Source organism: Chionomys nivalis, chromosome 7 (assembly GCF_950005125.1).
Source record: "Chionomys nivalis chromosome 7, mChiNiv1.1, whole genome shotgun sequence".
In the NCBI taxonomy this organism is placed as follows: Eukaryota; Metazoa; Chordata; class Mammalia; order Rodentia; family Cricetidae; genus Chionomys; species Chionomys nivalis.
This window is the reverse complement of record NC_080092.1, coordinates 36,481,286-36,769,643: the sequence shown is the minus strand read 5'-3', so window position 1 is coordinate 36,769,643 and position 288,358 is coordinate 36,481,286. Positions and strand designations below refer to the sequence as shown.

Below are 288,358 nucleotides of genomic sequence, written 5' to 3'. Positions count from 1 at the left end.
CTGGCTTGCGAGCAGGACCCAGGATCCATCTGTCTCTGTCCCCCAGCAGCGGGGTTATGGGTACCTTCCACAACACCTTGCTTTTATGTGTGTGCTGAGGATCCAAATCAGGCCTCAGGCTTGCAGAGCAGATCTTTTACCTACTGAGCCATTTCTCCAACCCTGAACTGTAATCTTCAGGCTACACCACTGGCTTGTTTGGTCTTTTAGACTCCTTAGTGTAACTTGATCTCTCTCTCGCTCTGAAGGCCCAGCTTTGTTTCCTGTCTGTGCACATACATGCTTTATGACCTGGACTCAGTCACTAACTCTCGTCACACACTCTCTCTCACAGCTCTCTGAATTCACGTGTGGCTTTTCCACGCTTAAAGAATTCCATCCCTACTTTGTTCATTCCTCTAAATTGCATCTTGCGTTTTAGGAACCTTTTCTGGACTTCCACAGTCCGAGTCCAAGGTCCTTCATCAACACGTTGTCTAGAATACTCAGCACACCAATTTCCTCCACACACAAAGTCCTAGACCGGAAGCTGCAGCAGCAGTGTCTTGATTCAGCAGTTTCCCAACTAGAGGGAGAGCTGGAACAGGAGAAAGGGGACTGCAAAGGGTGATGGACTCCTCTCCAGGGAAGGCTGACCCCAAGTCACAGTCAAGACCGAGAGCTGTCTTCTCAATGGAGGCTTAGAAGCAGATAAGAGGCAAGACATTTGTAGGTGAGCCTGAGAGGACCTCAAAGGCAGAGGGAGGCAGGAGTCGGGTGAGGAGTCAGGGATGCTGTGCTGATGCTTTTGCTTGATCTTCAGAATTCTCCATTCCCCATACAACAAATGCCATCGCATTGAATCGGATCCTATTGGATCTTCTCTTAAAGAACATCCTTTAAAAATTGTGTATGAGTGTGATAGGTATGTGCAGGTGCTTGTGAGGGCCAGAAGAGATTTCACAAATCCCTGGAGCTGGAGTTACAGGTGGTTGCGAGAGCTGCAAATATGGGTGCTGAGAACTGAACTTAGGTCACCTGGAATAGCAGAATATTTTCTTACCCACGGAATCGTCTCTCCAGACCCACCCTCTTCCTTCCTTCAGTTCTTTCTTATGTTGGCATGTATGAATGTGTGTGTGGTGTGCACTCACGCCACAGTGCACACATGGATGTCAGAGGACAGCATGTAGAGGACGATTTTGCCCTTCCACCTTGCAGGTCCTGGGTATTAAACTGAGACTGTCAAGCTTGGCGACAAGCACCTTTACCTACACTACAGAGCCATCTCACAAACCAATAAACCATTCTTGTGTAGTAGCCCACACCTATAATTTCCCAGCATTCAGGAGGCAGAGTGAAGTAGTTCTCCACACGTTCAAGGCTCTATCTCCTGGCGATCTCTCACAGTCTTTTTCATTGTTCTCCTTTGTATTATACATATTTGGATGTGGCCTATTTTTCTACCTTAGTCACCTCTGGGAGAAAGATCACTGCTCTGAATCATCCTTGAAAATCCCTTGGGGCTTTAGGTGCAGCTGAAGTGCTGCAGAGTATTTGTGTGTGTGTGTGCACGTGCGTGCGTGCATGCATGCATGTATGTATGTATGTATGTATGTATGTATATATTTGTTTATTTGAGACAGGGTCTTAAAATGTGGCCCAGGCTGATTTCAAGCCTTCCATCCTTCTGGTTCTGCCTCCTTAATGCTAGGATAATAGGCATGTGCCTCTACCTATGACAAATCTTACAACTGTGTGTGTGTGTGTATGTGTGTGTAAACATAATGAGTATGACTGGATATGTTGGTGCACACCTTTGATCCCAGCACTCAGGAGGCAGAGTCAGGCAAATCTCTGTGAGTCAGAGGCCAGCCAAATCTACATGGTGAATTCCAGGACAGCCAGGGCTACATAGAGAGACCCTGTTTCAACAAACAAACATACAAACACAAAGAAATAATGATGAGTGTGGGTGTTCATTGTGTGTTAGTTATTTGTTCTTTTTAGTCATTTTTGCATATTGATAATACCAATTGAGACAAAAACAAACATGTGTAACTGGAGGTTTCTCTCCAGTCCACCAGTTCCTGAATAAACACTCAGAGGCTTATATTAATTATAAAAGTTTGGCCAGTGGCTTAGGCTTATTAGTACTAGCTCTTATTTTTTTTGGTGGTCACCCACTAGAGCACCTACCAGAAACCACAACACTAAAGAAAACTGACTTTCCTCCTCTAGCAGCCATTAACTGTCAACCTCAGCTAGAGGTTGGATATTAGTCTAGGATTCTATGGTAGGAAGACCTGTGCTTCTCTTATATAAGGTGATATATTCTTTAAAAAAATTATGTATTTATTTTGAGTGTATAGGTGTGTGTGTGTGTGTGTGTGTGTGTGTACATGTACTTGGGTTCCAGAAACATAGGATGAGCTGGAATTGCAGGCAGTTGACAACTGCCTGACATACATGTTAGGACTAGATCTCAGGTCCTCTGGAAGGGCAGCAAATGTCAGAACTGTTAAGCCAGCCACCCTATAAGCGGATACATTTTTCTGAATCTTTTAAATGAATTTTACTTTTCACTTTGGAGCCAGCTATATGCTCCAGACTAAAATTTAACTAATATCCAGAAGAACATAGAAAGTATTTTTTTCCAATGAGATAACCTGAGTATTACTGAGGTTTACTTGAAAACTGTTTGGTGAACGAATTTGTATTTTATTTTAGATTATTTATTTAATTCAAATTGTAAATACTTCAATCAAAATATAATCACAACACTTTCCTCCTCCCCTTTCTTCCTTCCAGGCGTTTGTCCTCTTGACCCCTTCGTCCAGCCCTTCCCATATCTCTCCTACTCCCTCTCAACTGATGGTCTCTTTTATATTATTATTGTTACCTATATGTAAATACATAACTATAAAAATATAACCTGCTGAATCTGTTTGGTGTTGCTTATGTGTGTGTGATTTGATTTTTTTTTTTTTTTTTTGGTTTTTTGAGACAGGGTTTCTCTGTAACTTTGGAGCCTGTCCTGGAATTAGCTCTTATAGACCAGGCTGGCCTCGAACTCCCAGAGATCCACCTGCCTCTGCCTCCCAAGTGCTGGGATTAAAGGCGTGCACCACCACCGCCCAGCTCTGTGTGTGTGTGATTTTTATTGAGCTCTACATTTTTCTCTGCTCCCTTCCCTGCCTCTTCCCTCCCCCCTTCAACCCTCCCCCAAGGTCCCCATGCTCCCAATTTACTCAGGAGATCTTGTCTTTTCTACTTCCCATGTAGATTAGATCTATGTATGTCTCTATTAGGGTCCTCATTGTTGTCTAAGTTCTCTGGGATAGCTCTTACTTTTAAATTAACCCATGTCTATTATTTTATATTTTACCATGAGGCTTGTGACTTTTGCCTCACATTTTGTTTCTCCCAGCAGCTGTTGGTGTTTCCCAGACTCCGTCTTCTTTCTTCCTTGATCTTTTATCTTCCTTTATTTCCCATCTGGCTTTATGCTGCCTGGCTATTGGTCAAATTAGTTTCTTTATTAACTGGTGTTAATATATAGAGAGATATCCCACATAATTTCCCCTTTTCTGTCTAATCAAAAAGGAAGGTTTTAATTTTAACATAGTAAAATTACATATAAGACAGTTATCAAGCAAGAATTGCAGTTATAGTATTTAGTCTATCTGTATTTGGCAAAATTATTGAAAAATATTCTATCATCTATCTTATCTTTGTGAGTCTAAAGTGTCATATCTAATTTTTATCACAACTAAGGAAGACTATAATTATAACTGTCTAGTCTTTAATGCCACCAAAGGCTCCAGAAGGATAAAATATCACCCGAGTAACCAGGAAGTGCATTGTCTGAGTCTGTCTTTACTGTGTATCTGTAGTCATTTTTTAATCACTGTTTTAAATTGGTAAGCCGATGCATCTAGGACTAGAGAGGCTGCTTTGGCTGTTGGTTCCAGCCCTGCTCGGCTTTTCAACATGGCAGAAGTAGAAATGAGTGTCACGCCTAACCCCCCAATGCTGCCATCAGGTAGCAGGTCCATAACCCCTTTTGTTTGTATGAACCAAAGCTACATCGGCCACACAGTGTGTGGCTGACTAGATTCACTGTACCGAAGCCCATGTGAGACTGCAGAAACCTGCCATGCAGCTTAGCTCATGGCAGCTGGTGGCCAGCTCCATCTTTCAGGTAGCTGTTGGGAGCTATGTCTCTGTGCTGCTGGCATTAGACTATGAGATTAGGAAGCCAAGTGTGGCTCCATTTCTGTGTGTTCAGAACATTATTTAAGCTTTCTTAGGTACTATGTGGATCCACACCCCACATCAGGTGCCGTATGAAACTGGAGGTTTCCCACTCACCAGTTCCTGAATAAACACTCAGAGGTTTATATTAATTGTAAAAGTTTGGCTGATGGCTCAGGCTTATTACTAACTAGCTCTTACTTTTAAATTAACCCATTTCTATGATTTTATGTTTTCTCATGAGGTTCGTGGCTTGTTACCCCACACCTTGTTTCTCTGGCGACTGCTGGCATTTCCCAGACTCCATCATCTTTTTCCCTTTATCTTTGCTTGGATTTCCTGCCTGGCTCTATTCTGCCTGATTATTGGCCAAATCAGCTTCTTTATTAACCAATGCTAATAAAACATATTCACAGCAATTAGAGAGACATCCTACACCACATGTGGGTTCTCAATGTCTAGTCCAAGAGCTCTGAGGAACATAAATGTATAATCATTTACTAGTTACTCAAAAGGCGCTGGTGTATCCTCCCATGTAACACAAGACTTCATGATGGCTGATATACTCTCCTTTGCTTTTATTACTTTGTTATGAAATTTGAAATCAGAGATCAGTGTATCACTTATGTCTTGATCTCTGATTGAAGTGTGAGCCTTTATAACTAAGAACTAATGGTTTAAAAAAATCTAAGTTTGCTCAGCAATGGTGGCACACGCCTTTAATCCCAGTACTCTGGATGCAGAGGCAGGCAGATCTCTGTGACTTTGAGGTCAGCCTGGTCTACCAGAGTGAGTTTCAGGACAGTCAGGGCTACACAGAGCAACTCTGTCTCAAAAAACACAACAAGACAACATAAAAATGTAAGTTTGCTATTTATCAGAGTGTGATTTATATGCATATATCCTCATATATCTACAATTATCTATCCTTTATTTATCCTTATTTTATAATTAATTAAGAATGAAAGAATATTGATTGAAATATTTTTTTAAAGGTCTAATACTGAACTGTCCAATCTCATGACCATAGCTTCATGTTTTCATTGAGCCTTTGAAGCGTAAGTATTCCAAACTGAGATATGCTGTAAGCAGAAAAAAACATACTGGGCAAGTGATGGCTCTGCACGTAAAGGAACTTTCTGCCAAGCCTGATGTCATGAGTTCAATCCCTGGGACTTACATGTTAAAAGGAGAGTACTCATTCCCATAAACTGTCCCCTGATCTCCACATCTTGACTTTGGCACACCAGTGCACCAACATACACACTGTCTACGTCGTCATTCACTGTTCCCTTGTCACAGCCTAGAATCACCTGGTGGAAAAAAAAAAGTCCCAGTTGAGTAACTGCCTTAATCATGCTGGTCTGTGGAATTGCCTGTGAGGCATTGTCTTAATTGATGCAGGAAGGCCCAGGCCACAGTGGACAGTGCTATCTAGGCAGGTCCTGGGCTGTGTAAGACAGTTAGCTAAATTAACAGTCGATTTCCGTGGAAGGGCGAGTCAGTTTACTTTAAGGATATAACTCCTGGCAGGTCAGCCATGCCCCAGAGGATGGCTCCACACCCAGGAGTGCATGGGAAGCACATATTTGAGTTGATGGGCTGTTTAAGAAAGACAAGAAGTTAGGGGCTAGAGGCGTGAGGGTGGATCTGGGAGGAGTTCGGGGTGGTTGGGGATAAATATGATTAAAATATGTTGTATGATATTCCCAGAGAATTCATTTTAAAAGGCGGTAGGGTCTACCTAAGTATGAGAGTGAGCTTGTAAGAAAGCACCCTCCTCCTTCGTTCCTCTGTACTGCCTTGGCTGTGAGAGAGTTTCGTGGTCAAAGGTGATGCTGCCTGGAGTTCCTGTCCTGACTTCCTCCAATGGTGGTCTGTGACCTGGAAACTGTGACCTGGAAGTATAAGCTGAAATGAACCCTTTCCTCCTCTAAGTGGCTTTGGTCTGATTTTTTTTTTAAGTGCAGAAACAGAAAACAAACACTAGAATACACACACAAACACACACACAGACTCACACATACACACACACACATACATACAATAAATAAATACAATTTTAAATGTGTGCTGAATTTTGAAGTCTTATTTTAAAAATGTAAGATGTATCTGTATGGACAGAGGACATGGCAGCTCCTGGGTGTGGCTGAGGAGAAGGTTTTTATTGTAGATATAAGGGAGAGAACAGCCAGAGGCATCTGGAAGGGTCCAGACTGAACCTGAATCTGGCATGAGAGGGGAGGGGGTAGAGCAAAAAAGGAAATAGAGAGGGAAGAGAGCCAAGAGCCCAGAGTGCATGGAACCAAGAGAGGGAGTGAGTAGCCAAAAGGTTGAGTTAAGTAGCAATCAGGAGCTGGGATTGGGAGGTGAAGCCTGTCCCCCCCCAGGAGGGAGAGGTTCAGGGTGGGGGTGGGCTGAGAAGGGCTGGGAAGAGCCACCGGTACTGAGACTTGTCCTGGGTTTCTTTGGTACCCGACAGTCTCTTCAGTACATTTTATATGGATTGCATGTTGAATGATAATCGATTGAGATACTGGGTTAGATAAACTGTATTTCTAAAATCTATTTCACATTTCTTTGTACTTTTTTTGACGTGACTTGACAGAGTTTAAAGCTAATTCTGTTGCTTGCCTTTTGTAGAGCCTGTCTTCTGTCCTTCCTTTTCAGAGACTTGCACCATGTATTACCAGAAATTTTACCCATCCCACTCCCCATGGTTTTGAGGCCTCACTGGCCTGTGACTTCAAAACAAAATCCCATTTGATTATGCATTTACCTAGATGAAAATAACAAGTTAAATCCAAGTATGTTATGTTGTCAGCATAACATATTTGCCATAACTTCCTCTCTCCCACATACAGATAACCCTGGTTTGTGGATTCATGTGTGAGCAATGGTACACCATTCTTGTGTCTTGACAATAGTTTGGAACTCAGATGCTCTTGAGGCTTTAAACTGCCTCCCCGCTATCTACAGAAGAATTGAGTCCACACCAGTGGCTGCGTTAGTTTTCTGTTACTGTATAACAGATTAATGCAAGTTTAGTGGCCTGAAACAACACCCACTTATTAGCTTATATTCTCTGTCTGTTAGAAATCCAGTCTCCATGGTCAGAGTCTCTGCTGGTGGCTTCCGGCACTTGGTGTCACAGAGTGTCGTCAAGATGTTTGCAGTCTTACCTCACCTGACAGCTCCAGGTGGAGGGTCTACTTCTTTCTCATCAGCCCGATCCAGTTCCTTGGGGGTATAGGACTTAGGTTCCTGTTTCCTTGCTAGCTGTCAGTCACTGACCGGCCAGTCTCTGCTCTTAGGCGGTTTGCCTTTTTTTGCTCAGTGCCCCACCCCCATCTAACCAGCAAGCCTAAATATCTCCAGGTTCTCTTCCTACCACCAGCCAGAGAAAGCCCTCCACTTTTAAGGGCACCTGCCATTAAATCAGACCCATTCAAAAGAACCTCTTTTTGTGGTCAGCCATGACAACATAACATGTATGGGAATGACATCACCTCCTAGTCATAGGTTCTTGGGACTGAGGCATGGAATGCTGGGGATACGGGACAGCACATTTTTAGCAGTCAGCCCATCAGTGTCCTGGTCGTCTGATAATGTGAGGACTGACCAGAGAGGCAGCAGTGGGGAGCAAGGTGCCAGAATCCTCCCAGCTGTGCAGCCTAGCTTGCGGGGAGGACAAAAGCGAGCGAGCGAGAGCTGAGTGCCTGTGAGGGAGAGCTGAGTGCCTGTGAGGGAGAGCTGAGTGCCTGTGAGGGAGAGCTGAGTGCCTGTGAGGGAGAGCTGAGTGCCTGTGAGGGAGAGCTGAGTGCCTGTGAGGCGGTGGCCCTTTCTGGGTCGAGAGTGCCAATGGCACAGAAAGGAGTCGGGTTTGTCATCTTCGTTAGGAGTCTTCTGGCTTACCATCTTTGTTCTCAGTGCTTGGAGGAAGTGACAGCATTTCCATCTTTCCTTGTAGGAAACCAATCGCTAAGTGCTTGAGGGTCACTAAATGCCCTTTGTCCTCATGCTGGAGCTCTGGTACTTGGAGATGAAAATCCACGACCCCTCAGTTCTTACTGGCCCCTGCTGCACACTGCCCCCACTGTCCACTGTCACCTGCTGCCTACTGCCCCCCACTTCCCACGGGCTCCTGAGCCCACTGGCCCCTGCTGTCAGCTGGCCTCCACTGCCCACTGCTCTCTACTGTCCACTGCCCCCACCGCCCACTGACCTTCCCACTGTCCACTGCCCCCACTGTCCACTAGTCCTTGTAACATGAGTGAGCCAATCAGTGTTTATTTATAACATGATTGACAGAATACAGACAATTCTCCCGCACCAAGTCCTCACTGTGCACTGCCCCTCACTGCCCACTGCCCCCATTGCCCACTGACCCCCCCACTGTCTACTGCCCCTCACTGTCCACTGACCCCTGCTGCCCACTGGTCCCCCTGTCCACTGCTCTCCACTGCCCAGTGACCCTTGCTGCCCACTGGTCCCCCTGTCCACTGTTCCCCAATGCCCAGTGACCCCTGCTGCCCACTGGCCCCCACTGTCTACTGTCTCTCACTACCCACTGACCCAACTGCTCACTGTCCCCTCACCCCCTACCCCCGCTGCCCAGTGGTTTCTGCTACCTGACAACACTGGAATCAGTTTTGCTGGCTCCTGTGCACCAAGTAGCATTCTCCAGGTGCAGGCAGGAGCATCTCTCCCTGGACTGCATCCCTGAGCTGCGTGTTATGGCCAGCACAATGTGTTATGGCCAGCACAGCCTTCCCTCCTCTTGACTTCACTTTTGGACTTCTCTCTCCCCGTGTTTAAATACTCACCTTGTTTCAGCTACCCTTGGTTCCGTGCAGCTCCTTGGGACCATTCCTTCAAGGTGCCAGTTTCTGAACCTTTCTCATTAAGTTTGCTGTGCTATGAGCTACCTCTTCTCTTTGTTACCATTATTACTTATTTGTTGGGTTTCTCTTATATTTCTAAATGTTTAAAGATGATGATGTAAGATCCCGTGTTGCCCAAATTGGCCTCAAGCTCACTTCGAGTGCTGGCATTACAGGCGTGTTCCTGCTACTACCCCACCTCACCCCACCTCACTCCCACTAATATGGTGCTAGGGGTTGAACCCAGGGCTTCGTGAAAGCTAGATAGGTACCCTACCAACTGAGTTACATTCTCAACCATGATTTACATTTAGTGTGTGTGTTTCCGTGTGTGTGCATGTTCATGTGCATGGGGAGGCCAAAGTTCAATCAAACCCCAGGTATTGTTCCCTAGGAGTCACCCACATTTTAAAAAGCTAAATTTTCCTTGTGTGTGTATGTGCATGCACGCCATGGTGCTCTTGCGGAAGCCAGAGAACGAGTTGCCGGGGTCTCTTCTCTCCTTCTACCATGTAGGCCTCAGAAACCAAACTTGAGTCTGAAGGCTCAGCAGCTGGTTCCTTTACCCATGGAGTCATTCCTCGAGCTTCAAAGATTTATTTACTTTTATGCATATGAGTGTCTTGCCTCATGTGTGTGTGTGCACTACATGTTTGCCTTGTGCTTTTGGAAGCTAGAAGAGGACATTAGATCCTCTGGAACTGAAATTACGGAAGGCTTTGAGTCACCCTTGTGAGTTCTGGGAATCAAGCTCGGGTCCTCTGCAAAAGAAGCAAGAGCTCTTAAACCCGGAGCCGTCTCTCCCGTCCCTCACCCTGTTTTTGAAATAGGGTCTTCCCCTTTTACCTGGAACTGGTTAATGCTCCTAGACTGACTGGAAGGTGATTCCAGAGATCTGCCTGTCTCTCCCTCCCTCCAGCCCTCCCTCCCTCCCTCCCTCCCTCCCTCCCTCCCTCCCTCCCTCCCTCTCTCCCTTTCTTCTCAGTGCTGGCATCACAAGTGCACATCCAGCTTTTTTACATGGGTACTGTGGCAGGGAGTATCAAACTCAGGTCCTTATGTTGTTTGCTAACTGAGCTTTCTCCTTAGGTGTCCCCAAGTTATATTTAACTTAAATTTTTGTTAAGAATTTGTACATGAGAGGCTATATTTACATCATTTCCACCCTTCCCTCTTTGCCTTCCAACTTTTCCCATGTTTCTTTCAATCCCTCTCAAATTCAAGACCTCTTCTGTAATGATACTGTTACACATATATCCATATATACATACACACAGGCAGATAGATACCACCTATTGAGTCCATCTATGTGTGTGTGTGTCTGACCAACTGGGCCTCGATAACCTATCAGAGACCAAGTCCCTGAAGAAAACTGATTTTCCTTGCAGCACCATTGGTTGCCCATAACTACCCGTCTGGGACAAGGCCTTGTGAAACTTCCCCGACCCACATAGGCATGCCAACTCATTACGTAGGTCTTGTTTAGGCAACCATATTGTTGAGATGTCATGGGCAGAGCATCCTGGTTATGTCTAGAAGACACTATTTAGCAAAAGACATCTTGGTCCTCTGGCCCTTAGAATCTTTCTGCCTCCTCTTCCTAAGATGTAGGGGTTGCAATATAGCTGTATCAGTTGGGGCTGGGCACTCGACAGGTATTTATTCTCTACACTTTGACCGGTTGTAGATCTCTATTATACTCTCTGTCTGTTGTGAAAGGGTTGTTTTTTTAATTCCTAAAAATTATTTTATTACTTTATGTGTCTGAGTGTTTTGCCCATGTGCATATAAATGCACCATGAATGTGCCTGTCACTTATTGAGGTCAGAGGAAGGTGACAGATACTCTGGAACTGGAGTTACAGATGGTCGTGAGCCTCCATGTGGGTGCTGGGAATTGAACACTGGTCCTCTTCATGAAGAGCAAATGCCCTTAACCGTGAGTCAACTCTCCGAAGAAGTTCCCTAAGAAGAGGTGAGAGCTACACTTTTCTGGGAGGGCTGGTGCCCCTGTTTGACTCACATTTAACTTCTTTTCTTTTCCTGAGACGGGGTCTTTCTATGCAGCTGTGGCAGGTCAAGAACTCACTATGTAGAACAGTGATCTTTACCCTTCCTGATGCTGAGGCCCTTTAACACACTCCCTCATCTTGTGGTGGCCCCCAACCATAAAATGATTTCATTGCTATTTCTTTTTTTTTTCATTGCTATTTCATATCTGTAGTTCTCCTACCGTTCTGAGTTATAATGCAAATATCTAACATGCGACTCCCTAGGTCATGACCCACAGGTTGAGACCTGCTGACACAGACCGAGCTGGGCTTGTAATAACAGAGATCCACTTGCCTTTGTCTCCCAAATGCTGGGATTAAAGGCAGAGGTCACCACACACAGCTCCTCATATTTCGCTCTAACAAATGTTTAAAGAAAGCATGGTTATCCATTGGGAAAATCTGTAGCTCTTCCATATGTAGGTATTAGCAGGAAGGAAGGGAGAAGGCTTAGCACTGTGGAAAGGCACCTGCCTCACATGCTGGTTCAATCCCAACCCTGCTCTAAAAAAAAAAAAAAAAAGAAAGAAAGAAGTTTCTAGTTGCTGGTGAGCTCTGATATGACTCAGCATAAAGCCAACCCCATCCCCACCCCTTTTCTGACTGTTCCCAAAGGCATTTTTATTACAGTTCCCAGCTTTTTGCTGGGCATGATGGCATAGACCTTTAATCCCAGCACTTAGGGGACAGAGGCAGGGGGATCTCTGTAAATTCAAGGTTAGCCTAGTCTATCTACATAGTGAATTCAAGGCTAGCCAGGGCTATATAGTAAGATCATGTCTCAAAAAAATAAAAAAATAAATAAAAAAACAAAACAAACAAAACCCTCCAATAACAATAACAAAAACCTAAGTCTGAACTCCGTCCCCCTTCCTCCCCTCTCCCCCTCCCCGCCCCTGGGTCCTACAATGCATTTAGGTTGTCGGCTACACATGGTATTGAAACTACTTAGGCTGTACGGACACTAACCCACCCTTCTCTGTCCTTGCCACTCAGGAAGTGTACGCGATCACGTCATCTCCCACAGCATCCCAGGTGTGTTCTCTATAGCACAGAGGCTGCCTCTTCCATATGAAGAACTGACTGCCTCCTTTACACCCCGAATTCCTGTCCTGAGAAACCTTTGCTACCTGTACAGACACCCGCTGTCTCCCTAAGGCTATGGTGTCCAGTTATGTGATGTTGTCATGGGATATTTTATGGTGGAAAAAGGCCAGGGTCTATCCGGCTTTCCTCAGCACTTGGTACCCTACCTTGCACACAGTGCACCTTCAATGACTACTTGTGGTCTGATGTGCAGTAAGGGTTCAAGCAAGTCTGAAGCAAAGCTAGTCGTGAGCTCCCATCCCAGTGCTTCAGGCAGGAAATGTCTTCCAACATGGTCATTTCTTTCTGTCCTTATTGACATGTCTACTTGTTTTCTGAGTTTTTTCCATCTTCTCAAGCCGTGATTCTTTCAGTGTGCCATGTGTCCATTATCCCGTCAGCTAACTGGCTATTTGATGTTTGCTATTTGCTTCTATGATTTTTTTTTTTTTTTTTGAGACAGGGTTTCTCTGTAGCTTTGGAGCCTGTCCTGAAACTAGCTCTTGTAGCCAGGCTGGCCTCGAACTGACAGAGATCTGCCTGCCTCTGCCTCCCGTGTACACCACCACCGCCTGGCATTTGCCTCTAGGTTTTATGTTGTTTGACTGAAGATACAGCTCAGTGATAGAGGTCTTAACAAGTGTGAGGTCCTGGGCTCCATCCCTAGCACCAAAAGAGAAGAAAGTAAAAAGGCTACTTAAGTTTCTGTAACTTAAGATTGAAGGAGTATTATCTTTGTCCTGAACAGTTTATACATACTCCTAACTAGAGAGTGGCTATCTATATTAGAGAGTCACTTTATCAACATAGATTGAAGGAGTATTATCTTTGTCCTGAACAGTTTATACATACTCCTAACTAGAGAGTGGCTATCTATATTAGAGAGTCACTAAAGCTGAATACAACAGATAGTAAAAGGGGACAAAATAATTAATAAGCCAGGACTAGAGATGGCCCTAACAAACTCAGAAATATGGTCATTATTATGATCGTAGTTATATATTGAGCTATTCAGCTGATCTAGGCTGACAAGAATCTTATTTCTCTTTCTTTTCTTTATTGTGTGGGACTATGCCTGTCATATGGTCCTGTTGAAGGACTTTCAGTGCCTCTTTGAGAGCATTCTTTTGCTCAGTGATTGAGCCCTCGCCTAGCTTGTGAGAGGCCCTAAGTTTATTTCCCAGAACTGCACATACACAGCGAAGTTCATTTTATTGGTTCTGCTATCTTTAGGGCTTGAACAGTTCCACACGGAACCTTTTTCTCAGTGTTGTTCTGAGCCAGGAGCTTAATTAGATGCTTGCATAGTGATAATAGTTAATATTTTCTTGCTGGTACTTAGCTTGAGCCTGTGAGTTCTCTTGGTGATTTCCCACAGCAGTTCTCAAGGTAGACGTTATTAGTCCTATTAAATGAAAACGTAGGTTTGGAAAGAGCTTTGATCTGAGCCACATTGCTAATTATGCACCCGAGTCTGGATTGAACTCCAGATTCTGATTCCATACACTATCTCCTTTCTAAATGTGGAAATATTGCTGCTATCAAGTTTTGGAAAGCGTTTTTTTTTTTTTTTTTTTTTTTTTTGTTTTGTTTTGTTTTGTTTTGTTTTTTTTGGTTTTTCGAGACAGGGTTTCTCTGTGGTTTTGGAGCCTGTCCTGGAACTAGCTCTGTAGACCAGGCTGGTCTCGAACTCACAGAGATCCACCTGCCTCTGCCTCCCAAGTGCTGGGATTAAAGGCGTGCGCCACCACCGCCCGGCCTGGAAAGCGGTTTTAAAATATATAAATAGCACACTTGTCAGAAAATTCATTTGCTTAGAGTTGTGGATGTGCATGCATGCATGTGCAGTGTCTGGATGTGTATGGATGCAGAGGACGGAGATTGACATCACATATCTTTCATCATTCTCCATTCTGCTTAGAGACAGGGTCTTCATTAAACCTGGGACTTGCTGACTGGGCTAGTCAGGGATTCTTTCTGTCTCTGCCTCCCAGTGCCGGGTTGACAGGCTTTTTCCAAAGGGCTGGGGATGGAGCTCAGTTCCTATGCTTGCACAGCAAGTCCTTTCCCCCACGCAGCCATCTCCCCAGCCCCAGCTTCGAGGTCTTCAAAAGAAGATTTGTTCAGTTTAGTAAGATTGCAGAATCAGGCCAATGTGGCGGCTATGTGAGCTCAGAAGCAATTAGGATCTGGTTTGGCCAACGTGTTGCTTCCTGCTGTCCTTGGTGTTTCCACTTGTTGTGGATTAGGAAGTGCACAAGACAGCTCCTTTTGTACTTCAACAGCTGGGTTGCTTATCAGTATCTTCAGAGGCAGGCAGGCCACCGTGCGAGTGAAGAACCGTCCTGTCTGTTTTCGGTCCTTGTCTTTCTTTGGGAACAAGATTGTACTTGGGAACAGTCTTAAAGACAGTGAAGACACATCCTGTCTCTGACTCTAGAAAATTTAGTTTTTGGTATTATTATAATTACAACCTGTATTTTGACATGATGAAATTCATAGATTTTTTTTTTTTGAAGAAGAAGAGCAAAATTTAATCTCCCTCCCCCAACAGAGCCTCACTGTGTAGCCCTAGGTATACAGCCTCACTATACAGACTGGTCGGACTTGATCTCACATAGATTTGTCGGAATTAAAGATGTGTGTCATTGTGCCTGGCCTAAAACAAAACTTAACTTTATTAAAAAAAAATCTGAATCATAAGGTATAATTTGTAGTTTTGTTTTCAATCATGAAGGCTAAATTAAATATGTAAAAAGACTGCTACTAATATTGAGCAAACCATCATGTGTATATACTGTTAAAACAATAGTATTATCTAAGCTAAGTCCAAGCAATTACTCTCAGCACGTGAGAAACAGAGGCAGGGGGATTGCCGCAAGTTCAAGGTCACTCTAGTTTACAAAGTGAGAGCCAGGCCAGGCAAGTCTATGCATAGTGAGACTTTGTCTCAAGAAATCATAACAACAACAACAACAACAACAACAACACAGTCGTCATCTAATTAGTCAGAATGGTGTCCCTAGCAACTAAAACTAAACTAAATGCTGTTCAATAACAGACTTTTATTATTTATTTTTTTATTTACTCTTTTATTTTTTCAAGACAGGGTTTCTTTGTGTAGCCCTGATTGTCCTGGAACTTGTTCTGTAAGCTAGGCTGGCCTGAACTCACTGAGATCTGCCTGCCTCTTCTTCCCTAAAACTGGGATTAATTCGTGTGCCACCATCACCTGGCCTCACACTTTTATAAAAGTATGAAATAATCTGTAACCATTCCCATAAGGATTGTTACCTTTTATAGATAAGTAGTAGAAAATATTGTTTAAGGTGACCACATTCGCATGTATGATACTTGGGAAGTTTTGGGTTTTTTTGCCTTTAGGAAGTTTTTTGAAACAATGTGTTTTTAGGTATTATATCAAAATTTCTTTACTCTATCACATTATTCTTACTCAGTGAAATAGGATACAAGGTTGTCACTGGCCAAAAATTGTATCAAATGTCAATTAAATGGTTACTGAACTTAGAAGAACTGGGAAGCCCAGAAGATGTAAGTTAAGACCTAACGGTTGGTTGACGGGCCAAAAGTGGAAAATAAAAATTCTTGTTTTTTGTTTTAAATTTGCTATTATCTTGGGGATGTTTAATTTTTTCATTTTCTCTAGGTGCTTGAGATGCATCAGTTGATTAGAACATCCATCCTCAACTTCAAAGGTCTGCATATGTAGCAAGAGCAGGTCCCTGAGTTCTGACCACACCATCACAGAGATTAAAACCAGCCAATGCAAATACCCAGCTTCTACTCAAGAAAAATAGCCACACAAAAACAAAAGTATAGAATAAATTGTGAAGCTTGTTCCCGGGAGAAGATAACAGGGGCAAAATGGGAAGGACTGAGCCTGAAGCAATTTAAAGTAGTATATTTAGACTAAGTGTCATTGCTAAGGGAGATCTGAGTGGAGTTGTAGGGTGAAGGCAGACATTAAAGAATGTCCCAGTCCCTGAGTAGCAGTCTGGAATATGCAAGCAGCAGTTGGAGATGAATTCTGAGACCTACAGTGAAAAACCAAATCCCAGGGACTTTGTTAGCCATTGTGAGATCTTATCTTCTACAGTAACTGGAACTCTGGTGGATTTTGATCAGGTGAGACGTGAGCTGACTCTCCTTGAGGGAGGATATTCTCCCTGTTGTTTTGACAACAAACTGGGTTGATGGTGGCCAGGGGGGGTCACTTAAGAAGGCCACTGAAGTATGACTGGGGCTACGGATGACAGAAACAATGTAGGTGAAAAGTTGTCTGATTTTGGTTTATTTTGAACGTTGAACCATACCAACTTCTCTTATTGACAGATGGATATAAAAATGAGAATGAGAGGAACCAAGGGGTACTCCAGTTTTGAGACTGAACAGCTAGAAAATGCCTATCCATCGTGATGGGCAGCTGGTTCCATCTCTGAGTATGTCCCGCTAGATTTCAAGTGAAAGACGTTCCACTCTTTTCTTGCTTCTGGGTACATAAAGTGTACAACTAATGTAGTCATAAAGCAGAATGTGGGGGCTGAGGCAGGAGGACTCCTGTGAATTCCAGTCAGCCAGGATTCTACCCCAAAAGACCTTAGGCATGTGTGACACACACTTGTAATCTCAGCATTTGGGAGGAGGCTGAAGGAGGATCACGAGATCCAGGCCAGTCTTAACTACATAGAGAGTCTGACTCCATTCGGGGCCACAAAGAGACCCTGTCTCAAACAACAAAACCAAACCAAAAAATGATTCCACAAGAAGTCACTGGACACTTTTCACATATTTCAAATGACAGGTACATAAATGTTCTTGTCTCTATGCCCGCCAGTGAGTCAGTGATTCTGATTCCTTAAAAGTAATGTGACCGAGGTTTTGAGGCAAAGAAGTCTCAACTGCTACCAGCTGAGAGACACCTGGTGCTGGCCAGCTCTGCCCCGCAGCGCCCCCGCTTGCCCGACAGCGCCCCCGCTTGCCCGGCGCGTCCATTTGCCGCATCTAGATGGGAATGGGCTGTGGCCCGCGGCCGGGTTCTCCATCTTCCCCACCGCCCACCCATCGGGTCACTTTGTGCGCGCGCCTGGCATCCCCTGGGGGGGGGTCTCACCGCCCCCTCACTGGGCGGGACCTCGCAGCATCCAGCCCGCCTACGGGGGGGGGCAGGGCGTGTCCTTGCGTTGGGGGCGTGGTCGCGCAGCCGTACACACCGCCTGTGGCTCCGCCTCTGCGCGCGCGAGCCTGGGCGGGAGGGCGGAGCCCGAAGCCGGGAGCGCAGCTGCGGGTGTGTGGAGACCCTAGGAGCGGCGGAGCCGGGCGCTCGGAGCCGCGCGGCCGGAGCTGGCGACCGAGACAAAGGCGACGGTGAGTGTGGAGAGGGCCCCGCGGTGGCCCCGCGGCCAGAGGCGCCAAGTGCAGAGCCGCCGTCCGGAAGGCTGAGAGAGAGGGCGGCCCGGGCCTCCCCGCGCTGCGGATCGGGGTTGCGGGTTGGGGCTGCGGCTGCGGCGGCTCCATTTTCCAGGTCTGGGCGAGGTCCTCACGCGAGGACCGGCGTGTGGTGCTCTTCATTCTCTGGGAGGTCGGCTTCCACCGTTGCCTGTACCCTTCCGACGGGGGAGGCTCTGCGGACCCCTCCCCCAGCCCTTTGCCAGGCCAGTCTGGACCGGCGCGGAGCGGCCGGGCTCCCGGACCCCGACTCCCGCCCGGCCTGCCGGGGACCCCGGGAGAGGAAGCCGGGCCGCCGTCTCACAGTCGCCGCCGCGACTCTTACAGGTTGTTGCACCGGGAGCTCGCAGCCGTGGTGGTGGTGAGCATTACTAACGGGTGTGGTAGGTAGCGGCTCGCTGACGTCGCGTTCCGAGCTGAGAAGCAGCCCCTGGCCGGCTGATTTCGCGTAACCCCGGGAATTCCTCTTCAGCAGCAGTGATTGCTGCTGATAACCTTTCGCGGAGGAGTTTGGTGGTGATGCGCTGAGCTCAGAATTGAAACGTTCTGGCCCTGGGAGTGAGGCTCAGTGGCAGAGAACTTGCCTCACACGCCGGAGGTCCCCAGAGGTTCAATGCTCGGTACCCCCGCCCGCTACAAAGAAAAAAGAAAAATGTAAATGCTTTATTAAAGGACCTACCGTATAATACGTGCTCAATAAAATACTGGTGCAATGAATGCATCTCGAGTCACCAGGCAGAGCAGCTGATCCTACTGGTAAGATTAGGCACACAACTCTTGACTCAGGTGAAGACGATGGTGGCTCCCGCTCCACGGACACTATTGGTAACTTTTTCAGTCATTATCACCAGCTTTGTAGACAGTACGCTTGAGATGTGGGGGTTTTGAGAGAAGTTGATTTAGTTTTCTGTTGCTTGACAGATCCTATTTCTCATCTTCTTTGAAAGTGAGAAACACCTTCTGTAAAGGTGTTGGGGTGTGTTTTGAGGCCTAGCTTTCTATTTCGTAGAAGAAGCGTGTGTGCTTTTGAGGGTCTTGAGAATCTGTAGGAGCCAGAGAGAGCTCTGACCTTTTAGGGGAGGGACCTAACGTCTTCCTGGTGGGTAAACATCGCCGAACACATATGAAGCGCAGAGACTGCTGTTGGATGTTCTTTGTGGAAGGGACAGAGCCCAAAGCCATTTCTCTCTTAAGCTTGAGCATGGAGTTCATTCTGTGGTGTCCATGTAGTAAATGAGGACTGCTTCAAACCTCGGCTCCACTTCATTTAGTAAAGATGGCTGGTGAACTTCAGGAAGTGTTAGTTCATAGCAGTCTACTTGAAAGTTAATAAGTAACTCTTTAAGGCTAAGATTATTGGGTTATAGTTTCATTTGTCCGCTTAATAAAGTGACAGGAAGAGTGGTTTCAACAAGATGGTGTTTTTTTTCCCTACTCTGAACTAGATTTGGATGCAGTGTTTTTATTGATAGTGTGATTTCAGATGTGTTTCAGTAAGAATCTTTGTCATAACATTTTCTTTAATTAAAAAAAAAGAACCAAATCAACCTTGGGTGGTGGTGGTGTCACATGCCCAGCACTCAGAAGGCAAAGTGGGTCTGTGTGATTTTGAGGCCAGCCTGAGCTACAAAAGGAAAAAAAAAAATCCCCATCCAGTGGTTAAACAAGCACTTACTGATCTCCTAGAGAACTGGAATTAAGTTCCCAACACCCACACCGGATGGCTCACAACTGTCTGTAATGTCATCTCCAGGGAATATGACGCCCTCTTCTGCTCTGTATGAAGCACTCGAACATAGGTGACATATAGACATGGTTCCAAAACAGTAATTAAAAAAAAAATCTTCAAAGATGGCCAGGGAATGTGGGTTAGTTGCTATGAAACCTCATTCAGTCATCAGCACCGCAAACTGGTGTGATAGTTTGAGCCTTAATGCCAGCACCTGTGAGGTTGGACGAAGGATCATGAGTTCAAGGCCCTCTTTGGCCTGTTTGGCAAACTTGAGGCCAGCTTGAGGTATAATCGACTAAAACAAACAAAAGCAAAAAACCCCCAAGCACTTGAAGATAAATTGGTAGCTTTATTTTCTTTTGGCTATTTTAGTCACTTTATTTTAGTTCATTTCTTTTCAACAGCGCTGGTGTCGTGGCTTACACTTGCCTAGCATGCATGTGCTACGCTCTGGGTTCCATCTTCAGTACCACAAAAGAAGGGGTTTGGCTCCCTGTTAGCCAGTTAAAAAGACTATACTATTTATTGACCAGGTAGTGTTGACAGGAGAAGGATTCTTAGTAATAATATATGGTGCTGTTTGGACTTCCCTGCCAGTATGACAGCTAGGAATGATAAAACTGCTCTTTAAAATGAGGGTGTGGGCTCGGCATCGTGGGGTGCACCTTTAATCGTAGCATTTGGGAAGTAAGAGTTAGGTGGATCTCTGGAAGTTTAAGGCCGGCATGGTTTACATAGCCAGTTCCTGGCCAGCCAGAGCCAGAGAACAGAGCCTGGGGACAACAACAAAGGATGTGGGCTGAGGATATGACTTAGTTGCCAGTGTGTTTAACACGCATGAGGCCTTGAGCTTGAGCCCCAGCACTGCGTAAATTGGGGTACATTCCTGCAGTTCTAGCACTGAGGAGGTGGAGGTAGAGGCGGGAGGATCAGAAGTTGTTAAAGGTTATCCTTGGCTGCGTATCAAGTTCCAGTCCAGCCCAAGCTACATGAGACCCGATTTCGAAATAAAACCAACAAAATAGCCCCCTCAAAACAAAACAAAACAAACAAACAAACAAAAAACCAACCAACCTCCTCTGAAAACCAACCCAAATGGCGAAGACTATGCAGCCCAGTTGGTGGAGTTTTCCTAGCACGCATGAAGCCCTGGCTTGGATCCCTCAGTGCTGTGTAAAAGAAGGGACAGTAGTGCATGGTGCACTGCCGCATCGCCATGAAGAAAGAGGTAGAGAGTAGCGTTGCCTTCCTTATGAACGAAGTTTCTGTTGTTGTTACTGTTTTTGTGTGAGATTGAACCAAAGCCTCATGTGTTCCACCTCAGTTGCAGCCCTAACTCGTTTTCATTTTTTTTTTTTTATATTTTCCTGTAGAGTTTAAAAGCATTGAAATTATGTGCCACATTATGACTTTCTGGTAAAAAGATTTGAATTTTTATGGCTGTTCCTAGTAACAATAAGTGAATATACGTTTGATTAGAATGTTCCGATTTTAGGTATGTAGTGATTCAGTTTCCAGTGGGGGATTTTTTTTTTTTTTTGTAGCAATAATACAAATAGCCCCACATATTATTGGTAGAATCATGATAGTTTTTCTCTCTCTCTCTCTTTAAAGATTTAAACAAATTTATTCATGTATTTTGTGTATACGAGTGCTGTATTTGTATATACCCCTGCGTGCCAGAGGCATTGGATCCATTATAGATGTTTGTGAGCCACCATGTGGTTGCTGGGAATTGGACTCAGGTCCCCAGGAAGAGCAGCTGATGCTCTTAGATGCTGAGCCATCTCTCCAGCACCTTTCTTTCTCTTTTAAAGATTCTTTTTAGATTTTATTTTAGGTATAAAAATGCTTTGCCTGCATGTATGTATATATACTATACTTGTGCCTGGTGCCCATGAAGGTTAGAGGGGGTGTCATTCCCTGGAAGTGGAGTTTTGGATGGTTATAAGCCAAGCCATCAAATAAGTGCTGGGAATTAAATTAGATTCTCTGCAAGAGCAACCTGGTGTTCTAAACAGCCGAGCCATCTCCCCAGTTCTTAGTTTCTCTTTTAAAAACAAACAGATAAGTAATAAAAATTAAGATTTCTGTTTTTATTTATTTTTAATTTTTTAAAAATTTTATTTTTTGAGACAGGGTTGTCTGTGTAGCCCCAGCTGTTCTGAGAACTTGTTCTGTAGACCAGGTTGACTTCAAACTCAAAGATTCCCCCTGCCTCTGCCTCCTGAGTGCTGGGGCTACAGAGGGGTGTGCCACCACTGCCCGATCTCTGTTTTTATTTTTAATTATGTGTATTTATGTGTCTGGGTGTGAGTATGTGGACATCAGTGAAAGTAAGTGCTGACAGAGGCCAGGGGAGGGGATGGAATCCCCAGGTAGTTGTGAGTCACCAGATGTGGGTACTAGGGATCAAACTTGGTTCCTCTGCAAAAGCAATATGTGTTCTTAACTGCTGAGCCATCTCTCCAGCCCTGTCAGTTCTTTAAATGTTATATTTCTTGTAGGAAGAGTTATATGGGGATATACACTATATAGTTTCAGTCTGCAGAATGCTGTAGTGTCTGGGCTTTCATAAAGTATACTCTATCATAGTCATATGGTGAGGGAATCACCTAATGATACATTTTGCAGAATGTCTCCATCATTGAATGATGTTTGACTCCGTCAGAAGTTCAAATTAATGTTCTGCAAAGTCTCTCTCCCTCATTACAAGGTAATGAAGATTTAATACGGCTTTTACAGTTAGCTTTTGAAGTTAGTCAGCCCTGTGACTTACCAGTGCCTGAAATATTTTATCATTGTGTAGACTGTGCAAACATTCAAATAGGACTTTCCAAGTTTAGACATTGGCTGTTAGCTTTTTATGGCTATTCTTAGGAGTAACAAAGGAAGTCGTGAGTACCTTAAAACAGAACTTTCTGACTTTTGACTTACTGGCCGTTCACTCTTTCATTGTGGTTGTTCCTAGGACCAATATAATAAGTATAAGTAACCCCTCAAGTTTTAGTGGTAGAGAGTTGTGATAGTTTTAGAAGGGTTATTTCTTGTAGGAAGTTATTAGATAACATACCATGACTGCCCTGCATCGTAAGAAACATTAAGGTAAGTGATTACCGAGCCAGTAAAGAGCATTGAACAGACTGTGGTGATGTCTGTTATAAAATGCTTCTTGCTCAGGACGGGCGGTGGTGGCACATTCCTTTCATCCCCGTGCTTGGGAGGCAGAGGCAGGCAGATCTCTGTGAGTTCGAGGGCAGCTTGGTCTACAAGAGTTAGTTCAGGACAGGCTCCAAAGCTACAGAGAAACACTGTCTCAAAAAAAAAAAAATACTTCTTGCTCAAGGGTTGATCCACAAGAGTGTGGTCTACATTAGTTCCCCATGGCCGATGGAAGGAGGACTCTCGTTTGGTTATTTAATAATCCCACAGAGATCTGAAACCAGTGATTGTTACTCTAGAGATTTCTTCTAGATGCTTTTGAGCCTAAGGCTCCTTCCTGTCTGAGAGTTCCAGATGGACAGTCACCTGGGCTGGTGGATCACTGTGGCTTGAACAGCAGCTTGTATGTGTGCGTGTGTGGGTTGTCTTTGTGACTTAAGCTATTTGCATTTCTTCTGTAAATGTGAGCAGTGTTCAGAAAGAGAAGGTGAGGGTCATGAGGTCAGAGGATGAACTGTTCTGTCTGAACGTGTCTGTGTACTTGTATGCATGTGTGTGCATGCGTGCGAACAGAGGGAAGAGGGAGGAAAGGGTGGAGGGGTGGAGGTGGAATAAACAGGAGGTAGAATTCCTTGGCAGAAAGTACTTATTAAATATAGATGTGTCTGGTTCTCGGGAGATAGTTCAGTAGCACTGACTGCTCTTCCAGAGGACTCTGGTTTGATTCCCAGCACCCACACAGCAGCTACCAACTGTCTGTAGCTCCAGTTCCAGGGGATCAGATGCCCCTCTCTCTTCTGGTCTCTAAAGGCACGACACACACATGGCACACAAACATACATGAAGGCAAAATGCTCATACATGTAAAAATAATAACAAGTAACTTTGAAACAATTAATAAGTAAAAATAAAGTAATTAAATATAGATGTGACTGATGAAGAGTAACTTGATGGGTAGGGAATTTCTGTTTTGCAGATGAAAAGTTCACAGCGCGATTGCTGGACATAGCTCCCAGTGCACTGAAAACAGCTAAGATGCTGAATAAAAATTAAATTGTTAGAAATGTTTGTATATCCACATTTTTTTTAAAAGAAATAAGTGCTTCAGATTTATTGACACAGCATTGAAACATGGTAAACAACTTTGCTAAGAATATAAGAATTCATAATTTTTGGTATATTTAAAAAATACTCTTTTTAAAGTACTACCCTATCTTTGAGTTTTTCTTTGGGTCTCAGGATGATCTTATTTGTAACTGTTAGAATATTTGAAATGTTGAAATGTTAGTGGAGAGTTTTCCCTTTTTTCTCCTCCTTCCCCCTCCCTCCCTCCCTCCCTCCCTCCCTCCCTCCCTCCCTCCCTCCCTCCCTCCCTCCCTCCCTCCCTCCCTCCCTCCCTCCCTCCCTCCCTCCCTCCCTCCCTCCCCTCCCTCCCTTAGTTGGTTCTTTGAGAATTCTGCACGATTGAGTTTTGACATATTTACTCCTTTCCTCCCCTCCCATGCCCACTCCCCTTCCCAACCAACCCAACTTTTTCCCCTCCTCACCAAGTCTAATTTGGCTTGCCTCTATAGCTATGGGTGTATGACCTGTTGGATTGGTGACTAGTGACAACACTTAGGGGAAATTGATTCCCCTCTCTTAGAAGCTGCTAGGAGTGGGACTTCAAGTTCACCTCCCCTCTCCTCCTCCCCTCCCCATGCTGGGATTTTGTGCTAGCTTGAGCTTGCACTGGGCTTAATGAATGCGGTGACAGCTACTGTGAGTTCATGTGTGGAACTGCTTGCCTGTGTCTGACGGACACTGTTTCCTTGTGCTCACTTACCACCTCAGGCTCTTAGTCTTTCTACTCGTTCCTCTGAAATGATCCCTGAGCCTTGGGAGCAGATGTGTCTTTTAGGGCTGAACATTCTGTATTCTCTTATTCTCTGCACCTGGGTCACTTGTGGGTCTCTGTGTTAATCACCATCTACTGCAAATAGAAGCTTCTCTGATGAGGGATGAGAGATGCATTAATGTATAGGTGTAACAATATGTTATTAGGAGTCCGTTTAATACTTTGTCCATTTAGCAGAATAATAGTGGTGGGTTCTCTCCCAGTGCCTGTGAGCAGCCACAGGTTCTTAACCCAACAGTAGTGGTGCCAGGTACGAGTTTCATCTTATGAAGCAGGACTTATATCCAGTTAGAAAGTGGTTCGTTGCCCCTATAATGTTCTTGCCAGACTTGTTATTGTTGTTTGAAAGGCTCACAGCTGGTAAGATTGATGACTACTTTTCTGTTCCAGTAGCGTTCATAGTACCTTCTGGAATTATGAAAGCTAACTAGTAGTGATGAAATGTCCAGATTAATACCAACTTAATATCTCCATGTTCATCAGCAATAGAGTCTTAACATCAAGTTCTGGAGGGTAGCCAATAGCATTGGCAAAATGGTGTAATTTATTTTCATGTCTCATAGTTCAATGTGGATTTTTTTTATAACATTTATTTATTATTCTTTGCATGCCAATCCCAGTTCTCCTTTCCTTCTCTCCTCCCACTCTCCTCTTCCTCCATCCCACCCCACATCTACTCCTCAGACAGGGCAAAGCCTCCCCTGGGAAGGCAACTAAGTCTGTCCCATCACCTCCTTGTGGCAGGACCAAGCCCCTTTCCCCTCCCCTCTGCACTGGGTTCTTTGTTAGCTTGAAGTGTCCAGTAGGGGCATTGTTGTCCTGTTAAAGGGACATTCTCATTCATTTTCTCTCTCATTCTCTCTCTCTCATTCTCTCTCTCTCTCTCTCTCTCTCTCTCTCTCTCTCTCTCTCCCTCCCCATTCCCCCCCCCCCCCCCCGCGCGTATGTATTAGGAAGCTTCTACAATAATAGGCTTTCATATGACTTTTTGAAAAGGTTATTTATCTACATTTTTCTCCTCTACCCTGCCCTTCCACCCTCCACCCATTTCGATTTAACCCTTCTTGTTCCATTAATCCCTTTTAAATCTTTATACACTTGTTTTCAAGGCTTTAAAGGGGATGTGTATTGGTTGGGGGCAGTAGTTCATTTTTTGTAAGAGTGGTTTTTATATTTAGAAGACATTTCTTTTCTCAGTTGTAAGCCCTAAAATAATTACAGAGATTCATCTGCCTCTGTCTCCTAAGTTCTGGGAATAAAGGTGTGTATCACATGGCTGGCCTAAGTTTAGGTTACATTTAATCATGAAAATGTTTATTTGCTTGAGAATGAGACTAGAACATTTTGTTAATTTTTTAAAATTTAATAATTAATTTTTATGTTCATTAGTGTTTGAACTGCATGTATGTCTGTATTAGGGTGTCAGAGGCCCTGGAACTGGAGTTGTGAGCAACCATTTGAGTGCTGGGAATTGAACCCGGGTCCTCTGGAAGGAGCAGCCAGTGCTGTTAACCACTGAGCCATCTCTCCAGCCTTTTATTAAGGTTTTATAAGAGAAAAAATATACTTAGATTTATTTGATATGTTTGAGCGTTTTGCTTCCATGAATGTACATGAACTACGTGTGTGTGGTGCTTGTTGAGGTCAGAGGAGGGCATTGGATCCACTGGAACTGGAGTTTTAGATGCTTGTGAATCTTCATGTGGGTGCTGGGAATTGAACCCAGGTCTTCTACAAGAGCAACTAGTGCTGAGCATTTTGCTAGTTCTCTTAGAGGATTTAAAAAAAATTTGAAAATGTTTATTTTTGACTTCTTATAGATTGATTGATTATTCATTTAGTTTTGAAACAGGTCTCAATGACGCCTAGGCTGGTTTACAGCTACTCGTGTAGCTGAGGATGACCTTGAATTTCTGGTCCTCCTAGCAGATGTTAACTGAAGCTGGTTTGTTGTCCCATACAAAGGGGATTCTGAACTGGAGTCCTGACCAAATTTGTTTACTGATCTAGAGATTCATGCTACAATTTCTTATGACGTATTTATAGTAGAATTTTTGAAAGTATGTATCAAAACTCATTTTTTTTTGTTTTATTTGGTTTATCAAGTCATTACTTTGACTTTATTATTTTTTTCTAGTATTGGGGATGGACCCCAGGGTGCCCTGGGTGTGAAGCAAGCACTTGCTGTTGAACTGCACCTCAGTCTTCTGTTGGGACCTTTTGCATAGGAAAGCAAAATGAACCTGGACTCTGTCCAGCACTGCGTGTGTTTTATTCCTCCCTGCTGTGGGAACCCACAGGTCTCTATGCAGCTGGTCTCTCCAGTGATGCCACCTGATATGGTTTAAGTGGAAGCAAGGTTCGTTCTCACTGTACCATCAAGCCTTCCATGCAGGTTGATCTCTGGGTCTTGTGAAGAGTGTGTAGCTTTTCTAGGCACCTAGATAATAAAATCTTCCATTGCCTGTCAGTCAGCACTAGTCTTATATTCTTTTCTTTCGAGAAGGTTATCACTATGTAGCTCTGGCTGGTGTGTACCAGGCTGACCTTGGACTCGCAGAGTTGTGCTTGCTTCTGCCTCCTGAGTGCTGTGGTTAAAGATGGTCATGTCTGGTGGTTTTATTTTTTGTTTCTTTGTTTTATAAATAATGTTGCCAATTGTTCAGTAATGGTATCCTCCCCTGTTTAGAGATTGGGGGAAAAGATGAGTTTTTAAGTAGTTGGTTCAATTGTTATCTGCCATTTTTGTTTCGAGTAGTTTGTTAGATGAATCTGGCCCTAGGAATATAGTTAAGTGGTAGTCTTGGATATTCCATGCCCGGGAACCACCCTCTACTGAGGCTGGGATTAATTACTGTGCTCAGTATAGACTCAGTTTGCTGAAGGAGGAGTTTTATGTTAGCTTCTAAATTAGCTGAGTAACATGTTAATAGAACTAAGTATAGTCCATTAAATTGACTTCATACAGCATAGATCTCAGCATTTCCCTGGGGTCTCAACATCCTCCCTTCCCACCTTCTTGGTAATGCCACTTTCAGGGTGCTTCCCTGTGTGTGGAACTCACAGTCCATTGCTGCTAGCATCATTTTGCTGTCAAGGCCCCTTTCTCCATAATGTCTCTTGAGTATTCTTCATCTGGTTTGAACCCAGTGTGTCCACTATTGTTTTGTTTTCTCTCTACACTCCATCCTTGTGTTATTGCACTCACCTGACCACACTCACCCTCAACCTTTATAGCAGTTTCCTTACTTGGACCATTGCAAGTTCTTCTCAGTTCATGCCCACTGGCCCCGCCAGCCTTACATGCTCTCACAGTCTGTAATCCCAGTGCTTTCCCCTGGTCAGTGCTTTCTTTCTCCTAAACAACTGTTTACACCTCTGCATCATCTCTTGCACCCGCCCCCCTTTTTTTCCGTTCCAGCTGATGACCTTGTTTCTTGTATACTCAGAATGAAAGCAGAGAGAATACGTTTCCTGGCCATTTTACATCCCTGTTCACATCTTCTACATCTTCTTTTTCTGCTTCCACTCTTGCTTATGTTCCTTCCTTTGGTCCAGAATACTAATTGCTCCACTCTTCCATCTCATCCAGCTTGTATTTCTTTGTCTATTTCCACTGGGTCACTCTAATCATATGTAGATAGTGCTGAAAAATCTCCCATCTTCTAAAAAGCCTTTTTCAACAACATGTTCATCTCTTTCCTTAGTTACTGCTCTAAAAAAGTTGTTTCTTGGTTAACAGTTATTGCTTGTCTCTCCCGGCGCCTCACCTGTTCAGTCTGCTCTTTTCAAGGTTGTTAGCAGTAGCCATAGTGGTAGGCTCCCTAGTCAGTTCTCCTTTCTGATTTCAGTGGAGATGGCCGCATTGGGTTTGACTGATAATCCTGTCTTTGAAGCCTTTCTTTCCTTTGCTTTCTGGATAAAGCTGTGTGTTTTCAGCTTCTTCTTTTGGTTCCTTTTTATTGCCCTAGCTTTTTTTTAAAAAAAGGCAGTGTTCCCAGGCTCTATGTTTAGACCTCTGATGTATTTATATTTAGACTCTGTGATCTCATCCTATCTAGTGAGAATTACCATGTATTTCAATCCGAGAATTTTATCTTTAGTCTGAATCTTTTTCTAACCTCCAGTCTTGTAGATCCATATGCCTACTCAACATTTTTAACTAGATAGCTAATAGGTTTTTCTTGTTTAACAAACATCACAATTAAACTCATTTTCCTTCCTAATCTTCCCTAATCATTGTTTCCATTCTAGTCTTCCTCATCTTGCTAAATGTCATCTTTGTCAGTGCCTGTGGCTGAAGACCTAGCAGACCCTCTTGGTACTCCACATTGAATTCAAATAAGGTGCTGTGAAATACATGCATTTTATCTCCTTTAAAAGCCATGTTAAGAATGAATGCAGGGCCTCTAGGGATACACAGCTTGGTGGCTGTGCTTGCTAAGCATGTGCAAGGCCCAGTGCTTGATCCTTTGCAAAAACAGGCACATGCCACTCAAAAATAAATGCACCCAGTTTGCCATCTTCAAGTCCTGTCACTCTCTAAGCAGCCATTCTCTTCCTGCTTCTCCTGTCCTGTTTCCAGCAGAGCAGCCAGGTCATGTTTTTAAACTGAAAGCCTAGTTATTTTACTTCTATGTTGAAGAGCCTTCAGTAGTGTTCTAGTTTCCTTTGTGCTGCTATGATAACATTTGGACCAGAGGTACCTTGGGAGGAGGAAAGGACTTATTTGGCTTATACTTCCAGGTCATAGTATATCACTGAGGGAAGTCAGTGCAGAAACTCAAGCAGGAGCTGCTAAATGAGCCAGAGTTGCTTTTGGACAGTGCTTTATCACAGAACAGAAGCAAATCGCAACAGGTGGCTCTCTATGTTACAGAAAATGAAAACCAGAGTAACTGCAGCGGTTATGAGACCCTCTGTTGTTTGGACTGCCCTGAGCTCAAGTTCTAGTTTTTCCTTGGCGGACTCCTCTCTAGTCTTCTTTGAATTCCTTGGCCATAGTAAACAGTTGTGCTGTCTGTGCCCCTAGGGATACAACTTTGTTTCATTTTCTGGAACGCATCTCAGTATCTGGACAGTGGGTGGCTGTGGAAGGTGCTCACATTTGCTAAATAAGAGTGCGTTTCTGTAGCTGAAAGGTTAGTCCTATAAAGAATTAGTGGAAATAAGATAGAAGAGGAAAAAGTAAGTTTGAAACTAGTTATTTTTGATATGAAAGTGAAAACACACTGAGATTTACAAATAGTAAGGGGCAGAAGAAATGAAGAGAAGTAGGACAAAGAAATACAGAGATGAGAATGTGATCTGGAAGGAGTTGACAAAACTTAAATGGTTTTGTTTGTTTGTTTGTTTGGGTTTTATTTTTTTGAGACAGAGTCTCACACTATGTATGTAGCTCTGGCTATCCTGGAACTCACTGTGTAGACCATGATGGCTTCAAACTCAGAGATCCTCATGCCTCCACCTCTTGAGTGCTAAAATGAATTGAGCCACTACACCTGGCTTACTTTGAACTCTCTGAGGGTACTCACTGCATATTTCCATGTAGTACTTTCTCATCAGGATCGCCAGTCTGCAAATAATGAACCAGAGACTTATTAATTATGAAAGCTTAACCTTAGATTAGACTTGTTCTCAACTAGCTCTTATAACTGAATCCATAATTTTTAATCTACGTTCTTTCATGAAGTTTATTACCTCATTTCTATGCTGTTGATCCTGCTTCTTCTGCATCTGGCTGGCAACCCTGCCTTTCTTCTTCCCAGAGTCTTCTCTGTGTAGTTGTTTTTTTTCTCCTCCTTACCTCCCTCCCTGCCTCCCTCCCTGCCTCCCTCCCTGCCTCCTTCCCTGCCTCCCTCCCTGCCTCCCTCCCTGCCTCCCTCCCTGCCTCCCTCCCCTCAGCTCCCAAATAAATACACAGATGGAGATTTATTACTTACAAATGTCCAATCTTAGGTTAGCTTTTCTCCTAGCCAGCTTTTCTTAAATTCTCCTGTCTACTTTTTACCTCTGGGCTTTTGCCTTTCTCTTTCTGTATAGCTTTTCTTTCCTTCTTATTTCATGTCTGGCTGTGTTGCTGGGTGGCTGACCCTTGGCACAGCCTCTCCTCTCCTCCTTTTCTTGCTTCTCTCATGGTCTTTTCCTTCTGTTTATTCTGTCTCCCCACCAGCCTCACCTATCCCTCTCCTGCCTAGCTATTGGTCATTTAGCTCTTTATTAGAGCAATCAGGTGTTTTAGACAGGCAAAGTAACACAGCTTCAGAGTTAAACACAACATAAAAGAATACAATACATCTTTGCATCTTTAAACAAATATTCTACAGCATAAACAAATGTAACATATCTTCAACTAATATTCCACAGCTTCTCTGTCCCCAGAAGTCCCATCTAACCTCTTCCTGTCTAGCTATTGTCCATTAGGCTCTTTATTAACCAATCAGCAGGTGCTTTGGCAAAGACACATCTTCACAGTGTAAACAAATAATTCTGCAACATTTGTCCTTCTTTTTTCCCCTTTGTTTTGTTTTTTGAGACAGATCTTTTTCTGTGTAGCCTTGGCTGTCCTGGAATTTCCTTTGTAGATCAAGTTGGTCTTAAACTCAGAGATCTGCCTGCCTCTCCCTCCCAAGTGCTGGGTTTAAGGGCGTGCACCAGCACTGCCCTTAATTCAAGATGCAGTTCTTGAAGGCTGAGTGTTGGTGACTTACATGGACTTACACATTCCAGCTTTGACTATGTTGTACCATGCTTTTTACCAGAACTGTGGGCTGAAATGAGATTGAAAGCCAATAAATACATCACCATCTTTCTACTTTGATAAACTTTTGTTAAAGAAAAGCAATTGCTGTCACTTATATAACCTTGGCAGTAGTTTTTTGTATGTTCGTGTGTGTAACCCTGAGGTTACCCTCTACATGTTGTTCCTTGAGCTTCCTTCCACTCCCTCCTGTTTGAGACAGTCTTACTGGAACCTGGGCTTTGCAGATTCACCCAGGTTGGCTGTTTCTGCAGTCCCAGTGCTGGGATTATAGGTGTGTGTTACTGCATGGATTTTATGAGTGCTGGGGATTGATGCGGAACATTTTACTGGACTACCTCACCAGTCTCTTCTTGCAGTATTGTTACCATTTCTTGTCAAAAGCTCAGGCAGTTCTCAGAGTTTTAGGGGGTAATTTCAGTGCACAGAAGTTGAGTTGATGACTATACGTGTCAGACGGCACTTCCTGTTTACTCCTCTCTCAAAAGCAGAGAGGGGACATGAGGGCGGAGTGGTGGTGTGCCACCACATAAAAGCCCTGTGTTTTCATGGTGTATTAGCTGCTAGTTACAGTAATGTATGTGACTTTTGAGTAGCATGTAATGTATGGATGTATGTATTTGTGTTCTTAAATGAAAAATGTGGGGATGTCTGTGAGTGCTTTCTTTTTTGGACTGCTGGAGACTAGCATTTGCATGGCAGTTACCCTACTGAGCTACATCTCCAGTCTCTGAATTGCATTTTAAACTGCAGCTTAAGTTTAGTGAGAAAAGAGGATGCCAGTGGAGTTAATTGCATGTCAATTTTCAGTGTTCTGCTGAGACAAGAAATCTTACTAAAGCTATAGGCATCATTTTCTGTTGAGTAAAACAACTTTTTAGGTAAAAGTTTGAAATAGGTGGCTTAGAAATTCTTGAATGAATTATTGTGTAAATATAAATTCTCTATTAACTAATTTAAACATTTTTGTATTTTTAATTTAATATGTAATAACTTATATTTTCACTGATTTGTTTTGTGGAACTAGTATGTGGTCATAATCTGGACTTGATTTTCATAACCATATGAGGTATAACTGGTTGTTTCCCTCCCGCCAGTTTCTGAATATCCACTCTGAGGCTTAATGTTAATAACAAGCTGTGTGGCCTGTTAGCTCAGGCTTATTATTAACTATCTCTTACAACTTAAATTAACCCATTTCTAGTATTTTATATTTTACCATGAACCTCATGACATGTTACCCCACAGCTTCCCTGGTAGCTGCTGGTGACTCTCCAACTCTGCCTTCTTTTCCCCTTTATCTTTGCTTGGATTTTCCACGTGGCTCTATTCTGCCTGGCTATTAGCCAAAATATCACCACCGTAAAAGGCATTGTTTTTTATTCAACGAGAGAGGATCTGTTGGATAAGGGTAAAGCTGCAGGTAAAGTTGTGTTAGACTGGTGCGGTTCTGAGGCAGGAGCATCAAGAGTATGGGGAAGGAGGGGAGGCCAGGTCACCTTGAAGGAGCTGGGTAAGGTTCAAAGTGTATTTCATGGTGTGGAGATGTGGATCAAATGTCTCCCTGGAGCCGGGTGGTGGTGGTGCATGCCTTTAATCCCAGCACTCGGGACGCAGAGGCAGGTGGATCTCTGTAACTTCGAGACCAGCCTGGTCTACAGATCTAGTTCCAGGACAGGCTACAAAACTATAGAGAAACCCTGTCTTGGGGGGAAAAAGAGTCTTCCTGGCCTCACCATAGTGGGCTTGTGCTTGGTCATCCCTGGAGTGTCCACTGTGTATTTCTGTGGGTTCAATAGTAACGATAAGGAAAAAAGAATTGCCAGACTTGCTTTCATGGAATGAGATAGGAATGACTGGAGTCAGTCCCTGTTATGTGTCTGGGGACTTGGAGAACATTAAAAAAATATTTTCCTGACTCATAGAAGAACTCTCAGCTGTGGTTCTCTACTATTCCATAGCATGCAAATATTCTGTAATACTGAATGAAAATGAAGGAAAACCTTAGAAAAGAGAGTGGGAGCAGTGTAGGCTATATAGAGAGACCCTGTCTCAGGGTTCTCATGTTCTTTCTCTTCTCTTCTGTCTTGTGTTTATGGAGAGTAGATTGTGACTAACACCTCAAGACAAGAATTAACTTCTAATCCCCCCCCCCCCCGCCTTTTTTTCCCAGAGGGTGACTTTGAACTCCCTATGTAGTGGCTAATCTTGAGTTTCTGGTTCTCCTGCCTTCACTTAGCCAAGTGCTAGGACATCAGGCCTGGCTAGTAGTGTTATTTTTTCTTCTTAAGGACTCTCTTATTATCATACAGTGGTTTGATTATATTATGTTGTCTAACAAAAACTATGATTCCATATACAGTTGGATTACTTTAATAATAGCCCTAGGATAAAATAAAGGTTGTAAGATAAACTCATACATTTTTGTCTGCCTCAAGTCTGGTGTTGCCTTAATCTTAAAATAATTATAGTTGGCCTTTGAGATGGCTTAATAGGCAAAAGTGCTTACTGCCAAGCTGACAACCTGAGTTCAATTCCTAGGACTCACAGAGTGGAAGGAGAGAACCATCTCCCACAAAGTGCCCTCCAGTTTCCACATTTTCATCATGGTGCATATGTGTGTTCATATAATAAGTAAATAAATGTGACAAAAAAGGTAATTTTAGAAGAACCCCCCCCCCCCACACACACACACACATACACCTCCCGTGCTGGGGATCAGACTCTGGCAGGGTCCTGTTCTTGCTAGGCAAGCACTCTACCATTGAGCCATACATTTCAGACTCAGAGATGTATTTAGTCAAAGATCTGTAAGACTATATTGGAATGCACTTATCTGCAGTTGACAGTTTCATTAGTTACTGCTATACTTTTTATGTTAGGAGTTCTTAGAAAAAAGTTTAGCATGTAAGAATTGTTACATTAGAGTTTGATTTGTTTTTTCTTTCATACATGTAGAAATACCTGTGGGGTGTGTGTGTGTGCGTGTGTGTTGTATTCTCAGGAAACCCCTGTTCCAATCTTGCCAACATCTTGAAGATGTTTGCATGTTTAAGTATGCTGTTCTTTTGGAGACAAGGCCACGCATGCGCAGAAAATACAGCCTCAGTGGACTACGAATCCCAGCGGTACAATGGAAAGCCACGCATGCGCAGGACATTTTCTCCCAGACACACCTGAGCTCCCCCTTAAAAAGGGGGAGACACCTTAACCCGCCCCTTCCCCCCCCTCCTTTCGTCTCTTCACCCCCGTCCCTTACCTGTTGTCCCCATTAAAGTTCGCCCACGTGGGACCCCGCGTGTCTCGTCTCTCCTTCCCCAACCCCGCGTGTCTTGTCCCTCCTTCCCCAACCCCCCGCGTGTCTCGTCTCTCCTTCCCAAACACCCCACAAAAAAAATAATAACAAAGTAGCAGTGGTTACAGCTATACAAGATCCCTTAGGGTTGTACGATTTAAATGACCAGTCTTTTACCAGCGTGATTAATTACTTGGGATGGACTGCTAATTTCTTGCATTACAGCCTGTCCACAGTCCTGCAGTCTTTGTCTCCTCTGTGGTCGTTTTCTCACTCTCATGCTATTTCCTTGGTTGTACGGATGCTGCTCAAACTGTCTGTTATGTGGTAAAGAAGAATAAAAAGTGTTGTGAATGTGTCTTTTTCTACTGAGAAGTAGTGCACTTCTTGTCTGTAGTAGGGACTCACAGTCCCTTGAGAATGTCCCTAAAAACACGACCTGCTTATGAACACATATGCAATTGTCTATTGGAAGGCACAGACAACTAACTAGCTAAATTTAAGAAAAATGTTGGGGATTATTCCATACTTTTTGATGCTTAAAATACTGCTGGTTTTTTTTTTAAAGTTTAAATTCAGAGTGAATTTTGGCATGTTATTTTTTAAAATTGCTCTTACATACTCCTTGACAATTTTTTACATTAAAAACAATACATCTTGATCACATGTTCCCTGTATTTTTTCATGTCCTCTCCTTTTTGTGATAATAACCTACTGAGTCCTGTTAGTGTTGCTCTGTGGGTGCTCACTGGCTTTGTTGAGGTAACCACAGACACAGTGAGTTCTTGACTGCGACGGAAGACGGTATTTCACAGCATGCCTCCCCTCTTCCAGCTCTTACATTCTTTGATGTTCTATGAGCCTTTTAACTAGTAGGATCAAGACGTGTGCACATTTAAATTTAAATTTCCTTGGAAATCACTGTCCCTTTTACATTTCTTTGATGAATACTAGCCTTGTTTTTGTGAAAGTGGTACATACTGTATAGAGAGCAGTGCTTCTCAGCCTTCCTAGTGCTGCGACCCGTTCACTTCCTCATGTTTGTGGTGGTCCCCAACCATAAAATTATTTCATTGCTACTTCTTAACTGTAATTTTGCTACTGTTATGAATTGTAATGTAAATATCTGTCTGATATGCGACCCCTGTGAAAGGGTTCTTTGACCCCCAAGGGATCTCAACTCACAGTTGAAAACCCCTGGTATAGAGGCTTTTCATCAGTTGCACAACAAAGTGGTAGAACGGCTATTGAAGGGCAGCTGTTTTTAGCTAATGAGCTTGGGAGGTGCTGGGACGTGGCATGGCAAGTCCTCTTACCCTTGGTGGTTCCATTTTGTTTTCAGTTAAGAAAGGATAATAGGTTTCTTGGGAATGAGGTGACACCCAGTGCACTTGGCTTGTGGAAGATGTTAATAACATTCCATTTCCTTTCTGTTGTACCTATTGTGTTAAATGTCTTGGGAGTTCTTGAAAGTTCGCTGGGGTCAGGAAACTAGAAGCATGTGAAATTTAGGTGAGCTCATACGTATTTGTGATGACTGTTTAATCTCCCTGATAATGAGAGTGGTCTTGTGACTATAAAAGTATCTGACTTTGGCCGGGTGGTGGTGGCACATGCTGTCTCTAATCCCAACACTGGAGAGGCACAGGTGACTGGATCTCTTGAGGTTGAGGCCACCCTGGTCTACCGAGAGTTCTTGAACAACCAGGGCAATACAGGGAAACCCTGTCCCCCCAAAAATAAAAAAATAAAAAGTATCTGATGTCAAGCTGGGCATGGTGGTGCAAGCCTTTAATCCCAGTACTCAGGAGGCAGAAGCAAGTGGATCTCTGAATTTCAGGTTAGCCTAGTGTACCGAGTGAGTTTCCAGGACAGCCAGGGCTACAGTGTTGTGGGAATTTAGTCTGACAGTCAATTGTATTGGGGTGTCTTGGCCCAATGGGCGTGGTCTTCTCTGGTGGTATGTGGCCCAGATACCCCAGTAAAAGGCAGGGGTTATGGGGAGGACTCTTGCTCTTGGACTGTGGAGGGTCACTGTCAGTGGTGGCTTGGTGACATTCCCCGGACCTCCATGATCTCCCATGGGAATGAGAGGATTGGAAGCTGAAGCAGCAGCAGCAGTTAGGACTTTGTTCTGTGTTGTGAGTATACTTTTTATTGTGCGCCTGTTTAATAAGCCAGACTTAATCTCAAGAGTTCATTCCCACATTACCTGGCACCCACGTGGGGCTCAAATCCACAGTCCTGAGATTCAAAGCTGTGCTGCTGGTCATAGACAGGTATAGAACACACAGTTATGTAAGGTGCATAACAATTGCTAACATAAGCTATATATTTATATAACTATAAATGTATACTTTTCATCATGAGGAGTATTCCTTCTGCTTATATGTAAAACGTGTAAAGTGTAAAAGAGCTTCAGGTAGGTGCTCAGATTCCAGAAGGCATTGTTTTCATCAGAACTGACAGCTGTGTGTGTGTTGTTGCTCCTGGAGACCCTCCGAGGGAGACTGTGCAGACCCTGCTCACCATCCTGTAGTCCTAGTCCTCGGTGGCAAAGCAGGAAGATTGCTGAGACCCCAACTTGGGCTGCATAGTGAGACCATGTCTCAAAAACAACAAAAATAGCCCAGTATGTTTTTTAAATTCACATTTATCTGCTTGTTTGTTTGCTTATGTATGTGTTTGTGCACTCATACATGTGGATGTCAGAGGATACTTGTAGGAGTCATTCTCTTCTTTCACCATGTGGATTCCTGGAATGGAACTTGGGTCAAATGCCCAGACCCACTTAGTTGTTTCATTGGTCTGGTGTGTGTGTGTGTGTGTACCTTTTTTCCCCCTCCCTGAGACAGGGTTTCTCTGTGTAGCCCTGGCTATTCTGAAATTCACTCTGTAGGGTAGGCTGGCCTCAAACTCCAAGATCTGTCTGTCTCTGGCTCTGCCTCCTGAGTGCTGGGACTAAAGGTGTATACCCTTACACTTGGCCTACTTTTTAAACTTTTAGTTGAAATAGAATTATATCACTCCTCCTTCCCTCCAGTACCTCCTAACTACTTATTCAACCCCTCCCACTTTCAAGTTGATTGCCTCTTTTTTATTATTGTTACACACACATGCGCATACACACACACCAACAACAAATAACAACAAAAAAAAATCACCTTTGAGGCTGTTTTTATGTATATGGTTTCTTTTTTTTTTTTTTTTTTTTTTTGCTTTTTCAAGACAGGGTTTCTCTGTGGTTTTGGAGCCTGTCCTGGAACTAGCTCTTGTAGACAAGGCTGGTCTCGAACTCACAGAGATTCGCCTACCTCTGCCTCCCAAGTGCTGGGATTAAAGGCGTGCGCCACCACTGCCCGGCTCTATGTATATGGTTTCAAAGCTGACTAATAACTTCAAATTTTCCCCCTTATGTTTAACCTGACCATTGATATTGCCAGTGTTTTCATCTTGTTTATGCAGCTATTTCTGGGAGAGACTGTTTCACAGCTGACTTCCTCATATTCTGACTCTTACATAAGCTTCCCACCCCCTCTTCCCTGATGTTCTGAGCCATAGAGGTGGGAGCGGTGACAGAGAGAGTACCCATTGGGGCTGGGTCACTCATAGTCTCTGGATTGTGCTCATTTGTGGTTCTCTGTGATGGTCTCTCCTTGCTGTAGAGAGGCCTCTTTGATGAGGGGCGGTCACTACACCTACCCAGGAAAGGAGGCTCTTGCTCAAAGAGGCTTTGCAGGTGAAGGGACTGGTGGTCTGCACAGGACACCCCAAGGTCAAGTTCTCAGCACAAAGCAGATATATTTGTCCTAAAGGGACAGAGGGCAGGGAATAAGAGACAAAGAAGGGAAGGGAACAAGGGAGAGGGGGAAGTATTTGTTGAGGGTGGGGGGCAGACAGGACACAAAGGACTGCTTCAGAGAAAAAAGAACGTTTTATTTATTTAGGTTTTTTTGTTTTGTTTTATTTTTTGTTTTGTTTCTGAGACCGGTCTAACAGTGTAGATCAAATTGGCATCAAAACTCCTGATTGTTGCTCCAGCCTCCGGGTGCTGGGTTTACACATGTGTGTGTGTCACCAAGAAAAAAAACAACAACCAGCTGTTTCTTTATGTTAACAGAAATGTATTCAACTTAGAAAAGCAAGATCACACAGTCTTATGGAGTGTTAGTATTTTACATCAGTTCTTTTCATTGGCATGCATTATTCATAAACTAATTCCAATCACATCTGACAGAACTTTGTTGTCTTTTTTTTGAGTTAGCCCAAGTGTTGGAGTTTCAGGCATGTGTCACCATGCTAGGTATAAGAGAACCTGTAATTCTTCATACTGACCTCGCAAATTTAATTGATAATACTAAATCTTGCTATTAGGCTTCTAAGATGGGATGAAGGGATAAATACAGGCAGTGCTTGTTTTAAACTTAACAGACTCCAACCATAGTTTTCAGAGTTCCTTCTGTGAAACAAACTCCAGTCCCTGTTTCAGAGAGGCCATTAATATAGGACATTTGGTGGTGATAAAATTTTTGGATAGGTGGAGACAGGAGGATCAGGATTCAGGGTCATTCTCAAGGTACATAGATTGGGGGACCAGGAGTTTCAGGCTGTCAGGACCATGTGAAACTGTCTTAGTGTCCCCAGCTCCCCACAAAAGGTAACAGGTGGTCTGGAAGAGTTAGAATCGAGGTCACTTTTGAGTTAATATATTCAAGAAGACAGGCCATAGTTGTGTCCTGGAGGTCAGGAAGTTGAAACTGGCAGGTGGCTGTAAGAGCTGAGTCTGCTGCTGGTGGCAGCAGCTTCTAAACACTCTGCGGATCCTCCCACTCACGGGCTCACTTCTGCTCCTACCTCTAAGGAGCTGCTTAGGCAGAGCCCTGTTTACGTTCCACTTGTTAACTATGAGAAACAATCTGGAAAATGTAGGGGATTTTTTTTTTTTTTTAAAAAAAGCAACTTTTCTGCCCCTGAAGTACAGGAGGGAATGTCTAGGAGAATGTGAACATCCTTCTGTCATTTTATTTGTTCACATGGCTTTGCATGTCGTATATTTTGAAGGTGGTAATATTAAAAACTTTTCAACTTTGATTTGATATGTTCTGAAATGTTAGATTAAACATGAACAATTAATTTTGTTTACATAAAGTGGTTTGTCAGGCCTCATGTTTTCAGTTGGAAATAAGCAAGCATTTGTAAAAACCTTTCATAGTGTTTCCTGTCTGTAGTGAATGGTTGAAGTATGGCAGTGGATGTAACTATAAATCTTTATTTTTCTGTTTTACTGCTGGATTTTTATAGAGTTGAATTAATACATACTTTAAATGTACTGTTTGGTTTTGTAACTTGGTTGCAGACTTGTGTGTGTTGCAGGTGTGTATTACCACAGCTGTATATATAGGTGAGAGGATAATCTTGGGTATCACTTCTCTTTCTGTCTTGTTTGAGACAGGGTCTCCTGTTCACAGGCTGGCTGCCTTGTGGGTTTTCTTGAGCTTCTGTCTCTGTAGGAACATTGCGATCAGAGATGTACTACCATTCTTGGCTTTACATGGGTACTAGGGATTGGAACTTATGTCTTCATGGTTGTGCGAGGACTTTTCTTGCTGAGCCATCTCCACATGCTATGTATTTTTTTAAAATTCAGTTTATCTTTATTTATTTTGCTGAAATGAGATAGGTTGGGATAATATTCAAAAATAATGTGTGACAGGTCAGTCATGGTAGCATATACCTTTAATACTCTGAGGCAGAGACATGTGGTTTTCTAAATTTGAGTCCAGCCTTGTCTATGTAGCAAGTTCTAGGACAGTCAGAAATATACAGAGAAACACTGTCTCAGGGGGGAAAGAAAGCTGGGTGGTAGTGGTGCCCGCCACCTTTTATCACAGCACTCAGGAGGCAAAGGCAGGTGGATGTCTGTGAATTCAGGCCAGCTTGGTCTACAGAGTGAGCTCCAGGATAGCCAGGGCTACACAGAGAAACCCTGTCTCTGCCCCTTGTCTCTCCTCTTCCAATAAACCTCCTATGTGAGCCTTGTTGCATGGCGTGACTTTTCTTCATGGCGATGTTAAATCAATTACAACAGTATGTATATGTGTATGTTTGCCTGTCATAGGAAAGAGCAGTTTTGAGTGTGTCATAGCATGCATATGGAGGTCAGAGGACAATTTACAAAGGGTTCTGTTCTTCTACCTAATAGGTTCTGGGGATGTAACTCAGATTGTCAGGTTTGGTGGCAATCACATTGTAAAAATAGCTAAGGGAGATCTTGGTAGTGTCTGGCCTTGAACAGCAAAGCAGAAAGGTAGGAGTGAAGAAAGATGCCCTTGTTTTTTGCTTGGGAAATAAGTAGAAGAGAGAAAATGGAATAAAATAAGATGGATGGAATTGAGGTGGGAAAGTGGTAAGGAAAAAGTGGAGTTAAGCTGAGGGCAGAGGTCACAAGTCTTGGTGGAGATGTGCTGCTTGTGGTAGGCTGTGTGCATTCAGACTGAAGGGCACCAGGGCTGAGGAGCTTTGGGTTGGGAGTGTGGGTTTATCAATATATGTGTGCTTAGTGAGCTCAGCTGATGGAAACAAGCCAAGGAGCCTTATGGAGTGAAAGACAGAACTCAGAAGTCCAGGACTAATGTGCAAGCAAGTAAAAATCTGCCCAAATTATGTGATCTGAAGAGGGAAAACTGCCCCTCAGCAAGCTCCATTCACCTTGTCACATGTAACATGAAGGGGCCGGCTTGTTGGGGTTTTCTGTCCTGCCCAGTATCCCACAGCCGGCAAACCCCAAAGAAAATCACACAGAGATCTCTATAAGTTATAAAGCTGATTGGCCCATTAGCTCAGGCTACATATTAGCTCTTGTAGCTTATATTAACCCATTGTTCTTATCTATGTTAGCCACATGGTTTGGTACCTTTCTCAGCAGGGCAGCTCACATCTTGCTTCTTTGGAGTCTGGGCAGGAGTGGGAGGAATCATCTTCCTTCTTCCCAGAATTCTCCTCTTCTCATTGCATCATTTCTACTTCCTGTCTGGTTTTCCTGCCTATGCTTCCTGCCTGGCCAATTGGCGTTTATTTAAAACATGATTGACAGCATACAGATAATTCTCCCGCACCACTTCACTTTCCCTCTTTTTTTATTTTATTTTATTTTTTAAAAAAAACAACAAGGCCGGGCGGTGGTGGCGCACGCCTTTAATCCCAGCACTTGGGAGGCAGAGGCAGGCGGATCTCTGTGAGTTCGAGACCAGCCTGGTCTACAAGAGCTAGTTCCAGGACAGGCTCCAAAACCACAGAGAAACCCTGTCTCGAAAAACCAAAAAAAAAAAGGAAAATATCCATAGTCCATTTTTTTGGGAATGTGGGCAAAGTATTCCAGGCTACTTCCAGCTGGTTGGGGGTGCTGATAATATTATGGGGACCTAAAGAAAATTTAGAGTTATTATCAAGTCCTGACTGAAGTATCCTGGCTCCAGGTGGCCACACCCAAGCCAGATGTGATTGGCTGAGCTTCCCCATCAGTCACAGTGCCTGAAATCCCAACTGGTATTATTGTTTGGATTAAACATTGTCTTGTAGGAGTCCCTGTTAAAATGTAGTTATCTCTGAAGGACTAACTTTTTAATGTTATTGTGATGGTCATATATTTACATCGCTAACCATTATTTTAGAATTCGGATAGAAATATAAGAAAGATTAAATTTGGAAAACATGACACTGTCCTGAAACATGAGATTAAAGAGAAATCTTACACTTGGAGCCTGGGTTGAAAATGGGTAATGGTGTGTTGGAGGAGCAAAAGGATGCTGTTACCAAAAAGGGAATTGTGAGAGAACTGGGGAGGTGGGATATTTTAAAGTCCAACTCTTGGAAGGCAAAGGCAAGAGGATACAAGAGTTTCCAGCTAGTCCTTTAGTGAGGCGGAAGGAGGAGGTGAAAGAACATGTTGACCTTTAATCCCAGCACTCGGGAGGCAGAGGCAGGCGGATCTCCGTGAGTTCGAGGCCAGCCTGGTCTACAAGAGCTAGTTCCAGGACAGGCTCCAAAACCACAGAGAAACCCTGTCTCAAAAAAAAAACCAAAAAAAAAAAAAAAAGAAAGAACATGTTGAAAACAAAATATAGGGAAAAATCTGAAGGCATTTCAATTTTAAACAAGGATGACCATGCAATTTATAATTTTACTAGAATTTTGGTATAATTTGTTATTTGAACTGGATATCCTGAGATAGAGATAGGAACGACTGTGAAAATCATCATAAATTGGGACCACAGTGGATGGTCCTTATACAAGCTTATAATAAATCTATTTCATTAGTAACATAATGAAATATTTTAATTTTTAGTTGTTGTGTGTCAAGCATGATACTGAGCTAATGGCATTGTATTCATTTTATAGTTAATGAAACCAAACGTGTGTGTGTGTGTGCGTATAAAATAACTTGTTTACAATTCTTCTGGTGGTCAAAACTGGAAATTATGTTTAATTTGACTATTGATACAGTCTAGGTCAACTATAGTTCAGGCTGACATAAAATTCCTCTTTTCTGTTTGTGTTCCACATTGTTGGGGTTGTGTCTGTGAATCATCACACCTGGCTCCAGCTCACGGGTAATACTATATTGTACTACAGTTGTTGTGCCTGTGCTATGTATTTTAAAATGTCCTGACTTTAGACTGTTTAAACAGCTGATAGCGTGATATAACATCACATGGTTTGATTTGATAATTACATTCTAGAGTCTTTGTGCCAGACCATGTCATAAGCATTTCACAGATACTAACATAATTTAAACCTTAATAATTTTATGGATTGTTTTCATTTTGTAGTTCAGCAAATTGAGGCTTGGAGAGGGTATGTAGCTTGCTTAACTTTAGCCCATTTAATAATTGGTGGAGCTGGAATTCAGGCTCAAGACCCTCTTTTCTCACTGCTGTGTTGTATTTCATACACCCCACAGGTGGTAGTTGTTTCCCTTCATCTGGTAGTCTCCAGACTTTCCTCACAGGTGATGTGGCTTTGCATTCCTACCAGCAGGTCACTTTCATAAGTCGTCTCTCTTTTGTGCATGATGATTGGACATTTGCATCCTTTCCCATCATGTTTTGAAACATCAACAATTAGAAGTAGGCCTCCTCTTTTAAAACTTGACCTTATTTACGCTATCCTCACTTCTAATGGATTTTGAACTATAGAAACGATTCCTAGAAGTCTAACCTTTGTCTGTATACTTTGTCAGTAAACCTACTACATCTAGGAATGTGAGTAGCACCACCAGATATAGCAAAATATATCGGGACTGTAGAGTTAACAGTGTATCTCTGCTACTTGGTTATCCAGATTACTTTTCCCTTAAGCTATTTATGTGAATGGTTATATTTTTTGTAGTTTATTTATAGAGGAAGTAAATAGCAGAGGTTCATTGCTTAAATGTGTCAAGCTTAAATGCATTGAAAGGATCCAGCTTTCCATGTAAATCAATGTTGCTACAGATCAGTGTTGCTACAAATTATCATTTGGCAGTGAGTTATTTGGTTTTAAGCAGAATAATTGCACATTTAAAAAGTGTTCAGTTTGATAACTTTGCCATACATATATGCCTGTGAAGGGATACCACACTTGAGCTACAGGAAATCGGAGACTGGGAACAGACAGTGGACCAGGGCTTGCCTGAGGTGCCCAAGACAGTGGTGTGACCCCAGCACCACTAAAACCACTATAACAAATATAATTGAAAATATGTCACCCCAAAAGTTTGCTTTCAGCCGTTTGTAGTCCTTTTCATTGCCTACCCATACCTATTTCCAGGCAATTGATACACCTACTCTTTGTTACTAGAAATTAGTTTTTGATTTCTTTTGGATTTTCGAGACAGGGTTTCTCCATAGCTTTTTGGTTCCTGTCCTGGAACTAGCTCTTGTAGACCAGGCTGGCCTCGAACTCACAGAGATCCGCCTGCCTCTGCCTCCCGAGTGCTGGGATTAAAGGCGTGCACCACCACCGCCCGGTGTGGTTTTTTGTTTGTTTGTTTTGTTTCTCAAGATAGGGTTTCTTTGTTTAGTCCTTGCTGTCCTGGAACTCACTTTGTAGACCAGGCTGGCCTCAAACTCAGAGATCCTCTGCCTGTGCCTCCTGAGTGTTGGGATTAAAGGCATGTGCCACCGCTACCTGGCTTGTACATGTGTGTTAAAGCAGCTACAAAAAAAAAAAAAAAAAAAAAAAAAAAAAAAAGACTATGTAATTCAAATTTGTACCAGCAGCATTTGGAGGACACAATTAGTTGTTCTATCTTTGCCATGTTTTTGGTGCTAAGGATTAAGCCTGGGGCATTGTGCACACAAGGCTAGCAAGCCTACCACAATTTAGACAGTTGAATATACAACTTCAGCAAAGCAGTGGAAACTTAGGGAAGAGTTGCAGTTTGTTGTATGGCTGGGAGTGGAAGATTGACTTGTCCTGGCAGTGCTTTTAGGGGATGAAGACATTGGATAGTGCTGACATGAGATACGGTGTGGTCCCTGAGATGAGCAATAACGAGAAAGAAGTGATTAGGATTACCAATTGAGCTTGTGCATGCTAGAGTTTAGGCTCGTTGTTGCTTAGTGTGTTAAGTGTTTGTTTGGATGTTTCTATTTGAAAAAATAGCTTAGCTTTGATATGGGCCTGATCACACAGCTACTGACATTCAGAATTAGAACTGAAATCTACAGCTTTCTGACTCAAACCTAATGTTTCTATTTCATGTTATTTTATATTCCTAAATCAAGAAAACATGTTTGAGTTTGACAATAATACAATGTTCCCTGTGAGCTATTAAAAATACATACCAGAGTTTGAAAGCTCAGATGCTTATCAGGTCCAGACAGGTAATTGTGAACTAGGTTACATTGAACTAGGGTAGAGTGGCAGCATCTGTGGAAAGCCAGCCAGAAAGCCCATGCCCATCCAATCTGATAGTGCTCCATGTAGGAGTAGACCTCATGTTGTTTGATTTTATTTTTTTCAAGAGAGCAGAAATCTGAATTTTTCTTGTGAAGTCTTTAGATTTGTCAATGTAGGAACATGTTCTTTAACACAGTGTGTAAGCCAACCTTGTGTATATCCACTGAAGACTTATTACCTGGATTCTGCTCAATGGGTCATAAGTTGTATCTTGCATACCATGGAAGCAACGATCAATTTATATGATGAGAAAAGGGTGTAACTTTGTGTAATAAGCATGTTACAGGCATTGAAAAGTAGGTTGTTTGTTTAAACATGGTGTTTAGTGAGTCTAGCATTTGAGTTTAGTTTTCATGTTGTATCATTTAATTATATGGATGGAGGAATTTCTCCCTGCCACTTTTGCCTCCTAATTGCATGCTTTCGTTTGCAGATAGGGCCAGTTTTGAGTGAAACGGGAAAACTAAATGAGAAGAAATCTTCCAGGAGCAACTTCTGCTGCATCTGCAGTCACCTGTGTGTGTCGTGTGGAACTGTCTTCACTAGAGATAGCTGAATAAGTGGCCGCATTGTGTGAGTGGTAAGTCTGGCCACTGATGACTAGTTATTGAAGTGATCGCCACAAAAGCAGTCTGCTTTCTTTGCGTTCTTAGCACTAACCATTAATTAGTTCATTTTGTCAGAGTCCAGAGTGTGGTTTTGATCTTCAGGTTAAGCACAGCCGTTCCATTGCCTATGTAACGGTCATGACAGTTGTCATCTCATGGCCACCGTTCAGTTAGTCACAGTACATTCCACATTTTATCAATAAAAGCAGTCAGTAATGGTTGACTACTCTTCAAAGCCATTTTAAAAGTCTACTGGAAGCGCTGGGTGATTGTGGCGCCTTTAATCCCAGCACTTGGGAGGCTGAGGCAGGTGAATCTGTGTGAGTTCAAGGTCAACCTGGTCTACAAGAGCTAGTTCTAAGACAGTTAGGATTGTTACACAGAGAAACCCTGTCTCAACAACAACAACGGTGATGAAACAAAATATACAAGCAAACAAACAAAAATCTACTGGAAGGTAGGCATGGTGGTGCATGCCTTTAATTATAGCACTTGGGAGGCATAGGCAGCCTGGTCTATATAATAAGTTCCAGGATAGCCAGGACTATACAGAAGGACTGTCTCACACAAACAACAACAACAGAAATATGTACACTTTCCTCTATCCAGACCATATTTATCCTCTCTTCATCATGTAATCTAGTACATTAAAAAACAAGGATTGTTGAGGCATGTGTAAAAGATAGCAGCCGCTTCTATCACAGTCTCCAGGTTCAAGAACACACACACCCTTCTGAGAGGAAGGGATGGTGTTTCCCACCACACAGTCAACACTGGTAGGGACAGGGGATTTAAGGGTTCGATAGATTCTTTTGGCTATCCACTTTAAATAAAATTTAAAAAATACAGTTCTCTAAAATAAAGGGGGAACCTAAAACTTTAAAATCGAGCCTTTAAAAAATAAAATCACATGTACCAAGGGCAAAAACCTACTAGAAAAAATCATAAAAGTGCTTTAAAATTCTTTTGCAAATGCTGAGTGAGCATTTCATGTAGAGCTTGACAGCTGCAAGAAGGGAAGATCTAGGAAATCTGTTGTTTAACGTGCATTTCGTCTTTTTTCTTGTATTCATGTGTGTTAAATACACTTAGATCGCTGATTCGGTTTTGATTACGACAGATAAAATAAATGCCAGTAATTGTGCACTTTTAGGACTGGGTCTCGGGTCTTTCTCTGAAGTGGGTGTTGTGTGGTCAAGTCCTCAAGGGAGAGTGTCTCTTCCTCTCTTTTCCTGCTTTCTTCCACTGTAAGTGTATCTGGGGAGCAGACTACACTCCAAGGGACGTTTCCAGCCTGAATTCTTGTCCCTAAAGTCATTGGTGTTCTTAAGTTCTTTGTGTTGCAAGAAGTCTAGTGTCCTACGAACATTGAAAATACTGTTTAATAAAAATCTGGCCTTGGTTTTTACTTTGACTTTGAGTATTTATCTGTTTACATTCAGCTGAAAATAACTAATCTTTGTAGATGTGTGTTAATGTTTCTCATAGATAGATTAACTCATAACTTGTCTCTCGGAGCAAGACCAGCAGTTGTTATGAATTTTATTGAGAGAGCTAAAGGGCATGTGTTCCTAATGAAAATGGAGGAGAGTATCCCATCCATAAAATTCTCCAAGCAGCTGTTGGGCCCTCAGTACTATAGCAAAGAGTGAATCCTTTCAGTTTTCCCAGTTTTGTCGGTGAAACTGTTCTTGGTTGCTGTCACAGAGTGTGAGTCTTTCCCCCAGTGCTTGTTCTTTAGAAGTGTTGTTTCTCAAGTCACGGCCATCGCTCATGCCCACACCACTCATTTTACACTCATTTGAAAATAACCTGCTAGACGTTGACGCTGCTGCGCAGTGCTGTCTGTCACGACTTCTTGCATTGTCTGAGGCTGAGCTGCTGCCTTTGTCTTGGTGTTTAAGTTGGCGGAGAGGGACGTGAGTGGTTTTGTGCCTTGGGAAGGGTGGAGCGCAGCCCTCCCTCACTGTGAGTTTTGAGAAGAGATAATGAAATCCTTTATATCCTTCTCCATAGACCAGCATTTCAAAGACTCCATTTTAATAAGAATTGGTTGTGCAGCTGCAGCCCTGGCAACAAGGCCTGGGTGGGAAGAACTGGGGCAGCATTCCAGAAACAGGGCTTCAGTGGCCTCCTGTGGAGCTGTGCTAATGAAACAGATGAGAACATAAAGCATTTCATAGAAATAAGCCCAGTACTTTGTGTTGGTATAGAGGATTTTGAAATTTTCCACATCTATTTTATAAAAACTGTCATAAGCCATTTATTCATCAAGAGTAGTTATCTAAGTATATTTTTAAAACTCTGTATATTCTTGAAAGTTAATATTTCTGTGAATTTTATTTTATCTAAAATGTAATTGTTGTTGCCCATTTTTAGTGAAGTTCAGGTGTTTTCAAAACATGGTACCAGATACATCAGATGTTTTAAAGACAAAATTTGTTGCTGAGGAGATGGCTCAATGATTAAGAGCATTGGTTATCTTGCAGAGGATCTTGATTCAGATCCCAGCACTTACATGGAAGCTCGCAGCCATCTGTAACTCAAGTTCCAAGAAATCTAGTGCCTTCTGGTCTCCATGGATACCGGGACCATGTGTTACACAGAAACACATGCAGGCAAAACATTCATACATATAAAATAAATATCTTTAAAAATAAAAATAATAATTAGATTTATTTTAATAATGTTAGATTTTAAATGGTCATCTTATTTTCATATAAATTTCCTGTGATTGTTATACTATTACAATGCTTTTAGGCAATACAACTTGTTAAACATATTCTTTTAGCATTGACATGGCTATAAAAGCTGTAATTAAACCATAATTAAACAACTACCTAGCCATTTGACTTTACCTATTTTTAAATTCTGTTTTAAGAAGTATTTCCATTATGAATTTTTGTGCATATAGGTTTTTTCTTTGTTTTGAGTTCTTTATAGATTACTAATTGTGGAAATTTCAGATGACTTTCATAAAAGGCCTGAAACTCACATATATATGCTTGCCAGTGTCTTAGTTACTTTTTTTTTAAACTATTGCTGTTATGAGAGATTATGACCAAAGCAATTTATAGAAGAATTTATTTGGGGCATATGATTGCAGGAGGTCAGAGTCATGAAGGTGGACTAGATGGAAAGTAGGGGTGGCTGGGCAGCAGCTGAGACTCACGTTCTGAACCCCCAGCAGGAGGCAGAGAGCACACTTTGAATGATACTAATCTTTTGAAATCTCAGAGCCCCAGTGAGACACATCTTAATCCTTCACAAATAGTTGCACCAACTGGGGACCAAGTATCCAAACATGAGCCTATGGGGACCATTCTCCTTCAGACCACCACACTTTCCCTGTTCCCTTCCCAACACTGAATTCTGCTACATTTTCAAGTAGAATAGTTATGAAATAGTAGTTGCTGGTTTGGGCTTTAATTATTTATTTTATGTGCATTGGTGTTTTGTCCGCATGTACATCTCTTTGAGGATGTTGGATCCTGTGGAACTGGAGTTACAGACAGTTATGAGTTGCCATGTGGGTGCTGGGAATTGAATCCCAGTCTTTTGGAACAGCCAGTGCTCTTAGCCGCTGAGCTGTCTCTCCAAATTATATGTGTGCGTGATTGTAGGTTATAGTTTATTAAAAATGATTTTAATATATATTTAACCAAGCATTAAAAGAGAGTGGAGAAATAGAGTACACTCCTCATGGGTTTCTCTAGAGAGTCTCCAATTTCCATTTCTTTAAATTAGAAGCAGTGAACATTTTAAATTTGTCATCTTCCGCTGTGGCTTTTCACATGCAGTCCTTGTTATTCCTCTCCTGGAAATCCATTAGTTTTATTTTTAGCTAGTACCTTGAAGAATCTCTCAAAAGTTAAGTTTCCATTTAGTCTTTATGTATATGTAGTTTAATGTGTTTCAGGTACTGTTTATAGCTGACCAAAGCAGACACGATGTGGTTACCTGATGAGGTCCTTGAGTCTCCCTCTTCCAGCACTGCACCTACCTTCCTGCTGTGCTGTGGATTCCCATGGACGAGGCAAGTCAACCTTGTTTAGCCTCTTGATTCAAGGAGCCAGTGGTTCATTTTATTGTTTGGCCACAATAATTGGTTCCAGTGACCATGTCAGACAAGTTCATCCAATTAAAGTGCAGCTTTAAGTTTTTATTTATTTTTATTACCATTAAGTTGTATTTAGTCCTTTCCTGCTTTGTTAGGACTCCCACCAACCCCTCACCCCCAAACAGGGTCTGTATGCAGATCTTACTGGCTTTGGATTCTGAGTCATGCTGACTCTGCCCCCCTCCCACCCCTCTGCCCTCGCCCAGTACTGGGATTACAGGCATAGGATTACGTCTAGTCAGTTTTCTTTGAATGGTTTAAATTTTTTTTTTTATTTTATTTTTTTTTAGTTTTTTCGAGACAGGGTTTCTCTGTGGTTTTGGAGCCTGTCCTGGAACTAGCTCTTGTAGACCAGGCTAGCCTCGAACTCACAGAGATCCGCCTGCCTCTGCCTCCCGAGTGCTGGGATTAAAGGCCTGCGCCACCACCGCCCGGCTGGTTTAAAATTTTTAAAAATCAGTGTTGTTAGTAAATTCCCTTGTAAGTTAGAAAACTCCAACTTTATTATAAACACTCCCTCAAAGGAGAAAAACAAACATTTGAGTATTAATCACACATTACATTTAATGTACTTTGACAAAGACTCTTGTCTTGTTTTAATTTTCATAATCCTAAGAAGCAAATACTATCTTTACCTTGGGAATGAAGAAATCACAATTCAGATACATCAGGCAAGCTAATAAAGTCTAGTTCAATTTTACCTTAAGTTATAATCATATATGACACATTGTGTCTAAAACTAGACTTCATCGACAGCCTGTCTAGATGGAGATCTTCTCTGGTGGAACCTCAGAGTTACTATTCATGTGCTTTGAGCTTTACTCTCCCTCCATCAGGGACTGTGAGGCAGGTGATCATGCTATTGTATGGTTTCTGCTTGTGCAGCTTAATGAATGCGCCTCAGCCTGTGGGCTGTTTTTGTGCTCTAAGGATTCTGGCTGAGTCCTGGGACTGGGTAAAGTTTCCAATAGTGAACCACCACTTCAGCAGACAGTGAAATAGAAGCCGACCCGAAGTTGGCTACATGCTACATTATGTGCAGTATGGCTACCGAGTAATCGTTAAACAGTGTCTAGTACAGTCTAAATCCAAGTAATTTTTTCTTGATTTTTAGTAATACATGAGTATGTGTGTCTGTGTGTGTCTGTGTGTGTCTACGTACATTTGGAGGATGTCAGGTGCCCTGGTTTCTGTTTCTCCCTTAGTCCCTTGAGGGAGAGTCTGTCACTGAACTTGCTGTTTTGCAAGATTGGCTAGGTCAGCAAACCCCATCAGTTTTCCTGTCTTCACTTCCCACAGTGCATAGGTCACAGGTGTGTGAACCTTTTCTGAGGGTGTACGGGATCATTGCAGGTCCTCACGCTTTCACAGCAAATACTCTTACCCTCTGTACCCTCTCTCTGGCCCCTAAAAATGTTTTTTTTTTCTTTCTATAGCTCTGACTGGTCTCAAGTTCACAGTCCTCTTCCTCAGCCTCTGGAGTGCTGTCATTCCCTTCATAAACTCTCATGCCTACCACATATACTAGTCTCTCTCTCTAGATTTAGAGGCCACAGTAAGCCAGATGCCAGGCACTCTGTGGGCACTGCTTGATTGTCAGTTATCTGTTTCAACTGTGGTGTTAATTTTGGTAATACAGTGGGATGCGGATTTTTGTTAAAATAAATACACAATGTGCCAAATGTGGTGGCGCACGCCAGCACTCAGGAGATAGGGACAGACGTTTCTCTGTGAGTTCAAGACCAGCCTGGTCTACAGAGCGAGTTCCAGGACAGGATCTGAAACTACACAGAGAAACCCTGTCTCAGAAAAACAAACAAACAAGCACACAACGAGGCCCGGTGTGGTGTGTGTCTGTAGTCCTAGCTGCTCTGGAGACTGAGACGGGAATGTCACTTGAGCCCAGAAATCAGGTCAGCCTAGGCAAGACAGTGAGACTAAAGAAAAGCCTCCCAAGGAAGGAAGGAGGGACAGAGAGAGGAGGGGGCGGACCATGAAGGAGTTTAAAGTAGGAGACTGAAGAGTGGGTACAGAGGACCCTAGCACCCATGTCGTAGCTTCCAGCCGTGTCATTTCAGTTCCAGGGAATCCAGTGCCCTCTTCTGACCTCCCAGGAACCAGGCATGCTTTTGGACACAGACATTCAGGAAAAACACTCAAATACATAAAATAAGTAAATCTAAAAAAAAAAATTTAAATAGAAAAAAGTTTTAGTGAACTCCTTATGGAGTAGGGTATAACTCTATTGTCACAGCATATATATATATTTCTCCAGCAGGGCAGTGGTGGCACATACCTTTAAGATGCAGAGATGGGCAAATGTCTATAGAGTGAGTTCCAGGACAGCCAAGGCTGTTACATGGAAAAAACCCTGTCTTAAAAAACCAAAAGTAAAAAAAAAAGGTTTCCCATGTAAAAGAAATTATTTGGCAGCTGAAAATGCCTTATTTATTGGAGGAAAATAGCAAGTTAACAAGTCAGGCACTTGGCACTAAGCACACAGGAATGAGCTGTAGACCCAAGTGATCTTTTGTCGCTGGAGTAATCTGAAACAGGACTAAAGCTGTCCTCCACCGCGCCTGTTTACACCAAGATAAGCCACTCCAGTTTGGGTTGAACTGGCTTTCCTGTCCCAGGGGACTGATAGGGACTTCTTTGCTTGGCCAAGAAGCATGGATTACACATACAGCTCGTTTACTAAGCCTTCTAAATCTTTATGCCTCCGACACTCAAAGCCTTTTATTTAAGAGGAGAAAACTTGACAAATCAATATAATATACAGTTGTATTTTTATTGACATTTATTAACTGATAAAGTAACCAAATTAGAATTACTAATTCAACTATCTACTGAAAGTTCTCTGTTGTAAACAGTGTATGTCATGGACATATAAATTATGTGTATACGTTTAAACTATTTTGGAGGATATTAGGACATTGCTATAAAAGGGAAGAATTAATTAATTTAATTGTTTTATATGTTTTTTTTTTCTGTACCTTGATACCAGTTCTGCTCCATTTCTCTTTTAAATATAAATGTAAATAGACACTTTTTTTTTTTATGTGTTGCTCCATCTAAGAGGGGGCCTGACTAGAAAGGTCGTTTTCCACATGCTGCTCAGGTTAGTGCCAAAGAGGCCCCGTCTCTGTGACGGCAAAGAAAAGATAACTAGGGCAACAGTAGTGCCGTAATGACAGCAGTGAAAACCAGTTACTTGGGAGAACTGGTGAGACGCACCGCTCTGTGACTTCCCAAGCACGTTTCTAGACAGTTTATATTTACTTGCTGAGTCCTCACCAAGAAGGTAGACGCTAATGTGAATCCATTTCTAGAACAGCAAAACAGGATGTACAAAGGTCAAGTGTTCTGCAGTTCTGAGTCAGTTGTTCGTGACAACATCTTGACGTGTAGTCCAGGCCTACACTACAGGCGTGTGCCCATGGCCAGCTGTCACAATCTAAACCAGCTTTCCCTACTGCCATACTTAGTGAGGGCCATGTAAGACCCTGCTTCCAAAGACGGAAAACCAGGAGCAGGGGAGATGGCTCCAGCGTCCAAGTGCTTCCTGTGGAAGCATGAGGACCCAAGTTTAATCCCCAGCCTGGGTCTAAAAGCCAAGGACATAGTAGTTCATCCTGTAACCCCAGGCAGAGGATCCTGCTCTTTTGGGCCCCCTGGCCAGCCAGTCTATTTGAGTTTGTGAGCTCCAGGTTCTATAAGGAACTATACCCCAAAGGGGAAAAAAAAATAAGGATAAAACATGAGTGAAGGCACCTGGCATAGCTCGGCCTTTCCTGTAATGTGGAAAGCAAGAGGCTGGGGAGATAGTTTAGTTGGTAAAGCAAGGACCCGAGTTTGATCCCCAGAACCCACATTAAAAACATGGAGAGAGGGCTCAGGAGGTAAGAACATTTGCTGCTCTCCTAGGGGACGCAAGTTCAGTTTTCAGCACCCACATGGAGGCTCACAAGCATCTGTAACTCCAGCCCCAGGTATCCAATGCCCTTTTCTGGCCTCTGTGGGCTCCAGGCAGGTCTGTAGTCCACATTCTTACATTCAAGGAAAATACTCATACATAAAATAAGTAAACTTTAAGTATCTATGTGGGCACGGTGGTGCCCTAGTACTGGGGTTTGCTGTTCAGCCAGCCTAGCCTTGGAAATTTCCATGCCAGCTTGAGACCCTGTCACACACACACAAAGAAAGGGTAGGTAGCACCTGAGGAATGACCCCTCTGACCTCTACAAACACATCCATGCAACGTGGATCCACACTCACGTACATACATAATGAGAAAAAAACAAACCATAAAAACAAAAAGCAAACATGAAAACAAAACCATTTCAAAACTAATATGGGACAGTTAATTGTTCATGTTGCTGTGAATAAGCTTCATTGATAAATCATATTTGTCATTAATTAATAATTTAGTAATTGTGTAGGAAACAACTTTGGCATTTGGTAGAATTGACACCCTTCTCCCATAATTTTACCCTGCCCTTCAGTGTCACTAGTAAAGGTGTTTATTTTCACTTGATTATCTGCATTTTCATTCCTGATGGTTATCAGTTCGTTATGACCAACTGCTAATTGTTAACATTTACTGTTGTTACTTATATCTTATTTACACTTTTGGTCATTAAAAAATATGTAGGACTGGGAAGGTGGTTTGGTGGTTAAGAATGCTTGGTGTTCTTAAAGAGAGTTGAGTTTGGTCCAGCACCCATGTCTAGTAGCTCACAACTAGTAACTTCAGCTCCAAGGATTCTGGTGTTTTCTTCTGGCCTCCATGGGCGCCAGGCACATCTTACACACAGGAAGAGCAGAGCAAGTGGGACTAGAGAGATGGTTTAGGGGTTCAGAGTATTTACTGCCTTTCTAGAAGACCCAGGTTTAGTTCCCAGCACCCACGTGGCAGCTTATGACCATTTGCCTCTCTAGTTCCAAGGGATTTGATTTCCTTTTCTGGATTCTGTGGGCATCAGGCATGCACATGGTGTATACACACATGCAGTAAAATACCAATACACATAACACATTTTTTAAACTAAAAGATAAACTTTTAAATATATAGACACTTGTGTTTAACAAATACTTTTGTAACTAGCACCTGCTAGAGCAGGCCTGGGGTTGCACTGATGGTGGAGTGCCTGCCTGGCTTTCATTCCAGCCCAACTGGAGGGAGGGTAGAACATTGTCAGCGTTCCAGGAGTTTTTATGCGACTTTTCCTGTTTGGAATCCTGCCCTTGAGTGCCCTCCTGGCTGGCTGTTAAGAATTTTACTTTGACCTATTTTTGTTTCTCTAGACAAAAGTTGTTTAAACTGTTTGAAATTTGTGGCAATGGTTCTCTGAGTGCTGTTTTATATAATGCTTTCTAAGAATCTCCAAAGCTGCGATTCATTGTTCTTTTATATGAATATGCCGGTTTCATCACCACCACCCCCCCTTGGGGCTAGACAGATGACTCAGTGGTTAAGGGTGCATATAGTTCTTGCAGAGGACCTGAGTTCTGGTCCCAATAGCAACATTGGGTGGTGCATAAACTTATACCCCCCCACACCCTGTAACACCAGATTGAGGGTGTCTGACACCCTCTTCTGGCCTCCAGATATTTGCACGTATGTGCACATGCCCCAACACATAAAACTGAAATAAATCTTTTTAAAAAATCGTTTTTCTTCTTGATAGGCTTTCAGACTGTGACTGAATTTACATTAAGGCGTGGTAGTGTGTGGTAGTGGCCGAGCTACCTAGAAAGCTGAGACCACAGTACTTGAGGCTAGGAAGTCAGAACTAATCTGTGCAACTTAGTGCCATCCCATCTCAAAAAAAAAAAAAAAAAAAAAAAAAGCTGTTATTGTTGCTTTATTCTTGTATTTGGTGTTTTAAATTTTGGTAACAACTAAGAGCATGTAGTATGCAATACCTATATATACAGCATCTGATTTTAGCCCTTACTTTAGATCTGGAAACTGAAACATATTATTCTGTTTTATAACAGAAAACCGATGGGTTCTAGGGCCTGTTACTTCTCCATACTAGTGTTTCTAAAATTACTGGAATACTTAAACTTCTGAAAGTCTTTGGCTGGTTGGAGGAGTGCCACTCTGTACTAGCATATCTAAACTTGGCTTTAAACACAGCGCATGCCACATATTCTGAATTCTGAACTTTGAAGATGTGCCCTGTTCCTGCACTGTGCAGTTCTTCCTTCTCTAAGATGGAGTCTTAGGAGACTCCTCTTCTGCTGCAGACCAGTCTGATGTTGACTCGTGTGCAGAATGTGCTGAGCTGTGTAGCTCTTAGAATTCTGCTCCCTGGGTATAGCTTGCTTTTTTAAGTGCAAGGGGTTTGTTTTGGTTTGCATTTTGTTGAGAGGTCTCATGTTGTCCAGGCTGGCCTCAAACGGGCTAGATAACTGAAGGTGACCTTGAACTCCTGATCCTCTTGCCTTCAGTATGACAATACTTGGCTTTAAAAGTATAAGATTTTGAAAATGAATATATTTTAAGCAACTTCCAGCTCAAGTGAAAGTAACTATCAGTATAGTAGCAGTGTGGAATGTTTTTGCAACAGATTCAAATTATATTCCTGAAATCTAAAAATGCAGTTTGATGAGGAAAGCAAGATGGGTATTTCCCAAAGCAGCCATGTTAGGAAATATCTTAAGGTCCATTGTTTACTTAACAAATAAAAACCTGTGGGGTTGCAAACACTCTTGGTTTGAAAATACGTTCCAGCAGGTTTATTGTATTGTCCAAATACGCAGTTTACAAATTACTGTGTTTTAATCATTTGTTCTTGAGCAAAAGCATTGTGAGTTTTCCCCTTCTTCCTCTCCCTTTTCCCCTTCTCCCTCATCCCCATGGCTTGGAACTCATAGAAATGCACCTGCCTCAGCCTCCTGATTGTAGGGATTAAAGGCCTGTGCTACCATTCCCAACGAGCATTGTGAATTCTTAAAGTAGTATATGGGAATGAAAAGAAATAGTGTTGCTGGAGATGTGAAGAAATTTTGAACTGGGGAAATGTGGGTTGTTAAAGCAGTTATCAAAGATGGTACAGTAGTAAGTCACATGGTAACTTAAACAGAGTAAAACACTACTGCTTGAAATGTGAAATTAATATTTGCAGGTAGGGTCTAGCTGTTTATATTTGAATCAGAAAATGTGACATACATGAACCAAGCCAAATACAGAGGTGGAAATGCTGTAATGGCTGCAGCATGGTGAGCAGTGGGGTTGTCTCCACAAAGACAAGCTGTCTTCATGCACTGGCTACCGGAGATTCTGTTTCTCTATGATTTCTCACTGGCTGAGGCCTTAGATCCAAGGGCCGTTAAACCTGTTTGGAGCTATGCTTAATCATTGGGCACTGAGTTACAGTTAGGGTGGTGGTTTTGTTGTGTTCTCCTACAGTAGTAAGGTTGTTTAGTCATCTTTGGGCACTGAGTTACAGTTAGGGTGTTCTCATGCAGCAGTAAGGTGACTGGCAGTGACGCTGTCCTTTCCAGAAAGCTAGGAGAGAATTCTCAAAGTTATTACCATAAAGAAATAATCGGTGTCTAAGGATATAGATGTATTTTGGAGACACACACACTTTTTTTTTTTTTTTTTTTTTTTTACATTTAGAGAGAGCACACACTTTGATACTTTGGTTCTCATGTGTGGTGGTCAGAGAATCATTTTCAGGAATAAAGTCTCTCTTCTATGTTTTGATCTAAGTCAGGTCCTCCAGTTTGGAAGCCAGTGCTTTCTGTCTATCTTGTCAGCCTTATGTACAGCCTTTTTGTTTATCCAGTTTTTAATTTTTCATTTCCTCGTATATTTCTTATAACAAGATTGGGCAGAAGAAATGAGTAAAAGTTTCCTTAGATCTAGTTAAATCTCAGAATATTTCTCAGTTCTAAGGCCAAACCTCTCTACTTCTTATCTCTAAACTTGGGCGAAATAAAGTGTTTCAAGCCTATATTTTAATTACAGCAGGACTGTGAACTTCTCTTCCTTTAGTCTTACTGCATGAATTGTTCTTCCTGAGGCATGCTAGCCTTACCCTCTGGACTGCAGACTGAGGTCCAGGATTGTATGTGCTGCAGCTCATCAGGTCTGTGACTTGAGTACACTCACCATGAAAGTGTCTCAGTGCCTGTTCAGCAGGGTTAGTCTTCCTGCTTTGAAGAAATCAAAGGGAGGAATTTTTAAAAAAATGTGTGTGGTTAGGGTAAAGGATACTTAACTTATGATATATAAAACAATACTTTTTAAAGTAGTCACATTGGTGAGAATAAAGGAGAATTTTGTGTTATATTTACATAATATAATGTTGTTAGAAGAGCCGAGCTTTAGTCTGGTCAGTCTTCAGAATTCCGTAAGATGATGAGACAATGATTCTCAGATGCAGTGTTTATCGGTTTGAGGCTTCCTTCGCCTCCTCCTTTTCCTCCTTCTCCTCCTTCTCTTTTCTTTTCTTTTTCCAAGACAGGGTTTCTCTGTGTAGCTTTGTGGCCAGGCTGGCCTCGAACTCACAGAGGTCCTCCTGCCTCTTCCTCCCGAGTACTGGGATTAAAGGCTTGTGCCACCACCACCTAGTGTAGTAGAAGCTGCGGTGGGCTGCATTCAGGCTGCCCAGCTCCTGGCCGCCAGCTCTGTAGTAGTGTGGAGTGGCGGGCTGTGTCCCGCCACCCGGCCGCCTGGCTAACTTATGCCCAGAAATAATTACACGGAAACTGTATTCTTTTAAACACTGCCTGGCCCATTAGTTCCAGCCTCTTACTGGCTAGCTCTTACATATTGATCTAACCCATTTCTAATATTCTGTGTAGCACCACGAGCTGGCTTACCAGGAAAGATCTTAACCTGCGTCTGTCTGGAGTGGGAGAATCATGGCGACTGCCTGACTCGGCTTCTTTCTCCCAGCATTCTGTTCTGTCTACTCTGCCTACCTAATTTTCTGCCCTATTAAAGGCCAAGCAGTTTCTTTATTAATTAACCAATGAAAGCAACATTATATTTTACCACTTAGAGCAGCAATGTTTACATCTTTTTGTATAACCAAACGAAGTCATCTTTGGCCTTTTATCTTTTCATTTCAAGGGTGGCTTTTTCCTTCACTCTCTACCACATTGTCTTTTTAAGCTTTGTATTTTTCTTGCAAACACTGCCTTCACTTGTTGGCTCCACTGGTTGCCCCGCCTTCTAATCGTCCTTTATCAGTGCCACTTCCACTCGAAGGTGGCCCTGTGATGCCACATTTAATAGCTTCTCCTTTCTCTTGTTCTGATAATAGCCAGATGTCCTTAGTAAACTTCTGTACCTGTTACATCATTACAGTTGCTCTGATCCATGCTGCTGCTTCTTAGATTCTCACTGTCTGTCTTTGTTGGCTAATTGCTGAGACTTCCTTGACTTCCAACTTGGTGTTCAGTATTGGGTATATATTGGGCACGGTAGGTTGCCAAGAGTATGAGCCCATTTAATATAACTTCAGGCCTCACCAAAGCAAACTTGTGTACAGGTAACACTGGTCCTAAAATGACTCGAACCTACCTCAAGACCCAGCAATACCACTGTTGGATATATACCCAAAGGATACTCAGTCATACCACAAGGACATGTATGTGCTCAACTGTGTTCATAGCAGCATTATTTGTAATAGTCAGAATCTGGAAACAATCTAAATGTCCCTCGACCGAAGAATGGATAAGAAAAATGTGGTACATTTACACAGTGGAGTACTACACAGTGGTAAAAAAAAAAAATAATGACATCTTGAAATTTGCAGGCAAATGAGTGGATCTAGAAAAAAACCCAGATGTAACCCAGACCCAGAAAGACAAATATCATATATACTCACTCATAAGTGGCTTTTAGACATAAAGCAGAGAAAAACCAGCCTATAGTCTCATAACCCCAGAGAACCTCGACAACAAAGAGGACCCTAACAGAGACATACATGGTTCTAATCTACATAGGAAGGAGAAAAAGACAAGATCTCCTGAGTAAATTGGGAATGTGTGGGTCACAGAAGAGGGGAGAGGGGAGAGGGGAGGAAGGGAGGGGAGCAGAGAAAAATGTTTAGCTCAATAAAAACAATTTAAAAAAATGACTGGAACCTCCCTGGTTCCCCTTCTTTGCTTCTCCTGACTGTCAGCAAGTCAGCTGCCCAGCATTTGGAAATCCGCAGAAAGTCCACTCTGTTCAGCTGCAGCTAGGAAGCTGCCCGACAGGGGTTTCTTGGTCTCACGCTGGCTTGCAGTGGTGAGGGATGTTCAGTGTCTCCACTCAGTGCTGGCTGTTTGGGTGGAGGAGGGGTCCTAAAGGCTGAATCCCCGTAAGGAAAGCTAACAAAATGCATTTGACCTTTGTGCAGGGTTCTATTCTGTGGATGAATGGTCACTTTAAGGTTTCTGGTGTGCTATACCTGTTTTTCTTAGAGCTAATTGATCATAGTTACTGTGGGTTGTCTGAGAACAAAGGACTCGGTTGAAACATGAAAATGATGATCAACATTTCTTGGTGGAATTTAAGAGTTTTAAGAGTGGCAGCTAAAAAGAATGGCAACTTATGTTTTAACTGGTAATTTTTAAATAAAATGCCTATTAAACTAATTCATAGTTATAGACTATTCCATTGAAAACAAGGATTTTTCTGTTTTCACTATTACAACATTGACTCTTCATAGTCAAGTGATAACTCAAAATAATAATTGGTTAAGTCATTGAGTTTGTGAAATTGTTGACTTTCAGTATTTGCTTTTTGGGTAATATTTACTCTTATTGTATTACAGATTTTAAAAGATAAATGATTCCTAGGATAGAGCAGTGACTCATTGGCTTTTCCTCCTCTCCACTGCAGGCTCTGGATCAAAGTGGTTCTTTTCCTCCCCACTGACCTGGAGCCAAGTCTCTGCAGAACCGGAAGCTGAGAAAAGAAACAATCAGACTTTCCTTTTAATCAACTTGAGACCCTGATTCCAAGGACAGAGACACAGTGAAATAAAGTATTTTGACGGCCATTCCTCACTCGGAGGGCGAACGTTGTAGAGCTTCTTGCCTGGAGACTTGGAGCCTTTGGTGGTGCTTGCTCAGGCCTTGGACTGAAAGCATGAGTGAGTTCTGGTTGTGCTTCAACTGCTGCATCGCAGAGCAGCCTCAGCCTGTAAGTATCTGTGTGAATTGGACGTTGGCTGTCAAACTGAGCAGTTGTGTGTCTAGGACTGTCACAGGGAATAGTTCAGAGCTGGAACTCTGAGCATCTGCTAAAACAAATGGACAAACAAAAACAGGCCCTTGGGCTTGGTGACACCTATAATCCAGCACTCTGCTAGGCTGGAGGAATGCTATGAATTTGAGGCTAACCTGATCTACAAAGCAAGTTTAGGACTAGTCAATGCTTTATAGCAAGATTTTGCCTAAAAAAAAAAGCAAAACAAAGGATAGTATATTCTGAGAAAATAGTATCAAGAACTGTGCTAGGAGCTTGGTGTGGCGCACACCTTTAATCCCAGCATTTGGGAGACAGAGGCAGGTGGATCCTTGAGTTTCAGAGCAGTTAGAGCTGCATGGGGCTGCTGCCCACCCACTCCACCCTGTAGGGTGGAGAGCTGTTGTATGCCCCATTATGCATCCCTGAGAAGCTTTTCACAGCCCTGACAGATGGAGGGACAGGGAGGAAGAGGAGGCCTGTATTAAGGACCACATCAGATATTAGACTGGTGCTGGGGAGGTGTGGCAGCCAGGCCCCTGCAAGCTCATCTCCACTCATCTGCTGATTTCTTCCCAGCTCTTGTTTCCAGTTGTGGGAGGGCCAGTTGTTTTGCTCACAGTCACACAGGTGGTAGGGGGCACTGGGTGACTTCTTCACACGGTCTGTGCTGCCTGGCTTATGTCAACCTGATACAAGCTGGAGGCATTTGAGGGGAGGAAACCATAACTGAGAGATTGCTGTAGTATGAGGGGTGGCGGGCTGCTTCCTGCCACTCGGCTCCCACACGGCTAGCTTTACCCGAAATAATTACACGGAAACTGTATTCTTTTAAACACTGCCTGGCCCATTAATTCCAGCCTCTTATTGGCTAATTCTCACATCTTGATTAGCCCATTTTTTTAAATATATTTATTTATTATGTATACAATAGTCTGTCTGTATGTATGTCTGCAGGCCAGAAGAGGGCACCAGACCTCGTTACAGATGGTTGTGAGCCATCATGTGGTTGCTGGGAATTGAACTCATGACCTTTGGTAGAGCAGGCAATGCTCTTAACCACTGAGCCATCTCTCCAGCCCATTGATTAGCCCATTTTTAATAATCTGTGTAGCATCACGAGCTGGTGGCTTACCAGGTAGATTCTTAACCTGCGTCTGTGTCGGGTGGGAGAATCATGGCGACTGCCTGACTCGGCTTCTTTCTCCCAGCATTCTGTTCTGTCTACTCCGCCTACCTAATTTTCTGTCCTATTAAAGAGCCAAGGCAGTTTCTTTATTTAACCAATGAAATCAACACAAAACAGAAAACTCTCCCACATCAGATTGCCCATAAGATCAGACTGTAGGCAAGCGTGTGTGGTAGTGGCTTAATTATGAGGAGGCCCAGCCCACTGTGGTTGTTCGTGCCACCCCTAGGCTGGTGGTCCTGGGGACTATCAGAAAGAAGGCAGTAAGTAGCAGCCCTCCATGACTTCTGCATCTGCTTCTGGCTGCTTAAGTTATTAGCCATGTGTTCCTTCGATAGTGGACTGTGGTGTGGAAGTGTAAGCAGATAGTAACCCTTTTCTCCCCAGTTGCTATGGTCATGTTGTTTTATTACAGCAATAGAAACCCTAAGACAGAAGCCCTTTTTTTTGTGCCTCTTAACCTTTATGCAGAGCCCCACATCAGTTCATCTCTGAAAGGCTGGGGTACAGCTCAGTGGTGCAGGGTTTTGGGTTTAAGATTGAGTTTTGCTGTCTAGGCTGGCCCAGATCCTGTAATCCTCGGGAGGCTGGGTTATAGGGTGCTAAACCATGGCTTTTAGTGCCCATTCTGAATTCTGTAGAGGCTGGACTATGTTCCTTTGTGTCCTTGGGGAATGTGTGTATACTTGCTAGCTGGTTGATTGAATAAATGAATCTCTATTTTATTCAACTTTGTAACTATACAAGGATGATGAGGATTAAATTTTAAAATATATTTTCTCATCAAGTTATCAGTCTTTGAACTTTTGCTGTTTCTTTCAGACATGTTTTTCAGATTCAGGTGTTATCAGTGTGTTGGTTTTTAACTTACTTTTGTTATAACAGGATTTGTGGGAGGTGGTCTTCACTTCCATACTCTGTAAACAAGTTATGCGCTGTCTTCCACTTTCACACTTAGCTTTTTTATGGATGAAAGGTGAATTTACTGATGTGCATCAAGTTGGGTGTACCTGTCCATGATAATCAGCTAGCTAAAGACACTTCATTGAACAGTCATTCTTTTTATTAGTGATTTGATGTCACCTGTTATCTGTTAAATACATGAGTCTAGTTTTGAGAAATGCAGTGTTATGTTCTTTTGACACAGTTGCCTCTGCTACTTTTTTGTTAATTTTGTTTTCTTTACTGATGGGGCTGAGATTGAGCCCAGGCAGGTGCCTCCTTCAGTAGTTGCTGCTCTTCCTTCATACTTTCTTACCTCACAGGGGCAAAGACTTTTCATAACTTTTCTTTGTCAGCGATGTTTGTTTTTAAAGTGGATTGTGGTTACATTTCCTTATATGCTATCATCTGTCTATCTATCTATCTATCTATCTATCTATCTATCTATCTATCTATCTATCTATCTATCATCTAGATATATCCCTTTAACTGCACTCAGAGCCTTGCCCATAGTACAAGGAAATGTATTCTACTGCTAAACTATATCCCAGCCTTGTTTATGTTTTTATATAAGGTATTGTATGGTGTAGATTCTCAGTCCTGTAGGCATTTTAATATTACCCTGAGGAGCCAGGTGGTGGTGGTGGTGCACGCCTTTAATCCCAGCACTCGGGAGGCAGAGGCAGGCGGATCTCTGGGAGTTCGAGGCCAGCCTGATCTACAAGAGCTAGTTCCAGGACAGGAACCAAAAGCTACAGAGAAACCCTGTCTCGAAAAATCCAAAACAAAAGAAAAAAATATATTACCCTGAGTTTAAGGTTCCAGTTGTGTGAGAATTGACATCTGTAGAATTTTGAGTAAAGTGATTGTGTTGAGTAGTGGATCTCATTCCCTAAGTTTGTATATTTCCCATTCAGTTTGCTCTAGATATTGTATGAACTTTAATCCTGTTCTTAAATTCTGTTTTCCTGTTATATTTTCCCAATGGTTATTATTATAAGACTAACAATTGTATGTTATCTTTGTAATATATAGTTGGAAATACTGAAATTAGTTTAACAATAATTTAGAGTTGGAGGAGAGCCAGGCTGCTTGTTCATCCCGGCCGCCCGCCTAGCTTAGCCCTGAAATAACCACACAGAAACTGTATTAATTAAAACCTGCTTGGCCCATTAGCTCTAGCCTCTTAATGGCTAACTCTTATAGTAATTTAACCCATTTCTATTAGTCTACGTATCGCCACGTGGCAGTGGCTTACCGGGTAAAATTCCCAGCGTCTGTCTCTGGCAGATCCATGGCATCTCTCTGACTCTTTCCTTCTCCCAGCATTCAGTTCTGTCTTCCCTGGCTACCTAAGTTCTGCCCTATCAACAGGCCAAGGCAGTTTCTTTATTCATTAACCAAGGAAAGCAACACACAGAGGGTACTCCCATATCAGTTTAGTTGAAACATTTTTATGTACTAAATACTCTGAATACTACCTTCCTTTTCAAAACTGTTAATTACATTTTTATTTATTTTTGTGTGTGGTAAGGGGGGTGGCACCCTCAGTGCTCAAGTGGAGGTCAGAGGACAACTTGTAGAAGTCAGTTCTTCCCTTCCACCATGTGAGTCCCAGGGATCAAACTCAAGTCATTACACTTGGCGACAGATACCTTCACCCACCGACAATCAGCTCCTGCATGCAGACTGACTTCTTTATTTTCGGATATTTAATTATTTTCTCTTTCTGAAATCCTTTTTTAAACAGAATGTCTTCTATTTATTCTTTACCGTTTAACACATGTAGACAACGATCTGTCCCAAACCCTTTCCTCTCACCTCTTACACCCCTTCATGTCTTTTTTGGGGGAGACTCCCTTAGTGCTGCCTCCTGGAATGGTGACTGATCCTGTTGGCTTTATCTTAGGCAACGATGGTGGGCAGTGGTGAACTGATGGTGAATGACGAGTGCAGTGGCCTTGCCATCTACAGACAGTGCTCCTCAGCACTCGCCTCGCCCTCCAGCTCTTACATTCTTTCTGCTCCTTCTTTTTTCTTTCTTTCCTTTTAATTTTTTTTTCCTGAGACAGGGTTTCTTTTTGCGTGTCTCTGACTGTCCTGGACCTGTCTTGAACTCACAGAGAGATCCACTTGCCTCTGCCTCCTGAGTGCTGGGATTAAAGGCATGTACCATCACTGCCCAGCTTCTCTCCTTCCAGGATGTTCCTTGAGCCTTGTCAGTGGGTATGGCAGGGCTTGATAAAGATGTCCCATTTAGGGCTGAACACTCAGTAGTCACAGGTTCTCAACACTTGGACCAGTTATAAGTCTAAGCATTAACTGTTGCCACTGCAGAGGAAAGCTCTGGCCAAGGTTGAGAGGAACACTAATCCATCTCCCACTCCCTCCCTCCACCCCACCTTCACCCCACATGGTCTTATTATGTAGTTCTGGCTGGCCTGGAACTTGTTACATAGACCAGGCTGGCCTCAAAGTCGCAGATCTGCCTGCCTTTGCCTCCCAAGGATTAAAGGTATGTGTCACCATGCCCAGCCTAGCAGTAATCTCTTTAGGGACTCTTGCCTTCATTAAGACCCACAGTGTTGATAGGTTGATAGCTGACTGCCTTTGCTTGACTTGAGTGGGATCTAGGGAATGGAGGTTTAACTCGAGCTTCTCCCATGACATGCTTTTTCTGTCTCAGGGCTGCTGGATGCTATGCAGGTTTTTGTTCTGGCATTTGTAACTCTGATGACTGAGATAGTTTTCTCTGAGTCGCCTATTGTCAGTGGATAAGGAGAGTTGTAGATTTCAGTTTGACCAGACTTTTCTTGTGTGGTTTTAGTGGCAATGCCCAAACTCCTTACAAGTCAGCCTAGAAGCAAAGTCACGTTGCCATACATTTGGTTCCTTTTCCATTTTGTGTGTATATGTGTGTCCTTATTTTGTGCATGTATAGGGCACATACATATATATATGCACATATCAACACTGTGGGTCTTAATGAAGGCAAGGGTCCCTAAAGAGATTATTGTTAGGCTGTACATGGTGACACATACCTTTAATCCCAGCACTTAAGAAGCAAAGGCAGGCAGATCTATGACTTTGAGGCCAGCCTGGTCTATGTAGTTCTAGACCAGCTGGAACTGCACATATGTGCATGTGCAGGCCCAAGGTTGATGTCAAGAATTATCCTCAGCTGTTCTTCCACCGTAGTCATGGAGGCAGGATCTGTCTGCATACCCAGACCAGCTTGTTCTGGAGAGGTGTCTTTTCTCTGCCTTTGGAGGCTAGAAGTACAGGTGGGCTGCCATGCCCCTGACTCTTACAAACTACAGTCCCCACTCTTACATGGCAAACACTTTACCCAATGAGCTATCTTCTCAACTCCGTGTTGCCATGTTTTAAGAGTGTACATAATAAAATACATAATTGAGCATGCTGTTTGAGCCCAGGCTTTGGAGTTACAAGAGACGGACAATGGAAATGGATTATTTTCTTTCCAAAAAGACTTGTGTAACATTTGGCATGCCAGTTACATACTATATATTTATGTGAACTACTTCACAGAAACCCTTAGCCTTCTTTACTTTCGGAGAAAACATATACAACAAGCTATGTGGTCACCATAGTTGAAGAATACTTTGCTGTTGGCTTCAAGCATACACCTAAAGAGCAGTTATAATCTGGCGTCCTTCTAAATTTCACAGAACTGTATGTCTGCTGTTACTGTAGCCTTCTATGAAAGTTACTGGGTCCCTTGTACGTTTTCTCAAGTATTTGCTAGGGTAAAGTGCCACATGCCAGCTCTCCCACTCCTTAGCCCTGCTTTTGCACATTCCATGAGTGCAGAGTGAAGAGCCTTGCACAGGAAGGGAACTAGGAGGCAGTTTCTGCAGCCCTCCATGCTAGCGCAGTGCACTGTGTAGCATGACGGCATCCTGGTATTTCCAGCTGGGCCACAGATGTGCAGCTGCTGTTAGGGAGCACTAAGGCTGTAGATTTTTAATTGAGCGTTTACATCTTGTAACTTAGTTTAAAAAGTGTCATCAGCAGCTTTCACGGGAAGTGAGTTCTTTGGTTATTGTGCAGTAGACTGCTGGTGACTTCTCAGGTGTGGCATGGGTTCTTAGGGAATGCTCGTTTGTTTAAACTGCTTGCCTTTCCTATCATATCTCCTCATGTGGCAAATGGTGTAGTTTGTTCAGTTTCGATGTGTCAGTGCCTTAACAGCACTAGAATTTCTGAACAAGCCAAGTACTGATGGACCAGCAGTGAACAGACATTACTGCTGCCATGGACTCACTTTGGTGGAAGAGATGCTTACTCTATAGATAAGTAGTTATGATGTCATGGTGATAGCTGCTTTGTGGGAAAGGAAAGCTGGGAAAGAAGAAAGAGATGTAGGAGAAACAGGGGTGTGTATTTAAATAAGTCCAGAGAAGGCCTCTAAGAAGGTGAGAAGCAAGAGTTTAGGGGAGTAAAGCTACACCCACACCCATGAGACGGAGTTTAGTTAGAAGAGCCTGGAGTAAGCAAAGGCAGTGTAGAGGGAGCGGATGCCCATGGAGACAGTACACTGGGAGCTGAAAACACTGTGGGGCCGAGGCCAGAGACGTCAGCTTTTCCAGATTATAGAAACTGTGGATTTGATTGTTTGCAAAGTAAAAACACTGTTGCATCTTAGAGCTAAGGTACTAGCTGGAGAGCATTCACCCTTTCTGAGCTGTTTGGGTGACCAGCCCTGCGTCCACAGAGCAGCATTTCCTCCGCTGTCAGATAAGTGTGCAGTGTATTGGCTTTCTTCTGCCATTGTTTTGCTCTAATGTAGTTTTAAGCCATGATGCAAAGTGGGAGGAAGCTGCAGATGACTGAGAGTTGTGGATCTTCAAGGAATGGGCTTGGGATGGACTGCTGGACTGCGGTATTCTGTTCTTTAGTGCAGCTGGAGAGAAACAGCGGAGTCCCGGGAAGCAGTTGGGGTGTTTGCCATTCCAGGGAGCCACGTGAAGCAGCAGAGTGGCTGCTGAGGCGCTCTGGCTTCACAACTCTCCTTCTGAAAGCAGAAGTGCCGGTTCATGATTCATTTAATTTCACATGGAATCATAATTATAATTGGATTTGCTTTAAAAGTTACCTTTATCAATTAAGATGGGGGATGGCCCTGTGTTTTGGAAGGACATTGAAGAGGACTAAATGTATTAGTGTGATTGAACCCAGAAGTTCCAAAGACTTATTTATGGTAGATTGAAACTGCCTGTTTCCTGAGGGGCTGCAGTGCTGTCTGCATCAACAAGTTTGGATCTGCAGTTAAAGGCTTGTCTCAGTTCTGGGCGGTGCTGGAACCCTCAGGTCAGACCTCACTGGAGTCTTCAGTAATCTGCAGGATACCTTCAGAAGTCTCTTTCTTCTTGAGAGGGCAGCTTCTGTGCTTAGTGTGCCACTGTGATGTGTTCTCAGGTGATGGGACAGTCAACCATGTGCAGAAGCCACCACGGCTGAACCAAAGTCGACCTTTCCTCATTTTAAGACAGCAGCAGAGGTGACCAATGCAAGTGTTTCCTATAGATGCATTTCTTACTGCAGGTGTTAGAGTTGAAGTACAGAGAAAGTGACATTGTCTTCATTTGCAGGCCCTTGAGAAACTAGGAAGCCTCTTGACAAAACAGCATAGATGAGTTTTCATGATCCAGCCCTGTTATTTGTACTCTTAACCCACTAGGAGCTGTTGGAGAGCTAGCTGCAGAGAGTCAGAGGCAGTAGAAAGCCTTTGATTGATTTAAGAGAGAACCCCTCTGTTGTGGCTCGCCTGGAAGTTGCACTGCCCTCTTGCTTCAGCTTCCTGAAGGTGTCTTGTAGACAGACAGCAGCTACTGTCTCACCTTTTAGTGCTTAAGTTGATCTCATCCAGTTCACATTGGGATCTCTCTGCCCTCCCGCCTGCTTCTCTCTCCCCCCCCAACCCCTCCCTTCTTTCCGTATCCTTATAATTTATAACCTTGCAGTTATAAATTATAGGTACCTCAAGGTTACAGCTAAAAAACTAATCAATGCATTAGTATTTAAAAGACAGAATCAAATCCTCTTTAATTTTGTGAATCTGTAGAATACATTTTATGCCAGAGTCATCATTGCAGCGATGCTAAACAGTGCTAGGGTTAGCCAGCATGAAATGGTTGTTTTGTTGGTGGACAGGGTGCCTTAGACCTGTCCCTTGGTTGGGCTCTCATCCTGTCTGTATGCTCTTGCCCTTTAGTGTACTGGAATCTGAGCTGTGGGGTTGCACACAGTCAGTCTCACAGGATAGGGACAAATAGCTCCTGTAGCACGCTGGCTGGTTTGGCTGTTGCAGGAGTTTCATTAATGATGTTTAACAGCCTAATGGGTAAAACGAAATTCTGTTTTTACTCTTCTTTGATTGCTAATGAGGTTAAACTTTCCCTTACTTCTCACCCTCCCTTTTTATTTATTTTTTTATCACTTTTATTTATTTATTTATTAAAGATTTCTGCCTTCTCCCTGCCACCACCTCCCATTTCCCTCCCCCTCCCCCTCCCTTTTTATTTTATTTTATTTTTTGAGACAGGCTTTCTCTGTGTGGTCCTGGCTGTCATGGAAGTAGCTATGTAGATCAGGATCTGCCTGTCTCTGCCTCCCTGAGTGCTGGGATCAAGGGCATGCACCACCACTACTGTGCCTTCCTGTCCTCCCTCCTTCCCTTCTCTCTCTCTCTCTCTCTCTCTCTCTCTCTCTCTCTCTCTCTCTCTCTCTCTCTCTCTCTCTCTCTCTCTCTCTCTCTGTGTGTATGTGTGTGTGGCCCTGGAACTATCCTGGAACTCACTCTGTAGACCAGGCTGCCCTCGAACTTAAAGAGGTCCGCCTGCTTCTGCTTCCCAAGTGCTGGGATCAAAGGTGTCTACTACCACCCAGGTACTCATCTCTTTCTTAATTTTTTTAAAAAAATATTTTATTTGTTATGTACACAGTGTTCTGCCTCCATGTATACCTGCAGGCCAAAAGAGGGCACCAGATCTCATTGTAGATGGTTGTGAGCCACCATGTGGTTGCTGGGAATTGAACTCAGGACCTCTGGAAGAGCAGTCAGTGTTCTTAACCTCTGAGCCATCTCTCCAGCTCCCTCTCTTTCTTAATTTTTAAAAATGTTATTACATTATATATTTAGTTGAGGGAGGCATGTGTATGCCATACACATAAGTGGAGGTCAGAGAGCAACTGTGGGGGTCAGTTCTCCATCTCTACTGTATGGGTCCCTGGGCAGGCTTGTGTTGTAATAAGAGTGGCGGGGCTGCATCCCCGGCACCCAGCCGCCCGCATGGCTAGCTTATGCCCCGAGGGTTTCTCTGTGGCTTTGGAGCCTGTCCTGGAACTAGCTCTTGTAGACCAGGCTGGTCTCGAACTCACAGAGATTCACCTGCCTCTGCCTCCCAAGTGCTGGGATTAAAGGCGTGCGCCACCACCGCCCAGCGGAAACTGTATTCTTTTAAACACTTCTTGGCCCATTAGTTCCAGCCTCTTATTGGCTAGCTCTTACATATTGATCTAACCCATTTCTAATAATCTGTGTAACACCACAATGTGGCTTACCAGGAAAGATCTTAACCTGCGTCTGTCTGGAGTGGGAGAATCATGGCGACTCCCTGACTCAGCTTCTTTCTCCCAGCATTCTGTTCTGTTTACTCCACCCACCTAAGGGATTGGCCTATCAAATGGGCCTAGGCAGTTTCTTTATTAATTAACCAATGAAACAACAGATAGAAAGATGACCCACCTCCATCATTTCCCCTTTTTCTGTTTAAACAAAAAAGAAAGGCGTTCACTTTGACATAGTAAAATTACATATAACAAAACAGTTATCAAGCAAGAATTACAGTTACAATATTTATATCTATTTTATCCTTTATCATAACTAAGGAAAACTATAACTATCCATTCTTCAACTCTATCAAAGACTCCAGAAGGATATAATATTACCTAAGTAAACAAGAACTAAGAAACTTCAAACTCTAGAAATGACAGAGACATCTCGCTGCCTGGACAGTCACCCAAAGTTCTTTTGTACCGTTGGGGCATCCATCTTCAGCCTTCAGGCCCATGTATCCAGCAGACATTTTCATCAAGCAGGAAATTCCAAAGACAGTTCAGTCACTTTTTGCTGTGTCCTGCAGAATGTCTCGCAGACTCTTTCATGAGTCAGGAACCCCGAAAGACCATCTCACCTTTAGGCAAGTTCAGCAGTCCTCTCTCTGTGGGTTCTCTGTGTCCAGTTTATGCAACAGTCCAGGCAAGAGCAGTTTCTTGCCCAAATGACTATCAAATTCCATAAGGAGCCTCTTCAGTGCCCATCTTCCTCTTGAAGTAGATTGGTGCTGCCAAGAGCAGACGTGTCTCATTGTCATGAAAAGCCCTAAGTTATTAAAATATTTTAAATGCCATATTCTGCAGTCTTTGAAAGATATGAAGAATGCCTATCTAACTGAAATATATCTCTATATATCTATAAAATTTAACTAACATGACTACAAACTTGACTATTATCAATGATTATCCATTAACAACCTATATTTCCTAATTATACATTACATTTTTAAAATGATCTTTACAATCACAATACCTTAATAAAGAGCAGAAACACATATACATATAACAAAATTGACCTTAAAATCCATATCAATGCAAATTATTCATATCTATATCATATACCCCTTTAAATATAAAAGAACATTTATAAACAATATTTGGGAACATGGGCGCAGTTTATTCTCTCCAAACTGCTTCCTGCTGAATGGGGGCGCTGTTAATCAGATCGTTTAGGGTGTAACCTGTGTGCCAGGTTTATCTCAGTTGGCAGTTGAGTGAAGTAATTTTTTGAGGGTGTTCACAGCAACCTTCAGGAGGGCGTGGTCTATCATACCATATTGGGATAGACGTAATCTATAGGGTCTCATCCTGTGTGAAAACAAAAGAAGACCCTTTCCAAAGCATCATATCCTTAGACCCAAATCCTGAAGACATAATACCCTTATATCCATTCTGGTTCTGCTTGGCAGCCCATATAATGAAATGTCTCTCTGTACTTAGCTCCTTTACACTCAAAAATTTTAAAGAAAACACAATAATACAAAGAATCCAGACTCTCTGTGAATTTTCCATTTCTACGTGGCTTATTTTACTTTATTTCTTTTTTTTTCCCCCCCCCGAGACAGGGTTTCTCTGTGGTTTTGGAGCCTGTCCTAGAACTACTAGAACTAGCTCTTGTAGACCAGGCTGGCCTCGAACTCTCAGAGATCCGCCTGCCTCTGCCTCCCAAGTGCTGGGATTAAAGACGTGCGCCACTACCACCCGGCTTCTTTATTTCTTTTAATCTGTAACTATCTGTACTATGTCTCTTTAAAGACTTTATCCTTTTTTTTAAGACATTAACTTTATTCTGTATATTTTTTTTCTTTTCTCTCCCAAGCCTACGTACATTTATCCAACAATGTGACTCATTTATGTCTGAATCTGTTTTATTGTGAATCTGTAATTTTTTTACTATCCAGGAGCATTTCTTAAAATATTAAGCATTTCTTAAAAACTTAAGTTGCACCATGTACAGGTAATACGGTACCGCCTGTGTCCTGCCCAGTCTAAACCTTAACTGTGCTATTATGGTAATTATGGTAGTTCCTGCCTGAGACCAGCACAGTTCAGCATGACGGAGCTGAGCTGCTCCTGCCTCAGAACCATTTGGTGCCCCTGAGCCACACACAGTTCCAGGCACACAGCAGTCCACATTGCCATCAAGCAAGCCATAGCACTTTACTCCAAATGCTCCATTCAAAGACTGTCTCCCGCAGGAGCCAGACAGAGATTGCAATGGCGGCACAGCCCAGAAAGCCGGCATTTTAAAACAGCCAGTTTTTTCCTGCTGCTGAGTCAGGAAAATTTCTTTGCAGCATGCAACCCACAAACAGCCAAAAGCTGTGTTAAACTTTCTCTCCCCCCCCCCTTTTTTTTTTAAGGCTCTCTCAGGTTTTTAAGTGGATATTATTTGTTCCTATTGTATATAGTTGTATTTGGTTTGGCTCTATCTTATTTAGACAAAAAGGGGAGATGTAGGGGAGACCCAGCTAATCACCTTGCTAGCAGGGGTCGGGGTCCCCCGAGGATATTTTTTACTTATAAAGATTGCGGGCGTACTCCCAGCCGCCCCTTCTGCTTTCCTGTTCTCCGCGGGAACCTCTGGTTCTGTAAGTCTATTTCCCCATTAAAGCTGTATATATTTTTACAATCTGTCTGCATTCATTTATGCCGCTACAGGCTTGGCCGCAAGTGTTTTTACCTACTGAGCCATCTTGCTAACCTCATGTTAAGAGGCATCTTATATATGCCAGGCTAGCTTCAAAGTTATTAGATAGCCAAAGATGACCTTAAACTTTTTTTTTTTTTTGTTGTTGTTGTTTTTGAGACAGGGTCTCTCTATATAGCCCTGACTGCCCTGGAACCCAATATGTAGAACAGGCTGGCCTCGAACTCATAGAGATCTGCTTGCCTCCAGAGTGCTGGCTGGCATAAAAGGCATGCGCCGCCAGACCCAGGGCTGACTTGTGTTTTTGTTCTTCCTGCCTCCACCTCCCAAGTGCTAGGATTTCAGGTCAGCACTCGCACACTTAGCGCTCTGCCTACTGAGCTACATCTCCAGCACGAAGTTAAGCACATCCTGATGTTTTTATTGATCAGTGTGATTTTCTGTATTTCATATTCATAGGCATAGTTTTAGTATTCTGAATACAAGCTATTGACAGCATGTGCGTACGCACTTGTGAGAGCCAGAGACTGATGACAAGTGCCTTCCTGTGTCCTGTACTGTCTACCTCACCAAACTTAAGTCCCCGATTTGGGAGTCCTTTGCCCCTTAGTATGAGGTCTGTCATAGTGTATTGTAGGCATGCTCCATAAGCGATTTTGTTTGTAGCGGGTACTAAAATATTTGGAAATACTCATCTATATCCACACATCATGCATGAGTCACAGAGTCTGTTCATTCTGCTTTTCATGAGTTCAATACCATGCTGATGTCATGGTCTCTTTTTTCTACTTTATGTTGTCCTGGTGTCTGGGAGGGCAGATCTGTCCTTTATTTTATGTTTTAGCTAGTCTTAGTGGAATTTTCTGTGCAAGTTTCAAAGTTTGTCAGGGTTTCCAAGAGACTTATTAAGATTTCAGTTAGATTTGCATTGTTTATAGATTGACGAAACTGGATGTGTGTCTTCATGTGAAAGCTTATTTATTTAAAGGCAGGGTCTCATCTAAACCAGGCTGACTTTAAACTCTATGTGATTTTGGTTTCTGGTCTCCTGGTTTCACCTCCTTCCCCGAGTGTTGGGTTACAGTTGTGCACCACCAACCTGGTTGTATGTGTTGCTGGGGACCCAGCCGGGGCCTTGTGCATGTAGGCAAGCACTTGACCAGCTGAGCAATTTTCTTAGCTTTTCGGCTCCAGTGCATGCGTGTGTGCGTGCGTTCGTTCTTATGCACAGATAGGCATATGTGAGTGTATGCTTGTGTGCCAGAGATTGACACACAGTGTCTTCCTCAGTTCTCCATTGTTCTGTTTTTTTTTTTTTTTTCCTTTGACACAGGGTCTCGCTGAATGAATGTTATGGTCTTGTATTGAATTTTAGTTTTGTGCTGTCAAATTTCAATATGCATTATGCTGACTCATTTGACTATCAGGGCATGAGTTTCATAACAAATTAGAAATTTCTTGAAATAAAATCCCCCAATTCAATTCTTCCATACTTTTGTTCATAACATATGCAGCATAAAGCCAGTGTCTTTGTCACTGTGAAGAGAGTGTGACAAAGGCCACCTTTTATAAAGGAAAGCATTTAATTGGAGGCTTGCTTACAGAGTTGGTCATGTGATGGTTCATTACCATCATGGCAGGAAGCATGGCAGCATGCATGGCCCTGGAGCAGTATCTGAGAGCAGCATCCTGCTCCTCAGGCAGAGAGAGACAAAGAGAATTACTGAGAGAGACTAGATGAACGAGAAAACTAGGTCTAGCATGGGCTTTTGAAATCTTAGAATCTCAAAGGCTGAAATCTCCGTGTCTCAAAGGCATGACCCTCTGCTTCCCCCACATACTTGTTCCAACAAGGCCTCTCCTAGTCCTTCTCCAGTAGCCACCACTCCCTGATAACTAGGTGTTCGAGTCTATGAATCTATTGGGGCCATTCTTATTCAAACTACCATAGTCATTCATTCTGGCATTTTGAAAGGCATGTGTCTGTGAGTGGAGTCTGTCTTGGTGCATTTTTCATTGGTAGATTTTGTTTCAAGTGTGGTTAAGTATTAATATAATGCAACACTTTTTGTTTTTTAATAACTTTTGTAGAAATCAATGCACTTAATAGCCTCATGGCAACCTGTATACTAAATATTAGTAGGACTTAAATCTTTAAAAATAATGAAAAATAAAAATAGTTTTTGTATTTTCCTCCTCTATCTCACCAGAAAACTTTTAGTGCCCTTGAGGTAGGTGTAGTCCATGCTGTAGACTTGAGTACACAATTCAGAGACAGAGTCACCTCTGGGGAAGTGCGGGACACGCCGGGGCTCATGTGCTCTGGGACCTGGATTCTTCTTGCTTCATCCCCAAGCACTGGCATCACAGGTGTGTGCGGCCACCACAATTACCATGAAAAGAAAAGTCAGAAAACCCTTTTTGGTGAATGAGAAGAAAAACTGTTGTTTTCAAATAATTAAGAAAAAGAGTTGGCAAATAAGTGCCAGCTTTATTTCCCTGTCCTGACGTCATACCGTGGTCCTCTAGCTGCAGGCCACGTGAAGAGCTCATGCTAACTGGCAGCTTTCATGAGTAAAACATTGCTCAAAAGACCTTATTGTTTATAAATCATCCGACCACATCTGGGAGATTGTTGTGTTTAGGAAAAAAGTCTGCAGTTACAAGTTCTGTTGTGCGAGGGCATGAAAGTCTTTGCCTTTCTTGGTTGTGAATTTGTAAATGGCCAAAGTGAAGTTGCTTTTCCAACACCAATAGTATAGAATTAATTTTCTTTTTTTTTAATTCTTGGATTTTGTGAACCTGCAAGAATGGAGAATCAGGCCTTTGAGGTTACTGTGGTCGGGTTCTGACTCTCATGTGACTTTGATACATAAACAAAAAACTTCCATTTCATTCCTTTTAAGTCAGTAACAAGGCCAGGTAGTGGCGCATACCTTTATTCCCAGCACTCAGAGGCAGAGGCAAGTGCATCTCTGAGTTTGAGGCCAACCTGGTCTACAAGGCGAGTTCCAGGACAGGCAAGGCTACCCAGAGGAATTCTGTTTTGAAAAAAGAAAAAAAAAGAGTAACAGGCTGATAAAGTTTAGGATGACATATTTATGGCACACATTTTCTGTAACTGAAGATTTTGTTAGAGTTTTTTACTTATCCAAAATTAATAATATATATTAATAATATATAAATAATATATATTCTTTTTTTATATTAAAACTACCTCTTTATTAAAATATTTAAATATCTGACTGGCTATTCTTTCAGAGGATCTGAGTTCAGTTCCTACCACCCAAGTTGGGCAGCTCACCATGGATGACCTGTAACTCAGTTCCACCTGATTTCATATCCTCTTCTGTTCTCTGGGTACTTGTTTACATGTTTATAAATACATGCATACACAAACATACATCATTAAAAATATTTTTAATGAATCTTTCCATCTGTGATATTAACACATAGTAAGAACATTCCCCTGCTCCCAAAGGTGGGAACAGGGAGAGACCCACAGTTTCAAGGCCAGCCTGGTTTGCTCAGTTAGTAATTAGTCACTGAAGAAAATATGCACAAGAAATCCCAGCTGAGGGCCTAGCTCTCTTCACAGGAGGAGGACAGATTGGATGTTTCTGTTAGGAGAGGAGCGACTTCATCATGCTCACCTTTTTAAAGGAAAATCTGGCAGTGCAGAGGGGGAGATTTTCTTTGCTATAAGGATCTAGAGACGTGAGGCAGGGTGGAGCTGCCGGCAACCAGGGCTGAGTATAAATCTCCTAATTACAAAGTCAGGTGTACTGAGGAGGCTGAGGCAGGAGGATTGCAAATTCCAGGGCAGCCAGGGCTATACAGAAGGATCCCCTCCCCCTGTCAACCAACCAACCGCACAGTATTTTTCAGGCATAAAGTGAACTTTTTTTCCCCTAAGGAACAACACACTTTTCAAAGTGCAGAGTTTTAAAAATTCAAGACAAACACAGATGGAGTGTCAGCAGCCAGGGGAATTCCAGAGCTGGGCCTCAGCAAAGCAAAACAGGAAGCTTGAGAGGGCGCTCTCAGCCCCACTGTGTAGGCTTTGAGTGGCTACTTCACTCTTACAGAACACTCCGTTAGCTGCCAGCGTCCAAGTAGTCCCTGCCGTACTCAAAATGCTTTTCATTCTGCATGAGGTCAGAGGTCAGAGGCCAGAGGCACAAACGTGAACAGGTGTGCCTAGAGTAGAGGTGATCAGGCAAAAGTCTTTCCTTGGACTTTCTGCAGCATTACATCATAGAGTGTCAGTAATGGAGTACATTGGAGTAAACACAGAAGGTCTTGTCACCTGTAAGCTTTGCCGTCGTGGGCTCTGTACAACTGTAAAAACGTATTTCTTCATACACTCTGTGGAACTTTAACAATTTATTTCTGGGACAATGGGGAAAGTCAGCTGAGATATGGTAGTAAGGAGTTCAGATTTATTTTGGTTTGTTGCAGTATAAGCTATCAGAATCCTGTGATTAAGGAGTGACTATTGGTATATGCTGTGTCAGTCTCCGCTCCCAAGATAACTGCACGGAGCCAAGGGAAGCTCACACCGTAGGAGTCCTTTTCTGTGAGCCACAGGGAAACATCCAGAGACACGTAGTGACTGTGGAGAAGGAACAGAGGATGGCCGTGCTCACTTGTGTTGACTGGTGTGGGCTCCTGTGCTTGCTCCCCAACCCTCCTCCTTCTTCATCGCCTCCTGGGCCCTCACATCCTAGGACTCTGTGGACAGCATGTGCCTTTGTGAAAAGAGTGTGCTGGCAGCTTCCCACCTTGTTCTGTGTGAGAGTGGCCCTGTGGAGTGTCCGTGTCCTGCCTTAGGACTTGAATGTGCTGAAGGGAACTGAGCTCCCCCCCCCCCCAGCCTTAGTCACCCAGCAGCTGGAGTGAGTCACTTGGTGGGGGTGGGGGCGGGGGCCATGTGTGGTCCCTTCCAAGCATGCGAGTGTTTGGTGGGCATAGAGGTCTTGAGGGCAGGGTGCTAGAACCTAGGGATGCCTGGAAGGAGTGACTCCATAGTGCCAGATCTCTGTCTAGCGGCTGCGCTCACAGCAGAGGCAGTTGCTCCTAGAAGTGTGGTTCCTGTGAAACCTTGGGATAGGCCCCATTCCTACAGGCCCACTGCACCAAGGGACACAGCTGCTGCCCTCTTCTCCTCGTGATGGTGTTTGCCAAGAACCTAGACACCTCTGTCTCCGCCCTCACTGGTAATCGGTTCACTTAAGATGCTGGGAAACTGATCGGGATTTGAAGTATGTCTACGTGGGTGTACCAGAAAGAACAGCTTCTGAAGGCAAATTTAATGAAAATTTAATAGTTAATAGCATAAAGAAAAGGGGAACGAGGCCATTCCATATCCTCTTTTGCTTTGGTTCAAAGGCTCTTTTACAGAACCATGCTCTATTGCCCCAAACAGGAAGTAGGGTGAATGTGGTGGTACAGACACAGACAAACTTGAATTGGGTGAGTCAAGTGTAGACACAGGGTCTGGCCCCTCTCTTGGCTTTCTGTTACCTTTTAAATCTAAATCTCAAGTAAGGATACTTCTACTACAGACCTGGAGGTTAAATTTAGAGAAATAAAGCATAAATGACCTGGGTGTGGTGACACACACTTTTAATCCCAGCGTTTGGGAGGCACTGGTAGGGGGATCTCTGAGTTTGGGGCTCTGTGTACATAAGGAGTTCCAGGATCGCCAGGACTCAGGCAAGACCTGTCTAACAATACAGAAAAAGACAAGTGAGTGTGGCCTCACCATGTTAAAGGCCGCTCTGCAGGTATTCACAGAGGCTTAGCACACGCCAGTGACATCTGAGAGTGAGCTCCTAAAAAACCATTGTAAGGACCAGGGAAAAAATGGCTTAGTGGGTCAAGGTGCTCGCCATGCAGGCCCAGTGACCTGAGTTCAAGCCCCAGAACCTGTTTCGAGGTAGGAGAGAACAGACCCCACAGTCGTCCTCTGATCCCCACAGGTGCGCCCCGGCAAGGCCTCCCCATAGCAGTGACGGTTATTACTGCTCTGCTCTGGAGCTGCAGTCGGTGAGGAGGCCAAGGCCTCCTTGTTAAGTAAGACTTGGAGCGCTTGCTGTGCAGAGGAGCCCTTTAGGTTTGGAGGTTGAATTGTTTTGTGTGTGTGTGTGTGTGGGTGGGTGTGGGTGCATGTGTGACTTGCATCTTGTGTGTGTGCAGGTTCTTGAGGCCAGAAGAGGGTGTTGGAGCCCCTGAAACTGAAATTACAGAGAGCTGTGAGCCATTGTGTGGGTGCTGGGAATAGAACCTGGGTCCTCTGCAAGAGCAGCCAGTGCTTTTAACTGCTGAGCCATCTCTCCAGCCTAATTATCTGTGTTTGGATTCCCAACACACACATAAAAAGCCATGCATATCTGCTAACCCAGGGAAACAATGAAGAAGATCCTTGAAACTTGCTGACCTGCCAACTTAGTCAGTCAGTGAGCTTCAGAGGGAGGGAGAGAGGCAGGGAGGGAAGAAGTGGGAGAGGGAGAGGGAGAGAGAGACCCTGTCTCAAAAACGAAGTTACACTGGACTTGGGGGCATGAGCCTTTGATCCCAAAACTCAGGAGGCAGGTGGATCTCTGTGAACTTGGGGCCAGCCTGGAATACATAGTGAGTTCCAGGTCAGCCAGGCAGTACTACGTGAAGAGACCTTGTCTAAATAAAAATCTAAGGTAGAGACTGAAAGGGAAATATACTTATATTTATATACTTTTTTATATACTTATGAAATTTTCAAAGAATAAAATAGAACAAAAAGAAAGTCTAAAAGGAACCTACTCACATCCATGCTCATATAAACACCTCTAAACTTAGTGGGTCGCCGTGCCGTGATGGCGTGTGCCTTTAATCCTGGCACTCGGGAGGCAGAGGCAGAGGCAGGTGGATCTCTTGAATTTGAGGTCAGCCTGGTCTACAGAGTAAGTTCAAGGACAGCCAAGGCTACACAGAGAAACCCTGTCTTGAGTACCCCCCCCAAAAAAAAACCCCTCAGTAGATCATTAAAAAAAGACATGAGAGTGAGAATGAGAGAGGCTATGGGGGAAGGAAGGGTTCAGTGGGGGGGCTAAGAGAGGGTGATGGGCATGAGTGCAATCAAAATACACTACATACACATATAAAGTCCTCAGAGTAAGTTTAAAACATGGAAGACAGTGTCACAGGGGCCACACGTAGTGCATGTGTGTTGTAGTGTCCTAGTTGCTTGCACCCTGCTGCAGAGGTGAGTCAGAGCTGGCTGGCCTGTGAGCTTGAAGCGCTCACACGCCAGCCTTCAAGAGTCAACTTCGGAAGGGAATGAGTTATTTTCAAATGAAAATAACTGTTATGAAGAGACAGTGTAAAATAGTGGATGAACACAAACTCTGAGATCTGCCCCCCACCACATACACACACACACAGAGCGAACAAGTGAGTGTGCATGCTCTAGGAACAGCAAGAAAGTTCAGAATCCCTGTTGTTGCATAGTTACTGGGAATAAAGCCTGTCCAACTCAGAGAAGGCACGTGCTATCACTCACTCTGGGGAATCAGACATTTCCAAAGAAAAGTATCCTGCTGCTTTTAGGCTTATTCTGCAACGATAACAATCAAGATTGTGAGGCAGTTTCTGCCATGTACATGTGAATTCTCCACTTCTGTGTGTTTATAGCAAGTCATGTTTAGACAGAATCTGTCGTATCAGACTTTAGGACTCTGAAATGGCAGCAACATTGCAGTTTTGTGGACTGGATGTCGTGTCCTGAGGTTCCGTTCCTACAGGTCAGTTTGCTGCCAGTTTTGAGGTGGTGTGCTATTACCAGAGAAGTGTGAGCAGGCTGCTGTGAGGACAGTGACCCTGCTACAGTTGTAGCTACTCCCGTGTCCTATCCACGGGATCTGTGCAAACCTTGGATGAGCAGCGGGGAAGGGGCAGTCCTGATGCGGGGAGTGTTTGTCAGCTTGGCTGCTTACTGGGAAGCCGTCCAGCACTGCAGCCAAGAGTGGTGACACCCGTAATCTCAGCACTAGCACAGTGACTTCTAGACAGGCTTCCACTGTGTAGATGAGACCCTGTCACAGAACTGAAATGGAGTGGGCAGATACTAAGAGGCAGGCCCCAACCTTGTTGAGTTTGGGCATGGCATCAGTCACCATGCTGTAAATGGACCAGAACTAAGGCTGACCCTCACCCGCAGGCCAGCTGAATGACAGATTTATTCCAGTGTGGAAGGGTTAGGGTACCCAAGTTATGACACCAGAGTATCACCAACATGTTATAGAGCTGGAAAATTGTGTTTAAAGTCAAGAGCATTGTGGTCAAGTCACACATGTTCTTGGTTAATGGTGAGGGTAATTTTACATTTGTCGTATAAGTTATTTCTGACATAAACATACATATTAATGGTGTTATACGATGTTTGGTGTTTTATGTATGGTGTGCAGACAGATAAAATATTTCCTCAAACATCTGTTATTTCAACTAGTCATGGCAGTGAATCCTTTAATCCCAGATCTGGGAGAGAGGCAGGATGGTCAGGAGCTGAAGGCCCATCTGGGCCACAAGAGACCCTGTCTTAAAAAAAAAAAAAAAGCAAAACTATTTTTTTAGTTTTGTTTTTGAAAAGATCTCATAATGTAGCCCAGGGTGGCCTCAAACTAAAGGTCCTTTTGCCCCAGCCTTCTCAGTGTTGGGGTTGCAGGTACATGTTACCATATTATTATATTATTAATATATGTATGTATTAATAATTACCTTATTGTTATTTATACACATATATTAATAATATTAATATTAGTGAGTAAACTTGTTACTTACTGCTCTATGCTAAAGTTTCCAGATGCTCCTTCAGATAAAGCTGTACTTGTGTATCTGCATACATTGCAGCATCACGGGGAGTCAAAGGGCAGCCTTTGGGATTTGGTTCTCTCCACCACGGATTCCATACACAGGTTTTGTGACGTGCATGACAAGCTTGGTCAAGCCATCTTGACTACTCATCCTTAAGAGAGAAATTAGTGTGAGGATTGAATTTTCAGACTGTTGTGGAAGAAGACCATTTTCTCAATATGTTATTTCTCATATTTTAGAAAAGGCGACGACGGATTGACCGAAGTATGATTGGAGAGCCAACCAACTTTGTGCACACAGCTCATGTAGGATCCGGAGACCTGTTTAGTGGGATGAACTCAGTAAGTGTGTTGGTGGGACATGGCCCAGGGGAAACTGTCTTGACAGACTTAAACCTTTGAAATGATTTTTTTAAACTTTTAATAACATCATGTCAAGTGAGTTCGGAACTAGATTATGCCATTCAGATTGAAAACAAAATTGCCTGCACAGACCTTTCCTGCCATCACTCCCTAAGCAATATCATCTAGTTATCTAGCAGTTGCTTGTACATTATTGACATTGTATTAAATATGCTACTAAATAGAATACAGATGACTTAATATTCATGGGAAATGTGGTAGCTGATATGCAAAAGTCAGGCTACGTCATGCAGGAACAGCCACACTCAGTGTGAACATACATCTTAGATTTGGAATGGGTTAGTTAATGATTGGTTCTTATCGCGCCATGGGACTCCCAGGTGAGCTTTGAAATCAGTGTTTAATCCCAGTGCTCAGAAGGAGAATCTCTAAGTTCAGAGGCCAGCCTGGTCTACATAGTGAATTCCAGGACAGCCAGGGCTGCATAGAGACTCTGTCTCTAAAAACCAAATAGGTAAATATTAGTTAATATTTACCCTCTTGTTGTGAACTGCTTTTTACATACTCTTTTAAAGATTTAGTTATTGTGTCTGTGTTTGTATGCATGTGTCACACATGAGCAGAGGCCAGGAGAAGGGAGTGTGATCCCCTGGAGCTGGAGTTACAGGAAGCCACCTGACATGGTTGGGTCCTTGGAGCAGAGCTTGGGTCCTCTGCAAGAACTATATCACCCTTAACCACTGAGCCATCTCTCCAGCCCCACATTTTTTTAAAAACTATAGACTGATTGGCTCATTAGCTCAGGCTTCTTATTAACTTTTATATTAGCCCATTATTCTTTGTTAGCCACGTGGCTTGGTACCTTTTTCGGCAAGGCAGTCACATCTTGCTTGCTCTGTTCCAGCCCCACATTTACTCCATAAAATGTCAGTTTTCCCTGAAGGAAGACGTTAGAATGCTGGAGGTGTTAGCTTCTGTGGTGGAGGTCTTTCCTGCTAAGCAGATCGTTGGGATTTGCACGCATCCCTTCAGGGCAGCAGACATTTGCCATGTCGGGCCCTTGGTTATAAAGTACCTGAAATGATGAAGGAGAACTGCTGTATACATAGAGAGATTTAGTGCATGCCCGAGTAGATCAGTTCTCTCATCTGGACTCTTCTGTAGTGTTCGTCTAAGGGTACCAAGGAGGACCCTGGTGTTACTGAACTGACAGTGTTGTAGAAGCAGAATTAGATGTTGTCTTACCTAGGGTTTCTGTTGCTGCGAAGAGACACCATAACCATGACAGCTCTTATAAAGGAAGACATTTAATTGTGATCCAGCTTACAGTTCAGAGGTTTAGTCCATTGTCATCATGGCAGGCAGCATGCAGGCAGACGTACTGGAGAGGGAGCTGAGATCAGGAAGAGAAACTGAGACAACACTGGCCAGGCTTGAGCATCCGAGACCTCAAAGCCCACTCCCAGGGACACACTTCCTAATAGTGCCAGGCCATTTTCTTTCGGTCTGTCACAGTTGTGTTCAAACTTCCCAGCCAGGATCAACAGAACTGGGCATAGAGTGGATAATGAGTGTCTGGTACATGCAAACCCCTTGTCCCTCAGTGACTAGAAAACAAGGGAGCTGTTTGTTGCTCCCGTTTTCAGTCTGTGGAAGGCCTTGTTTTGCTGACTGCCCTGTTGAGTGTCACAGTGTCCAGAGGGACAGCTGCCCGTGTGCTGGAGAGCAGGGAGGAGAGAGCACAGGGCTGTGATCCTCTCTGGGTGGTGTGCATATTTATCAGATGCTCATTATTATTTTTCTCACCAATAAGTATCTTCACTTCAGAATTGATCTTTTTTGAGACAGGTTCTAGAAATGGAGACTGAGCTGGTCTTGAACTTGTATTGCTGCCTCAGGCTATGTGGATGCTAACACATTACTTAGCTACTTCATATGATTAAATCTAGCTCTGGTGTTTGGTAACCCTTGTTTTTAAAATCCATCTCAGCGCCCTGCTTTTGGAAAGTGTCCTTAGGTCTGCTGCTTGCTCGCTCCAGTTCAGGTGGAGCCCCTTGTGCTGACAGCATCAGGACCCTGCAAGCCCCTGGAGTCTTCTCTGGGACTGATGTTCTTTCTGTAGAGCCAGTATACCCCTTTTTGGTACTGGTTTCATTGAATGAGCCTGCTGTTTCCCTGCAGAATGCTGAATTCTTACTGACCGTTCCCACTTGATAAACCTGACTGTGAGAGAAACTGTTTTCTTGTATGAGTAGTGACAAGACAGAACCATGAATAGCAATGTTATTTACCCAGACAGACGTTCCCACCCCATCTGTGTTCTGAGACTGGAGCAGGCTCCTGTGTACAGGTGCCTCCCTGGCCTGCACTGCTTCACTGATGGACCCACTGAACACACGGCTCTTCCCAAGCCTGCTTTATTGACTTACTTAAATAAACATATATAAATATACACATAAATATATGTAAATGTATGCATATATTATATACAAAAAATTAATTTTATGTGTATATGAAATATTTTTATTTTCTGTGCATTGGTGTTTTGCATGCATGTATGTCTATATGAGGGTGTTGGATCCCTGGAATGAAAGTTACAAACAGGCATGAACTGCCATGTGGGTGCTAGGAATTGAACCTAGGTCCTCTGGAAGAGCAGCCAGTACTCTTAACCCCAGAGCCATCTGTCCAGCTTTGGTTTACTTACTTTTGATGTATTGGTGCTGTGTTTACAGGTATGGACTGCCCTACCTGCAAACTTACTTTTTAATTTCAACTTCTTGCTGCAAAGAGTTCTGTGAGCCTTTAGCAATAGTTTTAAAACACGGTAGGTAACACCTGCAGTCACGTGACTGCTCTCAGCACTGATAAGTTGATTATTAGGAGATTCTGACCCTTCAGTTTGACACTGCAGAATTGCTGCTTTGCTTGAGGAAACACATCTTTTTCTTCTTAGGCATCTATGGAGCCTGTGCGCATGTCGGCTGCAGACTGCTAAGGGGCTGAGGGACAGTGGTGAATACAGGTGTTCAGGGGTAGTGTGTGCAGTGCTCCATGTAAGTCCGTGTCCCAGAGTAACGGAAGTGGGGCCTGTAAGGCAGAGTCCTGAAGCACGCATATGTTCTCTTCCAGCATATTTAAACCTGTTACTTGAGAACTTTCCTTAAATATGAAATATTGATTTAGGATACCCAGAGAAAAGGGCCCATGCTTCTTTGTGCCCCAGTAAGTGCTCAGTAGCACTCAGTAAACTGATTTATGAACGTTGTCCAGGAATCCACAGTGCTTCCCCAAGTCTCAGCTCTGGGAAGTGACTTTCATGGTCCCCACCATTCTGGGGGAGTCATCAATGGGCATCACCTCCAAACTTCCTGCTTGGGTTCCTCCTTCCAGCAGGGTGACCTGACTCACTCTAATTTAGAGGAACTTGGCTGGAATGGCAGTGACAAACTAAAAGATGACTTGTGTATTTGCTCCAGGACCGTGCAGTCCACGAGAACGTGACTCTGGTTTCACCACAGAGCAGAGGCTGACAGGATTAAAAAGCAAACATGGCTGTAGTGTGTCTTTGATGAAGGGAAGGTGGCTAAGATGCCAATCTACTAGGGTTCTGCATCAGAATGAGTGGCTGAGGCGGTACAACCACAAGTTGAAGGCCAGCTTGGGCTACAGGAGATCTTGCCTGGGTGAAAACAAAAACAAACAGAAAAAAAAAAAATGCCAAGCAACAACAAATCATTCCATGCTGGCCTCACCATTTGCGCTGAGGTGTCTGAGGATGAGTTTGTACTTTGCCTGTGTACACGTCCTGGAGACGGGGAGATCACTCCCTTGACCGCCTGGTCCTGCTGAGCTTCTCTTTTGTCCCTTTCTGTTTTAGGTCAGCTCCATTCAGAATCAGATGCAATCCAAGGGAGGCTATGGAGGTGGCATGCCTGCCAGCGTGCAGATGCAGCTCGTGGACACGAAGGCAGGATAGCCCTGGTCCCTTCACCCGTGAGTACCTCACAACTGGGCCAGCCTTAGTTAAGTTTTAGTCGGCTGATCTTTGTGGCCTGGGCTCATGCTCCATTTTAGGTTTAGATGTCCGGCTTTCTCCTATCGGAAGGCCTTGAGCAGGCAGCATCTGGGGAGAGGAGGCTTCAGCCTGTGTCTCTGTGACACGATGCTGTGTGTTCTCTTGGCAGAAGCACTGATAACTGTGCACGCCAGTCTCATGATTTTATTATAAGCTTCTCATGAAAAATAAAGACTACATAAAAGAAGGATTTACCTAAGAGGGTAAAAGCAATTTTAATTTTTGGTCAGATGGCTCATGCCTTTAATCCCAGCATGTGGGGGGATTTCTGTGAGTTCAAGGCCAGCCTGGGCTATGTAGAGAGACCCTGTGTATAAAACAAACAAAAAACCCAAAAATAATCTGAATTTTTCTTTTATAGGTCAGAATTTCTGTATTTTTTCTGTCCACAGTTCTATAATATTTTTGTCTTGTGATTGGATTTCCTTTATTTTAATTATAAAAAAGAAGCGTGGCGGCAACCTGTTCACCCCTGTGATCTCCAGCAAGACGTTCCTGCTCCGAGGAAGGCAGCATCAGCGGCCTGCATGCCTGGACTCTGACAGAGTTCTTTGGATCGTAGCTGAATTTTCAATGTTTAATCGACATGGATCGGATCTTAGCATGGTCTTTTTGTGACTGCTAGCATTGTTTTATAATTTTCCCATTTTAAACCTTTTCATTGCGCCTCCAGCCCCTCCGCCTTACGTTTCCCTGGTGAGCAGAGGCCTGTAGTTACCGCCACTATTTATGGATATTTTGAAGGTGTGAGGCCCACAAGCACAGTAGTCCTTTGAGTCTGTTGGAGACTTGAGCGCGTGTCCGCACACTCTGTGGTGCTGCTCAGAGGGGACCCCACGGGATGCCAGACTGGCCTGAGCGGCCTGAGGATGCTCTTTATAGATAATCACACCGGGCTCTGGTCTCATTAGAGCAGCGATAGAAGCCTGTGTTCCAATGGCAGTCGCGTGGCTGTAAATGTTCGGTGTATTTATTTGGTGTGTAAGGACCTGTGATTGTGAACAGATAGTTGTATATCTGAGTGTTGTGGTGAAGCCCATCCAGTTTCCCGGCATCTTTGTCCTGTTAGCTCTTCACTCCGTGTGTACTGTCTGCTTCTGTTTAAATTCTGGCCTCTGCTACCAGCTCTGACTTGCAGAGCCCTTGGCCTTACAGTGTTCCACTTACTAGGGAGGCAATGGCAGCCTCCAACAGCAACCTGCTGCCTGGCTGATTCACTGACAGTGAGCAGCCCTCACAGTGACTTTCTGTGGTTCGCAAGAGGCCTTTGCTCAGGTCCTGTTCTGTCTCTCTTCCCAGTTAAGTGTAGGTAGCTGGGCCCTGTGGCCCATGTTCCTATCTAACTGCCTTTGATAGCTGAGCATGCATTCGGAAGATGAGCATAACTGAAATCAGAGTGCTGAAGGCAGCTAGGTCCTTGTCTAGAGAAACTGTGATCATTTCTGCCTTCTGCCTTCGTCTGTCCCGTCCTGAGAATGCTGCTTGAGGAGCCAGGAGGCCAGTGCAGGCAAAGCTGACAACATTTCTCCTGCATTTCTTCTGAACTTACAGTAGGGTGGGACACTGGATGACCTGATCCTTTGATTTTCTATTCTTACCATTCATAGGTGTCAGTCCCGAGCACAGAGAGAGCCTGTCAAGGAGAAACATTTAGTCCACTGTTGTCTTTAACTCACCTCGTGGACACTGACTCTTGAGTTTGTCATTTCGCTTAGCCAGGGTGAGGCTCCTGCTAGGGCACTGCTGTGTGCAGACTTTCTGTAGGACAGACAGGGGTTTCCTGGCATCTTCGGCACTGACGGATGGGGACAGCACAGGGAGCCATTGTCCCCTCCCCATCACTCTGCTGCTCCAAGGCCAGTCATTAATAAGCCAAAGGCTGCGGAGCCTGTGCTGGTCCTGCAGCTGCCTCAGACCTCTCTCACCACAGTGACACTGTACACAGTGCACCAGCCAGGTGCCCTGGAAGGTTCCAGTAAAGTCAGGAGAATGTACACGGTAACTAACCTCGTACATGATGTTTTTCTATGGAGGCTTAAGGATGCTGGCAAGGATGCAGGGAGGCAACCTTCGCACCTCCCTACATGAGATTGTAAACCTTGGGAACTCATTTGTTCCCTCATAGTAATGCATCTCATTTTTAAATTGGAGCTAATAGGATTTTGTACCCAGAATTTATTATATTGTTAATACTTTTGTGAAATACATGGTAACAACTTGTAAGCAAGAGAAACAGCAGGTTGCACCATGTGGATTCTGGTAGCAACAACGTGCTGGGCGCGGCTTCTCCAGTGGGCCTGGGGAGTTTTGTCCATTAGCTTCCCCGTGGTTGGTGTAGAGCGGCCTCCATGTGCTCAGTGACTTCTGCTCAGCACCGGAAGAGAAGATGGACGTATTTTTATAATAGAAGCATACTTTTTTTGTACATTGTGTTCATTCTTGAATAAAGTGAGCTCACTGTTGGCTTGTAGATATTAAAAAGAAAGTATTGATTTTGATTCAATAAATGTTTTCTTTTAGTCCTGGTTTGGATTTTTCCTTTCTTTTAATGAACTTACATAGAACCTCTCAGCATTACTCCTCTCCAGTGGCAGTCCATGGGTGCAGACAACTCATCATTCTTTCCTTTAAGAGGATTTTTGTTTTGTTGAGTAATAATAAATGTAAGCTGGGTGAGGCCATGAAAGCCTCTCGTCTGAGAGGCTGTATCAGGAAAACTCTGTTCATGCCTCATGCAAGCCTTCAAGACTCTGCTCCAAAGAAAGTTCAAAGTCGGTAATTTAATCTTTTTAAGGTGGGTTTCACTACGTAGTCTTTGCTGGCCTGGAACTTGCTGTGTAGACCAGGTTGGCCTGAAACTCCTACACCAACTAATCCTCCTGCCTCAGCCTCTGAGGGACAGCAAGAACATGTCAGAGGACAGACCTTACCTGGACTCGTGGAGCTCAGGTCACCAGGCTTGACACATCTCCCTCCGGCAACAGCGTCTCCTCAGTCCTGTCAAAGCATCCTGCTGGAATGGCATCCGTATGGAAGCCTTGACTTGATGGCTTCAGGAAGGGCGACAGTGAATCTGGTGGTAGGAACCAGCAAGCTAGCTAACTGCCCTGTGATACAGGTCCACGGTGTCGTTTTAATGGGGGCCCTGCAGGAGCCAAGGGCGCGTGGGTCAGGTGGGTTCAGAGCTGTCACACGGAATTCCTTAAATAAGAAGAGTTTTTAAAGAAATATTTGTTAACAAGCTTTGATAACTTGTCCTCTATGTCCTAAGACACTGAAAGAGTTCACTTCAAATGAAGGTCTTTTCAGTGGCAAGATGGCACAGTAGGTACAGCTGATGCCCTGAGTGTGAGCCCCGGGATACAGATAGTAGACCTGAGAGTGAATTCCTGCCCTTCTGACCTCCTTGGCGCCTACACTCATTTGCATGTAGTTACATACACATACACACAAAAAGAAAGATAACAAGATTGCCTAATGATGAAATATGTATCAACAAAATTAGATAAATGTTGGGGGTAAATATAATAAAGCTGGGATGGTGGCACACACCTTTAATCCCAGCATCCAGGAGGCAGAGGCAGGATCTCTTGTGAGTTATTAGAGGGTCAAGAGAGAGGGAGCATTAAGAGAAATAAAGGGATATGACTAGGGAATAAGTCAAAGTGTCTCTATTTATAAATGATCAGATCTTATAATTAAAAGACCACATTTGAAAACAGATCTGGTAAACAGCATACAAAGATCATAACTTCTGTATAATCAGTTAAAGAGTCCTACTCAAAACGGAGGAGGTAGAAGATCTCTATAGCAAAAACCTTGAAAGAACGGGGCTGGGGAGGAGGCTCAGTGGTCAAGAGCACTTACTGCACTTACCTGGTACTCATGGGATCCATGTCTTCTGGCCTCTGCAGGTACTGCTTACACCTGATTAAAAATAAATCTTTGGTTCTCTACCCTGGGAGCAGCTCTCTTGCCTTGGCCCCTCACCCCTGAAAATGTATGCCTGTTCCAGGTTCATCTCCACCCGCTCCTTGGTCAGGAGCACCTCTCAGCTGCTGAGCCGTCCTCTATCTGCAGTGGAGCTGAACCCACAGACACGGAGAGATGAGGCCCTCAGCAGCTTGGCAGTCCCTCATCCTTTGACCTCGCTCGTCCCTAGCCGCAGCTTCCAAACCAGTGTCATTTCCAGGGACATCGACACAGCCGCCAAGTTCATTGGGGCTGGGGCTGCTACTGTTGGGGTGGCTGGCTCTGGGGCTGGGATTGGAACTGTTTTTGGGAGCCTCATCATTGGTTATGCCAGGAACCCTTCTCTGAAGCAACAGCTCTTCTCCTACGCCATTCTGGGCTTTGCCCTCTCAGAGGCCATGGGGCTCTTTTGCCTAATGGTGGCCTTTCTCATCCTCTTCGCCATGTGACGCAGCTGTCTCCACTTCACCTCCCATCGTTCCTTTGTGTCCCGTCTGCCCTGTATGTTCCTTTTCCTGTACCTCCCCAGGAAGTCTGGGGAAAGTGATTGGCTCAGGGTTTGACAGAGAGAAGACAAATAAATACTGTATTAATAAGAAAAAAAATTAAAAAAAAAATAAAAAAAAATAAAAATAAATCTTTGAAAAATTATACATAAGCCAGACATGGCAACACACATGAGAACTGGGAATCCAAGTCTGCTCTAAAAAACAAGCTGATGGATCCTTCCCCAGTTTAAACCCAATCAGCATATAACCAACAGTCTCACTTGGTATGTAGCCGAAAGATCAGGAGTGTGCTCTAGAAAGGGTGTGAACATCTGTGTGCACGGTGTCATTCCTTACAGATGTGACCTGTGTGCTTCACAGCAGCAGATCAGTTAAACACTGCATGAACATACAATGGGAAATCGGCCTCGGTAGAAGGAAGCTGGTGTTCTGCTGCTGTGAAGAGACACCATGACCAAGGTCACTCTTATTTTTTTAAAAAAAGCATTTAATTGGGGGTTGGTTTACAGTTTCACAGACTCAATTAGTCCGTTATCATCATGGCAGGGTGCACAATGACACACATGACTGGTGTGTACATGGAGCAGTAGCCGGAAGCTTTATGTCCTGCTCTGTAAGCAGTGTGTGTGTCGGGGGGGGGGGGGGCTGGTGTACTTCCTCCACAAGACCACACCTCCTCCTATAAGACTGCCCTCAAACAGTGCCACTGCCAAATGACTAAGCACTCAAACATATAAGATATGTAAGCCTTTGGGGCCATTCCCATTCAAGCCACCACCGGACCCATAGATGCTATCCCATGGGTCAGCATAAGGACAGGAAAAGTGAAGTAAGCAAGTCACAAAAAGTCAAACAGAACTTCAGTTATGCAAGCAAACAAGTCACAGCTACAGGAGCAGGATGGGGCTCAGATAAAGAAGTATTTGTGAATGGATTCAGTTCTAAGACATGGAGATGCAAAGACTGGTTAGAAAATTCAAAGCCACTAACACCACTGAAGCGCACACACATAGTTAAGGTAATTCTAACATCATTTGTGCTTTGCCACAGTTTTAAATTCCCTCCTGCCCTGGCCCCAGTAAACACTCAAGGACTGGGAATATTCCTGCCTCGTGAGGGAGAAGTCTGTGGGCACCAAGACTGGTGGCCCAGTGGCAGCTGAGCCTCTTGTACTGCAGTCGCTCACGTCAGGTACACCTGCTTCCTGGCACCTTTCCAGGCTCCCCTCCCTCCCACCATCCCTTTTCTAACCGCACATCAAACTCCAGGGCACTGGAGCTGAAGCTGGGTGAGCACTGGATCAACATTCATAGAAACTCGACTTCAGCCTTTAACTGAGCTGTCAAGTTCAGCCCTGGGGATCCATCATGTTACGGAACCAACCAAAAACTTTAATATTTTTTATCATTTGTTTTTCTGCACATTAGAGATCGAATCCAAGGGCTACAGAGATGGCTCAGCGGTGAAGAGCACCCACTGACTGCTCTTCCAGAGAACCTGGATTCAATTCCTAGCACCCACATGGCAGCTCACAACTGTCTGTAACTCTAGTTCCAGGGGATCTGACACCCTCATGTACGTATGCAGGCAAACACCATTGCATGTAAAACAAATACTTAAAGTTAAAAAAAAGAAGCTGGGCAGTGGTGGTGCACACCTTTAATCCCAGCACTTGGGAGGCAGAGGCAGGCAGAACTCTGTGAGTTTGAGGTCAGCCTGGTCTACAGAGGGAGTTCCACCTAATAGCCAAGGTGAATGCTCTGTATCTGGCCTGGATCCTGGGCTCCTTTCTAATGTGTTTTGCCACAGTTGCTCAGACTTGGCTGCAGCTGGGCCACCAGGCTTGGCAATCTATGTCATTCTGTTGTCACCAAGGCTCATTGTCCCGAGAGAAAGTTTACACCTCAATAAGCTTCAGAGGTTATTGGTAACCTTGGATGGTTACTTAGTAAGCAAGAACAAACAGAAAGGGTACTCAGGCAACTAAATGTCTGTAATTGTGGCTTTAGACAATAAACCTGGGAACTTCCAGCCATCTTAACCTATACATATAAATGCCCTTGATTAAATAATTAAAAAATTTAAATATCATGAGATATAACATTGACAAGTTTACCATTTGTTGTGGGTGGGTGGTACTAGGCAATGTCTGTTTTCATTGGGTTCATTGGGACTTTCTATAACAGCTTTCCCACCGCTGCATGAGAGCCCACGCACCTCTCTCACTAGTTTTTCTAGTACACATACCCGACTTACCCAGAAAACTTAGGTCTTGTGCTAGTGGGGCCTGATTGCATACAACTAGGTAGGGCAGTGATGCAGGTGCTGGAGCACGGTGGTATGGTGGCTCATGCCTTTAAGGCCAGCACTTGGGAGGCAGAGGCAGGCAGATCTCTGAGTTTGAGGCCAGCCTGGTCTACAGAGTTCCAGGCCAGTCAAGACTATAGGGAGAGAGCCTGTCCCAAAACCTAAAAATAAATAAAAAAGGTTGAGTCCAAATTACAAACATAGGCTAAAGCAATAATTTGATATTACCTGTGGACATACTATTATGCCATTAGATGGCTCTGTAAATTTCCAGGTAAGCCTTATATGAAACATAAGGAGCTTTATGGTTTATGCAGCATGTAGAGCTATTTATCATATGAACATTTCTCTCCTGCCTGCCAGTTCCCAAATAACCACTCAGAGGCTTAATATTACTTATAAATGCTTGGCTGATAGCACAGGCTTATTACTAGCTAACTCTTACATTTAAATTAATCCATATTTCTTATTTACCCTCTGGCACGGGCTCATGGCTTGTTACCTCATTTTCTACACGTTCTGTTTCCTTTATGTCTGCTCCAGACTCTGCCGCACCCTTCTTTTCAGAGTCCTCTGTGTCTGGCTATCCTGCCTGACTACCAGTCTGTCAGCTTAACCAGTGAGAGTAATACATATTCACAGCGTATGGAAGGATTATTCCACAGCAATCATAATCATCATTAAGTTGATGCTTAGAGCATCTAATGAAATTTAGATTGCTATGATGCTGGAGTTAGTATTGAGAGATTTTAGACAGAGAATCTCTTTTATCTTTTCCATGTATAAGCATCCTGTTAGCTTATTTTTATTGTAAATACCTTTATGTTTAGATCATGAGATAACCAACAGTAACTTCTATTGGGAATAGGTTAGCTCTTAATTGTTCTCCAGTACACAATGCCTTTTTCCTAGGCTGTTCTGTCCTGTCACCAAGTCCAGGGACCAGCCTGACCCAGGACAGGGACTATGGAGGAAACTTTGAGGCAAAAAAAAAAAAAAAAATGCTTGAGTCTGAAATGAGCAGGCCAAATTCTCTGTGAGCTAATACAGAGAAGTCAGAACAAGTCTCACCCAGAACCTGGGCAGTGAGCAAACAGTAAGTGAAACAAATGTCCCCATCCCTGCATTTCGCTCCCTTCCCAGCTCTGTCCAACATTCCCTTCCTGGGCCCCAACAACGACACCCAGTTTCAGTGGAGAGTAACTATAGACAAGATTATATCACCCCTTTCCCAACAACAAAAAGACTCAGATGTTGGACAAAGCCAGGAATGGAGGGAGGAGTGCAGGCTGGGAGCGTTTGGTTCACTTACTGCTCAGTGTCTAGGTTTTGAGTGAAACTTCTTTTGAGACCTAACATGCAGCATGTGACAATTTCTCAGCATTTCCATACCCAAAGGACAGTTGTTCCTCTATAAGACTGAACCCAGTGATCCGAACATCCACAGCCATTGTGTGTGTGTGTCTGCAGCTGGAGGCAGACAACCTGAAGCTTAGTTAGTATTCCCTCTCTTAGAACAGCATCAAGTTGCAGGATAGTATAATGATTCTATGAAGCAGGGGAAGCTTGGCTTCTTTGCCAGTCAAACCGCTAATTTTTTTCCTCTTTGTCCCTTTTAAACTTATAAGTACCTATAACCCTGAGACCACGAAACATCCATAAAAAAAAAAAAAAAAAAAAAAAAAAAAACCTCAGATACCTAAGGGACTCAGAAAATGGTGGCATTAGTCTATATCTTTATCACTAAAAGGTAGAAATAAAATCAAGAGTATTCAGACTTGGTGGGGCAGAGACAAATGCAGACCACAGACATAGGGCAAAGGAGTCCCAACTACAGAAAGAACATCCTGTCTTAGAGGAACTGACTTTATGATCCAGTAGAGATGGCAGATGTCAGGGCCCAGTACAGCTTCTACGTCCAGCTTCTCTCCCCAGAGTGTGCAACTAAAGGGCTTCCCATGGAAAAAATTGGCCATGCACTCTGTAGCCACTCTGAGGTGGGACCTGGGACCCACTGTTTGACAAGGATGCCAAGATGCCTGGGGTCTTGGCAGAGGTAAAGGAGGGGGAGCGACGGTTCGCCCCTTGCAGGGACCAGTGGAGGAGACTACAGGGTCTGTTCTCTGGATAGAGGAGTCCTTCCTTTTTCTTTAGTGATACCAGAGTCATTTTCATTCCTCCTCATAAAAGGAGTCCCAGGCCTTAGCTGACCCTTTTGTCTCAAAAAAGATGTCTATGAGACAGCAGCTCAGCTCAGAGGCATGCATGGGGCATGCTTCAGGGGTGAATGTGAGCTTGAATCCAGTTTATCAGGCTCAGTCCAGCTGAGCAGGTGGTTAATTTCCCCAGAGAAAGTTCTTCCTAGTCCCCTGGTCTCGAGGGTCTCTGTGACATCTGAAGGACCCTGCCAGACAGGCAGCACCACATTCCCTCCTATTGCTTTCCTGTGGGAGACCTGACTGTTAGCCTTGCTAGGAAGACTCACTGTTGGGCACACAGCCCTATCCCAACCTGTTAGCTTTACTGGAAAACTTCCTTAGGGCTTGGTCAGAGCCCTCTTATACTCTGTAGGTTTGAGACCTAGGGCCCAGTCTCAGTACCTTACCTTATTTTGAAACTTTCTTGTTGAGTTTTCTTTATCTCTGAAAAGTATATATGGACCAGTGATAAGCAGTCCCGAGAGCAATCTTACTTCTCTTCCTGGGGCTCCTCCTTTCTAGCCAGTTGAGCAGCACGAGGGGCTAGTGCGGAGTGATATCTCGTCGGGGCCTCCACATCATAAAATAACTTGCTTTCCCTGTAAGGAATCTCTCCACACATTTAGAGATTAATGAAGGAAAAGATCTTTGATAATAGTGCCCAATTGGTTCAGCTAATGTACAAAGGAGGACCAGCGTCAAACAGACATTTCCCCCAGCTTGTACCACAGTCTTACAGTTTATGTGCTCCACATATGCTGACATCCTCCAGTCTCCTTCAGGTCTCGGCCCCAGGTTGCACACTGAACAATTTAAACAGAGACAGGAGACTGCAGGTTGGACTCTTGGGTAGATGGGAGTTACACCTCAAAGATACTGCCGGAACTACTTTAAGCACAACAGTGTTGTTATTACCCAGGTTCTTCTTGCCCCCTGGCAGATTTACACTTTTCCTGGTAATAGCATAGGAGACAAAATAGCAGAGCAGGATTTGATGACTGTTGTGACCATGCACTGCCCCCTTGAGCTGCCCATCAGAGCCATGCTCTTTGCTATAGGAATGGGCCAAATGACTGTCAGGGCTGTCCCTTGCTATGGGAAATAACCCTAAACTTCAGCTGTGGTATTACATTTTCTACAGTGTCTATGAGGTGTGGTGAGCACACCACTTTTCTTCAGCCCTCCTGGAGGGAGAGCTCCTTTAGCTGAGTTCTACTTTGTGTAACTTACTGTTGCCTAAGCAAGTTTCTTTTTAAAGTAAATCCTCGATGAACCAACTTTATTATTTCAAGTTTCTTCTGCTTCATTCCCACTTCCTGATGGTCCAGCAGCACCTGCTTCTGGACAGCACAAACAGCAGCAACTACCACATGAAGCCACGGAAATGCTCTCTGTCACAGTCTCTGGCAGAAGCCTGCCACCCCAGCTACAGCCAACCTGCCCCCCCTCCTTGTGGCTTCTGTGGTTAGTCTGTGATCATACAGCTTGTCTGGCTCACATTCAGGTTTCTGTCCCTAAAAGAAGGCTCAAGGAAGGCACAGAAGCCCTGCTAGAGAGGGGTGAGACCTGTGTCTGAAAACAGCCACCAGAGGCACCCACAGCCGTGACGCTTGGGATGTCCGCAGTCTTCAGCTCTATGTTCTCCAGGTGAGGCCTCAGCCCCAGAGCAGCAGAGACCTCAGCGGATTTCTGACTCACAGAGAAGTACAGCAGTATATCTTATGCCACCAAGTTTTGTGTTTGTTACAGAGTGATATTAACTAGGATATCCTGACAGAACACAGGAGAAAACCCAGTTACCTCAGTAGACAAAGGAAAAGCTGTTGACAGAACTCAGCAATTGGTATAAAAAAAATCAAATATAGAAAGCTGGAAACCGAAGGATTTTATTTTTGGGGGGGTGGGGGTTGAGATAGGGTTTCTCTGTGTAGCCTTGGCTGTCCTGAAACTCACTCTGTAGACCAGGCTGGCCTTGAACTCAGAGATTCACTTGCCTCTGCCTCCTGAGTGCTGGCATTAAAGGTATGTGCCATCACTACCTGCAAAAGGAATTTTCTGAGAGATATAAAACCTTTAGCAAATGTAGGTTTTTGTGTTTATTGTTCTCCACTTTCTCCACCACCCCTCTTCTTTCTTTTTGGCCTGGCTGACCTGGAATTCAGGGAGCTTCACCTCTGGAGTTCTGGGATTAAAGCCATACATCACCATGACTGGCCCTATCATCTTTTAGTATATATCGAAAGTCTGGATCATGAAAAAAAAGGCACACACAACAAGAAATGGACTTAGTTGCACATTGGCAGACAAAGGTCTAAATTAGTATTGTTAGCAGTGAGGCTGCCAGATGCATCACCAACGTTAAAGAACCATTTTGTTTTCTATTTGTCAAGACTAAGTAATCAAGCACTGAAAATGTAAAAGCTACTTTTCAAAAATGAAGGCATGGAACAAATTCTTAAAATAACCTCACATGAGGGCTGGAAATGGCTCAGAAGTTAAGAATATTTGTTACTCTTGCTGGGTTTAATTCCAGCACCCACATGGTGGCTCACAACTGTCTATAACTTCAAATCCTGGGAATCCAGCACCCTCTCCTGACATTGACAGGAATCATGTTCAAGAGGCACACAGACATTCCTACAGACAAAGCATCCACACACTTAACGATATATTTAAAAAACTCACACAAAGAGTGAGGCCACGAACCAGATATGGAAAGCGGCACGTCTCCCATGGGGGAGGCACTGACGCACAGGGCTACTGAGTTTAAGACTAGCCTATTTGGAAAAAATAAAGGAAAGAAAAAGAACTTGTTAATAGGGGCTGGAGAGATGGCTCAGCGGTTAAGAGCATTGTGTGCTCTTCCAAAGGACCCGAGTTCGATTCCCAGCAACCACATGGTGGCTCACAACCATCTGTAATAAGGTCTGGTGTCCTCTTCTAGCCTGCAGGCATATATGCAAACAGTACTGTATCCATAATAAATATTTTTAAAAAGTACTTGTTACTAAACAGAGAAGTAAACCCAGCCTGGGTCACAGACGGCGGAAGACTGCCCCTCGTGTGATGAACTCTAGCATGACCCAGTGCAAACTAATGTAGGCTGAAAGGGTGGCAGGCAGGCTTGCTTCAGCCACACAGGGACAGCTGAAAGGTGAATGGCTCAGAGAGCTGTCTACCTGGCACAGCACTAGAGTATAAGACAGGAGATCTGAGAGTGTAGATTCAGTCACAGCAGACTACAGACCCAGCAAGAAATGCATAGAATCATATTGATGGCTGACTAATAGCAAAGATGATTGCTATCCTTTCTGCCCACAGTATACTTTATTTCTGTTCTGCTCTCCCTCCTCACAAAGGTATTCCATTTTTGACAGAACATACGGAAGACTTGAAACTATGTGCCCTTTGTCTTATGGGGCCTGTGTTACTTCACTTTGTTTTTTGGTGGCACTGGCGACAGAATCCAGGGATTTGGTCATGTCAGGCACTGAGCTATATCCCTGCTTCACTGGGAATGATTTCTTTCCAATTTTACCCATTTCCTTGCAAATCTCACTTTCTTTCTAGTCGAGTAAAGCACACTGTATCTGTTCCACAGCTCCCTTGTTGGCGTGCAGGCTGTCTTCATTTTCTAGCTGTTGTGACCTCTGAATGGATTTGAGACCCACTCCTTGGGGGTACTGTAAGCTTCGCTGAAAATCGAAGGATGTTGTAAGCCCATGCCAGGTCGGTCGGTCGGTCGGTCCAGGTCGGTCGGTCGGTCGGTCGGTCGGTCGTTCGGTCGGTCGGTCGGTCTCTCTCTCTCTGTCCTCTCTCTCTCTCCTCCCCCCCTCCCTCCCTCCCCCCCTTGCCCTTTTTTGGTTTTTCAAGACAGGGTTTCTCAGTAGCTATGGAGCCATTCTTTGAACTAGCTCTGTAGACCAGGCTGGCCTCAAACTCAGAGATCCACCTGCCTCTGCCTCTTGAATGCTGGGATTAAAGGTGTGCACCACCACTGCTCGCCTGGGATACTTTTGATGGCTAACTAAATGCATACAGCAATATGCTGCCTTCTAAATACCCATGCTTATACCTGTGGACAGAAGCGGCCTTCACAACGAACAGTGCTGACAGCAGAGGATCAGTTGTGGGCTTAGCCCTGAACAAGGCACTCCCATCACACCCTGTGATGCTCCGAGCAACTCTAGCCATCGGCCCTGGTCACAGGAGACCAGCCTGCCAACAAACAGCCAAGGAGGTGGGTGGGACTCACGGGGCCTTCCCTTCACATCGGAATTATTGCCTACAAATAGATTCTAGGAGCAAGAATCACCGCCTTTAATTGCTTCCTCTGCTGAGTTCACCAGGCTGCAAAGGGTAGCTTCACACCCACGAGGACACGGATGGCTCTGGTGGGTCTCAAAATAAATAAGATATTTGTGGGGAGTGGACAGGGGTTGTAGGAAGATGGGAGTGAGAGTCAGTGTGCTGGGCTAATGTGTGAGAAAGTTAAAAAAAAGAAAACAAGCCGGGCGGTGGTGGCGCACGCCTTTCTTCCCAGCACTTAGGAAGCAGAGGCAGGTGGATCTCTCTGAGTTTGAGGCCAGTCTGGTCTACATAAAAGGCCCAGGACAGTTAGGTCTGTTATAAAGAGAAATCCTGTCTTGAATCTGCTCCCCCCCATAAAAAAAAAATTCCAGTAAGTCACACTGTAGCATGGCGCCACCTGGTGTCTGTACAAACTTTTTTAAAATTTTTAATTCCCACTCCAGTTCCATTTAATTATTGGGGGTAGGGGAGTGTGCCACATCTTGCATGTAGATCTCAGAGGAAAAGTCTGTGAAGTTGGTTCTCTTCTTCCATCTTTATATGGGTTATGGGGACTAAATTCCAATGGCTAGGCATCACTCATGGCCCTCCTCGCCATACTTGGTTTTGTTAAAGGTGAGCCCGGTGACACTTCCCACCACCACCATCTGAAGAGCAGTCTTGACCATCAACCTGACTACAACAGGAATTAACTAAAACCTAAGCTGCTGGGCATGCCTGTGAACGGTGTCGTCCCCCCCCCCCTGCCCCGGCAATGTTTCTCTGTGTAGCAGTCCTGGAACTCACTCTGTAGACCAGGCTGACCTCAAAACCAAGAGACACACCTGTCAGGAGCCGTGTCCCCCCAAAATTTACAGGAAGCACCACCGTGAGGAGTTTTTGTAGAGGGCTTCACTTCTCAGTTGTATTGAGAATAGTCTTATTGACCAAGCCTATCCCACACCCAAATTAACTGTTAATAGAGAGCCTCTGTTAACGGAACCTGCCTCACATTCCAAACTATCTAGAGAACTAGGTGGGTCACCTTGTGACTTCCTGACCAAGGAATCGTGACGGCGTGGACCACGTGGCAAGGTCCCATGCCCCAGCCCCCAAGCTCCCCATTTAGGGGCTATATAAGCTGTAACCATGACTCTAATAAACGGAGGCTTTGACAACATAAGCAGAGCCTCCTTTCTCTCATCAGCCTGTGTCTTTTAGGTGGTGCCTCTCCGTGACCCTGGAATAACTGGCCAGCCAGGCGGGTTACAAACCCTAGACAGAGTAACCCGTCGAGGCGGCTACAGTGGCGCCCGAACAGGGACTCGGAGCACGGTTAACTTCCCGGACGACGACGCGCAGTCCCGGGACAACAAGAAATAGAAGATTCTGCAGCTGTAGAACTCGGACAGATCTGCAGGATAAGGTAGGCGCAGGTTCGCTGTCGTCCCACAAGACATGGGCCATTCGCTTTCAAAGGAAGAGAAATTCATAAAGGAATTTAAACAATCACTCAGGGTGAGAGGAGTAAGAGTAAAAAAAAGAGATTTAGTTGCATTTTTTTGTTTTATAGATGAAATATGCCCTTGGTTAGTTTTAACAGGTCCAAAAATACACCCTATTCTCCGCGTCTTCCTTAGTCAGCCAAAAAGGACTCAGCAGCCACAGCCCTATGCTCTGACTGCTCCCGATAGCATGCCTTTGATTCAGAAATTGTTCAATACAAAGCTGCCCTTAAGGCCCAAATAGAAGGTCTCAAACAAGTTCTTACATTGTAGCGTGAACTCTCAGACCTTTCCTCTCAGATTCAGGACTTACAATTCACTATGAAAAAAGGCAGGATTTTAGACAAACGGGCAAACGGAGCTAGACAAGCAAAAGACACCCTAGGGCTAGAGAGCCTGTGTTTTAGCCTCCTGCCATGTGGAGCTGAGGCAGCCAGACAGGTTGGCTGTAAGGAGGTCTGGACTCAAAAAGTTACAGCTTCAGGACAATAAAAGGAGATAAATGTGCTTCTTTTCCATTCTAAAATCTTGCTTCTTGGTCAAAAATCTTTAGTTTGTAGGCATATAAATTTATATCTAAGGTAGATTAATTTCAGTACTGTGGTTCTGTAGAAAAGTTTTAAAATCAAAGACTGTGATACATTCAGAGGATTTTTAAAATTGTTTAGGATATCTTGAATTTTTATTTCTTTCTTATAAAGTTGAGGATTGTTCTTTCGAGTTCTGTGAAAAGTGTTGCTATAATTTTAATGTGCATTTATAGTAAATTTGTATGTGAGTTCTGTGAGGAATGTTGCTATAATTTTTAATAAACATTTACACTAAATCTGTAGACTGCTTTCAGTGAAATTGTCATTTTTGCTGCGTTTTCTTCTACTTTCCCAAGAAAATAGGAGATCTTTATTTTCTAATGTCTTAAAATTTTTTTCTTAAAAGAGTTAAAGTTCTTATCATACAAGTTTTTTCATTTGTACGCCCACTCTTGGGTGGGAGTCGTATTGTCTTAGCTTGTGGTCCTTTCCTGCTGCTAGGTGTAGCTTGAGGGTAAACTGCTGAGACTCAGGCCTCGGGCCTCTCACTAAATTTATCTACGGCCAGAGTTATACTCTAACAAGTGATAATGGTTAAAAATAAAAAACATTTCCGCCTTCACAAACAGAGGTAACAAAACCCAAAACTTCTGTCCTGCTTGCTTGGAGTTACTCCAAGATATTTTATGGTATTCATGGATATTTAAAAGGATGATGTCTCATTTATCCTAGGTGTAAAAGAGATACACTTGGGTTATTTTCAGATTCTGGCTATGATAAAGTAGTTCTGCTGTATACATAGCTAAACACATGTTTTTATGGTCAAAAAAACTTTTATATTTAGGCCCAACAGGGGTATTGATAAGTTTTAAGGTAAATATTTGCCTAATTTTAAAAAATGGCCGTAATGAGGGACTCCCAATGCTGGGGAGACTCTCACTCAGGTCTCGGGAGGGCACGGCCCCCCCAATGACTTGCAGGAGACCGTCTTTGCTGCAATCGCATGAGGCTCATGACCCACGTGGGGGAAGAGTTTGGCCTCTAGTGACTTGTAGAGGAAATTTTTAGAAAAGAGACCACAGCCCTGTGGTCCAGGAGGGTCATAAAAATTCCAAAAATCCAGTGATGGTCGCAGGGGGACAGCTCCCTGCCTCTCGGGACCACTCCCAGGTTCCTAGAGCAATGTGATGATAATCACAGGGGAAAAACTCCCTGTTTCGGGATTGTTATCAGGGTTTTGTCTTCAGCTGGTTCCTAGGGCAGGGTTGCTGAACAGGCTAGCCCTAGATTTTTGATTCTTTTCTTCCTGCTGGGGAAGTCTGGATTTATCCAGGTTTTTCAATACTGTGTATGATCCAAAAGTGACTGCCAGTTTACACTTCCAATGCAAGTGTGCACTTCCAGCAATAAAGTTTTTTTCTTTACCCACATTTTCTTCAGCATAAGTTGTTAGCAATAATTTTTAATCTTGGTCATTTTTACAAGGATAAAATAAAATCTCAGAGTTTTAATTTACATTTCTCTGATGGCTAAAGGATGTTATGTTTGAGCATTTTTTTAAACTGTCTCTCAGTCATTTTTAGGTTTGTCTGTTGAGAGTTTTCAGTTTAGGTTTGTAACAAATATTTCTATTGGATTAAATTTTTTAATAACTAATTTTCTGAGTTCTTCATATATTTTTAAAATGGGTTTATGATAAGTAAGGATCTTTTCCCACTCTATAGTCTTGTTATACAAAAGTTTCTCAATTCAGGAAATATAATTTATGGTTTTTCCAAATGTTTGTGCCACTGAGGCTGTGTTTAAGATGTGACAAAGTGTACTTCAAAAATTTTTTCTCTGTGAGGTTCAACAAAATTTTTATATGCTGAGGCCTTTGGCTCATTTAAACTTAAGTTTTGTACATGGAGATGGATATGAATCTATTTTTATTCTTCTACATGATGGTGTCTAATGAGGCCAACTTCATTAGTTAAAATGCTTCCTTTTTCATTTTTCCTATCTGCGGGGCAGACTTACAACTTAAGAAAATAGCTTATAAGCTTTTAGATATTCAATGGTTAAAGCTCTAGTTATAATATTCTTATAAAAAACCTTGAGCCGATAGGTAAAATTATTACAAAAAACAGTGTCAAATAGAGAGCTTAGAAAGCTGCCAAGCAGGTACTCAAACAGGTAAAATATAAACCAACAGGTACAGTATATTAATTATAATACAGCTATGGCAAGTGTGTATATTAAATGTAAAACTTGTTCTACAACAGTTTTATAAAAAATGCTGTTTATGGCTAAACCTTCTCAATTTTGCCAGTTAAGATATGAAATTCTTAATGTAGAACAGTAGCCTGTCTGATACAAAAGGGCAGGATAAAATCTGGGAGATGGTTTAACAAAATATTAACTATGATCAATGTTTCTTATACTAAACAATAGACTCATTGATAATTTTAAGATTGATTCCTGGACAATTGCCTTTGCTCAATTCAAAGGCCAAAACAATAATCTTTTCCCAGATGATCATTGCTACAATTCACACACCTGTATTTTGCTAATGTTATAGCTAAAAATCCCTTAAAGGATTTTATGCTAAATTTTACAAATGGCTCTTCCAAGGAAAAACTGCACATATGGCTAATAATTAATAAAAAAAAAATATGGAGTGTACCAAGGCTCCTTAAAAGCAACTTATAACAGTTACACACAGCAACTTATAAAAGTTGCACACAGATCCTGATGCAAACGGATCTAGCATGATGACACCAAGCTGACCTTTACTAAGGCAAGGTAAAAAAGCCCTTACAATGCATTATAAAAAAACCCGACCTATATATATTTGGGGTCGAAGAGATGTTTATACTTTTTTCACAGAAAGAAAATATAAAAGCTAAACCTGATGTCGTGGCTGCAGACACCCCACAGAGGACTTCCCAAAGGAGATTGGAGAGGAATGCTTGGTCCGGTCGGTCTTCTCTGCCCCCAAGGAGGAGTGCCTGATAACAGAACCTGCTACGCCACTCTGCAGGACATCATGCTGCCTTTAGAGAGTCCAGGGAGACGGCTGAGATAATTGCCAGGATGTGCTTCAGATAGCTGACTACAGCTCACCTCACCCAGGAAGCCCACCTGCCCTGAAGCACAAATGTTGAGCTACTTCTGCAGTCTGCATTCTGTTTGCTTTGCAGCTGAGGTGTAGACTAAACATCTGACTGTTTTAAACTTTGGGACATAAAAAACTCATTTTAATTAAAATATTAACCCCTCTTTACTTAAGAAGGGGGAAGATTGGAGTTCTGACTGTTGCTCAGAGACTGGAACTGGTGGTATTTGATAACAAAAATGTCTGTCATTGTATGTATTCTTACTGGAATTGACTTAATGATATTTGTAACTGCTTATAGATGTTGGAAAAGGTTTGACACATGCTGTAAAATGTTTGGGTTTAATGCATATGTTAAAAATGTTAGATTTTGATCCCTTTTACACTGCCCTAATTTTTGGCAGGCAGCACTCATAATCTTATTGTGGAGTAGGCATTTAGGAAGGAGGATATACCTTAGGCCAGACTAAAAGGTGAATACTGGGTTTGGAAAACGCCCTTTCTTTTTGTCTGGAAGATGGAGCTATTGGTGCCAAAATTATATCATTATATCTTTTATTTGAGGAGCTCCTCGTAGACCTTTCATTAATGACAAATGCAGGGGCCCAATGACGGGAGTTAGTGTGGACCCTCGCCTGAACAGCACACCATACAGAGGTTGTAAAAACCGGCTCAACATGGCATGGTGCCAGGCACGAGGATTGCCCTCCACATGGCCTAAGACAGGGTGCCCTGTGGTCAAAGACCTGCTTACTTTAGGTCTTGCTAGATACCTTTTATTTGAGGACCTCCAAGGAACTAATGCTACTCATAAGGCACCCCTCTGTTCCCAGGAGAGGTAAATTGCTCTACCATTCGAGAGAAGGGTCCTTCCTTGTCCCAGTCCCTTCTCATTTAGATCTGACACCGGGGTTAGACTCTGACCTGGTGCCCTCCACTTGATAGATGCCTGCTTTTATAAAAGGAAGGGGGATATGTCAGGAGCCGTGTCCCCCCAAAATTTACAGGAAGCACCACCGTGAGGAGTTTTTGCAGAGGGCTTCACTTCTCAGTTGTATTGAGAATAGTCTTATTGACCAAGCCTATCCCACACCCAAATTAACTGTTAATAGAGAGCCTCTGTTAACGGAACCTGCCTCACATTCCAAACTATCTAGAGAACTAGGTGGGTCACCTTGTGACTTCCTGACCAAGGAATCGTGACGGCGTGGACCACGTGGCAAGGTCCCATGCCCCAGCCCCCAAGCTCCCCATTCAGGGGCTATATAAGCTGTAACCATGACTCTAATAAACGGAGGCTTTGACAACATAAGCAGAGCCTCCTTTCTCTCATCAGCCTGTGTCTTTTAGGTGGTGCCTCTCCGTGACCCTGGAATAACTGGCCAGCCAGGCGGGTTACAAACCCTAGACAGAGTAACCCGTCGAGGCGGCTACACACACCTGCCTCTGCCTCCAAGTGCTGGGATTAAAATGCATGTGCCACCACCGCTGTGAACTACTTTCTTGTGTTATTTGAAGTGGGAAGACCCACCCTAAATCTGGGCCATACCTTCTGGTGACAGCCCATTAAAGGACATAGAAGGAGGAAGCATTTGCCTTTTGCTGCCTGCTTTCACTGTCCCTGGCAAGTTTGTCTATATTGTTGATGCTGAAGCATTCCTTTGCTGGTGTTAGAACCTACTTCCTCAGGATTCCAGCTAGACTGAAGGCCATTGGAGACATCTGGGCTTTTGGACTGAGTTAACTACTGGATTTTAGCCTTTCCATTGGGAGACATCCATTGCTGGGCTAGCTGGATCATAGCCTGTAAGGCATTTTATTTTTTTATTTTTTTTAAATATTTATTTATTATGTATACAATATTCTGTCTGTGTGTATGTCTGCAGGCCAGAAGAGGGCACCGGACCTCATTATAGATGGTTGTGAGCCACCATGTGGTTGCCGGGAATTGAACTCAGGACCTTTGGAAGAGCAGGCAATGCTCTTAACCACTGAGCCATCTCTCCAGCCCCTCCAATCATTCTTTTAAGAATTCTGAGATTCTGATAGGTAGGCTCCATGTGAGCATGACTTACCAGAGCAGCAGTTCCCCATAGACAGGGGTTTCCATCACTTAGGCTACCCTCAAACTCACGAGGCAGTGGACAACTTTCAACATCTGATTTCTTGCCTCTGCCTAGTCTGGTATGGTCCTGGGCAAGGTCCACTCCACTTTCAGCTTCAACTAGGGCTCCTTGGTTTTCCTTATGGTTTTGGGGAGCTGTTTTTAGTACCAACTCGCAAGCATGTTACTGTGAAAACTTCACAATTATGGTCCTCTTCTTACACTGTAACCACATAGTTTCAGAGGGCTGACCTGTAGGCATTTTGGGAATGTTACCTCTCTAGTTTATGTTGATACCTTTCCATTAATTTTGGTTTAACTATTATTCTGGTTTCTTGAGAATATTTAAATTTTAGCAATTCTTGCCTAATATATGCATCTAGCAGCCATCAGCTTCCCTTTAAATGTGGTGTTAAACTGATAGGTTCTTGAGTGCGGCTGCATGCACCTTTAATCCCTGCACTTGGGAGGCTGATGCATGTGGATCCCAGAGAATTTGTGGCCAGCCTGGTCTACATAGTAGAGTTCCATGTCCGTCAGGATCACATAGTTGAGATCATTTCAAAAACCTTTCTTTTTTTGGAGACAGGGTTTCTCTGTGTTAACAGTCCTGGTTATCCTGGAACTCACTTTGTAGGTCAAGCTCACCTTGAACTCAAAGATCCGCCTGCCTCTGCCTCCCAAGTGCTGGGATTAAAGGTGTGCGCCACCACTGCTCAGCTTTAAAATTTAAAAAATTTTACTTTGTGTGGGTGTGCGTGCACCATGGTATGTAGACATTAGAGGATAGCTTGCAGGACGCAGGTCTACCCTTTCAATGTGTAGGTTCAAAGATTAAACTCAGATCATCAGGATTGATGGTAAATGCCCTTGCTCCCCAAGCCCAATGTAGTGCCCCAAACCCTAAAATTTGTTTAAAAATAAGAAAAATTGAAAAAAAAAGGATCCTGTTTTGTTATGTGGGCTTACACTCCTGCTTCATCTCCCAGTGGCTGTGACTACAGCAGTGTGCTCCTGTGCCCAGCTTTGTTGGCAGCTTCTCAGTGGTCAAGCATTCCACTCCGATGTGTGGTCTGGAGGCATTTCCCACAGATGTGTTGGATGGATTGCGCTGTTTCCGTTCCTACATCTTCACTAATCTGGGGAAGGCTCAGCTCCCACTGCATGCTGGAGCAGCTGCAGGATATGCCATCCTACGAGGTCAAGATGGAGGGCCTGCTGGATAGGGAGAGGTGCCTTCTTCAATAACGTCATCACTGGACAGGTGGCTCAAGCTCCCATAGGCTAGCCTACTGAAAATAAACCAACAAACAGAGAATATACTTTGCCCACTCCCAACACTGTACTAGACAGACATATGGGACAGAGGAGTGAGGCAAAGACAAGGCTGGGAATGAACACCATGAAGAGACCCTGTGAGCATGCAGCTAGATGCCCAGGACCCGAGTCAGAACAAGTGACACACCAAGAATCAGCATCCTGATGCCAAGTGTTACAAGTACAGGCCAACTACATCAAAGGTACTGTTCTGCATGCTTACCTGTCTGCCTCCAGTGAGGGACAGGCTGGCTGGAATGGCAGGCTCCTCAGCTGTTCTCGTCTTAGGCTTCTAGGGCGAAGGTTAGTGGGTTCCCAGGGTATGCTATGGACCACACCCCTGAGCAACGGGAACCCAAACGTGAATCATGACATTTGCTGCCTAGGGTTGCCAACAAATTACAGGCTAGGTGGGGACACCAAACATTTGTTGATTCAAAGTTCTGGCAGCCCAAAGACTTGTTTCCCAAAGAAAACAACACACAGGTATAGAAGGGTCTGGGGAGACCTTACAAAGCGCCACGGTGGCAGAATGCCTTCTCTGCCAAGGTCTAGAGGGACCAGATTCCGGTAAAGAAACGGTCACCTGAGTACCACCCGAGGCTGGGTAGACAGGCTGTGCAGGCTCACTGGCTGCCAAGGGTCCTCACACTGCAAGACGTCCATGTTTCTTTTATTCACAGGACTGTATGGGGTCCACTGCTCTGCCACAGCACACAGGCTTCCTCACAAGTTCTTAGTGTAGCACTGATGACCTCGATGTGAGCAGAGCTTCCACATTGCCCTGAGTTGATGTCCTGGTGTCAATACAGAGGCTGACAGGTGCTTGAGGACCTAACAGTGCCTGCATCAGCCTTAAAGTTTGCTCATGGACATTTTTGTTAGGAAGCAAGTTCAATGGGGTTTAAGTCACTGTTCCTTCATCTGTAATTTTTCTTCATTTTCCCCTCCCGAGACAGGGTTTTTCTGTAGCTTTGGAGCCTGTCCTGGAACTAGCTCTTGTGGACCAGGCTGACTTCGAACTCAAGAGAGATCCGCCTACCTCTGCCTCCTGGGAGCTGTAATTAAAAGTGTGTTCCACCACCGCCCGGCTCCAAAAATATCTTCTAAAGGTATATTAGAGCTGTTTTACAGATTATATATGGTTGTAGTAACAGAACTCCAACTTCTCAGGTGACTTAGAGGCACCATGGGTCCCCAGTTGGCATTCTTGTTTTTGGTTACAGTGGCCTAGGATGGCTTCCATCTCTCCATTTAGCAGAAGGCAACTTTGAAATTTTGGTCCTCTTTGCTTCCACCTCTGTAGTGCTGGGGCTACAGCTGTATGTTATAGTATCCACTTTTATGTGGTTCTAGAAATTGAACCCAGGGCTTTGTGCATGTTAGGGAGGCAAGCAGTCCTCTAATAAGCCACCTTGCAGCCCGAACACTCCTCTGAAGCAAACTGTTCCATGGGCTCTATATAAACTTGGAATGAAGTGCACACAGTTAATGCAGGTTCTTTATTGGTTCCAATGTGTTAGGAGACGTGGTAATAAATGATACCCTTACATTCTCTTAACCAAAAATATAACAAGTATTTACACTCAGTAAAAATACAAAAGCATACAGAGGCACTGTCTTTCTAAAAGACATAAGTTTAAGAGGCATCAAAAACTAGGAGACAACATTGCTTGTTACAGGATGCCTTACAATCACTGAATTGTGCAGATAATTGTCACTTGATCATAGCAACTGTGCAATTTTGCTTTTTGCTAAACTCACATTTCAATGTTAAAACATCTACCAGGTCAACTGCATTCTGTACATTAAAAATAAAGAGGCCTTTTAAATAGCACAAAAGCTAAAGATGAAGTAGGGTTTAAGTTTCAACTTGAAAATGTACCCAACTCAAGGCTGACCCCCCCCCATTTATAGCACGTAATGGAATTCTGAAAGGATACACTTAATGTCTTCTAGAACCTTTCAATCCAAATAATCACTGTTTTAATCTTAAGGAATCCTTTTTCCTCCCCCCTTTTTGTAATTATAAAGAAACTAGTGTAGTTACTGCTGCTTTTCCAGTTTGGTAGAGATCACAGAGGAGATGAACATGTCACCCCTGTGAATATTCTCTAAAGGATTTTTCTCTTCAAAGATTATGTTGAAAGACACCAGTTATAGGAAATGAAGTCTGGGGATCGCAAGTAACCTTGCTGTAATGAGCACTGGGACTCAGTAACCAATCTCTCACTGTTTGGCAGATTCTGCACGAAGGGTCTCCTGCTCTGACAGTCTTGGCAGATGCTCGGCACTAGTCTCTTTAGTCATGTTACACTTAGGACAAGGACAGATGGGGATTTGGAACTGGAGCAAGCATGGGCTTAAGGCTTCCCTTGTTCTAGTCACATGACAGAGTAAAAAAAAAAAAAGGCAGACATGATTTTTTTCGGGGACTCATATACATCATATCACAAAGCATTTGGTTTTCATTCTGATCAATATGATCAGCTGGTCTGAACACTCACAGATAAAGCTCAATATAACCAAGGCAGCTACACAGTGCAAGTTAAAAGCCACAAGCCTCAATGCTCTGTGCAAGATATTTACACCACTGAGGACCAAGGCAGGTCAGGCTCCGTCTGAAGACCTACTAGACAAACAGAAGCTGTGCAAAGAGCACATTTCTCTAGAGGGATGGGCAGAAAATGGTGGCAATGAGTACCCAAACTTGGATTAAAAAGGTGGACACAGCAAAAATACTTACTTTGTTTTGGACACGAAAACAATATTATGCAAACAGGTGAATAAAAAACTTCACACTCAGAGACAGCACAGTTCATAGGTCAGATCAGTTAAGCATGGCTGTTAAGCTTCAGTGGCCGCGCAGGCTGCTTTCAACTTTGAAGGGCCAGCAAGGTTCTGCCTCACTGTACTGAAGTGCACCTGGGCTCACGTCTAAGGCTTCTGGGTTAAGGTCTCCCCAGGGGAATTCATCAGTCCCTACTTTTCCTAAAGAGACAGGCATTCTGTGGGAGGACAAAACATTTACATTTGAAACTGTTCTGATTCTCAAGTGACTGGGCAGGACACAGGGAGAGAGAGCAGCAGAAAAGCACAGTCTTGGAAAGGCAGTTGGTCACGTGACTGCTCTGCAGCAACGCTGCCATGCTTAGTGCACTTAGAATGGCTTTGGTTTTTTTTTGGTAATTACAGAAGTTTATGAAACCTTATTTGCCTTTATATTACAAAGCAAATGAAAAATTTTAAATATGTTAACACTTAAATACATTAACTACAAAATGTTATGATTAATTTATAAAAATGTGAAAAGTCTACTTTAATAAGCAGTCACTGAATTTGAATAAAGAGTGCCATATCCAGGAGGTCACAAAGGATGTCCTCTCCAGGGTAGAAGTCCCCTCCATTATCCTAGCGCCTTTCTCTTATACAAGTTATCCCTTGGTTACTGAGCTCTGTGGAGGGTTCTAAGTTCAAGTTCAATGATTGCACATGTGGCTGTGTAGTGCAAGCCACCAAATAAGTCAAGATGACCTTCATCATTACATCCATACTTAAAAAAATTATTATTATTATTTTGTGTGTAGGGGTGGTCTGCATGTATGCCTATGTACCACATATACTCAGTGCTTCCGGAAACCAGGAGGGTGTTGGATTCCACTTCTGGAGTTACAGGCAGTTATGAGCTACCGTATGAGGGCTAGGAATTAAATAAACCAGGGCCCTCTGCAAGAGCGACTTAACCACTGAGCCATCTCTCTAGCTCCTACACTGATTTGTTTAAACTAGGTATTCCACACTTGAGTTGTGAAATGTTAGCTTAGGGCGGGTTCCAATAGAAACAAAACTCTCTAGAAGTCATTCCCATTGGGTTTGTAGAATCATCACAACTGGATGCAGCATGATGTTCACTTCAGATAGATCCAATGTTAACTATTCCTTCTTTGGGAATTAGGGTTCTCCCTCCCTATTCGACCTCTGTTCCCCTTCCCAAAGGATTGCTAAGACCCCTATGGCTGTTAAAGCCCATGCCATGATAAGCAGGCTGCTCACACTTCACCTATACAGGTGTCTAGTTCCCACCTGAGTGTCTGCTACAATAGTGCCACATCTCTATACCTATGTCAGGATGATGTCTGTTGCTCAGACCATAGACAGCTGTATAGCCTCAGACAAACAACAGCTAACAAGAGCTCTTGAATACAAACAAAACCACAATACTTTAAATAATAAGTTACTTTTCAAATACACAAGACTATCCTTGGTATTGGCAGACATTTTGAATGTGTCCTTTAGCCCAAGCTATGGCTTGGAAAAAATAATACCACTACCTTTAAAATGATTTACAAAAAGAGAAGCCTATAGTGATACACAGGGGGGCAACTCTGAGCTTGAATGTGGTCCCAAGGCAGGAGTGATGTGCAAAGTGAAGGCTGGGATCAGGTGCAACATCCAGTTTAAAAAAACTGCACCTGCAGGGACAGAAGAAACGGAAGCATGACTCAGGAAGAGCTCATCCTCAGCCCAGCGAGGAAACTTCATGGTTGGTGACAGCAGTGAGCTATTGGCCTTGGCCTGCAGAACCACGAGCTCTTGTCCATGCTCCTGACTTCCAGTGGTCTCCAAAGGGCATCCAAAGACTAGACTGCGGACACCTGCTCATTTTCTGAAAATGATGAAAATACAATTAGCTGGCATATCTATCTGCTAATGCAGATCAAGTAATAACCAACAGATTATTTGCTATATGAGAAACTCTCCCTATCTCAAAAAATCTTGGCAGACATTCTATTAAGAACCAGGCTTCTTTGTAACACCATGGTTTCTAATCATACTGAGGACTGACAGGAAGCTAGAATTTCAAAACTAAAATTCTTTTACAACCCTCCTCCCCACGTGTGTGTGTGTGTATACACAAATGCCACTGTATATGTGTGAAGGTCAGATGGTCACTTCTCTTCTTTCATTGTGTGGATTCAGGGGCTCAGGTTTGGCAGGAAGTGCAAAGGCACTGCTGAACCATCTTGCTGGCCTCCATAGTTTTCTTTTCTTTAATGTGTGTATGTAGAGGGGTACATATATGTATGTATGGGTATGTGTGTATGTGTATGAAGACTAGAGGTTGACATATGATGTCTTATTGGATGGATCATTCTCTAGTCAGGATTTCTCAGTAAACCTAGAGTTTGCTAATTTGACTACTCTCCAGTGGGATTACTTTCCAGCTTTTACATAGATTTCTGGGGTCTCTGAATTCTGGTCTTCACGATTGCATGGCAAGCACTTCATCTATTGAGCCATCGCCCCAGACCATAAATGGCTTCAATATATCACTTTACTATTATAGTTTTTTAGAAGGCTAAAACAATTACTTCCAATGAAGAAACTACTTTTCAACCTTTGGTAACAGCTACAAAGTTCATCAAGAGTTTTTCTAGCCAGAGGAGCTTAGTCAATATTGTCTTTTATAGAACTGCTATTTGTAGTTGTCATCAAGTACCTGCTCTCAGATGTCTCCTGCTGGAGCTGCTGTTTCATTATCAAAGGCAGCGATACTCCACGTGAGCTAGCAACAGAGCAATGAGTAGAGATATAGTCTGATTGTGTTTACAAAATTTAGTGACTATTTAAATGTTCCTTATAGTTTGTGTGTGTGTGCACTATAGTGTTCACAGAGGCCAGCAGATAATTTTTGTGTTAGCTCTCTCCTTTGTGTGGGTTTGGGGGACAGAACTTAGGCTGCCAGGCTTGCCCAAACAAATACTAAATACTTTTTTTATTTTGTTTGTAGTGCAAGAGTCTGAACCTAGGGCCTGTACCTGGCTAGTCAAGAGCTCTACCACCAGCTACATGCCCAGATCTTATTTTTTTAAAAACAAATTTAAAGAGAGCTACAAACAAACATTACAAATTATCACATATATCAGAGGAAAGATCTTTCTATGCTCCATAATCCACTTAAGAGCCATTTAGACAGTTTGTCAACGTACCATCTGCTTCGCTATCTGCATCAGCCACATCTGCTAGTTTGGGATGGGACGGCTGCAAGCTATGCCTGTGAGGCTGGGATCCGGTCTTCGAGGGAACCCAGGCCAAGGTGTGGCTACTGGGAGGAGCTGGCGGCAATCTAGACAGGCTGTTAAACATCATCTTTGACCTCTGCACTGCCACACTATAGTCTGGAGGTTTTAGATGAGGGTGGGGTCCTTCCTTTACGTCCGCTAAAGGAATTCCCAGATATCCTGGAGGAGTGGGAGGTGGCTCCCTATACCTATCACCTTTCTTGGGTGAGGTGACACAGTACACTGGTGTGAAAAAAATAAGCAGTGAAAATGTTAATGGAAAAACATAAGAAACAAAGGAAAAAGAACTCCACATTGAAAATTACAATGGCAAAAATATAACTTAAAAACACAAAATAAATACATTTAGACACAATGATAGCAAAGTGAAAATGTTCTTAAAAACACCAACATTTAAACCTATGGTACAAACCAAAACAAAACCAATACCTATCGGATATTTTTTTTTTTAGATATATTTATTTATTATGTATACAACTTTCTGCCTCCATGTATACCCACACGCCAGAGGAGGGCGCCAGATCTCATTACAGATGGTTTGGAGCCACCATGTGGTTGCTGGGAATTGAACTCAGGACCTCTGGAAGAGCAGCCAGTGCTCTTAACCACTGAGCCATCTCTCCAGCCCCCTATCGGATATTTTAAGAAAATTTCACAAACAGCTTCTTGAAGCAGCGACAGCACAGTCCTCCCAAGATAGAGACAGCTCTCACCCCCAGCAGCTAGACCATGCCCTCAAGTGTGATGTCGGCCTGAAGATGACCCGTCAGAGATTTCTGCTGGTTGAAAATGATCGACTCTGCACCACAGCACTGGCACTTGGGGCAGACACATTCTCAGTCTACGTATGCAAACCATTGAAATTTCCCAGTTCAGCTGAACGAATTCCCTGTGGGAATCTTATTTTTGTTTTGAAATAGGGTCTCTAAATAGCCCTGGCTGGCTTGGAACTCAGAGAGATCACCTGCCTCTGCCTCCTGGTGTTGGGATTAAAGGTGTGTACCACTATGCCTGACTGGGGTTTTACTTTTAACTCCTTTTTATTTTTCTGACTAAAGGGTAGAAAAGAAAAACCCTGGAGTTTAGGAAATGTGACATTAAGAATAACAGTAACTTTAATTTTCTTTTCTTTTTTGCTATGTGTGTAATAATCCCCTGGGACTAATGTGAAGCTTCAAAAAGCATCAGAAAAGGAAGGAGGGAGCTTGATTATATGCTGATGATACAGATGACATTTAAGAAGACACTGCCCACACACAATCAGAACGGATTCAAGGAGTATCATATAATTTTCACGTCAACAAGAGGCTTGTCCATGTGGATTTCTACTCTTCTACAGTAAAACTCGCATGTGATGTCAGGATCAGAGTAGTCTGTTTCCCTGAGAGGACAAGCAGGCATGACTAAGCATGGCAGTGGGAAGATTGTCAAGGAGAGAAAATTGAAGGAGGATTTGCCCAAAGTCACCAAGAAGTGAAAGAGTTTAAAATTAATACTCGAGAGGCAGGGGGATCTCTGTGAGTTCGAGACCAACCTGGTCTACAAGAGCTAGTTCCAGGACAGGCTCCAAAACCACAGAGAAACCCTGTCTCGAAAAACCAAAAAAAAAAAAAAAAAAAATCAATCAATCAATCAATCAAATACAATTAATACTCGGAGGGACATAGACATGTATATTCCTAGAATCCTGATAAAGTGCACTAAACAAATCCAAGAACTCCAAGGTCAGCAACTGCCCTTTCCTTTTTTTTCCTTTTTAAATAATTATATCATAATGACATTGACTTGATGGTATTTCACATGAGCAGAGAAGCAGAGATATTATGTATAAGTATTCAAGTAACTCAGAGAATAAACAACTTGATGGCTAAATATACTACAAAAGCTTACTAGACAGCAACCCACAAATCAGTTACCAGTTGGTGATACACATGAGGCTAGACATGCTGAAATGCTTGGGGTCTGTGTCTGCTTTGCAGTGCCTGAAAGGGAGCACAGGGCCTTGAGCTGCTAAGACCTCCTTTATCATGGAACATGTAAAAGAGGATTCACTGTTTCCGTCATGGATACACAGCAACTGTGGTACCAACAACTTGCGAGGTCACCAGAACAATCCTTTTGTCTCTACAGTGGAGTCAAGTCACACCACCACACCTGACAGTCCCAATAACATCCCTCCTGCTGCTCATGCTCCACTCACTTTCATGGCTTGAGTATCACTCAGAAACTTTTGACTTGTGCATCTGTGTTTTACACATATTTGAGAACTATGTGTCTTTTCTGATACTCGTGGTCATTTCCCTTCTCATTTTATATATATATATATACACACACACACACACACACACACACAAGGACATGTATGACAGAGGAAAACAAAGTTCCCGAGAAGCCATAAATTTTGGGGCGAGAAATTGCGGAAGGAAGAAAAAAGTGCAGAGTGGGAGAAATGATAAAATATCTTTAAGGTAGCCCAATGTCCTCTTTTAGGGGAGGGGATACATAACCCCTCAACACCAGTGATACAAACAAACTTGTACTTACCAATCAACCCTCTGTCTGTACTGGAAGTGACAGTTTTATAAACTGGGTCAGTGGTGTCCCTGGGCTCCAAGCCACCAGGGGCCTCTGCTGGTGCACTTTCCAAAACCCTCCGCTTAACTGTCCCATAGTTCGGTTCATATGTGTCCGAGAGGGAGCTGGAAGAGGCCCAACTCTGCCTCAGCTGACTGTTCTCTAGGCTGCCTTTGCACTGGCCACAAGTTCTTGAGCAGCCTCCTTTAGAACAGGCACAGGACTCACAGTCAGCGGGCTCAACCTCAGCAATAGGGTCATCTAAATGTGTGTGCCTGTAAGTGTTCAGAAAGTCCCAGCTTTTGGGGTTTGGAAGGCTTTGGAAGTTGTCATGGGAGCTGCTGGAGCAGGAAGTCCAACTGCCCCGCCCACTGTCAGCTGCTTCCAGCAGGATGTGCTCATGAGACATCTCTTCACTGCTCAGAGAAGATGGAACAGCTACACCCTTGATAAGAGACGGCTTTGACAGCATCCACCTAAAACAGAGACGCACAGATGAGTAATGGTAATTTAGTGGCATAATGGAGACTTCCCAGCACGTGTCCCTCCTAAAAGAGACCAGGATATACCTGAATGCTTAGTGAGGCAATGTTTTCTCCATAAAACCTTCACTGACTTTAAATAAAAACACAAGATGAAAAGTGAAATGAATGGAAATAAACGCACCTTTGTCAATACACTGCTCCCCCAATGTGCAGAATTAGCATTTCTTTTCCTTTCTTTCTTTGGTTTTTCGAGATAGGGTTTCTCTGTGTATCTCTGGCTGGCCTTAAACACACAGAGATCTGCTAGTCTCTGCCTCCCTAAGTGCTGGAATTAAAGGCGTGCGCCACCACAGCTCAGACAAGAACTCAGCATTTCTAAATTGAGGAACCATGTTTTATTTTTTCATTACCATCTGAGGTTAACTGAGAATGATGTGACAAAAGTGCCAATTACACAGATGTCAACATTTATAACAAGGTTCCCAAACATGGGCCACAGGTACCCAACAGTCTATTTCTAAACAGTTAGTGACAGAGAGGATTTCTGTATTTTAAATAGTATGTATGCCCAATCTGCAGTCTGCATGTGGGCACATATAGTTACAAACACAGCACAATACAAAATATGTAAACATATTTAAGACACTGTGAGGTATCTTTTTATGTTTTGTGTGTGTGTGGTAACTCAATTGTGCTGTTTTTGAATTTCAAGTGTTTGAAAGACTACATAGTCTCAATGTCAAAAGACTAGACATGAGAATAAAGATCAAGGCCTGGCCCCACTCTCCAAGCTCTTGTAATGTGCTAGATATACATGCTAGACAGGAAGTGTGTTGTATAATACAATCTTTCTGAACAATTGCTAACAGTCAGGAGCCATGTCTCTAGTAACAACAGCAGGCACACAATGCATTCTTAGCAATCGACAGGATACATGGCAGAAACTAACTTGAACAAAGGGAATGTAGGAACACAAAAAACGTTTGCCCATATATCTTTCAAATAGTATGTATTTCCAAACTCAGTATGTACAACGGGCATACGTGTAGCCTCATACTCTTACTAGGAATGTCTTATAACGGACCTACTTGAGGAGGGTGTAAGGTCAGGTTGTGAGTGTTATTGATTCGATAGGAACACAGACATGGATGTTTACCCGTGAACAAGCTGACTGTGGTCTCTGATTCCTGAAGGGTGATCTGTCTTTTCCAATGTCCCCACCATGGGCTCAGGAACTGCCAGGGTGTGGGCAGATGACCGTTCATCCTGCAAAGCTGCAGACATGGAGTCCACGGAACAGTTGCTCACAATGCTGGACCGAGAGGAGATTTCACTGTGGCTGGAGTCAGACAAGTTGTCAGACTTGGCTGATGGTATGAGCGTGTAACCTAAAGGAGAAAAGAACACCGATTAAACCAAAAATAGGAGAACAGGAAGGGGCAGCCAAGGGAACACAAAGAAAAAATAGGGGACAAAAAACAGAGTAGGAAATCTCAGTTTTCATGCTTGAAGATATGAGAACGGCAATTTTCTCCATACCTTTCCTATACAGCCATTCACCTACCATCCACACCACACCCACAGAACTCCACACTGAAGAAAAAGAGCCAAAAGCTGGTATTACTGTCCAGACTCACACACTTTCAAATATTCAACAAAACAAGAGCAATGAACATATTATAAACATTAGCAAGTACATACAGTATAGCTTTTCTCTTTTTAAGTCTGTGCCCCCTTCTTCGACTGATATAAAATATTTCATGGCCCATGCTGTGGAAGGGATAGGAATGGAGACAGGCTCAAAGAATTGTTCCTGGAAATCTTCAAAGTGCATACTTTTTTTTTTTTTTTTTTTTTTTTTGGTTTTTCGAGACAGGGTTTCTCTGTGGTTTTGGAGCCTGTCCTGGAACTAGCTCTTGTAGACCAGGCTGGTCTCGAACTCACAGAGATCCGCCTGCCTCTGCCTCCCAAGTGCCAAAGTGTATACTCTTATCTCAGATATTCTACTTATTCTACCCAAGTCTTTCCCCAAGTTGAGGATCACTATTTCAGTATTTTCAATCGGTTATTTTTTGCAATTCTAAGTAAGAATACAACTCAGGACCTTGTATGGGCTGTGCAAATGAGAACTCCAGTCCTGTTTTTGTGCATATGTGCATACACATATGTGGTATATGTTCATGAGGGTATGTATGTCCATGTGTATAGGTCAGAGGTCAAGGCGTCTTCCTTTGACTGCTTGCTACTGTATTTTTGAGACAACAGTCTCACATTGAATCTGCAGCTTCATTAGCTGGCAAGGCTAGCTGGCCAGAGAGTCTCTTATCCTCCTACCTTGTGCTAGGGTAATATAACGCACAATGGATTTTTCACCTGGACGCAGAGAATATGGACTCAGAACCTCACACTGAAAGATCTTCCTAGCCCTGTTTCAGTATTTTTAAACAACTGTTTTAGATTTGGACATGATTAACTTTGTTGAGAATTAAGTAGCTGAACAGATTAGAAAGTACAACGATGAAAACAGCATTTATCTACTTTCCAATCTTCTACATCTTACTGCACAGGGCATTGCTACAGAGGCTTTGTTTATTTTGGAGGGATGAAGTGAGGTAAAGGATCCAAAATCACATCTATAGTATGATGGTTAAAGGTACCAAGTGTTCTATTTTGAGACAGGGTTTCTCTGTGTAGCTTTGGTGCCTGTCCTGCTCTTGTAGACCAGGCTGGCCTCGAACTCAAAGATCTGCCTGCCTCTGCCTCCCAAGAGCTGGAATTAAAGGCATGTGCTACCACGGCCGGCCAACGGGCCAGTCTTTAAGAAACAACAATACTTTCTGTTCTCAGGGCAGAGTGAGGTCTGATAGATCACATGACTTTTGAACTAATTCCCAGAAATATTCATTGCTAAGGAAGAAATGGAGGCTCTTGTACGTTACTGATTCTAAGTAATAAGACAGTAAGCTTAGTGCCAGGGCCCTTTATGCCTTAAGAATTTTGGCATGTTTAACTGAATTCAACTGAAGATTAAAAAATGACTGTGAAGTAACATTTTCAAGAGGTGCCATTAATCATTTCAAAGAAAAAAATCAAGATCCAGAAATGTATGGTTTACATTTGGGCTTATGGGGCCAAGAACAGTAAGACAAGACAAGCCAGTGTTTCTGACTTCTACCACACAGCCTTGCACTCACCAGTGCCCATGAAATGACTCTTCTATTTTTAAGATGACCAGGACAACGGAAATGGCAAACAAGCATTCAGACGAGCCAGCCTTCTACTTCTAAAGAGAATCACTGTTTCTTTCATTATACAGATTTCTTTACTATTTCAAATCAATTTTATCTTAATGTTACATTATTTTATCCTTTGTTACATCAGAATCTCGCAAGTGTAATTTATACCAAGGATTGTCTGGAACATTTTTTGAATCACATATACACCTGGCACTCGAATTCAAAGCAATGAGATCTGGGGTGGGACATAGTAATTTCACTTAAAGTTTCCAGATGATTCTGAACCTGTTGGGCTAACTTCCCTCCCAGAGGCATTTTAAAGTGATGACATAAGACATAGGAAAAGACGTGCTTTTTTGGCTCACAGTTCCCCCCCACAGTTGAGGAAGTAAGGTGGCAAACAGGTTCTGAGGCAGAGGGTGGACCGGCTTGTGATGGGGGTTTACATGGAACTGAACATTGGTTCTTAAGTTTTCTCTGATAATCTCACTCAGTCTCAGCTGCTACCAGAAGAAAATACAGAAACTACAGAAAACAAGTAGACAAGTTTACTAATTCAACATAGCAGTCAGAGCAACATACGTACAAGTGAGGCACAATAAATCAGTAATTCTTTGCTGCCAAAGGTTCTAGAGCACTCAGCATAAAATGCTTAATTGTATTTACTACATCATCTGCCCAACCTCTGACAGATGGCTGAATTCAAGCCATATTTACATTAATAACTTAAACTTAACACTAATATTAAATAAGGAACTTTTCAGAGAGTCTTTCTCCGCTTAGGCTTGAACCGTGTACAGAAGCAGCTGAGAGCGGTACTGTGGCCTCGGCTACTTGAGTCGCAGATGGCATTCCCTTTCTCATCTGTGAGGTTGCTTCCAACACCCTTCACTTTCTCACAGCTGTCTGTAGCTTGATTGTGATCTGTGTCCTCTTTTTGGCTGTTGACTAGTCTCTCCCTTGAAAGAGTTCTCTCCCTAAATCTTCTAAACGGGGATGTCATTCTTTTCCTGGTTGTGTTCTCACAACTTGTCCTGTCTCTATTCTCCTCAGTGGCCTTCTTCATCCTGTCTGTTCTTTTTGCTGTGCTCCCAGTAATCTGAAGGATTTTCTTTTGCAAGTAAACCCCACCTATTCCGGGACAGCTCTGGCCACTGATGTTGGTGCTGGGCTCACGGGGAGGGGCTGAGGAAGACCCTGAGAGCTGCAGCGGGCTGCTGTGATCAGATAGGATGCTGCCAACTGGAGAAAGAGATGCAAAGACCCTGACATGATCAATTAATTCTTTTCAATCAGTCACAATTAGCTTGGTTTACAAAACATTTCACTATTTTAAAACTTTATCAACTTGACAATACCTAATTGAACTACAGTAACAGTTCTTTTTAATAAATGAAGAAGCTATATAGCTACTATACAACATAAACACCTGTTCCTAAAAGACAAAACAGAGAAGGTATTACCTTGCTTAGCTAACCAAAAAAGAAAAAAAAGAATAATGCTGAAAGCAAGTCATGCTGGTAAAAAATATAAAGAGAAATATGACAAGAATATAAGGTGATCAGAAACATTTAAGAAATGTTAATCTTAAGAAATGATGCCTTGCCTTAGAATTTTCTGATTAAAAAAAAAACTCAAAAAAGGACTTGCACAGGCTGCAAGGATACCTTTATATAGTGCCATTTCTAGTGCAGATGGGGCTCCAGGAGGAATGTTCAGGTGGTTTGGCTTACCCTCCAATGTGTACGGTGACATACGCAGGTTGTGGAGGTCAGAGGACAATCTGGGTGGTGCTTGTCCTGAGGAGCAGCTCACTGATTGGCCCAGCAATCTGCCTGTCTCGACTTCCCCAGACCCAGGACAAGGTATACTATCATCCTGAGGATTCACAAGGTGCTGAGGTTCCATATCTGCATAGTACGTGCTTCACTAACTGAGCCATATTCCTGGTTCTTGGCTTCTAAGATACTGTTTAAATTCTCCTTATTAGTGAGGAGAACAAACCTAATCCCAAAGTTTAACAAGAACTGAGAACAGCTGAATAATGTACTTTTACTGTAACAATTTTGTTCAGCCAAAGGTTACTGGCATGAACCTGTTTATGAAAATAGATGTACCAAGGTTGAGTTGGGTTTTTCTATTTTTGGAAGGTTCTCATTATGAAAATCCAAATGGCCACAAACTTTCTACAAACTTAAGGATGTACCTCATATAAGTCCTCCTGCCACAGCTTGCTGAATGCCAGCTGAGTATGTTACTCTGGCCCTGCAGGACCATCTGTGAGACTAAAGATCATATGAGTTGTAGAGATCTGATGAAGGTGTTCTGGATAATCAGCTCACATAAACCAAAAAAGGCACAGATCTGTGTGTCTTATAAAAGCATAATAAGATACAGTAGAATCAGAAACTATTTTCTGAATATACCTACTATGTATATATTCCTTCTAGATCCTGTTTGATTTCATGAATCATTTCTTAGAATGATTCTAAGAATCTCAGAATCTCAGTTACCTGAGGGTAGAAAGGGCCGGGGAGCAAGGGAGCTAAACTATGCTGAGGCAACAGCAGGGAAAGGAAGAGATGCTTGATTTATTCACTACTGACAACATACAGAAATATCATTTCTTTTAAACTATATACATTGGTCCTAAGGCAGAGGGTCTTTCTGAACCTTATAAACAAGTCACAAATGGTAGCAAAGAAGTGACAGGGGACAGAGTGTCAAACTAGGCATCACATTACTACACCCCAGCTGGCAAAAATAGTTCTGGAGAGAACCTTAGACCTTGGGAACAGAGTGAGCTGCGGGAGCTCCTCCTTCTAGCCAGGACTAACAAACTTCACTCCCTTCTGGCCAGGTAATGCCCTCTTCTGTGGTTATTTAAAGGGCATGCCCCCCCCCCCCCCGCTTTTTACACTCATGAACAGTCCAGGATTAGGGCACCTTTATCTCTAGCGTAGGCTCAGAGGGTGGAGGGCCAGAGTAATAATCACATGCTCTTTAGCATGTCGCATGTGTGTTCAACATCAGTGGCATCTCACAGTCCAGGATATCCAAGGAAAGCTCAGTCTAACCCATGAAAATGTACGTGAAGAACAACAGTCTCTGACTTTTCTTCGTTGATTTTGTGTAAATGTAAAAACCACAGAAAGGCATAGGTTATTTCAAATGTCCATAAATAAAAAGAACAGAGCAAACCAAAAGTGGCAATCTTTTCTTTTTTGAGACAGGGTTTCTCTGTGTAGGCCTGCCGTTCTGGAATTTATATTGCATACCAGGCTAAGAGATCTGCCTGCCTTTGCTGCCCCAAGTGCTAGGATTAAGGGGTTCACCACCATGCCCAACTAAGATTGCTTTTATCCCCCTACATTTTGCCCTTAAACAAAAACAAAAAGAAAGTTTTTTTAGAGTTGGGTCTTAGGCCTTGAACCTAGAATGGAGCTGCTGATGGCCATGACCTCCTGACCCCCTTGCCTCCTCCTCTCAAGTGCTGGGATTTTAGGTGTGCACCATCATGCTCAGTATAAATACAATTTCTTGTATAATTTTATTTGCAAATTCTCCATGAAATGTTCAAATATTGGAAACTGGAAAGATGGCACTGAAAAGCCAAGTGTGCTGACATGCTGTCTGGTCTGAAAAGAGCTAGCACGAAAAGTCCTATCTTACCTTTGCGAGGGGAACTCTGAGGAGATGCAGGAGGGCTAGAATGCAGAGAGGATGCCACAGAAACAGTATCTTCTGTGTGCTTCTTACCACTCACTTCTTCGGTTGGTCCTAAACCCTTCAGAGGTAAACTTGTACCTAAAATTAAATAAATAAAACACATAGAAATCAAGCAGCAAGTAAGTATCATTTTACAATTAAAATGTGTGAGCCCGGCAGTGGTGGCGCACGCCTTTAATCCCAGCACTCGGGAGGCAGAGGCAGGCGGATCTCTGTGAGTTGGAGGCCAGCCTGGTCTACCAAAAACAAACAAACAAACAACCCCCCCCCCAAAAAAAAAAGGTGTGTAGCTGTCTAAACCACTAGTAATTAAAGCCCTGAGACAATGGCTGGTAGAGTCAACCAAGACATGTAAGTGCACTCAGGGACTGAGTGACTAGGAGATGGCACACAGGTCTCGTTCTCTAGGCTATTTGTTCAAACTCAGTTGGTCAGTACAGGCAAGATTATATTAGGAAATTTGTTTTGTGGCAGAGGGAAATCAAATACACCGTCCAACCACCCACAATGATATACGGTTGCAATCTTAAGAGAGAAGATTGAGGTTCAAACTTTGCACTCCCCCCTTAACGTAGCCCCTTCAAGAGAGCAAAATATGCCAGAGGTAGTGTGTGCCAGCCTCGTCACCACCTGAGGGTACACATGAGAGGCTGTAGAGCTGCCAGGTCAGCCTTTTTCAAGATCACTAATTTCATACTACAGAAGAAAAGTAAGCAAAGGACAGGAAAATTGGATGGTACTCCCAAAACCATTCTTGTAAAGTTCTATTCTCCACCAGCTGCCTACTGAGCATAGATCAGATTCTGAAATGGTTATTGTGGAATAATCCTTTCGTACACTGTGAAGTTGTGTTACTCAGATTAGTTTAATAGAAAGCTGAATGGCCAACTGCTAGGCACAATTTTCAGGGCAGAGAGGATGCTTAGGAGGTGGCAGAGATGTCAAGAGACATTGAACAAGCAAGACACGGAGGAGGAGAGATAATAGCCATGAGCCACACGGCAGCATATAATAGAAATGGGTTAATTTAAATTATAAGAGTAGTTAGAAACAAGCCTAAGTTTTCGGCCATGCTTTCATAATAAATAAGTTTCTGTGTCATGATTTTGGAGCTGGCTGAAGGGACGGAGAATGACTTACTCCAAATGGTTCAGTCTAGTTACTTGATGGAGTCCTAGGAAGTCACTGACTACTCTGAGCATAGAGCAAGGATGACTGTGGTGAGGAGCTGGTACAGCAACAGCAATCTTCTCACTTGCCTGTGAACTCACTCTACTTCCTCCTCCCCACAACTATAGTGATATTTCATTTGTATTTTAACAAATAATGCTTGCCCGAAGATCAGAATGCAAAATAGCCACACTAGTCAGCAGTATTGGCCATGTAGTAGTGGCACACACCTTTAATCCCATTACAAGAGAGGAGTATAAAGTGGGATGAGACACTTTTTTTTCGCTCTTTTTCTGGTAAGAAGATTTCATAGAGGTAAGAGCCCTCTAGTGGCTTGGCTGCTTTGCTTTTCTGATTTTCATGTTGAACATTCCAGTATCTGTCTCTGGGTTTTTATTAATTGTGCTACGTGCAACTTTCTTTTGTTCAAATATATTTCAATCTTCCTTCTCCCCATCTTGTTTCTCCTTCTACTCCCTTTCCTTGTCTCTTCCTGTCACACACACTCTCTCTCTGTCTTTTCTCTTTTTCTTTGAGACAAGGTTTCTCTGTAGCTTGGAGCCTGTCCTGGAACTTGTTCTGTAGAACAGGCTAACACACAGAGATCCGCCTGCCTCTGCCTCCTGAGTGCTGGGATTAAAGGTGTGCGCCACCATTGCCTGGTCCTGTCACTCTCTTAACAGAGTATCACTATATAGGTCAGGCTGGTCTCAAACTTGTAGCCTAGGTTAACATTGAACATGCACTCCTCATGCAGGCCTCAGTCTCCCAAGTGCTACGATTAGAAGGGTGTACACCATGCAAGACTTCAAATCTCTTCAGTGGTTTCTCTGTGACAAACTGTGCTTCGCACTTCTATAATCTAGACATATTTATGACTTCACTTCTCATGTCTGGGAGGCTGTTTAGTCTGGTGGTTAAAAAGCAAGGATTTTAGAGCCAACCAGCCTAAGATCAACTACCAGATTGACTATGTACAGGCACCGCGTAAATTTACAAAAATTCTGTGTATAATGAGGCTAAATTACCATCTCCTAGGGCTATTATGAAGACTAAGTAAATATATAAAATTAATAATAAAGATGGATTATGTCTGAAACTCAGTAAGTGTTAAATGTGAGCTTCAATTACTTGTGTGCATGTTGTTGCAAACTGGGCTGAGCCCCTATGGCTTTATGCACACTAGTCAAGCATTCTAATACCAAGCCAAATCCCCAACCCTGACCTTCAGTTGTTACTGCCTCTTAATATGCATGCAATTTGCAGTACACCAAACTGTAGCTCCTGATAGACACCAACACTCAAGGAAACACTTACTAAAAAGCCTTCTTCTAAAGGCCTTCATTATCCCTGCCTTTGTTAAAGGTTTCTCTTGCTTTTTATTTTACATGCACCATGTTAGTACACACATAATAAACAAGTAATCTGTCTGTATCTTCAATGACACTAGACTGAAACTCTGGCCATTTCATACTCAGCTCCATATGTCAGACCAAATCAAATTAAAATAACATACTTTGCTGGGTGGTGATGGTGCACACCTTTAATTCCAGCACTCAGGAGGCAGAGGCAGGAGGATTTCTGTGAGTTCAAGGTAAGTCTGGTCTACAGAGCGAGTTCCAGGACAGCCAAGGCTGTTACACAGAGAAACCCTGTCTTGAAAAACTCAACTAAATCAAACCAAAGAAACAACCCCCCCCCAAAACATTCTATTAAGCATGACATATGTATAATAGATGGATCATGTTAATAGTACTAGGAATCAAATCTAATCTAGCTTCCCATGTAAAAGTGGACCTAGAGATACTGTTAAAACAACAAATAAAAGTAATTCCAATAACGTCTATATGGCTGAATGGGGGAAACAGAATTTAAGATTACACTAATGTATTTTATGTTTACAAATATTTCTTATTTGGGTCTGGAGGAAGTTGGCTCAGAGGTTAAAAGCACTGAATGCTCTTCCAGAGGTCCTGAGTTCAATTCCCAGCAACCACATGGTGGCTCACAAGCATCTGTAATGAGATCTGGCGCCCTCTTCTGGTAGGCAGCATACATGCAGACAGAATACTATATACATAATACATTTTAAAAAGTTCTTAATTTATTATTTTATTTGTATGAATGTTTTGCCTATATGTATGTGCACTATGTGTGTGCTTGGTAACCACAGAGGTCAGAAGAAGCATTGGATCCCCTGGAACTGGAGTAGTGGATTGTTGTGAGCCATTATATGGGTGCTGGGAACCAAACCCAGGTCCTTCTGCAACAGCAAGTGCTCTTACCACTGTGTCATCTCTCTAATCCTGTCACGTAAAAAGAACTTTTTTTATTAGGTGTGTGGTATAGGTATGCACAAGAGAGTACAGATGCCCAAGGAGGTCAGAGGCATCTGAACACTTGGAGCTCAAGTTACAGGCAGTTGTGAGCCACCTAATGTGGGTTCTCATGAAAGCAGTACACCCTTATAACTGAGCCATCTCTCTAGCTCCTACATTTATTTTTAATTAAAATTTTTGTTTTTACAGTTTTGTGTGCATGGATGTTTTAACTATATACCATATTCATGCAGTGCCCATGGAGGCCAGGAGAGGATGCGGATCCTCTGAAAGTGGAGTCACAGATGGTTGTGAGCTGACATGTGGGTTCAGGGACTCAAACCCAGGTGTGGAAGAGCAGCCAGTGCTTAACCACTGAACCATCTATCCAGCCCCATACTCTTTTTGTTCTCTCCATGTTCTTTCTCCTAATGAGGTCTTCAGAAGGGGACATTAATGAAAAAAACAGTGTATAGGTATTTTCATAAAAAGCAATTTGATTTTCACAGCTTTTGGAAGTTTACATTTGGAGTATTTGAAATACATCTTTGAATATAGAATGAATTTTAGCTTGATATGTTATCTAAGATTTACTGTAGATATTCAAGATGTACAGTTATATAAGGTTTCTGTTGATAAACAGATTTCAGAAATATAGAAATCCCAACACTAGTATTTAAATCACACTGTCATCACTGGGGAGTGGTGACATAAGCTTTTAATCCTAGCACTTGGGAGGGAGATGCAGGTGGATCTCTGAGTTCAAGGCCAGCCTGGTCTACAAAACGAGTTTTAGTACAGCCAGGGCTGTTACAGAGAAATTCTGCCTTGACAAACCAAAACCAACCAATTGACCAACCAACCAACCAACCAACCAACCAACCAAAAAACCCTCCACATTGTCATCAAATACACTGAAGCAAAACAAAACATTTTTGATGTAATGATGTAATGACCATATTCTTCTGACATTGTCAGCAGTTTGGATCAGGGCTTTGAGCACTCACTCAGCACATGGTCTCTGGCTTGTCCTCTCTTTCTGATGGGGTGCAGATTAACTGCTGGCACCTGAAGCACCTGGCTCACTCTGTGTGGCTGATGCAGGTGGACTTTCGCTGTTGGGCCAACTGATCTCAAAGGCACAGGTGACATTTCAGATGACTTGGCTGACCTTTTTTCAGTTAAGTTCTTTGTCACTATGAGGAGAAAAAAGGGTCAGATAACTGCAAATTTTTAAAAGACTATTACAATTGACAAGTAGTTGTTTAAAAATTACACATTATATACAAAAAAATTAAAGATATACTTTCATAAAAGAAACTTAAGCATAAATTATCTCTTTGCAGCTGTTGTAGAACATGTTGTTTGCTTCCTAAATTCTTGAACAGATTATCTACTTCCTGAGACCAAGTTTGCACTCTCATCTATAGGACTAAAATGCTCTCACTGGATCAATTCCAGCATGCCTCAAGTCCTTCTCCAGATGACAGCAGAGTGAGAACTAACATGGAGATCTAACCTACTATCTTCCTTCTCTATGTTCCATAAACCTCACAACTCCCTCTGTTCTCAGGAAAGACTCAAATGCCTCCAGCGAGGCCTGTAAAAACATGAAGATTCACTATCAGCCTGTCTTCACCTTGTACTTCCCTACTCTTCAATCCCATATGCTTGAGGTTTCTACCATGTCAGCCTTTGCCTTGGTTGAATCACTTTACACCAATGACCTCTTGCACCTTTCAGATCTACTTTCTTATAAAGTCACAGAACCTTTCCTAATACTGCAATGACTATACTAGTGAGGTCTAAAATACATAGATGGAACAGGGTTGGGGGAGGGAGAACAACACAAAACCCCCAAATCAGTACTGTGGCCCAAAGGCAAGAAATTCTTCCTCAGCCAGCCCTTTCAATCCTTTGGTTAAGTATTCAGGAGGGTTTCACGCATAGGCCTCAAACACCAACAGAAAGACTACCTGTGCCAGCCCAGCTGTGAATAGCTAGTATTCATGCTTTCACTGTGAGCCTGAAACTGACTGATCCTCCTGTCTTCTCAGTAGCTGGGACTCAAGTGTGTACTAGCACACTAAGGATAATGTCTACAGAGTACTTAGTAAAGATGCTGCTACCATATAGAAGGCTCTCAATTTCCACTGTTTATTATTTCTTTCTTCAATTTTATAGGCTTGATAAAGAATCAGAAGACATAAAACATGTTCTTTAACCTTAGCCAAAGTTTCACATTTTTATTTTTTTAAGAAGACAGAGAGTCTTACTGTGTATTCCTGGCTGGCCCGGAACTCTCAGAATCTGCCTGCCTCTGCCTTTTGAGTGATGGCATAGGATACTATTGCTATGCATTTTCCCATTCATGAAAACAGGTGAGAATGAAGAAAACCTTGCCCAATGGTAATAAATGAAACTCAACCTCTGCTTACATCCATTAGTGTCAGTACAAACATTCCACCAAATTTCTCCAGTGGAAGAATTCAATATATTGTTTGTTTTTTTTTTTCCTTTCCTTTCCTTCTTTCTTTTTTTTTTTTTTTTTGAGACAGGGTTTCTCTATGTAGCCATGGCAGTCTAGAATTCACTCTGTAGACCAGACTGGCCTTGAACTCACAGAAATCTGCTTGTCTCTACCTACTGAATGCTGGGATTAGGAGCGTGCCTGTCTTGAATATATTTTTTGGATAATAGTTTAATCCAACCCCCTCAAGACAAGCTATGTAAGCCGGGCGGTGGTGGCGCACGCCTTTAATCCCAGCACTTGGAAGGCAGAGGCAGGCAGATCTCTGTGAGTTCGAGACCAGCCTGGTCTACAAGAGCTAGTTCCAGGACAGGCCCCCAAACCACAGAGAAACCCTGTCTCGAAAAACCAAAAAAAAAAAAAAAAAAAAACCAAAAAAAAAAAGACAAGCTATGTAGCCCAGGCTGGCCCTGAACATACTATCCTTCTGTCTTAGTCTCCCAAGTACTGTTAATCACTGGAGTGCACCTGTGAGGGCTAAAGTTATGTTTTAAGTTTTAATTACAGTGCTTAAGAGAGCTAGAAGACAAAAATGCCTCTAATATATAAACTCTACTTGCCCAAGGGAAGTTAACTTTCTGGAATGCTGGGGGCTGTTCATATAAGATGATAAGCTATGTGTCTTCACTTCTGTAAACAAGGTTGGTTGCCCCAGTGCTCAGGGTGTGCTCATCACTCATAGGTGGGAAGATTGTAGGCAGTAAGCACATAGGATGTATGCTTGTCCCCAACCTCCACTGGACAAAGGCAGGAAGTATCTAGTTTTGTGAGCTTTGCCTTTATAAGCACCTGACTAACATAATTTGTAGCCATTCTCTGGGAATTCTGGGTATGGACCTGGCCAGTGTCCATTGTCCTAATCAGTATTTAATAAAGCTTCCTTCAAATTGGGCTAAAAATTTGTGGTAGTGCTCTTATTGTTGTCCAGTGAATTAACACACTATCATGTCCAGCTCTTGCTAATATGGGATGTACTGAATGACTCTTTACCCAGTATTTTAAATTCATCGTGAAATCACTATATGCTTCTATGTTCACTTTCTCTTTTCCATTCATATTACAATGGAAATATCAACACAGTTATCAATTTTTTTTGGGTCAATCCATGGAGAGTACCATTCCCTTCTGTCAACAGAAAACTTGTAATTCTATTGTGCTTTTTATGAGTTTAACATTTACCCGCCCCTTCAGCTCCTGTAACTCACGATTTTCTTAACCCAAAGATGTGTTCTGAAGCCTCCACACAAAGGTCAGGGTGATGCTTGGCGATGCAATACTTACTGAGCAGAGCAGTAGTGGACAGACAGACTGTGAGGTAGCAGTAGTGAGGAGACAATCTTTTCCACAGTGTCAGGATGTGTCTACTTCCTCTTGTATCTTACTGATAAGGCATCACTGCTAGTATTTGACTCAAAACTCTAAGCTTTCTATTTGGTAATTGATTTTCACCTGGTACAGAAGTCACATTTCATTTAGAGATAAGGGCAACAATGTTCTTAAACAGAGTTTTTTCTATAATGTTCTAATTAAAAAAAAAAAAAAGGACATTTCTGCTTTTATGTGTATGGGTGTTTTGCCAGCATGTATGCCTGTGCACCATGTATCTGTAGTGCCCATGGAGTCCAGAAGAGGGCATTAGATCTTCTGTAACCGGTGTTACAGATAGTGTGAGACACCATGTGGGTACAGGAAACTGAACTCAGGTCCTGTGAGAGCAGCAAGTGCTCTTAATAGCTGAGTTAGCTCTCCAGTGACTTGTGCAGCCCCTCCCCATTTGAAAACTTTATTAATGCTCCAACTTTTTAAAGAGGATTTGTAAAGCCTTTAAAAGAAGAGCTATTCATCTCTTCCCCTCCTACAGAGTTCTGTGAGGGCTAGGACTCAGCATGTCATGAACAGACCATGTAGCTGGAGACAGCAGTCATCCTTGCAAATGAAATCAACACCAACTCTGGAGAACAAAATTTCTGCTTTGTTGTGCTCACCCATGTGATAAAAAAGAAAATACTCACAGGTACCATATGCAGGCTCCCACTGCAGTGACATCATCTGGAACTTCTCCTCATCTGTATCTATGTCCAGACTAGAAAGATACTGTTTCACTTTCCTTGCCATTTGGGCATCTTCATATAGCTTCTTGGCATTCAGCAGTGAGCTGCGGCGTGCTCTTTTCTTGTGAGCACCTCCCTGAACATCTAGCATGTTTGAATTTGTGCTGCCTTGACTCAATGACCTGTAAAAAGACAGAAACTGCAATGAAAGCCTATAAAGATGAGAGTTTAGCATGAAAAAAACAAAGATTCAAATATTTTTTTCTGTTAATACTATTGCATGCTGATGTAGATGAGTTAAAAGATGAAGAGCATTAATAATGCGAAGTAATCTGGCACAGACGGCAATGTTCTCAATTAGAACAAGATCTGGCACAACACGGGATTCAAAAGAGTAAGATACCAGTTTCTCCCTAAGCAACATATTTCATTACATCTGTGTGTGCCTATGCAACCCACGGTAGAACTGTGCCAAGAAAAGCTTTCCTCTGGTCCATTTAGACCATTCACTCTAAGATATGGTAAGAGTCTAAGACAGGATAAATTTGTCATTAGTCCTTCAGCAAGGGCAAACAGAGCAGCTTTGTTACCTGTGCTGCTAGTTATATCCTGTAAAAGCACCATTCTGTGATAGGGTCACTTCAAGTGTGGTGATCAATTTTAACAGTAACCAAGCATATTGTGACCAAAAATTAAAGAGAACCAAGATAACATTTCAATCTAGTATAGTCAGAAATTAGAAACGCAGTAAAAAAAAAAATTGTTTCTGTGTCTGCAAATATGATGTGGCCAGATACAACTTGAATTCTAGAAGTAGGAGCTAAGATTCTATGATTGCAATACCTCTGAATATGACAGAACTGCAGACTGGATCTTAGAAATAAGTACTATTCAAATAAGCTACAGCTTTATCCAGCTCTACTGTTTTCGTCAAGCCTGCTTATACAATGCACATCCAGAACCAATGAAAGGGAGCACTGCAATGTAGCTGACCCTTTCTAACAGGCTAGCAAATTAAATGCTTGTAGAGGATTGTTTATTTATTACTGTATGTGTGCAGGTGGGTACATGCCACAGCAAGTCTGTCAATGTTTGAGGAGTGGTTCTCTCCTCCTACCTATGTGGATCCCAGGTTATCACTCAGGATTCCAGGCTTGCCTGACTCAAAAGGTCTTTAATTGGAAGGTAAGAGTATCTCTATTTTCAATATTAGCATTATTTACATAAGATGCTCTAAAACACAGACCATAAACACACAATTTGTTCTTCAATGTTCACATACCTGACTTAGACACTGAATCTTAATGTTTTCATTGTAAGCCACATAAGACAGAGTTGAGAAACTGTTAATGGCATTTTTTTTCTGTCACATTTTTAAGACCTTTGAAGCAGGGTTCCCAGGGGAGGATGAGAAGGGAGGCCAAGTACACGTTTGAAAATATCATAAAGAAACTTACTATAAATTTATATAACTATAGCTTTATATAACTAAAATAAAAACAAGACAAAATAACTCTTAAAAAAAAGAGGAAGGAAATTGATACAGTTATGCCTTATATTTGATGGCAACTTTTTTGTTTGTTTCGAGACGGGATTTCTTTTGTGTAGCCCTGGCTGTCCTTGAACTCTGAGATAAGCCTGTACCTGCCTCTGCTGTGCTACCACTGCTTGGTATATTGATGGCAACTTTTAGGTGATGCTGGTCAGGCAGGAAAGATGATATGGCTGTGAGTGACATACTGTAAAGTTTGCAAAACTTGCAGAATGGTCTGGAGGAAAAAAATCTCATTAACCAATGAATTATCCTTTAACCTTTAAGAAACACTTGATTAAAGAATGTGAAACCTGAAAATTTTAGTAAATCTCTAACAATGTCAAAGGGAGAGAGGCTCCATGTGCTAAGCAAGTTGAGATAACCATAGGGTCAGCTTTGTCTTCTTTTATGGCTTGTTTATCCTCAAGTGATGGATGACCAAGATACTGGTCTGGGGCAAGGGGTGGGCCACCAATGCTCTAAAAGTGATCTGGAAAATTCAAATTCTGAATATAAAGTTTTAGAAACATCTAAACAAATTCACTTTCCTTATATCTTCCCTTTTATGTATACACAGGGTGTCATGTGAGGAAAATGTAAAAGTTAAGTCTAGACAAATGCGAAGCATTTCAATGAGCATAGACTAATGAGGTATTGCACCGGCTTTTCTTGGCATACAAGATAGCATCTCAGCATGTGGTGCCATTATTACTGTGTCGATGTGCTACAGTGCATCTACGGAGGTCACAGGATAGCTGTGTGGAACTGGTTCTCTCCTACCTCTGTGTGGGTTCCAGGAACCAAACTCACAGTGAAACAAAGTCTTAGCATTTAGGAGCAAATTTGGATGCAAGTGTTTAATAATTTTATCTTAGTTGTTATCCAAAATAAAAAAGCCAGTTTGTAAACAAACCTAGGACACAAAATTCTAATGCATGAGAATGATATAAGACAATAAAGTTTCTACTGAACGACTTCCAAAGCAACAAATACTGAAGTGAAATGAAAACACCTGCTGTCTGCAAGCCCCAAACACTATACAACCCGAAGCCCACAGTAACTACTTAGCTCACTCACTAGGTCTTAAGATGCCCTGCTTTAGTTGTAATGCCAGGCTATCAGTTTCTACTTTCAGTAAGAAGAACCAGGGAAGAGCAAGACACAAATGTATGACGTAGAAGAAAATGCACAAGAAACACACCAGAGGAGGAAAGTCAAGTTCACCAAATGAAAAACAAGACCACAAATAAGACTCAAAGACATGGCTCAAAAAATTCTTACATGTAAGGTAAATATCTAAACCTCACAGCTCATTAGTTTTAAACATTAAGATTCTACGTATGTTCTATTTCTGCAATTCCACACATCTATAGTGCTCATTCTTTCATTTAAAATGAATGCTTTAGGGAAATGATGTATAAGATCTTTAACTGTCTGTGGCTCTAAACTAGATGGCTAGCAATGTAGAATTAAGAGACCAGAACCTACTTTATACCACAAAAGGCTGGGCAGCTGACAAGCTTTAGGGAGACAAAGGGATCTTTTAAAATAAATGTACAAGTTTAAAGTAAATTTCAATCTATACTTCAAGTTTAGGCATTCAGTAGATCTCTTGAAGGGTTAAAAATGTATTCACTTTTATGATACAGAGTGAATAAAGTTGACTCTATGCAAAACTAATGGAAAATGCAACCCTTATAGACAGACCTTTTGCAGATTAACTTGTATGTTTAGTTTCACAAAATATGGCATTGAAACTAGAGAAAGTGTTGCTAACATTTGAAGCAGACTGTCTAGATTTGGACACACCATTAATGGGTGGCTAAGACTGAGCAAGTTACCTTCCCCATCCTGGGATCCCCCAGGAATCCCAGACCTGTTCATAGGGTAATAGGAGACTTTTAAAAGTTATTTGCTTAGCAAAGTAGAGCACAGGGGACATATACAGCAAATATCCACTATCATCATCTACATCTCGTGAATCTGTTAAATTTAAATTTAAAAAGGGATTATAAAATACCAATAATGGAAAAACAAAACAAAAACACAACCAACAAAATGCTAGTTCCATCACTACTTCCACCTTGTTAGCAAAAGGCATTTGTCAGGATGTAGGCTGACGGAGTTAATAGAACGCATGCTAACGGATTTGCGTGCATTAATGAAAAGGATGCAGCACATGTTAAGAGTTGCACAACCTTCATTCCAGTTGTTCATTTCCCCACTTACCCCAGACTCCGCCACCTCTTCTTCCTGTAAGCAAGAGCCACAAACATTGAAGCATGTGTTTGAATAGGAAAGCACAGAAAAAAAGACAACAGTTGAGAGTCAGAGAATTTATGCAGACAGAATAGAACAGAAAAATTTACCAGGAAAAAAATTATAGCTTAACAGTAAAAAATGGCTTTAATGAAATGAAGGAATGGGAAGGACATAAAGGGTTCTGATGGCCAAACCCCTCTATAGCATGTACTTTAAAATATGCTTTTGATCGACAGCATTTTTAATGCCGAATCTACCCATAAGTTGGTAGGGGATGTAATCTGTTCATTGCAAATTTTCTACTCTGTTTGCAATGTAGGTAGTGGTCTTCTGCATTCTACCAGAAGTCAGAATGCTCAGTGTAAAAACAGAGTTTCTACATATTTTTGGAGCTACTTGACAATGAAATTACAAGGAACCTATAGATATATAAATCAATTTTTAAGTAAAAAGATTTCTCTGGCAAGTACTTTATAAGAACACTTGGCCAGCAAAAACAACTTAAAAGTGAAAATAAGAAGACAACAAACTAGGGGCTGTGGTGTGTACCTATTCTCCTATGACTTGGGGGGAATTCCAGGCCAGTCTGGGAACATAAAGAGATTCCAATTATGACACTTAAGTACTGGTTGACAAAACTGAACTAAATAATTCAGTCCACTCTAAATATATTTATTTCCTCATATACTTTCTATTCAACCTAGGCTATTTTCAAGTAAACATCTAGGCTTGTTAATATTCTTCAGTCATTTTCTTTATAACTGTGTGTTTGAGTGATTGTAGGCATGAGCACATGTATGCATGTGTAAGGAAGTGGTAAGTCTATGATGCTGCCCCTCAAGTGTCATTGACCTGTAGTTTTTGAGACAGGATTCTCTTTATTGGCCTGTAGGTAGCCAATTAGGCAATACTGGCTGGCCAGTGAGGCCCAAGCCAGGGATCCACCTGTGTCTTTCTTCCTCCCTGTGATGGATTACAAGCACAGCAACCATGCCTGTCTTTTATACATGGTGTTGGATATTGAACTCAAGTCCTCAAGTTTTCATTGCAATCACTTTCCTGAGCTCGCTCTTTCTTGGTCCTCCTCTGTTAATTCTGAAGTGGAGCATGCACTTTAGTATACTCTCAACTAATTTGGCAAGGAGACAAATTTATTATGTCTTCAGGTACCAGAATGGAAACATACATAAGTAAATGGAGGTTCGTATCAAGACAAGAGACAGTGGAAAGGTCACTGTACCAGGACATTCAACAAAAACAAGAACAGACAACAAGCCTCTTCTAAGGTGTGCTTTGATCCCTGGTTCTTAATGTTTTTTGCTTCCAGATTTTGGAGAAGTGAAATCTCACAACATTACCAGGAGAAAGAAAAGAGATGGGAAGAGGAGATTTTGGCACTCCATCCCTGCTATGAGAATCTCTAAACTAGAGCAAATGAGATCATCCACTTAGAAAAAAAATGACTGCTAACAATGATATAAATGAAACAAAACCAGTATCTCTCCCAATAAAAACTCAGTATAACATACACTGATTAAAAAGTATCAAGTATTTTTATTTTCTTAGCAGAATACCTGTATTTTAACAATCAAGCAATTGTGTGTATTTAATTAATTTATTTATTTTTAATATTTATTTATTATGTATACAATATTCTGTCAGTGTGCATGTCTGCAGGCCAGAAGAGGGCACCAGACCTCTTTACAGATGGTTGTGAGCCACCATGTGGTTGCTGGGAATTGAACTCAGGACTTTTGGAAGAGCAGGCAATGCTCTTAACCACTGAGCCATCTCTCCAGCCCTAATTTATTTTATTTTTAATGCCCTACATGGAGAGGTATAAAAGGAAATTTTAATAAAAAAAATTTAAACTGTAATGCCTACTTACATGATCAAGATTATAAAATTTACTAGGAACAGCTTAACTTTCTTTAAACTCTATACATAAATCTGTAGTAGCCTTTATACTACATAAAAAAAAGTCAAGTTAAAAAAGCATTCTCATTTTGTGGTGGTGTACAACCAGCAATTGGAAGGCAGAGGCAAGATCATGAGTTCTAGACCAGCCTCAGCTACAAACTGAGTTCAAAAGTATTCTCAGATGAAACCAAAATAAAAATGAAACTCTCATTATTAATCAAGATAAGGCATGGCTAAATGAGTACTTTTTGGGAAAAGTTTTGCTAACTGTAACTTTTAGAAAAGAAATGTTGTAGAAACTGAAGCACCAATTAGATGAGACAGGACTTTAAAATAGAAACAGAATAATTCTTTGCTTACTTAGGTTAGAAAACAGATGAAATCATTTGCACTCAGATGACTTTGGGGATATTAGCATTCTTCTAATGCTGCTTTTTCGTGCTTGTTGGCACAACTATATAGAACTACTTGTATAGTCAGAAAAGTAATTGAGAAATGGGCTTAGCAAGTGGCATAAAAACTGCTTGAGGGGCTAGAGATGGTTGATCAGCTAAGAGTACTGACTGCTCTTGCAGAGGACCTGGGTTCAATTCCCAGCACCTATATGATGACTTACAATCATCTGCTACTCTAGTTCCAGAGAGGCCAATACCCTCTTCGGGACTCTGCAAGCATTGCATGCATGTGATACACAGACATACAAGCTGGCAAAACATGTATACATATAAAACAAAACTACCTGAATTTCAATTTCTTCAGATGTAAAGGGAAGTTGAATATTGCTTACCTGTTAGGATTACCATATGATTACTGGAGAAGGATGTGTGTATAACACTTAGCACAGTGCACAATAAAGGACAGACATTACCGCACCACCCTTGATGCCACTGTAACATGATTTCCATGGCATACCTCTGTCGGAACATCATGGCAGGGTCCATGTTAGCAGAAGTCATTCGAACAATATGACGAATTTCCTTGGCAATCATTCTTAGCTTCTCAAAGTTTACTAAGCCATCGACTTTGGAGTCATTTCCTATGAAATACAAATAATTTTCATAATTACAATTATATCTCCAAGTAGCAGAAGTCCAGTTATTACTCCTGAGTACAAATAAGCTTTAACAATTTGCCATAAAAAAAAAGATAAATTCATAGACAACTCAGCCCTGATCCCAGGGAATGAGCTTCTGAGAAGAGCTGTGTTTTCTCTGGAAAATGACTCTGAATACAGAAAGTGACTGACTGTCCACAGCTGCTAAACCAGTTCATTGTCTCACAGGCACACACAATCCCATTCTGTATTGTTTGCTCTTTTGGAAGAAGGTATAGCATCTGAAAACTTAGGTGAGCCGGGTGACAAAGGCCCTGCTGGGCCTTCTTATTTACTAATAATTAAGCCAGTCTGGATTTTTTTATTCGTAATTCTTAAAAATTTTCAAACAAATAACTATTTAAGAAGTAGCAAATATTCCCAAAAGAACAAATGGTGGGGGATTGAATAATACTAGATTTCTTTTTCAAATGGCAAAAATTAGCTAAAACAAAAGTAGCTTCCTGATGGGGTGCTTTCTGGCCTGGTATTCACTTTTCCTCTCTCAGAATCTGAATTTATCACTGTGATTTTAATCATTAGTGTGAAAATGCATGCTTGTTAATTATTTTAATTTACGACTTTGAAAACTGTCAACTTTTCCTGAAAAAGATTAGGAAAGAGACCAGACAGAGTTCATTTATTGGCCTACCTAGCCCAAACCATAAGGCAAAAAACTCAATGTTCAAAGGTCAGTTACCTGACCACAGTAGCATTTAACTTCATCTGACTATTACTGTCAGTGCAATTGTTTTCTAATGCAGAAGGCCCTGAAGCAACTCTGGGAGCAATATGGGTCTAGAGTCTCATCTCTTATGCCCTGTCAGTGGCATCTGTACACCGTCACAGGAATGAATGGTTCAGGGACACAATACCAGTGGGAAACAAAACATCAAACCACACGTAAGCTAAAGCAGTGTTTTGAGAGCATGTCAGAAGCCTGTGGGGATCATGTTATGTAAAGTAATGTGATGATGATGATGATGATGATGATGAGACTCAAGCAGGAAGAGTAGACAACTTTGATGCCCTTCCTGCTGAGGACAATTAGCAAAGGCAGACAGGGGACAGGGAACTGAATAAAGCCCTTTTGTGTTTTGAGGTAAGAAGAATAAAAACAACTTATACCCAATTAAATCTTAGTGCTTTGCTCTGGGATTCTGACTTTATTTTGGGACTAAGGATGACTCAAATATAGACTGGAATAAAGCCTAGAAATCTGAAAATGAGTAAAATCATGTGGGATTACTAATAGGCTTAAATAAGCAAAGTGTAATCCTTTTTGGAATAAAATATCAGTCATAAATTTCAGATTATTTTTTTACTTTTTTCACTATTTCATAAAAAAACCCAAACCAAGGTAGATAAGAGAAAAATGAGCATAACAAAAAGTAAAAGAAGATACCAGAAAGAGACCCCCAGAGGACCCAGACTACAGAGTCACCATACAGCAGCTTTAAAATGTTCAAAGATACAAAACCAAGACTGCTAATTTAACAGAGACTATGAAATAGTAAAACTGAAAAACAATGAACTAGATTAGGAATTAAGCAACAGGTTTAACTGATTAGACACAGCTGAAGAGAAAGCCTGACAAGAATGACAATACCCAGCATGCTGTAAGATGTAAGATTACAAAGACGCAGGGGTCAAATCAGACAAAATAAAACTAGTCCCAAAACTGAAGTCAGCAAAGGACAAATAAAAAACTTGAAGACCCAACTATACAGAATGGTCTAAAAACAAAGGAAAATATCAAACTATTTCAATATGACCTGTAAATGTAAATCAGAATTACAATGACACAAAATTACAAATCCCACACCTAGTAAAACCTAGCAAAACAGAAAAACTAAGGCTAATGTCTCAATAGTGACAATGGGAGCCAAAAGACAATGGATTCTACCTCAAAATGATGAAGAAAAGCAGCTGCCAATCAAACTGCATTTATGAAACTGAAGTCTTGGTTGTTTAGATGAACAAAAATTGAGATCTCCATTACTTTTAAGGGAATTCTGGTGTCTTATGAGCTACACAAAATCGAATTTCTAAGCAACTAAACAGCACAGCCCTCGAAACCACAAACTACACCAGCTACCCAGATGCGTATAGAAATTTAGGATGGAATAAAAGCAGAGAGTGAAATAGACACACATGAGATTAAACACAGATTTTAGTAACCAGCAGTGAATTACTCAGGATTGACAGCATAATGGCTGTTTAAAAACTGGGGGCTGAGTTAAGGAAACTTAAGTAGTCTAAGTTCTTCACACAGCCTGAGATAAAATAACACTAATGAAACTGGCAAGTCCTACAGAATGGGAAAAGATCTTCACCAGCCCCACATCAGACAGAGGTCTGATCTCCAAAATATACAAAGAACTCAAGAAATTGGACACCAAAAGATCACATAATCCAATAAAAAATGGAGTACAGACCTAAACAGAGAACTCTCAACAGAGGAATCTAAAATGTCTCAAAGACACTTAAGGAAATGTTCAATATCCTTAGTCATCAGAGAAATGCAAATCAAAACAACTCTGAGATTCCTTCCATTTTACACCTGTAAGAATGGCCAAGATCAAAAATACTAATGACAACGTATGCTGGAGGGGTTGTGGGGAAAAGGGAACACTTCTGCATTGCTGGTGGGAATGCAAGCTGGTACAATCCCTTTGGACGTCAGTGTGGCGATTTCTCAGAAAATTAGGAAACAACCTTCCTCAAGACCCAATAATACCACTTTTGGGTATATATTCAAAGGATGCTCAATCGTGCCACAAGGACATGTGCTCAACTATGTTCATAGCAGCTGTGTTTGTCATAGCAAGAATCTGGAAACAACCTAAATGCCCCTGATCAAAGAATGGCTAAAAAAATGTGGTACATTTACACAATGGAGTACCACACAGCAGAAAAAAAAAAAAAAAACAACAGCTTGAATTTTGCAGGAAAATGGATGAAGCTAGAAAACATTATTTGCAGTGAGGTAACCCAGACACAGAAAGACAATTATCACATGTACTCACTCATAGGTGGCTTTTAAACATAAAGCAAAGAAAGCCAGCCTACAAACCACAATCCCAGAGAGCTTAGACAACAATGAGGACACTAAGAGAGACTCACATAGATCTAATCCACATGGGAAGTGGAAAGTAGAAAAAGACAAAATCTCCTGAGTAAACTGGGAGCATGGGGACCTTGGGGGAGGACTGAAGGGGGAGGGGAGCAGAGAAAAATGTAGAGCTCAATAAATATCATGGGAAAAAAAATAAAAATAAAATAAAATAAATTTGCAGGCAAACTTACATGCTATATCCTCTAGTGAAACACTAAGAGAATAGTAAAACAGTATAAGGTTACCAAAGGGACAGAGTAGGAAAAATACCATTACCACAGAAAAGTTAATGTAGCTAGATTGTAAATAAACTGTACTGGCAAAAGATCAAAAGGAACTTATCAAAAAAAAAAACCATAAAAGAGTCGAAGAGTAAGTTATTTTTACACCCAGGATGTAGAAGAGAATGTCTGTAGGAATAGTAAACAAAAAAGGAAACCTAATAAAAAATGAGCAAGGATTTCAAATAGGTAATTGACAAGAGGGTTACTGCACACAGAGGATGTTCAGTCCATTTGTAATCATAGAAATTATAACCATGTCAAGAGCCAAGTACTTAATTTACTGTAAGACACAGAAATGAAGAGAATGAATTTAACAGATAATCATAAGGACGAGAAGTGTGAGAACACCCCCAATGCCAGAAACGAATTTCTTTTTTTTTTTTTTTTTGGTTTTTTTTTTTTTTTTTAGTTTTTCGAGACAAGGTTTCTCTGTGGTTTTGGAGCCTGTCCTGGAACTAGCTCTTGTAGACCAGGCTGGTCTCGAACTCACAGAGATCCGCCTGCCTCTGCCTCCCGAGTGCTGGGATTAAAGGCGTGAGCCACCACGCCCGGCTTTTTTTTTTGGTTTTTCGAGACAGGGTTTCTCTGTGGTTTTGGAGCCTGTCCTGGAACTAGCTCTTGTAGAGCAGGCTGGTCTCGAACTCACAGAGATCCGCCTGCCTCTGCCCCCCGAGTGCTGGGATTAAAGGCGTGTGCCACTACCGCCCGGCGAACGAATTTCATTTGACACTACCACCACATTTTTTTTTTTAATGGGTGAACTCACAGATTCTACTGACTATATTGTATAGTCATTAAGAATACACTTTCCGGGGCTGGAGTTCAATTCCCAGCCACCACATGGTGGATCACAACCATCTGTAATGAAATATGCTGCCTGCCCTCTTCTGGCCTGCAGAGACATATGCAAGCAGACCACTGTATACTTAATAAATAAATAGAATACACTTTCCTGAAGAGTATGAACAGAGAATGGACAACAACAGTATTCTTCACAGCAGGTCGATAAGAGAAACTACCCAACAGTCACCAATGAGAAGAATGAATCACAGCATAGAACCCGGGCAATGCAATGGTAAGCAGTTTTTGGAAAACAATGCAGAATCTCCCTAATCCAATGCTGACCAAAAGAAGACAGAAATCAAATCTAACTGCAAGAAAGCAAACATTTTCCAAATCTGCTTGTCAAAAGTCCAAGAACAGTTGAAACTACACAAGGCACAGGATAGTCGTCACCTCTATGGAGCGGAAGAGGTGAATGGCTGGGATTGGGCAGGAGCAAGCTTCTAGGATATTGGCAATGCTTAATTTTTCCTTATAAAATTGATTATGTTGTAAATTTTACTAGTTGTTAATTTATTCTGGACAGTTTGTTTATGCGTGATTTGAATTTTAAAAAAATAAAAATATTGGGAGGAAAACTAACTACTAAACATAAAGCAAATACAAAGCTTAGATGTGGCTGGCACATGCCTTAAATCTTAGTGCTCAGGAGGTAGCGAAAGAACGACCAGGCACTTGAACTGAACAAACATACCACAGGATAGTGAGTGTTAGTAAATTATTTCACCTTAGTGTCAAGTTTATATTTGAACTCTTACTGTAAACACTTCAAACTGTGACTGTCAACAATATGGCTTTGGATGTCATCAATTTGCTGCATTTAACTATATGAAGATTTAATAGCATGGGATGATTACAATGAAATGGGTAATGGATCATAATGCTGCAGCTAAAGCTAAACATGTTAATTTTCAAATGACTTTCAAATACCTTCATGAAGAAATGTCATATCTTTCTTGACAACAGGAAAGAGTGGAATAATTGGAGGCTGCATGCTTTGACTACTAAGAATATTTCTATATTTTGCCATGTTTCTAGATGGATCAAAAAGGTCTTGTAGATCTTGGAGATGTTTCTCATATTTGCTTGGTAACTTTTCCCAAGTGCCTCTGAGTCGTGCTACGGGTGCCAGGTTCAAGCCACTGTCAAAGATGAGAATAAAAACATTCAGAACAGATTCAGAGGAAAGGTTAGGTTTAGGTCAATAAACTATACAACCAAGATCTATAGTGGGAAAAAAAAAGCAGGACCAATTTTTTTTTTTAAATCAAGACAGGGTTTCTCTGTAGTTTTGGTGCCTGTCCTGGAACTAGCTCTTGTAGACCAGGCTGGCCTCAAACTCAGAGATCCGCCTGCCTCTGCCTCCTGAGTGCTAGGATTAAAGGTGTGCACCACCACCGCCCGGCTAGGACCCATTTTAATATTCTGAAACAGAGAAGAACTGTAGCTTGAAAATATAACTCATGTCCATCAAGCAGTCTTTCTCCATTCCTTTGCTTCCATGCTGCACGCTATAACAGATACTGTGTATCTAACACATCTCAACACACCTACAGTTAAGCTCTTTGCTTCTTGGGCATCTAATCTTTACCTACAACACTATATAAAAAATGTTTTCTATCTTCTAATTTTAAGGTAGGAGTTAAAATGTTTGATCCACATTGTTTCTAAGTAATCACCTCCCCACTACTAGAAGAAGGGTAAAACAGAAATGTAATTTCACCTCTGTTGATATTCAGAGAGGGCCCAAGTCCTAAACTAGAATGTCTGCCAAAAATTAGCCAAGGTCAAGCAGGAGTAAGCAAAGGCACCAAAAAAATGACATTTGTAGCTAAAGAGGGAAGGAAGGCTGAAACAGTAGTGCTCCAAAGTTACAAGGGAAAAAAAACAAGTCCTGACTTGGAACAAGAGCACAGATGCCTGTGTGGTGGCATCAGGCAGGGTTGATCTCTTCAGTGTCAGAGGAAATAAATCAGTGACTCGAAAGAAAAATTCTAAAAGGAAGCTGGCTGTTCAAAAGGACAGCAGAGAGAAACTGTGGGTGTAACATAGCCCTAAGGCTGCCAATCTCCACTCACTAAAAAAGATAAGGGTAAATTAACTTACAGGGCTAATCCTGTTAGCTAGGAACTGTGCCCAGCTTCTCTCTCATATGAGCATCCATAGGGGACCCCTCATTCAGAAGGAGTGGAGAGAAGGAGTGCAACATCTATATGTGTAGTACAGTTAATAAAAACTCAAGACACAGAAACTGGGGTTCAACCTGAAGGTCAGAAAAGCAAAACAGTCAGCCACTGGTAAATGGGATGAAACTACTTCTTTATCATTATTTGAAAGAAATAAGAAAATGAGATTATATAACTCAAGTCCCCAAAATATTAACTCAAAACTACAGGAAAAACAATGTTGTACTATGCCAATATATGAAACTGATACATATAAACAGCAGATTACTCAGTGGAAGCAACAAATGGTCAGAACAATAGAAGGATGTCATTCAGTAATAAGACATACTGAACATTAAAATAAATGTTCAAGACTTATATGAACATCACAGAGAAAAGAAAAAGCAGGGCTGCAGTGTTTTAGGGTAAAGGAGCTAATGCTAAATTAATCTATGTATTCTGTGTAATCTCAATGAAAATATTCGTAAGACTTTTTAGAAGACCTAGACAAATTCACTGTGAAACTTGTATCACACACGTCAGTAACAAAGGACAAGGAGAGAACAAAGAGCTTGACTAGGCCTAAGAGAACTCAATACCTCTTTACAGCTCTAGCAACTATAAACTGCTGTGGCAGAGTGCAGAAACAGACCCAAGATATGTATGGGGTTCTAGCAGCACATTTTATTGTGTATGAGTGTTTGTCTCCATGTATTATGTGTACCACATGCATGCCTGATGCCTACAGAGGCCAGAAGATGGCATCAGATCCCCCCAAGAACTGAAGTTACAGATAGCTGTGAGCTGTCATGTAGATAAAATGCTAACTCAAAAGTTTTCTAAACTTTTCTGTTTCTAGACATATACGAGAAAAATCATTACACAGAAAACTGTACAAACTTACCTTATTATTGCAAACATGGAATTGAAGTTCTTGCATTCTCGGCAATGAAGGGCAATTTTAATAAAATGTTTAATAATCTTCATTCTTTTGAGCTGATTAGATTCACTTAAAATCTCTGAGGCAACCCAGAATGTCTCTTGGTTTACAATGTCCTCAAATTGTTTCAAGTGAGTATTTCCTGTCTTAGAATCTAATTTAAAAAGATCATCAATGTATTCAGTAGGCTCAATATTACGGAACAAATCAAAGTCCCTCATTGAAAGCTGGGTGGCAACCTCAATGGTGCTGAGCTGTAGTATGGACAGTTGGCTTTCCTTAAGTAGTTCCTGGGCATCTTCATCAGAACATAATGTTTCTGTTTCCATGTTATTTTTAAGGTAATACCTAAATGGGAATGAAATTATAAATGTGATCATAAACAGATGTCATTTAATAAGAATGCTTTCTTGATTTTACTTTTGCTTCCCCAAAGTACCATTTTATGGTAAGCTTTTTAACAAAAACATTATTCACTTATAGATGAAATGGGAAAATAAAAGATATCTTGAGAAGTTCTACTTCCTGCCACTTCACATCTATTATTGTAAACAATAAAAATAATGATGACAATTACCTTGAAGTTAGCCAGTTTTAGAAACTTCTCGTATGTGTGAACCATTGTGTGTTATCCTGAGGATAAAAGCTCTACAGGGCAAAATCAGGATCTTAAGTTAGCCATGTTGGTTCTGTGGGGGCAGTGATGGGAAACTAACCCAGAAAGCTGGTACGGGACAAGTCGGGTCAACTGCTGTAATTAAATCTTCCCAGTGATTATTAGCTTTGGAACTGGTTGGTGAGAGGAAACTGCAAGGCCTTGGGAATATGAGACACAGAAGTCCTAGGATGCCCTAACTACAGCTTGGTGGTCTATTTCAGTTGGAACTCTGTGGAGGAGAAAGCCAACACAAATGTGGACAGACAGGACTATAGCCGAGACTTTTCAGATGGGGTACTGGATTAGAGGTTGTCTGTGATACCATACCCTCTAACAAAGAACATTTTTTGTTCACATCCTAAGACACTGCTGGAGGCTAAATTTAAAAATAATTTAGGCAGAGGAAATTTCAATCCTGTTAAGATATCAGGCTGTGAGGCAATGCTGTTCCTAGCTGCTTTAGCCACGTTTATAGGAATGTTATTATTACTAGCTGCTTTAGCTATGGTTAGCCAAGAATTGGGAACAAAGAGCAAGAGTTGAATCTTTAACTTAGTTTCACCAGTGAAGCCTATGTAAAGCTGGGCCTAAGGAAGGCATGCTTCTAAAAAGACCAGGAGCATTTAAAGCAGTGTTCTTAACCCTCCTAATGCTGTAACCCTTTAATACAGCTCCCCGGTGGGGGTGACCTCCAAACATGAAATTATTTTCATTGCTACTTCATAACAGTAATCTTGATTCTGCTATGAATTATAATGTAAATATCTGATATGCAGAATTATCTGACGTACCACCCCTGTGAAAGAATCTTTCAACCCTCTAGGGGGTTGCAACCTTCAGGCTGAGAGCCACTGATTAAAAGCCAAGCAAAGTGCTCTGTGTCTGGATTACAGGGAACTGTCTGAAGGGTTGATCAGACCTTTCCTGCTGCAGTTAAAAGAGGGTGAACTTGTAAACTTATTTAAAAAATAACTTCTGGCTGGATCCAGTGGCACAGACCTCTATGTAGACTAGGCTGGCCTAAAACTTACACAGATCTACGAGTTTCAGTCTCCTGAGTGCTAGGATTAAAAATTTCCAACATCATGTCCTGTAACACAGGCCTCTAATTCCAGTTACCTAGGGCTGTGAGACAGTAAGATTCTATTAAGGTGTGCTTGGACAACTTAGTGAGATCCTGCATCAAAAATAATAAATAAAAAAAGAGAAGCTTTGGATATAGCTCAGCAGTAGAGGTCTTACCATGTAGAGGCTCAAGGTTCCATTGTCAGTTCTTCAAAAACAAACACAAAATATGTAAGTAAAAAATTTTCTTTTGAAAAGAATGATTCACTGGAATACCCTATTAGCACAGTGCACTAAATAAAGTGTTTCCCAGGATTAACTTTATCATGCTCAACTATCTGACCATTTATAAACCACTGCAACTAGGACCCAAAGGGGCTTGCTATTCTACCGCCTAGACTGGCAGCAGACTGTAGCACTGTTTATGTGATAATGTTTTTGCAGGCATGTAGATTGAAAGAGCTTTTAGTCATGGAAGCTTCCCTTGAGATTTTTCAAAGAAAGGCTGGAAAGCAAGGCAATGTGTGGAAGGGTCAAGACCACAACAGGCCCTGGGCAGGTGGTAAGTAAAGTGGAAGGTTAAGATGAAGATACAATGAAGACTCCAAGATGTTGGAGTGCTATCAATGTGGAATGTTTGACAAGCCAAGGAAAGTCAAAAAACAAGTGGAGATAGTTCAAGAAGACACAAAGGTGGGTCTTCCAAAGCCTGTAACAGAATGACACCATGTGTCTTGGACACAGGCATGGATCTATAGGATTTAATGTTTGTCTCAATGGATTTCTGTCACATTTTGGTTTGCTGGATTCTTGCTATTCTCGTGTTACTCTCACTTGGAATGGAAATGTTTACCTGTTGTCACTTTCATTTTTTAATCTTCCTTCCTTCCTTCCCTTCCTTATTTACTTACTTACTTACTTACTTATTTACTTACTTACTTACTTACTTATTTATTTATTTATTTATACAAGGTTCACAGCTAAGAGTTTGCCCTGAATATCAGAAGAGACTTTGGACTTGGACACAACAAGCTGCGTGAAACAATCAGAGCAATTAAGATTCTGAGGATTCTTAGAAGATGGACTAAATGTGTTCTGCATTTTGAGATTGCATGAGTCTTTAGGGGCCAGGGTGGAAGGTTATGGTTTGAATACAAAATGTCTCACATGGGCTCAGGTGGTGCACACCATGTAAATAGGGTGAGCAGGAGAAAGCAGGTCACTGGGGTTAGGCATCTGAAGGTTATACCTATTCCCTGGTCTCATTCTTTCTCTCCTTCCTGGATGCCCTGATGGGATCTACTTCTGCTCTGCTATATACTCCCTGCCATGATGGACTGCGACTAAATAAATCCATCCTCCATAAAGTTGTTCCTGTCAGGTATATTGTGACAGCAATGAAAGATTAATATAGCACCTGACATATGGGTAATACTACATACATATTTGTTTGTGGAGAATACAATTTCTGGCTGGCAAGAGAAAGCATGTACATTAAGACTTGTTTTTATCCCTATCCAGTAGCTGCTACTAGATCCATTTCCCCCACCGCTCCTATCTAAAACTTCCAAGTGAGGCAAGGAAAAGTAGATTTGTAGACATTAAGTTCTTAGTGGTTTCTCCTATAATAAATACAACTTACATCTCAGCAAGTGGTATGGATCTGTCCTTGTACAAAAGACCTTCATGTCCTCTTCTCTTTTTAGAATAGAACCTCTGTGGTACTTCACAGCTGAGAGACAGGCCCTACTCTATTTACAGCTGGACACAGATTATACACGGCTGTTCTCTTTCCTCTTTAGGGTAGACTAAGGACCCCTCCAAGATTCCATTTATGTAATTATGGAGATAAAAACTTGACAAAGAGAGAAATCCCATTTTAATCTTAGAACATAGTAGCAAAGCAGCATGATGTTTCTACCTAAAACACTCACTGTTATAGACAATCTACAAATGGCACTTTGCATATTCATGATAAGCTCATTCACCTTCCATTGAGTTGAATTCTATCAGCTAATTTGGAGAACTGGTCCGGAAGTCTTCTCTGCTTTATGACACCCTCCGGAGTAACAGAAACTTCACAGAGAGAGTATGTCTCAGATGCACCAGTCAAACCAAATTCCTGAACAGCTTGGCATACCACTTCTTTAGCTGTGGTATCTTTACTGATGATAATGTAGCAACTTTGTTGATCTGCTTTGAAAACTCTTATAACTTGATCAGGAATATCTATATAAACACAAAGATGAACCTTAGTATTTTAAAAAGTAACATTTAAACACCCCAATAAGCAACTTGGAGTACAAGGATCCCTCCAAACAATGAAATATACATTTCTATTTCACACAGGATATGAGAAAAATGTATTCATTTTCTTCAGATGAAAGATACTAATAGAAGTTCACAAAGATAAAAATTGTGACAATTCAGAAGACATTTTTCATTTAACATGTTATAAACATTTGATGTTATTACTGTTCTACAAAGTTATTTTTATTATTTTAAATAAAAAATAATGTGTATAGGTATTCTGCCTGCATGTATATTTATGTTCCACATGAATGCCCAGTGTCCGCAGAAGCCGAAAGAGGATACTGGATCCCCTGAAACTATTACAGGTGATTGCGAGCTGCCATGTGGGTTCTGGGAATTGAAGCTGGGTCCTCTGGAAGAGCAGCCAGTGCTCTTAATCATTAAGCCATCTCTCTTGCCAACAAGCTATCTGTTTTTTTTAATACGGATGGAAGGATAGTAGTCCATATATATTGCATGAATGTGCAAACAAGTGCAGGTGGTACTGGAGCCTAGATGCACTGGATTTCCTTGGATTAGCACTTTCTTACATGACAAATGGTATGATACAGAACACCCCCGCACACATACACACAGCAGATAAAACTATCTTTTGAAGGAATCTGACCAGCTCTTTAGTGACAACTCTCAAAAGGTCTCTGAAAAGGTATGCATATTTTCCAGGTCTTTACAACACACTTTCCAATCTTTCTCCAAAATTATGTTTTATAATCATAGAATGTGAGAGAGCAAATTTGGTCATGTCTCTATTAACAGTTTATTACCTTATATTTTTGTCTTGCTGCTATTCTGAAAGGCTATCCTTTTCCTTTTCTTGTCTTCAATACTTTTTTTTTTTTTGAGACAGTGTTTCTCTATGTAGTACTGGTGGTTTTCAAGCTCACTATGTAGATCAGACTGCCTTTAAACTCAAGAGATTCTCTTGCCTCTATTTCCTGAGTGCCAGAGTTTTAAAGGTGTGCACCAACACATCTAGTTTCCAATACTCTTTGGCACCACCTGTGTTTCTTCCTATTGAGTCACATTAAGGTACCAACACTTATTCAACTATAAAGCAGAAATCATTTTTTCCTAGTTTTTTTTTTTCTTTTTAAAGGGGGGAGTGCTGTGTTTTTGTTTATGTGTGAGTTTGTGATGAGTATGCATGCAGAGTCAGAGGTTAACATTAGGTATCTTCTTTAATGGCTCTCTACTTGTCTTTTGAGATAGAGTCTCTTATTGAACCTGGAGCTGGCACTGAGCTCCTTGATTACACTAGAATGATTAACCAGGGATAACCCCAGGGAATCTCCTACTTGCCACTTCTCCAACCCTGAGATGATTGGTGTGCATTGCAGCACTCAAGGTTTTTTTTTTTTTTTTTTTTTAAAAACATGAATACTAGGTATTAAATTCAGGTCCTCTTGTTTATACAACAAATACTTTACCTACTGAGTCAACCTCTGTGCAGTCCATTTTCTCTGTTTTATATTAAATTTATTTTGTTTCTTAAGAGGAAAGTGTTTAAATGTTTATATGGTTAAACACCTCAATCTTTGTTCTGTGATTCTGCCACTAGTAAATAAATACTACCTAAGATATGCTCATATAATTTACACATGTAAACATTTTCTCCTTCTGTTTTGCTTTTCTTTTAAGGGAAGAGCTACACCTCTAGAACAATGATTACTGCAATGACAGACACTAAAAATAAACAAATGCTAAGTTTCTAAATGAAAATAAGTTGTGTTTTTAAATAGGAATATTTATTGCTGTGACTAGTGACTTTATACTATTTGCTCAGCACTGTCTTTCTTAGCACTATTATGCACCATTAGTTTAAAAAAAAAGGGGGAGGGGACCTGTCTCAAAAGGGAAGATGAGAATAATGGCACAGGCGTAGCAGGAAAACAACTCTACAGAATAAAATACCCCCACACTCTTGTACCCTGAAAATGGGAACACAGAAAGAAATTAGCTCCCAAGACTAAAGATTCAACTGAATATACATGGATGTAATTCTACTTGTTAGCTGCTGGATGCTCTGGGTCAAGTTCATGTACTCAGTAGCCTCTGTTTTAGAAAGAGGTAGCAAGCAATATTTCTTTGATGTATTTAAAAATCTGAGTAATCAATACTTCTTGCTTAGATTTCTGTCAATGAATGAGTCTCTGATGTGTAGCTAATAGCACTGTTATTTTGGAGCTCACACAACTTAAGGTTAGACAGTTTTATAATTCACCAAATCAGGCACGCTTCTATGCCTAGTGATGGAAATTGCTGTCAGGAAATGGAAGACTGGCTGTCAGAAGGAAAGTAAGCGAAGGGGTTTCACTATATACTTTCCTTAATAAAGAACCAAACTGTGTACCTGAACTCTTCATGAACTGGGTTCTAAGCCCTAGAAGTGGGATTTCTCTGTTACAGTTTTGGAGGCTAAGTTTCAGCAAGAGATCTTGTTTGACCTTGAGGGAATGGCAAAATGTCTATCCCTTTATTTTATTTTATTTTATTTTATTTTATTTTTTTTTGGTTTTTCGAGACAGGGTTTCTCTGTGGTTTTGGAGCCTGTCCTGGAACTAGCTCTTGTAGACCAGGCTGGTCTCGAACTCACAGAGATCCGCCTGCCTCTGCCTCCCAAGTGCTGGGATTAAAGGCGTGCGCCACCATCGCCCGGCACGTCTATCCCTTTACAGGCATCTTTAGGGGAATATATTCACAGACAGGGTGGGGATTTATACAACTTCACACTCCGTTTCTGGGAAGGAACACAGAGTTGTGTATCTTGAACAAGGCTCAAAAGCTTTACTTTCTAAAGATATTTGTTCCTTAGGTGAAAGACAAATTGTTCTTGTAGTCACATAACAGAAAGTCAAGTTTAAAAAAAAATGGTGCTGGAAAAAAAATCTGTAAATAGGATTTACCCAAAGGCATCACAACTGAAACCTGATAAATCCGCCAATGTCATGAAAGCCAACCCGGAGAACAGTGAAATCAGAAGAAAAACAGTTTCTCCTCACTGGCACCAGCAAGAGAACAACCTTTGTTTGTTTTAGAGTCACTGTATGTACACTATTTACAAACATGCTGCCAGACGAAGAATCATGTACAGGGACAAACATAATATTTGGCTCATGACAGATGTGGATAATATAGAATTAGATGAACAGTAAATATGAGATCAAAAGAATCAAAAAGAAAAAGATGATATAATCACCGCAAATTCTAGTCACGAAGCAAAAATGCATACACAAAAATTCCGTTAAAAGTAGTTATTGTTGGGTGATGATGATGGTGGCATCAAACCCAGGGCTTTTATATATGCTAGGCAAGTTCTGACCCTAAGCTATCACTGCAGTCCCAGAAAGACATGCTTTAAAAGACCTTGAAGTGTATTTATTAACTCAGAGATTCATATTTTATTTATATATAATTGATCTGTTTATTTGTGTGCTGGTATGACTGGAGGGGCAAACACATGTCACAGCACTTATATGGAAAACAGGACAAAATCTGGGAGTTGATTTCTATCCTTTCACTGTGTGGGCCCCAGGGACAGAACTTAGTTGGGCAGTTTTAGTGGAAAGTGTGCATGTAACTGTTGAGCCATCTCATCAGCCCTCAGATTTTTTAAAACACATTCTTTTTTTAAAACGATTTATTTATATTATGTAAACAGTGTTCTGCCGGCATGTATGTCTGCAGGCCAGAAGAGGGCACCAGATCTTATTACAAATGGTTATGAGCCACCATGTGGTTGCTGGGATTTGAACTCAGGACCTCTGGAAGAGTAGCCAGCTCTCAATCTCTGAGCCATCTATCCAGACCCTTAGATTTTATTTTATTTATTTATTTTTGGTTTTTTGAGACAGGGTTTCTCTGTAGCTTTGGAGCCCGTCTTGAAACTAGCTCTTATAGACCAGGCTGGCCTTGAACTCTCAGAGATCCGCCTGCCTCTGCCTCCTGAGTGCTGGGATTAAAGGTGTGCGCCACCACCGCCTGGCTAGATTTTATTTGTAAGAAATGAAACAAATAAGACAAATGAAACAAACAGAAATTCCAGATATCTGAACTTAAAAGCTAGAAACACATTTTTGGAGCACTAACTACATGTATTTTTGAAGATTATTCACTTGTATGCGAGTATGCTTGACTGTCTGTACAGATGGTACCATATTCCAGCAGCGCTATCGAATCCCGTGGAACTGGCTCGAGATCCTCTGAAACAGTCAGTGTTTGTAACTGCTGAGTAGTGGTCCACCCTCTAGAGTGATAACTTTAATTTGGTGTGTATAAAATAAATAAATACTTTTAGGGAGCTGGTTGTGGTGGCATATGTCTTTCATCCTGACTCTTGGGAGATAGAGGTAGGCAGATCTGAGTGAGGGACAGCCTGGTTTACCTAGCAAGTTCTAAGATAGCCAGCACTACACAGAGAAACCCTGTTTCAAAAACAAAACCTTTTAAGGATGTACTGCCCTTGAGATTACACTAAAGATGGAATAATTTTTCAGGTATTTAGAAGGATCTTTAAGAAAATAAAATTTACTTTTTCATTCTCTACTCCCGTCCCCACCTGAGCATTTGTGTATCTATTGTGTTTTAGGTGAAGAAAATACAGTGGCAAAGAAAGCAGACAAGTCTCTGACCTCAGGAAATTCACTAATATTCAAGAGAGTGGAAAGTGGTTCAAGGAAAGACAGTAACAAGTAGAACAGCTCACAAAGTGGCCAGGGCATTCACTAACACACACACACACACACACACACACACACACACCCCAAAGGCTATGGTAGACTATTGCCACACTTGCTCTACTTTTATCAAGGACTGGTAGTGAGTATTTTACTTATTTTATGGCACTTATACCACGAGACAAAAATCTCCACAAAACAATGCATATATAAAACAGGTGGCAATTCATGAACACAAAGACTTAGCAAAAACACAAATGCCCATTACTAGAACTAGTTTAAAGAATTCTTACCATCTCTTTAAACAATGTTGGTAGAACATATCATTCAGATACATAAATATTTAAGGAACTCTGTTAAATAAAATGGCGAGTGGAAGTGTGTATCATCTCATTTAAATTAAAGGGATCGATTGACGCCATATTTTACATTCAATGAAACTTGTGAAAAGATCTAAGTAAATTATTGTAAAATCTGAAGGATGGAGACACTTGTACTTACCCTTTCTCTAAAGTTTTACTTAAAAAGTACATGATATCTGTACTTATAATTAAAAAGCAGCAAAAAGACTTTAGATAAGACAAAATTAAGTTTGCTACTGAAAAAAAATAGGATTTCAGCTACTAAATGATAAAGTAACCATAAAGAGCTCTGTATATAAACTTGGCAGCAGCAGCAGTGGGTATAGGAGGGACCAGAGTCAAATTTCATTTAGCCACACTGAAAAAAATTTTTTTTTGAGATGTGTCTTATGCAGCCCAAGTTGGCTTCAAAGCAAACATGAAGCTGAAGGTGAACTTTAACTTCTGACCTCCACCTAACTGCTGGGTTACAAGCCTGTGCCACTGTGCCACTGTGAGAGCTGCACAGACTGAATGAGGCCTTCCACAAGGTAAGTGAGCACTCCCACTGAGCTGCATTCCCAGCTCCATACTCTGAATTCTTTTTTTTTTTTTTATTTGACAGTTGGTATTTTATTCAGATAGCAGTCTCATTACATGTGGTCCAAGAATATTGAAAGAATTCAAATAAAATCAGATGTGAAGGTCAGTCTTCACACATCATAGCCAACAATGCCACATTTGCCTATGATCTCTCCGACATAAAACCACATCCACACCTCAGTGGCCACCAAACCACAGCTTCCTTAACCATAAGATGTTTGAAGCTACCAGTTTTAGCACTCTGAATTATTTTTTTCGCACTCTGAATAGCTGCAGGGAGTTCAGCAGGGTTTGGGGGAACCAGCTCAACCTTGGCATATTGCCAAAATGTGGCCAATCTAGGCTTCGAGTAAGTCACAGCAGCGGATACTAGCCCCGGGGCTTTCTCCACGAAGATAGGCCATGGTCTAGGGTGGAAGCCATACTCTGAATTCTTAAAGCTTCAACTTACGTTAGATGAAAAAGTACTTCCGCAGCACTCCATGACACATATTTACACATACACACACACAGTAAAAAAAAAAAATTTAAAAAACTTTTCACAAGTTGTAAAGTGGCATGTATATTGAAGAAAAAACATACATAGTCACTGAAAATAAATAAAAGGTTTACACCAATGAGCACTACCTCACAAGTGGAAAGAGAACTATGCTTCTTACTTCACTGAGTTCTCTATCAAATGACCTTTTTGAAAATAACAAACTATACACAAAAGACAAAAGAATACCAAGATACTTACAGTAAAAACCAACAGCTGTAGGCAGCAAAAATAAAGCAAAATTATAAAAAGTCAGCAATCAAATCAAACTATTCAGTATTTCTGCAGCTTTGCCTGCACTGCGATTTTGATCTAGTAAAAATTTTATGCATACAGACTCAACATAGCTGAGCTTGACCGACAAATATCAATAAACACTGGCTAATGACACACAGTCACTGCAATCAAGTGTGTGGACAGAGCTAACTTTTAGTATTGCTGTTAAATGTAAGAAGCTGAATTTGAAGCTGGTAATAGTTTTTCCCAACAAAAATACAAATATTACTGGATAAGTCTTTCACAAAGTTGTGCATTTGGGGTCTCAAAAGTGAGCTGACAGGTGTATCCAGCTGTAACACAACATGCACACACATCGCAGCCTCAGCTGCATTAGACTTTCTCTAAGCAGATTTAAAAAGCATCTCAGTGTCCTTCCAGGATGCTCTCAAGGAAAGAACTGAGAATCCAATCTGAGAGCTATCTGAGAAGTACCTGCTCCTCAGGGTGGATACAGTTCTACATGTGGAATACTGTCCACCTCCTCCTTCCACTTCTCACTCTTCTTTCCCTTAAGTCCCTCTTTATTCCTTCAGCATCACTTTCTAATTATTTACCCTATTATTATTTATTATTATTATTATGATGATGATGTATACATGCATGTAGAGGTCAGAAGACGACATGTAGGAGACAGTTCTCTTCTATCATGTGGGTTCTGACAAAAATCTGGCTGTCAGACTTGGAGGCAAGTGTCTTAACTTTTAACAGGCCTTGTGCTGGCCTGTCTTCATTTCGAGAATCTATAAATGCTTGGGATGGTAATATAATCATAAAAATCAGCAAATCAGTAATATCATATGCCCTTTGTAAATAACTGCTTTCAAAAAACATGCATATTTAGATTGTTCTCTGGGAGTGTAAAAATCTTTTAGTTGTGAATCTTCTATGGAGTGTAAGAAACAGCACTGTAGAACACCTACATACAAAGTAAAATATATTTTGATTCTACCACAAGATGAACATGAGAAGTCATTAAAATGCGCTGAAAGTGAGCCAGGCGGTGCTCTGTGAGTTTGAGGTCAGCTTGGTCTACAAAGTGAGCTCCAGGACAGCCAGGGCTGCGACACAGAGAAACCCTGTCTCAAAAAAACCAAAATACCAAAGGTGCTGAAAGTGTTGATGAAAAGTAGGGGATCTGAGCTTGAGTACTCGAGAGTAACACATTAGAGTAAGAAGCAGCTGACTGGATATGCAGAGAGAACCTACAGGTGGTCAAACACACATAGGCAAGAAATGATGAAGCAACAGGTTGTCAGAACAGGTGGTTATAAAGAACATTCATCTACAAAACACATCCTCATCCTGGTACAGGCATTTCCTCTTATGTCACAGAACTGAACCTAGTCTGCTTTTTCCCTGCCTTTGTGACACCTTAGTGCTCACCTTTCCTGAAAGCAAATAACTTAATATACTGGCAGCCAGTTTTGTACTTATTTCTGATTTGTCTTTTGACACAACCCTTTACAGGAACTACTAGAACTTTCAAAGCGAAACAATGATTCATTGAAATCTCTGCTCTACAGAGTCTTGACGGCTTACAGAAAGAATGATGCACAACACCCACTTGCTGTGTGCAGTAACTCTATCGTGAGTTGGGAATGGAAGGAAACAATGTACACAACTACTTTCACTAGTCTGGGGTGGGAGTTTTTAGGCTGCTATACAATGTACAGTACAACCTTCGGTAAATGTTTTCTCTCACGTTGAAGGGTTTTTATTTAAGTTGCCATAGGAAAATACAAACTTTACCAATACACTTGTATTTTCTTTCTGGCACTGAAATATGTGTGAATGAATGCTGTTCCTTTAAGCATTAGAACTAAAAATTTAAGTTGAATCAGAAACACTCTGAGGGATCATTTCCGCCATCTTTCCTTTGGGTGCAATTACATATTCAGTTTTTAATTTTTTTTCTGGAAAAAAAAGTGATGTATAATCGGTTTTTTACAATGAGATTTTTAGATCATGGATTTATGTGAAATTTTATGCCTCTGGGCATCAACACATACAGAAAACAACTTGATGCTCCATCCTGAAAACCATTAGAAGGGAAAACAATGTTATACTATAATTCTTGACCAAACCAAAACCAAGTCCCCTTCCCCCCCTCCCCTGCCCCCCCAAAAAACAACTTTAGCTTCAGGTGCTGAGATATAAATTTTACAGTCATTTATTTTCATTCCATCACTCATCAATTTCTGAAAACTATCACTGATGCTCTTATTATGAAGTTTTAATTTAGAAAAAAGTAACCTGCTTTGGTAAAAAGACATAATTTTCCCTGGCTTATTACATGAACCCAAAAACCAGAGGTAAACTCTGTAGGCAAAACAGGTATTTATGGCACAAGTGACTGTGTATTAGGTACCACTTTGGCCATATGACATCATATAGAAACATTACCTGAAGGATTGGAAAAGTCCAACATGCTGGTGGTGGGCTGCAAGAGATCTGGGCTGCTGGATGAGAGAGTTCCAGGAATTGGCATTATAGCGAGGCTGTGCCTACAGTGCCTGGTTCCCACAATGCTGTCATCTTGTGATTGGCTCAGGCCTCCATCACTTCAAAAGATAGATATATATCACTTTCAAGTATTAGAAGGCACTTACATAGCAAACAATTTGGATTCCTAAGCTCAAGGTATAACAACAAACTCAATTCAGTGTAATGACTTAAGCAGTTAAGATTAAACCATTTCAGCAACCAAAAAGAGTAATTATAATGAACAGACAGCAATGAAATGTTTTTGAAAATTACATTAAAATGAAATATAAAACGGAAGTAATTCTACTATATCACAAATAATGTTGAATTTGCTTCTTCTGGTTTTGGCAGAAAAACTCAATCTGAATGTTTAGAGACTGCTTGAAATTTGCCAGTCTCAAATTTCAAATATATTTACTAAGCTATACATAGCCACACAACAGGAAGTGTCCCTTCCAAACACATGATAATCACAAGATGATTTAAATCAGTAAGAAGTTTGTTCTCTTTTTAGGTTTCAAAAACACATATTAACTAAAAAGCCATTACCTAGGGCAACAAGAAACTCATCTTTTATAACACTTAGAACTGTTACATAGGTAATTCTAAAATCATAGGAAGGAAAAACATAAACACTGTCAGTTAAACTTTGTATATTTCCAGTATTAGTTTAATTATAAGTAAAACTGTTCTATAGAACTTAGAATCACAGTGGAAAAGACTTCCATCATCACCAATGACCAAAATCAGAGTTCTCTCCCTAAACTGACTTATGTTGAAATATGTTCCTTAGTATCTATTATCATGTAAATTTTACTCAACACAGTCTCCTGTCTTGTTTTTGCTATACAAACAGGATCACAGAACACTTACCAATTATCATGGCAAAGATTAAACTACAACCTACAAAAATGAGCGATATGGAATATATAGAATATATTAAAGCAAAATATAAGATTTAGGCAGACTATGTAATGAAACAAAATGAAGAGTAACAGAGTGTTAGCAGCAAGGAAACAAGGACGGCCAGGACAAGAGAGAGCTGCATAGTCAGGGAGGCATGAGGGCGTGGAACACACTGTAATGGCAGACAGACTGTTAGTTGGCTGGTTGTCTCAGGTCCTTTCTCTAGCTTGCCACTGGTTGAAGAGCTAAGTCAGCTAAAGTAGATGAAAAATGGTATTCCTGTTCTTATGAAAAGAAGTCAAGTACTTTTACCAAATTAAAATAAGAGCAATTCAAAGCTGGAGAGGAGGAACATTTATTTTAACTGACACAGAGAAGTACAGGCACAACAACACAACTGATAGAAATGATGCTAGTTATTCCCAAGGAGAAACATCAGTTTACTCTTGGGAGAAGAAAGGTTTTATTTGGTAAGCAATTCCCGCTTACCCTAAACTACCTCTCTACAACTTGGTTTGCACTGCTGGCTGTCAAAAAATAAACATTTTAAGATTATTTAAGAGAAGACAAGAAAAGCTGTCAGTATTTGAATCAGAAAAATTAGAAAGACATGTTTAAACAATAGTCTGATTTCTGAAAACCCAGCAATTTTTGGATTCATAAAATTAGGTAACTGAATCCAAAGACACAAAGAGGTGATCTACTCTTACTAACAAAGTCAAAGAAAGTACAAAACTAAAAGCAGAATTATTTTTTGGTACAGGGTCTCATGTAGCCTTGGCTGACTTTCAACATTCTAGTAGTGAGAATGAATTTGAATGCCTGATCCTCCTGCCTCCACCTCCAAAGTGTTGGTATTCCATGCTTGCAACACCACATCTGATTTATGTGGTGCCTAGGATCAAACCCAGAGCCGTCAGGTGCTGGGCAAGCACTCTGCCAGTTAAGCCATGTCCCCAGCACTAAGTCAGAATTTTTGGTTAAAGGGACTTCACTATAAAGTTTACAGAATAAAGTTTTTTTTTTTTTTAAATTAAAAGTCCTTATCTAGCTATACTCATGTAAGGCAGGCTATAAATTCATGGTACTTAGGTGTGAGCATGTAGACATGAAAATTCTGTCATGCAGAATTCAAGCTATGACAGGAATGAAACAATTGGCAAAAAAATCCATGCTTAAAGTTTAACGGATAAAACCTATTTGAGAAATAATTATGTCATTTCTTACCAAAACAGTCTCCTGAGAGGTGATGCAGTAACAGAAACAAGACATTTTTGAAAAATTCCTCAATAATTAGTTCCCTAACGCTAAACTTACTTAAAATAAAAGTAATTAGCTTCATTATGAAACCAAAGAGGGCACAAAACATCACTAATGTGTATATGAAAAATAACTTCAACATTAAAAGCAAACAAAAAATATACTGACATTTGGAGAAAAAAATAGTTCTTGATGCACAAAACAAAGCAATGTTATTTCTAGGAAGATACAGAATAAAAGTTGAGTGATAAAAAAAAAAGGAAATATGATTTTGGAACAGTCTAATATTCTCCAGTTAATAAAAAGTGTACTTTGGTTACAGTTTACAGATGTCCCTCAAATCAATCACTCAGATCAATAACTTATTTTCATTGCTTTTTAGGAATAATTTTTCACTTCAAAAGTATGTAATTGTTTGAGACTTAAGTGTTATCTACTTTTACCTAAAGTATTTATGGCTTTTTATATTCTTTCCTTCTTGTTCCTCCTCTGGGGTCATGTGGGGAGGAGTGGAGTCTGTTTTCCACCAAGCTGGAAAACTCAAACTCAGAGGTCAGCCTGCCTCTGCTTCCCGAGTGCCACCAACAACTGGCACATTTACTTAATTTTTAATTTCAATTAAAAAGATCCAAATATTTAAAGTAAGAAACTTGGAAGATAAAGGAAGAAGAGGGAAAACTTACTTGTACTTTATAAAAAACCAAAAAACCAAAAACAGACATCTAGACATTCGTCCTTGTTAATTTTCGTGTCCGTCCTTCCTTCCTTCCTTCCTTCCTTCCTTCCTTCCTTCCTTCCTTCCTTCCTTCCTTCCTTCCTTCCTTCCTTCCTTCCTTCCCTCCCTCCCTCCCTCCCTCCCTCCCTCCCTCCCTCCCTCCCTCCCTCCCTCCCCCCTCCCCCCCCTTCCTTCCTTTGTTGGTTTTTTGAGACAGGGTTTCTCTGTAGCTTTGGAGCCTATGTCCTGGAACTAGCTCTTGTAGACCAGGTTGGCCTTGAACTCACAGAGATCTGCTTGCTTCTGCCTCCCGAATGCTGGGATTAAAGGCATGTGCCACCACCGCCTGGCTTCTAACCACTTTCTTGTACTTGGATTTTTAGTATACTTCTAAACCTTGTGAGGATCACTTAACTACAGGAGTTTGAGGCCAGTATGAGCAACACAGCAGGACATCACCATCAACGAGCTCTATGGAAAAAAGGTGCAGCATCCTTAGATAAACATCTACCCGATCACTTGAACTCATTTTCTGTATTATCTACTGATGCCACAGTGATGTTTTCCCCTAAATGACTTTTAAGAGTTCTTCAGAATGGGGGATTCTCTGTAGTGGTTTGAATGAGTATGTCCCCTATAGGTGTAAATATTTGAATACTTGGTCCCCCAGCTGGTAGTACTGTCTAGGGCGGCTTAGATAGTGCAGCCTTGATGGAGGTACATCACCGGGAGCAGACATTGTGTGTTTATAGTTTTCTTCCATTTCCTGTTTGTGTTCTCTGCAAAATGGTCAACGCTTTGGATGAGTTTCTGAATGCTAGGCTTGTAGATTTCCCTACATCTAGCTAGACTGCACACTTTTGCAAAAAGCAGTCATTTGCTGGATGTGGTGATGCATACCTGTTTCTAGCACTTGGGAAGAAGAGGCAACAGGGCTGAAGAATTTGAGACTAGGCAGGGCTATAGAATAAATACAGTACACGCTGGAACTACATGGGGAGTCCCTGCTTCAAAAAAGTCAAGAACTAGTGCTATGGTTTAATGGCAGAACATTTGCCTTGCATGGGAAAGTCTCCCAAAAATTGCAGAAAAAATTATCCAAATTCACTTTGAATGATTTGTATCAAAATAATAATAAAATATATGGTCTCAAAAACAGAGTCAGACAGATAAAAATGAGAAACTAGCTCTCACAAAACTGGCCTCAGAAACTGTATGATTCTAATTTATCTTCTAGGATTTCAGCAACTGAAATGATTGCCATTTTATGCTACAACATGAATAGAAGTCATGCATAACACGTTTTTATTCATGTTTGTATTTAGCTAACAGCTTCTTGTGGCACACAATGCAAAAAACTCAAAATGCCTACTGATTAATAAATGAAAAACTAAATAAAAATACATTCTGAATTTAAACACACCCATTTCTAGTAGATTTTTCTTCCTTTGTTACTAATACAAAGTTATGTGGGAAATGCTCAACTAGCTGCTCCTGCTATTAACCAGTCCACTCTCCAGAGAGTATACGGCACAACAATGTAAACAATCCAGACCAATCCATCAAGGCTTCTGGAAATAAAACTCAAGACATTACCTGCTTAAAGAACTCGCCATGTGAATTATTTTCTGCTCTCTGGCCTCTGGATTTGTTTCCCTTTCCACAGTGACTTCTGGTCATCTCAAACTCTCCCCGACCTCTTTAGAGTGGGTTACAACTCTAACAGTTTCTTCACCCAGCTTCAACTGGTCTCAGTGTTTGTGATATGTACAATATTAAATATTTTTGCTATTTTAAAGTTATAGTTTTCATAACCTACTCACTGTAATGAAAGCAGTGACATAAAAATGAACAAGAATGAGCTTTAAAGTGGAAGTATAAAGCAAAGCCATCTGATGTACCAGTTTCCAGTGAGTGACAAATTGAAAGAAGAGAAAATTTGTTTCCCTGGGTAGAAGAACTCAGGAAGAATATTTCCTATCTTTGAGATTTGTGTATGTGTGTGAATGGGGCATACATAGGCTTGTGTGTGGCCATATGTATAGGGAGACAGTAGTTGGCATCAGCTATCTCCTTAATCCCTCTACACATTTTTTCAGACAGGCAGAGAATCTCTGGAACCAGAGATCACCAGTTCTGCAAGGCTCAGGAATACATCAATCCTTTGAGCTCCTGCCACCGTGTGATATACAGACAGAATGACTGTCTGGAAAAACCCAAATATCAAAAAATTCACCATTAAAATTCAGGATAGAATAAGTAATGCCAGCAGAAAAAAATGATATTTAAAAACTCAAAAATTACCAGCAATAGATGTACCTCAAAATTTAACGTCTAAATTTATAGTGATTGAAACTGAACCCGAAACATAAAAATACATAACATAAAACATCTTTAATAAAATTCACAACACTAAAAGCTACTATATAGTGATAAAGACACAGAGATAATTTAGAGATTTTTAGATTTTACTCATGTATTATTTAAAGATTTTATGATGTATAAAACAAACATGATTCTTATCCCTACAATAAAAACTTCACTTAATATGACAATCCAAAACAATAGATTGGTATTACCTACCTAAACAGTTTTGGAGGCAAGATACTAAATCGTGTTTTATCCAAAATTTTTCTGATTTTGTTTCTTCCACCTGAAACAGTATTTGCTTTAACTTTCTTATTTCCTTTCTCCTGTGATGTCTGTTCAATATCCCCTGGGACATCTTGGATTGAATGGCGATTACTTTTTTTTTCAGCAATTTTGGGAATATGAGGTATACCAGATTTCTCTTGTTCAGTCCTACTGAGCAATTCTTTGAACACTGTGGAAATAAACAAATTCATCATTTCCCCTTTCCTTACTAAAATGTTTTTACCAACACATTTTAGGGATAAATACCATCAGGTTCACACTCATTTTAAAATCATCTGCTAGATCCCCAAAGTGATAAAATTAAGTCATTAGGAATAACCAAAGAAAAAAGAAAAAAAAAGGGTATGCTGCTAGCATGTGTGAAAATGTACACTACTAAATTAAATGAGATCTCCTGGTTCCATACCACAACTGAGCTGCATCCAGCCTGAGAGGTTGCTTTTCTTTGTCCTTTCCCCTTTTCTTCACTTCTCTCTCTCCTTTCTTGCTTTCCTCCCCACCTTCCTTTTGTTGTGTTGACACAGGATTTTGCTTCACAGGTTGGGACTGAACTCTGTTATCTTCCTGCCCTGGCCTCCCCAAGTGCTGGGATTACATGTATGTGCCACTCCACTGGGCTTGTTAAAACAACAACAAACAACAGCAGCAGCAACAACAACACATCCAACAGATATTAATTGTGCATACTTGTGAAGATCAGGATGTCATTCTATGCATTCATGCAACATACATCATCTTATCTTTCATTTTTGCACTCTTCCTTCCTCACGTCTTTCCTAACCTCTAGAAATCTTAACCCTGCCTTCAGGTGAACACTGCTTTAGCTGCCACAGAAGAGAGAAAATGCCATACTTGTCTTTGTGTGTCAGAATGGGCTACATTAGCATAATGTCTTTCAGCTCCATCCACTTTGGCCAAGTGTCAAGATTTGACCTCTGTTATGGCTTAATATTCCTCAGTATTATATACCATCCTTTAACCTATTAATGGGCCTCAAGATGACTTCTAATCTTAGCTATTTGTAAAAGCAGCAAAAACAGCATGCAGGTTATCTCTGGTTCCTGGCTTCATTTCTTGTGGCTATCCACTGAGGAGTGAGACAGCACCATCACACAATAGTTCTACTGTTTAGCTATATGAGGAACTTCTCATTCTCTCTACGGGAGTTACATTGCGAATGACAGTGTAAGGAGTTCCTTTCCTAAGGGAAGCAAACTAGAGCTTACCCTGTGGTCAGGACAAAGGTAAGGCAATCCTGAGGGCACAAGTGCAGGAGGGCTGACTCTGCGGCCCCCTTGTCTATCATGTGGCGGCATATGTGCGAGAAAGATGCCGTCCCCTCCACACCCATTACTACCTGCAGCAGGTGAGAGAGCTGGCCCTAGGGTCACAACAGTGGGAGAACTAGCCCTTATCCTTACCAGCTGCACCCAGGAGAGCTGAGCCCATGCTCCTCTCGTATATCCCCTATGGCAATCAAGAGAGAGAGAGAGAGAGAGAGAGAGAGAGAGAGAGAGAGAGAGAGAGAGAGAGAGAGAGAGAGAGAGTCCTTGCACCTCACCTGGCAAAACAGTAGAGGTGACCCTAGGTGGTGTGAGTGGGTGATCCGGATCTGAGAGTAGGAGAACTGGCCTTGCTCCCTGCTGCAGGCGGCAATGGGTAAACTACATGGGGCAGTGCTGGAGAGCTTGCCTGGGTAGTAACAATGAGGGACTGGTGATTTATTCAACACAGCTACCACCCAGGCCCAGAAGTAGGACTATGAGTTGGCCAGTCCCAACATCCACATCATCTATGAACTGCAGGAACATGTGAATGAGATGAACCTACAGATCCAAAACAGCAGGATCTTCAAGACACAGGACAACAAGATATCCAAGAGGAGCTCAAGTGAGAGCCCATTATCAGTGGCGTAGCAGAAACCAGAGGCGTCAAGCCAGGCCAAAGACTTGTGGCAGTGATGAATGGACTAAAGGGTAAACTGTGTGACTCAACGGGCCACACTACAGCTTCCACGACAAGATTATTTTCTCTCTCGTTTGTTTTGCTTAGTTTTTCTTTTAAATTTGGTTTTGTTGAGGAGAGGGAGGTTCTAAGGGCAGAGGATGATTTCAAGAGGATGAGGAGATAAGTGGAACCAGAATGTATGATTTAAAATCCACAAAGAAACAAAAAAAGTTTAAAAAAGTTACTTTCTCATACACCCTCGTCATTAACACATGCTATATTTTTTCTTCTGTGTTTAAACATACTTAGGACAGAAGATAACTGTGGCCTTGATTTACAGTTTTCTGATGGTCAATAATATAGAGTACTTTCTCAAATATTTGCTTGGCCATATTTGTTTCTTCTCTTATGAACTGTTTGTTTAGATAACTTACTCATAAAAAATATTAGAGGACTTGTTTCTTTTTCCCTTTTTTGGAGACAATGTTTCACAATGTATCTCAGCCAGGCCATGAATATTCAATCCTGACTCATCCTCCAAGTCCTGTCTTTTCATTGCTTTGTCTTATGTTTTGCAGACAGGATTTGGGTAGTTCCCGCTAGCCTTGGAATCCTAATCCTACTGCCTCCACCATACCAGTTTGTTGAATTTTTTTTAAACGGTCTGGATATTAAACTTCTGTTAACCTGCCAAATATTTTTTCCCATTTGTAGGGTCTTCAACAAAGACAAGACTACAGTGCCCAAGTATGATGCAAACATATAAAAATGACATTAAAAATGAGATTTATTTTATGTGTACATATGAGTGTCTGCCATGCATCTGCATATGTTTGCTGAGTCCAGAAGAGGGCACCAGATTCCCTGAATATAGAATTACCAGGAGGATATTGTCTGACGCGGTACTCGGGAACAGAACTCAGGTCCTCTGGGAGAATAGCAAGTGAGTGCTTTTTAGCCAGCGAACCATCTCTCCAGCACCAAGAGAAACATTTTACTTTGTTTTAAAAATATTAGTTATCTTTAGGATTCATCTTTGAAAGATATTTTGCTTTACTAAATTAAAGTTCCTTTCAGCTTTTGGTTTTCAATTTTCACCTTTGTTAAAACCACCTGGCAAAGATACAAACAGCTTTTCATGTAAGGCTCTTCTCTTGACATTCAGAACCAGGAGCAAAATTTGCAAGTTTTCCTGGGTCTCCCTGAGAGGAAACTACAGGTCAGTTCTACCTTTTGAGAAGGTCTGTGAGAGCTCCAGTTCAAAAAGGTGCTGCTGGGGTGCTCTGGTCTTTGGTGAGAAGTGAACTACAAACCATGAGTGTCCCTAAGAGTTGTTTCTTTCTCAATGATTTGTGATTTTTTTCCTTTCCTGATTTTTCTGTTCTTGTTTCAAGAGATGAGGTTTTAAATCACTAGACAGGTTTTCTGCCCCTTCCTTGAATCAACTTTTCTTCTTCATAATCTGAAAAAGATAACTTATTGATCATCCTCTATGCCCATCTTCTGCTTTTTCTTACACCTGATGTCTGATCCGACTTTATCACTGCCGGTTACTGTGAACACTATGAAAAGATAAAAGTGCTCCCTCCATTTCTACAAATGCTTGTTTGAGGTTGACTTTGGTTGTTCTGCTTGGCTGACGGCATTCTACCTGGATTAAGGCAGCTCCCATACTTTTATAGTACCATGTAGTTCCCTATCCTTGACCACAACCAATGTAGGATCCTGGGAGGAAAAAAGTATTCTGACCACCCAGAGGCTCTTAGGCATGGCTTCCCTGCCTCCTACATCCAAAAGTCTTCCTTTTTCCCCAGAGTCCATGTTGCTAAATACTTGGTACCAGTCAGTAAATATTTCTGTTATAGGTGCAAAGAACTCTCAGATATTAGATCCTTAAGAACTGTATAAAACACACTTGAGACAGAAAACTTGGGAGAGACTTAATTTGCTTAAGGTGACAGAGTAAAGCCTGCTTTCATATTTTTCAAAATCGAAATTCTTTAATATGACCTAAAAGTTGGCATTGGTAGATAGTGTAAATCCCCAGAAAGTAAAAAGCTCTGAAGCCTTCTTTATTCAGCACTAAAATATAAGGCTAGAAAACTGTCCAGCAACAATTTAATTTGAGGTAACTGTATCCAAGGCACTCAGATGAAAATCTCAAAATACTTCATTTTTCTCTATGACTGAACAGTTTAAAGAAAGATGAACAAAAGTGAAAAGTAAACAAACAAAACAAAACAAAACCCAAAACGTATCGGGGGTGGGGCATACTTCTAGGATTCTGTCATTCTCATAGCAATCTTATCATCCTAACGGGATTTTCTCCCCGTCTTGAAGAACTCCTAAGTGGTCTTTGTTTTTTAATTGTTATTCTAGACGTATTGGTATTGTTCTCATGATTTTACCAAAATTCAATGTAGTTTCTAAAGCAAATGGTAATAAAATTTTTCATAAAAATTATAATATCGCCGGGCGGTGGTGGCGCACGCCTTTAATCCCAGCACTCGGGAGGCAGAGACAGGCGGATCTCTGTGAGTTCGAGACCAGCCTGGTCTACAAGAGCTAGTTCCAGGACAGACTCCAAAACCACAGAGAAACCCTGTCTCAAAAAACCAAAAAAAAAAAAAAAAAAAAATTATAATATCAAATGAATTAGGTATATTTGATTAAAAACACATACTTTATTTTTTTAAATAAAGATTTATTTTATTGTTAGTTTATATGTGTGTTTTACATGCCAATATGGAGTCAGATAAGAACAAACTGGAGTGACAGATGGTTGTGAGCCACCACGTAGGTGCTGGGAATTAAACCTGGGTTTTCTGGAAGAGTAGCATCTAGTGCTTTTAACCACTGAGCCATTTCTTCAGCCCCCAAAGCACAAGCTTAATACATGTTTTAATCAGATATAAATAAGAGAAACAAAACAGCCCAGGGCTGGAGATGCAGCTCAGCTGTAGGGCACTTGAACAGCATATGTAAGGCCCTGGGCCCAGTCTCTCAGACCACAGCTACTAGAAATATTTCTACAAAGAAAGGAGGACATGTCGCTTACATCTCTTCATAGATTTAAAATGCTTCACTGAATTTATCTGATGAAACAACTCTGGCATTTGATTCATTGCAGAAAGCTAGGTTTGTACATTTGAAGTGTAAAAGAGACTGGTTATGACTTCTAAGCTTTATTTAAATTATTCAAGTTTTATTACTGCACTCTGCACTATATAATATAGTATACAACAAAAGCTGAATCGATACTTTATACATAACTGAAGCTGTATCTCTATTTCCATAAAATTTAGATTATATAAAAATTATAGATTATAAAAGCATAATAATCTTAGCATCATACACAAAAAAAGCCTTTTATTCTGTTTCTGATTTTCAAAGACAGAGTTTCTCTGTGTAGCACTGTCATGAAACTCACTCTGTAGACCAGATTGGCATCGAACTCACAGAGACCCACCTGCCTCTGCCTCCCAAGTGCTGGGATTAAATGCGTGCACCACCACTGCCCGGCAGAAGTTTATATTTTACTATTATCTACCTCACTGAAAAAAATTTTCTTTTTTTCTAAAGATTTATGTATTTATTATGTATAGGTGTTCTGTCTGTATGCATGTTTGTAGGCCAGAAGAGGTCACCAGATCTCATTATAGATAGTTGTGAGCCACCATGTGGGTGCTGGGGAATGAATTTAGGACATCTGGAAGGGCAGTCTCTGAGCTTTCTCTCCAGCCCCCTTACTTTATTTGCACAAAATAAAACAAAACCTTACCTCAGTAGCTTTTACAACAAAACTTACCGAAAATGTTGGTCTTCACAGTAAGTGCAAGATGAGTATTATTCCTCAAAATTTCAAGAGCTTTAACAAATGTAATATTCTCAAAATTTTGTCCATTGACTTCCATTATCTTGAAAATATTTTTAAAATGCAAATTAAAAAGAAATAGTATTAGTATCACCTATTACTTCATAAGTTTAATATTAGAAAAACCAAAATAGAACTTGAAGAAATCACACCATATGCAAGCAATGATTATTGTTTTTAGAAACTGGACTTTTGTTTCCCTGTACTGTGTAATTTCCAAATCTTCCATCATACGTATTTTAAAAGGTCATTTTCTTTGGGATCTCAAATGAGATGACTCAGCAGTCAAGAGCAAGAACTGCTCTTGTAAAGGATGCCGTTTCAGTTCCCACTTGCAAGGTGCCTCACAACCACCTCTAACTCTAATTCTAGGTGATCCAATACTTTCTTCTGACCTCTGTTGGCATCAGGCAAGCATAGGAAACAAATTCAGGGAAAATATCCATACACATAAAATAAAATAAAACGTAAAAAAGGTGGGGGAGAATAAGATGGGAACTGGAGAGATGGCTGAGTGGGTAAAAACGTTTGCCATCAAGCCTAAATTTGATCCTCAGTACCCAAACAATTGAAAACAGAGACTTGATGTCTTGGATGTCCACACAGGCATTGCACATGTATGTGAATAAGAACACATGCATACACTAAACAGAATTACATATATATGTATAATGCGTGTATGTGTGTGTATGTATGTAAACACACATGATGGTTTAAGCATAGAGCTATTTAAATCATGTCTAGTATGCTAAAAGAAGACACTATGTATATATATACAAATTTTAGCCAAATCGTCTAAAGAGAAATTTAGTATATTTCAAAGTGAAAAAATTCATTTAAAATCAGCAAGCTAATGCTGGATGTAACAGTGCATGCCTAGAATCCCAATACTAGGGCAAGACGACTGAAAGTTCAGGGTTATATAGTCAGTCTCTGTCTTAAGAAAAAAACAATCAGATTTGTTATTTTTAACTAATAAAAGCACCAGGTAGTCAACCCAAAGGAGCACTATTATGATGGTTTTTCTCCAGGTGAAAAACTGCTTAATTTGGCTTTGCCTCATTACTACACAAAAAGCTTCTTGGAAGGAGAAAAAAACCAAAATGAAGTAAATACCAAGGGCAAAGTATAAAAAGTTAAAAATCAAATGAGCAGAAATTCAGCAGTAAATAAACACAGTAGAGAAGACAGATCTCAGCAGTGACAAAAATTCTCAAAGGTAAAGAGGACACAAAACAATGTATTAGGAAAAGAAAAATCAATGTAAGGAAAATTCAGAATTCTAAAAGGACACATCAGGCCTAGAGTGATGGTGCACATCTTTAATTACAGTGTTCTGTAGGCCAAGGCAGATAGATTTATAAGTATGAGGCCAGTAGGGTCTACAGAGCGAGTTCCAGGTCAGCCAGAAACATGACATTTGAGATTCTGTCTCAAAAAACAAAACAAAACAAAAAGATTTATATCTACATACCAAAATGTCATAGCATTGAAGAGATCCACATTTTAATAATTCTCAGTGACAACTTTGAATCTCAAGGACAGAGAATAAAGATGTTTATGTGTAGGAATCAATAGTATAAAAGAAAAATAAAGGCTGATTTTAACTTCTATTATTAGGCAACAATATAATAAGGTGGTATTTTTCTGCAACCTCAGTGCTCTTAAGAAATAAAATCATAACTTTATACCACACTGAATAAAAATATCTTCAGATATAGACAAACTTATGTCTGTAAAATGAATAATAATAGGGAGGTATGATCTAGACAAAGTGGATCAAGGGAAGATGGATAGAAGAAGCAAAACCACAATAAATTTCATTGTTAGGAATATAAGTTTTGGATTTCACAGTCCTCCCACCCACTGTGAGAAATATTTTTTAAAGTTTTATGATGAAATACTAGAAAAAACATAATACATTAATTCTAGGATACTGGCTATTGGATATTTTTAATGAGTAGATCGAGAACAGGCCAATTAAAAAAAAAAAAAACTCCCTTAAGGAACATCAAAGGATTGCTACGTTTTTTTCCTTCTTTTTGAGACAGGGTCTCACTGTAGCTATCCCTGGCTGGCCTGGAACTCAGAGATACACCTACCTGTCTTTGGCTCCTGAGTGCTGGGATTAAAGGTGTGCATCACCATGCCTGCCCCCTACTTTATACCTCACCATTTCCCTCGGTTTCTGATAACCTGAGCATTGCAGGCTGTTTAGTGGCTTCTATGTGCCAGCAATAATTCTTAAGTTTTTAATACCCAAAAATACTTTTAGGGGCTTGAAACAACAACAAACATGTGTGCACATGTCTATTTTTAGACATTGCCAAATGATGATCATATTGTATGTGAATTTAAGGTCAGCAAGAAAACAGTTCTTTGGTGCACATGAGAGTCATCTATAAAGCTTTTGTAAAAATACACATTTCTGGGGCAAGGATGGAAGTTGATGCTGACTGCTTGCCTCACAGTTGCAAACCTTGGTCTGATCTCCAGTATTAGAAAATAAAAACAACAAAAAATGGCAACAGATTCCCAACTGTTCTGTTGAGGATATCATTAAGACTGAGACAATCCTGGAAATTACATTTTATGCAGAAGATACATTATATCACACTTTGAATTAGGACACACAATAGCTACTTAATGACTAAAAGCATAAACCAACACGCCTTTAATCCCAGCACTGGGAGGCAAAGGATTTCTATGAGTTCAAGGCCAGCCACGGCTATACAAGTGAGACCTTGTCTAAAAACCAAAAAGAATAACAACAACAAACAAACAAACAAAAAATCAAACAAACAAATCCCCAAAAGAATAAATCCCTACTCAATTTCTCCCATGTCTCAGTTTCTCCTGGTCCCTCATATAGTTCTCTGCTTATAAATGTAGCTGTGGTAGCATATGAATATTAGTTAATTTAGTGACATGATTTAATCTTCAGCCACTTACATTTGAAAGTACTACGAAGCATCTATTCTATCAAACTTGTAAGGTGCTAATTAATGAACATCTTTCTGGAATATTCTGAAGTTGTCAAGGAAAAATTTCACAGTCCTTAGAAAATAAGAAGGGCTATTCAAAGTAGGCTATACCGTTTGTGCCCTGTAGAACACATGATTTTCAACCCTCTATTACAAAATTTTCCATCAAAAGTAATGAATATATGTTAAGTATTTTAAAAATAAACCTTATTTAAATGTTAACACTAGGGCTGCGGAGATGTACGTTTGGGGAGAAAAGGGTAAGCAGTGCTTGAGGAACAACACTCAATACGTCTGTCCTCTGGTACATACACATTATCTTTCTCTCTTAACTATCACCTTCTCCCAAAGATAAGAAACAAAAGTAACAGATGTACTGCTTATAAAAGTTTTTCTTTAAGTGTGGGATTATTTACTTACCTGATCACCCCGTTTCAGTCCTGCATCAGCAGCTTTGCTACCAGGGTCTACGCATTCAACAAAAACACCAAATCCCTTCTCATTGCCTCCATTAAGGCTAAAGTGCAGCGGTGACTCACGGGACGCCTTCTGTAGCACAACTTGCCTCCACTTAGCCTTTGCAGCACAGGCAATATTCAATAACCTGAGATGACCATTCATTTTCTGTGAAGTAGAAAAGATTACAATGAACATTTATGTACCTATTCTTACAGGCTTTAAAAAATTCTACATTGGTTATGATTAGAACCAAAACACACAAACTACAGAACATGTGAACAAAACCGGAAAGGGTCTTTCCACTCCAGAGCACTCAACAAAATTCCTTAACAGGGTTTTAAAAGACTTTTAGATAATGAAAGGTTATTCCTTAATGTTCAAAGTTCTTACCACACTATCTTGCATATCTCCTAGCTGAAACAGAGTGATTTCCTTTCTGAATATTGTCTAATACTCAGACACATTCAGAAAATATTTAACTCTTTTATAATTAGTCTAATATAGTCAGTAATAGTCTAATTTGAAGTTCTATTCCTATTTGAATATTCAATTATTCTCAAACAGGTAATGTAACATGTTTGTGAACATGATATGGCTCTAATAAGCCAAAGATCTTTTTTCTTCCAGGGCAGGAATCAAATTCTATCCTTGTACATAATAATAACGTTGAGTGGAAGATTTCAATAAATATTTGATTATTTGTTGGGGGTGGGAAATCCTGTAACTCAATCTTTCCTTCCAGTGTCTCTTAAATAACTACACACTGGTACTGCAAGAGCTATATGATGTTGGTGTGCCTCAACGGTCTATTAGTCAAATTCCCCAATCTCTGATCTTGTTTACTCATTTTGTACGGGGTAGATATGCTGCAGGAAAGTCTACAGGAACTGAGGGGTAAGAAAGGGACCAGAGCCGCCACTTTCTTCCTTCCGTGTCCAACTCAATTTACTCTGGGAACTATGCTCCTGAGAATTTTCTCTGTGACAGTTTCTTTTCAGGTTGTTATATTGACTACCTCATTGTAGTCCTGACATAATCTCTCATAACTGGAGACTAAATTTTTTTTATTAAGATCTAAGGTATAAAGCTGATACAATCTGTTCAAGTGCACAGTTCTAACTAGAGGATAGCTCCAAAACAGAGATGAACATAGAAGATACACCGATTTTTATTTTAGTGAGGAATTCTCATGCAAAAACAGATCTGGGAGAAGACAGAAGTTGTTCTGAGTTGCTGTTCTTGCTGAGGGAATAGAGAGACCCCTGAATTATAAAAACAAATTCTTACTGTATCTTCCAGATTTTTTTCAAATTCTTCTAGAAATCGAGTCATAGCAGGATCACCTTCAAAATCATTAAAATGATTATTTACCCATAAGAGTACAATCCGGGTCACCTGTGGAAAGGAGAAAGCACTTGGTTATGTGAAGCATTCGTTCTGTCTGGCCAGTCACTCTTGAGCTTCATTTTACACACACACAAAAAAAAACGTGTTCTAACAGAGGCACAGTTTAATTTCAATGTATGCTTCCCTTGGTTCAGAAAGAAGTCACAAACTGGGATATGCATTTTACATGTGTCTTAAACACAATCCTCTGTCTGTTGTTAAGTGAAGGCAGGCATTTCAATTAGAACACATCATTGAAAGTGTTTCTACACTTAAGAATGTACTTGACTAACATTTCTAAGAAAAACAAATCTAAAATACTTCATTAAATGTTGTCAAACTTTCAAAGTGGTAAGTTAGTTTATTTTGTCCAACAGGTTAAGTAAAAAATTAAGACATGTGAGAGAAAAGTGGTATACTTCATTTGGTTTTGAGTGGACTTCCATATGTGCAATCATGATGAACATATGCTTCTTGGCTATGCATAAATCTTCTTCAAACAAATGTTTATTCCAGTCATTTGTTCGTTTTTTAATCATGCTGCTTGTCTTTCTGCCCTTCAGTTCTAAAACTTCTTCATGTATTCTGGTTAGTAGAGCCTGACTGAATCTGATTTGCAAACCTGTATGTTCTGTTTTATGCATTTTTTCTGTTTTTTCCATTTTCATATTTGTGTGGGGCATTCATGTGCAGATCTGAAGTTGATGTTGGTAACTATCCTCCATCAGTCTTCTACCTTATTCACTGAGTCAGGAACTTTTAATCAAACCCAGAGCTTGCTGATATAGCTTTTCTTGCAAAATAGCTTACACTGGGGAGCCCTATTTTCATCTTCTGAGGCTGGAATTGTAGGCTGGCTGCCATGCCCACCTGGCATTTACATTTACATGGGGTCCAAACTCCCATCCCGAACCTTACCCAACAAAGTATTTTAGTTACTGGGCCATCTCACAAGCCCCTATTCTTGCACTTCTTGATAGTAGTTTTTGATACAGAAAAAAGGTCTTAATATTGGAAGTTCTGTTTATCTTTTTCTTTTCTTGTTTGTGCTTTGGGTGTCATAGCTGCAGAACTACAGCGAAACCCGAAGTCATTGTAATTTTAGTTCTTAAGAAATATTTTCATTTATTACTTAGTGTGTATGCTCATGATATACATGTGGGACACATGTGCCATGGTGTGTACTAAGGTGAGAAGACAACTTTGTGGAGCTGGTCCTATATGTGTCTTCTGGGGTTTCAACTCAGGTCACCAGGTTGTTATTCCTTAAAATCCACTAACCAGCTTCATGCTTTAACTATCTGCACAAACTGCATAATATTTTGGTAAATTCCTAAATACTACTATGGTTCCTGAGTTTATAGCTAGCTCCATCACAGTCTCATGTCAGTCTCTGATTTCTAGTTTGTATGCACTTTTCAAGGCATTGAGGAAATGACTAGACATGTTTACACTGACTCACAAAGTTACTCAGGTAAACTTTTTTTTTCATTAAAAAACAACAATACCCCATGTGATATATACGGTGCAAAAGTGTCTGTTAATAAAATATAAAGGCTAAAGTTAAGTCCATGCCTTTTATATTTATAAACCAACCTTATCCCTTAAGCTGTCAATCTTAAACCATTCCAAAAGCTTGATCCCAACATCCAAAGGACTTTCAAGAAATGTCCTAAAAGTTAACAGGAAATCTTCTATATATGTTGGGTCCACAATAGAATGTTCTTCTATCAAATGCATGATCAGACGTTCAGGTGTTGCCTAAAGATCCAATGAAATAAAAGATTAAGACAAAACAAAACTCAATTATCTCCCTAATTGTCTTTTAAAGCCTACCGCCGGAGAAAATGCAGTCTTCAGATCATAATTCAGAAGCAGCCAAAGCTTAGGGCTAAGAAATGGTAGGAGGATAAGCCCCTAGCAGTATTTGCGCAGCTATGCTTGTTTCCACTGGCATTTGCAGGGCCTAGGAAATTCACTGACTTCTCCCTTGTATGGGCTGTTACTATCACTTCTGCTACAATAGGGCATGTGATGACGGTTCAAGGTAAAGGAAACAGAAAGAAGTAAGTTAGCCAGGCAGTGGTAGTGCACAGCTTTAATCCCAAAACACAGGAGGCAGAGGCAGATTAATCCTGAGTTTGAGACCTGTCTGGTCTACAGAGAAAGTTCCAGGACAGCTAGGGGTACACAAAGAAATCCTGTTTTGAAAAAAACAAACAGCAACAATAACTTAAAAAAAAAAAAAAAAGAACAAAGAGAGCAAGTAATCTTTCTTCCACATTTAATCCACCTCAAATTCTCTTCTGTCCCAGGCTACAGGAATAATATACAGGTATTTACTTTTCCAGTCTTCCTGCTTACTGTGTGTGAAATGACTAAATCCCTTACTGTTTGTACATTCAGCATTTTAAAGGCGTATCTACCTCAAAATTTATATATATATATGATATCTATGTGTGTGTGTGCGCGCGTGTGTGTATATATATATATTTTTTTTTCCTAGAGTTTCTGAACCAATGTTAAAATTTATTAAGACTTTTTAAAAAAAATTATTTTTTTTTGGTGGTGTATGTGTCATGTGGAGGCTAGAGGACAACCCTGAGTATTGTTTCTTAAGCACTGTCCTTTATTTTTTTGAGACAGAGTCTCATCAGCCTTGGATGTGCCAAGTAGGCAAGGCTAGTTAACCAGTAAGCCTTATAAGCATATGCCATCATGTCTGGCTTTTCGGGAGGTGAGTAGGGTGAGGTGTGCATGTGTGAGTTATAGGTTAGAGGATGACATCTTACTTAAACAGTATTATTATTGTTGTTATTATTTATTTATTTATTTAAAAATATATAGTCTTTCACTAAACTTGGAGTTTACCAAGTGACTGGATTGGCTGGCTAGAAAACTAGAGGAACCTTTGTCTCTGCCTCCGCAATGCAAGAATTACAGGTGCTCAAAATCACACCAGGTTTTTTTTTTTAAGAATTCTGAAATAAGATCCATGTGCTTATACAGCAAACACTTTACCAACTGAGCCATCTCTCCAACCTCCTATGCTTGGTTTTATAAATGTGGGTTCTGGGGATCAAACTTAAGTTATTAGGTTTGTACTTTATCAACCTTGCCACCTTTGCAACCCTGCTTTACTACCTTTTCAAAAGTGAGTAAACAACATATTTAAAAAGAAAACAAATATTAAGTTGGATATAAAAAGCAACTGTGGGGGACAAGGGATGAAGTGCTCTGCTGCTCTTGCAGAGGTCTTGCTTGGGTTTGGTTCCTAGTACTCACAAACATCTCTAACTCCAGTTCCAGGGGATCCACTGACCTTTTATGGCCTACACATGGTGCACATACATAAAATAAAATTTAAAAAAATCTAACGGTGGCCCTGAAGTTTAAACTTCAATTTGCTGTGGCCATACAAATAATTAACTGATCACAACATCTATACAGTAAACACACATTAATACTGACAATGCTGTCACCTTAGATTTTTTTCCCCCAAGGGCACCCAGTGATAACAAGGTATATAAATCACTTCTATTGAAGGCACTCAGGAATAAGAAAGACTTTAATATAACCTACTTATGGCACAAAGGTTATAGATTATTCTTCTTTTCTTATCCTCAAAAATATTAAGTCTAAAAACCCATTATAAAACATTATAAAAATGGTTTTATTATTTAGGTCAATCATAGTCTAGGAAATTAATTTATGTGGTTCTAGGATTTACAAGCTAAGTGGCCAACCTTAAATGAAGAACATCATAGTATTTGTGTAAATCAGTAGACAAGAGTCCGTACAAAATTTCGGCTATATATTTAAACTTTTGAAAAGAGCTCATTACCATGCAGAAGTATGTAAGTTGGATACGTGGAGAAGAGGATCCCACTCTGGATACTCTCCTCTTCATTGAAAGGCAAAAGACATGTTTGGCAACAGTTATACTGGCATGGTAGAGACTGGTTAAAAACAGCGAATAGTGGGAGGGAAGAGGGGGACGTGGGCAAAGGGAAGGAATGGGAAACTGTGGTTGGTATGCAAAATGAATAAAATTTTAAAAAAGGCAAATAATTAGGAGAAGATATTAATATATATGGAAGTAAAACACTAAAAGAATCTGTAAGACAGTATTAGAACTGTATCATATAAACTCATGTTTGTATAATACAAAGTCATATATGTACATTGATAATTAACATAAATATCTCTTTTTCCAGTTCTGACTCTTGAGAGGCTGTAAATATATAATATATTTTGAATTCCCAGATACTGGCTTATACATGCTATCCTCCACTGGAAAGATCAAGAACTTTCTGGAGAAACTGGTGATTCCAGAGCAGGAGCAAAAAAAAGTTCACGAGACAGGCAGATCTCTGAGTTTGAGGCCAGCCTAGTCTACAGAGAGAGTTCCAGGACAGCCAAGGCCACAGAGAGAAACTATCTCAAAACAAACAAACAAACAAAAACAAAAAATCAAACAAACAACCAAAACCAAAAAACCAGAAACAAAAAATAGGGGTCTTTTCCAAAGACAAAATGATAAATAATGTGCATTAGCTTATGCGTTTTACTTATATGTTTTCCTTTCTTCTTTTATTTTTTGAAAGACCCCTGATGCTCTTGCCTCTACATTTTCAGTGTTGGGATGACTACAGGTGTGCAACCAAACCCAACACACACTATTCACCTTTACTATACACAAAATTTATCCTCAGAAACAGCTCCAAGAATTCCCAAGAAAAAACTGATATGACATCAGACCATATGCTAAATTGTCTATTTGCCAACTAATAACAACATACTTATTTTGTAAACAAGACTAGCTTAGAAAGAGAAACATGCATTATTTTCAACTATATTTGCTCTACTTTATATCTAGAGATTTTCAAACAGACAAGAAGGACAAAAAAATGTAGGAGAGTAAGACACAGAGAAGGGCTATAGAGATTGCTGTTTTGACTGCAATTACGCTAAAGCTTCAAATTTACTTCACTCAATCCTAATTTTATACTTCCTTTGTCTCTTCCATTTTTAATTTAAAGTAAGGTTCAGAGAAGCCACAGCTGATTTCAATGCTACCAATAGCTCTGCGTCTTCACTGTGGATTCTATGCGTCTTTGTGGCTAGTTTTTAAATTTCCTGTTCCTGTCTATCTCTAATTTTGCTTGCTTTCTTTTTGTAAACCAACAACCAACATCAAGGGCTTATACATTTAAGAAAATTTGGCCAGTATAATCTAAAGTAATATTGTAACAATTTGGATATTAAATGTCAGTAAGTAAGTATCCTTCATCATTCAAATGTGTAATAAATAACCAGCTGGAAAAGGGACAGAAGAGAGAACACACTCACTGCATTAGACGTTAACATGTTAATGATGAATTTTACATTACTAAAAAAAGTGGTTTAAAGCCTTTTTATTTTTAAAGCAAGATGAAAGACTTGAATGAAGCTTCTATAATAAGAAGTTAAAAACAAGCCTGGCAGTGGTGGTGAAAGCCTTTAATCACAGCACTTGGGAAACAGAAACAGGTGGATCTGTGAGTTCAAGGCCAGCCTGGTCTCTGAGTAAGCTCCAGGACCATCACAGCTAGAGAGAAACTACACAGAGAAAAACCAAGCAAGCAAGCAAGCAAGCAAGCAAGCAAGCAAGCAAGCAAGCAAGCAAGCAAGCAAGCAAGCATACCCACCTTGATTACAATGTGTCCTTTCCTGGTTCCACTCCGGTCTAGTTCTCGGTGCTCATGTACCATGACAATTTCTCCCTCTTCCTCGACTTTATGGGTATTTTTCTCCACATGGTTTAAAATTCTCCAATAATCCTGCTGGGCTATACAGACAAACTGTCCAAGAACAACATGTGGACAGTTAATGAACCTACAGCACATGAACACATCACTATGCACCAAGGCAGAGCACAAAGGGAAGAAATCAAACGGCATCAGTTCTTTTCTCACTCAGTTTGTTTAACCCTAAACAAAAACCAAGGCAAACAATTCACACACACACCAGACCAAAGTGGAATCGTCTAAATTCTGCTGTAAAAGGAGAAGTGAACATCCACTTCTCTTAAGACATTATGCAAAGAAAACATGAAGCAGGAATAAGTCAGAAACAAACAACTCACAAGTTCCTATTTCCTTCCTTCTTTGAAAACAGAAAAGAGTCTAAACTGGATAATAAGACTGCATGCTCAAACAAACAAACAAACAAACATTTATTTAGAACATTCTCTTAAAAATTTGTAGTTTGCTCAATTCAACAAAATTTGAGACAAATATAAAATTTACTTTCTATTGTCAACTTATAGACTACTGAATATCCTAATTCCCAACTAAAGCTGTTTTATTTCCAGGAAGAAAAAGAAAAGTAGCTTAGACATTTTCAGGCAAAGAATGAGAAAACACTGAGCAGAGGTCAGCTTACCTGACAATCATCGACTTTGGTCCTGACAACTCCATGCATGTGCTGCTTATCTAGAGTGGGAACAATTCCAAAACTGTTCCCCATGAAGAGATTTTCTATTCTCCCATCTGGATGACTAATTTCTACAGTGCCATTTAAAATGACATACCATGAGTCAAGCTACAAAGGAAAATAAAGGTGTTAGAACCTTAAAAAATAGTTATAACTTTAAACAACAATATAGCAGAATACATACATCATTTAAAAAGAAAAAAAAAGGACACCCAGCTTTATTATTCAATAATTAGTCAAGAACAACCCGTGATTTGTCTATAGGAAGCTGCACCGTTGTTGTTGCTGGTTTTTTTTTTTTTTTTTTTTTTTTGGAAACAAAGTCTCTATGTAGCCCTGGCTGTCCTGGAACTTGTTATGTAGATCAGGTTATCTTTGAACACACAAAGATCTTTTAGTCTGCCTCTCTTGTACAGGAACTAAGGGTGCACCTTGCCCAACCAGCTAATACATTTTTGCTGGTGGAACTGTAGAGTTGAAGAATATAAAAGCATATAGAAAAGAAAAACTGTTTAAAATTCTATTGTCGACACAGCTTTTACCATTTGTGCATATATAAGTAATTTTAAGCTGTTGAAATATAAATGTAAGTTGACATGTCTATGCATGTGGAGATCAGGTCACCCTCACGTGTTGTCCATCCTGGTTTATTTTTGCTTGTGTATGTGTGGGTGCAGGTACACATATGTGTTAGCATATATGAACAGACTCATTTGGAGGCCAGAAGACAACCCGGCTGTCTTTCTCCAGACACCATCTACACCTAATTCTTTTAGAAAGGGTCTCTTTCACCTGGAGCTTCTCAAGCAGGTTTGGCTGGTTGGCCAATGAGCCCAAGGGATTTTCCGGTCCTCAGTGCTAGGTTATCTCTCCAGTGCCTATCTTATCTTTAAAAACAAAAACAAACTATACTCATCTGTCTCCTCCAACTTCCTGAGGATGTATATCCTACATATTAGATGTAGGAACAAAATATATAAATAAAGCTGGAGAAGAATTGTGAGCAACTTAAAAAAAAAAGTGTGAGGTCAGTGGAACATTACTTGTCTAGCACGTTGGGTTGAATCCTCAGCACCACGAAGAATGCCTGAGAATGCTCTAATCTTTTATCCTATGGTTATGTATTCATTTGGTTAGCTTTTATTTGTTCTTAAACTGTATTTTGGCATACTCAGTTCTTTCTACTACAAATATGTAAGGAGTATCTTTTTATATAACTTGAGATTTTTACTATGTTCTAAGGAGAGACTCCAGTTAAGTAGAACAGGTTAGAGACTGTGAATACGGTAGGGCCCACATCAAGAATTTCTAAATACATTTTCAGAAATGTTAAAATAATTTACTGATAGTAAACATTGGTAATTCACTTCTCAGCACCAATCTGACAATAGTGTTTTTCCAGTCAAACTACAGCAGGGATTCTTAACCTGTGGGTTTGCAACCCTTTCACTAGAGGTTGCCTGAGGCCATCAGAAAACACAGCTATATACATTACGATTCATAACAGTAGAAAAATTGCACGTATGAAGTAGTAAGGAAAATAATTTTAGGTTTGGGGTCACTACAAATATATTAAAGGTGGCAGCATTAAGAAGACAGAGAACCACTGTACCACATCCTGGTCACATCCCTAGGATAAAGAAATCAACATCAAGCCGGGCGGTGGTGGCGCACGCCTTTAATCCCAGCACTTGGGAGACAGAGGCAGGCGGATCTCTGTGAGTTCGAGACCAGCCTGGTCTACAAGAGCTAGTACCAGGACAGGTTCCAAAACCACAGAGAAACCCTGTCTCGAAAAACCAAAAAAAAAAAAAAAAACAAAAAAACAAAAAAACACTTGACCAACATTTTCACCAACAATATCACACATACACATATATAAATCAACAACAATAACAATACACATATAAATCAACAACAATGAAGAATTCTTTAAAGAGTTTTACCATCTAATTTTATTATTTAGAAAATTGGTTCAATCTTTGACTGAATACCTATTTTGTATGAAGTCCAATGCTGAGGAACCAACAGTTTAAAAAAATGTAAAGCAAACAAAACAAAACACCCAAAACACCACACGCACAAAATAAATAAATAAATAAATAAAACAAAAACCCAAAACAACAACCCACACACAAAAAGAACCACAATAACAACATAAAACAACTTATCTCTTCAAAAATTAACTACCAACAAGTGGTGGTGGTGACACATGCCTTTAATCTCAGCACTCAGGAGGTAGAGGCAGGCAGATTTCTGTGAATTCAAGGCCAGCCTGGTCTACAGAATGAGTTTCAGGACAGCTAGGACTACACAGAGAAACCTTGCCACAAACACAAAAACAAAAAACAAAACAAAGAACCCAAAAAGATAAAACCAAACAATGACAACAACTAAACTTAAACAACAAAAACCTACCTCAAATACTCAAAATACTTTACACTCAAACTCTTAGATTTATACAAGCTTCAAAATATTAATGACTTATTTGTTGACCTACCTCTTGCCCATCTTCAAGAATTACAGCTCCAGCCTGCTCTACTACTTCAAAAATCATGACAGAGCAGAGCTCTCTCCTCACAGACATGGTCATGTTTGCAAAGGCAGGAAGCTGGTGCATGAACTCAAGTAACTGTTCTATAAGAAAACAAATTCTAGTATAAAGATCAAGGCTAATACTTTAACATACAACAAATTCTACAAATCAATATTCTATTTGTTAATCAACTTAGGAATTTATACTGCTAAAGTAAGAAAAACAAGATACATCACAACCATTCATAAAAACTTAACAACCAAACCAAATAGTGGCTGGAGAGGCAGGAACACTGCTGTCCTTCCAGGGAACCTGTGTTTGATTCCCAGAACGCAAACAGTGGCTCACAATCGTCTGTAAAATTCAGTTTGTTTATTTTTATGTTTTCTTTTTTTTTAAACACTCAGGGTTTTCCGTGTAATCCTGGCTGGCCTTGAACACAGATATATTTCTTACCAACATCATCATCAGTTTTGTCTGCAGGTTCCTTTTCAAGACACTCTCGAACAAGATCTCGACCCTGCAGTGGATCTGTTCCATCAATTTCCTCTTCCTCATCTTCTTCATCCTCAGAATCAACTGGTCCTTCTGGAAGACGTGTTAAGTCTACATCTCCTACTTCACTTTCTGTAGCCTATAGAAAGAAATTTCAGTGAATAATTTCATGCTAAAAATATTATACATCACACCGTGAATTGACCAAAATGGTCTTAAATGCGAAATTAAGGAACTAGGTAACAATGGAAAAGATACTTATTTACAAAACATTGCTCTACCTAAAATGCAGGCCTATCTTTCTTCTGTGTTATCTACATAATAAGTCAGATCCAGTTAAGTATAAGACACAAACATTATTAAATATATTAGTAGCTGTTTTCCAATAAGCAACTGTTTTTCTTAAAGCAAAGCTTTCTAAAATAGTAGGTACGAGAGAGATAAACCTATTAACACATGCTGCTTCATGTGAAAAATGTTATTCTTTTCACAAAGTCTAGTAGGCCAGGCAATCAGGGAGATTAAGAGCAGGAGTCTGAAAAGAGGCACAGTAGTACTAAAAAGTACTAACATTGCCATAAAAAAACAAATAAATGCCACCACTTTTAATACATTACCTGGTCTTAAAAAATTTGTAAAGAACAAAATTATTCAGTTATTTGTAAAATCAACCTAACAAGCACAACTTTGGAAACAACAATGTTCTATACCTTAGGAACTACCAGATTTTAAAAACTTTCATTTATAGAAAATGAAGATGCCTTTTCAAAAGTAAAAACTGATTAGGTAATACTTTTGATTATTAAAGCAGTTACAGAAAACAATGAGTTGAGCACAAGAATTCTATAATAATAAGTATAAGCATTCACAAATGAGTACTAGTGAAGATTATGACAGGTTCATCTAAGATTTTACATTCTTTCTGTCCTCTTTAGTAGTCATTTATTCTCTGTATTAACCTCCTCTCTGAGCCCAAAGATTCCAGGAACTTGACAACAGAAGAAGGGACTGAAGGAATGCACAGCCAGAGAATGGGAGGAATGCTCTGATATACTTACTCTGTATATAACACACTGCACTCATGAACTCACCTCACCTATACAAGATCAAGACAGTTAAAATATCCAATACAACATGGTATGCTTACACAGAAAAGTACGTTGAAATGAAATTAAAAGTCAGTATAAGGGGAAAAAAAATCCAACAGGGAGATAAATGCTCCTGAGGTCCCACCATAGCTGAAGAGCTATAAGGAGGAGTGGAAGTCACTCTACTATGAGGGGCCGCCACTGGCAGGGTTCCTTGTGCCGCAGTAGACAATCTCACAACCTTGTACACATGGCCAGCAATAACAAGGCTCAGGCTCAGGACGTGTGTATGTGTGTATGTCCCCACACAGATTTTTCCCCCCAAAGAGGAAAAGAAACAAATTGCGGGAAAAAGTCAGTGAGAGGTAGGAGGAGGGGTTGTGGGACAGTTTAAGTTTAAGATGAATTGTGACCGTCAATGGAAGTACCAAAGTTTAAAAAATATGAACAAAGTTAAAAGTGAATTGGAAAAGAAGAGTCACGAAAATGGGAAGGAGAATTCTGAGTAAGAGAAGCAGAAGCAGAACCAGAAAGAGCAAAGAAGCAACAGAAATGTAGCATGACAGCGAGAGAAAGAGCACCACCAACAGTATGACAGAGAAAGATGATCAGGGTAGACAGGAAAGGGAACCAAGCCTGTCTTCAAGTTTAGCTTCCCTGCTGTCAGAAATGTTTCCACTTTGTCTGTGTGTCAGCACATTATTATTCTGGCCTTTGTTAATTCAAGTTAGGGCTCTGGTAACAATTCAGTCTTGTTTTATGCACAATTTATACTGTCTTTGGATTCCTACATACTTTTAAGTGGTTAACAATCCAGATTAAATACTCAACTTGAGACCCTTTAGGACTAGAAAAGCTGGCTTTAACAGCCTGCTGCTACAGTCTGGGCCCAATTACCCTCCCCTCCCTTTTTTTTTTTGAGACAGGGTTTCATGTTCCCAGATGGGCCTTGAACTCAAACTTGTTGCCAAGAATGCCCTTAAACCTCTGATCTTCTGGTTGCCACCTGGGATTATAGACATGTGCTATTATGAAGTTCTGAGATTGAACCCAACATGTTAGGTAAGCACTCTGACTGAGCTACATCCCCAGATCTCTCTCCCTTTTTCACAGTACTAAGTGTGAAATACAGGGCCACCTAAGGCTTCTCTAGCCAAGGCATACTCCTAGATCCTAAATGTGTTTTTATTCCCTTATTTTAATTATATGTGCATGAGTGTTTTGGCTGCATGTATTTTAAGTGAACTGCATGCATGTCTGGTGTCCACAGAGGCCAGAAGAATGCACTGGATTCCTTGATGGTTGTGAACTGCTATATGGGAGCTGGAGCTGGGAGCCAAACCTATAAGCACAAGCACTCTTAACTATACTATGGAGCCATCTCTCAAACACCCCAAAAAAATTTTTTTCCTTTTCCTTTTTTTTTTTTTTTTTTGAGACAGGTTTTCTCTGTATGACCTGTCTGTCCTGGAAGTGACTTTATAAACCAGGATGGCCGCAATCTCACCTAAAACTTGTCACTAGAAAAGAATCTTAACTTCAAGATGATGGTATTGGGAAGTGGGGTTGGGCAGCCATAAATTCATAGTTATTAGAATCATCATGAATGGGTAGCACCTAACAAAAGGCCAGAAGGAGTTCATACAACTTTTCCTCCACAAGAAGAAATAGCTAGGTGGTGTCATCTACAGATCAGAAAGAGGTCTTTTGCAGGATACCAAATCTGTCAGCACCTTAATCTGGAATTTCAGCTTCCAAAGCCACGAGAAGTGAATTTCTACTGTTTGTGACTTACCCGGTGCACTGCATTTCATTACACTAGCTGGAGTAGACGATACTTCTCCAAGAGAAGAAATCCTATTCTGTGACTGCCATGCACGTGTAAAGCAAAAATGAGGACTCTTAATAAGGAAGCATAAACTATAAAAAGAACAGATGAAAAAATCTAACTGGATATGGTAGCTCAGGCCCACAGCCCTAACACAGAATTCATGAGTTCTAAACCAGTACAGGGTAAGACGGGGTGGGGGCGTGGGTGGGGGATGACATGATAAAAACAGTAAAGAAAGTTCAAACAAAAGACTGGCAATGGGTTACAAAAATAAACAGAATTATGGAAACTAGAATGATAATATCAAGAGACGGTAGAGGGATGTGGAAACATCTTTGTACAACAGTTAGCAAATCTGCAGATCCTTTAAATGGATTAAGCATAGGGGAAGACATAGTAGGAACCTAGCAGGACAAGCATAAAACTTTTGATTTTCCTTCCTTGTCACATGTATTATTTGTATTTATCATTTGGTGAGTACAAGTTGATTTTGTGATGAGGTAGCAGTTACGAAATAAACCACCAGAGAATATCCTTTTCCTGTTTGCAGCTTGATAACCATGAAGCTACAGCAAGAGGTGCCATAGATTTTAATGAAAATGTTATACAAACTTATGAAAACCACACTTTCAAATTGAGGTTTAAGTATTAAGCCAGAACTTCATACTTTCAGTAATTTTCCTTTCAGTGTTATCAAGTCCAGGTTTCATTTAACCTTTCTGAGGGAACATTCAGCTAAAAGGTATATTCATAGATTTAACAAGTATTCCTCTAAAGGTAGTCTTGAGTCTAGTACTAACATTTAACCTTTCTTAACCTGTTTTGTTCCCTACGCTATATTAGAGACAGACATGCAAACATCTGATGTATTTCTTATCCTATATATACATAGTTTCTTATTAAAATTGCAGGTCTAGAAATTTTACATTTTTTTGAGGTCTACTTTATCATTCTATTTTAATTCTGTTCTAGTTTCTTTTTTCCTTTACTATATATTCCTTTAATTGCTGTGGGAGAATGTTCTTGTACACTGTAAAGATTTGTCACTTGTATTAGTTTAATAAAACACTGATTGGCGAGTAGCCAGGCAGGAAGTATAGGAGGGGTGACTAGACTAAGAGAATTCTGGGAAGAGGAAAGGTAGACTGTCAGTCACCAGCCAGGTGCAGAGGAAGCAAGATGAAAATGCCTAACTGAGAAAAGGTACCAAGCAATGTGGCTAAACACAGACAAGAATTATGGGTTAATTTAAGTTATAAGAGCTAGTTAGTAATAATCCTGAGCTAATAGGCCAAACAGTTCATAATTAATATAAGCTTCTGTGTGTTTCTTTGGGATTAAATGGCTATAGGACTGGGCAGGACAGAAACTTCTGTCTACATATAATCATTTACCATATATCTTAAAATTATCATTTAAGTTTTTTCAAAACAAAAAAATATAAGAATTCTCTTCCAGTTTTATCTTTGTTGTCTTGTTTTGCTTTGTTTTATGGTGTGTGATGGACAGTTTAGTTGTCAACTTGATATAATCTAGACTTATCTGGGAAAGGAGTCTCAAGGAGGGACTGTCTAGATCAGACTGGCCTGTGGAGATATCTATGGAGGACTACCTTAAATCTGCTGAGGTGAGAAGATCACCAGGGAGATATGACTGTGTAAGAATAGAGAAAGGAAGCTGAGAAAGCATGCACCCATTAATTCATTGCTCTTTGCTCCTGGCTATAGATAAAATTTGACTAGCTGCTTTCCTGGACTTCTGAGCGATACCCTTTCCTGTAAGTTGCTTTAGTCAAGATAAGATATTTCTATTTCTGGACAATTGCCTTAAAAGTTAGCTGAGAATTTCTACCTAACTGGCCACTTTTAAAAGATTCTTCTTACACTATAGCATTCTGGGTTTAATATTATCACAATTTTCTTCTTTAGATTTTTGAGTCCTGTTTTGTTTCCAGAATTTTCATTATGTTTTCACTTGTTCACTCTCTAAATTCACTAAAACTCAACCTTTGTCTTACTGGGTAATTTATAAAGCACACTCCCATTTTTATTTGTATAGATTCTATTTAATACAAAATTTTGGAAATGCAAAACAATAAGGGTAGAACAGACTGGTTTTCACAGGGATAAGGAGAGGAACTAACTACAAACAAGCCTAAAATGCTTTCAGACCCTATGCCAATTTCCCATATTAAAGACGGTAAACTTTGTTATATGTAAACAATGCATTAATGGCCACAAACCATGCACACATGAATAATGATACAGGAAGCAGAACTGAACTCAGTAACTAAGGAAGAAAAAAATTAATGTTCGCATTTCTGGATTATGAAGTATGTTCTTCATATTTATCATGCTAGATAAATGGTAAGACATTTACTGATACTCTAATTGTAAAAAAAATAGTAAAAAGGTCATACAAACTGCAGACTGTTATTAATGGAGAAAGATGCATGGAAGACTGCAGGGTAGTCAAATAGAGTGACATCAACTTGCAATACAAGACTCCCATCTAACACTAGTAGGTGGGAAACCTGAAGAAGCTACTATCAGAGCAGTATCTTAGACCCCCTTCCAGCATTTTTGGAGAAATACCAGCTGCACATACAGTCCAACCTCCAGTACACAGCAAAGCACTGACTTGAATAAAAATACGTTCACTACCCTTTCATTCTTTCTGTTACAACTATTTAGGGCTTTGCTTCTTGCCTCAAAAGGGCAATCATTTCTATCTTAGAAGTGGAATACCCCAGCAGGATCAGGTACCTATAGTTTGAAAGTGTCACAACTTGCTTACTATTTGTCTTAGCAAGGCATAAATTCCTGATTATTTTGAGAGACACCTACAGTCACCAACACTCCATTTGATGGTTTTAAAGTCAATTTTCCTCAGGATTCCTCTATGAAACAACACAGAAACAGTAAAACCACAGCTCTAACTTGATTTTTAGATACAGCAACACCTTCAGTTCTTCTTTTTGGGGGTGGGGTTGGGGTTTGAGACATGATTTCTCTGTGTAACAGCCCTAGCTATCCTGGAACAAGCTCTGCAGACCAGGCCTTGAACTCACTTACAGTTCTACAATGTACTTCCTTTCAAGAAGTAAAATGCACTAACTCTAACAATTGCTAAAGGAGTAAGTAGCTTAAGAGTTACTGTATTATTTAGATTTTCTTTGTTAGATTCCTTATAGTATTTTTATAGAATAGAAAGAGTAAATTCCTGTTTTATATATACTATAAAAAGGCAAATAGTAAGTCAGAGATGGTCATAGTATCCTGTTGTCAAGAAAGTTGTATGTTGGCCTAAGCTTTTTTTTTTTCAATTTTGCATCTGCCTACAAATTCCCCTTCATAGATAGAAACTATTTCTTTAAAATATCTGAATCTGGGAAACTCAGTGGAAACTAAATGAGAATATTTTCTTCAGAAAAAAATGATTATAATTTTGTTTTTTACTACATGGTAGCAAATATATATGGCTACCGGGGCACTGAAGTATGACCAGCAATAACTGAGAAACACAAAATGTATCTGAATTCTTTTTTTTTTTTGTATCTGAATTCTTGACTAAACCAACTATCAATATCAAATCTCTAGTTATTTAATATCACTGGGTTTCAGGTTGTAAGGCCTTTCACCCAGAAAACTGCCCTAGACATCTGACACTAAAGACAGCATAAGAGATCACCATGAGGACTTAACAAATCAGCATTGGCCCAAACAACCCATTAGGATTGTTCAAGGATTCTCAGTCTGTAATCCTTTCCAGAACCCTCTTTTTATTACAAGGGTCACTGAAAAACAAAATCTCATTTAGTTTGGATTTTTTTTTCCTATTCAGATTAAAAATGGAGAAGTCCATAATTACATTCCTTATTTAACTTTCTATTTCATTCATGTTACACAGGATAGAAGTTTGACAATGCAAAATCAACCTTTACTTTTCTTCAAAAATTTTACTTCTACGATTATAATAAAAATCAGTCCTTTTTACAAGAATAAGCTGTTGTTTCAAAAGTCTTCTTTAATCCTAGGCACGATGCTTGTAATCTCAACTTTCAGGAGGATGAAGCAAGAAGACTGAAATGTTCAGGTCAGTCTGGATTACAGGGTAATATTCTGTTTCACAAAAACACACAACCTTCTCCTGTCTATATCATATGCATTCTATATTATATGGATTCAACTGGATAAAAGAAAAGACAAGGAAATCCCAGTCATATACTGTTGGATTATACTAATCCTCTCAAAAGACAGATTGACGGATTGCTTCGTTATCAGGCTGATGAATATGAGACAGCATATAAAGCATACTTTGCTGAAAACCTTTAACTTAATTATCACACTTGAACTAAAAAAATACATGATCATCTAGAGCAGTGGATCTCAACCTTCCTAATGCTGCGACCCTTTAATATAAGTTACTCATGTTGTGGTGACTCTCAACCATAAATTTTTTCATTGCTACTTCATAACTGTAATTTTGCTACTGTTATGAACTGTAACGTAAGTATCTGTGTTTTCTGATGGTGACTTGGTAAAAGGGTCATCTGAACCACCAAAAGGGCCACAATCCACAGGTTAAAAACCACTGATCTAGAGGATAAGCAGAGAGTATCTTGCAGAATAAAAAAAAGTCCGTATGCACAGTACCCAGCCTAAGATATTACCTGGTAGATATCGGATAAACTGCTGCTCCCAGAGTCACTGGCAATGCTACAGCCAGACTGACTAGAAGACACATGAGTCACCTGTGGATGAGGGTTGTCTGTGAGGTGCATCTTGGTAAGATCAGCTGGAAGCTGAAGGAAAAAGGAACTTGAGTTATTCTGAATGCCAGGCTTTACCTATTAGAGAGTTCTTGACATAATGGAACTTTACAGCACAGCTTTATGTACACTGTTCAGAACCCAAGAATAGAAATCCTTCTAAACCAAAGCCTTTCATTCGTAGTAAATTTTTTCGAAGTAGTAAGAACCAAGCACATGTTCTAAAACTGTTAAGACAATTTTAACAGCGGCAAGCCCACTGAACAGTTTTCCAAAGAGATCACCATTATTAACTATACTTTGGGAGATATTCAACCCCTTTGTTCACCAAAATAAAAGTATCAGCTTCAGGCTAGAAAGACAGTACAGTGGTTAAAAGGACTTCTAGTGGGCTTGAGTTTGATTCCCACCACACGGGAGTTTACAACTGGTAACTCCAGTCCCTGGAGATTTGAAGTTTTCTAGCCTACACGAACACTACACTATATGGCAAACACTCAAACAAATAAAATAAAAAGTTTAACAACAAAAACCAAACAGTTTCCAATGTCAAGAATAGAAAGCACATACAACACACAGACACAGACACAGACACAGACACACACACACACACACACACACAGACACATACTGAAAACATGCCTGAATAGAATTAATAGTAATGGCTGAGATTATAGAAGAACACCTACAGGCAGTAAGAGTTAAGTTCACAAAATGACTGTATACACATTTAAAAATTTTCATAACCTTTGTTCTTAACATTATAATGTAGTTGGCTCCTGAAAAAATTTTTTTGGTTTTCAAAATAATTCAATGAATGCCTGTGTTAAGTGCAGAGACAAAAGAAGAATGACATCGGCCAGCAAGACGGCTCAGTGGGTAAAGGTGCTTGTCTCTTCAAGCATGAGAGCCTGAGATGGCTCCCTGGTCTCACAGAGTAGAGAGAACTCATTTCTGTAAGTTGTTCTCTCATCTTCACATGCTTGTCATGGCATGTCTATGTGCACACACAAATAAACAAAATATAATTAAAAAATAAAAATAAGAAATGACTCAACTACTTGATCTTTAATATCTGACTACTGTTATCAAGGATGCAAACTGCACAGTGTATTTTATACCAAGAAATAAAACACATTATCTCATAAGCAATGCTATGGAAGAAATAATTCACTATGTTCCAAAGCAGTCAATATTTTAAGTGAGAGATAAGATCATTTACTATTCTGCTATATAATTTCTCTTCAATTTGCTTTTCATGACCATTAAGTAAACCTAAGATTTGAAATAAGTTTCCTTCTTGTGCACATTCAATGTATTTTACACCTACTTTAAAGGAAAAAATGATCAAGTCTGAGTTCCCCTATCTAAAGAATGCAGATAAAGAAATTGCACAGACCAATTATACCATGAATTACTGCTGATGGGTTAAGTAATTCAGAAAAATGACATTACTGGGATAAAGAAAAATCACACACAGCACAGTATCAAAATGTGCAAGGAAAAACAAACCAGAAACAGAAAGGACAAATATTGTATGATTGTCAAGTATCTAAATTCTATGTGGCAACAAAATGTTAAAACTCACAGAAGCAAAGAATAAAAAGGTGATTACTGGAGGCTGGGAGTATAGGAACTGTACAAAGTTTCAGTTAGACAAGAATACGAAATTTAGTCACAGATTACACAGCACAAGTAAAAATCATTGTAAAAATATAACATAGATATTCAAAATCTAAGAGTAGATTTTAAATGTTCTCAGCAAGTATTTAAATGATAGGTAGGCTAACTGGCCCTGATTTGATCATTTCACAGTATATACACTTATCAACACATTATCACAAACACAATTATTTTCAACTTAAAGAAATCTAAAAAATCTAATGTGAAAATAACAACAGAAGATGAAGTTACACTTATGCTGTGAAATATTAGTACAGCTCTCTCTACAACAAAAATGTAAAGATGTGAACATATTCAAGAAATGTCACCTATAGTATATATATACATATAGATGTATATATATACACACACACAGAGAAACTATAGAATATGCATTCTTTAAGGCAGACATAAAATATTTATAAGAGTAAAACATAGCTGAATAAAACTTATTAAAATCATACAGAGAATATTTGGCAATTATGCACAAAAGTAGAAATAATCAAGTAATGAACAATAATAAAATAACCTCTCAACAATTCACAGACCAATAATACCACATCAGAAACAAGAAAATATCTGAACGAAATAAATACAACATATCAGGATGATATTAAAGTAATTTTTAGATGAGTGTAGTGGCACACACCCGTTATCCTAGCACTGAAGAGTTGGAGACAGGAGGATCAGGAGTTGTAACCTTTTATTTAGGGAGAGGGACACAGGTAGATCCTAAGAGCTAACTGGTTAGTCAGCCAGCCAGGGTTCAGTGAGAGACCTTATCTCAATAGAGTAAGGCAGAGGGCAATAGAGGAATACACTGGATTATTTTGCTTTGCAAACAAAAAGATACATGCACCCTCCTCCCTGCACTCATCCACTACATACCACACACATACAAGATTCCTACAAAGACAGAAAGAGCAAGGAGGTGTCACTTTGGACACGGATGTAATAAACCAAGGTCAGAACAAGGCTGCAGACCGGGGCTGGGAATACTTACAGTGTATTGAGAAATATTCACCCCTACCAGTTCTTGGAAAGCAGTAATGTTCAATCTTCATACTTTACTAATGAGGGCCTGAGGCAGTACAACTGACCAGTGTGCTTAGTCTCCTACTCAAATAAGTAGTGGAGCAAGAACTCACACTTGGGTTTATTTGATTTTAGCACCCAGTAGGCTGTATTTTATGCTAGGATCACAAGTGGTGACACAAAGATGAAGACAGATGAGGTGATGTTAAAAGTTTACATAAGAATTTCCTGAACCTGTAAAAGAGACGGGAACCGCTATGATGAGACAGGGGCTGCAGTTAACATGTGCATGCTCCTTAGGTGGTTCATGTGTGAACAGGAGCAAATGTATTCTATGTGCCTTTACATAGACTTCTGGAGCATGAGACCAAATGAGGTAGAAGCTTCATGACATTAAGTTACTATTTACTATGCAAGAATCAAAATGGAAAAACTTTTATTCCTTTTTTTCATGACCAAGTCTAATTTAATAGCTGACCTTTCACCAGATAACTCATTTTATTTATTCCACCATTCTTCTAACCCATTAAACTCTGCAAAATGTTCTGTTTGTTAGACTCCTTTATATATTTTCTATCTCTGGACTTACGTGGTTTGCTGAAGATCGTGTGCTTATAAAGACTACTGTCAAAGTTTCACATGGGGGAAAATGTATCGAATATAAATATTACAGAGGTATAAAATCAGTTGCTGATTGAATAAATTTAAGACTTAAGGTTTCCATAGGTGCAGATGATTTTTTGAGGGAAACTGCACATAGGTTCAGATATCCAGATTCCTTTGTCTTTTGGCTCTACCAACTATCTAAACATGGGGACACTTAGGCTTAAGACAGCAAAAGAAATAGCTAGAACAGACTGTTCACCTTGGCAGCAACCAGAAAAACAAATCCATATTTTCCTCTATCAGACCAACAAACAAAATAACTAGGTTGGGGCTTGTATAAGAAGCTGAGAAATTTATAGGAAATAAAATATTTTTGTATTTTTACTCCACTCTTTAGAATGTACAACTTTTGGTTATTTGTATGTTACAATATTTCCCCCTTTCCCAATCAGAAAAAGGGCTTGGTGTATTGAGATTGGTGTCTACCTGCATACATTATCTGTTGATTAAATACCTGGAGAATAACTGAATGACTGCATCTGGCTTTTCAACAAGTGACATTGCTGCTGAGGTTTTTGGAAATTTCTGAACATATGATACTTCAGCATAGGTATAGTCTGTATTCCACAGAGTACAGACTCTCCAAAGGTGTATGCTATTCTAAGAGATACAATTCATGAAGATTAAAAATTAAATAAAAGGGTTTTATCATTGAACAAGTGGAAAATGATGTTCTCTATGGCCCTCAGCTCTTTATAGAATAAGTAGTCCTTCAATACAGAAATCTATTTTACATATACTGTTCTTCAAATTTATTTTCCCCGATACCCTTACTGGCATCATACCAGTGTTAAAAAATTCTGCTTTGGGATAATCTCACAGAATCAACAATTATGCTTGAAATACTTTTATAGGGCAACTAGTGCTAGTCAAGACACAGCCGTGAAGAACACTTGCAGCTCAGCAGATGTGGAAGGGCAAAATTTGAATCAGCGCAAACACAGACAGCAATATTGTATGCAGTTCTATGTCCTACTTCAAGAATAACCTACCACAATCAAGAATTTTTTTAAAAAGATTTATTAATTTATTATGCATACAGTGTACTGTCTGTATGTATCCCTGCATACCAGAAGAGGACACCAGATCTCATTATAGATAGTTGTGAGCCACCATGTGGTTACTGGGAATTGAACTCAGGGCCGCTGGAAGAGTAGACAGTGCTCTTAACCTCTGAACCATCTCTCCAGCCCCACAAACAAGAATTTTCAACAGGGAAATATCTAAAAAGTTTGCTATCTGAATTATCTAGTTCTTTACAACCCACATCCAAGCCCTATTTGATTTGAGAAAGACTTTCAAAAAGTGCCAAAGAATGAAACAATATTAGCTCTAAAACGGTTTAAAACTTGTATATCCCCCTTAAGGATAACAGTTCTTTAAAAATCAATTTTAAATCCAAGCTGCATTGTTAAAGCTTCCTTTTCAAGGTATCAACTATTGGATTAAAGAAACACTTTGTCAGAAATCATTTGCTTGTGACCAAGATGGGGAACGGGAGTGGGGAATGATTCTTGTCTATGTACCAAAGTTTCTAAGTTCCCATGCGGTGCTTTCAGAAACATATTTTAAAGTTTGATGCTAATTAACGTACATATCCAATGCTAATATGCCTTGTGGTTGAACTTTCCATTTGCAGATAAAGGATTCTACGGCATATCCAATGCTAGCTGTAATAAAAACTCAAGTAAAGTCTTGGGGTATAGAAGGTTAGGAAATTATTAAACTGTACAATTTAAAAAGTGATGTTTGAGGTAAATCATTTGGATAATCAAGATTAAACATATTAAATGACAGTAACAAAGACCTAAAAATGTATTATGCAAAATAGTAAATCTGGTTACACATGTGAAGTATGGTTAGGCCAGACTGTGATATGTTCTAAGGGAAAAATAATATTGAATTCATAATACATGGCACAAAAGGTAAAATATTTCATCACATGTTAAAATAATATCGTGGATATACTACCTAACACATAGTTTATATATAGATATATATATACACACACACATATATTTAAAATAAATGTAACCTGATTTTTACAGCATATTTCTGTTAAATGGCATTGAGTCCAGAGACTTGATGATGCATTCAGAAATTTTAGCAGACCAGCACAGCTCAGGCAAGGGTACAGAGAAAAACACTAAGATCATCTTCCCCATCTTTCTTTTTGGCAGTGCTGAAGATGCCCTAGGTATACATGCTAGTTACAGCCCTCTCCCACTAAGTCATACCCCAAACCCCAGATAGCATTCCTGAGGGCTTATAAGTTATGCTTTAAAATGATCCCCTGAAGAGTTTTAAGAAAGTGTAAGAGACTTTTGATTCTTAAAAATTACTCTAGGAACATTCAAGATGAAAGGAAAGTCACAGAGATAAGTCCAATGCAAGGCCTAAGAAGGTGGAGGCATTCTCAAAGTAAAATTAAGACTCCAAAATTACAAGGACCCTTTAGAAAAGGCCAGACCATCAGCTGTCAACAAGACTGAGAGAGAGTGAGCTAAAAATAGATTCTAAGATCTGAAAAGCAACCTTCAACAAAAACCCGACCCTAGGCTTCGCAGTCTTTGGTACAGATGGTAGAGACTGTAGCACTGGCTCTGAGGCACAGCAAACTCAATAACTACTCATTTTTTAAAAAGTGAAATCTGAAGGAGTGGTGCTATTAAGCTACCTTATTAAAATTAGTGCTTTTCCATTTGAAGACACAGCCTTTTCATTTAAGTATTTTTTAAACTATGGAGATTTAAATCAATCTTTGCTAGTTAATGTATATTAAAAGTAAAAAAAAAAACTTGTAGAAAGAAAGAGGAAATCAGTATAAAAATGCCTTAGTTTGAGAATAAGCAAGGGGGTGGGAGGAAAGAGGGTGAGTTGTAAGTGCGACCAGATATGAGAGATCACACTGTCCACTCTGTCATGGCCCTTTTTTCTTCCTTCCTTCCCTCCCTCTCTCTCTTTCTTCTTTCTGTGCTGAAAGTCTGTTGAGGAGTGGTCAGCTGGGTCAAATACTGTAGAGAAGTGAAGTAAGGTAAAAGCCAGGCATAACTGACAATGTTAACCGTTTATTAATTTCTTCATTGGCTCCCATTGGCTTCTGTAGAACAGCTAAAAGAAGGAAAACAGATGCCAAAGCACAATAGCTTCTCCAACACACTGAGAGGCAACCTCCATCAAGCAACCCGACACAATCATGAAAGGTGTACCCAGCTAAAAATCTCGAGTAAAGCCAATCCCTGGAAATGAACTGAAGAAAAGAATCTATACGGGGAGGAAAAAAAAATCACTTCTATACAATAAAAACCAATACTAAAACAGTTAATTATGAAAAAGCATCACTTATGAGGCATCAGAAACAAGTCACATAAATGGTTAAAAACTAAAAATTTAAGATATGCCTAGCAGTGGTTACAAACAGATAATGAGTAAGTTAGAAAAAAAAAAATCAAGCTAAAATAAATGTTTATGGACATTACTAACAGAAAAGAATGAGAGAAAATGAAGGAGCTGCAGTTTTGATAAGAACAATTTCCACTAGGTGTAGTAGCATGTGCCTTTAATCTCAGGACTTAGGAGGCAGAGGCAGGCAGATTGCTTTGATCTATGAAGTTAGTTCATGATCAAGCAGGACTATGTAGTAAGATCATATGTGAAAAGATAAAACTGGTTTTTTGTTCCTGCTGTTAGTTTTCTTACAAATAAAGACAAACTAGCCTCTCTGGCTTGAAAGAGTCCATAGAGCACCAAAGAGAATCATTTTGATGCTTGGTAATAGCTTATGGATAAACAACCTAAACAAATACACAGCTAACTGCAAACACGACACCAAGTTATCATAGCAACAGTAGATACCAGAAAGTCATGTATTAATTTCTTCAAAAGCTAAAGAAAAAGGACACTGAGGTTATTTTATATACAACTAAATAATAAAAAAGAATCATTAAAGAAAAGTAAATAGAGCAAATTAGAAAATCCAGTATGGTGAGTATGAAAATTAATATCTAGCCTAATATGTTTAGCAAAGAGTTAAATCTTAATAGTAACATAAGAGATAGGGGAGACAGAAAGAAGAAATATGTACTTATAAATAAATAATTTATACAGGAAAGTGCCCGTCACAGTATTCTCCTCATATTTGCTGTCACTTAATAAAACTATAGAACTGGATCTCTAAAATCCCCTTTACTCTTCTACAACTGTGAAACCATGGCTTAAGAGTGGCTACTAGTACTCCTCTCCAAGGGTTTTCTTTTCTTTTCTTTTTGGTGTGTGTGTGTGATCTTCAAAAACAACTCTTAAACCCCATTTTTAATTTTGTTCAAGTTATCTGGTCCCACCCAATTCCCTTCCACACGCAGCTTTAAATTTTAGTGCTGCCAATATTACTCTGAGCAGTGCTTGGGCCCCACAGGTGGCATCTGCTCTGAAGCAGCCACCCTCTTTGTATGTGCAGATAAAAGCATAACTTGTGTACCTAGGCTCCTTTCCATCTCTTTACGCCAGTCAGCTGTCTGCCAAATGGACAGTACATTTAAATGCCCCCCCAAAAGAGCATTCAGGAAAATAGGCAATGAGCTAGGCCAAATAAACAGTACAACATCATGCTGTCAAAAGTGTTTCTCCCTTAGTCACCACAAAGGCAAACCTTTGAAACAAAGACGTGATTTCAGACCTTCCTATGAAAAGCCTCCAGTATGCCAGAGTCTAAAAGAACCATAAAAAAATCTTGACATATTTAAAGTCACCATTTAAGCATTTTCTAAAATATTTAGTTTTTTGTTTTGAAATTAATATGCAAGGTAAGAAAGACAGCTCCAAACACTGTAAACAGCCTCTATCAACAATAAAACTGAATTGTAGTAGACTATTTTCAACAACTCAGCATTTTAACACTTTGACAGTTAATATATTTGCTTTAAAATGACAAGTGGTTTTAGTTATTACTACTTTGAAAATAGTTTGGAACACTAAATGTTTTTATATAATTAATTTTCATTCACAATTATCTTTACGTTGTTCTTTAGGAATGAACATCCAGTTTAATAAAATAGAACAATTCATTTCGAAGTTATCAGGTAATACCACATTACCGAACTAGGTTATATAAGACTATGATTAGGATAGTATGTCTAAACATACCAGCTATTTAAGGTAAAGAAAAAACAAAAGAATGTATCAAGTTAGGTATGGTCACAAGCTATTTCAAAAACATCACAGCCAAGTGATGGTTCTGTCGGAGGTATGTATCTCAGATGTACATTTTAAGTCTGTAAACTATTAAAATGAGTCTTTTCAGTTCATCTCAGAGGCTATATTAGACTTTCTCTGAAATGACAATGAGTCAAGGCTTTATAGACTGCTTTATAGTTCTTATTTTTATAGTTTAGAAAATAGCACAATAGAACTCATTTAGAATTCAAATACAATTTAACGATTAAACTATACCAACAACAACAAAAAAAAGTAATTACTTACTTTGGAGGCCCATGGCTGAAGACAATTGGCATAACAGCGAACAAGAAAGGCCATTTCCGTGGCTGGAGGGGGTAGTAGTTTCTCTTTTAAACCAGAGCCACACTGATGATGAGTATGTTGACAAAATTCTGCTAAGTTTCTTTTTACAATCCATACACCATTGTTGTTATATAAAGCAGCTCCTCCAACCCTCTTTACAAACAAAACTCAGAAGCTTTCAGAAGCAGAGATTCTAAGGATAGGAATCTTCCTTAAATATCAGGTGACAAGCAAGTAACATCAAATAAAGATGTTTAGATTTCTGGCTCAGCACACAGTTACATGCATCCTTAAGCACCTTACACAGACATACACACTGGCAGCACAGAAGCTAATACCATATCTATCAGTCAAAGCAAATAGGCAATATGCGTGGAATCTGTGTTCTTGGAATCCGTGAAACCTGTCTTCTCTGTAATGTGGATGTTTTATCTTCAACTTATTTCATTCTGAAGAAGAAGCACCACAGAGTCTTCTGCATTAGAGGCAAAGCAAATCAGCAAATCCTGAAGATTACAGTCTCATTTTTAGATATCCTTAAATGCTAGAGGTTAAAACAAAACAAAAACAAACAAAACCCCACCACACACCCAAAACATCAACCCAACCACAGAGCAAATGGAGGCAAAGAAAAAAATGCTGTAACAGGTTTGTCCTGTAGACTGAGAATATACAGAATTCAAGCAATCTTCTCTTCTCCCAAGCACTTTCACAGCTCTGCAATACGGCGTCTGGTTCCAAGGCATCAGTAAAGAAGCATTGGTGATCCAAGTCTGCTCTTTCTGGTTAACATGTATATACGATGCAGCACAAAAACCACTACATCTTTTGTGAAAGCAAGAGTCTGTAAGTATCTTAATTCCTACTGTCCTTGCCTGTTTCACAGCAGCTCCCCAAGGAGAAGCTCCTATTGATTCTATGCCCTGCAGTAAGATGAAATATCTAATAAGGAAAGAGAGTGGGAGGAGAATAGAGCTAAAAGGATGACATCACCTGTGCAGAAAGCCTCCACAAACTGCATTAGATCAATTGGCTACTGTATCTGCAGATGTAGCCCAAGAGCAATTTACTGAACAAGCACGCACACATGCGCGTACACGCACGCACGCACACACACACACACACACGACCTTCTGTGAGACATGCTGGCATACTAAATTCTGTAAGAAAAAAACCTGGCTAATATACCCTTCTGTTTTATAGTTTTAAAAATTCATTAAAAATTTTGTACATTAATAGCCAGTTGTATTTGAGAAGCCTCTTTCCTAATACTATTTAAATTTAACACAGAATTGTTCTCCCAAGGGAAAATAAAATAATTTGCTGTAGTAAGATAATACTGAATTCCAAATACATGGGCAGTCTGGTTCAGAAATGTCGCATCAAAGTGATTTTAATACCACAAATTCATAGGTTTCTGCATAAAACTTGATATTTATTGAATGAATATTCTGAAGCTGACACTAAATTAGCATTAAAAATAAAACAGGCACTAAGATTTATACGTAAACAGATTTAAATAAAAACAATCCTCTGCAAGCTAGGAAAAACCAGAGAGGCACAACGTGTACCAATTTCTCTGATGAAGAATAATCTATACTATATGGTACTTCACTGTAGCCCAATGTGCAATTCCTAGAAAGAGACAGCCAGAAAAACACAAAATGAATCAGAAAAGGAAACAGTTAAACCTGCTTCTGATAAGAGTGTGGACTAAAAGGAAGCTATCATAATTTTTTTCTTTAAAGCTTAAAACATTTTGCCACACCCTCCTCAATAAGAAAAGCACACCACCCTGAGAACGCACCCTTTCCTTTATGCTTCCACTACAGGGCACCTACTGCACATACACTCACCCAGCAGATCATCTCCTAATGCTGCTTCCCAATGGCTAGACTCCATTTCCAAAGTACAGTAATGTATACCTCCAGGCAGCAAAACTGTGAGACTAGCAGTCAATGATAAAAGCAATACAACTCTCTTTCTTTATATGCATTATGTGCGCGCACGCACACACACGCACACACACGCACACACACACACACACACAGTTCCTCAATTTCCTCAGGTGAAGTTTCTGACTTTCAAAATGACATTATGCTCCCAACCTGAAATATGTTGCCCCTTATACAACTAGAATTTAACATAGAGATGCTATTAATTTGAGTATACTGCCATGTTTGCAAAATATGATTGCTTAAAAGCTCATGAATTATGTTTTCTTCAAAAACCCAAACCTTTCTCACGAAATTTACAATCAAATGTGAAATTTGTTCCGACAAATTCAAATAAGCACTAGTTTCCTGAAGGTAAGCCATGTAATATTTGGACAGATTGATTTTCAAGAACTAAAGTTATTTTTCCAATTTAATGAATATAAACTATAAGTTGGAATTAAAAAAACTTAAGTACAAATGAAAAACATTTACTTTCTAAATAGAAAAATGTGGATAAATAAATTTTTTGCTAAAGAGACATTTTCTAAAGAAATATTACTAAACAAAAATTAATAACAGGACCCAAGAAATATTTTAATTATAATGCCAGATTATATATTTATGTATGTGGTGTTAGGATAAATGACAGGCAATCAAAAGCAAAATCTGCAGTGGCTCCTTGTTCCTTTTATAAATTGTGCTGATACCTTTGACACAATGGACGGCCTCAAGCTGGGCAAGGAGACAGTCATCTTTTAGCTGCTGCTCCGGGAGTGAAATACAATCCACTAACACCATATGTCAGACCTACTGGATATGCATCAACCCCAATAAAGGATCAAGATATTTTTTCTCTCCTCCCTCCCCAGTTTGGCTGGCTTATAAGTAAAGATGACATCATCTTGTTATACCAATTATCTCACAGTATTTGCTGTTCCAGAAACCAGTACGGTGAACCTATCATGCAAAATCTCATGGGGGTGATAATACCAAAAGAAATGCACAGTCCAAACTACACTCAGCATGCAAGCTCTACAAGCAGTGCCATGATGCTCCCTCTACTGCCCCTTCAACATACAATGACTAACCCTTTAATTACTGATAGAAACGAGGTCAGTAATTTGTTAAAAAACAAACAAAATAAATGATTATGTGAATCAATTGTTTTTCGTGATCATCAAGTTTAAAAATTATCATGATTGCACCTAATTATCAAGTGAGGTCAGTGCAACAAAGGATGGAGTTGTGATTGATACAGTTTATAATCATCACTACAGGCTAAGCACTGAAGAACACATTTCCCCTGCATATGAAATGCCAGTATGTTACGTTATAGAGACAAAATTTTTAGCTTTAAAAGGAGAATTTGACTACTGTGAGATCAAAAAAGCTTTCAATAACTACAAAAGTTTTAAAAATAAATATGTGAACGATTTAGTTACTAAAATATGCTATTTGTATATATAATTTATAAACAAACTATAAACTAGATTAAAATTATGCCACATAGAAAACAAAAGATAAGGCTCTAATAGTTAACGCTATAAACATTCTTCCTCTTTATTTCAACTACTGATGACACTAATACAAAACAGAAAACAGAAATCATAAACAAACACCTATAAGGCAGTATAAAAAACGAAACTAGATTTTTACTAATTTCAGGCATGCAATCCACCCCCCAATCCACACAGTGAAATGGTACAAGCTCTATTTAGAGATGTGAAATGCAAAAAGAGAACAAAAGTAAAACTGTCATTTACAAAATAACAGTCATTTCTCCATTTTATGTAAGCATTTGGTCTTTGAAACACATACTGTTAAACATACTGATTTTCAGAATAAATCCTACTGAAGCAGTTCAATACTGAAAAATAAATCAGTGATTCATACCAGCTTCTGTAAAGTGACCACATGCTGTCCCACCCTCTTTCCTTCCCATGCCTTAGAGGAATGAATCTGTAGTTATCAAACATGGTGAACTCTAATTATATTGCCCCTTAGTAATTTCTGCCTTCACGCTGCTTGTCCTATCTACTCCTCATCATTCCTAAGGAAGCAAGTACCAAAGGAAGTCAGAGTATCAAAGCTTTCCTTCTGCTCTTTTATAAGAAGCAGTATTCTTCAGCACACTGATGTGTTCACTGATTGCCTGCATGCCTGCTATCAAAAATCTTTGTCAAAACCACAAGAAGTCCATATGCACTATGAAATATGATATATCCTTAGGGAGTGATTGAGGAAGAAAGAGCAAGAAGAGAGAGGAAAGCTGTTATCATCAACGAAGGTGATGTAAGCTTCTATAATTAGAATCAGCGAAACTGAAGGAACAATAAAAGGCACCACACCATGCTTCTACTTTGCCTACCCAAGGTAGCTGTAACCAGGCATTTTTTTATATACGGAGGAAGGAACACATTTTGCACACAGAATTCAGCCAAGTATATATTATTAGGAGCATAGTTTTAAGACAGTATTTCTTTCAAAAAACAAAATCTAGTAATTTAAAAATCCATAAACAAAAGAAAATAAAATCTCATTTTTAAAAATTAAACTGCTAAGAATACTTTAACTGAACCTGATCACACTATTATCTCTAATTTAAATATGTCATTTTATAATACTGTGAAAATTGAATATAGAGCATAGTTCTGAGTGAACAGAGAACAGATCAATCTAAAAAGCAGTAATAATCAATGATAATTTGTCTGCATTTAAGGAGTTGTTATACTTGTCTACCCGGAATGCTGTCACAAATTATCCTTAGACTGCTGACATGCAATAATACTTGAGTTAGTTTAGACAATTATCCAAAGAGTTTTCTTTAGCAATTGCTGTGCAAACAGTCACAAGTATGATACTCTTTCTCATTCTGGGTCCCTGGGCACATCCACACGAGTTAGTGTCATTCTTAGAGAAGCAAGAATTGCCCCAGAAGACACAGTATGCCTGGCTGTCTTCCTTTCGACACTACTAAAGTTCATATTCATTGAATTAAAACAAAAAACAAAATATGACTACTGAGGAGTTATCAATATTTATACAAAAAGTAATTTTCATTCTTTTAACTCAGCAAGGAAATAACCAGTCATTTACAAATTTATACATAAAAGCTGTTTGTCAACAGAAGTAAAACTAGAAGAGGCAAACATGTAGCACAGTATGAACGCTAAAATGATATTTTGGAAATGTTTTAATTGACAAAAAGGCAGGATATATAAGTGTCAGGAGCCGTGTCCCCCCAAAATTTACAGGAAGCACCGCCGTGAGGAGTTTTTGCAGAGGGCTTCACTTCTCAATTGTATTGAGAATAGTCTTATTGACCAAGCCTATCCCGCACCCAAATTAACTGTTAATAGAGAGTTATCTCTTAGCAGAACCTGCCTCACATTCCAAACTATCTAGACAACTAGGTGGGGTCACCTTGTGACTTCCTGACCAAGGAATCGTGACCTGGCCTAGGTGATGGGCGTGGACCACGTGGCAAGACCCCATGCCCCAGCCCCCAAGCTCCCCATTCAGGGGCTATATAAGCTGTAACCATGACTCTAATAAACGGAGGCTTTGACAAATAAGCTTAGCCTCCTTCCTGCTTATCAGCCTATGCCTTTCAGGTGGTGCCTCTCCGTGACCCTGGAATAACTGGCCAGCCAGGCGGGTTACAAACCCTAGACAGAGTGACCCGTCGAGGCGGCTACATATAAGTAGTTAGCATCACCCAAATAAAGGTCTGTGCAAATAAACATTCCTTTGAAAGTTACTGCCAGTACTATTTCCAGCTCTGAGGACCTTGCCTTAATTTCTTTAATATTTTTCTATATGTTACAGTTCTATAAAAAGCATATATTTTTACCAAAACTTTAACAACTCTTTAAAACTCTGATATTTCTCCCACTTTTAATGTCAACTGTATCAATCCAGCACTTTTTATCTATGGACTCACAATCATGCAGTTAGGTATAAGCACTTACTATCAAGAACTTTGTTACTTTCCAGAAGAACAGTGAACCAGATTTTACTGGGAGATATAGACAGTAGGAGAGAAGTGGGGGGAGGGGAGGGGAGGGGAGGGGAGGGGGAGGGAGAGAGGGAGAGAGGGAGAGAGGGAGAGAGGGAGGGAGGGAGGGAGGGAGGGAGGGGGAGAGAGGGGGAGAGGGGGAGGGGGAGAGGGGGAGAGGGGGAGAGGGGGAGAGAGAGAGAGAGAGAGAGAGAGAGAGAGAGAGAGAGAGAGAGAGAGAGACCTGTGAAACTTTTTAAGGTAGAAGGCACCAGAAAAATCACAGCCCTTGTACACAGCATTCTGAGTTAAGTAGGGTGAAAGAGGAGCTGCAGAGTCTCAGATCCCCTGGAACTGGAGCTATGGACACTTGTGAACCACCACGTGGGTGCTGGGAGCTCTAGAAGAGCAGCTGGAGCTCTTCACCACTGAACTCTCTCTCCAATCCATAAGTCTGCTCTCCCCTTCCATCATGGGAATATAGCTGATTCAGGCTGAGCCATATCACCAACCTCAAGTTCAAGTAAATCCTACTTGGAGGTTGAAAACATCTTAAGAAATTAATCTACCTGTGAAATGGAGAAAGGCAAAGAAGAATTTGTACTGTTTGCTAACACACCTCAAACTGCAAAAATCCATGGTGATATTGAGGTTAAGATGAGAAGGCAATACACTTGAAGGAGAAGACAAGCACCAAATGAGGGCAATGTGGTGCACAGAAGCAACAGGCCTAAATCAAGATTTCTGCAAAGAATCCTCTGAAATAAGTGGCACTAAGCTATTCACTGCAAATAAGGGATGGCTATGAACATTAAGATTCAGTTTGAACCAAAAAAACAAAAACAAAAAAGAATGGAAAGGCTATGTCTGCAAATAAAGAAGCTGCTGCCATACTGTATTTGGCAGAGTAGTGGGCTCGCTGTGCACACTAATGTCAAGTTAACTTGTACTTATTTTCATCTGTTAGCATATTTAACTTCCTTTATTTTAATGCATTTAGGAAAGTGTTTGCAATAGAGTGTTTTACAGACTACCAGACACTATGCAAAGTCCTTTAACAAACCTATAAGTTATCAATTCAAACATACCAATAACCCCAGAATTAAAACACCACCAACAAACCCTACAAATCAAAAAATATACAGACCAAAATAAAGCTCACAGAATAAAGCTAAGCATACTTATCAAAGTACAGATGTTGTTACTGAGACAAGCAAGTCCTCTGAGGATACAATGAGGCTTTCATTTTTAAGTCAAGTGCAATGTAATATAAAGAGTAAATACACACATTTGAAGGGATGTTCTAAAAGCACAGGTGCAGGCCTATCCTTCCCAAAAAGAAAAAAGATACGGAATTGAGTCCTGAAGATTAATTTTTAGGTAAAAATATCAAAAAATAAAGGGAAATCTAAAGTAAAATGACTAATACAAGAGATTTATATAAAAACGTGGCCATTTTAAGAACCAACAATCTGGTATGGTTAAAACATAGGAGATACATAAAATGTAAAGACAAAACTGAAGAGATGAGGACTTGTGCTGTTCAATTTGGTAGCTACTAGCTACCATGTATCTATTTAGTTACTTGTATTTATTCAAAACTAAATATAGTTAAAACTTTAGACACTGAGGTACATTAGTCACACTTTAAGTGCTCAGGGACCACATGTGGGTGACTACTATGAATCTGAGCAGCATCAACGTAAGGCACTTGTACCATAGCAAGTTCTACAGGACAGACAGGTCTAGACTATGCATGTCCTCATGTGTTGGATCACTGCAACTTCTCTGACAGATTGTGGTAAACCACAAAAAGAATTAAGAATTTAAAAGAAGGACACTGTTAGAACTCCATCTAGAATTTACAAAAGCAAAGTTAATAGGCCAATTGGTGGCAGGGGGTGGGAGAATGTGGAGAATAGGGCTAGCAGTAGGGGAGCAAGCTCAGAACAGTTTTAAAATCAAATACAGTAATGACTAAGTACATATGTCTTCATAAGAGATTATATAATACTTTTCAGCTTAAAAAATGTTCCCGGTTAAATGAAAACAGTTTGTACAGTGAGCTTGGATAATGGTGTAATAGTCCTATGAAGAAAATTAAGGTAGAGTGGCACATGAATGAGGCAGGAGCATCATGAGTTCAAAAATAACTCAAGTTACATAACAAGACCTGTCACAACAAAGTGAGTAGCTAGAGTAACGACACAGAGAAACTGAAAGAGGGACATATTTTAAACAATTGGTGGAAAAAATCTAGAGGTAGCAAGAATTAGGCAACAAGGGTGCACTTATGTTCCAAGGGGACAGGCAGACAAAGTGTTAGTGCCACTGATTTAGTGGCAAAGCAACCAAAGCACAAAGCATTTAGACGACCTATGCTCTCACACAGTTAGCAGAGGGAGAACTGGCTCATCCACATGTGGGACTCTATGTGGCTTAATTACAGATTTTATTCATTAAATATTTTTATAAACATCTTTGTGCTATTTCTAAATACTTAATACATCTTCCTCAAAGGTCCATGGTCTGAGAAGATTTAACAACGTACAAATGGCTGTAAAGTACGAAAATACACTGAATATCCCATGGCAATAGGAATACTTAAAAATCTTAAAACCAAGCTGGGCAGTGGTGCATCTCTGTGAGTTCAAGGTCAGCCGGGTCAAGGTCAGCCTTGAACAAGAGCTAGTTCCAGCAGGCTGTTACGCCTTCAGCAGGCTCCAAAGCTACAGAGAAACCCTGTCTTGAAAAACCAAACAAAAACAAAAAAAACCCTTAAATCACAGTGCACATAAGTATTAGAATTTCTAAGCAGCGCTAGTAAAATCTGGCCATATCAAGTGCTGCTAAGGAGGAGGAACAAGTTACTTTTTCCTCTTAGACAACGGGAAAGAATACAAAGAATGGAGAGACTGCAGGCACCAGAGAAAAGAGGTTCTTGGTTTTGTTTTAAATGATGTTAAACATAATATTTAATATATGCTCTAGCCACCTACTCCTGAGTATTAACTTAAGGAAACTGAAAATAAATGTATCAATAAAGATATATACACAAATGTTCATAACTGCCCCCCAAGTAAAACAATTAAATACCAACAGGTAGAAAATGAACTAAACTGTGGCCTGCTGAAATAATAGAGTATTATTATTCAGCAAAATAGGTGGAGAAATAATAAATACATAATATGGATACATCTCATAATCACTAAAACAAGTATAAGGTGACAGGCACAAAGAATAATGTAACATACGAAATCAATTTTAGAAAATAAAATTAATACTGAGAGAAAGAAGACTGGTGGCTGCTTATAGACATTGATTTAGGAAAGAATGGATTACATAGGGAGATAAAGAAGAATTTGGGAGTAATCCTGATCTTGATCATGCTGACAGCATAAAGGCCTGTGTATGATGTAGAATTCCCCTCTGTATGCTGTGGATATGTTTTATTACCATTGGTTAATAAAGAACTTGTGTTGGGCCTATGCCAGGCGTGAAATCTGAACAGAGATATGAGAGAAAGTAGGAGGAGTCAAGGAGACACCATGTAGCTTCCAAACCAGAAAGACACAAGCCACCAACCAGAACCTGAAGGGTAGGCCACAGTCTTGTGTCAATATACAGATTAACAGAAATGAGTTAAATGTAAGAGCTAAAAATGTGCCTGAGCTACTGGCTGAGCAGTGTTGTAATTAATACAGTTTGTGTGATTTTTCGGGTCAGGGCAGCTGGGAGTGAAAGAGCAGTCACCGCCTACATGTGTATTATATCAAATTGTGTACTTAAGTATGCATCATGTACTAGTTACAGTTCAATAAAGTTAAAAAGACACAAACTGTTACAAAGACTGAGGTTTTAAAGATACCAATACTAGAGTGAAGTCTGAAGGCACAGACCATAACAAAAGCTATTTGGGAGATTGAGACTGCAAGTTTTGACTCTGACCTGGCTACAGACTGAATTCAAGCACAGCCTGGGCAGCTTCTGAGACCCTGTCTCAAATGCAAGATGAAGGCTGAGTATGCAGTGCAGCTGTGAAGTGTGAGGTGTTGAGCTCAACCATTAGCACTACACTCTTTTGACATTAAAATATTTTCACATTGAGGTTATGACTGCCATTGGAAGCTTGAATAACACTACAATACATTTATGTATGCATTAAGACATCACAATAAAACTATTTTGTATAGTTAATAAACTCTAAAATATTCTAAATGAACAAGCCATTTTTTCAGTTATTCTGTTTTGTGTGTGTGAACCCACGTACATGTATGCAAATTAAATCTAGGGCCTTAATGCATGCTAGGCAAGCACTTTACCACTGAGACATATTACCACCTCTTTGGCAATTATTCTAACTATTTAGTTAGAAAAACTTAAAAATCTATGTAAAATCTTTAATACTCACAAAATCATGATGTACATACGGGTTATGCACTAAACATTAAGTGTGATAAAGAAAACAGTGGTAAAGTGTTCTGTACAACTTTAAGAATTTTATGCCTTTAGCACTCCATCAAGAAAAAATTGATAATAGGTTTGCAAACTAAAAAAAGAGACTATCAAAATGCAGGTGGGTGAATTTCTGTGAGTTCACAACCAGCCTGGTACACACGAGTTCCAGGCCAGCCAGAGCTACCTAGCAAACAAAGACTAAAAAGCAATTCAGCAATTTTTTTCTATGAATTCCTGACAGTAAGACAAAGGAAATAAAAGACTTTACAATGGCTATACCAACCGTAAATGCTTTCAGAGAAACTAATACTGCATTTTTCTTTTTTAAAAACTTGCAGTCTCATGAATTTATTTGTAAGTTTTCTCAAAGAAGCAACCATGCCAGGCAGTGGTGGTGCACGCCTTCAATCCCAGCACTTGGGAGACAGAGGCAGGTGGATCTCTGTGAGTTCAAGGCCAGCCTGGTCTACTGAGCAAGTTCCAGGACACAAGGCAACACAGAGAAACCCTGTCTTGAAAACCAAACCATACAAAAACAAAACAAACAAACAAAAACCACCCAAAGTTAACAATTAAATTTGGTACAGTTTTGTATAGGTACATATTGTATGTTGAGCATATTTTCCTTAAGTTCATTCCCTCTAATGGCTCCTTTCTTACCTCCTCCCTAGACAATTGCATTTCTATTTTAATCATGTATTATATTCATACATATGTGAACACACATAAACATACACCTAGTTTTATATGGCTTTATATAAAATCTAACAAACACAAATGAGATAAAACACGTATTTGTGACTGGCTTATTTGCTTAATATGAATTCTCCAGTAGCATCAGTTTTCTGCAAACAATATAACTTTATTCTTGTGTGTGTGGTGTCATACATATGTGGTAGTTAGAAAATAACCTCAGATATTGTTCTTAGGTGCTGTCCACCTGTTTTGAAAATATTTCACAAGCTTGGAACTTGCTAAGTAGGGTATAGACTGGCTGGCCAGGGAGTCCTGGAGACCAGGATCTGCTTATTTCTACCTCCTCGGTGCTGGGGCTACACACTTGGACTACGACATTAGCCTTTTAAAATGTGGGTTCTAGGGATGGAATTCAGGTTTCACATTTGCAAGGGAAGCACTTTACCATGGAGCCATCTGTCTAGCTCTCTCATTCTACTGTGCACACACCGCACACTTCCTCCATTTCTCTGCTGTTAAACACTAAGCTGGTTTGCACCTATTTTTACTAGTGCTGCAATGAGCATGGCTGTTCAAGGGCCTCATCTCTGTGATACACTGACAAAGTTTTTCACGGCAATACCTGAGAGTAGTGCAGCTGGCTCATTTGGCAGACCTACTCTGAGTTCTGAGGAGCTGTCATATTGATTTCTGTCAAGGTTGAACTAGTTCACATTCTCATGAAGAGTGTCAATATAGCATTTTCTAAATTGCCTGAAGTGTATCCTTTCTAAGAAATAAATGTATTGATTAAAGATATCACGTATGTAAGCTCTGGTAAAAATTCTTTTCTAACCCAGTCTCACTGTTAATCATCAGGCTTGTCTCAGTTATCAATTAAGTTCTCCTCATGATTTACCAAATTCCTGACAGCACATAGTAGGGAAACTACCTAACACAAGCAGCCATCCAGGCTTCTACATGCCAAAATGCATGTTATCATCTGAGGAAATCCTAAGGACCAATTGCTTGTTCTAGTCTACTCATGAAACCAAAAAATATGAAGATGACTTTCTTCAGCACACGGGAAGGCTAAAAGCAAATGACTCATGTGTGAACCACAGACCTAAAGAGGAAATACAGATTCTGTGTCTTATGATATGACACCCAGAACAAATAAACAAAAATCTGGGGAAAGAGCATTAAAATTGATTACAATTAAGATATACAAGCAACCCATATATATGTGGTGCTCATGCAGGTACTCTTTAACTCAACATACAAAGAGAGCGAAATGGCATAAGGATCCTTTGATTAGAAAAATTACAATGTAGAACTGCCTAGAATAATTAACATACTGGAATACATATCCAAATTGATATTTCATAGGAAATCATTTTAACAAATAAAAACTAGAAATAAGTTTAATGATCAAGTATCAAAAGTTTAATGAATAAAGGATGACATATTGCTATAATGAGTATTATGCACCAAAGAAGAACAACATTGTGGGCTAGGCTTGGTGGTTATGTTTTTATAGTTCTAGCTACTAGAAATGCCAAGCTAGGAAAATCTCTTGAGCCCAGCAGTTTGAGACAAGCCTGAGCACCACAGTGAGATGTTATATTAAACAAAACAATTTAAAAAAAATCAAATGAATCAAAAGAATGTTAGAAAAAAGCTTAAAATGTTATTTTTAAAAAGATGCATGTGTGTGTATGTGTGTTTTGTCTGGAAGTATGTCGGTGTGCAATCTGCATGCCTGTGCACTGCATGTGTGCCTGGTGTCAAGAGAGACCAAAAGAGGATAATAGAAACCCTGGAAGAGCAAGAGCAAACAGTGCTTTTAAGCACTCAGCCATCTCTCCATCCCTTAAATATTTAAGTTTAAAATTGTAGAACACAAGGACGTCCAGCAAAGGAAGGTCTTTAGGATTCTAAACAGATCTGATCAGAAAATGTCTTCATCATGCCATTTTATATTTGTTAAACAAACAAACAAGAATTCTACAGACAGTAACAAAAAAGTGCCACATAACATTAAAGGGCACTTTATTAGGACAACACAGATTTCTTAGCAGAACTTTTACAGCCCAGTCTAGGATGTCATGGCATACTTCAAGTACTGAAAGAGATTAGCTGCCATTTGAGAATATTAGTCTTAGTAGAGCTCTTCTGAAGAAATTAAGGCAAAAGAAGTCATCATAAGACTAGCCTCATAAAAAATACTCAGGGACACCCTCGAGGAGTGCAAGACAGATCACCACCATCAGTGAAACGTAAAGTGTAAAACTCAAAAGAAATAAAACAAGAATGAGAAAGCAAGCCGGGCGGTGGTGGCGCACGCCTTTAATCCCACCACTTGGGAGGCAGAGGCAGGCGGACCTCTGTGAGTTCAAGACCAGCCTGGTCTACAAGAGCTAGTTCCAGGACAGGCTCCAAAACCACAGAGAAACCCTGTCTCAAAAAAAAAAAAAAAAAAAAGAATGAGAAAGCAATCTAACCTTAAAATGCAGTAAACTATATAGATCAAAAACAGGAAAAGAATAATCAAAATGATGAAGGACTGAGCATGTTCAGTATCAGACACCACACTTAGCATATGTTTGGCCCTGGGTCCAAGATCCTCAGTCCCAAATAAACAATAAGAAGTAAATTAATAAATGATAGGAATATTCCTTTGTCAATAGTAATCTTATGTATAAATAAATTCAAAGATACAATTGGTGAAATATATATATGTATGTGGAGAGAGAGAGAGAGAGAGAGAGAGAGAGAGAGAGAGAGAGAGAGAGAGAGAGAGCGAGCGCCAACAGTATGGGGCCTTCAGAAATGACACACACAGAATGAGGTGACAGGCTAGACAAGGCAGCCCATGTAAACAGAACAAAAAGCAGGCAGATACAGAGACACTTGTACCTGAAAACAGACTAAGAATTAGAAATTGATACAACTGTATAGAATCAAACAATAGAGATGGAGCCAGCACTAGAGCATTTGAAGGGAAAAAAAAATAAAACACCTTAAAACAAGTGAAAACAATTTAACAAAACTTACAGAATATAGCAAAAGCAGTACTAAGAATTTTTATCAGTAAATACCTACAGCAAAGAATAGAATATCAAATAATGTAATGATGCACCTCAATGACCTATATAGCAAACCTAAACCAAAACCAAAATAAATAAAACAAAAAGAAACAGCAAAGAGTGGAGATAATAATACAATCAAGTGCGGAGGGAGATGACTGCAACTATGTACTCCAAGCTAGAGGATTAGTGAGTTTCTGGGAATTTTCCAGGCTCTACCTCCCATTTTACTATAGGAGCACTAAGATTAACAGAAGTTTATCACTGCCCATGGTTTATAAGGGACATCTAGAGAATTAAATTCAAACAAAGTCATATTTGTTCATTTGTTTGTTTTTCTCCTTCAAATACAAAATCGACAAAACTTTTCTAAAGAGGAGAACAGAATAGTGAAATTGCCTCAAAAACTAAGTAAAAAGAAGCCAAGGATGTAGCTTAGTGGGGAGAACTTGAATTCAATAGCAAAAACTCACTAATAAAAGGGAATAAGAGAGGGAATTAGCAAACCAAGTTTGGTGGTGCACACCTTTAATCTCAGTACTGTGAACTCTGTGAGTCTGAATCCAGGCTGGTGTATACATAGTGAGACTCACGGTAGCAAACACAATCCCAGCACTGGGAAGGTGGAGACAAAATAATCTCTGAGGTTTACTGACCAGCCAGCCTTGCCTACTTGCTGAGTTTCAAACCAACAAGAGATCCTGTCTTCAAAAAAGTCAGTTAAGAGGATCTGAGGAACAGCATCTGAGTTTGTTTTCTGGCCTCCACATGCATACTTGCAAACACATATGTGTATACACATGCAACTAAGAAAGCAAACAAAATAAATTACAGTAGAACAAAGTATAAACATCCTCTAGTCCTCTTTGTAAATTTGGTAAAACTCAACACTGCTTCTTGATAAAAGCCTGGTCACTTATGGAGAAGGCTCACACACCAACACAACAAAGGCTTCAGGAGATAGACCCATACCAACAGGATGCTGAAAGGGGGACGCTGAAAGTACGTCCTCCATGTCTGACCATGTCCACTTTTACTGCTTATTTATTATAGAGTTGATGGAAGTTTTAGTCAAGAAAACCAAAAGGTAGTAATAAAAGTATTACAAATAGGGAAGAGAGAAAGGGATAACAGATGATTTGATTCTCTACAAAGAAAACCCTAAAAACTCCAGCAAATTATGAGAATTGAAAAATAAATTTGGTAAAATTTTCACAGTTTAAATAAGACATCATGCAGGTGCTGGAGTGTTAACTTGGTAAAGTGCTTGCCTTGTAAGCATCAGAGCCTTGAGTTTAGTCCCTAGCATTAATGTTAAAAAAAAACCCAAAAATGCCAGAAATAGTGTGGATGCTTATAATGTAGTGGTGGGAGGCAGCAAAAGACCCTGGACAGTCAGTAAGAGCTTCTTCCATGAAAAAATAAAAATAAATAAAGAAAGAAAGAAAACAAACCAAATACAAGGTGGATGGTGCCAAAGGAAGGACACCTGAGGTGGATCTTTGGCCTCCCTGTGCATGAGCACCTACACACTCATGTAAAAATCGGTAGCTTTAGAAAAATTAGTACAAGGTCTCACAGAATAGTGCAGGCAGGCCAGAAACTTGCTAGATAGACAAAGTTGACCTTGAACTCACAGAAACCTATCTTCCCCTTCCTTTTGAGTAAAAGAAAGGTGTTTGCTACTATACTACATCAGGACTCAGTACTGTGTACACACACACACACACACACAAACACACACACACACACATATATATGAAGTTGCTGAAAAAGATACTACAAAAGTAGTACAATTCATAAGAGCAAACAGAATGTTTCAACCCCATCTACTTAAAAAAATTACACAAACCTACTAATGAATTTAACAAGGGAAGGTCACAGACTTCTAAAATGAATTTTTTTCTGTGTTCATATACTGAGAATTAATATTGCTAATGTTTGGGGGCTAGAGGGGTGGCTCACTGGTTGGGAGTGTGTACTGTTGTTGTACAGCACCAGAGTGCAGTTCCCAGGACTCACCCCAGCTCGAGGGCATCCAACATCACTTTTCTGCTTCCATGGGAACATGTATTTATGTGCTGAATATATACTAATATTGTTAATACCCATACCATCCAAAGCAACTTGCAAGTTTGATGCAATCCCTATCAAACCAGGATTGATCACTCTCAACAATGAGAAAAAAATTCTTTGGAAGCACAGACAACCTCAAATAACAAAAAATAAAATAGAAAACAAGAAGAAAACTGTAGGTATCACAGTTCCTGACTTCAAAACACAGCACTAAACAACAGTAAATTGAAAATGTTGGTACTAGCATAAGAACAGATACATAGATCAACAGAAGAGACAATGGCATTCTGAAAAAAATCCATACATCTAGAGTCAACAGATGCTCAACAAGATACTAAAACCACTGGAGAAAGGAAAGCCTTTTAATAAAGATTGCCAGGAAAATGGGTATGTCTATCTCTAACCATGCACAAGAGACCAAAGATATGAATCTCCAAAACTACTAGAAAAATTTCAGAGGATACATTTCAATGTTGACTATAGACAGAGTTTGAATAAAAGCCAAACAAGAAAACACCAATAGGAACAGTAATAACAAACAACTAAAAGTTTCTATATGATAATGAAAACAATCAAGTGAAAAGAATATGAAAAATTACAACTGTTCATCTGACATAAGATTAATATCTATAATAAATAAGAAACTCAAACAGTAACAAAAGCCCCATGTAATCCCATTGAAAACAATGGGCAAATGGTCAGATGGAGGAGGTCAGATGGAGGAGGTCAGATGGAGGAGGCATGAAAGAAAATGGGTAACGATCAGAACACTTTTCAAAAGGTAGAAATACAATGATCAATAAATGTAATCTTAAGATGTCTATTATAATTGCTCAACAAATCAAAATTATGATGAGATATTATCATAGCCATCTAGGAAATCAACTGTTAAAAGGACAGACAAACCCCCAAACACAAAATGCTGACAGGGAAAAGACATTCGCACCCTCTATAGGTGAGCTGTAATTAGAAGAATCATTACGGCAGAGAGTTATGGAAGCCTCAAAGAGCTGAGAACAAATGGGTGCTCGTGCCCTTATATCTCAGTACTTGGTGTATCACAACTCAAAGTCAGCCCTGACTACATAGCAATATTCAGTCTAAAGCAAAAGAGAATGAGACAATCTGTATAAGAGAGCAGTCCATTCCTTGGGATACAAGAAATCACTGCATGAATCATGCTTACTGTGGGGCATTATGAGGGTACCCACTAATGAATGAATAAAGACAAAATATGCTAAGGTACTAGTTGTAAATTCTGGGACCAGTATTGTTTACTTTCAGCAACAGAACATATTCAAATTAATTAAACTCGGCAAATGTTAAATGAAGATTTAACAGAATCTTCAAAACTGATTTAAATCCATTCTTGTTCTAGTAAACCACTTCCCTGACTATCTTCCTCTATCCTGCCACAGAACGAGAGCATTTCTGTCCTGACAACCAAAAGAACAGACCCTTGTTCATTTTTTTGCAACCAACTATCCCAGCACTCTAATACTGTCAGTTAAACACAGACCAAAGTGAGACAGTTGTTGTCTGTGAGACAGTTCTGAAATTCTGTGATGCTGACTCCTTGGAACATGTAATTATGGAGTTGTCCCTTGAAAATGTACATGAACCTATTCTTCCTCAAATTATTATTTCTCAGTTTAACCACTTCTCAGTCTAAAAAGATGTTATCTGCAACAATAGTCAAAACTTCTAAAGTAGCAGCTTCCTTTCTCTGGTTTTTACAAAGCCCAGTGCTTCATCTGCTTCTTTTCAAGTATCTGTCTGTGAAGAAGCAACTCTAACACATGGTGCTACACTAGCGCCTGGTTTCTGTGTGACTAAAAGCCCCGCAGGCCAAGGAAGAACTGCCACCATTTTCTTGTGTATATCTTCATCACATAAGGAAAAGTCTCCCCACTAATCTACTGCCCGAGTTCTCACACTCAATCTGCATCCTATTCAGACACTATAAAGGCAAGAAAATTCACACGCATATCTAAGAAGCTATGGCAAATACTTATTTTTATTAATTATTTGAAGTAAAACAGACCTAAAGCAAAATTACCCAGATAAGATTTCTAATAAATCCAACAGTCAAACAGAATTGTTTTAAAAAATTGTTATGTTTATCTTACCCTTAACTGTCACACATGGAGATCAAGAACCATCTAAAAGATATTTTAATGAAAATCAAGGATCCATGAATTAGTCTGAAACATACTCACCGAAAGGTAGTTATTAACATCCACTCCATCAGTTATGGTTTGGCGCTCTCCTTTACAGTTAATTTTCCGAAACCTTCGTCGAGACTGTCTGGCAGGAATTTCTCTTTGTAAAATACTATCTTCATTATCTTTGGAATTTTCTACCTGAAATACATGTTCACATTCCTGATTAAATAACCAATTTTTCCATCTTACTGACAGTCTATGAAGTCTTAATAGGCTCATAAGGAAGCTTCATTTGCTTCTGCCAAGAAAGTGCCTGAAGAAACAGTCTACAGAAGGCAATGTTCTAGTTGAAAAAGATTAAAGACCATGTTTTTATAAAGAACCAGAGACCACAGTTTCCGTTCAGGAAACTGTCTGTCTTGAGCACATAAACATATATCCGCTAAGTAAAGACTCTTACCAGAAATGAAGGCTGCTAACTACACCTACACATTCAATAATTATAACTTGGATGTTAGTCTAATTACAAACTGCCTGATTATGCACTTATTTTACTTAGCAAACAATAATAGCTTTCATCTTAGTGAACTACTGAAAAACAAAACAAAACTACTTTTATTCTTTGAGAAAAGATACTTTGTTCATTTTAATGCACGACAACGGAGTCAGGATGGCAACTTTCAAAAATGACAGAGAAGCTAATTAACATTTACAGAGACGGCTTAAAATGGAAGTGCATATATATGTTTCACTCTACAACACTATCTAGGTAAAAAAAACAAAATGAAATCCCCAAGGACTGGTACCTTTCAAGTTGAGCTGGCAGGACCTATTTGCAAAACCTGTAATGTAGATACAAGACTGCTATCTGATCACACAGTATATCATTACTGTAAAATACCAACAATATTTTTTAAAGATTTACTTTTTATTTATGTGTATCTGTGTTTAGAAGTCTGTGGGAGACAAATCACAGATGTGCAGGTGCCTAAGGAGGCCAGAAGAAGGCCTCGATTCCCTGGAGCTGGAGTTAGGGGTAACTGTGAGGCTGTGAGCTGCTCTATGTGTGTGTTGGGAACTGAACATGATTCCTCTGAAAGAGCATTCTCTTCAGCCCTCAAACTTAAATCTTCTTATGAGTGTATATTGGTAAGTTCTAAACTATACTTTATACTAACCTAATATTCCAGAAATGATTTTTTTCTACTACTACTACTCTTCCTGCTAATGTTATGCTAGCACAAAATATGCTCTAAACACGGAATTAAACAGTTCAGTTAGCAATCAACTTCCAGCTCCCATGCTCATCTTCCAAAGCTCATTTCTCAGGAGGTCAATTCTGTTTGACCATGTTCCTCTCCCAATGTCCTTTTGCTCAACACTGTCAGTACCATCCCACATTGGAGTTTTAACCATTTCAGCCTTAGAATACATCAATTGTGATCCTGCGGCTTTAGACAAATTCTACAATCTAATCCTATGCTCAGATAAACTACCATGAAAAAAATCATTGTGTTAGGTCTCCTAATTCAATAATGAACTGCTAGAGTTTACTCTATCAATTCAAATTTAAAAAATTTTATTTTATGTGTATGGATATTTGGCCTCCATGTATGTATGTCTGTGCACTACACATATGCCTGGTGTCCATATAGGCCAGAAGAGGGCATCATATGTCCTGGAACTGGAGTTAAGACTGTTTTGAGCTGCCATGTGGGTGCCAGAAACTTATATTGGGTCCTTTAAAGAGTAGCTACTCTTTACCAGAGACATCTCCCTAGCCTGGATAAATTTAAACTCTTACTCCAGATATTCAAAGTCACATATACCCCCATCTCTCCTAAAATGTTTTATTTTTCTTAACACAAGCTCTTGTTCTGTATCTGTAGCTGGCCTTGAACTTGTAATATTCTTCGCTTGGGCATGAGCCACCATACATAACCCCAAGCTACTTTCAGAATTTCATCTTAAACAAAAATGACCAGGCCCCTTCCCCTCTGAGAAATCACCTCATGTAAAAGTTCTAGAGGCATGTACAATTTTCTAAGGATTTTTCAGAGATGCTATCTAACAGTTCTGTTCTGATTCAGGGGCGAAAAGCTCAAACTGAGGAGCAGTCATGTTAGTGTGACCACTCATGTTTTGTAAATAACTTATACTCTTCTACTAAGTAACTTTACTGCAATGACTTCCTTACTATGCATCATCCTTCTCATTCTATCACCACATGCTAGCAACCATGAAAGACAGAGCTCAGAAGCTATTCTTCTAGGTATTTAAACGTAGAATCCCAAAAGCCTATTCCTTCCCTGCCAACATGTTGGTCTACTAAATTTATGACTGATGGTTAATTCTGATTGTCAACCTGATTAGATTAAGAATCACACAGGTGCCAAGAGGTGGTGGCACACGTCTTTAACCCCAGAACTCTGGGAGGCAGAGACAGGTGGTGGATCTCTGGTTTATACAGTGAGTTCCAGGACAGCCAGAGTAGTTACACAAAAAATCCTGTAAAAAAAAAACAAAAAACAAAAAAAAAACAAAAACCAAAAAAGGAATCACAGGAGGATTAAAAAAGACCTCCTTGACCAAATAGAAGACCCAGATATCAATCCACATATCTTCGAACACCTAATCCTGGATAAAGAAGCAAAAAATATGAAATGAAAAAAAGAAAGCATACTTAACAAGTGGTACTAGCATAACTGGATATCAACATGTAGAAAAATGAAAATAGACCCATATCTATCACCATGCACAAAACTCAAGTCCAAATGGATCAAAGAACTCAACATAAAACCAGCCACACTGAACCTTATAGAAGAGAAAGTGGGAAGTACATTTGAATACATTGGCACAGGGAACCACTTCCTAAATATAACCCCAGCAGCACAGACACTGAGAGAAACAATTAGTAAATGGGACCTCCTGAAACTGGAAAGCTTCTGTAAAGCAAAGGACACGGTCAACAAGACAAAACGACAGCCTACAGAATGGGAAAAGATCTTCACTAACTCCACATCAGACAGAAGTCTGATCTCCCAAATACACAAAGAACTTAAGAAATTGGACATCAAAAGATCACATAATCCAATAAAAAAAAAAAATGGAGTACAGACCTAAACAGAGAACTCTCAACAGAGGAATCTAAAATGGTTGAAAGACACTTAAGGAAATGTTCAACATCCTTAGTCATCAGAGAAATGCAAATCAAAACAACTCTGAGACTCCATCTTACACCTGTAAGAATGGCCAAGATCAAAAACACTGATGACAACTTATGCTGGAGAGGTTGTAGGGAAAAGGGAACGCTTCTGCATTGCTGGTGGGAATGCAAACTGGTACAATCCCTTTGGACGTCAGTGTGGCGATTTCTCAGAAAGTTAGGAAACAACCTTCCTCAAGACCCAGTAATACCACTTTTGAGTATGTATCCAAAGGATGCTCAATCGTGCCACAAGGACATGTGCTCAACTATGTTCATAGCAGCTTTTTTTGTCATAGCCAGAACCTGGAAACAACCTAAATGCCCCTCGATCGAAGAATGGATAAGGAAAATGTGGTACATTTACACAATGGAGTACTACACAGCAGAAAAAAATGACAGCTTGAATTTTGTAGGAAAATGGATGGAGCTAGAAAACATTATTTTGAGTGAGGTAACACAGACACAGAAAGACAATTATCACATGTATTCACTCATAGGTGGTTTTTAAACATAAAGCAAAGAAAGCCAGTCTACAAACCACAATTCCAGAGAACCTAGACAACAATGCAGATACCAAGAGAGACTTACATAGATATAATCTACATGGGAAGTAGAGAGTAGAAAAAGACAAGATCTCCTTGTCATGGGGACCTCGGGGGAGGAGTGAACGGGGGAGGGGAGCAGAGAAAAATGTAGAGCTCAATAAATATCAATTAAAAAAAAAGACCTCCTTGAAATGTGTAGGTGAGTACTTCCAGAGACAATGTTTAATACATCTTGAGTGTTCTGATCCAATGGACTGATGCATAAGAACATGACAACATTACTGGGAGGTGGTAAAAGTTAGAGGGGGTGGGGCCTAGCTGGAGGAAGTAGGTCATAAGGATGTGCCCTTTTGGTTGTATCTCTTTGGCCTCTTCTCTATTTCTTTCTTTGCTTGGATTCCAATATCAAAGTCTTAAAATTGTGACTACTTAGGTTCAGACTTTTTTCTGTTTATGGAGGCAAGATCTCACAAACAGCCTGAACTGGTTTTGAACTCTTGGTATTCTTCCTTGGGTTTCCTGAGTGCTGGGAGTAGAGGTGTGTATCACCTCGCCAAGCTCAGCTTCTGGTGATTTTAAAAAGGAATTATAATTAGATGGAAACAACATAAAAAGAAAAGCCCAAATGCCATTTCTAAGGGAGCTGGATAGGAGAAAGAATGTGAAAAAAGTTAATTTACTAAAGAACAAAAATCAATGAGAGAACAAAATAAATGGGAAACTATGATTATCATTAAACCAAATCCAAGCTAATCAGTGATAACAACTGATGGAGGAAGGTTATTGGTTAATTAATAAAGAAACTGCTTGGCCCTGATAGGTTAGAACATAGGTGGGTGGAGTAAACAGAACAGAATGCTGGAGGAAGAGGAAGTGAGCGCAGAGGCCTCCTCTCCTCTCTGGGCAGATGCGATGAAGCTCCGACCCAGGATGGACGTAGGCTAGAATCTTCCCGGTAAGCACACCTTGGGGTGCTACACACATTAATAGAAATGGGCCAGGCAGTGCTTAAAAGAATACAGTTTCTGTGTTGTTATTTTGGGGCATAAGCTAGCCAGGCAGCCAGGAGCTGGGTGGCAGTAAGCGGCCCGCAGCTAATTCTACAAACAACGTATATAAATGAAAGTGTTTCCAAGTAAAAATAAACCTCAAACCAAATACAGAAATAAGGAAACAGATTAAAGATCATAAAATCTTTAATGTGAAGATTTTTAAAATTATAGTCTGATATCTCACTCAGAAAACAGAATCCTAAACCTGATTTCAAATTTAGTTCTTTATTAGTTACTTGCCTTGTTGCTTCTACAACATACCAGAAAAGGACCAACCTAAGGATGGAAGGAAGGCCTTATTTTGGCTCATACCTTGAGAACACAGTCCATAATAGCAAGGAAATGAGGAGGGCAGGAGAGTGAGAGCTGCTACATTGTATCCAAGCCAGGAAAGGGTGATGGATGCTGCTGTCCAACCCCTTTTCTCTTAGTCGGTCCTGGACCCAAGGACTTGGGTTGGTGCTGTTCATATTTAAGGTTTGCCTTCCAATCTCAATTAACTTAATCTAGAAAATTCCTCACAGAAATGACCAAAAGTTTCCTTCTTTGAAATCTCACCAGGCTGATATCAGTATTAACCATAATAAGTTCAGACTACAGAGAACATGTTTAGCCAAGAGCTCATGTTGAGCTTTCTTTTAGAATGAGTTTAAAGTTTAAAATCTAGGTGAGTGAATTATATTAAAAGACCAAAGAAGGAAAAGGTATAAATCACTGTAAGAAATGCTTCAAACACTGTAAATCTCAGTATTTTGACAAAGTTCTTAACAATATTAGAAATTACAGTCTTACATATATTATGTTCTACATAAGCTTATAATCTATCAATTCCCAGAGGCATATATCTAATTAGTGGGAAAACACCATTTACTATAACCTCAGTTCTACATTAATTATACTTATTTAAGAGGTTTATAATTCTGATCTTACATAAATGCCTAGATAAATGAGGTAAGACTCATGAACCCCATCCTTCTGTTCTTCCACCACTCTGATGAACTTTAGCTAGTCAAACGTCACCTTTGTTATAACTAGCATGATCTCAATGCAGCAGAGTCATTTGTGTCCTCAACTCCACCTCGACAGCAGGATAATGCTCTGCTTCTTCTCTGCCCCTTTACCTTCATTTCCCCTTGTTGCTCTTCTCAAAATCTCTATGCTTTCTAATGAAATATGTTTTTATTTTATCTTCATCATTTATCCACTTTTAAGACTTGAAGAAAATACTAACTACTGTCAGGGCTGAAGGCATTTTGACCCTCTTAAGCTGTTTCCTGACACACAATAGCAATTACGGGTATTACAACTTGAGCCTGTGGATGCTCGAGAAAGGCAATGAGGCAACAACTGCTCAGTCTTTATTTCTTCACAAAATCCATTTTTTCATTTAATTTCAAAATTCATGTTAACAATTACACTTATTTATGGGGCATATAACAAATGTACTGGCTGCATATCATTTTGTTTACTGAAACTACATATAAAAGCTAAAATTAAAAAGAAAAAATAAAATAATGTACAAAATCTTTTTAAGGATAATCTCAATCCAAAAATTCATGAGGGGGAAAAGAAATCCTTGTAACTGTAACAAAATGCATTCTAGCAGTCCAGAGGACAGATTCATAGCCTCTTAAAAACAAGGTTACTTTTGTTTCTTCCCATTTTGAGACAGTATCTCACTGTAGCCTACACTGTCCTTGAAGGCTCAGCAGTTTTCCTGCCTCACTCTCTGAAGTGCCTGGATTATAAACATGTGCCACCATGCCTTGGGCAACAAGATCACTTTGAAAGACATCATACAGTAGGCTACATATCCAATGAATAAGGTGTCTGGCCAGCCAGTGCTACACAGAGACCTGTCCCAAAACAAAAGAGAAAGTGTGGCCAGGCACAGGCATTTCCATTCAACATTAGAGGTCAAATATTTCAAAGAATTCTCAGCATTTTAAAAAAAATTCTGAAATTTTGGATCATTTTCTACTATAATAAAATATTATAAACATAGCCAAGTCAGCAAAAACAGTTCTGAATTTAAAAATGAAATTTATATTTTGATATTACTTTGTTGAAAATTTTTATATAGCAGTTTTTCCTGAAATATTTAAGAACTGGAGGGAAATTGTTTATCATGAAATTTATCAACATGCATTCCCCATGCCTATAACTTTTATCTCATGTTAGCACAGCACAGCTAACAAAAATCAGGAATGTGAAAGTACCTTACCTGCATGCCACACTGCTAACACTATTTACAATTCTCCACTGTCCAATAGTCAAAAAAAAAAAAAAGAAAGAAAAAAAAGAAAAAGAAACATTGTGTGTAGTGGCATTTCAATTGTATTTTAATAAATAAATACTGCCTGCAGATGTGAGAATAAAGCAGTTTCACTGGTCAGCCTCACAGACCAGGTTATGGTAACACACACCTTTAATGCCAGTAACCACACTAGTTGCCATAGAAACTGAGCAGTATGTGCCTTTTTATCACGGTGGTGCATGTCTTTAATCCCAGCCCTGGAGAGGAATATAAAACGGTAAGAAACAGCTCTCAACACACAGTTTCATTCTGAGATTCTGGGAGGCAGGATCGCCATTTCAGACTGAGGTCGAGGTAAAAGCCAGTGACTGGCTGTTTTGCTTTTCAGATCTTCAGGTTGAACCCCAATTTCTGACCCTGAATTTTTATTAATCGTGCTTCATTTGGTGCCCCACTTGTTGGGGTACGAATTCACGAAAATGCCATTTGCCTGAGGCTTTTTAGCCATCAGCCAAGGTCAGAGTTGGGAATGGAATTCCAGCTCTAGGAGCTGAACCCAAACCTAGCCACCTGGATTTGGGAGAAAAACTAGTGCTCCCAGCTCCCATATGCCCTGGCTTAGCTTCCATGTAAAGATGGAAAATACACAGAGAATCTGGATACTGTATGTTGTGTTGTCTTTGAATTGTTTGACTGCTGACGAAGAAGCAACAGCTGCTAAAAGACATTTGATTATTAATGCTGCTGGATTAATTCAACCTATATATTTTGAAAATGCCTTGACTTCAAGATTTAAGTTAAAAGATAATGTTACTTTGAAAAAGAGATTTTGTTTTTGTTTCCAAAGGAAGTGAGAGGCTGTGGGTTCATTCTGGGTTAAGAAAAATAAGGTTTGGGGGGCTGGAGAGATGGCTCAGAGGTTAAGAGCATTGCCTGCTCTTCCAAAGGTCCTGAGTTCAATTCCCAGCAACCACATGGTGGCTCACAACCATCTGTAATGAGGTCTGGTGCCCTCTTCTGGCCTGCAGGCATACACACAGACAGAATATTATATACATAATAAATAAATATTTAAAAAAAAAAGAAAAATAAGGTTTGATGAAAATACGTTGACTTCAAATTTTAAGTAAGAAGATATGTTACTTTGGAGAAGAGGTTTTGCTTTTATTTTCCACAGGAAATGAGAGGCTATGGATTCATCCGGGTTAAGAAAAATAAGGCTTGATCAAGGAAGAAAGACTCCCTAAAAAAATCTCCAATGGGAACAGATGACCCAGATGATCAATGTTTCAGAGTACATTTGTTGCAGTTTCCTCTGAATTCTACATCCAGAACAGCTTCAAGACTGCTGGTTGAAATGATCCAGCCTCATAGAATACTCCAGTAAGCACTTGGCTATAATCCAAAATTTTCTTTGGGTCCCCGTTAAGATTATCAGCAGCCCTAATCAGCAAGAAAGTAGCCTAGAAAACTACACCCACATTTCAAAAAAACCTAAACAAAGAAAATTACATTCAAGGTCTTGTTTTTTGGGGAAAAAAAAAAGGCCAGGCAGATAAATATTTATTTAGATGCCACACTTGTGTCTTTTAGAATGGTTCCATGAGTGTTCTATTTTATCTCCGGCCATGAGATATTTAAAGAGTACAGTCTCGTCAATTTGTAGAATGCCCTCTAATTTAATTTGTTTAGTAATTTGTGAGAGTTTGGTTTAAATATGAATGCTGAGCAAGAATACATCCCAGAGAAGCCTTTTGTCCTTTTCAATGTTGTTATAGCAGGAATAATGCACTGTTAGCGCACATATGATGGCAGTAGCAATAACTACTACTCTGGTAAAAATCCATCGTATTTTAGCATCAGAAATTTAATAATGTTCCCTTCATAAATAATTTCGAGGGACATACTCTGACATGACCTAAGTATTCTGGTTCCCTAATCGAACATTAGCCTCCCTAGATTTTCCAATGTTAAACCAAGTGCTTCCTATTTGCTAGTTGGCATTCTACAAACAAGGAGAGCTACCTCACCTTTCTTCTTCATTTATTCATTATTGTCAAGGTTTTAACTTCTTGTATGACATATGAAGGTAACATTATTATTATAAAATTTTATTTGGATTCCCAAATATCCTAGGTTTGGCCAATGGGAGTGCTTTTGATCTGGCTCAAATATTTAAATTCTCTTAAATATTTCCTTTACCTTGTTGTCAGGTAATGAAAACTATCTTATTTGTTAAAAGGAAGATGGATAAAGGCATAAGGAAGGGAAATCCACTGATATATATTTTTAAAAAGTACATTTAATACATGTATACAGCAAAATTCCAGCCGATAATTTTCCTCATTGTATGTACATATATTTGTACCAGGCATTGGTGGTGCACGCCTTTAATCCCAGCATTCAGGAGGCAGAGGCAGGCAGATCAATGAGTTCGAGGCCAGCCTGATAAACAGAGCGGTTCCAGGACACCAGGTCTATTACACAGAGAAACCCTGTTTCGAAAAACCCCAAAACTACACAACAACAAACAAAGCAAAAAACCCAAAGCAAACAAAAAAAAACCCAAAACTCATACATGTACACACAAATATTTGTATATTAGTATTCTTACTAGTAATACTTCTTTCCTCATGCTAGTCCTTTTTCTCTTTTCCTTTTTTTTTTTTTTTAAAAAAAATCTTTTGAGATAAGCTCTTAGGTAACTCATGCTACTTCCAATTCATTATATGGTTTTGAACTCATGATCATCATGCCATCATCTTGTCAAGGGTTGGAATTATAAGAATTCTAAGTATGAATTATCAGGCCTGGCTTCTAATTAGTTGTGTTTTCTATGTTATGGGTAAACAATTCTTAAGACAATTTTTATTAACATTTTCTTACATTATTTAGCACGCACTCACACATGCACACCAGCCACACCAAGTGTGGAGATCAGGGAACTCTTTCTGTAATGCAGGTTGTCAGAATGGTGGCAAGCACTTTTACATACTGAACATCCCACCAGCCCAATGCTTAAACAATTATGAATAAATTAATAGATGCATGATAATGTAAGCGAACAAATTCTAACTCTTAGTAAAAGGATATTGTTAAACTCCAGAATAAACTATGAGTTTAAACAGAAATCTATATGGAGAAATTAACACAGATATGTGCACATGTGTTAGACAGGGCTGACATGTATTTCACTGAGGGAAAGAAACTAGGCATAACCAGTAGCCAGAGCATGGTTGGTTCCTAAACATTTTCTGGAAAAAACAACAAAATTTGATCAAACTCCCTTTACAGAAAAGGCTAACAATTCCAGGTTTAAAGCAGCATTATAATGTAAGATGAGACTGTAGCTTAAAAATTTTCCGACTTTTTCTTACAGAGACACGCAGCTACATACAGCGTCTGTGTGCACTAAGAATTACCGCACAGACTGTAAGGCGACTGCCACTCCAGCACCACTACTTCCCACATGTATAAAAAATGGTAAATGTGCCAAATTAAGAGTGGTATTCTTGTCATACCCTTTAATATATACACTTAAAGAAGGAATTTTCATGCCTTACTGAGTATTTCAGATATCCAGTGCTTAAAGAAAAGTAAAAGTCCATACCTCAAACATAACTGACTGAACATGTACTAACTACATAGACAGCCCTTTGCAAAGATACTAAACGTCCCTTCATCTGTCATTTTTTTTTTCTTTCCTTGGAGTTCTAATTAACTACAGTCACCAAAAAAGTGAGTAAGGGTAAGAGTTAGAAAGTGACCTTGCTCAGTTTTACAACAGTGAATTGTTATGGTTACCTATTTTGTTATTAGCTATCTTTAATACCCTCTTGCTTTATCTACTTTATATGTACACATAGAAAAAGAAAAAAAAGACAGTACATAGAAGGTTTGGTGCTATGTGCTATTTTAAGCATCTACTCAGGAACTTAGAATTTACTTTCCTGAAGCTAAGGGTGGGAGACACAAATGAAGACATCATTTATTTTTCTTCTAGGAGCTTAAATTACAGGAGGTTTAATGCAATCTGATGATGTGTGATTCACTTTGAGGAAGAGTGAACTTAAAGACATCAATCTGACCATACCACCATGAAATGGCAAACCGGTTTAGTTTCAAGCATTTACAAAAATGCTTAAGAGTCAACCTTAGCTGGGTATGGTGTATACCTTTAATCCCAGCACTGTGAAAGCAGAAACAGGAGGGTCTCTCTTGGCCTAGTCTACATAACAAGCCTGAAGCAAGCCAGAGCTACATAGTGAGACCTCGGCGCAAAACAACCATCAGAAATAAAACAAATAAGAAGTCAACCCCACTTCACAACATTTCCCATCAATCACAAGACACGGCATCTACAGAGATGCTGGTAGGACAAGAAGTTCATTTAGTGTATGTTATTTTCTAGACAGTTCTCAGAATAAGGTAAAAACAACTGTTGGAGTTGTTTTCCTTTAAAGACATTTTGGAGGTGAAGAAATGGCTTAATGGTTAAGCACTTCAGAGTTTTGTTCCCAGAACCTTATGGCAGCTCACAGGCACCTGTATCTACAATTCTAGGGCATTCAATACTTTTCTGACTTCTGTGGACACTTGCACATGTGGTCTACTTATATACATGCAAGAGAAACAATCATACACATAAATATAAAAAATATTTAAAAAGCTAGATTTTATAAAGTTATAGTTAGCTGCTTTTATGGCCTCTTATGGAAAAATAAAAAGAATTGTTCATTAAACACAAGCCCAAATGAAAGATATCTTAAATTGTTAAAGGGCATAGAATTAGATCTAATCTATTTTTTATTTAGGCCTATTTTGCATGTGCCATTATTTTTCTCCAAAGTCTTTCTTTCAAACCATTCCAAATGTATGAACTACATCAATGGCAAAGGAGAAAACACCAGAAATAAACATGGCCCTTTAGTGATACATGAACACATGAACATACACACAGACACCCCAAAAGCCTGTATTTTAATTTTCAGGTACAACAGTAAAGAAAGTTGCCAATTTTGGGATATGTTACCTCTATTATCATGTTGTACATTATTTCAAGGATCAAGGAATTTTAGAGAAAAGAATACATAAAGCAGCATGGCTTTGATGCTACTTAAACAATGTCTTAGATCATGAACAGGTAACTGCCTTGGATATTTATAGTCTACCGTAGTTAGAACTGAAACTGAAGCATATCAAAAAACAATTCAGCGTCTTACCACAATCATTTCTGAAGGTTCTAATACAAGACAATCACATCCTCTTTTTCCTCCAAACTGCTTACCAAAACTACAAAAACAGAAAAACAATTTCTTTAGCAGAAGTTACAATGAAATTTTAAAATGGGGAAAAAATAAACAAAAACTCTGAGACATTAACCAAGAAATTCTAATAGTCTTGGAATTTTCTAACAAAAACAAAACACACACACACACGAGTTCCTCTTAATTGCTCAAATATAACAATTCAACATAATTCTGTATAAAATTTTTCTAAAATTTCTTTACTTTGTTCCCATAATTGTTTATAAAAAATACTAGCCTAACCTCAAACTCTAAACACTTAACCAAGACTAAGCTAAAATAAAACCATTTAAGATGTGATACTATAATTGTTTTATAATTTTTATAACTGTTACACTAGACAACAGACATAGAAACAAAAAACTTTTAGTAAATAAAAAATACGGATAGACAAAATGATGTACATTTTAAAAGTGTTGCCAGCCATCAGCCATTTCTGAAATGAACCTTAAGCAAGACCACACAGAGAGAAGTTCTCCATATGCTTCACCTGAGAAAGATTTCTGAACAAATAAAAACTAGAAAGAAAAAAGAAAAGCTAGGCTTTAAAAAGATAAAGTATATTATTTTTTAAAAAAACAAAGAAAGCAGAAAATAACTTGTCAAATACATGAGACACAAAGATTAACTGTATAGAGTATACTTAAACTTGAGAACAACCTAAAACAGTAGTACTGTGATCAACTATAAAAATATGTAAGTAATGGGGCTGGAGAGACAGTTCATAGGATAAAAGCACTTTTTGCTTTTACAGAGAAGCTGGGTTTAGTTCCCAGCAGCGACATGGTGGTTCACAACCTTCTGTTAACTCTGGTACTAGGAGATTTTACACTCTTGTGGTTTCCACTGGCACCAAGCACACACATGTAGACCAAATACTCATACATATATATACATATGAAAAAATATATGTAAGTAAAATATTGCTTCTATATTAAGTAACTTAAAGGGAAAGATACTAATAATTAACCTAATACCAAGTAAGTCAAATTAAATACAAAGTCATTTATAAGGAAAATTATACAACTTTACCAACGAACTGCAACCAAGGCTCAAATGTATAGTGTGACAAGTACCATATACTTTTAAAAGAAGGCTCAAAATTGTAGTTAAACAATTTTGCAACATATAAGATTTGTTAGAAATAATTTACAACAAAATCCTAATCAAAATTTAATGAAAGTAGCAGGGACTGGTGACACACGCCTTTAATCCCAGCATTCAGAGGGGAGAGGCAGGTAGATATCTGAGTTTAAGGCCAGCCAGTGCTACACAGTAAGACCCTGAAAAAAAATTCCAATGAAATTACTTTTGAATGTTAAAAAAAAACACTTATTTTTAAGGAAAAGAATTATATATATTTTCTGAATTCAGTCTTACATTACCTAATACATAATGCTAAATCTAAAGAAATTTCATGCAACACAGAATATTAAGAACTGTATATACGCTCTTAAATGAAAACAAAAAAAAAATTAAAAAATATGTGCAGCAAGTTTCCAGATACTAGAAGATAGGCACAATAGGGGTAGCATCTCTGAGAGAGAAAGTAGAAGCAATGCGGACCCTGTGAAATGCTTATCTTACTATCCTCCCTACAGGTAGTCTCAACACTACCCGAGAAGCAGCTACTGAATTGAAAGACAGCGGCTGAATTTTTTTGGGGAAAAATGCTTCAAAGTTTTCAAATTTGCCAAGTCAGAAAAGAGATGGAGAGGCAGAGAAGACATATAAAGAGAGGAAGGGAGTGGACACATACACAGTTTATGCATTTTGGGAATCTCTGGAAAGGTCCTTGAGTCTGAAGTTGAGTATTATACTGCGGTTCACAGCATATACAATGGGTATGTGAGAAAAAAGAGCCAACTGCAAACACATAAAACACGGATATTTAGTATCATTCTCAGAAATGCATTTTTAAATAATGACATTACAGTCCTGAGGAAGTGCTGAATTTGATCTCCCAAGTTTAAAAGGCTCAAAATAAATTACTAACTGAAGTAATATAACCAAAAATGTAATCCAATTACATAAGATGTACGACATCTGACATTAAATTAATAAAATAACTATTCTCTCCAAATTTTACAGACCCAATGCAATTACAATAAAAGAAAATCCCAAAAAGTTCATCTCAAAGACTGACAATAACACTCGAACAATCCAAAGATTTATACAGAAATGTCAAGAATCTACTATAATTGAAACAAAGGTGGAAAACAAATCTGGAGTGTCCACATTATCAAACTGCATGACACAATGATATTTCAGATGATGAAGCAGTGGGCCAACTCAAAGAAACAGGCCAAGAAGAACAGAGAAGCCCACACATAGATGTTCCAATTGATTTTTTTGTTTGTTTGTTTTGTTTTTGGCTTTTTCAAGACAGGGTTTCTCTGTGTAACAGTCCTGGCTGTGCTGGCTTTGTAGAGCAGGCTGGCCTTCAACTCACAGAGATCCACCCACCCCTGCCTCTTGAGTGCTGGGATTAAAGGCTTGCACCTCTATCACCCTCTCCAATTGTTTTTGTAACAAAAATAAAGTGTATTCATTCAGTGGGTTAGGGAAACAGCCTTTTTTTCTTTTTAAGTAAATACTGCTAAATAAGTAGCTAATTAATTCGAACAGCTAGCAACATGGCTCAGCAAGTAAAGAAGCTTGTTGCCATGTATTAACAACCTAAGTTTTATTTAGTTCCAGGACCCACACAGAGGAAGGAAAGAAACAAGTCCTCCAAGCTGTCCTCGAATCTCCACGTGTGCTATGGCACACATATAAACAAACAAATAAGAATTATGAAACCAAAAAAAAAAAAAAAAAACGGGGAGATTCAGTAAAACACCATGATGCTTATCTCCCAACTCTACATCAATGTCTCCTTTCAATGGCACACTGGGTCCTTGGGGAGGGGAAGTTACTCACAATTCAATCTCTATCTTTCCCCCTAAAGACATTAGTTACTCATCTCATTGTCAAGCCCAAACGCGAATTAGAAGCATTTCAGAAAGGGTTTTGTTCTGGTTGCTCCTTCCCCCACAAACTTAACACAAACTAAAGTTATGTGGGAAGCTGAACCTCAATTCAAAAACTACCCCTATCAAATTGGTTTACGCCAAGTCTGGGGGGGGGGTGTATTTTCTTGATTAATAATCAATATGAGTGCCCAGCCAGCCTTCTGTGTGCAGTGCCACCCCTCAGCAGCATTCCTCCATGGCTTCTGCTTCAGTTCCTGCCCTGACTTCCTTCCATGATGGACTATGATACGGTATGTAAGCTAAAAAGAACCTTTTCCTCCCCAAATTGCAAGAAAAACACAAGACAGGTTTATTCTGGTATACAGTTTAAGGGCTATATTCCATCCTTTCTGGAAAGGCATAGCAGCAGGAAGGTGAAGCACCTGGTTACACTGGGTTCAGAGTCAAGAAGCAGAGCAATGAACAGTTATGTTCATCTGGTTTTCTCTTTTTTATTCACTATGATTACCCTGCCCATAGAATAGCATCACTCATAGAGGGGAAGGGGATTCTTTTCACGTAGATTAACCTAATATGATAACATCTCAATACATGCCTAGAAGTTTGTTTCTGTGACAATTCTAAATACCACACCAAGATGACAATAAAGTTTAACCCTAATATCTGATGTCTTACATAACAGGACACTTATTTGTTGAATCAAATAAAGGGAAATTTGATTCAAACTCATGTGTCAAATTTTATTTTAAAAGCAAATCCAATGAAGACTTGCTTTCTTGATCCAGTGTTAGATTTTACTATGAAAAGTAAAGGTAAACTCAACTTTATTTAGAAATAATTTCCAGACATGAGGCTAGGGAGAGAGTGCTGGAGTAATGTGTGTACTACACAAGTATGAGACCTCATTCTGGATTCCCAATAACCACAAAAGCCAGGTGAGCAGTGGTACACATCTGCAAACACAATGCTGCAGGAGGTCACAGGTCTCTGGAGTTTACTGGCCAGACAGCTCAGTCTGTTGGTGAACACCAGGTTTTGAGAGACACTGTGTCAAAATATAAGGGGGAGAGCAAATGATAAAAACATCTGATATCAAACCTCTGGCTGTTAGGACACACCTATGTAAATGTCTACATACACCACACACAAAAACAAAATGAACAAAATAAATACATTTCAACAACTAAAGGGGTCAACTTAAATATTAAAACATTCTTACCAGGATAGTATGATTTCTCAAAAAAAAAAAAAAAATCCTACATGTTTAAAGTTGTTAGTATCTAGGCAAACCTTGATCTGGCCCCTTGGGAACCTTGTACTTCACCCTTCTGTGCATGGAAAGCAGTTCCCTGACTGTATGCAGGAGTTCAGTCTCTTGACCTTATCTCTACCTCACTCGTGGGAACTGCCCCCCTCACCTAAACTAAAACAAATAGCCACTTATGGACACCCTACATTCTGCCAGTGATACAGTAGTTGGAAGTGTGACCTCTGCTTTTTTTCTTGCTCTTCTGTTTGTCCTTTCCCGCCTGTGCCACCACACCATCCAGCCCAGGGTGGCAGGCACAGGACACCACCCTGAACAAACCAATCCAGTCATAGTTCTCCCTTGTTCTTTCCTGTCCAGCTGCAAGCTTGCAGCATATGCTGGGGGAGATTTACTGTCTACTTCATATATTAAAGAATGTGTAGCTGGGCGGTGGTGGCGTACGCCTTTAATCCCAGCACTCGGGAGGCAGAGGCAGGCGGATCTCTGTGAGTTCGAGACCAGCCTGGTCTACAAGAGCTAGTTCCAGGACAGGCTCCAAAACCACAGAGAAACCCTGTCTCGAAAAACAAAAAAAAAAACAAACAAAAAAACAAAAAAAAAAAACAATGTGTAAATGATGTGACCACACAAATGTAATTCTGTTTTAAATGTATGTTTTACACGTCCTGTATGTTTGTCTTGTCAATTGGGTCTGTTTAAAATTTGTGTGACTGCTCTAAACATGTGGTTTCTCAGTGCCTTGCAACACACGAGCAGGTGCCATCTTGGCTAAGGGCAGGTCATATGAGCTTATGGTCATCTTTGCTATGGGCGGCCACATGACTGCTGCCTCCTAGCTCTCCCACGCTTGTATGGAACCCACCCACCTGGCCACTCTACCTGCTTGGATCTTTTCTCTTCCACTTGCTAGGAATCTGTGACTTTGATTCTCCATATTTTTCTTTGATCCAAAGACCTGCAAATGTCTGTCTACTTTCTTTAAATGCCCTGCCTCCTTGTTACAAAGTTGAGTCAGAGATAAAAAAGACAGCTTCCTCTCACTCACTTTCATTTAAATTTAGTGTGAATGTAAGCTAACTTTAATTCTGTATGTCTACCTGTGTATGCAATTAAAATTTTACTGTGCATATATGAAACTGTTCATTGTATCTCCTAGACTAAAGAAGCAATAAGTCTCAAATATTTTAAATTTGTATATACTTTTAAATAATGATAAATACATGGTTAGGTCTATTATAACATACTGTGTATATGATTCAATTCTGCTTTAAAATATATTCTGCATAGTAATAAAAATTTAAGGTTACAAGAATCTATTTCAGATTAACAAAAGCTAACCTGGAGATTTCCTGTTCTTCACAATTGTCACTTTTTACTGTTAAGCTTCTAGTGCAAAAAAATTTCCTTAATATCTTTGTACTTTGCAAGTATAAATCTGACCTGCTAAGTTAAAATAAGTTATGGTCAAGCTGGAGGATTCTGGGTAAAACATTCCTCCACAACCTCTCAGCTCCAACCCTTCAGGCAGATCCTGTACTCATGTCATTAGTTATAACTCATATATACCCAAATACATACCCAATAGACAGCCCTTAAATGCTCAGAGATCTGAGTATTTCCTCTAAAGAAATCAGATGGGCATAGAACTTCTATCCATCCGTAACTCACTTCATCAAGTGAAAGTGCTAGCCGCTGAGCAAAACTGCCTTTCATCTATACTGCTGTAAAGACCTCTCCAGACTATGGACGACAAACACTGAAATCAACTCCTCGAGTTGCATAAGCCAATGGAAAGCTGGTCTTCCCACAAACTCCTAATCCACAGGATCTTAAGCCTGTCATTGCCAGCTGAAAGACTGATGATGCTGCCCTAGAACCTGCTCTCAACAACCATGGAGGACCCCGGGGTGGCTGTCTAGGTAATCAATGTGGTCTCTGTCATTTTAAAATCAACAACTCAGGTAAAATTTATCCTTCTCAAGATCTCTGATGCAGTTTGACGACTGACAGTTTTGCCAGCTTAACGGCAGGAACCAAGACTAAATCTAGACACAATTTACCTTGTTACCAGGCTCAGATAACAAACTCACAAAAACAGATTTCTCCTGAATGATAAGGTGATGTCATAATAATGGGAAAGGAACAGGTGCTTTCAGAGTCACTTATGTAAAAATGTAAAGCTTAAGCTGTGAGGATCTAAGGATTTTTAGGGTCTCAGAAGGTGTTTTAAGGTGTGCAAATGAAAGTTATTAAAGTGTATACATGCAAGTTATAAAGGTCTGAGGATAAAAAGCTTAAGTAATAGGGCTGGAGAGATGGCTCAGCGGTTAAGAGCATTGCCTGCTCTTCCAAAGGTCCTGAGTTCAATTCTGAGCAACCACATGGTGGCTCACAACCATCTGTAATGGGGTCTGGTGCCCTCTTCTGGCCTGCAGGCACACGCACAGACAGAACATTGTATACATAATAAATAAATAAATGTTTAAAAAAAAGCTTAAGTAATAACAAAGGCAAGTGATTTGAGACATTTGAAAGAATAAAACACGTTCCATATTTCTTTTTTATTACGCTACTGCTATATTACGACTCTAAGAGTCCATAGTCAATAATCAATAAATTCTAATAAGCTATTAATCTAGTTGTCATAACTGCAAGGTCAAGATTTTAAATTCCCTTTGGTGGTTTCCTAACTACAGACCTCAAAGATACTTTTCATTGTGCAAAAACATCTGTCACAGTCATTTCTGGCATAAATATACTTCCACTTAAATTTTAGTACAAATTATAAACAGTGGAAATGCTAATGTGTCTAAAACTTATGTTTTCACAAACTCAAAGAATTCTTGAAAGTTCCAGGGAGCTAAATTGGAGGATTCACCTCAAAAAGGTCAGACGCACCCCTCCCTCAATTACCAGGACCTAAGAGCCCAAGCTTCCCCACCTTCCCTTGATCCTGACACCTCCCCCCCAATCACCTAAAGAACCTAAAGAAAATAATTTTTTTCGTAAAATTATTCTTGTCATTTGCTCTGCCAACACCTCGACAGGTCCAAGGGACACTAGACAAGTTCCACAGAGCCTGGACAGTAGTGAAACAGCCAGCTACCCCAAGACGTGCAGCATCCCAGCTTTCTCAAGTTCCCCAAAATTCAACTCCTACAAATCGGCAAGAAGCATTTTGAGAACTTGACACACTCATTCCCTTAACCTGCCATGCCTAACTCCCCACCTTTTTAATGAAAAAAGAAGGGAAAAATGTTAGTATCCAGGCACATCTTGGACTTGCCCCTGGGGAACCTGGCACCTCACCCCTGACTGTACATCGGGTGCAAAGCTTGTGACATGGCAGTGTACAGGCATCAGGACCAAACTCGGTCCACTCCCTTTCTTCCTTTCTCCCTAAGGAGGCAGTTTTCTGTCTGTCTCTCTCTCTGCCTCTTTCCCTTCCCTCCCTTCACTCTACCCTCCTCTCCTCTCAATAAACTCCACACTCAAGCTCTGTCTGCATGGCATATTCTGTTACCTTCTGTGGTTTGGACTCCAACTGCCAAGGGACCCACTGCTAAGGGTCTCTTTTGCATCATATAACAACAGTGATTGATGCATTTTTCTCCTTTGATATTTGTGGCGGTATGAAAGAAAGTGATCCCGAAAGGAAGTGGCACTAATGAGAGATATGGCCTTGCTGGAGTTATGTGTGGTTTTGTTGGAGGAAGAGTGTGACTGTGGAGACGGGCTGTTAGGTCTCATATATGCAAGTCACACTCAGGGAGACAAGGATATAAAAATCCCAGCTCCTTCTCCACCACCATGTCTGCCTGTACACTGCCATGTCACACCATGATGATAATGGACCGAATCTCTGAATTGTAAGCCATCCAATTAAATGTTTTCCTTTAAAAGAGTTTCCATGGTCATGGTGTCTCTTCAGCAACAGAAATCCTAACTATACCAATGTCTTAATCATTTAAATCAATTGATTTTTCTTATCAAACTATCCATATATTCTGAAAGAAATTCACCTTAAACTTGTTTTCTACATTCTAGACTGAATTTAATACTCAAGTTTGGGAATTCTGTTTTCTTAGTGAAATCTTAACCTGTTATTTAAATTCCTTCAATTTTTAAAATCAAAATTTTATCATTCTTAACACTTGAAATCTGTTTCCTGTTTTTCTGCATTTGTTATATATATATATATATATATATATATTTTTTTTTTTTTACTTAAAAAACACTCCCATAACCTTAAATGCTATTAAGCTGAAGCTTGTCTAACATCATGCTTTTGTATTTACTGTTTTCACTCTTTTTGGTTTTGTTCTTTTATGTTATATTTTCTTACCTCTTCTACCATCCTATTCCCTTGAAATGGTAAATAAGCTTTTTTTTTTTTTTTTTTTTTTTTTTTTTTTGGTTTTCCGAGGCAGGGTTTCTCCGTAGCTTTTGGTTCCTGTCTTAGAACTCTAGCTCTTGTAGATCAGGCTGGCCTCGAACTCACAGAGATCCGCCTGCCTCTGCCTCCCAAGTGCTGGGATTAAAGGCGTGCTCTACCACCGCCTGGCTCTAAATAAGCTTTTCTTTAGTGCTACTTCCTGTTATTTTAAAAAAGTCTATTTAAAAAACATGAGGCTGGGGCTCAGTCTGTAAAGCAAGTATGAGGACATGAGCTCAATCTGCAGACTCAGTGTGGGGGTTCACACTGATAATCTTAGTGTCAGGAAGACGCAGACAACAGTGGATTCCTGCTGACTGCCATCAGCCAGCCATCCTAACTTACTGGAAAAGCCCTAGATCCCAGTAAGAGACCCTATCTCAAAAAGAGTCTGTTCTTAAGGAATGGCACTAAGAGTAGTGCTCTGACTGCCACGTGCCACCACCCTCCCCAACATACACCTGATGTAGTGCTATCGACCTGTAATCCCAGTACTTGGGAAATTTAAGATGGAGATTAAGACTTCAAAGCCAGTCTGGGCTTTATATATTAAGAAGTGAACCTACCAACCAATAAAACAAAATAAAAACCCCAAAAACACTCAGGGAGGGGAGAGGGATTTGAAGCTAAAAGGTAGCCATGCTTCTAAGACTTTAATGATATTATTTGAATGAAATTTCTACTGTGTCTAGCTGTTAATATTTCTGTAAGCTTTCAATTCTTGTTTATCATACCTCAGATAAACAAAAGATTCCAACTCTGATGTAATGTCAGTCACATCTTTGCAAAAAGTAGATTTTAAAATCCCATACTGCTTTTCATGCAACTTGACAACATTTCAGAAATGTTCAGAAGGTAAGATGGAACTTTCTTAATAACATTAAATGTTTTCCTTAGGATTTTGACTTATAAAGTCCTTTCCTAAACTTATATTACTTTTGTTTCTACTTTGAAGAACATCATTTAATTATTTATTTTCGGTTTTTCAAGATAGTGTTTTTTTTTTTTTTTTTTTTTTTTTTGGTTTTTCGAGACAGGGTTTCTCTGTGGTTTTGGAGCCTATCCTGGAACTAGCTCTTGTAGACCAGGCTGGTCTCGAACTCACAGAGATCCGCCTGCCTCTGCCTCCCGAGTGCTGGGATTAAAGGCGTGCGCCACCACCGCCCGGCCAAGATAGTGTTTTCTCTGTAGTTTTTGGAGCCTGTCCTGAAACTAGCTCTTGTAGACCAGGCTGGCCTCAAACTCACAGAAATCGCTTGCCTCTGACTCCCAAAGCTGAGATTAAAGGCATGCATCACCACTGCCCCGTTACATCATTTATTCTTTAAGTCTGTGCTTTTACTCAAAATTCCACCAGGAGAGAAGAAAGGAAAACCTAGCATGCAGGGCAGTGACTCCCGCTGCATGTAGCTCTGGCCTTTGCCGGTGGCTGCAAAGCCACAGGCAAACGGCTTTTTTTCTGAATTTGTACCCCAAAAAGTTGGGCGCCAGATGTAGCATGAATTCTAATTGGTTTTATATTTTTGGTTGTGAGCCCGGCCTTTAACGGCTGAGCCATCTCTCCAGTCCTCTAATTGGTTTTAATAATAAAAACCCAGAGTCACATATCAGGGACAAAAACTGAAAGATCAGAGAAGCAGAGCAGTCAACCACTAGAGAGTTCTTACCTCTTCCTCTACCAAGGCTCAGACCAAAAGGGCGATCCTATTTTTACAAATCCTCAGATCCCATCTACCTCTATAACTTCTCAGACTGCATCTCCTCCCAGCTTATATTTCTCTATCCCTAGTGCTGAGATCACTTTTGTGTGAGCTCTGTTTCTCTTTTAGACAGATTCAATCCTGTATGGCTCAGGGTAGCCTTGAACTCACAGAGACTCATCTGTGTCTGTCTCTTTAGTGCTGGGATTAAAGGTATGTGCCCATTGCCTGGCCTCTATGGCTAACTAGTAATTTAGCTCTGCACTCTGATCTTCAGGCAAACTTTGTTAGATCACAAACAAAATATCACTACAGAGCTCCTGTTGCATTCCTCAAGGGGACAGGACAACTACTGGAGCCAGGTTATTTATCCTCACTGAACAGACACATTCGAATTCTACTAGTGTTATCATTCATTAACTTGCAAAGTTCATTTCCCATTTGGTACTGCAGATTGCATTATCTCCAATCAAGAAACCAACTTTTTGGCAAGAGAAGTATAACAATGCTTTCTGTTTTCCCCAGTATTCTCAGTGCTTTATCTAATAACTTATTCACAGTATTTTTGCTTGCTTCATACCAACTGAACTCTGTTAGCTTAGTTTTGATGCTTTTATCAGGAGAACATAGTCATTCTTCTATTGAATTGGAAACTTCTCCTGGCCACTGAACCAATAGATGGCAAAGATAGTCATAAGTGATTAATCCCAATGACCAAGGAAAAATTGGGTTGAAGCACACAACAGGGGATAAAGGAACCCTCTTTGTGTGCTTTATAGTATGATCATGTCAAAATACAACTAAAAACAAAACAAAACCAAAAAAAAAAAAAGCAAGACAATCAAGAACACTTTGCAACACGGTTCTTCTCTCACCATGGTAAAGAACCTAGAGCAGTCAAGTTTCAGCTGAAGGCAGGAATTCTGAATGACTAGTAAAAGGATGAGAACTACACCTATGACCAGTTATAGAAACAAAGGCTCCAGTAATGTTTTATAGGGTATTATGCTTATACTTGTACAAGTTATTTTCTCCCCCGTTCTCTTTCTTATATTTACTTTATATACAAAATATTAGGAGTGAACCTTATAAAGTAAGCTTTAGTCAATAAAATATTCAGATGGAATATATAATTGGTATAGTTAGAAATGATTAATAGAACTATGCACCTCTTTATTTGGGTCAGAATTTAGAATGGTACATTAGTGAAGGATTGTTGTATTTTATTAGGCAAAAAGTTGTTTTGTTGTTGAATAGAAACCTTTTAGGTTTGTTTTTAACTTGGGATCTCGGGGTTGGATGAATTCTTTTTTTTTATCATTAACATTACAGAGGATTCATATTCTTTTATTTATTTTTATCTTATGTGCATTTTTTTTTTTTTTTTTTTTTTTTTTTTTTTGGTTTTTCGAGCCAGGGTTTCTCTGTGGCTTTGGAGCCTGTCCTGGAACTAGCTCTGTAGACCAGGCTGGTCTCGAACTCACAGAGATCCGCCTGCCTCTGCCTCCCGAGTGCTGGGATTAAAGGCGTGCGCCACCACGCCCGGCTCAAATTCTTTTAGTATCAATTTTTAGAGCCAAATGCAACTACAGCAAAACAAGTCAAATTTATGTGATGCTTATTTTATGCCAATTGTCACTTTACATACTTTTATTTCCAATAATTCTTTTTAAAATTATTTATTTATTTATTTTTGAGGCAGAGTTTCTCTGTAGCTTTAGCCTTGGAGTCTGTCCTGGAACAAGCTCTTGTAGACCAGGCTGGCTTTGAACTCAGAGATCTGCCTGCCTCCACCTCCTGAGTGCTGGGATTAAAGGCGAGTGCCACCACCACCAAACATAAGTCATTAATCTTAACAAGCATTCAATAACCCTTAACAATTTCTTCATGCAAAAATTAAAAATCTACTACCAATATTCTTTAATATAAAGATTAAATAAACTACTATAACTAATCATACTTGCTGTGTTTTTGGTAGCTATATCCAACATAACTTTATTTTGTAAAAGCTTACATACTCCTATGAGTTATTTTTAAAACTCAAACTTCACTGCCTAGATTAAAAACTAATAACCAGCTATTGGCTACAGTTTTTACAACAAATTTTTGACTATTTACAAACCACAGGAAGACTGAAGAACTATTCAAAAGAAAATACTAATCCTAAAAACAACCACAAGCAGTGGTTTCAGAACTAACTCAATGCAAATTCAATATTTTGAGTTTCACAAACAAAAGGGAATAGCAGAAAGATTTAAATAATCAAGAATCAACAAATTTTCCTCGTAAAAGGTTTTTGTTTTGGTTTGGTTTTTTGAGACAGAGATTCTCTGTGTAATAGCTCTAGTAAACCAGGCTGGCCTTGAACTCCACCTGCCTCTGCCTCCTGAGTGCTGGGTTTAAAGGTGTCACCACTACCACCCGGCTTCTTTGTAAAAAGTTAAGATATTTTATTCTACTCATGAAAAAGCACAGATTTCACATAACCGATGGTCAACAATGTAAAGTTTTAGAATTCAAGCAAGATATGACTTTCAAAATGGCATATAAACTGAGACATCCCGTTCCGATAGTTAAGTTTAATACATTTTACAATACTGAACTAATTTAGCTGCAATCTCATGTCCCATTTTAAAAGGTTTTTTGGGGGCAGTAAAATGGTTCAGTAGGTAAAGGTACTTATTGCCAAGTGGAAGACATAAATTTCATCCCTGGAAACCATGTGATAGAAGAAGAGAACCAACTCTTTCAAGTTGCCATCCAATTTCCCCACACATGCAAAATGGCATAGCATGAGAATAACACATAGACTACACAGAGTGTAGCACACATGCACAGAAAAGACTTGTTGAAAGGAAGGGGTTTATTGGGAAGGGAACAGAATCAAAATACAAGTAAATTGTGAAACAACACATTTTAGAGGAATATATAAAAAACAAAAAGTAAACCAGTGGTGGTGGGCACACCTTAAATCCTAGCTCAGGAAGCAGAGGCAGGCAGACTTCTTTGAGTTTGAGGACTGCTAGGGCTACACAGTGAAACCCTGCCTCAAAAAACAAAACAAAACAAAAAAGGAATTGTGAAAATTGTTAGAAACTACTTTAGTTAGCTAGGAACTATTCTATCATTTAGACTTAACTAGTCTATTTCACACACCCAGTCTATCAAACTGCTTCTATTCTTATACCCATGTCAGAGTAAACTTAGAGGTTAAGAATCTGCTAAAGAATCACTAGGCAGAAATAAGAAATTCAGCAATCTGATTCTTAGAGTATGAGCTCTTACAGACTTCTGAGAGCTTTGAGCAGAAGAACTTGCTAAAGTCTCATGACAATACTTACCAAGGATTATTATTATCTTTGTCTTACAGAAAACTACAATTTGTTCTAAGTCATAGAAACTGTTTAAGGTTCAAATAGAAAGAAGGGAAAATTATATCGTCAGAATTATAAGTATTAAACGCCTGCCAAAAATGTCCAATGGTAACAACAGGAAAATATACTTTTATATGAAACAAAAGAGCTGTAGCATTAACTTTGCCTACCTAGATGAAGCAGACTATGCACTGTGGCTGAGGCTAGAGTACAAGTTCAAGGATACATAATTAAAGTCCAATAACAAAACAAAACCACAAAGTATCTATGGAAACTTACCTGCAAGGAGGAAGGACCATAGAGTCTTTTACAAGTACAGATCCAGAAAGCAGGATATACCAACATCTGGCAATAGTTTCTGAACTGTTTAAATATATAAGAAAAAGAGTAAAGAAAAATGTGTATTTAAGTGTGGATTCAGTATGAATACAAAGCCTAGACTACTTCTAGTAATGCTGCAAATCATTAAAAATTAAGGAACAGAACAATATTGAAGAATCTGCATGTTGCCTAAGATTTTACATTAAAACATGTTCACATGGGGGAAAAGCAGTTTTCTCAAGAAACACACACACACACAGAATGGAAACAAAAAACTTCACATCACTAGTAAGCAATACACAATGAGAACACATTAAATACATTTTAAGAAAATTCTCAGAAATTAACCCAACTTAAGAGATTCATGAAAATATTGCCTAATTATTGTTTAATGATACCGAAAATCAAAACCAGTTCTTCTCTAAAATACAGTACTATACTGCAAAGGGCAAAATAGCATTCTATCCTGCAGTTCCACAATTTTATCATTCCTGCCTCTACATAACACAATTTGAGGAGTGCATTTTACTTTATCGTTCATCTATTATCTAATTGTCCTCTTATTTGTATATGATGGGCAATCATACAATCATTATAAAGTACAGTCATATAGGACATAAATATACATATTGGATAGCAAAGTAGAGCACACACATCATAAAGAAACCACAAATACTTATGAAAGGTAGGACATCCAGCATTAGTAGATGGGGTTAAAGCTGAAGAATGAGATCAACACTGTTAACATTTTTAGGCACAGGTGGAAAGAGTTGATCAAAAGTATGTAGTTAGCAATAGTTAAGAAATGCGGGAAGGAGCTGGGCGGTGGTGTGCAAGCCTTTAATCTTAGCACGTGGGAGGTGGATCTCTGTGAGTTCGAGTCCAGCCTGGTCAACAGAGTGAGTTCCAGGATAGGCTCCAAAGCTACACAGAGAAACCCTGTCTGGAAAAATCAAAAAAGAGGGAAGGTAAAAGGAGGGATATATTGTACCCAGGGAGTATTTATCAATCAATCCAAGTTTTTAGACAACTTATTTTAGAACTATTCCACTGAAAGCTAGGCAACATATTCTTCTGTATAAATGTGGCTTCCCAGAAGATTTAGGGAAGACTGAGGGTATCGTATGTTCAGAGTCAACTTGTGGGAAGCAAATACTACCACTGCAGACAAAGGCAATCTATTTACAAGTACTCACACCTGCAGACAATTTAAAATTTCATATAATGTCATAGCCTAAACTTCAAGTCAAGTACAGCTTTATTGAAAAGTAATTCCAATTTGAAACCACTAAAGGAGTTGGGGATTTAGCTCAGTAATAGAGCAATTGTCTAGAATGTTTGAGACCCAAGGTTCCATTTCCAGCATACTAGAGAATGTGAGGATGAGATGGGGGGGAGGAGAGGGAGAGAGAAGAGCGGGGGAAAGAAAGAGGGATAGAGAGAATGAAAAAGGGAAAATGAAAATATTCTTTTTTATACAATTCAACAACTTTTACTAAATGTTCTAGTATTTTTAGATTTCTATTTAACACTCATTTCCTGGGAACTGTCAAAATATTATACTTGACATTAAAATTTTAAATACTGCAGATACTCATTAAATCTCCATTGCCTTTAACAACCAAGATCAAGGATAAAAACAACAAGTCTTCTGAACTCGTTAGACATCTAAAAGTTATTTTTCATTCTCAATGTTTTCTCTCGGGATCTCCTAGGTCACTGCCTTCCTCCTCTACAGACATTTACAATGGCAGACAACTTCTCTCACATGTTTCTTTTGCCTGTGGGTTCACATGGCTCAGTTATAGCTATCCATATCAAACCATTCTTTCCCTTTCCTTATTAAAAATCCCCAGTTTTAAATTTTAGATCATCATATCATACCAGTCAGTGTCCTGATGTAATCAGCTAGATGCTGAAGGTCAATCCTTCCATTCCTTGTAGGATGCGTGGCTGCTACAAACCCTTTTTTTTTTTTTTTTTTTTTTTTTTTTGGTTTTTCGAGACAGGGTTTCTCTGTGTCTTTGGAGCCTGTCCTGGAACTAGCTCTGTAGACCAGGTTGGTCTCGAACTCACAGAGATCCACCTGCCTCTGCCTCCCGAGTGCTGGGATTAAAGGCGTGCGCCACCATCGCCCGGCTTTACAAACCCTTTCTAACAATGGTATCATCAGATTTTATACTGACATTGATATTCATTCCTTCTCAATTTCTTGATCTCTTTAAGGATTTTTATTTAATATCCCCTCGCCTTGTATTTGAGACAGGGTCTTGCTCTGTAAATCCAACCTGGACTTTCTATGTAGATCAGGATGGTCTCAAATTCACAGCAATTTTCCACACTCACCCTCCCACTGCTGAGATTCTTCATGTAATACACCATGCATAGACTATTAGTGATGTTATCTTCTACTTTAAATGAGTTTCCACAGTCATTTTCCAGAATTTTGCTTTAGCACAAACTATCATATCTTCATTAGTCTAGAGTTCAAGATTCCAATGTCACCATCTCTTTCCTTTGCACAGCTGTTTGTTGCCTTACTCATCATCTATTCCACAATGATCTCACCATCATCTTTTCTCCCTATCTTCTGTACCTACAATTCAATGGTACATGGCCATTATCCTTCTTTTCAACAATTCCCTCAACTCTTTACTCATTCATTTGTAGTGATCTGAGGCTTCCCCAAAATTCCTAAAAAATAGAATCAACCAAAATACAACTTCCACTAATTCCCACACAAGCCACTCAACAGTCTTTGCACCAAGGTGTCTACACTCTGTGCACCACAATGCAGAGAACAAACCACACATCTAAGTATACCATGGATAGACGGTATAGGCAGGGTTTCCACTTTTCATGGAGCATCTGGCATTCAGTCAAAAATACTGACGAAAACAAAACCAAATAATCGAAAAATGATAGGAAAAAATAAACAAACCCACTATATTTAGTAAATTCAAGAAGAAAAAAAAAGACAAGATAGAATACTTACCTAAGCACTGAAATCTAAACACATACATCCTAGGAATTCAAACACTGGAATTTTATTTAGGACTAGAAAGAGTAGAAAACAAGAATTTATAAACCAGAAAGTCAGTAGAAAATAATACAGAAAGAGAAGGATGGAAAATGGCATAAAGATGAGACAAAAAAAATAAAAGAAAGTAATGAAGAAAAATCAGAAAAGAAGCCATTCAGGAAAAAATACTGGCTAAGGATTTCTTAAAATTTATAGAAGTCAAAGAAAAAAGTCCTACAAATCCTTAACAACAAAAAAATCTAAAAAAAAAAAAATCACATTTAAGGACACTAGACACAATTGCTGAGGAGAAAAATTTTCAGAAGTATGAGAAAGTAATGTCACTCACAAAACAACAGCAGTAACAACTGACTCTTTAACATAAATGTACGGAACATGATAAATCAATGTTTAAGAAGTACTAGAGAGGAAAAAAGACTGCATATATTTCAAAACAACAACAAAACCTTCCAGTTTAGAATTATATATGGGCTTAACAAGCTTATTTTGGGAAACAAAGCTCAGAAGGTTTTAAAGAAAACCAGACAATCTTGAAACAGAAATAGATATTTGCAAATTTTTTTAAACACAGATTTAAAAAAAAAAAGCATTAATCATGGCTGTTGAGATGGCTCAGGGGTTAAGAGTACATATTGCTCTGCCAAAGGATCTATGTTGGGCAGTTCATAACCACTTATAAATCCAGCTCCAAGAGATCTGACCTCTTTGGCATCCGTACATTTTCTTTAAAAGATTTGGAAAAGACAAAAGTCATAGCAGGAAAAGTATTTGCAGTAAGCACATTCATCAAGGAGTTTGATTAAAAAATCCACACAAAACTTCCAAGTAAATATAAATTAAGGAACTACAATAGAAAAATGGTCAAGAATGTAAGATTTAACTAGAAACTAGTCAAACAACCTGAAAACATGAGACTTATTATCACCATCAGTAAACAGGGCATTGTATAATAAAATCATGGTGAGATAACCAAGTGATGAACACAACATCTAAAACTGAAGCAAGCATGCAAAACAGGCTACACAGTTGTTAAAGATGGGTACCCAGACTAGGCATGTGATGTGGGATTCCCCTCTGTATGCTGTGAATACCATTGTTTAATAAAGAAACTGGCTTAGAAACTGGCTTGGCCTGATAGGGTAGAACAGAGCTAGGCAGGAAAAACTAAATTGAATGCTGGGAGAAAAAAGGGCGAAGTCCAGAGAAACCATGGAGCCGCTAGAGACAGACATGCTGAAACCTTGCTGGTAAGCCACAAACCTCATGGTAAAATATAAAATAATGGAGACGGGTTAATTCTAGATGTAAGAGCTAGCTAGCAATACGCTTAAGTAATGGCTAAGCAGTGATTTAATTAACATAGTTTCTGTGTGATTATATTAAGGCTGAGCAGCCAGGAACCAACAAGCGGCCTTCCATACAACAATGGTGCACACTTTAGATCTGGCAAGTGGGTGGCAGAGGACGACCAAGGTTACAAAGAGAAACCCTGTCTCAAAAAAAACAATAACAACAACAATAACAGTAACAAGATGGGTTACTGGGACTTACTACAGAGCTCATGGTCACCATCACTGGCACAACTATAGTGGGAAGCTGGGTGACACTCCTAATATTTATATGCAAAATTCTAGTAATTCTATTCCTTGGAAGATGTTTAAGTTGAATTAGTAAGTAAGAGTACAATAGGTGTCAGCAAAATCTCCACAGGGAGCTTATTTTTCACTTTCACAACAGTAAAAATCTGGTTGCAACCCAGTACAGTAGAACAGATAAAACAACATTCAATCTACCTATAGCAGTAAAAGAGAACAAAGGGGAATATTAAAGAATCATGGAATGACACCTGCTACATAACAACCTGATTCAAAGATGCTATCAGTAAGAGGTTGAAAAAGGTAAAATTAATTGATGAAATCACAATTATAATTACCATTCCAAAGCAGCACTGACTAGAGCTTTCTAGAAAGTCAGTCTTTTTGGTTGCAGTTACATATCTTTCTAACATTTGATGTACTAGACGAGTTCCTGTATTTTGTATGTATTATACTTCAGTTTATGATTACCAAATGAATTTTAATGTGAAAAGTCAAGATTTAAACATGTCATTAATCTGAGGTAAGCATAAAAATACTTACCAAAAAAGCAATTGATTGCCATTGTATCTCTCATAGCGTGCTCTTGCAGACATTAACCTAACAAAAAGGGTAAAAAGTTTCAAAGATGTCATACATAAATAGAAAATTAGATATATAACTAAATTCTTACTAAACTTGGAAATATATGTAATATGGTAACATTTTGTATAAAAGCAATAATATTTTGGTTTATTGTTAAGTATTTTGCTTTTCTTTTGATTTTTAAAATGCAACATAAGCCAGTCACAGTGGCATATGCCTGTAACCCTAACCCTTCAGGCTGAGAAAGACAGATTTAGGCAGAGGTTTATGAAGATGGGCACGAATTTGATGCTCACAAGAGCAATATATTAAGATTTTATACCCACAAATCCAGGAAAGTAAAACAAAACTACAAAACCAATTAAAAAAAAGCAGTAGATATTAAGTGACAGGGTTTAATATTCTTTTTTTTTTTTTTTTTTGGTGTTTTTCGAGACAGGGTTTCTCTGTGGTTTTGGAGCCTGTCCTGGAACTAGCTCTTGTAGACCAGGCTGGTCTCGAACTCACAGAGATCCGCCTGCCTCCGCCTCCCAAGTGCTGGGATTAAAGGCGTGCGCCACCACCGCCCGGCTATATTCTTATGTACATGATAGTCTTTCAATCCATACTAAATTTTATTATGAGAAAATACACATTTGAATTGTTCATTCTCGCATCTTGTGAAGAACGGTAACAACAAATATATACAAACAAAAGGATCTGTTAAGTATATAGATTTTTACATTTTAAAAGAATCTTTAAAAACAAAATAAATACATATTAATATGACTTATAATTTTCAGTTATTTAATTATTCCTGATTTACTCACAAATACTAACACCTTAAATTATACAGCAAATGGAATGAATAAAAAAATAAATGATACTATAACAACCTAGTTCATTAACAGAACCTTGGACACTGAGGAAAAGCAGCTAGCTACATCGGTCATGGAAAGAAAGATTGAATCAAAACATACAAAATCACAATTAGTGCTGTATTGCACTAAGTGTCTAGAATATAACCACATGATTTCAGATACAGATATGTCTGCTCCCCCCCCCCCCCCGCCCCGCAGCCCAGATAAGTTTAGTCTCTGTGTCATGGAACTCACTATAGACCAGGCTGGCCTTGAACTCAAGAGATCTGCCTGCCTCCACTTCCCAAGTGCTGAGATTAAAGTTGTGCATCACCACAAGGCCTGGCAAGGTCTGACTATCTTAAAGAGAAAGCAGAGGTTCATAAAGTATATTGGTCTTGGCTGCAGGAATCATGCCAGGCTAACATATTGAGCTTATTTTAAGCATCTTGCACAACTAATAAGAGAATCCTCAGAAAGAAAATAGGAGCTTTGAGTTCTGTTCTGTGTTCGTTAGTATGATGATTTAATGACTGATGTGGAAAGGTCCAGATTGCTGAGGTTGGTACTATTGTAGGCAGGTGGCCCTGGGTTATATAAAAAAGCAAACTGAGCAAGCCCTGGGGAAAAAGTAAGTGAGCAGTGTTCTTCCATGGCCTCTGCTTCAGGTCCTGCCATGGCTTCCCTCAATTATGGACCGTGATGTGAAATTGCAAGGCAAATAAACCCTTTTCTTCCCAAGCTGCTTTTGGCTATGGTCCTTATCACAGCAACAGAAAGAAAACTAGGACAATCCCAAAATTTGGCACATATTGAAAGCATAGTTGTTTGTGTTACTTATTCTCACGCAACTTTCAAGCACTGTAACAAAGACAAAGCTATCACTCCATTTTATTAAAAAAAAACTGCAGCTTACATGATGAAGACTTAAAATATCATGACTAAGAAAAATTAAGATAAGGAACATAATTTTTGTGCCTAGACCTACAAAATTTCTAAGTCATCTGACTCCTGGAGATATTCTAGTTCTCTTTTTACTCTGCACCAGAAACCAAAGGCCTCTTTCTTGTCTTGGCCCTGTCACAGAGGGCCAAACTTACTTCCTATGAGAGTAATCATCTAAATATAAACAGCTAGCAGGTGACTTGACATCACCATGCTGCATTATATCACAGGACTTATCATTTCTGCATAGGATACATAATTTTTATAATGCTATCAAATTCTAGGCATTAGTGATCTAAGTAGTTCAGATACCTAGAAAAAAGATAACTGTAAAAGGTGCTTTACAAGCATCTGATGAATAAATGAGTATACAGCACAGATCAGTAATCCAATTACACTTACCTAAGCTGATGCTCCCTGAGGTTTGATAGTATTTCCATTCCATGGAGGTAAGAATAAATAGTATTTAAGTCCTGTGGAAAAGAAAAGTTTTTAGATCACTTTTCAAATATATATTCTAAAATATGACCTCCACCAATCTCTTTTTAAGCACGCAACCATTTAAGACAGAGCTCTGTTAACTATTCAAGAGGCACAAAAGCCTCTGAATTATAATTTTTTTTTTCGAGACAGGATTTCTCCGTAGCTTTTGGTTCCTGTCCTGGAACTAGCTCTTGCAGACCAGGCTGGCCTCGAACTCCCAGAGATCCGCCTGCCTCTGCCTCCCGAGTGCTGGGATTAAAGGCGTGCGCCACCACCGCCCAGATGAATTACAAATTTTTTAAAGATAAGGAGGAAGCCGGGTGGTGGTGGCCTGCACCTTTAATCCCAGCACTCAGGAGGTAGAGGCAGGTGAGTTCGAGGCCAGCCTAATCTCCAAAGGGAGTTTAAGGGCAGCCAGGAACTACACACAGAGAAACAAGAAAGAGAAAGAGAAAAGGGGGGGGGGAGGATGGAAGGGAGGGAGGGAAATAAACATTTCAATACTGAACCTGCCATTTCAGCAAAGATTTTTGGGGTAGCCTGGGCACATAAGGACATTCCGTTCAAAGAAAAAATTGTTGAAGATAGAGTAAGAGAGACTCAACCAATCACCCAACTAAAACTCCCAACAATAAAAACCAAGACACGAAAGACTTATGTTTTCTATAAATAGTTCCATTTATTTTGTAGGTATTCTGGGACACAGGTGGTAGCCAGAGAACAACTTTTGGGAGTAGGATCTCTCCTTGCACCTTCTTTCCTGGGGACCAAAGTCAGATTTTCAAGCTCGGCTGCAAACTCCTTTTATAGGTTAAGCATTACTAGCCCCATGAAAGGTTTTTCAGAAGAGAGAATGACATTAAGAAACAAAGGCAAGTGACTCTTGAAACAGAAATATAAATATTTGGTGGTATATATAATTATTCAAACCATACTGACTTGAAAAGAGTGTATAAGTAAGGAGTAGAAAGCAGCTACAATTTACAAAGCAAGGAGATGGAGAAGCTATACTGAAGGTGGGTTCCAGAAACCTACAAAAGATATCTCTTAGTTCTTGAAGACACAGTGATTACAACATGCAAATATATAAATATGTAAAAAAGAATAATTAAAATACAATAACCCAGGAGAGCAGCAGATTGTGGTATAGTGACGCATCACTATAATCACAACATTCAAGAAGCAGAGGTTGCAGAATCCCAAGTTTGAAAAATCAGAAGTTCAAGGTCATTGTTGGCTATATGGGGAGCTTGAGGTTAACATGGGCTATAGGGGATACTGTCTCAAAATGGGAAAAAAACAAAAGAGACAAAAAATTTTTTCAGGTAAGTAATAACCAAACAAAAAGAGGATATCAAGTCGAGAAAGTTCATTCCATAAGGAAACATCTGTATTTCTGAGTGTAACTCTATGAGTTTAGAGATCCTGATTCCAAAGGGTCACACTTTTGTAGGGAAAAGGGAAAAGTACAAGACTCTTACTGAAGAACTGGTGTGCGAAGTCCTTCTGTCTATGTGTTGCTTTTATTGTTAATGAATAAAGAAACTGCTTTGGGCCTATAGCAGGTTAGAACAGAGTTAGGTGGGGAAAACTAAACTGAATGCTGGGAGAAAGGCAGCAGAGTCAAGAGACACCATGTAGCCACCAGTGGGGAAAGATGCAAGCTGCCAGCCAGAACCTTGCAGGTAGACAATGAGTCTCATGATACAATATATAATAATAGAAATGAGTTAATTTAGGAGATAAGAGTGAGCTAGAATTATGCATGAGCTAACAGGCCAAGCAGTATTTTAATACAGTTTCTGTGTGATTATTTCGTTTCTGGGCATCTGGAAACAAACAAGTGGCCTCTTACAACAAATTGGTGCTCCAACATGTGCTAGCTAAATCCACATATAAACTGAGAGGGCTTGGAAATGAATTCTAGATACTAAAAAACAAAGTTTAGCTGCATTTCTCTTTTGGATGAGTTTTGCTTGCTGGCTGTATGTTACAGCGTCCTTAAGAGAGGTCTTCCTGATTCAGCTGTAGCAGAAAAAAAGAAAAAAAAAAACAGCTTAGTTTTGAAATAGTGGTTTCCTGAGCCATGCTGCCAGCACGAAAGCTGGCTCTTTCAGGAGACCAAGCATTTAAATAAGGTTTGTGAGCAACTTGCTAAAAATTGCTTAATGGTGCAACACAGACCTGCTGCATACTTGGAACTAGGGCGGTGTGTGTGGCTTGTAGAGGCAGTGAACATGACTCCACCTGTTGGACTGGGAGGAGCCAGAAGGCAAAGCAGCCTAGTCCTAGCCAGGCCACGACTTAGCATTTTAAATAGTGGTTAGCATTTTAAGAAGTGCTCCTGGACAGAAAAGGATTACAGATACACAACAGGACAGATTTAGGCATAAAAGAACTCTAAATGAGTCACAGTATGTTTAAAAAAATGTATGTAGGCTTGGGAGAGAGAAGAAAAAAGTAAAGAGACAGTAAATGTAGTATAAAAGAATACAGACAGTCATAGATTAAAGGAATAAAGATAATAAAATAAATAATAAACTTGTAGAAAGTAACAGAGAGTAAGCAAGAAAAATAAATCACATAAAGATGGAATATGAACAGAGAGTCTGGACTATTTATATTATTGTATTTTCCTTGAATATGTTGACTGTAAAGGAGCTAAGTACAGAGAGACAGTTCATTGTATGGGTTGGTAAGCTAAACCAACCTATATATTTTAAAGGTATATTGATTTCAAAATTTGGGTCTAGGGATTGGTTGCTTTGGAAAAGAGGTTCTGCTTTTGTTTCCATAGAAGATGGGAACCTGTGGATTAATTTCAGACTAATGTAGTTTGATGGACCAAGACCCCCCTAAAGGCTGCCGTGAACACACCCATAAACTACTTACTTTGCCCAACAAAAAGCAGGAAGCGGTTTGGAGAGAACTATGCCCAAATTCCCAAATATTGTTTATAATTTCTTTTTACATTTAAAGGGGGATATGCTATAGAGATGGATACGTTAAATTGTTATAGATATTGGTTTATTGATACAATTTTAAGATCAATTTTGTTATATATGTATATTTTTTCTTGATTAAGGTGTTGTGTTTGTCCAGCTCATTTAAAAATGTAATGTATAATAGGTTAACAGATAATCATCTATAATAGTCAAACTTGTAGACATGTTAGTTAGGTTTTCTAGATATATCTTCTAGATAGAGATATATTTCAGTTAGAGAGGTATTCTTCAAATCTTTCAGACACCCTCAGAATATGGCATTTAAAATATTTTAAGAACTTAAGACTTTTCATGACAATGAGACACATCTGCTACTGGCAGCACCAATTACTTCAAGGGGATGATGAGCATTGAAGATGTGGCTTATGGAGTTTGCTAGCCATTTGGGTAAGAAACTGCTCTTGCTTGGACTGCTTGATGTTATGCTGTATGAACTGCAAGGCCCTAAGAAAAATGACTGCTCAACTTCCCTAAAGGTGAGACAATCCTTCAGGGTTCCTGCTTTAAGAAAGAGACTGTCAGATATTCTTCAGGACATAGAAAAAAGTGACTGACAAACTGTCAATATAGGCCTAACTGTCTTTGAAATTTCCTGCTTCATGGAAAAGTCTGTCAGATACTATGGGCCTGTAGGCTAATGATTGGATGTCCCAACGGTACTGAAGAACTCTGGGTGACTGTCCAGGCACCAAGATGTCTCTGCCAATTCTAGAGTTTTGGAAGTTGCTTACAACACACTTTCTGTTAACTTAGGTAATATTATATCTGTCCGGAGTCGTTGATGGACTTGAAGAATAGTTATAACTACAGTTTTACTTAGCTATGATAAAAAATAAAGTAGATATAAATGTTGTGACTATAATTCTTGTTTGATGCCTGTTCTATTATATGTAATTTTACCATGTTAAAATTAAAACCTTCCTTTTTATTTAAACAGAAAAGGGAAAATGGTGTGGAAAGTCCTTCTATCTATGTGTTGCTTTTATTGTTAATGAATAAAGAAACTGCTTTGGGCCTATAGCAGGTTAGAACAGAGCTAGGTGAGGAAAGGTAAACTGAATGCTGGGAGAAAGAAGGTAGAGTCAAGAGACACCATGTAGCCGCCAGAGGGGAAAGATGCAAGCTGTCAGTCAAAACCTTACCAGTAGGCCCCGAGCCTAATGGTAAAATCTAAAATAATAGAAATGGGTTAATTTTAGAGATAAGAGTGAGATAGAAATATGCATAAGCTAATAGGCCAAGCAGTGTTGTAATTAATACAGTTTCCGTGTGATTATTTCGGTTCTAGGCATCCGGGAACAAACAAGCGGCCTCTTACAACAAAGAAACAACAGGCAAGTGCAGCTGATGATTTGGAAGAATAAAATGATCTTTACCAACAGGGAGAAATAGAGCTGCTTTTATATAGTACTTCATAGAATAGAATAGCAATTATTTATATAGTGTTTACATTTTTATTTGTCATCTAAAGAAACTACAAATTATATGAGAGGGTATATATAGGTTACATGCAATACAACATTGTTTTATATAAGGGACTTGAAAATCTATAAATATAGTATTCATAACAGTCCTGGAATCAACCTCCTGAATTCAAAACCAGCCTATCCTATGTTATGAATATCAAGTCAGCCAGGGCTCTATAATAAGCTTATCCCAAAACAATCAACCAGGAGAGAGGGGGAAAAAAAAAGCCAGATTTGAGTTTGAGTTCTGGTGCACGTAAATAACAGCCCTAGGAAATCCTAAACTAGCACCATGAGCAATATTTGGGAGTTTGGCGGGGGGGGGAAGGGGGGAATGGGGGTGATGGGATGCATTTTCAGACCCTAACCCAGAATCTTAGGGATTAATATGCTTCCACAGAGGCCCTACAGGTGGTTCCATGTACACTGTTTAGGAGACACTGGTGTATAGGCAGCGCACTATGTCACTCTAGATTAGTTGTCTGGTAACATAATCACTAGGAATGAACACAAGAACAGGATGCTTACTAAATACCAATCCTTCCAGTATACCAAACTTAAAGTCAAAAAACACTAAGCCTTCAAAAAAGATAATTTTCAGAATATGTGGGTAATGGTTCTTTTCTAAACCAACGAACAGGTAGAAAGGAGTTTCTTGGGGTTTTTGCTCCAGTTAACCCATTATGAGACAAGCTTGAAGAAATGTATGATTTATAAGGTTTCTCGGTGTATGCAAAAGAAACAATCTATTCAAACAAACACTATTTAGCTCCCCTAAAAGAGAAAATGTAAGAACACCAATAGAGACAAACTGAAAGTCTTACAGAATTTTGTTTGCAGTCACAAATTCAAATAGTAGAAAGAGGATGCTAACCGATTACAGAGTGTACTTGAAAGCTATTTGATAGAGCCTGAAAGGAGAAGCAGTGAAAATGACAGAAAACTAACCATCTGGGACATGACAACACCCAAATCACTAGCATCTGTTTCTGTAACCATACCAACAAGCACTGCAGAAATTATTCAGGGCATTAGAACAAAGACCAATTTAGGATTAGAAATAGAAGATTTCACTTAAGCAAAAAAGTTGAAGTCATACAGTTAGCAACAAACCATTTACACATAATGGTGGTCCCATTATGATGGAAATGAAAAAAAAATCCCTATTGCCTAGTGACCTTGTAGCTATAGCAATGTCATAGTGCAGTATCACTCATGTGTCTGTGGTAATTCTTGAGTAAACAGAACTTCTATCCTGCCAGCTGTTTAGAAACACAGCAGTAGTTCTACATAATAACCAGTACTTGATAATGATAATAGATGACTCCATCACAGGTTTAGATTGTTCCACTGTACTTTTTATTGGTGTTGTGTATGCTAATGCACATACATTTGTGCATACGGAGGCCAAAGGACAACCCCGAGTGTTGTTCCTTCACCACTGTCTATTTATTTACTTATTAATGGTGACATGGTCTCTCCCTCACTGGTCTGAACTCACAAAGGTTGGCTGGCTGGCTAGCAACAAGAATCCTGTAAACACCATTACTCTTGATTTTCCACATAAATTCTGAGGATTAAAATCAGGTTCTCATTCTTGAGCAAGACAAGTACTTTACCCCTTCACAGATCTTTGAAAGTGTACTTCTATTTACATTAAGAAAAAAAAAAGTTCAAGGACTGGGGATATAGCTCTGGGTAAAATGTCTGACTAGCACACATAAGGTCCCAGGTTTCATCCAACATACTGCCAAAATAAATTAAAATTCACTGTAAAATAGTATGTGCCATGTTACATTGGCAGAAACCTCACTCATTTCTTGATTGCATTAAGATACGACATCTAGTGTACTATGCTGGTTTGTGTGGGTACTTGCTGTGATGTCCATACAATCACAAAGTTGCCTAATGATGCTTTTCTCAAAACATATCCCCACTGTTAAGTAAAGTATGACTAGAACTTCTCTGAAGGGTGGTGGTAGGGTCACTGTCATCGTAAAACAAATGAGCTCTATAATGCACTCTTCTAACAACCTAAACCTACATCATTTATTGTAGATATAGTCTATGGGGTTTTGATTTGAGCCTGTTATATAAAATATTAAATTAATAAATAGTTCATTAGTTGGAATAGGGTAAGGCTGTTTTTGCAATGTTGGGGTTCAGATTCCTTATAAATAGCACACAAACACTCTACCAAAGAATATAATTATATTAGTAGCTATTTTGAACATACATTTCTCATTAACAGTTGGGACTTGCCCTTCTTTTTTAGCATATAATGTTGTGCTACAAAACATGCTGCTTTCTGAATAACCATCTCTCAGTTCTACTAGGTTTGTATAGATATTCAGAACATTAACCAATACTTGAAAAACTCAGTTAGATATAGCCAGTTGGGAGATCATATGGAAACCTACTAATAGAGAAGTTTCTTAAAATATATACATATACAAAAGGAATCTAAAGGGAGTCACCAAACAATGGTGAAGCCATTGCCCCAACTAGACATCTTTTTTTGAAGACCAGGCTGGCCTCGAACTCACTGAGATCCTTCTGCCTCTGCCTCCCAAGTGCTGGGTGGTGTGCCATCACCGCCCGGCTCCAACTAGATAGCTTTTACCACCAAATGAAACTTGCAGTGCCAGGAATGGGTTACATCTAATTGCATGAGTTATTGGCTAAAGGGGCCCCATGGAACCCCTAAACAACTCAGGTGATTGCCAGGGATATTGGTTCCACTCCACAAACTAATGGTCAGGTTGCTGAAGATAATATTTATATATCTCATTGAACATGGAGAAGTTGTGCTGGTGCCTCACTAGAGCCTTAACCCCTACTGACTAGGATTCATGATACTGGAAGGTACTTTGCACGCTACCAGAGGAGAAAGCTAAACATCAAGCCAGCTACCACCTCTGAACCTACAATAGTGACCTGAGTGCATGATATGCTGGTGAAATAGTGGCACAAATGCTGTGGGAGTAACCAACCATTATTTGATTGGATTTAAGACCCGCTCTACGAGATGGAACCTATGCCTGACACTGTTCAGATGACCAAGAACCTGACACTAGGGAACATGGGCCTAGAGAAAAACCAAATAGTATTATTCTGCTAAAATAACAACGCAATAAAATGACTCATAATAACATTTTTGCTATACCCACAGATCAGTGTCTCACTCAATCATTACCAGAGACGCTTTCTTTTGCAGTAGATGAGAACTAATATGAAGGCCCACAACTAGACAATGTGAAGAAAGAGATTATGAAACACTAAGTTCTTAATAAGATATCTTCATCAAACCTATCCTCTCAGGGCTCTAAGAACTAAATGGAAGAGGGGGTAGAAAGATATATCAGAGCCCACAGGGATGGATCACACCAAAGAAACAGTGTCTTCTAGATACAACAGGACTGACACACATAAGAACTCAGAGACTATGGCAGTATGCACAAGGCCTGCACACAGGTTCAAGTCAGATGGGGGTCCCAGTGTTAAGAGTGGGAAGTGGACATGAGTTCCCATCCCTAATAAGAAGCTATATCCACACGATAGCCACAAATAGCATAAAATATCTTGGGGTAACTCTGACCAAGGAAGTGAAAGATCTATTTGGCAAGAACTTTAAGTCTTTGAAGAAAGAAATTGAAGAGGACACCAGAAAATGGAAGGACCTCCCTTGCTCTTGGATTGGGAGGATCAACATAGTAAAAATGGCAATTCTACCAAAAGCAATCTATAGATTCAATGCAATCCCCATCAAAATCCCATCAAAATTCTTCACAGATCTGGAGAAGACAATAATCAACTTTATATGGAAAAACAAAAAACCCAGGATAGCCAAAACAATCTTATACAATAAAGGATCATCTGGAGGCATTACCATCCCTGACTTTAAACTCTATTACAGAGCTACAGTATTGAAAACAGCTTGGTACTGGCATAAAAACAGAGAAGTTGACCAATGGAATCGAATAGAAGACCCTGACTTTAGCCCACAAACCTATGAACACCTGATTTTCGATAAAGGAGCTAAAAGTATACAATGGAAAAAAGAGAGCATCTTCAACAAATTGTGCTGGCAAAACTGGATGTCAATCTGTAGAAGAATGAAAATAGATCCATATCTATCACCATGCACAAAACTCAAGTCCAAATGGATTAAAGACCTCAATATCAGTCCGAACACACTGAACCTGATAGAAGAGAAAGTGGGAAGTACTCTACAACACATGGGCACAGGAGAACACTTCCTACGTACAACCCCAGCAGCACAAACACTAAGGACATCATTGAATAAATGGGACCTCCTGAGACTGAGAAGCTTCTGTAAAGCAAAGGACACTGTCACTAAGACAGAAAGGCAACCCACTGACTGGGAGAAGATCTTCACCAACCCCGCAACTGACAAAGGTCTGATATCCAAAATATATAAAGAACTCAAGAAATTAGACCGTAAAAGGTTAATCAATCCAATTATAAAATGGGGCACTGAGCTGAACAGAGACTTTTCAACAGAAGAAGTTCAAATGGCCAAAAGACACTTAAGATCGTGCTCAACTTCCTTAGCAATCAGGGAAATGCAAATCAAGACAACATTAAGATACCATCTTACACCTGTCAGAATGGCTAAAATCAAAAACACCAATGATAGCCTCTGCTGGAGAGGTTGTGGAGAAAGGGGCACTCTCATCCATTGCTGGTGGGAATGCAAACTTGTGCAACCACTTTGGAAAGCAGTGTGGCGGTTTCTCAGGAAAGTCGGGTTCAACCTACCTCTCGACCCAGCAATACCACTATTGGGAATATACCCAAGAGATGCCCTAACATACAACAAAAGTATATGCTCAACTATATTCATAGCAGCATTATTTGTAATAGCCAGAACCTGGAAACAACCTAGATGCCCTTCAATGGAAGAATGGATGAAGAAAGTATGGAATATATACATATTAGAGTACTACTCAGCAGTAAAAAACAATGAGTTCTTGAATTTTGCATACAAATGGACGGAAATAGAAAACACTATCCTGAGTGAGGTAAGCCAGACCCAAAAAGAGGAACATGGGATGTACTCACTCATATTTGGTTTCTAGCCATAAATAAAGGACATTGAGACTATAATTCGTGATTCTAGAGAAGCTAAATAAGAAGGTGAACCCAAAGAAAAACATATAAGCATCCTCCTGAATATTAACCTTCATCAGGCGATGAAAGAAGACAGAGACAGAGACCAACATTGGAGCACTGGACTGAAGTCTCACGATCCAAAGGAGGAGCAGAAGGAGAGAGAGCACAAGCAAGGAACTCAGGACCGCGAGGGGTGCACCCACACACTGAGGCAATGGGGATGTTCTATCGGGAACTCACCAAGGCCAGCTGGCTGGGGTCTGAAAAAGCATGGGACAAAACCGGTCTCGCTGAACATAACGGACAATGAGGACTACTGAGAACTGAAGAATAATGGCAATGGGTTCTTGATCCTATTGCACGTAATGGCTTTGTGGGAGCCCAGGTAATTTGGATGCTCACCTTAATAGACCTGGATGGAGGTGGGTGGTCCTTGGACCTCCCACAGGGCAGGGAAACCTGCTTGCTCTTTGGGCTGAGGAGGGAGGAAGACTTGATTGGGGGAGGGGGGGAATGGGAGGTGGTGGCGGGGAAGAGGCAGAAATCTTTAATAATTAAATAAATAAATTAATTAATAAAAAAAGAAGCTATATCCATTTGGATAGCTACTTGCAAAGGAAAAATTAGTCTTACTGGGTAGATAAACCACATGTAAGGAAAGAACCCATACCCAGCAGTAGATGGCTAATACAAAATGAACTCAATGATATATTTGTAGATTTCTTTGGTTTCATATTGCTTTGTTTGGGAAGTTTTAAAAAAATCTTGTCTCTTGCTTGTATATTATAGTTTCTGGTTTTGTTATTGTATGTATGTTTTGTGTGTCCCCCCTTTAAAAAATCTTGGCTTATTTATTTATTTGCTTTTTTTTTATTTCATTAAAGAGAAAGAAGGCATGGGTGTTGGATTGGTGAGGAGGTAGGGAGGATCTGGGAGAAGGGAAGGAAAAATTGTGGTCAGAATATATGGTCTGAAAAAATTATTTTCTATTTAAAAAGTCTGGCCTAAAGATAATTTGTATAAATTCTACAATTAGTTAATTTCTTGTAAATATTTGTATTTTTATGTGTACATGATATATATGTGTCTATGTGTGAGGTCACGTGTGGCTAGAGGATATCAAGTGTCAGTTCTTACCTTTCACCTTGTAAAACTGGTGAATTTCGGCAAATAATTATCCCAAATTTTCATTAGCCTAGATATTTACTCAGTCTTTCTTTTACTTAGAAAACAAGTAAATGTCAGAAAATTTAACCAGGATAATCTCTCAGGACAAACCCTAATGTCAGAACAGACTTTGCACACTCCAAAGCTCTTGTTCCATGAAATACTATGACAAAGAATTTTCTCCAAATCACTTGGAAGGTAGGTTAACAATGTCTTTAACACAAAGTTGCCTAACAATGCTTTTCAAACTCAGAAACTCAAAGAAAAAGGACCCAATAATATATTTAATCAAAAAAAAGAAAGACCACCCCATAACAAAAATCATTAAACACTGAAGAGGATACATAGAAATGTAAAGACATCCTGTGTTCAGAGACTGAAAAATCAATATTATTAAAATGTTCAGACTACCCAAACCAATTTACAGATTCAATACTACCTCTATTAAAATAAAAGTGACAGTCTTCATAACGTTAAAAAGCAAATCCTCAAGTCATATGGAATTACAAAACATAAAGAGTCAAAGAACAAAGCATCAAGTATACTATGAGTTCAAAAACACTACACAAAGCTAAAATTAAAAGATGAGGCAGAGCAAGACTACGTTTAGTACCTCCCATAATCATCTGATTAAGTACTTACAAACCAGTTTTCAGAAGAGTACAGAAAGTTTGGTTAGACATCACAGAGCCTGTACTTTACATCCTTTTGCTTTGGGACAAACGTCCTAATTATAGCTGAGGCTATCCTCTCAAAATTCTCCTGACCTCAGCCTCCCGGATACTGGAACTATAGGCACATACCACCACCCTCAGATAGTATCTGCTTTTTTTTTTTTTGTTTTTTGTTTTTTTTTGTTTTTTTCGAGACAGGGTTTCTCTGTAGCTTTGGAACCTGTCCTGGAACTCCCTTTGTAGACCAGGCTGGCCTCGAACTCACAGAGATCCACCTGCCTCTGCCTCCCAAGTGCTGGGATTAAAGGCGTGCACCACCAATGCCCGGCCTAATAGTATCTGCTTTAAGAGCAACAAAATAAAAAGAAGTGTTGAAGGCAGGAAGCAAAGAGTTATTTGTATTACCCTTCCACAGCAAGGAGAGTAATGTCTCCTGCTTAGAGTACAGAGATAAAATTAAGCCTAGGTCATATCCTTGATACTTGGTACAAGGTCTGCTGTGATGAAACCCAGCGTTGAACAAAGTCACATGACCTCTGCCAGCAGGCCAATATCCATTACAACTACGCTTAGGCCAGGAGGCTGACTACCTCCTTTAAACTCAGGCAGTATAGGATGGAAGAGATCCCACTTGCTAGGGAGCAGAATAGGAAAGCTAGCCAAGGGTTTTGTCCTAGCATTCTAACCTGGCCCAAGGTGAGACCAAGCACCTATAGAAACTGAATGTCCTATATGCAGGCTAAAGTTCACATATGGAGCCTTGAAACTGGCTCCAACAACAGGGAGATATTTGTGCATGGGTAGAACAAACTTCAGTTTCAGCCTTGAAATGGATCCTGGGCACACCTGATCTGCTAAAAGTAGCATAGTTCCCTGCAGCTGTGAGACTCAGGTATGAACCACCTTTGATGGCCAAGGCACTCTCTTCACCATCCACTCTCCAGCCTCAGGAAACATATTGCCAAGTCAGTATTAACTGATAAGACTCTAAACTGCCAAAGTGACAGACAGGTCTGCAAGTATGTACTGACATACATGTCAATCATTACCACCAACTATGAACCTCAGTGCACCCAAAATTGTTAAACCTCTACACGTAAGAGTTAAACTCAGGCAAGGCTCAGATTAGAGCCAGTCAGATGGCACAGGACCATCAACACTATCTTAACACAGTGTGGTATAAGGCTCTGTTCATGAGGATAGGGGAGTAAGCACAAGACTATGTGTTGGAACTTAGTGCTAGGCTGTTCATGTTTTCTTTTTCCCAAACAGGATTTATCTATGTAGCCTTGGCTGTCCTGGCTTATTCTGTAGACTAGGCTGGCCTCAAACTTACAGAGATTCGCCTGGCTCTACTTCCTGGGTGCTTGGATTAAAGAGGTATGCCATCATCACTTGGTGGCTAGTCAGATCTTAATGGTCTGCCTGTGAATGGAGCTTCTCAACAGTCCCAGTACCGGGAGAAGACGCATAAAGTTCAGAGGGTTTCTATTACTATAATATCGCCTATGACTAGCTGCAGTTATCTTGGGCCAGGAGCCCACTTCAGCAACAGGCAGTTTGAATCCTTGGTCATAGGTGTTGTGCAGGTCTTAGTAGTCTATAGATGCAAAGTACTACACAGTTTACAAATAATGGTGACTACTTGTATGGCATAAGAGCCCAAGGATCAGAGATCTATCTAAAGTGATTCTTCCCCAAACAAGGTTGAATCCTGCACTGCCATACAACAGACTCCAGAAAGAAACTTGAGGCAGCAATGGCCTATAGGACCCCAGGCAGAAGTTTGCAGTTACAGACTACACTTTCCCTTGGCTCTTCCCAAATGACATATACTCAGTCTACCTGAGATAAACCCAGGCTTATACTGTTCTCAAGAACCAAAGTGGTAGCCGGGTGGTGGTGGCGCACGCCTTTAATCCCAGCACTCGGGAGGCAGAGGCAGGCGGATCTCTGTGAGTTCGAGACCAGCCTGGTCTACAAGAGCTAGTTCCAGGACAGGCTCCAAAGCCACAGAGAAACCCTGTCTTGAAAAACCAAAAAAAAAAAAAAAAAAAACCCCAAAGTGGTGACAATATGGTGTTAGGAGTTTCCCACCAAATGTGGACCTACACTCTATCTAGTGCTGGCATAATGAAAGTGACAACAGGTTCATAGGAAGTCAGGCTCAAACTATGCTGTATTAGGATACCTCAACACCCAAAAAATGGCACGTGACACAAATTATAAATTTATTTCCAGAAAACAGGATTTTACTTCAAAGTGTCAGAGAGCTCAGAGAACATGAAATATCAGTTTTAAGGAACTCAATGAAATTGAAGAAAATGAAACAAACATGTTTCTATACTTTAACAGAAACTTAAAGAGGTAGAAGTAAACTCTTAAAAATCAAATAGAATCCTTGAACTGAAAAATATACTCAAAAGATTTAAAACAAGGCATTAACAGCATGATAGATGAAACAAGAAAAAAAATAGTAACCTGTAACCAGCTACTGGAAAACATATGATGGAGGGCTGGCTAGAGAGATGGCTCAGCAATTAAAAGTGCTTGCTGTTCTTACAGATTATGTTTGGTTTCCAGCACCCACATCATGTGGCTCATAACTGCCTATTAACTCAAGTCCTGACACACTATTCTAGCCTCCTTGGGCACCCGCACAAACGTGCTTGCTTGCTGACTAGTGAGACTACATAGACAAATTCAGATGTTCTAATACTGCTGAGAGTGGTACATAAACCTTTAGCATGGTCTTACCCTTGTCTAGATTACAACAATTGTTCTTGTTCTTTTGTTTTTGTTCTTATCTTTTAAAAAAGATTTATTTAGTTTATGTACATGAGTGCTCTAGCTGCAAGTATACCTTTATGCTAGCAGAGAGCATCAGATCCCACTACAGGTGATTGTGAGGCAGCATGTGGTTGCTGGGAATTTAACTCAGGATTTCTGGAAGAGCAGCCAGTGTTCTTAATAGCTGAACCATCATCTCTCCAGTACCCCCTTGTTCTTATTTTTATGATCATGTTAAGTTCTTATAATTTAAAATTAATTAAAACCATAAAATACTGTGCCATAGAAACCATAAGGCAAAAATCTAAAATATACAAACCAAAAATAATAAGCAAAGAATCAAACCACAATACTAGAGCCAAACAATACTACAGTAAAGTACTAAAGAAAGATTACAAGAGCTAGGCAGTGGTGGCACACACCTTTATTTTTTTTTAAATATTTATTTATTATGTATACAATATTCTGTCTGCAGGCCAGAAGAGAGCACCAGACCTCATTACAGATGGTTGTGAGCCACCATATGGTTGCCGGGAATTGAACTCAGGACCTTTGGAAGAGCAGGCAATGCTCTTAGCCACTGAGCCATCTCTCCAGCCCCCTGGCACACACCTTTAATCCCAGCACTCAGGAGACAGAGGCAGGTGGTTCTCTTAGTTCAAGGCCAGCATGGTCTATAGAGTGAGTTCCAGGACAGGCTCCAAAGCTACACAGGGAAACCCTGTCTCAAAAAAGCAAACCACCACCAACAACAACAAAAGGAACAGCAAAACTAGAAAACACATTACAAAATGGCTATGATAAGGCCATACCTTTCCATAATTACTTTGAATCAAAGTAGGTTAAATTCTCCAGTTAGACAGTCCGGGGATACAGTGGTTATCTAGCATGTACTAGGCCCCAGGTTCAATCCTTAGTATTAAAGGTAAACAAATATCCTCACCCCGAATACATATAGAATGATTAAATAGAAAAACTACTCTACAGGCTTATCATAAATCCAGGTCACCTCTGAGGACACATACAGATACAAAGTAAAGAGATGGAATAAATATTTCATTCAAATGGAATCCAAAAGAAACTACAAAACCAACTAAGTCAAAAGAGTAAAAAGAGACAAGGAAGGCCACTGCATTATAAGGGCATTAATGCAGCAGATAAAATAACATTCCTAAATGTATACGCAGTTAATGTCAGAGCACCCAAATATGTAAAATATTAATGAGCACACACGCGTGTGGCACATGAACATTCATGTACGTGAACACAATAACGATAGAAATAATCCTGAACTTCCAAGAGGTGTTTGACCAGATGGAGTGAGTCAAAAAGGAAAGAATTTTATTCCAAACATAAAAAAACAGGAAAATGTTTTAGAAATCCATAAAGGAAGAAAAAGGATATTTGAAAAAAGCTAAGAAAACAACATGATCAATCAAAAAGAGTAGGCAAGCACAGCACCTGTGCCACAGCTCCCAGATGGGGAATGGGAGAAGCGACTGCAAATGATAGGCTAAGCAAGAGGCATCTATTTTCAGAAAAAGTCCAAAGACCCGTAAGCTTCAAATCCCGTTGTCAGTTTTGATGAGAAACAAATTCCTTTGGTGGGAAAGTCAATATAAACTGAAATCCCACTTCATTACTTTAAATGCTACTCCAAAAACAGGGCCAGGAGCCACCTTGAGATGGAACCTATTATTATTGAGCTGAGAACAGGGAACCACAGTCTTGTAGCTGCAATTGGGCCTGCCAAAGTCACAGGGTGAAGGCAGGCCCAGGAAAACAGCTGTAAAGAATAGAAACAGACAGAGGCTAAGAAGTTGAAAGGTGTAGAGGGTTGGGAGACTCACCCAGGCAGGGAAGTACATAAAGAATGATAGTCTCTCTTTCTCAATGGCTCATCAACTGAAATAATTCTGAAGTTTCATAGCCTGAGTTCAGTAGCTCATCGACCTCTGAGCCACCTATCTGCCAACACTTCCAAGGAGCTTGAGAATGCTGAAGGTCCACTGGTATACTAAACAGCTACCGATACATCCATCTGGCAGACTGACTGATAATCAGGAGGTTTTTATGAAGACATGCCCTTTTTCTACTTAGTTCTTAGTGCTGTGACGGCTTCTCACACTCCTCTTTTACCTGAGAGAAATACTCCCCAAGAATCTCAACCAGGCTTGAACTCTAGAGTATCAAGAAGAAAGAGCCTGCCACAAGCTATAATGCTACTGTGGCCAGCAAAGACAGCTGGATCTCAAACGAGGAAAATTATCTGTATTCAGAGATTGATTTTGTTTCCTGGCTACCCAGACTCGAATGATCACACAAAAAACTACATTAATTACAACACTGTTTAGCCGATGGGCTTAGTAGTATTCCTAGCTAGCTCTTACATCTTAACTCATTTCTATTAATCTATGTATCACCAGAAGGCAAGGCTGTGGCCTACTGGTAAGGTTTTAGCACCCTTCTCCTTTGGCAGCTACATGGCATCTGCCTGACTCCACCTTCTTTCTCCCTGCATTCATTGCCATAGGCCAGAGTAGCTTCTTTATTAACCAACAGTAATAAAGCATATTCGTAGCATACAGAGGAAAATCCCACATTAATTATCACTTAAAACAGCATACCAGACCTCACACATTCGCCCAAGGGACTCACCAACAGCATAAGCTATAGGAGTCTTTCTTATAAACAGTAATCCACAGTTTAACTGACTCTCTCCAGTCCTCATACACAGAAATTAATTGAACATTATTCTTCTTTCCTTTCTCTCACACCATTCTGCCATGTAGCCTTTGTTCCCACCCTATTGTAATAGCATCTTAATCTAATTTAGATGTTCTTATGTTTTTAGTCCACTTCTTGTATTTTTTGAGTTTTTTCATTATTGGGAAGTCTTTTTATTTTTCATTTAAATTTTTCTCTAATTTCTTATTATTTTCTCTTTCCTTCCATTTTCTTTATTCTTTCTTTTTCCTTTCTCCATTTAATTTTCTATTTCTCCCTTTCCCTGACTTCCTCCTTTATTTATTTCACCCACCTTACTTTATCACACTAACCTTAGATACTTTTTAACAGCACATTATATGCAGTTTTGTCATTTTCCTGTCTTGTGATAATTAACTGGTGATGTAAGTGAGCTTCAGTCAATTGTAACATATATTTCCTGTGTATAGTTTGATGCACAGTTTGCTGCTAACAGCTGATTATTTTCTTCTTTCTGAATAGTAATGGAGATTGAGCAATCATGAATGACCAATGAATAAGTCAGGGAGAAAATGCAAAAATACCTAGATTCAAATGAAAATGAAAGCACAACTTATCAGAACCTCTGAGATAGAGCTAATGTAACAGGCCCCCAGATCTTAGCACAACTAATGCTATGTTAGAGGCAACATTCTGACCTTAAAACCCCACATGCAGGCCCCAATACCTGCCAAAACAGGAACAAAAACCTAATCAAAGACCTAGTGAAGAGTTCTAGAAAAATCCCTAAATGTACTAACCTTGCTTTTTTTTCCCCTGTAGTTCTGCTTCCTGCTAACTGAAGTGTCATACCAAGGATGTAGTTTTTATGCATAAAAGACAAAGGCTTGGGGCTGCATGATTTGGGCAAGTACCCCATGCAGCTGCAGGCTGGCAATAAGGACTTTCTCTTAGGCTTTAAGAGTTTCTACGTGATTGTCTCTGGTGGGCTTACCTCAGAAGACTAAGGCAGTATGAGAAAGTGTAATTGTCTTAGCCATTATTCTATTGGTATGATGAGACTCCATTATGAAGGCAACTCTTTTATAAAGGAAAACATTTCACTGGGGCTGGCTTACAGTTTCAGGTTTGTTTACTCCATTATCACATGGTAGGAAGCATAGCAGACATGCACGCAGACATGGTGCTGGAGAAAAATTGAAGGTTCTACTTCTGGCTCCACAGACAGCAAGAAGAGAAAGAGCCACTGGGTGTGGCTTGTGTTTTTGAAACCTCATAGTCCATCCCCAGCAACATACTCTTCCAACAAGGCCACATTTTCTAAGAGTGCCACTCCTAGTGATCAAGCATTCAAATGTATGAGCCCATTGGGCCATTCTTATTCAAACCACCAGTTATGAAAAACCTTGGTAAAATGTTGTGATAGGGTATTAAAGAATAATGACAAGGAAAAAAAAGTCTGTTCACTACAGACACAATCTCACCTGCAATACTTTTACTATTTGCATTGGCAAGGGATCAAACCCCACAGATTCACACATTACAGGCAAGCACTATACCATGGAATTACATCCCACACCCCCTCCCGAAATATTTCTATACTTGGTTGGATCTACAAAATTAAACTTGTGGCTACAAATTGTGATGGTCAATCTTGATTGTCAACTTGACAGGATTTATGTGGGATGTCCTTCAGTATGTAAGAGATAACTAGGAATAAGCCTGAGCCATTGGTCAAACAGTTTATAATTAATATAAGTCTCTGTGTGCTTCTTTGAGACTGAACAGCTGTGGGACCAGGCAGGACAGAAACTTCTGTCTAGAAATGGCACCCAAACATTTGTCAAGAATTTCCACATAGAGGCTGAGAAAGCTTAAAAAAATAAATAAAGGATTCTACACAGACAATAATAGAGGCAAGTACAGCTTCTTGGTAATCGTCTTTACTCCAGTAAGCACTCTTTGCTGGCAGCAAGCAGAGGCATGGATACTTTAAGGAAGGCTTCCTGACTCAGCATTAGCAGCAAAAATCATATGGAGGTTCTTAAAGAGGCCCTGCCACCAAACACTTAAATGGTGTTTATGAGCAGCTGGCAGCATGCCTTTTGGTGGTGGCATGGACCTAGAAACTCCATAGAGTTGTGGCAAAAAACATGGCCCCCCCCACACCAGTACCTCAACCATGAAGTTAAACTCTCAAAGTAAAGGAGTGGGGCAGATCAAGCCACCAAAGCTGCAGCTTTAATCCTAGTCATCCACTTAGCAGATTAAAAACTCGTGGCCAGAAAAAGATAGAAATATACACACAGTAAAGACTGATTCAGATAGGGAAAAAAAAAGCATCTAAACGGTTTACAATGTGTTTAAAAATATACATAAGCTTAGGAGAGAAAAGAAAAAGGATAGAGAAATGGTATGGGAAGACCTTCTGTCTATGTGTTGCTTTTATTAGCTAATGAATAAATCTGTTTTGGTCAGTGGTTTAGCAGACTAGGGCAAGGTGGGAGTTCCAAGCAGATAGAGGAGGAGAGAGTAGGCGGAGTCAAAGAGAAGCCATGGAGCCACCAGGAGACAGACATGAGCTGCCAGCTGGAACCTTGCACGTAGGCCACGAACCTTGTGGTAAAATATAAACTAATAGAAATGGGTTAATTTAAGATATTAGCCAGAAATACACTTAAGCTATAGGCCAAAGATTACTGCAAATAATACAGTTTCTGTGTGGTTATTTGGTTCTGGGCAGCTGGGAATGAACAAGAAATCTCTTACTACAGAGAAAGTCCTTTAAAAAGGAAATAGAGTAGGCGGGTTTGGTGGTACATGCTTTTAATCCCAGAACTTGGAAGGCAGATGTAGGCAGATCTCTGCGAGTTCAAGGCCAGCTTGGTCTACAGAGTGAGTTCCAGGACAGTCAAAGATACACACAGAAACCCTGTCTCAAAAAACCAAAAATTTTAAAATATACATAAAAGAAATAGAGAAAAAAAGTCATGTAAAGATGAAAAACACAAAAAGTCTGGATTACGTATATTATTGTGTTTTCTTTTAATTTTCTGACTGTGAATGAGCTACAGAGAGATATTTTATTGTATGGGCTGCTAAGCTAATATATATATATATATATATATATATATATATATATATATTTTTTTTTTTTTTTTTGGTTTTTCGAGACAGGGTTTCTCTGTGGCTTTGGAGCCTGTCCTGGAACTAGCTCTTGTAGACCAGGCTGGTCTCGAACTCACAGAGATTCACCTGCCTCTGCCTCCCAAGTGCTGGGATTAAATAATTAATATATTTTTTAAAGGTATCTTGATTTCAAAATTTAAGTTTAAGAACATGTTACTTTGGAAAAGAGGTTCTGCTTGTTTCCACAGAGGACAGAAAGCTGTGGATTCCTTACCGGCTAATGTGGTTTGATCAAACAAGACCCCTTGAAACAATGGCATATGTGATCTAACATCCACAACAGCTTCAGGACTGCTGGCTGAAATGGACCAATCACACAGGATACTCCATGAAAGACCTGATTAACAGTGCCCCCAATCAGCAGGAAGTAGTCTAAAAAAACTAGACCCAAATTCCCAAATATTGTTTATAAATGTTTGTTTTCATTTAAAGGGGGTTGACTATAAATGGGCTAATGGTCACAGTCAAGGTTTTTCTAAAGAAAAAAAAGGAGACATGATATAAAAATGAATACATAGGTATGGACTTTGGTTTACTGATACAAACTTAAAGTCAATTTTTTCTATATGTATATTTCTACTCTTATTTAATGCATTATGCATATACAGCTCAATTAAAACTGTAATGTATAGTTTAAAATTACAAATTAATAGTCATTTATAATAGTCAAATTTGTAGCCATGTTAGGTTTTCTACATATACAGAGATATATTTCAGTTAGATAAGATAATCTTCAGCACTTCAAAGACCTACTGAATATGGCATTTAAAAGGTTTTTAAGAACTCAGACTTTTCTCAACAGTGAGATATTTTTGCTTCTGTCAGTACCAATTATTTCAGAGAAGTTGATGGGCATCAAAGAAACTCATTATGGAATTTGTCTTCAATGTGACAAGGCTAGCCATTTGGGCAAGAAACTGCTCTTGCCTGCTGTTTTATGGTATGCTATATGAAGTGGACATGCGGGACCCACAAAAAAGTAACTGCTGAATTTTCCAAAAGACAGGGTACTTTAGAATTCCTGCTTCACAGAAGAAACTTCCAAACATTCTGCAGAACACACAAGAAAGCAACTGACGAACTTTGCCAATACAAGGCAGAACAGATCTTCAAATTTCCTGAAAAGTCTGCCAGATATGATGAGCCTCTAGGCTGAAGATGGATGCCCCAATGTTACAAAAGAATTTTGGGTGACTGTCCAAGCAGCGAGATGTTTCTGTCATTTCAAAACCTTTGGAAGCTGCTTACAATGCACGTCCTGTTTAAATAGGTAATATTATATCCCTCTGGAGTCTTTGATGAAGTTAAAGATTGGATAGTTATAGTTTTCCTTAGTTATGATAAAAGATAAATTAGATATGAAACTTTAAACTCACAAAGATAAAATAGATGATAGAATGTTTTTTAAATTTTGCTAAATACAAGTAACTAAATATTGTAAATATAATTCTTTCTTGATAACTGTTCGGTATATGTAATTTTACTATGTTAAAGTTAAAAATCTTCCTTTTAATTAGACCAAAAAGGGAAGGTGATGTGGGATATCCTTCTGTATATGTATTGCTTTTATTGGTTGATGAATAAAGCTGTTTTGGCCAATGGCTTAGCAGAGTAAAGTCAGGTGGGAAATCTGAACAGCAATATAGAGAGAGAGTAGGTGGAGTCAAGAAGATGCCATGTAGCTGCAAAGGAGAAAGACGCCAGAACCTTACTAGTAAGCCACAGCCTCATGGTGATACATAGATTAATAGAAATGTGCTAATTTAAGATGTAAGAGCTAGCTAGAAATACGTGGGAGCCATTGGCCAAACAGTTTATAATTGGTAAGTCTGTGTGTTTCTTTGGAACTGAATGGCTGCGGGATCGGATCGGGCAGAACACTGGGCACTGTGACCAGGTTCTAAATCTCCTGCTGCCATGCCTTCATGCCATGCACTCATCCAAAAGTTCTAGTGGCAGAAGTGGGAAAGATTAGTGATAGCGTTAATGGTAGCTTCCACTGCCATGACAGAAGTAACAATTCTCTTATGTACAGCCACATCCCACTTTCACCAGGTTTGTCTAATGATAAACAGCTTAAAGAGCTCACATTGACTCCATCCCTTCCAAGGACTCTTATTTCATGAAGCTCATCATGCTGGCTGCTCTTCCTTCTGGGAGAATTTGAGTAAGTTACTAAATATCTCAGAAACAAAATCACATAGCCCAAACTCCCAGTGGGCCACAGCTTTTATTTTTCTTTTTTATGTGTATGGGTGTTTTGCCTGCATTTATGTTTGTGCACCTGTGTGCCTGAAGAGATCACTAGAGGCCATGAATCCTCTGGAAAAAGAGCTACAGATAGTTGTGAATCACCATGTGGGTGTGGGACGTGAACCCATGTTCTTTGAAGAGCAACAAGTACTCTTATCTGATCTCTCTAGCCCCAGTTTTTCCTTAATAAAGATTTCATCTAGATCTGACATTTCTTTTTATTTAGTTGAATTTACAAATAAAGGTCAAAGGGCCCAGAAGCATAAATAAGTTTTTTCTTTCCAAGGAATCCTATGAATGTACATTGGCTGAGAACACACAGCAGAATATTTGTTTTGCCAACCTCAGGGTGTGTGCAAAATGACTCACTCAAAAATGACAAGTACAATAGTACTTTTTGCCAGATCAGGAAAAAACATCTATTCTATAGGTTTATAGTCAAAGACTTATATTCTAAACCTGAAGCAGGTTAAGAAATAATTACTAAAAAGCTAAATTTTGCATGTTTTCATTTCTTTTTGTAACAAAAGCAAGCTAGATCTTAAAGTGTTTCTTTTCTTTTTTTCGTCTGAGGTAGAATTGTATTAGCACTGAATGAGTGTGAAATTGTCTCACATTGCAGCCCAAGGCAGGGTTTGAACTCATAGCAATTCTTCTACGTCAGCTTCCTAATGTCCAACAAACTCTTTGGCAAAAAATATAGAAAGTTAAACCTGCCATTTATCTATAATACTCTGTGATGTTTCTTGAAAACTGTTTTGGAGCCATACAGAAAAGGGATTTCTATTCTAAACTATAACTAAGTTTTCTCTATTGTCTTTCAAGAACAGCCAGATATTTTACAAGATATTTTAGTTTGTTTATAATGGGTGTATGCTAGTCATCTTTAAAAAAATATTTTATTGGGGGCTGAAGAGATGGCTCAGAGGTTAAGAACATTGCCTGCTCTTCCAAAGGTGCTGAGTTCAATTCCCAGCAACCACATGGTGGCTCACAAGCGTCTGTAATGAGATCTGGTGTTCTCTTCTGGCCTACAGGCATACACACAGACAGAATACTGTATACATAATAAATATTTTAAAAAAAATTTATTTATCTGCATGCAATGTGTGTTAAGGTACTCAAGGAAGTAATTAAGAGGGCACTGCATCTCCTGGAGAAGGAGTTACAGGTGATTGTGAGCTACTTGATAAGGGTGCTGGGAAAATGACACAGATCCCTTGGAAGATCCCAGTCTTTATTCAACTTACATACCAGCAATTATAGCATAGTTTCAGAACATCATGCTTGAGGAAGATTAAAAGTATCAGAAACAAAAGAGTTGGAAGGAAAAAAAGGTTTCTACAGATGAGCACTAGCGATGAGATTTCAATGCAAAAATTTTAATTTATCAAAGGATGATAAATTTCTTGCCAGAAAAAAGTAACAGACCAATATGTGACTACCATTTACTGCTATTTGTAGGCAAGGTGATAAATATTTTACATTATCTCATTTCATTTAGTCCATATAAAAATGCCCCAAAGTATTTGTATTTTAAAGTTAGGCAACTTTCCTAAAACCACTCATATACTCAGGACTTTTCTTTATGCACAGCCAACTTAATCACCACAGTAATAACCTGCAAAAGGCTCTCAAGAGATCAGATCTGTAAGTTTCATCAAGGAAGGAGGGGCTGGGAAGAGTCATTAGACTTTCACCTGAGATTTCAGCCATGCCGATCTATCCCCGTTGTATGTAATTCTTCTCTTAGCTGCCCATGGTTTAGAATACTTAGTTAAACCTTTCAAATATTGTTAAAAGATGTTATCATCTACAAGATTCGCACTCAAAAACCACATAATTGAGTTAAAGAAAGTCATGGAGGGATCATATTTTAAGTAGTTTTTTTTTATTTTGTCTTGGACTGTATCTCAGTGACAGTAAGCATGGGTTGTGGTTGGGCACACCTGCTGAGAATAAGAAGGGAGCAAGTTTAACTCAAGAAGGGTGAGAGATTTATGAGGAAGTCATCAACCACAGTGTAATGAAACATTTTAGTGACAGCTGGTTTTTTCTTTTTTTTTTTTGGTGGGGGATTTTGCCTATGTGATAGACCTATACTTATAGGTAAGAATATTATTCTGTCCTGACGTTGGTATCCTACTGGACTGAGCAAACACTTCTTTCAGGAAAAGTTCACTCACACTCACACACAAACAAAAAATATTAGATAACATTATTTGAAGTGGGATTATCTAAATAAAAATTCCTGGGCTTTGAAGAGGTGGTTTCATGACATTGCTAGCCTGCAAACCCAGCCCTTTGGAGGCTAAAGCAGGAGGATCAGCAGGACTGACGTCAGTATGGACTATACAGAAAGGCTGAGGCCAGCCTGGACTACATAGTTAAATCCTGTCACCAAAAGAAACCAAACCCCTAAACTTTAAGGTTGATATTATACCACAAAATTCCACACTCCATGCAATGCAGAGATAGAAAATGTGATATGAACAGTATTCCAAATCTGTATATGCATCTGAATTACTAAATGTGCTATATATAAGTACTAATGCTTTATGTGCTAGTTCAGAAGTTCTAATTTAAAAAGTAAAAGATTGCTCTCCTTCTCTCTGGTCACAGGCGTTTTGGGAGCCACCGGTTACCGTCCAGCCATGGCCAAGTCCAAGAACCACACCACACACAACCAGTCTCGAAAATGGCACAGAAATGGCATCAAGAAACCCTGGTCACAAAGATATGAATCTCTCAAGGGGGTCGACCCCAAGTTCCTGAGGAACATGCACTTTGCCAAGAAGCACAACAAGAAAGGCCTGAAGATGCAGGCAAATAATGCAAAGGCCATGAGCGCACGTGCGGAGGCCATCAAGGCCCTGGTGAAGCCCCAGGTGGTGAAGCCCAAGGGGCCAAAGGGCCCCAGCCGCAGACGCTTTCATCGCTCACCCCAAGCTTGGGAAGCGGACTAGAAGCTACATGGCCAGGGGTCGTAGGCTCCAAAAAACAAAGCCCAAGGTTCAAACCAAGGCAGAGGCCTCAGCTGCAGCTCAGGCTCCCAAAGGTGCCCAGGCCCCTGTGAAGGCCCCATAAGAAAGGTCTCAGTCTTCCAATTGAAGACAGATGGACTGGCCTGAATATCTACACAGTATTTGCAGATGTTCAGGACCTTATGCTGTTTTTACAAATAAACTTGAGGCAAGATCTGTTTTTAAAAAAAGGTAAAAGATTGGCACAGTATTTATTAATAAAAAGTAAACTTGAGTATATTTCCCGAGTTGGGAAATTATATAGCCTAGGTTCATAAACAACGTCAATGTATTTACAGGTATACTGTACACATCATGTAAAGGAACATTGCATCATTAGTCCATTCTGCTCCTGTGCAAGCATCACAGAGCATACAGAACATAAACTAAGAAACTAAGAAAGTTACTAGAAGACTCAGGGAACATCTTGGAATGCATTAATGTCTTTTTCTTTCTTTCTTTTTTGAGTTGTGGTCTCAACTACATTGTCTGGGTTAAATTTAAACTTGTGTGCTCAAGTAATCCACCAGTCTCAGCTTCCCTGAATATTATAACTATAGGCATATGTACCTGTCTTTGACTGTGCTGGATATTAAATACAGGTCCCACACGTGATAGTTAGGTGTTCTACAATTGAACAACTCCCCAGCTTGAGGCCATCCTTCTTTAATAGCTTTTGTGGTTTTAGAACACTTTTACTTACCGAGACCAGTATTTAAGTCCACATTTTCCCATAAGAAATCATTTAAAAGTGGAAATCACAGAATAAAGGAAAGACAATGTGTTGTGAAACCTGGATCCCTAAAGTAGGACAAATAGCTAGAGAAGTAAAAACTGTCAGAAAGAAATGTAAAAGTCACAGTTCATCACTCAAGAGTCTAGTTCACTAAGACTTACTAGAAAGTTATAAAAACACCGATTCTAAACTTGGCATGATGGAACATTCTTGTAATCCTAGAACTTCAGAAGCTGAGGCAAGAAGATAATGATTTTAAGGGACAGCCTAGGCTACATTGTGAACCAGGAACCAATGTCAATCTTCCTCTTCAGAATCCCAAGTGCTGGGATCTTGATGTGTGGCAGCTTTTCTATTCTCTATGTACTCCCTATATTGGTAATTTCATACATTCTCCCAACTGAAAATGTCTACAACCCCATGACAGAAAATTCTACTTATTAAGTCCAGCCTTTCCTTAGAAACATAAATTTTATGTGTAACTCTTTACTCCAAAATTTTAAACTAGACAAATTCAAATCATTACTTCTGATCTTCTCCTTCACCAAACCAGCTCCAGTATATTTTCCATACTTTTGTGGTGCCGAGGATTAAGCAGAATCTCATGAATATTAGGTGTGCATTATACCACTGCTCTACAACCCAGGTCATTTCTCTGACTGCTCTTCAACCTGTTTTTGGTAACAACTCCAACACTCCAGAATTATTTAAACCAAAAACTCTGTAAGCAGGCTTAATCCTTCTCTTTCTCTCAGTCTACACATAGTAGACTCTTGGCTAAATATCAAAAAATATTTCCATAAGTTGATGGTTACTCGGAAACTCCATCTCTGTCACTTTAGTCCGAGTTATCATCATTTCTTACCCCATTTATGCAATAGCTTCTAACTTCCTCCTCCTAACTACCCTTGTTCCCACCTAGTCTACATGCTACACAACAGCCAAGAGTCTTTTTAAAAATCTAACAAGTTACAGTCCTCTGTTTCAAAACCTTTAGACAGTAACTCACCCATTTCACTGAAAATAAGAGTTACCATCATCATCATCTTCTTCAGCAGTTTAGAAAGCCCTACAGCAACAATCTCTGACTTCCTACTCACTCTAGCTCATTCTCCACTACTCAGGAGTTCCTTGCTATTCCTGAATACATGAAGAAACATTCTCATCACAGTCTTTGCAATGACTATTTCCTCTGCTTGCAAAAGCTTTTCTTCATAAAACTTCACACATGATCCCATTCTCATGCATCAGTAGAATGTTCATCCTGTTAAATCCTCAAACCAGGTACGGTGGACCAGCTCACTCCAGGTTACTATGAGCTGTAAAGTGATACTCAGTTTCACTCAACGACAACAAAGTACATAGGGCAACAGAAACCACTTCATTTAATCCATAATCTAGTTCATCTTCCTTTTCCACAATTCTCTTTATCCTGCTACTTGAAATGGCCATTATAGCTAGCATATTACATATTTATAACCTACCTTCTACTCGCCATATGCCATCAGAATGTAAGAACTACAAGGACCTTTCTATTTTCTTCACTAAAATTTTCTCGTGTACAGAATAGAACCATGAACAGGTTGACAAAGAAAAATTACCTAATTCGTGTATTTATAACAGACCCTTAAGAGTCCACTAAAAGAATCTTCTGACAGCAGAAATGAGCTTTTAAGAATATCATCAAATTCTTTATCAAAATAAACCATCACTAGCGTTCTGGTTAATGATTGCTTACTAGTAACCCAAATTCATTCAAAAATACAGAGAGAAACCCTGTCTCGAAAAACCAAAAAAAAAAAAAAAAAAAAAAATACAGTTAGTGACTCTAAGCAGTTAACATTCCTTTCAACAATGTTGCTATTCCAGTAAAACGAGATAAAAGTTCTCACTGCAGCACACATGACCAAGCATAACTTAACAAACAGGAAATTTCCTCTGCTTAAAAAGACTCAATTTCAAACTAAGTAATTCAGAAGGGATCGAATTACTTAGGGTTTTCCCTCATTACCTAGATAATGTTTATAAATAAAACTTAGAATGCACATTGCCATAATCATCATCACCACAGAAAAACTGAGTTCTGGAATTATTAGTAGCCCCTGGAAAGTAATTTTAAAACATTGCCTTGTTCCTATGCAAAGATCAGTATCTTCAGTAAACAAGCTGGACTCATCAAAGCTTCAGTTACGGTTTCAATAATATCATGTCCCAGAGTCTTAGTCCAAAGTTTCTGAGACTTTTTATGCAAAGCACTACAAATCTGAAACTCGCGTGACTAAGACGTAAAGTATTTCAATTACTGCAACTTCTACCTAGACGATCCATTCCACTCACAACACTTTTGGTTTTTCTTTTGGTATAATACACATAACCACTGATTATAGACAAGTCTCCAAACCAAGAAAACAAATAATCTGTAGTTTGCTATGGACAGTTTGAAAAAGCACCCAGGGAACTACTCAACTCTCACCGACCGACTGGATGCGGAGTCTGACAGGGACTTTGGAAGCTTGTCATTGGGGGGCAACTGTACAGTATCTGAGCACAGCACGCACTGGCTGGAATCTAAACTGTCTGTTTACACATTACAACTCCCAGCTTGTTTCTCAGCCCGCCTGAGCACACACAAACTCAGAACCCAGTCCACAGTAACGGTGTTTTCTTATCAGAGGCACAAGGAAGTCCCCAGCAGGGAGCGGCAGGAAAGACGCTCACCAACCCCCGCGCGACAACGGCCAGGTCGGGGCCGAGGTGTACGCGCCAATGCCCGGCCTTACCTCAGGAGTCCGATCCGGCGGCTTCTTTCTCAGCGCCTGACGAGCGCCGGGGTCCACGGGCGAGTTCATGTCCGCAGCCCCACGCTCCCCAGCCTGTGTCTAGCTGCCCCCCATTCGCCTGAGCCTGGTGTGCGCCCGCCCCACCAGAAGGGAACTAAGAACTGTCGCAGGGTCCAAACTCAAGCAAACAAGTCTTCGCAACGCCCGCCCAGGGCCTCAGCCCACGCGCGACTGGCCAGAAAGACGCCTGCGCGGGGGCGAGAGCGGGTGAGTGCGCACGCGCACAACGCGCACGCTCTCGCCCGCCTAGCCGTGACGTAAAGGGTTAGGGGTGGGGGACTGAGAATGAGTTGCTAGACCTTTGTCGCGAGAGTCCGTCACGGGATTGTAGCTTCCGCATCCCGAGCTTCCGGCTGAGGTTCCGGAAATGTTATGAAGGCCTAGCTAAAAATAGCCGATGGGGCAGAACTGCGGGTGCCTTAGCACCCGAGTCCGGAAGCAGAGAAGCTCAAGTCTTGCGGGAATGAGGCGGCCATTCAGCAACTTCGGAAAGCCCAGACACCGCCGCGCAAGCCACGGATCCCAGAGCAGTACTCGCGCACCCAGCGCTATTTTGAAAAGCAAAATCAAACCATGAAATCGCTAATGAAAGCTGCGCTCAAAAAGTGTTTTCAAGACTGTAGGTTATAGCTCAGGGGATAGCCTGGGGGCCAAGCATGCACCAGGATAGGATGTCCTGGACATGATGATGGATGCCTCAGGGGCTGGATGTAGTAGTTCAGGATCTTCCTTTAAAGGGTTTATGACCTAAAAGCCTCAGGTGGGCTGAAAAACTCCAGATGGGAAAGTTAACATCTGTGGGCTATCAGGATCCTGATAAGATTCACATACCAACCTTGGAATTTGCCACTTTGAGACTGTTGGGGAACCTACATGGAGATGGAATCTTAATCCCAGTTACTTTTTCTGTCCTTATAAAACTCACAAGCCACGTGTGCAGTCTACACTCCCGTGTAAAAACTGCTGTTCACTTGTTCTGATTAAAGGACAAATCTGCTTCTGTAGAGGTAGATCTGCCCTTTTATTTCAACGTGCCTCTGTCAATCCTGATCTATGATTCTTGAGTACTAAAGCCCTCCAAGTGGGTGGCTGGGGGCCGTTAAGGCCAGGTTCATCTGCTTTAGCCTAACCTGTGTTCAGAGTAGGTCCCTCCGTGTCGTTTTTTCACCCCTGAGGCAGCTGGGTTTTATGTTGCATGGAGCCAATAATGAGTGCTTTTGCATTGAATTTTACGTTCTAGTCTCTTTTCCTAAAATAAAGACTAGCTACAGTTTGTTTACTTGTCCTTTGGTAAGAAAAGCTGCAAAGAGTAAGTATCAGTTATTTTTCCTATTGGGATAAAAAAGTAATTTGATAAAAGGAACTGTAGAGAGTTAATTTTGGCCTACACACTGAGATGGAATTACAGGGACTTGGGAACAGCTGAACTGAACTGACCCTCTTCAAGTGCACTACTTGCTCTTAAACCACCGAGGCATCTCAGCAGCCCCCCGTTTTTCTTCCCTTTTTAAACATTCCTTTTGTGTGTGGCATAATGCCATTGTGCTTATGTGAGGGTTTGGAGACATCTGAGAGGAAAGTGGTTTTTCTTCTACCATTTTGGGTCCTGGGAACCAAACCCAGATTATCTTGGTAGCATGTACCTTTTCCTGCTGAGCCATGGTGGCAGGGATATCAAGTGACTGTTCATTTTGTCCACAATCAGGGAATAGCACATTATGAATGCTCTTGCCCAGCTGGTTTTTTTATTCAGTCAGTACCCCAAGCCTATGAAACAGAAGAGTAAATCATCTCTTCCTTAATTAGCCCAATCTTGAAACTCCCTCATATACATGCCCAGAGATTTATCTCCATGGTGATCCTAGATTCTGTCAAATAAACTATCACTGTTAACCATTACAGACTGTTTCAACAGTAAAGGTTAACTGACAGAACTCCAGAATTCATCATTTTGGGACAGTTATTTTGTACCATTACCAGCTCAGGTGGACCACACTAGTCACACCATTCCTTGTGTGGCTCGACCTTCTGGCATTTCGTTTATACAGAATTTTAAAAGTTGATCTCTGACCACATCTAGATTCATCATAGTATTTTCCAAAGTAAGTTAACTAGGGAACTTATAGTCTTAGTATTTGACATGTTTTCCAGTAATGACTCACAGTACCTTTCTTGTGGCAAGGCAAGAATCTCTAATAAAAAGAACAGGAGAGTTCAGGCTGTAACATTTCAGAGTAATGACAGTGCTGTATTTTCCGTTGGGCACTGGGACTTGCCCAAACTTGAAGTTTACAAAATGCTATTAGCACATCTTTTTTTTTTTTTTTTTTTTTTGAGGTTAAGACACAAAAGCCCTTATGGCTCAGCCACTACAGAAATAAACTGTGAAAAAGTTGTATGGTACTTGTGCTGGTTAATTTTTCTGTCAACGGACACAACTTAAAGCCATCTGGGAAGAGGGAACCTCAATTGAGAAAATGCCTCCATCATATTGGCGTGTGAGCAGGTCTGTGGGGGCATTTCCTTGATTAATGATTGACATGGAGCACTTAGCCCACCATGGGTAGTGCCATTCCTGGGCAGTGGTTCTGGGTTCTCTAAGCAAGTAAACCAAGCAAGTCAGTAAACAGTGTTCCTTCACAGTCTCTGCTTCAGTTCCTGCCTCTACGTTTCTGCCCTATGTGAGTTCTTGTCTTGACATCCCTATAATAAGAAAGCCATCCCTTTCCTCCACAGGTTACTTCTGGTCAGTGATTTATCACAGCAATAGAAAGTAACAATGACAGTGTTGCACATGACCTGCATCATGTTTGTGTATGTAAACTAGATCCCAAAGGTCCGTCCCAAATCATATTTTTCACTCCCCTCAAAGATTAATGTTCATTATCATCTTAATATTTTGAAAGAGGGGAAAAACCCAAAAGCTTAATCATTATAAACTTGAGCTTTGCAGGCAATCAGGCCTGAATTTAACTTTTAGTTAGGAAAGAGTGTTTCCCAGTCTTGAGAATCCAACCAGGGCAAGCATTTTATTACTATTATGAACTTAGCCCTGAAGCTATTTAATGTATCTCTGAACATCCCTTTACACATCTCTAGAAATAGTGGGCCCGCAGGGTTCTCAAGACGATGAGTTAAATCATGTAAATCATTTAGTGTGTTGTCAGTACAATCCAAACATTGCCACTATTTCTGTTTCTTCTGGAAAATGATTTCCCTAAAATACAAGTTCAAGTTTCAATAATTTTGATTGTTTTGATGTAATTAAAAACTCTTATTAAAATATAAGAAATAAAATCCGATTATTTTAAGTTTATATTATTTGTGTATGACTGTTGTGCCTACAATATGTATGTGCATCATGTATATATCTCGTGCCCTTGGAGGCCAGAAGAGGGCATCAGAGTCCCTAGAACTGGAATTGCAGGTGTTTGGTAATGACTATGTAGGTGTTGGGACTAGAATTTAAGAGAAGTGCTCTTAACTGAACCATCTTTCCAGTTCCTGATGGTTTATTTTAAAAATAAAAGTATTTTGAGTCAACTTAGGTCCAATTACAAATAAGCAGAAAATAGACCCTTGTGGCAGTATGATAAACTAGTTAGCCTAACCCAAACTAGGCTAGTCTAGGTATCCTCTAGCAGTTTGGAATAGAAAATTACTAACAGCCAAGCTTGCGTAATGATTTGTAGACATGAAGGTCATGCCTCTGATAAACCGCAACTTCTCAGTCCTCACCAGACTTCAGCTCAGAATTGGCCTCACTTGCTACTCCAGGCCTCATTCCACAAAAGAAAGCACATATGAAAAAAAAAAAAACTGGGATAGCTTTGCAACCTGTCACCCCAAATAGCTGGGAAAGCTTTCTGGTCTAAGAGAAATGAAGGATTTTACAGGAGACAATATGACTTTAAATAAGCATGTTAAATCCTCTGCATCTCACTCAATTTCTCATTAGCAAAATCAGTCTTCCATGCTACTTAGAAATGTTAAAAAAATCTGAAAGTTTTTAGGAACAGCTCATAAAAAACTGATCCTTGCTTTCCTAGTGTTCAGTACTTCACTGCTTTAAAACAGGATGCTTTTCTGTGCTTAAATGTAAAAGTGAAAATTAATATGTGAAACTGGGTTCTTATCTAGCTAGCTATTACTGCCTCAAGGCTTACCTCAGCTCAATTTAACCTAACTTAAGGAAGGCTTCCCAACAAACCTACTCAGGGTTAAATTACTACTGCAGAGCAGGTGCCAAGGAGGATAAAGGGCTGAATCCCACATGATGTGCAGCAAGAGGCACACTTGCTCAGAGTTACATCCAAATTAGGGAGCAAAACAGTGCCAGACTCCAAACCAATACTTGTTGTAGTTGTTTAACTTTAAAATTAATAGTCATTTATTTTGAATAAAATGTTCCTAAACAGCTTTACATGGTGTCTTCTTGGTTTGGATTTAAAATTTCAATTTATTACTGAGTAAAGTTTGGGTGTATCAATGAGCAACATCACTGTTA

General features: G+C 40.2%; 3 protein-coding genes and 1 pseudogene across 15 annotated transcripts; 3 read left to right on the top strand and 1 right to left on the bottom strand.

Annotated features, from left to right (window-relative positions):
- The first annotated feature begins 17,483 nt into the window (after window positions 1-17,483).
- On the top strand, window positions 17,484-89,679 carry Cdc42se2 (CDC42 small effector 2). 3 transcript variants are annotated; one of them, XM_057776192.1, is made up of 6 exons: window positions 17,484-17,640; window positions 45,942-46,088; window positions 61,092-61,394; window positions 82,954-83,055; window positions 86,957-87,072; window positions 87,547-89,679. In XM_057776192.1, exons 3-5 carry the CDS (start codon window positions 61,341-61,343, stop codon window positions 87,053-87,055), a joined length of 255 nt encoding a protein of 84 aa, XP_057632175.1. In that variant the 5' UTR covers window positions 17,484-17,640; window positions 45,942-46,088; window positions 61,092-61,340; the 3' UTR covers window positions 87,056-87,072; window positions 87,547-89,679. The 3 variants fall into 3 exon arrangements, with proteins under 3 accessions (XP_057632175.1, XP_057632173.1, XP_057632174.1); XM_057776190.1 differs by having other exon boundaries at window positions 87,516-89,679; XM_057776191.1 differs by lacking the exon at window positions 45,942-46,088 and having other exon boundaries at window positions 17,503-17,640; window positions 87,516-89,679.
- Window positions 89,680-91,110: 1,431 nt separating this feature from the next.
- On the top strand, window positions 91,111-91,722 carry LOC130878298 (ATP synthase F(0) complex subunit C2, mitochondrial-like). The gene has a single exon (XM_057776189.1). It carries the CDS (start codon window positions 91,153-91,155, stop codon window positions 91,573-91,575), a length of 423 nt encoding a protein of 140 aa, XP_057632172.1. The 5' UTR covers window positions 91,111-91,152; the 3' UTR covers window positions 91,576-91,722.
- Window positions 91,723-110,482: 18,760 nt separating this feature from the next.
- Rapgef6 (Rap guanine nucleotide exchange factor 6) lies at window positions 110,483-283,998 on the bottom strand. 11 transcript variants are annotated; one of them, XM_057773683.1, is made up of 30 exons: window positions 283,792-283,998; window positions 254,786-254,856; window positions 252,558-252,614; window positions 247,335-247,418; window positions 233,218-233,287; window positions 220,988-221,131; window positions 193,558-193,689; window positions 185,928-186,105; window positions 185,436-185,572; window positions 182,885-183,043; window positions 182,149-182,301; window positions 178,055-178,219; window positions 176,360-176,467; window positions 175,034-175,237; window positions 171,564-171,672; window positions 165,737-165,977; window positions 160,192-160,349; window positions 157,711-157,725; window positions 151,030-151,270; window positions 147,283-147,666; window positions 145,144-145,355; window positions 139,788-139,911; window positions 136,923-136,946; window positions 133,121-133,341; window positions 129,586-129,774; window positions 125,034-125,168; window positions 119,282-119,513; window positions 117,611-118,116; window positions 114,974-115,288; window positions 110,483-113,649 (listed from the first exon to the last, which is right to left on the bottom strand). In XM_057773683.1, the coding sequence occupies exons 1-30, from the start codon at window positions 283,858-283,860 to the stop codon at window positions 113,624-113,626; spliced, it is 4,863 nt and encodes a 1,620-aa protein (XP_057629666.1). In that variant the 5' UTR covers window positions 283,861-283,998; the 3' UTR covers window positions 110,483-113,623. The 11 variants fall into 11 exon arrangements, with proteins under 11 accessions (XP_057629666.1, XP_057629672.1, XP_057629668.1 ...); XM_057773689.1 differs by lacking the exon at window positions 114,974-115,288; XM_057773685.1 differs by lacking the exon at window positions 136,923-136,946.
- On the top strand, window positions 279,907-280,339 carry LOC130876921 (60S ribosomal protein L29-like; annotated as a pseudogene).
- Window positions 283,999-288,358: the final 4,360 nt, after the last annotated feature.

Coding starts and splice junctions, on each gene's coding strand:
- LOC130878298 (XM_057776189.1), top strand. CDS start 91,153: ATGTATGCCTGTTCCAGGTTCATCTCCACCCGCTCCTTGGTCAGGAGC.
- Cdc42se2 (XM_057776192.1), top strand. CDS start 61,341: ATGAGTGAGTTCTGGTTGTGCTTCAACTGCTGCATCGCAGAGCAGCCT. Junction 61,395..82,953: donor TCGCAGAGCAGCCTCAGCCT/GTAAGTATCTGT, acceptor CTCATATTTTAG/AAAAGGCGACGACGGATTGA. Junction 83,056..86,956: donor TGTTTAGTGGGATGAACTCA/GTAAGTGTGTTG, acceptor TTTCTGTTTTAG/GTCAGCTCCATTCAGAATCA.
- Rapgef6 (XM_057773683.1), bottom strand. CDS start 283,860: ATGAACTCGCCCGTGGACCCCGGCGCTCGTCAGGCGCTGAGAAAGAAG. Junction 252,615..254,785: donor CTCAGGGAGCATCAGCTTAG/GTAAGTGTAATT, acceptor CCTTTTTGTTAG/GTTAATGTCTGCAAGAGCAC. Junction 185,573..185,927: donor CAAAACTGATGATGATGTTG/GTAAGAAATATA, acceptor GTTTTCTTATAG/AACAGTTACTTGAGTTCATG.